The sequence below is a fragment of the Heloderma suspectum genome, chromosome 3, assembly GCF_057233095.1.
Source record: "Heloderma suspectum isolate Gila_16-S chromosome 3, 16-S_ref, whole genome shotgun sequence".
In the NCBI taxonomy this organism is placed as follows: Eukaryota; Metazoa; Chordata; class Lepidosauria; order Squamata; family Helodermatidae; genus Heloderma; species Heloderma suspectum.
This window is the reverse complement of record NC_139460.1, coordinates 241,522,772-241,811,129: the sequence shown is the minus strand read 5'-3', so window position 1 is coordinate 241,811,129 and position 288,358 is coordinate 241,522,772. Positions and strand designations below refer to the sequence as shown.

General features: G+C 42.6%; 1 protein-coding gene across 4 annotated transcripts; it reads right to left on the bottom strand.

Moving 5' to 3' along the window:
• Positions 1-58,655: 58,655 nt before the first annotated feature.
• On the bottom strand, positions 58,656-270,714 carry FGFR2 (fibroblast growth factor receptor 2). 4 transcript variants are annotated; one of them, XM_084846048.1, is made up of 18 exons: positions 270,558-270,714; positions 206,804-207,064; positions 182,811-183,074; positions 181,341-181,415; positions 170,182-170,351; positions 151,006-151,129; positions 115,248-115,438; positions 108,529-108,673; positions 105,029-105,225; positions 88,595-88,746; positions 84,087-84,208; positions 82,082-82,192; positions 80,162-80,352; positions 69,407-69,529; positions 67,957-68,027; positions 65,435-65,572; positions 63,694-63,799; positions 58,656-60,502 (listed from the first exon to the last, which is right to left on the bottom strand). In XM_084846048.1, the coding sequence occupies exons 2-18, from the start codon at positions 206,976-206,978 to the stop codon at positions 60,338-60,340; spliced, it is 2,520 nt and encodes an 839-aa protein (XP_084702174.1). In that variant the 5' UTR covers positions 206,979-207,064; positions 270,558-270,714; the 3' UTR covers positions 58,656-60,337. The 4 variants fall into 4 exon arrangements, with proteins under 4 accessions (XP_084702174.1, XP_084702172.1, XP_084702171.1 ...); XM_084846046.1 differs by lacking the exons at positions 108,529-108,673; positions 270,558-270,714 and adding exons at positions 114,265-114,409; positions 218,047-218,569; XM_084846045.1 differs by lacking the exon at positions 270,558-270,714 and adding an exon at positions 218,047-218,569.
• Positions 270,715-288,358: the final 17,644 nt, after the last annotated feature.

Below are 288,358 nucleotides of genomic sequence, written 5' to 3'. Positions count from 1 at the left end.
AAGATATCGTACTACCAATTCTCTTTCCTCAACCTCCCTCCCTGGTGGAAGCCAAACTTCATTCACTAGATGTCAGAAGGGCACTTTCATTCTTCATCCATAGAACATAATCTTTTAGGAAATCTACCGCTTATTCATCTGCCACTTGGGACCCAAGAGGGATCACCTGGCATTACCTCAACACTTTGCCAAGTGGGTGGTTTCAACCACACTTCTTCCTTATCAACTGGCACGCTTACCAGCCCCTCTACAAGTACAGGGTCACTCGACTAGAGCCATAGAATCCTCTGCCACTTTCCTCAGAGGTATTTCACTCCCGTAACTGTGCAACACAATGACCTGGGCTCAACCCTCCATCTTCATCAAACATTACCGCCTGGATATCAAATCTTGTGCCAATGTGACTTTTGGCAGAGTGGTGCTTTCTTCAATTCTGGCATGACATCTCCCTCCTCTAGTAAATCTCTTGCTTTTCAGGCACCCATATGTGTGAGTCACAGAGACCACGAAGAAGAAGACCAGGTTGCTTACCTGTCACTGTGGTTCTTTGAGTGGTCATCTGTGAACTCATACAACCTACCCCCTCCCTGCTTTGATGCCTCATGTTGTTTTATTCCTCTGATGTGGCAGACTTGGAACTGAGAGGCAGGTGGGAGCCCCACCCGGAGCATGTGCTGAAGAGGTGAGGGGGGGGCTCCCGCCTAAAAGACTGTTTAGCTCTAGAATGTGACTGTTCTGTACAGGTGAATAACCTAATATGTGTGAGTTCACAGATGACCACTCTGTGGTCATCTGTGATAACCAAAGAACCACAGTTATACGCAAGCAACCTGTCTCCTTCTTCTTTTTTAAAGGCATGCCTCAACTACACAAATGTATCACCCTTTTTTCTGAATCTTGGCCATAAGAATTCCTCATGTACAACTTTAGAAATAAAGTATTTGTTTGCTGATGTTTTTAATGCTTCCGTTTATTTCTAATAGAAGGTGTAACCACCAATCAACATTCATCAAATAAAGGCAACACATAACTTCCCATTACCTAGGTGCGGCCTGAGACTAACGCTATACAATCTGGAATGACAACAACAACAAAAACCTAAAGCAAACAAACTATAACTCAGCTTGCAATCTGGCTCCCATGCCCATTAAAGTTCAGTATAAATATAATTTTGACTGCCACCCTCAGCATTTGTAATATACTGTTCCATTTTATATGTAAGCTCATAAATGCTCTCTGCAGCCCATGGCACTGGTGACCAAGAAAAACCTGAAAAGGGCGGGCGTGTTGCCTTAAGATAGCACTGGGTGTCAAGATAAGCCAAGCAGCAAACAAAGAGCACTTTATAACTGGCTGGCATAGCTGCTGTTTGAGATTTCCAGCATTTGAATGAGAAAACAACCCTGGATATTTATGTCAAATGTCTTCTTTCCTGATCTATGCTAGTACCACGCTGTGCTCGGGCCGATGTTGGTCAGAGAATGGACTTGGGGAATATGCAGGTTGGAAGAAAAGCAAGTAATGGGCATTCCAAATTCACTTCTTCCAGATCCCTTGGCACCTAGATATGGGAAATAAATCACATTAGCATCAACCCTGGCATAGATTTTGTCCTGGAAAGATTGTTTTATGGCCATCAGTGACTATGAGACTATGAGTCAAACCAAAGTTGAGGTCCATGTGGTTCTCACTTCACCTATTGTATCCTCACAACAGCCTTGTGAGGTAGCTTTAAGCCAAGCGATAGTGACTGGCCCAAGGACACCCAGTGAGCTTCATGGCTGAGTGGGGATTTGGACCCCTGCTCTCTGCAGTCCAAGTCCAACACTACCCACTACACTGCCTTCCTTTTCAGGAATGACAACACATAACCTTCTCCAGTCCTAGGGGTGGACGAAAGTCACTTACCTGTCCTCGAAGGACGGTCGCGGTGGGGGGGAGGCGCTTCGCTGGTCCCCCCGCGAAGTTCAGGCCAGGGGGGGGGAGGCTTCCCGCCTTGGCCCGGCCGAAATTCAGGCCGGGGGGGGGAGGCTTCCCGCCTCGCCCGGCCGAAATTCAGGCCGGGGGGGAGGCTTCCCACCTCGCCCGGCCGCGAACGCGAAAGTTTAAAAAAAAAAAAACGCCCCCTGATAGGCTACGTGACGATTCACGTAGCCTATCACGGCTAGATCTGCAAAGTCAGCCGTGATAGACTACATCAATCGTCACGTAGCCTATCACGGGTGACCTTAAAAAAAAAAAAAGCGCGTACGCTAATGGCGGCCCCCATAGGGAGCCGCCATTCGCGTTCCTTATTTAGTCGCTGTAGTCTACATAAATGTTTACGTAGACTACGGCGAAAATAAGGGCAATGCAAATAGCGTTGCCCTTATTTTCGCCGTACTCTACGTAAATCTTTACGTAGACTACAGCGACCAAATAAGGAACGGGAATGGCGGCTCCCTATGGGGGCCGCCATTATCCGTACACACTTTTTTTTTTTTTTTAAAGTCACCCGTGATAGGCTACGTGACGATTGACGTAGCCTATCACGGCTGACTTTGCAAATCTAGCCATGATAGGCTACGTGAATCGTCACATAGCCTATCAGGGGGCGTTTTTTTTTCTTTCTTTCATTGCAATGGCGGCGGCGGCATCCGGTTGAAAGACCGGCTGCCGCTCCCACCCCGCTTGAACACCCGCCGAACCGCCGGCCGGACCCGCCGCCGGGAGGGACATTCAGCGAAGGTAAGTCCCATCCCAGGGGGGGTGCGGGGGGCGGGGGGTGCGGAGGATTTCTCCCCGAAATTTGTTCGGGGGGCCGAACACGTTGGCGCTCGGCCCCCCGAAGTTTCGGGGAGAAATTCTCCGCCAACCCTATCCAGTCCCAAGATATTGAGTCTGTCCAAGTGGCAATGTCAGCTGGACCATAAGAAAGGCTGAGCGAAGGAAGATAGATGCTTTTGAACTGTGGTGCTGGAGGAAAATTCTGCGAGTGCCTTGGACTGCAAGAAGATCAAACCAGTCCATACTCCAGGAAATAAAGCCAGACTGCTCACTTGAGGGAAGGATATTAAAGGCAAAACTGAAGTACTTTGGCCACATAATGAGAAGACAGGATACCCTGAAGAAGATGCTGATGCTAGGGAAAGTGGAAGGCAAAAGGAAGAGGGGCCAACCAAGGGCAAGATGGATGGATGATATTCTGGAGGTGACGGACTCGACCTTAGGGGAGCTGGGGGTGGCGATGGCCGACAGGAAGCTCTGGCATGGGCTGGTCCATGAAGTCATGAAGAGTCGGAAGTGACTGAACGAATAAACAACAAATTGTGCCTGTATCTTTCTTGTCTGTGCAGTTTCAGGTAGATGGGGAGAGACAAATTGGATTGTGTGTACTGGTGCTAGGGGAGAGAAGATAAACGTCTCTCTGTATGCCGTTTCCCCAATCAAACTAATGCTCACTCATTCCCCTGAAACTATTAGCCAAGGAGAGAAAAAATACAGGTACAAATGCTTATCTGAAACCAGTTTGTGTGACAGATCTCGGGAGGTGGGGACTGTCTCCACTGGCAGATCTCCTTTTTATGTAAGAATTCCCCCACAAATGACCCTGATAAGCTGCCACCACACCCTAGGCTGCCCAGCTGCTTTGGACGTTTCTAGGCCCTGTTGCCAAGGGCCACTCCCTTCAGCCCAGCTCTTGAAATATTAAACAGCGAGTGGCTTTGGATTTACTTTCCCAAAGTTCAGAGAATACCAAATCTTACAAAAACTTTGTCAACTATCCTAAGAACACAAAGGAGTAACTTAAAAACCATGCAGTCTCATTAGATATTTGAAATCTGTCCCATCTTTCAGTCCTTCCCCCATACCGCAAAATCTAGGTTGCCCTATCAGCCCACCCTCTGATCTGTTGGTGCTGCTTTTGAATGCCAGGTCAGTCCATAATAACAGTTATTATTAGTATCCATGATTTGATTGTGGATGAAGGGGCTGACCTGGTGTGCATTACTGAAACCTGGGTGGATGAACTGGGCTGGGTGGATCTGTCTCAGCTTTGTCCACCTGGGTACTCAGTGCAGCACCAACCTAGATTGGAGGGTCAGGGGGAGGAGCTGGCCATCCATAAGAATTTCATCTCCCTCATGAGGAAACCCATCCATCCTAGCACCAGTTCTGAGGGTCTGTACCTTGTGTTGGGCCAAAGAGACAGAACAGGTATACTGCTGGTGTACCACCCACCCCGCTGCTCAGCAGTCTCCCTGCCTGAGCTGGCTGAGATGGTCTCGGAGGTGGTGTTGGAGAACCCTAGGACAGTGGTTCTGGGGGACTTCAACATCCACGCTGAGGCTATCCTGACAGGGCCTGCTCAGGACTTCATGGCAACGATGACAACCATGGGGCTGTCTCAGTATATCACTGGCCCAACACACATGGCAGGACATACCCTGGACCTGGTTTTTGCTGTTGGGTGGATGAGGGATGATCTGGGTTTGGGGGTGGGGATCAACAACCCCATTGTCATGGTCAGATCATTTCTTTGTGAAGTTTGGATTGGCAGTAGCAGATCCTCCCTGCAGGGGTGGAGGACTGATTAAGATGGTCCGCCCCTGGAGTCTTATGGAATCCAATGGATTCCTGAATGCTCTGGGGAATTTCCAGCTGATAGGGCGAGCGATTCAGTCAAGGCTTTGGCCCCACTATGGAATGGTGAGGTGGGAAGGGCCATCAATACAATCGCTGCCAAGAGCCCATTCTGGTGCTGTGGAGCCCATAATTCACCTTGGTTTACAGAAGATCTACGGGCAATGAAACAGACCAGACAACAGCTAGAGTGCAGGTGGTGCAGGTCTCGGAGCGAGTATGATCGACAATTAGCAAAGACTCTTTGTTGTGCCATTATGCAGCAGTGAGGATGGCAAAAAAATCTTACTATACATCTATTATCTCATCCTCGAAATATCGCCCAGCAGAATTATTCCAAGTCGTGAAGGGCCTGTTGGGATCTTGCTCAGGCTCAGAGAAACTGGAATTGGAACCCTCGGTCATCTGCTGTGATAAATTTGCTAGGCACTCCGAGGAGAAAGTTGGTCATATTTGCTCAGAACTTGACACCACAGTTATTGCAGAGTCTGGGGAGGTCTCCAGTGTTCCGTCTGGTTGTGTTTACTGGGATCAGTTTCAGATGTTGCAGCCTGATGATGTGGACAAGACGCTTGAATCAGTCTGGCCTGCCACATGTAAGCTTGACCCTATCCCATCTTGGCTTATACGATCTAGCAGGGGTGGATTGGCTGAGTGGGTCCAGGGAGTGGTAAATGCTTTGCTCTGCCGGGGGGTGGTTCCTGCTGCCTTAAAAGAGGCTCTAGTGCACCATCTCCTGAAGAGGACCTCCCTGGACCCAGAGGTGTGTGTGAAAACTATTGCCCCATGGCCAATATCCCCTTTTTGGGCAAGGTGCTTGAGCATGTCGTGGCTGGGCAGCTTCAGACGTTCTTGGAGGAAACTGATTATCTAGACCCATTTCAGTCTGGTTTCAGTCCAGGGTACAGCACTGAAATGGCTTTGGTTGCTCTGATTGATGAGCTATTACGGGTGAAAGACAGGGGGAGTGCTACCCTGTTGATCTTCCTAGATGTCTCAGTGGCTTTTGACACCATTGATCATGGTGTCTTACTGGATCGGCTCTGCAGGAGGAGTTGGAGGCACTGTGCTACAGTGGTTCCACTCCTACCTGCAGGGCCGATTCCAGACAGTAGTATTGGTGAATTCCTGTTCTACCCCATGGCTATTAAGCATATTCCCCATGCTGTTCAACATCTATATGAAGCCGTTGGGAGAGGTCATTAGGAGTTTTGAGGTGGGATGTCACCAGGATGCTGATGATGCTCAGCTCTCTTTCTCCTTATCGTCGGAGTCGGCTGAGGTGGTGATGGTGCTGAACCAGTGCCCGGAGGCTAGAGGTGTATGGAATACTCACCCAGTTCTGGTGGGGCCGTCTGCTGTGGAGGGCGATCCGTCCCCCCCCCCCCAGAATCCTCCCCCGCTGGCTCCGCTCCACTGGCTGGGCCCGCCTGCAGCCGGACTTCCATCCACTGCTGGGCTGTGGCTGCCATTTGCGTCCCTGCGTTAGCCATGATAGGCTACATATATATTTACGTAACCTATCATGGCAAAGAGCAGGGACGCAAATGGTGCCCGCTATGCCATTTGCGTCCCTGCTCTTTTCGTGACAGGCTATGTAAATATATACATAGCCTATCACAGCTAATGCAGGGACACAAATGTCGTAGTGGACGCCATTTGCATCCCTGCATTAGCCGTGAGAGGCTACGTATATATATTACATAGCCTATCATGGCAAAAGTAGGGAGGCAAATGGCGGCCGCAGACCGGGGCAGCCATTTGCGGCTGCAGAACAGGGCAGTGGACGGATCGGATGGCCGACAAAACGTAGGGTCCGTCCCGGGGAAATTTAGTGGGGGGGATTGCTCCACTCCGCCACGGACTCCGGGGGGCAGGATTCTAAAGAATCCAACCTCGTTGGAGTCCATGGCGGAATTCTCTAACATCCCTACTGGAGACTATAATGGGCTGGATGAGGGCCAAAAAACTGCAGCTAAATCCTGACAAGATGGAAGCTCTGTGGATTGGTGGTTCTCGAGTAAAGGAATTTGGTAAGCGATCCGTCCTGGACAGGGTTGCACTCCCCCTGAAGGAGCAGGTGTGTAGCTTGGGAGTACTCCTAGATCCATCCCTGTCACTGGAGCCCCAGGTGGACTTCGTGGCCTGGAATACTTGGGGCCAGCTTCGGCTGATCTGCCAGCTATGGCCCTTCCTGGACAGGGATACCCTAGCCACAGTAGTACATGCGCTGGTAACTTCCTGATTAGACTACTGTAATGCACTTTACATGGGGCTGCCCTTGAAGACAATTCGGAAGTTGCAGCTAGTGCAAAATGCAGCAGCTAGACTGCTGACCAGAACACCTCATCAAAATCATATAACACCAGTTTTAATGGAATTGCACTGGCTGGCAATATGCTTCCGGTCAGAATTCAAAGTTTTGGTGATGACATTTAAAGCCCTAAGCGGCTTGGGACCTCGATATTTGAGGGAGTGCCTCTCCCTGTATATGACTGCCTGACAACTGAGATATGTTGGAGGGGCTTTCCCCTGCATCCCACCAGTACGAGACATACACTATGGTGGGACGTGGGAGAGGGCCTTCTCTGCTGTGGCACCTCGGTTGTAGAACGCTCTCCCCATAGAGGCCTGATTGGCAGAGACACTGGTGTCGTTTCGGCACCAAGTAAAAACATGGCTTTTTACCAAAGCCTTTGAGGGCTAAATTCATTCCCTAGCACATTGTTTTAACTGTTTTATTGTTTTAGATTTTAACTGGTTTAGCTTGCTTAGTAGTTTAATATGTTTTTAGGTGTTTAAATTATTTATTGTTTTTTATTGTTTAAATTGATTTTATCTGTATGCTGCCCTGAGATCTTAATGATATAGGGTGGGATAGAAATGTTTTAAATAAATAAATAAGCACATGCAGAAGATTTTAGTGAGAAATTTCAGAGAAACGCCTTTTAAAAACAGGGAAGGCAAATGTCCCTTGATTGGGGGAAAGCAGAGTGGAGGGGGGATGGACAAAGGAAAAGAAAGGCACCAAATCACACCCAAAACCTTTCAGATAAACTCCATAAAATCCATTAACTTAGATAGTTACATATTACCTGCTTGGATTTCAAAACATGTGCAGAATTCCTTTCAAGGAAAGCATATCCCAGAGAAAGTGTCATTGGTCTCTTGGCTTCCAAGAGACAAAATACTGAGGTGACTTCACCTGTTTATGGGAATCTGATAAGGAGAAAGGGCTAAAGGGAGAAATGTGAGGCCACACTAGCTGGGAAGGGAAGTAGGGCCTGGTGCCCAACAACTCACTCAGTTACAGTGTGTCTTTATGGATACGTTTCCAGACACGTTCCCACCACTGGGTGCATCTTACTGGCTGAGCAATAAGAGCAATTAAGCAATCAGCAATCCATGTCACAATTTGGCCACTCACGAACTGTAATATACAAGGACACTTTGTTCTGAATGTAATTGATGCAGTGTGGCATATATGGTGATTCCCACCTGCCAAGAGCAAAAGGTAACCCAAAATGCAGAGTGCAATTAATAACCACCTAGAACAGGGGCGGTGAATCTCCGGCCCACAGGCCAGTTCTCCATCAGGCCCAGAGTTCCCATCCAGCACCCAGAGACCCCACCTCCTGGAGGCAAGCGGGGAGAGGAATCTTAGTTACCTCCTTAACCATGTCTGAAAGACATAATTTTGATCACGGAAGCATTACCTGTAGCTTCTATTTCAAGAGTCTGCATATATAATTTATTTAATTTACTTAAATAAAATGCATTTTATGTACTTTACTTAAAAAACAGCAGCGGAGGCTTTGCTGGCCATTCCAAAATGAACGGAATGTCGCCATGACATATATAGATGGTGGGCCTTCTCTATAGCAGCACCTACCATCTGGGAAACCCTCCCTCGTGCAGTTCATGAGGCAGAAAACATGACAACTTTCAATCGCGTTCTGAAAATACACTTGTTCACCCAGGCTTTCCCTGGGCTGTAAGTAAATTAACTATGCTGCTCCATTTTACTGGTCCTTTATTTTTTTTTACTGTAATTGGAAGTGTTTTTAATGTTGTGTTTTAATGTTGTGTTTTTAATATTGTATTTTAATATTGTATTTCAATATTGTGAACCACTGAGATTTTATTATATTCAGTGGTATATACATGCCACAAATAAAGAAATAAATACATTTATATCCCACCTTTTTTCTTCCTTAAGGAACCCAAGGTGGCATACATAATCCTCCTCCTCTCCATTTTATCCTCACAACAACAACCCTGTGAGGTAGGTTGGGCTGAGAGTCTATGACTGGCCCAAAGTCACTCAGTGAGCTTCCATGGCCAAGTGGGGACTAGAGCCTGGATCTCCTGACTCCCAGTCCCAACACTGTAGCCACTACACCATTTTAACCAGCCTTTCCATGGGAAAACACATAATTGGCATGAGGTTTGCTAAGAGCAAATCAAATGGGTTTTTGACTTCTACCTGTTGACTAGACCTATTTCCTTTTCAGTGATTTCTTGCTTAACTTACTTTGCCTGTGAGGTCTCACCTACAGCCACTGTCAAACTATCATTGGGCATGAGTGGGAGAAAAGAGAAAAAGTGAAAAGTTGTCCAAACACTTCAGAACAGTGGTGTAGTGGTAAATTTTGAGAAGCAGGTGCTCATCATGACAGCCTCCATAGCCACACCCCCAAAGGCTGCCCCATGTCTATAAATACTTATTATTAGTGAATAAATATGATATACAGGGTCTTAAGCAAGAATGGAATAGGGAACTGGATTATCCTCTTTTGCCTAAGCAACGGATTGCCTCCTTGGCGTCTGTATCTGATGCGTCTATGGATCTTAGGTTGTGTCTTACTGAACAAGAATTTTTGTTTCGTGTCTACTGGATGCTGCAGTGTCTCATTAATAAGGGTTTGTCAAGTTGACTTGAGGTGTAACACAGCTAATGCTTCTTTTAAGCATATGTTTTGGCAATGCCCAGTAGTTTCCCTCTTTTGGGAGGAGGTCATTATATGGATATATTTTGTATTGGGACACTCCTTAATATATACTAATGTACACACTCTTTTAAATTATCTACCTGGCCTGCTTCCTGGAAGTTAATGCATGGTCAGCGCAACTGGATTCCCTGTATCCTTCTGACAGCTAAAAGACATATATCACAACGTTGGAAGGACAAACACTCGCCTACTGTAATACAACGGATTGAAGACCTTACAGTGTTTATAACATTTGAATGGGTGGTGTATAGCTGTCACCAGCAAATGGATACTTATTTGGATATATTGGTCTGCTTTTGTTGAAGTTTATGTATATTTCTTAGAAACCTGTATTTTTTCAAATAAATAAATAAATAAATATAAAACATTTCATATGTATGCACTGAAACTGATATATTCAAATCTATGGAGCCACCATTTTTTCTTTCCTTTTTCTTTCTTTTGTTGAAATTTTACAATAACAAAATAAGTTAAAAAAACAACAACACAGAAGGAGAGGCCAATAATGCAGGCACTTCTGTTGATCCATATTAAGAAACCAATTCTAGCAGTTTTCATCTCCACCAGGAGCAGGCCTTTTATAAAGCTATTGGGTCTTAATTGCCTATTGAAACCAGGCCACCCAAATACTTTGCATTACAGCAGGGGTAGCTTACAACTAAGCATTGTTACTGGGAAATTCATTCCCCCCCTCCAACTTCTGTGAAGATTGTAGCTAAACTCCGAAACAGGGGATACTGAGGCAGGGTACTAGTGGCAGATGACACTGGCGTTCCTGCTAATCAAACAGTGCTGGTGCTGTGTCCCTGTGAGCCCTGGCTTCACTACACCACTGCTGGCATACCTCTAGTCTTAGAGGATTTGAAAGGCACAAGGTCTCACCATGCATGGAACAGGACAAATCTCCAGTGAAAGTCAGCCCCAGTTAAGCTCTAGAAATATATAGCCACAGGTAGCCATGCAGCTACAGCCTGGGATCATTGCTTTAAAACAATTAGGCCCATAAGCATCCATCAAGGGATTTGGTCCTTGCAAGCATTCTAATGAACATTTGGAAATAATTTAGAGGTAACTCTAGCACAGACTTTCATTTAGCAACAAGCTCCTCCTGTACAGAGAATAGATATCTGGAGACTGGGAACGGAACTCTTTCAACAGTGCCGGAGAGGCGCACTGGAAAATAAAGACAGTTAGATTTTCATCAGTTATGGGATAAAAGTCTTTGGGACTATTTTAAGGGATGAAATGAGAGAGCCCAGTTAGAAAACTTGATTAGAGAAAACCAGCAGGATTTCTTAAAAGGGAGAGTCATGCTTCACTAGGCTACTGGAATTCATGGGAAGTTTCCAGGAGCTATGGGAAAGGACAAGGATCTCGTACAGTAACTATAGTATTTGGCAGGACTGTTTTCCATATTTAAGTTTCGTAAGTATATAGAAAGGATGAGTAGATGATACACGAGACCTAAATCATGAGCCACCTCAAACAAACCACATTTGAGTCTTTTGGCTTCAGCCTTAATACTGAGGTCAGGATTGTGCAAATGCAATCTTGACTCACAGGGCTAATTACATATGGTGGAAGTTGAGGGAAGGAAAAGGCCTTTCTGTGAATTCAGCTTGGAAGCAGGTGGCATCAGTAAAGAACCTGTGTTCTGCAACCTGACAAGCCACATTCTGCAACCAGAACAGGCTTGTCTAAGTGTCCTTCAGGTCGCATATCTGTCTGTGCTCTGGAATGGGACTGGGACTGGGAGGCAGGCGGAAGACTGATATGCCTTCTAGAAGGATATACAACATGGGTGGGCAGCTACTGGCCTGCAATCCCATCAGGCTTAGTCAGCATAGCCAGTGGGCAGCTGCATCTAGTTCCACAGAATGAGACGGTGGGTTGTCATGATTTTGGAACATGGGAAGCTGCCTTATGCTGATTCAAGACCACTGATACACTTAGCTGGATGTTGAGACTGACTAGGTGCAGCTCTCCAGGGTTTCAGGCAAGCTTCTTTCCCAGCCCCCCTACCTGGAGATGCCGGGGATCAAACCTGTGACCTTCTGCATGCAAAGCAGGTGCTCTGCCACTGAGCTACGGTCCCTCACTGCTAGACATCCTTCCACAAACATAAACAGGGCTGGGGACACTGGAAAGTTGCACACATGTGAGCAGCTTCTCATGCGACTACTTAGTAATAAGTTCCATTGAGTTCAACGGGGTTCACTCCCAAGTAAGTATTATAGGGTTACAGCCACATTTAGATAACAGAGCAAAGACTTCCCCCAGCACCCGTCACAGTGAATACATCCGAGCCCCGAAATAACAGTTCAGCTTAAATATTGACAAGGCATAGTATAAATTCTGCCAGGTCCTGTTTTGTTAGCAATTAAGTATTAGATAACAGAACACATGTACCCAGCTGGATACCAGAATTTCTGAACAGCATCCCAGTTTCAGGAGTAGGCAGGGAGTCAAAATGACCTCTCTTGCCAGTGCTAACAAATTCAGATTAAATATACAGATACAGAATTCCTCGCATGATTTATCATCTATGCAATGCTAATATTTGCACCCACAGAATCTGAGCTTAATTTTTTGGGTACTGAATGAAATAATATGTCAAGCAATTTGATACTGCTGGGCTGAAAAGAGAAGGGGAATTTGCCTCCACAATGAGCTGTAAAATAATATAATTGAAAAGGCTTACGTTCTTCTAGGTTTGGAAACTAGGTAGGCCCAGGGAACAAACATTTGAAAGAACAGCTAAAAGGTGTGGTCCAGCAGGGCTGGGCGGAAAGTACTGGTAGATCCTTGTGTAGTTTTTAGTAGATCAGCAATAATTTCTGACTCTCAATTATTTAACAATAACAGCAACAAATGACTCCCCATCCTGCCCTAAATTACACTACTGAAATGAAGCAAGCTTGGCATTACCAGGAATTAGTGCTGGCTCCAGGTTTTGGAGGATCCTTGGGCAAAACACCCTCAATGGGCCCCCTCCTTCAGTGAGTCTATTTTCTCATTGTCATTGCACCAGCTACCATAGCTCCCCATCCTCTTCCTCATCGCTGCTAGCCCTTGCTTTCTTGACAGACAGAGAGCTAGTGAGCAAATAGACAGTGGAATCTCCTGCTCCTCCTTCCCACCACCACCATTGTCAGAGGAAGAAGCTGGTTGCCATGGTGACAAGGAGGAGCAACTCCATGGGGTCTTGCCAATGGCACTGGCTGGGATGTGGGCACTCAGCAGGTGCCCATTCATGCCTGCCCTTGACGCCGGCCCTGCCCAGAATGGTTTTTCGTGTGGAAGGACTCTGAGCTTCATTCAATTCCGATACTCAGAACAAATTCCTGGGCTCAGAATTCTTTAATTCTGTGTGTATATCTTTGGCTCCAGTTGGTGGCTTCTGGGGTTCTAGAAAAACAAACAAAATGGATCCTGCAAATGTGGAATTTTCCACCACTATACTAGGATATAGATCCTTCAAATGCTTATGGAGCAGCCCTAAACCATTATGTGGTGGTACAAATGGAAATTACTTCAAAGTATTTGGGCTGCTAGTTATTAGTCCTAGAAAGAGGGGTCTGCATCCCTATTCCTTTCCCTCCATAAAATATCTTGCTGAGAAATTAACCGAAAGTTTCATTCCCAGAGGCTGGGGAACGGTACAGAAAAGCTATAATACTTCGGACACTAAGATCAGTCATGGAGTAACTTTAAACACATATAAGTGCAGGGAAAGGGACAAACTAACCCTTGGACCAGGGTTGCCCCTTTTCACCACCCTCACATGACATATTTATAGTGCAATCCTGTGCATGTCTACTTAGAAGCAAACCTCATTGAGTTCAGTGGGACTTACCCCCAAGGATTGCAGGGTTAAACATAGGTATGAGATAGCCATTCTTAGGTATTTCCTTATATTATTATATTATATTATATTTTAATATATTATATTATTTTTGTTTGTTCACTACATTTATATCCTGCTTGTCCTGCAAGAAGCCCAACAAGGAGTCCTCCCCTCCTCTCCTTTTTATCCTCACAACAACCCTTTGAGGTAAGACTTAGGCTGAGAGTCAGTGACTGGCCCAAAGCCACCCAGTGAGCTTCATGGCCAAGTAGGGACTAGAATCTGGGTCTCCTGAGCCCCAGTCCAACACTCTTTCCACAACATTGGTTTATTTGCTAGAAGCAGAGAGCACATGATGGGTGTGCCTGATCTTGTCTGATCTTGGACGCTAAACAGGGTCAGCCCTGGTTAGTACTTGGATAGGAGACCACCTGGCAATCAGGCTTCTTGCTCTGAGCAGGGGGTTGGACTCAATGGTCTTGTAGGCCCCTTCCAACCCTATGATTTGTAATATGATTCTATGATCCCATAGCATATCTCTAGCAATGAGTAATTATAGGGTTAAATTTTACATTTCCACTATATAGTTTTGGAGCTAAAGACTCCACCCTCAAATTGTTCTTGCGGTTACTTTCATGTTCCTTTCCAGTTCTATGTTTGCTTGTTCTTCAATAAACCTGTGTCTTGGGGGAGAGAATTCCTTCCAAATCCCAAACCACCAGACCATGAGCACGAATACAAACCTTTCCTTGTGCTGTGCTAGCCCCCGTGCCCCCAAAACTATTTTGGCTTTTTCAAGCATTTGTTGGCTGAAGCGTGAGCTCCCTTTCCCTGCCAGTTCCTCCACTCCACTTGGTGGTATGTGTGATTTTGATTTTTAAAAATGGAACACACAGAAAGTGTTATGCACCTCTACCCTTCCACCACTACTCTAATCAGATTCACAACCCCTTGCAGCAGCAATTCACGTTTGTTTAAAACTGTTCACAAGACTCCCAGATCTCGTCTTCCTTGGCCCAAATTTAAGATTTAGATTTGCAAATAACTCTGGTTTTATTTCACTACTAGTATAAGGTCAGCAACATCTATTGCACAGAAAATTTAATCTCAGCCTAGCAACAGTTAAAATCTACCATACCTAAATTACTTTCTTTTTTAGCAAGAAGGGGATTTATTGCATGCAGTCTTCAAGTTGTAGTCATAATAAATATTTGGAGGTTCAAAAAAATTCATTCACTCTGGTTATTGTAGGATGTCAATTGCCATTGCAAACACAGAGCATTTACTCTATATGACCACTGCTTCTGCACAGAATAATTTCTTTTAAAGTCCACTGAATGCATATTTGTATCAAAGAAATCATTGATGGATACCATTTATGCAATGCAGCTGTGAGGTCAAAAGGGCCATTTATTCTTCTTTCTCATGACAATCTGAGTTGTATACTACACTACAGAAACATCTGTATGAATTGCATGGGTTAACAAAGTGACTTTGACAGGACTTGGTATTAAAAACTGCTGAGCACTCTATTTGTTTTACAAATTTATATGCGACTTTTCCACCACTTACACTACACAGTGACTTGTCTCCAAATAAAAATGCTGACATTATAATTAGCATAGCAATACAATTCTAGCATAAAGTCAACAACATTCCAAACTAAGCAAACTTAAACACTAGGTTTGATTTATTTAAGCACATGCTTGAATGTAAGAGTGCTTCCAGACGAGGCTTTTATGGTGCCATCAGCCTACCTTATTTCAGGGATGTTCACAGCGGGTCCGGATGTTGTTGTCATCTTCTGCTCATAACCCTCCAGTGTTTTCTTACTGCTTCTTCTGTCTTTTTCCTTAATGCAGAGAATCCATTCAGAAATAAACAATGGAACAGCTTGCACAATGCCTTCTGTCTGCTAGGACTAGGAGACCTCCACTGGAAGCACCCTAATTCTTCTTGAAAGGATCTTGAAAGTAAAGGCACAATCCTATGCATGTTTAAACAGAAAAAAAAGTCCAACAACTCCCAGCATGCCCCAGCCAGACATGCTGCCTAGGGCATGCTGGGAGTTGTAGGAGTTTTATCTATCTAAACATGCATAGGATTGTGCCCCAACAACCTTCCACAAAATGCAAACTTTGTTGTGGCATTGTTTTGGTAGAATCTCCATTAATTTAGGGCCAGTTCTCAAGCCATTACTTGTGGAGCCATTCCTGTTTATATGCTGTTCATAGAATCCTCCATAGAAGATCCACACTGCAATCCTATGCACCCTTAGTTAGGAGTAAGTACTAAACTCAGTGGGTCTTACTTCTGTGTAAACATGCATATGATCAGGCTGTTTGGTGAATACTTCCACTCCAACATACATTTTTTATGAATATGTAGTTTACTTCAAACACTGACTAGAAGAGTGCCAAAATATTAAGCTGGAACTGGTGCTTCGCTGGGGTATTTTATGGGATTAGCACTAGGTTACTTTCATTCTAGGGTAAAATTTAAACCAGCTGTCAGGATGCAGAGTGATGACTTGCATCTGAATGTTGCTGGTGGTTTGTGACTCAGATGCTGAGAATCCCACCACTACCATCTTTGGTTCACTTGTAAGACCCGCTCTTAAAAAAGCCTGAGAATCCAGAAGAAGGGAGATGTAGCAGAAGTGGTTTCTGTGTGCTCTGTACTGTGAACTGGGTTCTTCCCAAGGAAGCTGGGAGGAGAGCATTTGTATTACGAAGCAAAATGGAGCTCAGCAGAGCGATGGGGGGGAAAGACAGTGGCCCACAAACAGCAGCATTGGTGAGACATCACTGAACTCCCTCATGAGAAGAACACACTTTACACTAGCCCGTGGAGGCTGGTGGCTCCAATGTCAGTGGGGCAGTGAATCCGCTCAGGGTTTCAGTCAGAACCAGTCTGAATTCTAAAGGATGCTTTGCACCTTGGATAGCTCCTTTAGAGTTCAGACTGAAGCCCTGAGCAGATTCACCGCCCCGCAAACATCGGAACCACCAGCCTCCACTGATGCTAGCCTTGTTCTTGGCATTCATGGACGCCATCTGAGATCTCTGCTAGGGCAGTAGCCTTGCTGAGGCCCTTTTTCAGGAGGAAGCCATCTGAGCAATTGCTCTGGGCTTCATCTATGAAGATGACCAAGTCAACACACTGACAAGGAAGGAACAGATCCTTTTCCTTCCAAGGCAGTATTACCAGTCAGTGAAAATGTAACCCCCAAAGCAGGAGTGATTTCTATAAGTTTGCCTCACACACCATTTACTGCACCATTGACTCCACTGGAAGGATCTGCTATTATTGTCCTGCTCTTTGACCTATAGCTTAATCAACATATCAGCCAATACCTCCTTTCCACTCCACTCCCAGGTAGGCCATAGCTTGCCTAATAACCTGCCTGGAAGGTGGGGAAATATAGCCAATAGCCATAAAGCTTATTTATTTACTCATTTAAAGTTCCTGATAGGCAGTGTTCATACACACACAAACACCTGAATCCTATTAACTTGAGGTTCAAACTCCACCAAATAATAAATCATCAAACTCACCCCATTACGGGTAGTGTCCTTTTGTCAGTAATTAACTAATTTAAACACACCTTATAAACACAAATTGTAGCTGGTGCATTGCCAATTAGACTTCATGTTCTGCAGGTATTCCTATGCTGCAGCAAAACAAACAGTAATTAGTCAGCTTTCTCCCATCTCAGCCTTTGCAAGGAGGAGTCAGGTAAGCAGGCTCCAGGGATGAAAGGTCAATTTTGGCATCACTTGCTTTTGGCTATTGCCCTGATGTCCAGCTTGTGGGGTTCCTAAAGGCCACTGAGTGAAGCTAGGACTAGCAGGACTAGATATGACTTTGGTCTGATCCATCAGGACTCTTCTAATATTATGACTAGCAAACATCCTGCTTGGGTTCTTAGTGGCCAGCAACTGCCTCTGCCTTTGAGCTGAGCCTCAGAACAAACATGGCTTTCCTTGCTTCCAGCTTAATTCATAAATCCCACAGACAGGAAACAAACCCACTCACCACTTTTGGAAAAACCGCTACATTTCTGACGGATCACTAGACAAGAATTCACTCCACTGAATGCACTTCAGTGCCACTATGCTTAGTGGGGAAACCATGGAGCTGGCAAAACTACATAGGCCAGAGCAGCTGAAGGCAAGCAGCTGAGGCCTCCTCATCAATCTGCAGTCAACCTGTATCTGCAACACAAAACAGTAACTGAGGAGGAAGCTGGGATATGATTAACCTTCCTGAATACGCTTGAGAATGTGGCAGAGTTATTTCTGCATCAAACTGCCCTATTTTGTGGAAACAGACACTCCTGATTCCCCAAGAGTTACAGTTTAGAAAGAGAACTGAAATAGCGTAAATGCCCTTTGTTGTTGTTGTTCAGTCGTTCAGTCGTGTCCGACTCTTCGTGACCCCATGGACCATAGCACGCCAGGCCTTCCTGTCCTGCGCTCTCTCCCGGAGCGTGCTCAAGTTCATATTCATTGCATCCGTGATGCTATCTAGCCATCTCATCCTCTGCCGTCCCCTTCTCCTTTTGCCTTCAGTCTTTCCCAGCATCAGGGTCTTTTCCAGGGAGTTTTCTCTTCGCATTAGGTGGCCAAAATATTGGAGCTTCAGCTTCATTATCTGTCCTTCCAATGAGCAGTCAGGGTTGATTTCCTTTAGGATGGACTGATTTGACATCCTTGCAGTCCAGGGGACTCGTAAGAGTCTTCTCCAGCACCACAGTTCGAAAGCATCAATTCTTCGGCGCTCAGCCTTCCTTATAGTCCAGCTCTCACAGCCATACATTACTACTGGGAAAACCATAGCTTTGATTAGACGGACCTTTGTCGGCAAGGTGATGTCTCTGCTTCTTACTATGCTGTCTAGGTTGGCCATAGCTTTCCTCCCAAGGAGCAAGCGTCTTTTAATTTCATGGCTACAGTCACCATCTGCGGTGATCTTGGAGCCCAAGAAAGTAAAATCTGTCACTGCTTCCATTTCTTCCCCTTCTATATGCCAGGAAGTGATAGGGCCAGATGACATGATCTTAGTTTTTTTAATGTTGAGTTTCAAACCAGCTTTTGCACTCTCCTCTTTCACCCTCAACAAGAGGCTCTTGAGATCCTCTTCGCTTTCTGCCATTAGGGTGGTATCGTCTGCATATCGGAGGTTGTTGATAATTCTCCCGGCAATCTTAATTCCGACCTCTGATTCATCCAATCCGGCATTTCTCATGATGTACTCTGCATATAAGTTAAATAAGCAGGGTGACAATATGCAGCCTTGTCGTACTCCTTTCCCAGTTTTGAACCAATCGGTTGTTCCATGTCTGGTTCTTACTGTTGCTTCTTGACCCTCGTACAGGTTTCTCAGGAGACAGGTAAGGTGGTCTGGTACTCCCATCACTTTAAGAATTTGCCATAGTTTGTTGTGATCCACACAATCAAAGGCTTTAGCGTAGTCAATGAAGCAGAAATAGACGTTTTTCTGGAATTCTCTTGCTTTCTCCATGATGCAGCGAATGTTGGCGATTTGATCTCTAGTTCCTCTGCCTCTTCTAAACCCAGCTTGTACTTCCGGTAGTTCTCGGTTCGCATACTGCTGAAGCCTAGCTTGTAGGATTTTGAGCATCACCTTGCTGGCATGTGAAATGAGCGCAATTGTGCGGTAGTTTGAACACTCTTTGGCGTTGCCCTTCTTTGGAATTGGAATGTAAACTGACCTTTTCCAGTCTTGTGGCCACTGTTGAGTGTTCCAGATTTGTTGGCATATTGAATGCAGCACTTTAACAGCATCATCTTTTAGGATTTTAAATAGCTCAGCTGGGAGACTGTCATCTCTGCTAGCTTTGTTGTTACTAATGCTTCCTAAGGCCCACTTGACTTCACTCTCGAGGATGTCCGGCTCAAGTTCAGTGACCGCACTATCATGGCTATCAGGGACATTCAGATCTTTCCTGTATAGTTCTTCTGTGTATTCTTGCCACCTCTTCTTAATCTCATCTGCTTCTGTTAGGTCCCTGCCTTCTTTGTCCTTTATCATGCCCGTCTTTGCACAAAACGTACCCTTGAGATCTCCAATTTTCTTGAAGAGATCTCTAGTCTTTCCCATTCTGTTGTTTTCCTCGATTTCTTTGCATTGTTCATTTAAGAAGGCCTTCTTGTCTCTCCTTGCTATTCTCTGGAACTCTGCATTCAGTTGGGTATATCTTCCCCTTTCTCCCTTGCTTTTCGCTTCCCTTCTTTCCTCAGCTACTTGTAAAGCCTCATCAGACAGCCACTTGGCTTTCTTGCATTTCTTTTTCTTTGGGACGGATTTTGTTGCTGCCTCCTGAACAATGTTACGGACCTCCGTCCATAGTTCCTCAGGCACTCTGTCTATCAGGTCTAATCCCTGAAATCTATTCCTCACCTCCACTGTATATTCATCAGGGATATGATTTAGGTCATACCTGAACGGTTTAGTGATTTTCCCGACGTTCTTCAATTTAAGCCGAAATTTTGCAAGAAGCAGCTCATGATCTGAGCCACAGTCAGCTCCAGGTCTTGTTTTTACTGACTGTATGGAGCTTCTCCATCTTTGGCTGCAAAGGACATAATCAATCTGATTTCGATATTGACCATCTGGTGACGTCCATGTGTAGAGTCGCCTCTTGTGCTGTTGGAAAAGAGTGTTTGCTATGATCAGCATGTTCTCTTGGCAAAACTCTATTAGCTTTTGTCCTGCTTCATTTTGTACACCAAGGCCATGCCTGCCTGTTATCCCGGTGATTTCTTGACTTCCTACTTTAGCATTCCAATCCCCTATGATGAAGAGGACATCTTTTTTTGGTGTTAGTTCTAGAAGGTGTTGTAGGTCTTCATAGAACCGATCAACCTCAGCTTCTTCGGCCTCAGTCGTTGGGGCATAGACTTGAATTACTGTGATGTTGAATGGTTTGCCTTGGATTCGTACTGAGATCATTCTATCATTTTTAAGATTGTACCCCAGTACTGCTTTTCCCACCCTTTTGTTGACTATGAGTGCTACTCCATTTCTTCTAAGGGATTCTTGCCCACAATAGTAGATATGATGGTCACCTGAATTAAATTCGCCCATGCCTGTCCATTTTAGTTGGCTGATTCCCAAGATGTCGATGTTCAATCTTGCCATCTCATGTCTGACCACCTCCAGCTTACCTTGATTCATTGATCTGACATTCCAGGTTCCTAAACAATATTCTTTACAGCATCGGATTTTCTTTTCACCGCCAGACACATCCACAGCTGAGTGTCCTTTCGGCTTTGGCCCAGCCGCTTCACTCTTTCTGGCGCTACTTGAAAATACCCTCTGCTCTTCCCCAGTAGCATATTGGACACCTTCCGACCTGAGGGGCTCATCTTCCGGCGTCATATCTTTTAGCCTTGTGATACGTTCCATGGGGTTTTCTTGGCAAGAATACTGGAGTGGGTTGCCATTTCCTTCTCCAGTGGACCACATTTTTTCAGAACTCTCTGCCATGACCTGTCCGTCTTGGGTGGCCCTGCACGGCATAGCTTATGGCTTCACTGAGTTACGCAAGCCCCTTCGCCACAACAAGGCAGTGATCCATGAAGGCCCTTACATGTCTAAATACCCATCTTTGGCAGTGGCCCGTCACACTTCCAGTGCCAAGACTTTTCCCTCAGGCTCACATCACGGATGACCCAACCCACCATTATCCACATATCCAGGGCTAACAAAATCTGCTCAACACATATTAACAGCACAGATGACAATTACTAAATGGCCCTAATCAGAATGGGGCCAGGTTATTCAAAGGACTGTTTTCACCTGTTACAATCTGTCCATGCTTTGAGATCTGCCCCAGAGGTCCTGCCTGTGTGCCCACCAGTGTAATCAGCTAGGTTGGTGGGCATGAGAGATGGGGCCTTCTTTGTGCCGGCATCACATTTATGGAATTCTATTCCAATTGAGGGCTGTAGGGCCCCGTCAATACAGGCCTTTAAAGGGGCTTTAAAGTCCTATCTGTTCTGACATGTTTTCTTAAAAGATATTAGTGTTTTGCTCATTTGAATTACTGTGCAAATAATTTTAAACTATTTTATCTGATTTTATTGGTACTATACTAGATTGAATCCTGTTACTTCTATGATTATTGCTGTTTTTATTGTCATGGATTTTCACTACTATTTTTAATGTTGGTTCTGGATAAGTTTTGATGGCTGGTTGTTTAATTGGTGTTTTATATATATAAGCCACCTTGTATTGATTGTAAGCCACCTTGTGAGAGTTTGACTCTAAAGGCAGCCCAGAAATATCTTAAATAAATACATCATGAACCAACAAACAAATGCTGGAAACCACCAATAGCCAAGAACAGAAGACAGAATCTATTTAGGGAGCGATCCTATCTGGATCGATGGTCACCTCCGAGACTGGGGGGCCATCCAGTGCAGGGTGGGAGGAGTGGTGAGGAGCGGCTCTCCGCCTCACTCCCCCTGCCCGGCTTTTGCAGCTAGACAGCCGATTTCAGCTGTCTCGCCGTGGGACCTCAGAACGCAGAAAGCGGTGGCCGGATGACACATAGGATGTGTTGTACCAGCATTTCCAATCTCCCTTGCCCCAGCCACGCCCCATTTTCACTGCTCTGCGCTGCTCTTACAAGCGCAGAGTGCGAGGCCGATCTGTGCTGCCTATAAGGTGGCACAGGAGGGGGTGGGGGTCCGTTCCCGCAAACCGACCTATCCTATGGCCATCTAGCCACTGACTAGCAGCCATAGGATCGCGCCCTTAATCAATATAACTTTACTGCCAAGAAAAGTAGGAAAAAGAAGATACGGTCACTTTTATAATAATCTGAATTTAGTTTGTCATTATGTGTATGCATATCCTTGAACGTATCAGCACTAGGTTAAACCCTTTTTAATTGCACAGGAATTTAAAAAAGAAATTATATATATTTTAACATTTAAATGTGTACTTTTAAAACTGGTTGAAGTAGTTCTATGGCTCTTGATTTTACTATTTTATGTTTAAATTTTAGGCTGTTTTTGATCTATAGGGCAGTATCCAATGGGGCTACTGTGCTGCCACTGATTGTGTTGCACCAACAGGACCCACCACGTGCACAATGGGGAGTTGGCACGTCATTGATGAGCTTTGGCCGGGCTTTCAAAACCTGGCTGTTCAGGTAGGCATTTGGGGTGGGTTAGGGTTTTTAGAGCAGTGTTGTTTTGTTATGTTCATTGTTGTTGTTGTTGAGTTGATTATGTAAATTTGTTATTAGTATTGTACGCCGCCTAGAGTGGCCGGGTAGCCAGCCAGATGGGCGGCTAATAAATCAAATAAATAAATAAAATAAAGGAACTACAGAATCAAGTGGAAATGTTCATTTACAGATCAATACAGGTCAGCAGAGCTCCCTTTCAGTGGAGACTGGTGGCTCCGATTTCAGTGGGGCTGCACATCTATTCTGGGTTTCAAAATATATCCCCAAAATAGGTTCAGTACCTTGGATGGCTCCTTTAGAGTTCTGGTTGGTTCTGACTGAAACCCAGAATGGATTCACAGCCCTACCAAAATCAGATCTACCAGCCTCCACTGTGTTCTCCTTACCTGCCCAATTTCAGAAACTAGTATTTCTGCTCATTTGGGGTTGCTTTAACAACCACTTGCTCCCCGTTGTGCTAGCTCTAGGTCCCAGGGGCACGTGGGAAACACAGGATAGTTCCCTGAATGTTTAATGTTTATGTACACCATCCTGAAATCCTCTTTGCGATAAAGGTGTGATATGTAAAATTTGAAAATAAAAAAATAAGTTACTGAAATTAGAGGGACATACTTTTAAGTTAAAATGGTTCAGATTAGGCTGCAAGTTCAATGGAAATAAGATTGCATACTGTACATATTTAAGCAGCAGGGAGAAGAAATGTTACATTTTCTTTATTTTTACTGCGCAACTGTATAACTACTTGCATAAAATCAGCCTTTAGCTGTAACTTTGAGCTGAGTTATGCCTTCAGATTTCATTAACTTAGAAAATAGGGAAATAGTCACCCACCCACACCCACCCCTGGCTGCCAAGCAAGGCACAGTTTCAAGTATAGACCTGTAAAAAAAATCAAGCCTTAATGAAAAGAAAAGATGGTGAAACATGCAAGCAGCAAGGCACCCCATTCAAGCAAATTCTAGTGAGGAGCAGATTGGTGTTTCCTTGATGTTTAATAACATTTTTAAAAGATGAAATCAAATTAAATACATATTTGAAAACTTTAACATTTATTTCCTTTCTCTGAACGCAAATGGGACACATAAACTGTTCTAAAATCTTAGATATCCAGGCACTCTGTGGGGATCTTAGTCATATTAGAGTACAACATTGCAAATATGTTTGCTTGTGGCATTTATATTGTTTGGTTTAAAAATCTATAGACACACCTCAGCTAGAGACTGCTGCTAGTTTCCAGACTTGTAAAACAAAATAAAAACACTTTAATTGGCCTTGAAGGGGCATTGGAAAAGGGTAAAACCAATCAAAACTGAATAAACACTTTTGCCAAGTTACATGTACGAGTACATTCTTACACAGCTTTGGGTCTACGCTGACTTATTAGATGTAGAAAATATACATGAAGCCAATTTTCTGAATGAGAAAGTAACATTTATCTGAACGTAAGTGTTTAGAAATGCTGGAGTCTTGTCTTAAGCATGTTTACTCATAGGCAAGCATGTGATGGCCCACGACCAAAACAAATAAACATAACTAACACATAAGTAAGCCCCATTGATTTCAATGAGATTTTACTTCAACATGACTGTACTTTTAGGTAGAAAGGCAATGCCCACTTTTGGGAGAACCATTCCCATTTAGTTTTGTGGAATTTATGTAAGATCAGGCTGCACACCTGTCATCTTAAGCATACTTTGAAATTAATGCAAGATTTCCAAATCCATCTTGTTTTCTCCACCCAGCCCCTTCAAAAGAGAACTGAATGGTCTTGGGTCTTTAAACTGTTATCTGTACATGTAACATTCTCTGCTGTTAGAGTCATTGTTAACTTGTCTGGAACTGGAGTCACCAGCCTCCACTTGCCCTATATACCAGGGGTGGGCAACATGTGGCCCAGGGGCAGCGTGCAGCTCCAGCCATCCACCCAAAATTTGGGGGGACCCCATTAAATTATATTATACAAACCTACCTGCAATAAGCCTTAGGGGATGGCAGAGGATGAGATGGCTAGATAGCATCACCGATGCAATGAATACGAACTTGAGCACGCTCCGGGAGAGAGCAGAGGACAGGAAGGCCCGGCGTGCTACGGTCCATGGGGTCACGAAGAGTCGGACACGACTGAACGACTGAACAACAACAACAACAAGGACCTACTTCTGAGTAGACATTCATAGGATTGTGATGTTAGTGTACTGAAGCCTTGTTAAGACCCTGACCGCCTGGGCTGACTGAAATATTTGAATTGCCATGAACTTCATATGAATGGTAAATTTAAATACTGTGACTCACCTCATTTTTATTTCAGCGTGTCGCTTTGTCTTGAAGCAATGCATTACAGAACTCAAAGTAGCATTCCATTTTCCTGCTAGAAGTTGATCAATAAAGGTATTACTAGAATACCTAAACTAGAACATTCCTTGACATGAACAACAGTGCCAAATATATCAGATACACAGTAAATGTGGAAATAATGTATATCTGGGCAGAATCCAATGGGGCGCTTACACCCCTGATGATTCTCTTACAGCCCGCCAACTCTGTTGTGCAAGTGGATCCCACCGCTTGCGCAACGGCAGTTTAGCACTTTGGGGGCAACCCAGAACAAGCAGGGACGCTCATGCCTGGAAGGAGGCAGGTTGGCGAAACTCACATGGAGGAGTTCCCCTGACCTGGCTCCTTCCAGAAACGAGCATTTCCACTCAGTTCAAGGTTTCCTCTGAGAAGCACTATATCTCCCTTGCATGAGCGGGGGGATCACTTCTGCAACAGAATGAGCAGGACCCAGTGCTTGGGGAAGGGAAATGGCGGGGGCATAAGCACCCAGTTGGATTCTGCCCGGTGTATTTAAATGCCTGATTAAAGAAAGAACATAAGGAAGATACTTATTATAATAAATGTAATAAATAAATAAATAAATTGTCCAAATGGCCTTGCAGCCCCTTTCAATAAACAAGGCTGGTGTTGATTCCTTCACGTTTGCCTTCAAGTTAATCCTTTTTCACATCTGGCAAAGAAGATAATGTTTTGTGAGAAATCAAATTGACTGACCTTCTGACTCATTTGCTCCTAATGCGCCCACTGAATAGATGGTCAATAAGATGGACACGGGCAATCACAGACCGTTTTCAACATGTGTGCAATCTGATCCGACAGGTGAGTCCACATATATGCATCATTTGATTCTTGTATCCTTGGAATCACTGGCTGGGTCCTTCTTTATTTGTCCTTACTCTAACAGTGGACCACACTAGACTATATGAGAAATGTGTGGACACATTTCACATATCATGTTTTTGCTTGTTTTTTATATAATAGCAGGTACAGGAGCCCCAAATCAAGACTGGGATCAGGGCATGTAGGAAAGGGGAGGTTAAGCCTGCCCCCCTGCAGGAAAGGAGAGGTTAAGCCTGCCCCAATGAACAATGTTGAATGAAGCTACTATTTACCCCAGGGAGAAAGCTTCCATTAGTCCCGATTATGTAGAAATCACTACCTTCTTTTTGGGTGACTCTGTTTTGTTTGCAAACTGATATGCACTCAGCCATCTAGGTTCTTGAATGATGAGGACCTTCATCCAATGGAATGTTCTGGAATTAGATACAGTGATTTAAAATAGGGGAGATCGAGAGCCATACTTTGAGACAGAGGACAAGGAAAGCAGGAGCCTCATTGCATAAAACGATTCACAGATCAACATGTGCATTGGGTTGGATCCAGATTTTGTCATACCTAGAGTAGACCCATTGAAATCAATACGACTTGAGCTAGTCATTAACTTCATAAATCTCATTGATTTCAATGGGTCTACTTTAAGTATGACTAAATCTGGATCCAACCCGTTATTATACTTAGCTGTTTAAGCACTATTATTAGTATGGCTAAGTTTGTATCCACATTATAAGGTGAATCAAATGAATATGACTTAGACTCACTTTAAGCCTGAGAATAATAATAAAGGTCCATGTCTCCATCCACATATGCTTATTCTTGATCATTCTCAGTTCTGAGGAATTCAGGCAACCAGTTTGACATTCCTGACATGAGGGGCTGCACTGGAAGCCAAACTACATGTTTCGCTAATAGTGTAGCACGTAGCTCAGGATTTTGTTTTTCTTTACTCTAGTGTAAACATGCACCATAATAATACAGAGCAAGACCACTGAGCACTGGGAGGGGAGGATTAAATCTCCCCCTCTGCCCCTGTTTGCTTCTCAAATTCCCCTCCCCCCACAGGGGGGATCAATGGAGGCGTGTTCTTTTCTTTTGTTAACCTCCCCCCGTAGGTTTCAGGAAGCAAATGGGGAGGTGGAGAGAGTTTTAAGCCTTCCCTCCCAGTTCACGATGAATCCAGTCCAAACTGGGGCAACACACCCTTAAACTAAAGAAAAAGATAACCCTGAGATACACGCTATGCAATTAATGTAGCATGTCATTTGGCTTTGAGGTGTGTCACCAGGCTCCTGTGGAACATGGAACAGGATGAGACAAGGAGCATGTAGTCCATAGCCAGCTAAAGAAGAATGCCCCTAACTGCTAGGGCTAGTGAGTAAGACTAGAAACCTTCATTACAGTGGTCAGGGAATCTACTTTGGCCTGTTGCTGCAAGGAGGATTTCTTGCTGGTAAAACTGGTCCCTATGCAGATCTCTCCTTTGGCCAGGGCAAGGTGGTAGTGCACAGGCTGAATTCTTATCCCATTTTCCTCAGGTTGCCACTTCAAGACCAACTGCATGCCTGACTCTGACAACAGAGTTATTTTTGTGGGTATGGGTGTCGTTGTTGTTTCAAATAAGCTTGCTCATTTGAATGTTTCAACACTTCAGAGATGAATGTGAAATCTGGGATTCCCATATCGTGGATCAACCTAGTTGAATAGATTTTATAGTACATGGGGACCCTGATCTCAACATGCATCTGTGCTGTGTCTAAATCTTCAAGCCAGTCACTTGGTTTTAAAAGTCTACCCCTGACGACGTTACAGTGTTGTTTACCACTGAATGTGCCCACTGTAAAGAGCCCTATACAACAAACAAGGTAAGCCTTTGCATTGACGAAATGGAACAAAATATTCATCGCTCAGTTGTACAGTGTGTAATGCGACAGCTATTGGGGGCATGTTCAAATAATGCCTAGTAGGAATAACAGAGGAAGATATATACTTTTAAAGGAAGATGACCAAATATCACAACATGGCAGGCGGCTTCATCTCCTGAATCAACAAACCTGCCTTGCAAGTCATGTGACCCATGGTGACATCTGATCCTGAGTTCTGGAATCACTGCCAGAAATGTGTTCTTATGGTCAGTCTGTTCCAAGAAGCATCTCAAAGTAAATTGCTCATAGAATCATAAATGGCAAGAAGGCATCGCTGATATCAGATTTGTCTCTGAACTACACATTTTCACATTCTTTGTTCGTGCTGCTTCTAAAATGAATCACACAATGGTGATTTCACCTCTTCCTGTGGGACACCACTTCACCACCAAGTAGGCCTTGCAGTCAATAAATGTTTTTATTAGCAGAATGTGAATTCAGTCACCACGCAGACTGCTTTTGGAGCCCACAATGCTCAACAGGGTTCGAGGACAGGCAAAACATGTCTCTCCATCTGAAATATTATTGTTTTTCTAAATGTTTTTTTCCCGAGCATGAGCAGCTTGAAAAGTAAAAGCTCAAGTAGGAAATCAAGATTTTAGCACATCATTACTTTTCATTTCATGGCTGCAAGTAATGGCTATAACGGTTGTCCAAACTTTCTTACTGACGTTTGTGGGGTTGGGAAGAAGATACTGTTTGTTAGATGTGTTTGTTAGATGTAGACCCGTGAGCCTATCAGTGAAAAGTGCCCATCCCCCCCGCCGCCTGCCGCTTTCTTATTCTCTTTCCTGATCCAGAAGGCCTTTCTCTGACCGCTAGAGAGAGGTCTGCAGACAAAGATTGGGCTAGTTATTTCAAAACAATATGACATTCCTCACCTCTGGAACTCCTGGCTACATGCAGCTCTTCGCTCTGGCCATTCAGTCTGCCTGCTTTCCTTCTCACGTTCTTTTCGACCGCACCCTCTGCCAAGTTCCGACACGAATTTCCTAAGCTCCTTCTCTTCTCTTGGCCTGCTGCGTTCTCAGCTCCCTGGCTCCTGCTTCCTAGGTCAATGCCTTTTCTCCCCACCTTGACTGAGGCCCTCTGCCTGCCCTAGTGTCCTTGCTCTCTCTAGAATGCAAGCAGCTCAGTCAATGGCAGCCAGAGACCTTTCAGTCTGCCCCATTACTCTGCTATTTTGGAACAATTAAGCCAATCTTCATCATTGTTGGGAGGCAAACTATCCCTTTAAAAGGACCAGCCCAAGACATTTTTCTGCCTGACATGGAGCAGTAAGTGGCACTTCTGCCTGCTCAAGTCAAAGTTCATACCACCCAAGGCCAATCTACACCCGAGGCAGTGGTGGCTGGTGACTCTGGTTCTGGAGGGGCTTTGTTTCTATTCAGGGTTTTAGTTGCTGAACCCTATCCCCCAAATGGGTTCAGCACTTTGGATAGCACCTTTCAGCACCTTGGATAGCACCATTAGAGTTTTGGCTGGTGGCAACTAAAACCCGGAATGGAACCACAGCCCCTCCAGAACTGGAGTCATCAGCCTCCACTGACCTGAGGTAGAAAATCCCACAAGCATCTCTCCCCTACTGTAACAGTAAAACTACTACAATCAACATCAGAGGCCTTCCTCCAAGTGCCTCCCCTCAGGAAAGCTCAGAAGGTGGCAACAAGGGAGATGGCCTTCTCAGTGGTGACCCCCGATTGTGTAATGCTCTCCCCACTATGGTCCATTCTGGCACCAACACTGAAATCTTTTTGGCTCCAGGATAAGACTGTCCTCTACTCCCAGTCATTTCATGGCATATGATGGGGCTTTTATGTCAGTTGTTTTTATCAGGTCTTGGTATCTTACTGTAACTGTTGTAGTTGTGTAAATTATCTTAAATTTTGTATGTTGGCGATTTTATGTTTTTATTATCTTGTATTATGGTATATTTCTGTGAATCTGCCAGAGAGCTTCAGCTATTGGGCGGCACAGAAATGAAAATAATGATGATGATGATGGGGAGAGCAATCCTATGGCCGCTAGACGCTGCCTAGATGGCCATAGGATTTTTCGGTTTCCAGCAATCACACTCCCTGCCCCCTCCTCCTCCCCCTCGTAGCTGGCGCAGTTCTTTCCATGCTGCCACGGTCTCTGTGCTCATAATGGAGCACAGAGACGGCGAAAAGGGGGTGTCCCAGCTGGCAAGGAAGGGCGGAGACCTCAGAAGCCACTTTACACAGCTTCCTATCTGGTCTCCGGGCCCCTTCCCTCCCCCTCCCGAATTCGGAGCTGGACATGCAAAAATGTGCAGCTAGCCACAAATGCAGGGCAGCTGGAGCACAGGGAAGTGGATCCCCTCCATCCTCCATCCACCCTGCACAGGATAGTTGGTAGCCTCCGAGTTCAGAGGCTGCCGTCTATCTCAACAGGATGGTGCCCTTAAATAATTAACAATTTGCTGCCCTTTCATGACACTGCAGATCAGCTGCCTCGCTCTGCCTAATGGCAGAATTACCTTTACGAAGCTCAGTTTTTGTAAACATATAACGTAACTGGTTTCAGACTGCTCCACATCTAAACAGATTCTGGAGCAGTGAACAATAAAACATAAAAGGATAAAACAGGATAAAAGAAATAAAACACCATATAAAAATTGTTATTTTAAAAAACACAGTACCAATTAAAACTGTGGCTGGTCAGTCAAAGAAGGCTTCCTGGAATAAAGATGTTTTCAGGAGACACCAGAAACAACACAGTGTTCATGCCTGCCTGACCAGGCAGAGAGTTCCATAGAAAGGGGCCACCACACTGAAGGCTTTTCTCTGGGTGGACTCCAGTCGGGCCATAGGCCCCTGCAGAACCACATGTCCTCTAATGACCTCAGTGACCGGGCAGGTTGATAGAATTTAGAAACTGAAGTGACCATTATATAGTCAATAACCCTCCCCTACCCAACCCCCAAAAGGACAGATTGGAGATAAAATAGTTACTGGCTAGGTATTGTTGGTGGTTTCTTGAGTGAGGACCAAGTGGTTGCAGTGTTAAGGTGAAACGATGTTTTACCAAACTCTGCTTAGGCAGCAGTTTAGAAATCAACTGCAATGAAAATTAAATGGTTCTTCACTGTTGTTTCCACCATATGAAAGCAACAAGTTAGCTTATATTGTCAATCAAGGGCCACTGACATTTTCCACAGTGTCACTGGCAATTCCCTGAATTCCCTGCAATTTGGAGAGTTTAAAAAAAAATAAAAATGTGTGTCTTTATTAGACTTTAAATCCATTCAGTGGGTAGGCACCATGGCTTATATTCTGTTTTGAGCCTGCTGGTGTTTAAATGTTTGAAAATAATGAAACCAAGAGGAAAAAAAGATCCCCAACAGTCTATGATTCTATAATCACCTCAGCCAATATAGGAAGTGGTACAACGACAGAATAAATCTGATCCATTTCAATGACCCAAAAATGTAGCTTAGCAAATGTTTCACATTATCTTATTTGAACATGCAGCAGCATGAGAGATAAAGTGTCTGCAAACTACCACTTCCATCTGCTTAGACCGGGCCAATTCAACCATGTGATAAATGAGACCCATTTGAGGGAAATGATTAACATGGAAAGTTATACATAACCAATTAAACTTGTAAGCTAAACTTAAATCCCTGAGATTCCCTAGGAACAGAAGTGCAAATGACATGACATGGGATTCTGGCTGCATGAAAACAGTGAAGAAAACGAACTTATAAGACTGTATGTGGGGTCTCAGTTTCCCCCACCTTGCAACAGCTACTTAGGCTCCAAAATAACATTTTATCTGTAAGTGTATATCCTTACTTAGGAATGTTTTTTACAAAGTCTCTCATTGGTTAAAAGTGAAAACTTTTGGTGGTGCTCGTATATGTAGTCAAATATACGTATACTCCACCTCTGGGGACATATAGTAACCTCCTCTGATGTCCATTATGTCTGTAATAATTCAATAAGCTTTTAAGAATCAGGAATTCTGATGACTGATTCCAGACAGATTGTTACAAGGCCTTTTGCCTAGATTATAGAATTGGTTGTTATTTTTTTTATTTTTTTTTTCAGTTCTATACCGCCCAATAGCCGAAGCTCTCTGGGTGGTTCACAAAAATTTGTGAATATTTGAAAATATTTGAAAATTTGTTATTGTTACTACTACTGCTTCCTGGACTCACCCTCAAACTTCCACCCAAAACTCCCTGTTTGCTGCTCCAAATTAAGGACATCAGAGAAATCCACAATGGATTCAAAGGAGTCTGGATTTCTATGAATCCAGCCAGTGGATTTCACAGCAGAGTGGCAAGGGTGCATTTACAAATGAACAAAATTCTCATACCAAAAAAATTTGATTCTGGCAATAAGCGGATGATGGAGCGAAAGACACCTGACAATCTGTGAAACACAAAATCCATACATCCCTACTCTAAAGTCATGAGGTCTCTGGGACTGGAAGGCTAATTATACAGCTGTGTAACTGTTGGCCCCTCTCCCATTCAGATCTGTGGCTCGCCTCAAGCAGAAAAGCCCCTCCAACCAGAGCCATGTTTCAAAGCAAGGGTGGCTACTTACACATCGCCCCAAAAGAGGACGAACGAGGACACCAATTCGCATAATATTTGTGTATGCAACTATCTATGTTTAAGTACAGTTTTAGAAATAGTAACTGTAATTTAAATCTCATCATAGTGGAGAAAACTGACTAGGTGACCCATGTGCCTGTTCAGTCTGCTATCCAAGTGCTGACTGTTGATGGGAAATTCAAGACCCCTGAGCTCCTTCCTTATGGTTCTTTGACCTTAAACCAGATGTGGACTGGACACCTGATTAAATAGAGGACACCTTCAAACAGAGATGTCCTCTGCCAGATTTCCAAAATAGAGGACTGTCCTCTGTAAAGTAGGACAAGTGGCCACCTTAGGTTTGAGCATATACCAGCATCCCCTTTTTGCCTCTTCTGCCACTCCGATATAAAACAATGTAGATAAGCTGTTATCTTTGGTTCATCTTTAGTTTTTAAGGAATTGTGCAAGCCTTCTAATTACACACAGACCTGTTACCTACATATAGGGTTTCCCAAGTTTTCACCTGAAATAACTGTCCCTAAAGAATTCCAGGCAGGGATTAATAGAAATAAGATGTTGCCAGGTTTTATAAAGGGGTAATTAGCATCACTTGGCAAGTCTTACTTATTTTGTTTTTCAATGCAATTACTAAATATAGATTATCAATGGCCTGGCTCTATTGGCTCTCAAATCACATTTGATAGTATCTGCCCTTAAAGGAGCTGGAACAGCCCAAAAATATTTTGGGGTGGGAGGAGTGTGTTTGAAGGGGAGAAGAAACGTGGGTGGTCACTCAGCAAGTCACAAACAAAACCAGTCTCCTTCCATCCCTGCCAGAGTCCCAGAAAGCTGCTTCTTCTTTTTTGCACCAAACCAACTATTATCACTGACGATGGTAACAACTTGTCATCTCTACAAAGGAGCCCCTGTGAATCATTATGCTAAGCAAGTTACAGAGCCAAAGTAGAACCTCCGATATGCAATAATTATGTGAGGAAAGTGCCACACTTGTTTCCAGCACTAGGATCTTTTAAAATCCACTGCAAATCAGAGGAGCCAGGGAGCGCAATCCTATGCATGTTTACTCAACAGTAAGGTTTCCTTTGTTCAGTAAGATTTACTCCCATGTCAGTGTGCAGAGGAGAGCAGAATATGTTCCCAGTAAGATTTGGATTGTTGATAGTTCATTTCTTTTATTTCATTTATAACGTTTCTATATTGTCCATTTCCATATAAAGCTCTCTGGGCGGATTACAGCATGATAAAACCTAATATAAAACCTTTAACATGTGATTAAAATCATATGATTAACATATGATTTAAAACCTTTAAACACTTTGAAACATTTAAAAACAATGAACAAGAAAGCTATGTGGACCCAATAAAATACTAACAATAAAATAACCCATCATATGCTGTCAAATGCCTGGGAGTAGAGGAATGTCCGGACCTGGAGCTGAAAAGATGACAATGTTGGCGAAAGGCAGATCCCACAGGGAGAGCATTCCACAATTGGAAGGCCACCACCTAGAAGGCCCTCTCTTTTGTTGCCATGCTGCAAACCTCCCTCAGAGTTCACCCAACATTAATCAAAAACATTTCAGTACTTCAGTACAGGTTTGAAGACCTGAAAAAATGAAGAATGCTGGGAGGGGGAGCTGACTTTGTATGGTATACAAATAAGAGGTTAGAGATAATTGGATTGGCAGGGACTTGATTGGGCTTCGACTCTGCGGTCCAAAAAGTGGAAGTCAGAAGAGGACAATTTTCCTGTCAGTTATAACTGTGATGCTGCAGAGAATCAGTAGCAGAAGAGTTTGGAGGAAGGGAAGATTTTGGAAAGCATGGAATAAGGGTTGTTCATGGTACAGAAACAGATTGGTTGTCCAAATGTAGATGCATTGCAAATATGTATCTTTGCACAGAGATCAGGATGGGGTAGGTCAGCTCCTCACTCTCCTCTCTAAAGACTTTTCTGAATAATAAAAATATATAATAATTTATCTGTGCAATCATCACAGTTCAGTGGTAGAACAAAAGAAAGTCCTCGCCTCCAGTTAACAGGATCACAAGCACCCACAGCAAGGCTGGGAAAGGCCTTCACCTGAGATGCTGCCAGCCAGAGTCAAGTCTACTCAGAGCTGGGGGGAGGTGAAACTGGTGGGACTGCTCCACATTCCTCCCGTGCCACCATTGCCTGCCTGTCTGCCTCCAACTGCTCTACCCATGTAGCCAGCCTAGCCTGAGTTGGTAGCTCACCTTTTGGCTGCCCAGGCAGCATAACTGCTGCTCTCGGCAGTGCTCCCTGCTACCACTGCTGTCCATCACCACGCGCCTTAGAATCAAGCTTATACAACGTGAGGGACTCAAGCAGTCCTGAATGATTATTTTATATCACTCCCTCAATCTCAAGTAAATCATCAAAATACCATGCCTTCGTGGCTCAATCACTCAAAGGACATGGCTTGTGTCATCCAGTAGTCAAATCATCAAAGTACACAACCTCTGTGCCTCCTTTGCTCTTCCCAGATCGATTGTCCTGCCAGTCTTTTTCCTGCAGTGATTCTTAAAGCTATTCTTTCCCATTCAGGGCATTTCTACACCAGCCTAAAATCCTGCATTTAAAACAGGGCTTTCTGCTTCTGTTTTAAATGCAGGCTCACAACAACTGACTCCATTCACCACTGACTCCCTTTACATGCGTTTCCTTCCCCCGTCCCCCTTCTCCCCACATCTGAGTCTTCCATTATCTTTCATTGATCTCACTCCTATTCTTGCTGCTTTTACTCTTTTCACAGAGGAAACTGAAGTGGGACACAACATAGCTCATTACCTGCGATCTATTTAAAAACTGAACAAAGGGCACTTAGTGCAGGAGGGTCACGGCAGGGTCACAGCCTCATGTAAAGAGCCCACAAACTTCCGTGAAGGAGCGATCTCAACTGCAGGATAAAAGCTCTATGTGATGAAGCCCTCAGCGTCGTCTGCTCCCAAGTCCTGAACAACTGCTGTTCGTTCTTGGTCTGTGTGCTGTGTGTTGCGTGTCTTCTTCATGGTGTGCTGAAACTAGGTTTGTGAGCATAGGCTGCATTGCTCAGTTCTCCTGCAAAGAGGGCTCTTTTTTGTAGACACAAAGATCTCACTCACCCCAGTCTGTTTTTGACCAAAAAATGCTGGATGTGCTCAGCAAATAACTGCTTTGGTAACGTACTCACTCAGCCAGTTCTCCAGTTGTCATCTTGCCCACTGTGGGATATCAGTGGCACCAGCCAGTAGCCACAGACTTCAGGAGGTAGCCCTTTCCAACACCCTCACATTTCACTTCACTCACTATCATTTGCCATAACCAGTTCAAAACGCAGTTTTCAAAGTATATCTGCGGGGTCCTGCACCCTTTTTCCTTGGTGCACTTTCAACCCTGCAACAAACACCAGTACTAAATCTAGCGCTGTGCTGAAAATGTCTTCCATGTTTTTTAACCATTCGCATTCCATTTGATAGAAAAGAAAATGCTTTAGAAAAGACATTCAAAGCAGAAAAAACTTTGGAGAAATTCTCATGAGTGGAGTTTGAGGTTCTTATGCTTGCCTTACATGTGAGGTGGCTGAGAAGTGTGTATGTGAGTGGCCTGTCTTTCATAGTACAATCATTTCTCTGATAGGCTGTAGCCTCCTTGGCTTCCTGCAGTTCAATTAAAGTCCAAGGGAAAACAGCATGAGGTAATTCCTCCCATAGGGCTTGTTTCGGATCAGGAAATGCAGTCAGCCTGGGAGGTTGTAGAGCAATGAAGAGATGTGCAACAGAAAGGAAAATGCACACAGCACCTTCAGCCACCTTAGAGTGATTAAAGTAATTCAAAATATATGATAAAACCCCCTGAGGATGAAGTAGAAAAATGGAAAACCTCTTTCATGGGGGAAGAATCTTTCAGGAAATTGGAGGACAGACTTTGGCACAGCACTAGCTCCGCCTCTTCCCTGGAGCTGGACACAACACTGCAGCATGGAGGATGCAAAATGGGGAGCCAGGCTGCCGACACAGCTGATGCTGTTGCCACTTGTAGTGGCAGTACAAAAAAACCCCACACACACACTCAAGAAAAAAAGAAGCTGTGCTACAACCCCTGCCATTGGTGAGTCCTACCTGTGAGAAACCATTGGAGAATCTCTCCTCCTCCATTGAATTTCTCTGCCCACAAATACAGTGGAGAACTTCGAGAGGCCATTTGCACACAGCTCTACCTAAAACTTGTTCAACAGATTTTTGTGGGTCATTGACCCTTCAGTTGCCGCCGGTGCCTCCGCGCCAGGGGGCGCCTGGAGCACCAGCCAGTAGCCACAGACTTCATGAGCTAGCATTTCCAGTTCCATCAGGGCATATAATGCACCACAGGTGGTTGAAACAGGGGTTTTCATTTCCAAGTGTGCCCATCAGGGTTTGCATACCTTTCCCTTGGCTTGTAGCTCCAAAATGCCCTTGGGGTTCACCCTACTTTTTCCTTGCTGCACCCTCAGCCCCCCAACAGAAACACCAAGTAGTAAAACTTGCAAAGTCTTCTTTCACAAGACTGGAGTCACCATACGCATACAGCAATAGTGTCACACAGAGTGGTACAGTTTGCGGGACAGCCAGTTGGCCAGCTTAGATGACATGTGGTAGGGCAAGGATAGGGCCGTGAGATGGCCATTCTTCCAGTGCCACCATGCTTCACTATGAAAAAGCCTTAAACTGCTTTTCAGGCATCATAACTCCTTAGCCCCTGCACTCACCCCTCTGAAACTTTGCAAGTTTCTTGCCTGGGGACACCTATATGATGTGTGCCATTTTCATCTAAATTGACCCAAAAAACACAGGGGAAGGGGAAGTGAAACACTTTCCACACCTCAAAATAGAGGACACACCTTCTACATGAACCTCCCCACCTATCCATCTGAAACTTCACAGGTTTCTTACTTATTCTGTCTACCATTTTCAGAATAATGATCCACAAGAAAGATGGGGTGGGGGGGATAAGAACATCCTCTTTTGGAGACCCTCCAAATGTCAAGGCTGCTGTTGCACAACCCCCTGCAGTGATCATTCTGAAATTTGGCAGAATTGATCCCTTCAGAAGGGCAACTAACCCTGGAATGTTCATCCAGTTCTGCCAAGCAGTAAAACTGTTATCAGCATTTCCCCTTAAAAAAAGAAAGAAAATATAAAGACATGTGGCCTAAAAATCCCAACACTTATTTTTCTGAAATGTTGCAGGCATAATCCCCTCCTAAGGGGTTACTGTGCTTGCAAATATCATCCATTTCTGACACAGAGAATATGAATATATATATATATATATATATATATATATATATATATAATCTCCATCCATCCATCCTTTTCTGTTTTCCCATGATAGTCAATGAGGGGCATTCCCAAATCTTAGCTTAGATTCGGTACCCAAGTTGAAGCCGACAGACCAAGCCAAATCAGGCCATTTTCCAGTGAGCTGAACTGGGATGCAACTTGAATCTTGGGGTCAGTGAACACTGCTAGCTATTACTCAGTCTGACTCTATGCTATATCCAAGATCAGAAGCAGTATGCCTCTTCTTAGTACTAGGTTGCTGGGGAACAACCATGGGAGAGGACTGTATCTTTCTTGTGGCCTTCCCAGAGGTATCTGGTTGCCCACTGTGGGAAACAGGATGCTGGACTACATAAACAGAGCTCTTCTTATGTCCTTCCTTAGTCATAGATGAGAACCAAGGGGATTGGCCAGAGCTACCATGTAAAGCACATCCTGCTTTCAATTGAAAAGGGAGTGGCAGAGTGAAGGAAACAAAACTAATTTCCTCAGAGTCTTTGGCAGTGTTGGCCCTGGAACCAGAGTCAAAATGCTCGTGCTTTGGGAACCTGTTGGATAATCACTGGCGTTGTGCTCCTATTTAGTGAATGAACGTCATGCATATAGAAACTGGCATAGAAACATCTTCACAATACCAGATTCTTTTATTTGGATATAGTAAGAACCTCTGGTGGGGGGGAAACCCTTCTACTAAAAATGACCGTAGATAGTGGGTGGTCTACATTTACATGCTGTAGTGGGGTAAATTACAGTAAGTGTTCAAACTGTCGGCCACCAGCTTGGAGACACTGCTCAGTTTACGGTACACTTTATGTGTGAACATTTTTTAAACACAGTCTGATTTTGGAACACTTGTATCTTGTTTCTTCGGATGTTCAAAATGCATGGCCAATTTATGACGTTTCCATGGAAATACATCCAGAGCTGCAAGGCCTTGCATTTCAGAGGCAGGCAAGTCCCTAGGGCACTGCCATCACAGCCCCTTTTTTGGAATGGCAAACCTTAAAGGTGGTGAATGACGACGACAAATGTTACGCTGCACCATCCTCCTGAAACCAGAGTTCTGTTGTCAATGGAAAGTCATCCAGAAGAGGCATTAGGAATTTCTGCATTTATGAAACATAGACTGTTATGTTTCATCAGGCACTTTGCTGTTGGATCAGCTGAAGTAATGGCCTCATTCACTATAGCACAGCCATCATTTTATGCATGAAGCACCACAACCCACTGTGGAATTTTATTGGGCTGATCACATGCATTATGCATGCTGGCATTAGAACCGTGGAGCAATATGAAACATGAATTTCAGACTGCCCAGGTCATTCCTCAGCAGCAGGGTGGTGGAGCCAAGGCTCACAGGGCCACCGTGCTGACACTTTTTTAATAGCAGGGATGTTGGCTTCATTTGCCACTTTCCCCCTCTGTCTGCCACTCTCCAGACTTCCATGTCCTCTCTGAGCTTAGCTGCAGTCCTCACAGTGGCTAGGGGGAGATTAATTTTCCCAGCAACAAGGTATTGTTCCCTGATGTAATACTCAGTATTTGGGGGCGGCTTGGTCTCGAATGGGCAATTAAGACCAATTAGCTTCTTAAAAGCCTGCCCCTGGTGGAAATGAAAACTGTTAGAACTGGTTTATAGATATGGAGCAACACAGCTGCTTGAATTTGGGGAGTCTCCTTTGGGGTGCATCCATGGTGCTGTCCTGCGCTGACTGCAGCAGACTCCAAGTACAGGGCTAACCAAGAAGCAAGGCCAGGAAGCCAGCAAATGTTCAAGTGCATAGGGTTCAGTACAGTGGGGTTCAGATGAGGTAGGAGTGCTCAAAGCACAGGCAAGCAGTCAGATAAGTAAGGTCAAGCTAAGGCAAGAGTGGTCAAGATAGCAGGCCTGTGACAATACACAGTGAGGTAGTCAGATATGTTACACAGTTGAGAAGCAGAGTCAAAAAGGAGTCCAAGGGTCAGCAGCACAGAGCATCAACCACAGGGCAAGGTCTGGGGGCAAGAAAGAAGGCACAGGAGCTGGAAGAACAGTGTTGCTTCCAACACTGCCTAGGAAGACACTGAAGGCTTTTAACACCAACGCCTGCTGCCCCACCCAGGACTCAGCTGCACTTCATTAGAGCTCTTTGGTCAGAGCTCTACTCCAGAGGAGTCACTTTCTCCTGAGGAGTCCTTCCTTGCAAGCAAGCACCCCTTCCCACGGAAGCCCTACTGGTCCGTCACTTACAGTGATGACTCTCCTGGGGGTCAGGGGGCTGCTCAGCTTCTGCCTCAGAGGCAGAGTCTCCTGTCCCTGACAGGACAGGCCTGCAGCCATCTCCCCTGAGGGCCCAGGTTCCTCCTGGTCTGGTGACAGCGACTGATCTGAGAGGTGCCCTCAGCTTCTGGGACCTCCAGCTCTTCCGAGGAGGAGGATTCCTCTAGTGGGGGCATGACAGGCGCCTGCACTTCAAAATTTACCACTACACCACTGTTACTCAGCAGAATGTTTTGCCACTGCAAGAAGGGGGAATGTATTAATATGGAATCTTCTCCCTCGTATATGTCACTGGTTCTGCCTCCTTCATCTTGTGAGACAGATAATTAGTGGCTTCAATAATTAAATCAATGCCTCATTTAAAATGGAAACCTGTTAAACCTGAATCATATCCTTAAAAGCTTAGTTTATGTTTTCATAGTCATATGAAATTACATTCCCTGCCACCCCACCCCCCAACATACATTTGCTGGATTTCTGTGCTTTGTTCTACTTACAGTGTTTGGGGAAAGGCTTACAGCATTTGGATGCATTCCTGTTCCAAGTTTCTTTTTTCTGTGTCATCTGTGTTGCGTTCACACAGAGTTGTAAATACTCATACAATGGGGGGAAGGGAGCAATATAGACAGTGGGGCAGATGAAGCTGGCTGGTTTTGAACCATATTGTTCAAAAACATTTTGTTCCAGGGTGGCATATGAATATAATACACAAATAAATAATAAATAATCCTGAACTTCCATCCAATTTGGAAGCAGTGAGAGGGGACCTCCTGCATGGCTTGGGATCTGGGCTAATGGTAGCAGTGGATGAATGAGTCTTATTTCCAGACCATGACAGTGTCACATGCATTCAGTTATAGGTCTGTTCCATTCCATTTCTGCATCAGTCCATGGATTTAAACACACACACAAATGTGCATTTATTCCCTAACATACACATTTTGTACGCAACTCTAACGTACGCGTTTCGTATGCACTTTTCCGTAATATACACGCTTTTGCATGCAAGTATTGAGTCGAGAACTGCATCACAATATTCAGAGGCGTGTGCCATCCAAAGGATAACTGTGTACCAAACAGATATCAGTCCAGGAAGTGGGAATTAGGTCGGCTCACTTAAATATTCAGACCAAATGAAATTCTCCCCCCTCCCTAGTCGGTAGGCCCAAATTGTCATTTGATTCACTACAGCAAAAGAGCAAAGGGGCAAATCTCAGGGGCTCAGGCAAAGTGACAAATCTCCCTCTAAGCTAAAGGGTCACGGTGTCCAGTGGAAAACTGACAACCACACTGCATAACGGAAGGCTTGTGAGGTCCAACATGAGCCTGACCACACTAATAGTATGGGGTTGCAGTATGAACATGAGTACCCTACCCCAGAGGTCCAGAGGTCCAAACTTACCAGATTCCCTCTTGATTTGTCCAATATCTGAACCAGGGCTGTCATCTGACTTAAATCTGAACCAGGGATGGACAACATGTGGCCCTCTGGATTTTTGACCTACAACTCCCATTAGCCCTCACTTAACTAGGGCTGACGGGAGTTCTAGGTCAAAATGGAGGGCCACAAGTTACCTACTTCTGGCATAGAGACAGGCTTTGGTTTGTTTATTTTGACAAAACAGAAGCATGTTACCCGGTTTCTGTTTTAGAAGCCGTTGCTCCATGCCTCGTTGTGTGACCACAGCTACGCCAGCTCCCAGTCCTTTCAAATGCAAGCAGGTTTAAATTCTTAACATGCCAAGGATCCAGAAATGGACTGTGTCCTCTCCTGCCAATTCTGCATCATGTCAGTTATTGACAAACTGCTCACTATCTTGCCTGCCCCTCCTTACCTCAACCTCCATGTGGCACAGCTGCTTCCATTCCAGCACTCAGCCAAGCAGCTGTGAGTGCTATGTTTTCATAAGGGTGGATGAACAATTGAGAAGGTCAATAGGCTGCTTTTGTCTGAGACTAAACCACAAGAAGTTACCAGAGCCAAATGCTCGTCATAGGCTTGCGGTGTGAGCATGTGATGGCCATCCCCCGCAGGTGAAAGCCTTCTCGTGGGGCTAGTCAAGCAGAGTGAGGCTCTGCACATCCAGGAAGCAAGTTTCCATTCTCTGTGTTAAGGCTACAGTTGTAAAGCATGGACAATGCTGAATCTTACCATGTTTAAGCGTCAGATATGATAAAAGAACGCACTTTTCAAGGTGACTGGCTGCAAAAATGGGGGTTTGCTTGGGCCTGGTTATTTTCGGATGCTGTTTCATAATTTGACTTTCACTTCAGGAATGAATAATGAAAATGCTCATCCCTATCTAGCTATGGCTTATAAAAGAATCCAGATAATTTGTAAAACTGTTATTTTCCTAGTAAGCCAGTTGGTATGGGGGGGGGGGTGTGCATGCATGTGCATGCGTGTGCCAACACATGCACACACACAGACCTCTCTCTCTGTCTCTCTCTCACACACACACAGAGTAATAGGTACTTCGTGCCAACACATGCATACACAGAGACCTCTCTCTCTCTCTCTCTCTCTCACACACACACACACACACACACACACACAGATAGAGTAATAGGTACTTCCTTCATATGAAGGCAGCTACAATGATTCTGCAAATTAAGGCCGCAGTGCTATGCACACTGACCTGGGAGTAAGCCTCACTGAACTTAGTGAAGCTTAGTAAAGTAACAGCAGTTTTGTGGGGCATGAATTTACCTTTAACCATTTTCTAATAGTTCAGCATGACGGGATAGGAAGTTATGAGCTTTAAAAAATGGCTTAGTTAGGGAAAAAAGAAACACCACTACTCAGATACTAAAATTATTCTCAGATATACAGAAGACTACCATGTTGACTTTAACAGACTTTACCAAGTCAATCAACTATGTGTCTTAGAAGGGAGCAGCTGCAATGTTTACTGACTGCTATGGTTAAATAAAGGGGCCGCGGTGGCTTAGTGGTTAAGACGCTGAGCTGCAGACTGGAAGGTCGGCAGGTCAGCAGTTCGAGACCCGAGTGCTGCGTGACGGAGTGAGCTCCTGTCTTCAGTCCCAGCTCCTGCCAACCTAGCAGTTCGAAAGCAAGAAATTGCAAGTAGATAAAATCCGATGCTGTAAAGAACAATATTGTTTAGGAACCTGGAATGTCAGATCAATGAATCAAGGTAAGCTGGAGGTGGTCAAACATGAGATGGCAAGATTGAACATCGACATCTTGGGAATCAGCCAACTAAAATGGACAGGCATGGGCGAATTTAATTCAGGTGACCATCATATCTACTATTGTGGGCAAGAATCCCTTAGAAGAAATGGAGTAGCACTCATAGTCAACAAAAAGGTGGGAAAAGCAGTACTGGGGTACAATCTTAAAAATGATAGAATGATCTCAGTACGAATCCAAGGCAAACCATTCAACATCACAGTAATTCAAGTCTATGCCCCAACCACTGAGGCCGAAGAGGCTGAGGTTGATCGGTTCTATGAAGACCTACAACACCTTCTAGAACTAACACCAAAAAAAGATGTCCTCTTCATCATAGGGGATTGGAATGCTAAAGTAGGAAATCAAGAAATCACCGGGATAACAGGCAGGCATGGCCTTGGTGTACAAAATGAAGCAGGACAAAAGCTAATAGAGTTTTGCCAAGAGAACATGCTGATCATAGCAAACACTCTTTTCCAACAGCACAAGAGGCGACTCTACACATGGACGTCACCAGATGGTCAATATCGAAATCAGATTGATTATGTCCTTTGCAGCCAAAGATGGAGAAGCTCCATACAGTCAGTAAAAACAAGACCTGGAGCTGACTGTGGCTCAGATCATGAGCTGCTTCTTGCAAAAATTCGGCTTAAATTGAAGAACGTCGGGGAAACCACTAAACCGTTCAGGTATGACCTAAATCATATCCCTGATGAATATACAGTGGAGGTGAGGAATAGATTTCAGGGATTAGACCTGACAGACAGAGTGCCTGAGGAACTATGGAAGGAGGTCCGTAACATTGTTCAGGAGGCAGCAACGAAATCCATCCCAAAGAAAAAGGAATGCAAGAAAGCAAAGTGGCTGTCTGATGAGGCTTTACAAGTAGCTGAGGAAAGAAGGGAAGCGAAAAGCAAGGGAGAAAGGGGAAGATATACCCAACTGAATGCAGAGTTCCAGAGAATAGCAAGGAGAGACAAGAAGGCCTTCTTAAATGAACAATGCAAAGAAATCGAGGAAAACAACAGAATGGGAAAGACTAGAGATCTCTTCAAGAAAATTGGAGATCTCAAGGGTACGTTTTGTGCAAAGACGGGCATGATAAAGGACAAAGAAGGCAGGGACCTAACAGAAGCAGATGAGATTAAGAAGAGGTGGCAAGAACACACAGAAGAACTATACAGGAAAGATCTGAATGTCCCTGATAGCCATGATAGTGCGGTCACTGAACTTGAGCCGGACATCCTCGAGAGTGAAGTCAAGTGGGCCTTAGGAAGCATTAGTAACAACAAAGCTAGCAGAGATGACAGTATTCCAGCCGAACTATTTAAAATCCTAAAAGATGATGCTGTTAAAAGTGCTGCATTCAATATGTCAACAAATCTGGAACACTCAACAGTGGCCACAAGACTGGAAAAGGTCAGTTTACATTCCAATTCCAAAGAAGGGCAACGCCAAAGAGTGTTCAAACTACCGCACAATTGCGCTCATTTCACATGCCAGCAAGGTGATGCTCAAAATCCTACAAGCTAGGCTTCAGCAGTATGCGAACCGAGAACTACCGGAAGTACAAGCTGGGTTTAGAAGAGGCAGAGGAACTAGAGATCAAATCGCCAACATTCGCTGCATCATGGAGAAAGCAAGAGAATTCCAGAAAAATGTCTATTTCTGCTTCATTGACTACGCTAAAGCCTTTGATTGTGTGGATCACAACAAACTGTGGCAAATTCTGAAAGTGATGGGAGTACCAGACCACCTTACCTGTCTCCTGAGAAACCTGTACGAGGGTCAAGAAGCAACAGTAAGAACCAGACATGGAACAACCGAGTGGTTCAAAATTGGGAAAGGAGTACGACAAGGCTGCATATTGTCACCCTGCTTATTTAACTTATATGCAGAGTACATCATGAGAAATGCCGGGTTGGATGAATCAGAGGTCGGAATTAAGATTGCTGGGAGAATTATCAACAACCTCCGATATGCAGACGATACCACCCTAATGGCAGAAAGCGAAGAGGATCTCAAGAGCCTCTTGTTGAGGGTGAAAGAGGAGAGTGCAAAAGCTGGTTTGAAACTCAACATTAAGAAAACTAAGATCATGGCATCTGGCCCCATCACTTCCTGGCATATAGAAGGGGAAGAAATGGAAGCAGTGACAGATTTTACTTTCTTGGGTTCCAAGATCACCGCAGATGGTGACTGTAGCCATGAAATTAAAAGACGCTTGCTCCTGGGGAGGAAAGCTATGGCCAACCTAGACAGCATAGTAAGAAGCAGAGACATCACCTTGCCGACAAAGGTCCGTCTAATCAAAGCTATGGTTTTCCCAGTAGTAATGTATGGCTGTGAGAGCTGGACTATAAGGAAGGCTGAGCGCCGAAGAATTGATGCTTTCGAACTGTGGTGCTGGAGAAGACTCTTACGAGTCCCCTGGACTGCAAGGAGGTCAAATCAGTCCATCCTAAAGGAAATCAACCCTGAGTGCTCATTGGAAGGACAGATACTGAAGCTGAAGCTCCAATATTTTGGCCACCTAATGCGAAGAGAAAACTCCCTGGAAAAGACCCTGATGCTGGGAAAGACTGAAGGCAAAAGGAGAAGGGGACGGCAGAGGATGAGATGGCTAGATAGCATCACCGATGCAATGAATATGAACTTGAGCACACTTGGGGAGAGAGCGCAGGACAGGAAGGCCTGGCGTGCTATGGTCCATGGGGTCACGAAGAGTCGGACACGACTGAACGACTGAACAACAACAACAACAAATAGGTGCCGCCTCGGCGGGAAAGGTGACAGCGTTCCGTGCACCTCGGTGTTCCGTCATGCCGGCCACATGACCACGGAAGCGTCTTCGGACGGCGCTGGCTCTTCGGCTTAGAAACGGGGATGAGCACCGCACCCTAGAGTCGGACACGACTGGTTGGGGACACCTTTACCTTTTTATGGTTAAATAACCAGGCCCAAGCAAACAGATGGTCCATGGGCAAAGTTTGCAGGCTCAGGACTGGAGCTGGATGGGGTTGAACTGGAGGAGAAACAGGGCCCAGAGCCAGGGGTGCAGTGGTGGCGGGTCGCGCCGGGACGAAGCCCGGAGACTTCCTCTGGAGCCGGGTGCCGGCCGGGTCCCCCCACTCCCAGCCTACTGCTGTGGGGCAGGTGCCTGGAAGAGCCCGAGATGCTGTCGTGAGCGGGCGCGGCTGCTGCTGCTACAGCGGCTGCTCCCCCCAAAGCTCCAGGCATGGGGCGCGAAGAACGGCGAGGCCTCCTGCGCAAGGCAGCCTCGCCGGGCAAAGGGTGAATCTGCCCTCCCTCGCAGCCCGCTTTCCCTCGCTCCGAGAGGGAGAGACGGAAGAGCGGCCGCCACGCCTGCGCCTGGGACCGCGCCGTCGCCACCCGGTTGCAGGGAAGGGCGGGACCACGTGGGCCGGGCTACGCTGCTCGCTGGGGACGCTGGTCGCGATCATCGGTCCCGGGCCCGCCGCAAGCGCCGCCGGAGCAGCGGCGGCAGCCCAGCCCGCGGGCGCCGCAGCGCCCCGACTCGGGTAGCTCAGCGCCGCCAGTTCGCTGGGGTCGGGGGACTGGGTGGCAGCGGCAGCCAGAAAAGGCGGCAGGGTGGGAGTGGGGCGTGGGGAAGCAGAGGGGAGGAGGAGGAAGTCTGTAGGAGTGGAAAATAAATGAAGTTTTAAAAATTAAATTCAAAGGATAAGAAATCCCTGGGAATAAACCCCACTGGAATCTCTGTGCTTACTTCCGAGAAGACACGTCTGTGGGTCCGCACAGCTCCGGGCAGGGGCCGCAGAACTTCTCGCACCCAGCCTTTCCCAACATTGTGCCCTCCAGATGTGTTGGACTGCAAATCCTATCATCCCCCCTCCCAGCCAGCATAGCCAGTATGCTGCCTAGAGCCAATGGGAGCTGTCATCCAGTAATTCTGGAGGGCGCCAGATGGGGGAAGGGTGGCTGCAGCCCGCTGCATTTCTTCTTGGCCGTAGCGCACATTACCAGCAACCCCAATGGTCTTTAAATAAAACTGTTAAGAAAAGCAGCTTTTCTCTTGTTCTCCCGCTACACACACACACACACACTCATTTTCTCCATATATTTGCTTTGCACTTACTTGAGAGTAAGCCCCATGACCATGAGGCTTTATTCTATCCATATGATAGGGTTACTATTTTATCTTAGGTAGAAAAAAATATATCATCACTGTTGTCCATATATACTGTATTATTTATTTAATGAATTGATTGGATGTATAGTCCACTTCATCCCAAAGGCTCAGAGCTGGTAACAATATGCTAATCAATCTACTTTATCTTTCCCTGTTGCTGGTCACCAAAAGACAGTTTGAATAAAACATATCTTCAGCTGCTTTCAGAAGATGCATAGACTTTGTGTTTACAATATATGTGGTACTTTACAGAGAATCATAAGCAAAACAGTCAGGTCTCTGCCCCTAGAAGCTTACAATCTAAATTTAAAATTAATTTGTAATCTAAAGTTATATAGCTATTTGAAACTTAATTTTTGATTATACAAACTATTATTATCATTATTATGTTCTTTTTTTCACACCATTTAGATATAACGTGCCTTTAGGAAGTAAAAGAGTGTGGAGATGTGAATGGCCTAGACCCTTGTCCTACTCTTGAACATATGCTCCCATCGTTTTGTACCTCTTATTAAAAAACACACATAAAGATGATTTACATACCCTTAACTGAGGTTTGTTTATGGTGGGAGGCCTCATTACTGAATCACCCTTAAAACTCCTGATGTTTAAACTTGTTCTTGGCAGTTCTCCAAACTATACCCCAGTACCAGCAGCCAGAGCTAGCTAGAGCACCATCCTATCCCACGCCCACAATCCCAGGGCAGGAAAGGAGAACAGGGCCACACCAGCTCCCTCAGTGTGTTTAGGATTGGTGCCTTTTTGTGCTTTACAATGGGGGGGGGGGTAGAGAAATGTTATGGAAAAGTTTATTTCATATCTTGATGAACATGAAAAAGGGAGGCAGATGGGTGGTGCAAATCAGAAGCAAGATGATGTCTTGTTCAGCTGTTGAATTACTAATATTCATTGTAAGAGTTGGTTTGTGCTAGTTTTTAGGATTTATCACACAGTCCTATGCGTGTTTACTCAGAAGTCAGTCCCACTACGTTCAGTTGCCAACTGGACTTTCTCCCAGGTAAGCGTGCATAGGACTGCGGCCTTAGCTGCCTTCCCAAGATCTCTGTAAATTTAATTCAAAATAAACATATATTGGATTGCACTGTTAATTCTTGAACATTAATTTCTACGCTAAGCGGAATTTCCAAATGCAACCTGCTCTGTCAGCTACCATTTTTGGTACAAGGTTGGCATGTACCTGGGCAAACAAACCCTGGTGGAAGGAAGGGAAACAGAAAAAAAATCAGTTGCTGGGAGGAGAGAAAGGTGGTGTGAGTGTGTGTGTGTGTTTCAATCCAGCTGGGCGTGTGGACGTTTCTGTTGCGGGATGGGAGAGATACAATGAAGGAGCTTAGGAAAGACTAATGGGTAATGTTGGGGCACTAAGGGAGTGTGCAAGGGGGCTGTTTAAATGGGAAGGGATCTGTCCATGAGAGCTGAGTTGAGAGGGTGAAGCTTCCATAGAGTATCATATTTTGAAAACCTAAAATGTTTGTGAGTGAGTGAGTGAGTGAAAAAGATTTAACACCCCTGCATTTTTTCTCAGCCGTCCAGTTGAAATACCCCTGCCTTACTCTCAGCTGCACTGTTTTTGGATCCCAGTTGAAGGCGGTATATCTTACAAGGTTGTACAATCTTAGAAGGCGGCGTGGCTGTGAGGGGCGTGGCTGTGACTGTCATGAAGGGACCCTGCACGTCTGAATTTGCTGCTACACTACTGCCCAGAGCAGTGCATGATGTACAAACAAAACTGCAACAGAGGGAGATTTGCGCATGGTCAAAACAACTGACAAATCAGAGAAGCAAAGCAACAGGCATAGCTGGTGTTCAGGTCACAGGATCAAAATCGCATGTTATTGGGTAATGGGCGGCTGGATCAGGAGAAGAACCAGAATGGAGCAGATGATTGAGAGCTTGATAAGAGCCATGGATGTGACTGAGGCTAATGGACAAATAGATGCATTTGAGGGTAGCAGTCCAGATCCAAGATTGACACTGTTACTGGAATGGATTTCACCTCTGACAGCTAGCTGGGATGGCCAAATCAATACCAGCCCTGGTATGCTTAAAAAGCCTGACTCAAATTCCTGAAAAAATAACCCAACATTTTGAATTCCTTTTGTATGTTTTTGGTATTCTTTCAGAACGTGAGTTTCCAAAATTATTTGGTAACTATGAAGGCTGAAATCTTCCCTTAAAATGAAAATGAAAATAAATAAACGGCAAATTGCTTGCAATGTTACCAAGAGTCCCCAGGCCAATATCAGTTCCTTGAGCAGCCAGATGGTGCATATCCCTGTGTTCCTTCAGATGTCAGACAAAATAGTTATCTATTCCTTTGCCTAACACAGACACACATACATAAACACATACATTTCCATAGAGGGAAGGAGGAAAATGCTGCTGCAATCAAAATAACAAAAGATGTACTTTTCTTTTTTAAGGGAGAGAGCAAAATTGTTTACGCATATAGCCATGTGGCTTTGCAGAGCTTGGAAAATGCCATTTTCTTGGAAAGAATTAATCAAAATCTGTCTCTTCCTAAACAGAATATTGTATTCATTGCTGCTTTATTCAAACTGAAAATGTAGCATCAAATCCACTTGTCACTGCAGTCTTGGTGATGTTGCTCTTTGTGACTTTTTAGTCCTTGATACTCATGAAAACAAACATTATCAGTGAAGGAACTGCATAGCAATTTTAGGCACAACACTCATTATCTTCGAATGATCATTACTCTCCATCTGAAGACAGTAATGCTGAAAGTTAAATCCCTCCCCAGTCCACATCTAGAGCCCCACTGTGATTAAGCCACCTTGAAGTATGAAATGGATTCAAGAGGCTCTGGAAACCATAGCCAAGCTGACTGGTGGCATTTAATTGCATTCTGTGTTTCATAAATGCTATGCCATAAATCTACTGATGGTCACAAAGAACTGGCTGATTGATGGAGCTAACGGCTGCGTGCAGTTAGAGTTACACAGGAAACTTGAAGATACAGACGTCTTTGAAGGTACATGTTTTAGAATGACTCTGGCTGTGTGGTGGGGCAAGGAGACATGTGGGGCCAGCAGGTTTGGGAAGAAGAGCCTTGAGAGGATATACAATAGAAAGCAAGCACAATGGCTTGGATACGAACTAGGCTTCCATGAACAGAAGGGCTCCTTCCATTCATGGATGGCCCAGAGATCCAGAGGAGGTTCCTGCTGGCAGAACAGAGGGATGTAATTTTTGCCAATCTCCCCCCCCCCCCCCGCCACCGTTTTAGAGGGTCTCCTGACCATTCGGAGCAGATTTTCCAGGGTCACTAGTAGGGATGTGCAGATTTTGTAAAATCTGTTCTGTCTGCATTTCACGGATTGCCAGGTGCCTTTCATTCTGTTGACTGCTGATGGCGGAATTGGATTTTTCCAGTTTCCCAAATTTGTGCAAATTCACACTTGTGAAAATGTGCGAATCCTCCCCATGTGCAAATCCTCCCGAAATGCACACATTTTCATGCTTCAGCCTGTAGGGGAAATGTGCATTTTTGGCCAGTGGTTTGTTGTTTTTTTTAATGTATTTTTCTACAATTAAATTTGGATAAAATTCTGGAAAGTAAAGAAATGTGGTCCGCAAGTCCGCAGAATCCGTGCGACTTGGAAAAGCCGGTCCGCTACAGAATCCGTGGGTTGGATTCATAGAAATCTGAAGTCATTTGATTCCATTGTGGATTTCTCCAACATCCCTAGCCACAAGGGGATGAAGGGGGAAGGCAGAATCGGTGAAAGTTCCCTCCCCCTTCTGCTGGTGAAAGCATCCCATGAGAAGAACATTACACAGGGGGAGCTTCTACCAAACTCGGGTTCCTAGGCATTGCTTCTTTCTCTCCTCTTTCACTGCAGAAAGTCATATGGAATATTCAGTGAATGGAAGGAGCATCACTCATGGCTTATCTTTCCTTTTTTATTTTTTAAAAGAAGCTCAGCATAATTATTATTTATTATAGTTTATCCCACCCTTCTTCCAAATTGCTCAGGGTATCGTATATGGCTCCCCACTTTATGATCACAACAGCCCTGCAAGGTATGTGAGGCTGGGAGATGGTGAACCAACCCAAGGTCAGCCAGTATGTTTTGGGGCTGAGTAGGGATTTAATTTGATCCTAGGGCTCTCTTGTCTCCATCTAACAATTTAGTCACTTCATCACACTGGCAGTCAGTACTATCCCAACATGCTTATTTAGTAAGTGTAGTATCTGTTTTTGCACTTTGTAGACAGTAGTCACTAGTGAGCACCAAATCTGCATGAATATCTTCTAAATGTACATAGCTGGTGTCTAGAATACAACCTTTCTTGCACCAATCTCAATATAAATTTGTACATACATAGAGTTACACACACACACACACACAATTTTGCATTAAATTTGTATGATGCAAGTATATACTGAGCTCTTTTGACCCTGTGGTGTGAGACCGGCTAAGATGGTCTACCTTTAAGGTCCAATTGGTTTCCAAAAGGTTTGGCAGTTGATGCCAGCCCTGCTGTCACTAATCAGGAAGATTAATGAAATTAATAACTGATTCAGCCTCTTTACATCAGCCTTCCCCAAGCTGGTGCCCTCTAGATGTTTTGGACTTCAACTCCCATCAGCCTCAGCCAACATAGACAATGGTCAGGAATTGTGGGAGTTGTAATCCAAAACATCTGGAGGGCACCAGGTTGGGGAAGACCACGCCTAGATATTCTCTCACCAGGCAATGGACACAAGTGTGTCTGGGGTATCCACCAAGGCTCTGAGATATGAAAGCAAAAAGAGCTTGAGTGGAGTTGGAAGAAAATGTGTGCCTCCATGTTTAGAGCTCATTTTAATTTTAAAGCCTATGCTGTTGTGGCAGTGGTAACAAAGAGATTTTTGTTCACTGCCATTGGATCCACTTTGTGTCAGTCAGCAGAGCTCTTCATGTGGCTAAAGGGTTGTTGCGTCAGAGGGGGGTCATCTCTTTCTGAGGCCTGCTGTGTGACCAGCTTATGCAGATATAGCTGTTTGTACAGGGTATCACAAGATGTCATTGTCCCCAGTGCTTTTCCATTCTAGATGCACCAGCTGGGAGAAATCATCCAAGCTTTGGATTGTGGTGACATCAATATGCTGATAACACCCACCTCTTATTTTTCATTTTCATTACAACCAAGAGCAGCAGTGAATGGATGCCTGAACACTGTTATGAACTGGATTATGGCTAACAAGGTGAATCGTAATCCAGACAAAGCAGAGTTTGTGACTGTGGGTCAGCCTAGGGCTGGACAGCTGTCCACCCTGTCTGTCCTGGATGGAGGTATTACCCCTACAGGACAAGGTGTGTAGCTTGAGGGCTTTTCTGAATCTGGTGTCGCTGCTGGATTCTCAGGTGATACCAATGGCTAGGGGCACCTTTTGTCACATATGATTAATGAGCTAGCTGCACCTGCTCCTCCCTAAGGAGGATGTGGCCTCCATCATCTGCACATTGGTAAGCTCTTGTAATGACTACTACAACATATTCACTATGGGGCTGCTGTTGAAGCCAGTTCAGAAGCCTCATCTAGTGCAGAATGCAATGGCTTCCCTCCTGCCAGGGATGCACCACATAGGAGAACACATTCCTCCTATGCTGGTTTGATTGCATCAGAGTCCTATTTACTTCTGCACCCTGTACACAATTCTGGTGATTATCATTAAACCCATACGTAGTCTGGGGCCTCATGTCTGCCTGCCTGCCTGCCTGACCACTTACCTCCCTGCTCTTTCAAATGTGCGGGAGATGTCCCACCTTTCATAGCATGGACCACTACCTCCCTTCTCTCTAAAAAGTATTTGCCTACAGAATGTAATTGGACTACCTATTTGCTGTAATTTTGGCAGCTAGTTAAAACTCATTATTTTTAAGGGAAGCACGCTGGTGCTGGTTGAGAGCCATTGTTTCTGGTTCTTTTTTACTATTGGATGTTTTGAGAATATCTTTCTAGTTGATTATTAATATAAACTGTTTGATGGATTGGGTTTTATGTCCATTTCTTGTTTTCAAAATTGTTTTATTGTTATTTGTCACGTTTAATTTGTGCTGTACACCTGAAGCTGTACCGCCAGTTGGCAGAGAACTGCAGTACATGAATTAGAAACAGGCAGGCAGATAAAAATACTGATATCTAGTACTGAAATCTGCCCTATACCTGATATGAAAGTATATCCTGAAGATTTGTGAGCTAGGCAAGACATGAAGCCACATGTACATAACTCATTAAAGTTTCTTACCCGCCATGAGGAAAAAAGTCCCCCCCCCCCCCCGAAAGAATAAAAAGTGTTGAAAGAGCAGGCCATGTTCAGCTCTACTATGTGGCAGGGCAATATGGCTTGTGTGAAGGTTTGAGGCCTACAGAGGCAAAGGGAAAAATGGTCAGGCCTAGAGGCCTGGAGTTTTCGTTGGGAGAGTGTTTCCCTGAGAGGAGTAGTTTCATTTGCCCAGGTAGGGTTCAGTTTCATTTACCCAGTTAAGTTTCATTTCTTCAGGTTTGAAACAGTACTTTCAGTTTTGAGGGAAGAGGGTATAAAAAGAGAGTGAGAGAGCCAGTAAAAGAGAGTGGAGGAGTCCAGAGCCTGAAGAGGGAGTAGGAAGAAGCAGGTACAGCTAAGGTAAAGGAACTTGCATTTTACAAGTTTTATTTTCTCTTAAGGTCTTTTGCATCACTCAGCTCTATTGTGTAAATACCTTAGGTTGTGATTTGCTTGCTTTAATTTACCAGTAAACTGTTGTGGTTAAACCCTGTGTCTAGAGTGTCAATCACCCCTTGTCTACAGCCTAAACTCCACACAATTAGATAGGGAAAGGTAAGGAGACAAGAGGTCCTCAAGGAGTTGCTCAGGGGGTCCAGGTCATAAGGGGAACCCTGACAGCTCGCATTAGGCACAGAGTTTGGGATACCATTAAAGAGCCCTAGACTGTCAACTGTCTCACATATTTTTACCATCATGGTGGGAGGGATACTATGTGGATTTTCTGCCTCAGGCTTTGCAGCGTCTTGGGCTGTGGCTGGAATGGGCCTAAATTGAAAGTTTGAACGAGAGGAAAATTCCAAACCCACATGTTTAAGAAAGTACTTCATATGTATCTTACATATATCATCCCAGCCCTTGCAGTGTTCCCCAGAGCCTCATCCCTTCCTTCATCTTGTGTGGCACCATCTTTGTCAATAGATGCAGAAACAGTAAGACACTACCACAATGAATGCTGTCTCTCTCTTCTTTCTATAGCTTGCAAAGGGCTTCATGCTTAGCATGGGAGTGCTTATCAAACCAAAAGCAAACTTGCCCTCTCCATGTTTCCTCACAGTTGTAACTAATATAGTTCTACCATCCTTTCCCCTCTGTTCTTGCAAGTATTCAGATGGCTTTGAATCTTGCATCCCTAACCCTCTCTGATCCCACCACAGGAAGGTATATAACTATAGTAAACAAATGTATGTCTCAGGCCCAGGTGAATTTTCAGATTGATACAGCGTCAGATTTGTTTGGTGCAATGCTCCTTAAATAAGGAATATTCTAGGGGAAAGGACAAACAATAAGTTCCCTTAAGCTCACAAGAAGCTGCTCTTTTGCATCATGTAGGTCTATTTTAATCATACAAGTGTTGGAAGGCGTCATATCTTGGATAAAAGGTGGTGTGTGGGGGAGAACTACATTTATTGACTCTTAAGGAGGCATGGGAATGTATTATTTCATCACCCCCATGCATGGCTGTGAGCGATAACCTTTTGTGTGTGTATCACAGCTAACATTCAACATGAAACTAGGTATGATGTTCTATGGTGACTCAAAAGGCTACAATCCTATGTAACACTTTCTTAGGAGTCAGTCCCACTTGAACTCAGTGAAACTGATTGCTGAGTGAATATGCATATCAGCAGGCTGCATGACCTAATTCTTCAAGTAGAATTAAGCTTGGCTACAAAGACCATCCTCTGATCTTTTTGCCAGAACCCAAATAAACAAAGTATGCCAGGATGCTGGCAGGGCAAAACAAAACCCTGCCAAATATTGTGGGCTTTTAAAAAAAAGTCTAATTTCCAAATGAGATCACAACAGTTTGTTTTTTCTTCTTTTACCACCATTAAAGATGTTGCCAGTCAATATGTTGAATAACTGTTACAATTTAGTCTACAACTTAATTAAGCATTAGGAGTAATTTATAGAGTACAGTATATTTAATTGAATGTTTTATGTTGCTCCGATGAGCAGTTACTCCAAAGAGCTCAGTGCAGCATCTCTTACTCTCCCCCTTTTATCTTCACAACAGCGCTGTAAGGCAGGGCTAGACACAGGGGCTAGCCCAAGTTCAACCAGCAAATATGACAGCTAAGTATGAATTTGAACCCTAGTTCATCCATAACTTTTATTGACAATTTTCAGCCAATGGTACTGGTTTAGATCCAGATGACCTATGCTGATGGAAGTGGACTTCCCTGCCCGCTCCTTCCCAGGGCAGCCACTCCAGCTCCCTGAAAATGCTACACAGAGAGTGTCTGGAGACCCTGCTGAATGGAATGATCTGTGTGTGTGTCGGGGGGAAGATTCCAAAAAAATCAGGCAGAAGGATCTTCCACGAGTGGAGCCTTTCCTCTCACAGAAGGCAGATCCTGGATCCAACTCCCTATCTTCACGCAAGGTAGCATCAAAATAAATGCTACCGCTAACTTTGAAAGCTTAAACTCTTTCCATCTATCTAGATACAGTAAAACAATTTCTTTTATGTTGAAGATCACTGCAGGATTCCTGGGTGAGCCTTTTTCCAAGTCACATTTTTCATGTTGTCTTTATAAATCCCAGTGACAGAATTAACAGTACTGTGTGACTTTTATGTAAATTTACTGCATCATAGTTGGCTTAAAAGTATCATGCCATATTTATTCCCAACAGAAGACGATGCTATTCCATTCATTTGACTTTTTTTTCACGCATTTAATCCAGGGCCAACGTGACAGTCTAATGGGATGGCATTGATGTCACATTCCCAAGTGGCTGTTGTGCAATATTTAGTTTCCAGTTTGTACATCTCTGTGGCAACAGAGTTTAGGGAAAAGGAAGTACTATATTCTATTGAATGTCAACCTAATAGGATTAAACTCTGCCAGAGAGAAATGTCTAGACGAAATATTGTACCTTGGCCACCAGCTTCTCTGAAACTGAAGCAGAGTTCTTGGCAGTATGGGTTTTTCCGTAAGTTTTCACTTTTTCTTGATTATGCCATTGGATTCTCCAAAAAGCAGGGGTGAGCGTGGTTTGTATTGCACTTCCAGCCCCTTCATGACTCACTCAAGATAAATAAGTACTTTTCTGCTTTAGAGAGCAAATAAACAATTTCTGTAACATGCTGGTATGTAATACCATCACACAGTCCTTGGTACCATGTCCATGTTGCATTATCTCCTTTTGCAGTTTCTGGGACAGCTTGTTTTTTGCGTGGGAACACGTTTTGCCCTTTCGTTTTGCTTACGATTAACACTCTTTTACTATATTCAATAGCCCTTTTCCATGACCGAATCATTCTGTACCTGCACAAAACTCGCTATAAAATGCATCATGCTGACCAGCATCAGCATCTGTCTATTGTGGTTGGCTTATACTTTTTCCTAGTATAGTTTTCCATCCTACCTTCTCTTTATAACTGTAGGTAGAATTATCCAACACAGAAAACTGTTGAGTCCAATGGAAAATATAACCAGTTAAGCCAGGACCATTCAAAGAGATGATAAAACACATTTTCTCTATAAGCTCCACTTGACTTTTTAACACAGATACCATTTCCAGACACATACTTTATAAAGCATTCACAATCACTAGCCAGTAGATATCCTTCATTATTTTAGGGGAGTAGACATATTTCAGAAGGAACATTCTTCTTCATTAGACATTAAGTACACTGGAGTCCTCAGGCAAAGGTGTACACAGAATGGATTTTATTTTTAAGTTTCTTCAAATGGCAACCATTCTCATTCATGCAGCTTAAGGAAGGATTATTTCAAAAGGTAATGTATGCAAATAAGCCTATGTTCTGAAATGGTTCTTGGGATTTTGAGCTTGCAAAATAGGATTGTGGTTTATAAATTTATTAGTGGACTTACATAGCAAAAGAAGATTTATAAGCATTGCAGGAATGCAATTCTCCAACCTTTTTTATTCCTTCTCACTGACAAGGATCCCCAGATTCCTGATAAGGTGGCCAAGTTTTGTGCAGTGGCCAGTGTGTGCCGTAAACTTTTGACAAAACAGTAATAGCCGATTTGGCTAATATTCCGGAGTCAAGGCAGTCCATTTGAGCCTTGTTGTTGTTGCAGTAAGTTTAGGTACACTGTGTGTAGTTATTGCATATTTACATGTGCTGATCTTGGATCATAATAAATTATCATCATTCTACAGCATTGTCCACAGAATCATTGTGGAAGCAAACCCAAAAATAAGATGGATAGATTAAAGACTATTGTACAGCCTTGCTGAGTTATTAGCTCACAAAAAGGTTTGCTAGTGTGCTTGGCCACATGCATCCAGATTAGTCATTTGTAGCACAGAAATGACCTAAGAAAAACAAAAATACCACCTTTTTTTAAATTCATCAAAGGTTCCCTGCCCAGAGAAGCTTTCCTGCCGCAGGCAACCAAGGAGCTATTTAAAATAGCAGGTGTTATCATGTTGCATGATGAGTTGTGCAAGGATGAAGGAAGAGAAGTTTTTACAGTTATGATTCCCAAAGGTTTGGTCAAAATCCATCAATGAGTTTCGGAGATAACATAGGAGCTGTGGAGGAGGGGAAAGGAGAAAGGGACATCACTTTGGAATCAAACAAGTGAAACACAATTCCAGGGGTGGATTCCTTAGCAGAAGGTTTTAGGTTCACTGCTTTAGGGATCTGGATAGAATCTGAAGAGAGTATGGCATAAAATTCAGAAAACAGAAGAATCTCATATATGCATTTTACGCATTTGGGTCAGACGAGAACTAATACAGTGGCCCGGAAACAGAGAGATCCCACATGCTGCAATGAGCTGCCTGTCCTACTTCATCACTTTGCAGATGAGTGGTGCTGTCTGCTTTGACAGCACCAATCACTTGTTTCAAGGCTGGAGAACCTCGAATTACGTGGAAAGAGCATTTGATGCTAAATGTAAACTACCACCATGCATTATACAGACACTAGATGACACAAACGAATGAGGAGTTCACTCAGTTTCTTATTCTAATACGCAGAAAACCTGAAACCATTCTTTAAGACACAAATGATTAAAAAAAATAAGATGCGTGACATTTATTTTGTTATGTTAACATTAATATCTGTAGAAAGATTTTTATTGTCAGTACAAAAATTAACAGATTTTAATACTTTTTATTCCCCCTCCCCCTTTTTTAAATATGTAAAGTCAAAATGAATATTGCATTCATATTGCATGGCTACACCAGTGTGAAAGGTGCTCTGAATGTGAAAACATAATGCTTTTAATTCTGAAAGACAAGTTATAGAAATGCAGTCATATTTTTGGCCAGATCCCAGTACTTACGCCTGGCAGAGTGGAATGGTTTGGAAAACTGTAATGGAGCAAGAATAAAATAAGCCCTCAGAAAGATGGTGGGATTCCAAAAAGAATTTCTATAATTGCCACTATGACAACCTCAGCTCTCTCATAAACGGAGTACATGAAGATCCACAAAAGCTAGCATTAGATTAAAATATCTGGAAAGCCTTATTGGAAATTCAGTAAACACAGTTGCTAGTTTGATGCACATACATACAGAAAAATGGAAATGGGGATTTTGGACATTTAAAAATTGTAGCACAGTTTAGGCAAATTAGAATATTTTCTTCTTTCACGAGCCAATGGAACCCTTTGTATAGGGCTCATCCCACTGAGCAAATCCATCTAAATGATAAGGGATTGCCCAAGAATAATGCTTTGGTTAAGGCTATATTACTCCATTGCCCTTGAGGAGTTGTAATGTATGACAACCAAAACAGCTATCAAACTGGAAATACAGAGAGCAAAATACTTTCTTGTAGATGGACACATTTTTTTATTTATGAGAGTTTTGGTTTTAGTTAGAGCGATAACCTCTCACTGAACTTTAAAAACCCAAATTAATCTAAACCTTAATTCCCAAAATTAGTTATATACCGTAAATATTTCTCTCTTAAAAAAAAAAATCTGACAACTAGTAAAGTTTGAGCAATATATCTACTAGTTCTCTGTGCTGCCTGCATAGAAATGCCATTTAAATTACAACATAACACAACCCTATAAAAGATTAATTGTTTTGTACATTACCAATTAATTAATAAATTAACGAGATACAATTTTCCCTGAAAGCAAAGAATTTTTCACCTTTGGATGGTGATTTTTTTTTAAAGCAAAGTCTTATGTATGAACAGCAATTACAAGTAGGTGTTTCTTTTTTAAAAGGATACTAATTTCCTTGGTGAAGTGGGACATCCATTTTAAAATCAATACAAAAAATAATTCATTGTAAATATATAATATATATTTATACATATTTGATTATATTTACATACATCCAGCACCTATATACTGTATTCGTGCTCTGTAAGTGTGTGTCAACATATATTTTCTCCAAATATTACAAAATAAACAAGGAAGGCTGACCCAGTGTTTGCCTCAAGTCCAACTGGCCCATTGGATTTTGAAAGGGTGCTGCGGTTTCCGGGTCAAAGAACTGACCTGACAATTTGTGTCCATATGTGGCCCATAAAATTCTTCTTCTTCTGAATATTGTTTGGTGTTCCAAAGCACAACGTCCCCCCCCCCGCATATAATTAGAACACAATTTTGCCCATTTTTGTTTTCTTTTGGTCCCTACATTTCGTATGTACAAACAAAAACCTCGTGTGTCTGAAGAAAGGCTCTCTTTTTCACATGGTAAGTAGACATTCTTGTTTCCTTATTCCTTTGTGGAATAATAGAGGTCTCTTTTCATGTTTTAACACTGCCATTTATGTGTTGGTACTTAGGAAGGCAAGGTTCATAAGGCATTGGATCAGGCGAAAAAACAGAGTCATCCCCTGAAGAACAGGAACTCCTTGTGTCTTGATAGCTAGGTGAATACTGTTCCAGTGGTCCACTGAGATCTAGATATTCCTGCAAGACAAGGCAAATAACCACACATACAAGTAAATCTCACATTACCTTCAGACTGAACTGTGGCATGTGCTGCATATATGTTTTATGGACGTGCACAAACTAACAGGTTGAGGCCACTCCGCATTAAGAAAGATAAATCACTTTCACAACTGCCTGTTTCTTACAGTATTGGACTGGAGAAAGTTTCAAATCCCCACTGTTGTATGAAGCTTGCTGGTATTACCTTGGGCTTAGTCGCTCTCTTTCAACTTAGACCAGGTTTGGGATCAGATTATTTGAAGGACTACCTGCACTTTTGTGGAATGGCCTCAGCCTCAAAATCAGCTATAGAGGCCCTGCTCATGTGCCTGCTGTTGACATCTGTTAGGTTGGCAGGTATGAGAGACAGGGCCTTTTCAGCAGTGGATCTATCCCTATGGAACTCCCTCCCATAGGATCTGAGATTAGCTCCCTCACTGGTGAGTTCTGAAAAGGCCTTAAAGACCTAATTATTCTTATCTGCTTTCCATTAAAATGTTGGTCTGAAATGTTTTTCAACTGCTGCTGTTCTTATGGTCCTATCTAGATGTTATACTGGATGGTTTTATGTTATGTGCTGAACTATTTTTTATTGTTGTTTTTAATTCTGAACTGCTCTGTGAGGGCCTTCAGCTTTAAAAGGCAGGATATAAATACAGACAGACAGACAGACAGACAGATAGATAACCCATCTCACAGGGTTGGTGTAGGGATAACACTGGAGGGAGGAAGAACCTTGTGCACCACCCCAATCTCTTTGGAGGAAGGGCAGGATAAAAATATAGTAATAACTACTCATAAAACCAGAAATCTTTGGAGGAGTGTGAAAAAGAAAACGAAACAGCCAAAACAACAACAACAACAACAACAGGACTTCTGAGGCAGATGTGTCAGTTTCAACAACATCAACTTTAACCACACTAGATGAAACGTATACCCTAGCCACATCAAAAGCAAACATTTTGCTTACGATGATAAAAATGAAACTTCACCCTACATGGAACTATTTTTGTCCAACACATGGAAGTGATTTTCAGAGGGAAAGATCCTTCCATTTGGTCAAGCTGACTATTTTCTATTTTATCATAACATTTTAATGGGCACAAGCAACTTTTTGAACTGAGCATCTCAAATATTACCTAACAAAATAAGTAATTGTAGGACAGCATACTGCATGTTTTTTGCTCACTGCAGCCACCTGCACGAATATTCATGGGACACGATCAACTTAGTTAGTTCTTTTATGCAAGCCTCACTGAAATCATTGGGAGCCAACCAAAAGCATGACAGTGCTCTTGGAGAGCTCCCATTCATTTCAATGGGTCTTGCACAAGAGAATGTCCTGATGGCTTGCACCCACTGCATTTTAATAGAGCTTGCGGGCGTGGGGGGAGAAAAAGAGCTATAGTGTACACTAAATCCAAAGCCAGGGCTAAAGAAGTTCTAGAAACAATAGTTTTGGCAGGAGAATAAAGTTATTTCCCCCCTTGAAACGTTCCTTCTCTTTCAACTTCTGCACAGCAGCTGTATTCATTTAAATGCAACTCTTCATTTGCTAAACCACAACTTATGATTCTAAGATGAGAAAAATCAATTAAATAAAGCTGGTTTTTAACAAATTTCCTGACTATTTTAGTAAACAAAAAATAAGCATTGTGAATGTTTTCCTATGAAGACAGTGATGATGAATCCAATGCAAAATACACAGGCATACAATATGCAGCAAAAATAGCTCATGCACTTTTGATCTAGCATTAGTTCCATATCTTATAAGTATTCTTTCATGTCTGGTCTCTGTGATCTCTGTGTCTATCCAGAGACAATGTGAATCTATCTGTGCGCACAGGCTAAAAATTGTGGCTCCTCCACCATCAGTGGCAGATCTCCCATTGACTTCAAAAGTAGTCATCATTTCCTTCATATAAATTAACATGACAGCTTTTAGGAACAAGTTGGAGGAGGCTATTTCTGGCACAAGTGGAAGGAGGAAACTATTAGAACACCCAAAGCAAGATCATATCCATGTGATTCAAGCAGATTCACGAATTCATTCAAGGGCCATTACCATGACTAGTGTTATATGATAACCCTTCTTTGATTGTCTGCTATAATATGCAACTATAGGTTGATTGGCAGATTTTGGGAAGTCAATACCATGGGTGCACATAGACCATCTTCTCCCTTTTCCCATCACATTATCCCTTGTTAGGAATAATATAAAGGAAAGACAATCCATGAAAACTAGTAGAAGTATGTCCTGTTTCTGATGTAAACACCAGCCAAAGGCCACTTGGGAAGAAACCACATTTCAAATTAAATGCAGGTCTAGGAAAACTTATAACTTGTGGCCACAACAGATCTCTAAATAACTTTTCCCAACCTAACATAGTATTTAACTAATCTTAGTGTTATATCTAGACTCCTATGTATGTACATATATAGAAGTCAGAAGCAGAAAAATGACCAGAAAAAGAACCTAGGATGGAGAGAGGCAGATTTGATTCTCAGTTGCTGGGATCACCAGGAAAGAAGTTTAGCCCCCACAACACACAAAAGTGTCACTGAGTGCACTCCTTTAGTTTATCTGCATAAGTGAATGGTTGCTGTTCATATGCATGGGCACATGGTTGCAATGTGCCCTAAACTTGCCCTCAACCCTTTGCACTGGGTGACTTGACCCTTACAGGCAGGGATCCTGTAATGGGATATTTAAACATATCTCATCAGGCCCTTGAAAAAGGTTCTAATTCTTTAAGGCCGATCTGGTCTTTGGTTTCTCATCTGTCCATTATGGCTGAGAATAAAACTGAATAAATAAACAAATAAAAATGAACAAGTAAATAAATAAACAAACCCCATAAGCCTTTCAATTCCTTATCCTCCATCCACCAAGCACACATCTTGGTCAATGACCTTCACACTTCTTGTAGGTTGTTTTGGTATTTATAAGAAATACCAAAAAGAATTACATGCACACAAATGTTAATACGTTCCTCCTTTTGTTGTGTAAATCCAAAAGTTCCAGGAGGAACATAGGACAACTATACTTTCAGTAATATGCATGTTCCCAATGGAGCTATTCTATATCTATATAAGGATACCCACATTGTTTCTTAACACCATTAATTATATTTATCACATGAGTTATTTAGCCAAATAACTTTACTCACCTCATTAGTTGTGAGAGTGAGGATCCGATCTAAGTCTTCCACAAGCTGCTTAAAAGTAGGTCTCTGGGAAGGCACTGCATGCCAACAATCTCTCATCATCATGTAGCTGTGGAAACCAGCATTTCACCGTGTTAATTAACTCTATGATTGTGTTATGCAAGTTTCATAATCACAGTGCCTCTCTGGTGTTCAGCTAAAAGTCAGGGTGTATTCAAATTCACACTTTGGAGTACAGTGTTCTTTATTTAAAAAACATATCTGCAGACTAGGAAATGAATTATGGTAGTTCTTATGTCCCACCTGCATATGTATTCAATCATCATCCTTACAATATAATTATAGTGCCTACAGAACAGGGGTGGGGAACCTGTGGTCCTTCAGATATTGTTGTATTAGAACTCCCATCATTCCTGACCATTGGCTTTGCTAGCTGGGGGTGATGGGAACCAACAACATCTGCATGGCCACAGGTACTCCACTTCTGTAACAGAAAGTTCTTATTTGCCTGAAATGAATGTTCTGTACTGTTATCTAAAAGTTTGGCACATTTGGCAAAGATGAATCTTGTCGAGCATGATAAGTGTTACAACTCCTCCACACCATATGACCTGGGCAACTGTGTGGACAATTTGTGAGTTTTAATTTTAACCACAGTGCTGGACCTTTCACATTAGCACTAGATTTTTTTAAAGGTTAAAAAGCAATGAGGCTACCCTATCCCTTATATTTGTGTCCCCCTGCCACACATCCCTTGCTGGCTCTGGGGTCATTCAGTGCTGGACTAGTCATTCAGCCCACATGTCAGTGCTCCTCCGCCCCCCCTCCCGCCAAAATGCATGAACCACAGCATCTTTATCTCTACTCTTTCAATGGGGATGAAATATCACATTAGTGACATTAAGCTAGTACTAATGCAGCACTAACAGTAAAATATCATATTTTAATTGTCTTGAAAGTCCTGCAAATTGTACTATAGTTACAGGTATGTGCAGAACTCATGAGCCCCACTGCGGGTTACATGATGATTCTGTGAACCATACATATGTTGTGCTTACAGGGAGTGAAAGTAAAGAAAATTTGGGGATTATGAGGCAGCCACAGGAGATATGTAAATGCTTTTTAAAACAAAAACCTAAGATTTTCAGGCCCTGGATAATTCTTTTGACAAAATATACTCTTGCATGATTCTAGGCAAGTAATGAATAAAGGCCTGCTGTTAATGGGTATTTGACTAGAAGAGGATGAAAAGGATCACTAGGGTGAAGGATTCCAACTTAGGAAAGCACAAACATGTACTTAACTGAAACATGTTGCTTAAATGTCATGATGTACATCCTTCATGAATCAGTACTAAGGTTGCACAAGATGTATATCGAAGACTCTGAGGATATCTACTCCATGCATCGGTCAATGTCTTAAATGCAACTAAAACTAAATATCCATTTATTGAGGCTTGTTTTTGGCAGGTACATATGTCTCTACATAATTCAAACTGTCCTAAATCAGACACTTTCCACTGAAATTTCTGAAGCTCTCCTTGTATGCAATATTATAGGCATTCATTGGAACAAAACAAAAAATGTGTGTGAGGGAGGGAGGGAGGGAGGGAGGGAGAGAGAGAGAGAGAGAGAGAGAGAAAGCAAGCAGTCTCCCATAATTAAAAAAGCAAACCAAATGTATTGCTACTATTTATATTAGTGCACCCTGTTCAGCCTATGGCCCAGTAAGGAAGAGTTCTTACAGTTCGTTGGTGCAATTGGCAGGTTTGTCCATCCTGTGCCCTTCTTTAAGCAGCTTGAAAAGCTCTTCAACTGGAATTCCAGGGTACGGTGAACCTCCTAAAGTGAAGATCTCCCACATTAGCACACCGAATGACCATCTAAAGAATTAAAAAAGGGAATAAAAATGTGACTGAGCCAGATTTACCAAGGACAGCATAGAAAAGTCTACCTTTAATAACACAAACTACTTGAGCAGTACATTTCTATGTCTGAAAGGACATGCTCTATTGTCCTTAGCTTTTCCCGCTATTTATGTCTACAGCTGCATGTGTGAAGTGATAGGCAGGGGAGGCTGGTGGCTCACGTTGTGGTAGGGTGGAGATTTCATTCTGGGTTTTAGTTACAGCCAGCCAGAAGTCTAAAGGAGCTATCGATGGTGCTGGACCCATTTTGGGGATAGACTTCAGCACCTTGGATAGCTCCTTTAGACTTCTGGCTGGTTGTAACTGAAACACAGAATGGAATCTTCACCCCACCAAAATTGGATCCACTGGCCTCCCCTGGTGATAGATACCACCCTGCCTAGGCATTTCTTGCAAGTCCTATGGCAAGGGTGTTGAACCTCAGGCTCAGGGCCCAAATCCAGCCCTCCGGGCCTCCTCAGATGGACCCAGACCCTTTCCCCCAACCACCAATTTTTGGGTGGTTTCTTGGCTTTTATGCAGTTCCTCCCCCCCCAGTTCTAAAGGGTTGAGATGCCCCTCCTGAAGCTTAGTTAGGCTGGCATTTTGGCCCCACCCCTTTTGCGCTGGGCCCCACCCACCACTGGAATGCAGCCCCTGAGAGCTTCTCCAAAATTGATTTTGGCCCTCAGGCCAAACGAGGTTGGTTTATTTATTTATTTATTTATTTATTTATTGCATTTATACCCCGCCTTTCTCCCTCTCGCAAGGAACTCAAGGCGGCTTACATTATCCTCCTCCTCACCGTTGTATCCTCACAACAACAACCCTGTGAGGTAGGTTGGGCTGAGAGTCTGTGACTGGCCCAAAGTCACCCAGTGAGCTTCCATGGCCAAGTGGGGACTAGAACCCGGATCTCCCGGCTCCCAGTCCGTCACTCTCACCACTACACTACACTTACACTGGTTTAACATTCCTGTCCCATTGGAGCCAATAATCTGCTTCTGGCTCATGAAGAAAAAGTCCCACAAGTAGACACAAGGTCCACTGTTAAAATGGAGCGGATCTGGCCCTGTAACCTGTCTGGATGAGAGACTTCCTAGGAACCATATATAAACTACTCTGAGCTCCTTGGAGACAGAGTGGGTGTAAGAACAGTAATAAATACATGATACAGCTGGAATCAGGAATGCAAATATGAGTCGGGGCTGGCATAATTTGACCTAGATATAAGCAAGCTGTTCTAAGGTTACAATCCTAATTGTATTTGCTTGCAAGTAAATCTTTCTAGTTCACTTAGCTATCCATAAAGGCAGGACAGGGCAAGGTACAGGAATCTGGATGAGATGTTGGCTGTGTAACTCCATCTCAGAGGCTGTAGAAGGTGGTGTGCTACAACTATTCAGGTCTGTTTGACCAGAAGTGGCTCAGGACTTTGATCATAAAGATGGCAAATATGTATTTGATCATAAAGATGGCAAAAAATTTGCATGGGGTGCTGAAAGGGGATGAGCAGGAAGCCTGATTGGGGTATAACTCCTATGGAACAGACAATTATGAAATTTTGTCCTTCTCCAAAGGTACTCACAATTTTGTTAAAAATCCTTAATGTAAATAATTAAGCTATATAATTTCCAACAAACACCCTTTTAGGCCACACAGCTCAAGATGCAGAAACTCCAGTATTTGGGAGTTCACAAGATGCTCCCAAAGTCTAACCATTTAAAACAATGCTTTGGAGCTGCACATCTGTTAAAAAAAAAAGGTTCAAGGGAAGAAAACTTCCGCATTTATGAGAGGAAGCCAGTGTTTTCTACCTTTCATGTGCTTTGAAGCCAGCCAGATTAGTAACAGAGCACTGGTTTGCAGTCTTCCAGAAAATCCTCACTTTCTAAGGCCACCTCCCACTCTTTCTTTCTGTTACTGGGAATGAAATGGCAACCACGAGTTTCAGAAAGGCAAGGAGGGGAAAAATAAGATAAAAATCTACCACAGTGAGATCAACAATACTGCTGAAAGAATGTCCATAGGGCAGGAATGAAGTTGAAAATATCCATTGTTTTCTTTGGTTGTGAAGTCTAATATGGTAAGAGAAAAACATCTCTCCTTTTTTTGTTTAAAAGGTGAAAAAAAAAACTGCAAAAGAACTTTTCCCCAGCTTTTTAACCAGTCAGAATAAAGATGTCCGACTTGCACAAAATTAATTTCCCTTGGTCGATCAAAGGTTGAGAGAAAAGGTTATATGAGACATATTTTAATCATCTGAATGTATTTCTACAGCATGTAATTCAGTTTCACGGGAGGAAGCTGTAAATTATTTTTTCAAAGATAAAGGAAGTTTCTAAGATAAAGTTACTTACACATCACTTTGATGTGTATAAACTCTGTCAAATAGAGCTTCTGGTGCCATCCACTTCACAGGCAACCGACCCTGGGCAGAAAATAGAAAATCAAAAACTAGGTTAACAAAAAGGTTTGCCATGATTCACTAGTAAATGTCAACAATTAATTTGGCATAGATTAATTCAAACTGCAGTACCAAAAGTATGATGTTAAAGGAAATTAACCATTAGTTCTGTGTGATATGAGAAAATATAGCATCAACAAGTCTTTTGGCTCATTAATACAGTTGTGATTCTCATCAATGTCTATGGAATCAGAACTTAAAACCATAGTATTCAGGACTGAAGGGATCAAAAAGTCAATCCCAATCCACTTCCCTCAAGGCCCCCTTCTCCAAACATCTGCTCTCCACAGAACCCATATAATCCAGAAAGCATTTTACTTTGGTATACTCAAATGTACTTGGGGTAAGATAACTGAAAAGTTGGAAGTGGCCCTCAATGACCACAGAAAAGGAGGATGCTTTTGCAATAGCACCCCACCCCACAGCCAGTCATTCAACAAATCCATGTCAGCCCCAGATGACCACAGACCAGGGCTGCTTAGCTTCAGGGCTGCTGAAGCGAAGCAGGTCTGGGCCTGGTCAGTGCATGGATGGGAGACCACACCTAGGAACTCAAAACTACAGCACCTTGAGTTCCATCATGGGAGAAGCTGGGATATAAATTCACTAAATAAACATAAATAAATAATGTTTTTCATGCAACAAGAGGTAATACACTCAAAAATATTATGCTTCTGAATGACCATGCAAGGACTTCCAAAATGATACGCTAGTTATCTAGTGTCCCATATATAAACCCTCCTCTATTTTCGCACTGTCAGGACCACTAAGGCCTTCTGAATATAGCATCAATCACAGATAAGTTTTTGACTGTATAAGCAGTTGTCTGTAGTAAGAGCATACTATAACAGCATAATATAAATCGGGAACTCTTGTTCTTTAACCAGTGGGTTGCCGAGAAAGCTTCTACTGACTCCAAACTGAAATGTGGGTAATAGAAGACTTTTATAAAACTAAAACCAAATGTTAGCAATTACATAATGGATGCATTCCACAAAATCATTCACTGATTACAAAAAGGCAAATTTATATTTATATTCAGTACCTAGCTAACAGTCAAAGAATGTGCTACAAAGTTTCATGGAGACCATAAAAAGCCACGGCTAAACCTTATCCTTTAGAAAGCATCATGTAACACGTACTCTCCCAAGCTGTGTAAGCAGATAACCTTCCTTTCCCAGTAAAAAGAGGTTAGGAATCCTTACACACTTGCCTATTATTTTCATTTCTTTGATTAAAAGTTAGGCTGCTGTACAAGAAGTCCATTAGGAATACATTTGCTATACTTAAATGCACCACTGAAAAAGATACTGGATCAAGTGATAAGATCGCCATCCACTTACATTAGTAGTCTTTTTATAATAATCTATATTGTTGATGTCTCTGGCCAACCCAAAGTCAGCTATTTTCATGACGTTATTTTCAGTTACCAAAACATTCCTCGCTGCTAAATCTCGATGGATGCACTGAAAAACAAAAAAAGAACATCTGAATTTACAGGAGTGAATACACACAGCCCACCTGTAACCTGAGTCTTCTTTAGTTGAATCTCTTAGCCCAGGAGTGGGCAGGCTTATGGGATCTATTTTATTGTTTACTAGAACACTGAGATCCACCAAGTAGAGCTGTCAGATTAGCCTATATGCAGTCTAGTCTTGTCAATTTCATTGTATGTTTCATACTGTAGTTTGTTCCCTTTCACAGCTTAAATATACAAGGGCATTGACAAGGCAGGGCTATATATAATTGACAGCCGTTAAGTGCACAACTGTGAAAGACCAACAAAAAGGAACATATTGTTCAAATTATGAATGTATTTGTGCACATTCCTGGGGCTGATACGCGCGCACGTGCACACACACACATACACACACACGTGCGCGCACACACACATATATATAATGGCCCCATTTGTGCAGGAATGAAAATGGGGTTGCAATTGGAGTGGAGGGGGAGGGGACAGGCAGAGACGATAGGTTCTGCTGCACAAAACCCTGGGATACCGGGTGGAGGACCAAGGAGGAAGGAGGGGGAAAACAACCCACAGTAAGCCCGATTATCTGTTGGGTGCACCATGTATTCTTCCGAAAATAACATACACTATGTAGCTTATTCATAGGTTGGGATGTCATACTGTGCAAACCCATCCTATATTTTGTAATCATCCCCAAATTAAAAGTTTTAGGATATTGATTTTAGAAGAAATCAAAAACATGACTGGATCAGACTTACCACTGGATCAGGTTATGGCTTTATTTTGTCATGACAACAAAATACTTCTTATAGTGGACACTGAAATGATTGTGCATCTGCTAACAGCTGCTCATATGGCTAGCTCCTATAACTGGGGAAAATCTAACCCTCCCTTAATTGATGAGTGGATCAGCAGAATTTGGGATATGGCGTATATGACCAAATTAACAAATATTGGGCTGTATCCAAGTTGACACAAGTTGCATTAACATAAATTATGTTGTGGCAGTGTAATTGACCTCTTGTGCAACACCAATAGCACTACCTGGCATGATGGGCATTCTGGTAAAGCTGGGGAAGTGAGGTAGCAAGAAAATAGGCTTATAGAAGAAAGGACCAGTTTTGTCTCATTTTGGAATAATAAGAGTTCAAAATGCTTTAAATCCATACAGATTATTGGGTTCCATCTAAACATTGTAGAGCTGACTTAATTTTAAAGTAATTGTAGGGGAAATTCAGGAACAAGTTGTTTATATGTGGATTATCTATGAACTATTAAGTCTCTATTTCTTTGGTTTTGATTATTGTAATTTTACCATTGTAACAATTGGTTTAATATTTTGATGTTATTAAAGATACTGTTACTGACTGTATAAATACTGAAACCTACATCATCATCATCATAGTAGTAGTTGTAGTGGTGGTACTAATTTCTAAGCAACCACAGGAAACTTTAGTTATCTGAAAGCTGTACCTGCCCTTATTTCTTTTTCTTTATCACACAGGGTATTATATCCTAGGGGACTCAGAGGACTAGTTTTTCTTTGGAGTGGGAAGTCCCCCTTCTTTGTGCTTGAAATGAACAGGGATGTTTGCCAAAGTGAGGTGTGGGGCAGACTGTTTCTTAGTAATTACACAAAATGAATAAAGAATCAAGACGCATGTGATGTTCTGTCTTAATTTTTCCACAAATTTAGGTCTAGTCTGGGTCTGCAGTAAGACTAAGTCCTCGAAGGATGTTTAGCTTGCAGTACCCAACCTACAGTGTTGCGGATGCCCTCTATAAATTAAAACCAACTTTTGATTGACTATTTTAAAATATCCTACATTTCACAGTCCCCACCCCACAGTCAGCTGGTTGTATGCACTCACACTCATGTGCAGGACTTAGCTTCCAGCGTACATCAGCAAATGCTAGATCAAGTCACATTTCAGTAATGCCCCAAAGCTAATGCTGCACTGGGAAGCAGATGCATACACCCAACTGCCAGAGGTGGGGAGCCATCATGCATAGGCTCCCACACACTGGTTATATGAATTAGTCCTCAGTCACTGAACAACACATAAATACATTTTCTTGTGTCGATAAGGAGGTAATCAGTTGGCAGTCAACTAAGAAACATGCAAGTACAAAAATATTTAAAAAGAGAGCATAAAATGTATCTACTCTAATCCCTAGACTTGAAGCAGGTCTTTCTATACTGAAACCATATCTGCAGAAGACAATTCAGTCATTTTAAGGCCTTATAGGAAAGCATTTATATCCCTAAAAGTACCCAAGTAACATGTGCCAAACGCTCTAAAAAACAGTTCCCCTAAGAACCAATCTAAATTTTCCTGTCACTTAAAACCTGTTGATTTTATCTCATGCCACTGAAACATAGCCCTACTGCATGCAGTGATACCAAATAATTATTTTCCACCTTCTTTATGAGACCGTTTAAAAAATCTAAAGATTACAATCAAATCATCCCCCCAGTGACTACTAGACAAATCTCTTGGAAAATGAATTTTAGACTCACAAGTCAATTTTATACAATACGAGGCCTTCGTTCAAGTGAATCAAATGTTCAGAACTGCTCATTAAATTGTACCAAAGATTGCTACTGGAATAGGTTTTCAAATACTGTAAGCCCCATTAGTATGTGCTTTGATCTGACAAGGTTTCAAACTAACAGACCAATTCAGTGTGGCTACTTTTCGTAGAAGCCTGTAAAAATAAAACAACTGTACTATCAACAACAACAATTTAAAAAACATAACCCTACTTTTAAAAGATGGAAATGTATCATATTTCTATCTCATGGTGATATCTAGCATGCTTCCTTACTGCTATTTTGGAACAAAACTACTTAATTCTGAAATATCGAAATTTGATGGAGTTATTTTCTTGCTTTTTGAAGAACTGTAAAGTGAAATGTCAAAGTGGTCTCCTACCCTTAACCCTTTTCCCCCATCACGTCAGCACCTTTTTGAAAATGTGCAATTTACCTTTCTAGACTCAGAAAGGAAGTCCTGCCTGCTGTTGGAAACCATAGCTTACTTAAGCACTTCTGTCAGTAGTAACAAAAGGCAGCAGGAGGAACATGTGAAACATTCTGCTGGGCTTTTGTCCAATATATCCTACTTTTGCAGGACAACAGTGAATACTTTTACTGATGCATCCACTTCTACATGGGTAAGATCCCATGTGGATAGGATTAAATGTCTAGTAGGTGAATGTATATGTACAGTGGAAGAGAAATTGCTTGTCACATTTGTCTCAGTATAGCAAGGCCATCTATCCCCTCCACAAAGCCCTATGAGAAGAGACTGAAAGAACTGGGCAAGTTTAGCCTTGAGAAGAGAACGCTGGAGGGAGATATGATAGCGCTCTTCAAGAACTTGAAAGCTTGTCACAGAGAGGAAGGTCAGCATCTCTTCTTGATCATCCAAGAATGCAGGACACGGAATAATGGGCTCAAGTTACAGGAAGCCAGATTCCAGTTGAACACCATGAAAAACTTCCTGACTGTTACAGCAATATGACAATTGAACCAATTACCTAGGGAGGTGGTGGGCTCTCCCACACTGGAGACATTCAAGCTGAAGCTGGACAGCCGCTTGTCAGGGATGCTTTGACTTGGATTCCTGCACTAAGCAGGAGGTTGGACTCGATGGTCTTGTAGGCCCCTTCCAACCCTACTATTCTATGATTCTATGAGATTATAAGCACAACCAAAGCTAACAGCACATAATGTGTTGAACAATGAAGCACAGAGCTAGTAGAAAGGAATGGTGAGGTGCAAAATCAGGAAGTCCCCCATTCAAATCTTACCCCTGCCATGAACTCACTAGGTAGCCTTAGGCAAGCCATTCTTTTTCAGCCTCAGCTCACCATCTTCAGTAAGTGGATAATAACACCCACCTACCTCACAGAGTTATTATAAAGATTACTAAGACAATGTATGTGAAGTCTTAGTAAGTCTTCAACATTAAAAAGTGCTACACAAATACTGCTGCTGTTGCTACTACTATGGACTACTAGTAGTAGCAGCAGTATTAAGCCAACTGCTGTGTACATGGACCTCTGGATCTGAGCCAGCAAAAATCAAACAAATGCAAGAGATGCAATGCATGATGCGGTTAAGGGTGCCCCACTTCCATTGTGTCTCTTGCATTTCCTGGGCTGCATATACACATGTACCACTTCATGCATATGATGAAAGAAGTATGAGCCTAGCAAAGTTACATAGGACTCTGTGACCATCTGATTTACTCAGAACTGAAATTAATTTGAAAAGGCAAAAGTGAGGGCAAATGCAAACATCACCTTTTTTAAGACACAAGAAAATCTAATTCTGTAAAACTCAGTCATTTCTCTCTAGTAAGGAAAACTGTCAGAGACTTCAAAATAGGGACACTTTTCAAAGACTGAATTCGAATCGAGTTTCACTTCAGCCCTCTCTCTAGCCAGTCTTCAAACAACAGGTAATATTATTTCTCATTCAGATTCCTTCACATCACTAGTTAATTTTTAATCACATGAGGGAAATAATTATATTCTATCAAACGTATTCCAGTCATTCATTGATGTTTCTTGCGCTCTATAGTGTAGTGGGGTAATTATAGCCCAGAGATAGTCTTACTCCGTCTTTCAATTACACCTCCAAATCATTGTGAATGAGATGGTCCTGTATAATCCAGGGATAAGAAATACTGGAACTGCCATGCTTCTACATATAAGGTGCTAGGATTTGGAAGAGAGGCATCACCACGGCTGGAAGAAACATATCCTCAACATGTTTATGCTTCCAAGAATATTCTAGATGCTGTACAGCACACAGAGGTGACTGACCGTCCTTGTAGAGAGGGCTTGTAGATTTACATTACATGGGGAAGACAGGTTTGATGAGAGAAAAGTTAGAGACCAATAATAAAGGCTGAGTTCTGGGGGAGAATCAGAAGCAGTGGAAGAGAATATAAAACTAACTCAGTAGAGTGTTTTGTTAAGGACAAACATCTTGGGTTCAAGGAGGAGAAGGAAGGCTTAAAAGGGATGGAATAAACTTTTTCCAGTCATCTCTTGAAAGAGAGGAAAGGGCCAATTGAAAGCCATGCTCATATATGTAATTAGTCATTTTTAGGGATTTCTAGAAGCATTTCAAAGCAGCCTACTTCTGACAGCTAGTTTAAACACTAGGGCTTCTATGTGGACACCACCAAAGAGTGCTTACTACAGTCGTTGTCCATATGGTATGCATTAACACAGAGGCTCTTGCCCTATGTGCCATCCCATGCATGCACAGTGTCTGCACCCCAATGATGTATATGAGATATCTTGGTTGCACTGGTTTGCAGGTGCTGCAGGTTACATGTCTGCACAGACACAGTGGACTTTTTAAAAAGACCTTTAAAAATATTAATATCTACCACCTGGAATATCGATACAGGCAAGCATTTTTCAGTGATCACCATGAGAGGGTCATAATGTTTAAATCAGCCTTCTCCTGTAGTCAAGTGAAAGGGGCGTCAGCACTGCTGGTACAAAAGGAAGGGGGGGGATCTCTTTTCTGGCATCTACCTTTTTTTCCTTTTGGCCAGGCTGCAGAGTGATAGCTCATTTAACACAAAGATTATACATTATATACATTATTACAAGCTTAAATTGCCTGCTAGAATCTGTAATATTGGCATTTTTCATGGTATTTTATTCAGTGCCACATTTCTTCTGCAAAAAAACAGCTAGGCAAGCTGAACTTATGGTATTTCTGTTTCTGGATGGTGGAAACACCCTGAGAATATGAATGCTCTTATTATTTCTGCCCAATAAATGGCTCCCTGAGGGCTAAAAAAAGGCTAATGAAATACAAATACTGAATTATTTAAAGAATCAGAATGCACAGCCCTATTGCTATGATCCCTTTTTGCTTTGTCTCTGCCTTGTGTAATACACTGCATCTGTCAACTCTTCCAACTTGCTGGTTCAGTTTTTTCTGGGGCAGGCACTCACTCAAGGAAGCAGTTACTCCTTCTGTAAAGACCTTAGCAACACACTTTTATAACTGTGCTGCTGGAGGTGGCATGCAGGCCAACAAAACTATATAATCCAGAGATTTACCATGTTTTCTCAAAGTGGATTCCTTCTTGCCCTCCTTACTAACAAACTAACAGCTAACTAATGTTTATTACCAACCAAACAGTATCATTGGAAATTGTCATTAACCTGGAACATGGCAGAGAACTAGCAAAATGGCTGTCTAATCCACTGTAGTCTTATTCAGGTGTTAAACAAGAAAGGCCCTGCTCATTTGCCCACCTGTGCAAGGAGTTAGGTGGGCAACCACATGAGAGAGGGCCTTTTCTGCAGTGGCCCCACACCTTTAATATAAGTTGCCATCGGGGGTCCACCAAGTCCCATCATTGCACCTTTTTAAGAAGGCCCTGAAAACATACTATTTTACTTTGGCCTTCCCCGATAAGTTTGTTGCTGCTGCTGTTTTTATTGTTGTTTTTGGTGTTGTTTTTATTGCTTTTTAAGACTGTATCAGTTTTTCTTAAGTGTTTAATTATTGTACGCTACTTTGGGAGGGCTTTTGCCCTGAAAGGCAGCAGAGAAATATTTCAAATAAATAAATAATAAGCATGAACAGGGTACATAAACTCATGATAGAGGCATGCACATGAGACCCATCTCCTCAGTCCCACTGGGTGATTTCCCCACTCCTCAGTCCCCAACCTTGCCGTGCTGAGTGGCAACATGGTGTGCAGAGTTCCACTCATGATCAAGTGATCATGAGTAGACCTCCTTTTCAGGCCTTGCCATTCGACATGGCAGGGATGGGGCCTGAGGGGGTGGGATTGGAATGCATTGGGACATAGGGGGCAGGGCCAGCATGCATGGCCCCATGCCCCTATCATAGGTTTATGTATCCTATTCAAGCTTAACAGGACTTACAACTACACTAATAGCTGCTGCTTCTTTATTTAATGAATGGCCTCTTAATCATTATTTCCATTACATTACTTTTGCATAAGTAGCAACGGAGCCATAGAGAATATGGCTGCATATAACCGATGCTGTGAATTGAACAAAACGGTAGCAGATAAATTCATTCTGGAGCCACTAATATGCAGAGATGGAGTAACAAAAAAGGCCTGGTGATCTGCTCAGAAGAAGGTTCAAATTCTCTCTGACTGCTCCAAATTATCGGATGACATCCAGGAAATGCAGGCCTCTGTTTCGCGCCCCCTCCTCCCATTTAGTAGAATTTTCACCTGAACGAGCATCAAATAAATAAGGACTTATATTTTCCCCCAGATCTAATATTAATAAATTGATGTGATGACACTTTGTGTGAAAACAGTTTCTCTCAATTGAGCACATGATGCAGGCAATAGAGAGAGTTGTGCACCTAATTTATACAGTCCTAGTTGCCCCTACATCCATTACCTGACAAGGAATGCCAGGCAATTGTCATGACTCCCAGCCGTCAGACCTTTCAGTATGCAGCAAAAGTTTCTGATAAGCCTCTGCTTCCTTAGGGGAAAAATGGTCAGCGTCTTATTCAGGACCCTCTCAGCCAGAGGACACATCCCTTCCATATTCCTCTGACTCAGAAGATGAGTCCCCAGCAGCACCTCCATCTTGCCCGACTTTCAGAATTCTAAAATCGGATGAGGGATCTTTAACAGTCCAGTCAGCTTTCTGAAGACAGTGGGGAGCTATCCAGACTACAGGTCTTGTTTGCCTGCATAGGTTTCAGTTGTCCTTAACTCTCCGCTGAAACAACTTCCTTGTATAGTTGTCCTAATAGGAAAGAGTTTTTGCCAGTAAGGATCACTTGGAGCTGTCCAAGGTACTGTTTTAATTGGCCCTCCGTGTAAGAGGGCTACTGTCTTGACTTTGCATGCTGTGTTACGTACCTTTACCAGACTTTACCTACATGAGCTGATCTTGCCTGCCAGGATTTGACTTTGCCTACCTTCACCAGATTTTAATTGCCTTGCTCTGACTCCATCAGATACTACAAGCTTCCCCTGTGAGCCTCAGGTTCCCCTTCACCAATAAGGGTGCAGGCTCCATTCTCTCCTTCTGTTACTGCTCAGCAATGGCACCTTTAGTGCCCCCTGCCCCAGCCCACATATGCACAGCTTTCTGTCATACTCATGGCTTTCTATACCTAGGTGAATGCTACATCTGACAATCCAAAGGCTACATTCTCCGCATAAAAACATCCACAGCAGCTTTGGGCAACATGTGGTCAGGAAGAACCGTTTAGGCACACTGATCAATGTTCACTAGATTAGGACAGAACTGTTTCACAGAACTTCTAAAAATTATAAACATTTGGGTTGATGCCCATTATTTTAAGATTTAAAAAGCATCCAAAATGGTATTTTTGTTGTTTTGTTTTTACCTGCCTGGAAATTCAGATAGAGTCCATAATACTGGAAAATGTCATTGCTTCTAATGTAACAAGCAACACATCATTGGAGTGCTGATGACCAATTACTACACAATTTGTGAGGTAAGTTACTTGGTAGTAGATTCTTTCCTCCACCTTATTGCTCCCAACTCCCCTGTCCCTCCTTCCCCCATGATGATATTGTGGTCAGGTCAACAGCAAAGCCAATTATGTTTCACCAAACTCAGCACTAGCAAAGCTGTCCTTGCACCTCCACCATCATTCTTATTCAGAAAAATGTAAGGTTTACTTAATTATAACTTAAGACAATGTGTAGTGATAGAGGAAACTAGCAAATGGGTCTCTGCGGAGTGAATATTGAAATTATGTTGTTTCAGCTAGTTTTCTCAGCAGGCAAATATTTTAAGTGGAGACAAATGACTGATTTGTTCACAGAACATTGCCCCTTCTTCTTTTCACCGGTTATCTAATGCTAGCATATATAATTCCCTTGAAGGCTCTAGGGAAAGGAATGCCCCCCGCTCTCTTTCATATTCAGTACGTTAGCAGTATGTTGTGGACTTAGTTTAATAAGCAAAATCTCAAGGTTACGTTTTTGTTGCCTGCTTGGCTAAACAGCTTGCAGTTTATCCACATTAGTTTTGAATTTATGAATCCCTAAGTTCATTTTGTAATATTATTTTCTGAAGAATTATTTTTTCCCTGACTCCACCTTTAACAGAAACCTTAATAAGCATAACCCAGAGTTTGATTACCCATGCATATATTTGTTACCAACTAAATCTGGAGTGCTTTACTGGAACCTTTATGAACAATTCTGCTAGTAAAAATACTTATTAATATAATATTAATATTTTAAAAACTGACAACACCATTCAAAGAGATTAGCTGAAAACTTCCAAGTAGGGGTGGACAAGTTGTTCACCACTATGGGCTACTAACATTTTTATTTTTACTTTTTGCACCCATGATGAACGTAATTTGCAAAATATTTTTATGAACATGATTGCTGCCAGCCACATCTGGAAATGTTCTGCAATTCCAGATGAATCAAGGTAGACACTGGCTCCTGCCTAGCATTTTCAAACGTGTGAAAATGTCCTTCTCCCCAACTAAGATCTTCTAAGCAGTTAGCTTGATCAATATTCCTCCACTTACTATTTTCAAATGTTCAGACACCATGACACAGTTCCATAAAATCAAGAGGTGAGCTTAAGAACAATAAGATTCAAAAACCATGCAAATATTTTTCAGATGCCTTGTTGCCCCGACAGTCATGCAATCACATTTTATCCTGCAATTATGAAGATCATACAGTTGCTTTATTATGGCCATTATTATCCATCCTTTTTATATTACTGATACTGAGGCTGGTTATGTCAACACAATGGCTTGGATACTGAGCTTCCCTTTGGGAGTGTTCTGCTGGCAGGAGAGAGAGAAGGCAATTTTTGCCAATTCCTCCTTCCCTTGGCGGTCCCCAGCATCACCTCCAACACAGTTCCAGAAGATCCCCCAATCCTCCAGAGAAGAGTTCTGCTCATGGGAATGTAAGATCTAAGGCAATATATAAAAGGTGGTGAGATATGCCTATCTGCCCAATAGCATACCTGTACAATCTCTGGGCCTGCCAAATGCCCATATGTTCAATGGAACACAGGAATAGGCCAATACACATAGAACTCAATGTGTGTTGATCAAATCTGCAAATTCTTTAACCCTCAGTTTTATGGATTAAACATGCATTACACACATTGGACCCTGTGCATGAAGGCCTATTGTACCAGTAGAGAAATGGAGCAAATGTGATCCAACTCCACCACACTTAGGCTCTACCACTGGCCCACTTTTCAGTGAGAAAAGTACTTTAAAAATTCTCCATCCCAGTCCAGTGGGCTACAGGTAAAGTTCTCAAGTTTAATGAGGGCTCTCCCATTCAGTTCAACAGAGGGAGCAGATCCACACACGCAATCCTTTGCACACTTCCATTGAAATAAATGAGGATACCTACATACGTTAATGTTCCTAATGCCACACCACGTAGCAGCAGGGATGCTGATCTCATTCTTCAGATTTAATAACACTATTGTGAGATGCAAAAAAGAGCCCACACGGCAGCATAAAACTGTTTTGGCCGTCTTTAGCAGCCTTCAAGTTAAACATTGCTAATATCAGCATTAAAAAGTGAAAGAAAATATTTTAATAGCTTTGGCTTACTTTTTGTGATGCTAAATATTCCATGCCTCTTGCCAGTTGGTATGTACATGAGACTAAATCTTTGAATGTCATCTGCTCTTCGGGTACCCGGTTAATATCAAATGAATATTCCATTCCTGGTGGCCGCCGTGCTCGCAGGTACTCTCGCAAATTCCCTTTCGAAGCATATTCAACGAGCACATATAGTGGCCCTTCAAAGTAAGCACATACACAGAATGAGAAGTGGGACAAAAAATGTTCAGTGCCATTGACCCATAAAAGTACAGTCAACCCCACATTTTCAGATTCATGGGAGACCTAAAAATATTACTACTCATTATTTATTTAGATTATAAGTTCAGCCTAATACAAGTAACAAATTTAATGGCAAACAAAAGCCTCAGTGCACTTCTTTAACACATACAATTCTGCTCAGTTGCCTTCATATGTGCGCGCGTGCATGCACACACACATTTTCCATATACTTATGTACATACCTGCCTACCCATCCACCCACTCCCAGTGAACATATCGAAGAACACCAAGCAGACTAGGTGATCCTCATCACACAATGAGCCTGTTTGCACATCATGAAAATCCACTGTGGGTTAATTTACCTGCAGGGCTTGTCACACAGTGGCCAACTTTTCTAAAATGCAAGCCCCAGTGGGGGGTGTTGCAGCTTGTTGTGCCGTGTGAACCCAGGTAGGGTGGGTTGTTGGCATGGTTGTTTTAGGGTTGTAGGTAGTTTGTTAACCATACCAACTACCCACCCTGACCGGGTTTGCACAACCACTGCAGCTTGCATATAAGAAATGTCAGCCAGCATGGAGTAACAAGCCCCAGTGGGAAATTAACCCATGGTGGCTTGTTGTGATGTGTGAACCAAGTCTTTACTTTTACATTTATAGTTAGTTAGAGCTCCAATCTTAATGAAATGTGGGGGGAAAGTCCAGTCTTTCCATTCTTTAACCACAGTGAAAGGGGCATTTGATATTAAAAAATATCAAGATAATAAAAAAGTAACAGGAAGCAAAAGTGTGTGTTTACTATTCCTGCATCTCTAGCTCTATTCATGCATTATAAAAACTGGAAAACTCACCATGCAAGTGGGCCTACATTGGGTAGCTCCGCCCCCAGATGTGACGTACATTACATAGTTCTGCCCCTAATGTCTGTGCATACAGAGCAAAAATCTGTGAGGGGGGGGACCTCCACATGAGTTGCAGTGTCCTGGCTCACTTGGAAGCCTACAGACCTTCGTGCTGTATGTACAGATGTTAGTGGCAGGACTACATAATGTGTGTCAAATCGGGGCCGGGGGGGGGTCCCTGGTACAGCCCCACTTCCTGCTCACCTGGTGAGTTTTCCAGTTTTAATAACATGTGAATAGGATTTTGTCTTATGTGAAATACATCTTTTGTTCTCCCACCACAAGGAATCGTACTATCTCCTCTGAAGGGGCTACTCATGCATATTCACGCCATAGAATCAGATTAATATTTCACCCAGAGACCTCCTTCCCACTGAGTTCTCCTGCCCCACTGTTTTTTCCTGCAGAAGAAATCAGTAGGGAAACATGCAAGGAGGACAGAATGAACTAAATAATATTAAGCCATCCAACTTTGGAGTGAAGGGAAGTACAGTGTAAAAGCACAGAAACCGGCAGAGAGATATGACAATCTGCCGAATAAGGATAGCAATTCTGCACCAAAGTCTGTGATGCAGAAAATGCTGACCATTGCTTTTATATTTCACTTCTTTAAGCCCAGAATGCTACTTCCTGGAGTTCTTCAAACAGGACTCCCACCTGCCCCTCTCCACTGCATCTTACAATGTCATTTTCATTTCACTTGCACAGAGTTAATAGCTACCATACATTACATAATGAAACGGCATTATTTCATCGCCTCCAGTTTGCAAAATCAAAATGACACTCACCATCCTGTGTACATGCCCCAAGGAGATTGATGATATTTTTGTGCTTTCCAATCATTTTCATCATCTCCATCTCGGACACCAGGTCAGACAGGTCTTTTTCTGTAGCATCATCTGCACAAGACAGAACAAGTTCCACAGCAGTTTTAACTAATGTACCAGCCCAACTAACTTTTCTTCATTAACTGCTGCATTGATTCACTATAGATTATCCAACTGGTATGATGTCATTTAAAGACCAATATATTATGGAAATAAAATGCAGGCTTCTAGGTCTGAACAGCACTTCCCTGTAAGCGTGGTTCTCAGGCCAGCTCCAAAATAAACTATTTTCTCTTTTGTTGTCTCAGGTGTGTGCTCTGCTTCTTTCCAGTTAACCTCCATGGGGAAGTTGGGGAGGAAATCAACAAGGATAAAAACAAAAATGAAGAAAAACACAGGGCGGTATCCTATCTGCTACTACCACTAATGTAAATTGCGTTGCGCTAGCATAAGTGACCACTAGTACAACACCAATAGCATTTGCCACCAGGACAGCTTTCCTTGGAAGAATCCATGAACTGACTGGAGTCCCTCCTTCAGAATGGATATCATAAATTATTATAAAGTTTCATCTGTCTGTCTGCAAATATACAATCACAAATCCCCCTAAATACGCAGATCCGGATCTGCTCATATATGTAACAGTATTTCCTTCCCCATGCAAGGCAGATGGATGGTTGCGCTAATATGTGATCATGACTATCAGTGGTCCAGCATTCCAGTCTACTGGATGAGGGTGTTTCCTCTCTCCCTTTTGAATAGAGGAGATCCAGAAGGGGAAACTATATGAATGTTTCAACATAGCTCACTAATAACTGGGTTTCTACAAATCTCAACAAATTATTAATTATGGTACTTCATGGTGTAAGATACAAATTTACAATTGCAGGATAAAACTCAAACTGGTTTTCAAAAGAAAATAGGTACTGCTTATTTCAAATCAAACTATTGGGAGGGGGAAATCACCTCCTTTAACTTTATTTCCTCTTCTCTGTGCCTAGAATGCAAACGCCCCAGGTGAGAACAACGTATCACAGAATTATTAGCAAGAGATCCATTTGATTTATCTTCTGTGTTTCCAGCGTCCAAGGATCTGTATTTCTAAATTATACTATTACTGTGATATTGCACTAAATAATAAGACTAATTCCATAACTAGTGATTTACATGTAGCACTCATCCTAGATGGTCGTTTTCTTATAAACAAGAAACTTATGAACTTAGCATGGTAGCTGCTTTTCTCTGGCCAAAAGGCACTGGAAGAATAACCACTGGGCAGAATCCAATGCTGCCCATGCGTTAGTGGAGCTGGCCTTATGTGAGCTCTGCTGATCTGTCCCCTTCCAGAAATGAGCATTTCTGCTCATTTCAGGTTGCCCTGGAAGTGCTAAATCGCCATTCCGCAAGGGGAGGGAACCACTTGCAGAACAGAATTGGCAGGGCTGACCACACAAGAGCAGTGTTGGATTCTGCCCTATGTTTGTTGACAATGGCTGCCATTATTCAGATAAAATTGTAAACATGCATTTTTAAAAAACAATTAAGGTCCCATCACCATCATATTTGTGCATATTTTGTTTTATAAACTTTTGGTCTCTCTTTCTCTCTTTTCAAATGTGTTAGAAGAGACTGGATCAAGTCCAATAATTTATTTCCTAATGCAGTTATGCTACAAATGCCTTTGAGTAAGTTTTAATCAACCAAATGAGAGCATATAGTCTTCCCTGTGGACCAAATCAAGAGATGAGGAATAAACAATCATAACAGGACTTTGACTTGCTTGTAAATACCTGTTGCAAAAGATAAATAGGCTGTCAAAAGGACTGATTTAGACTGAAAACTGCTGAAGCCCAAGGTGAACTAAATGAACTCTGGCCTTCTATAGTTAGGGAGTCGGATGCCACAAGAGAAACATTCTTTGCAGAACCTGCCACCTCAACTCAGTCCTGCCTCTCCCCCATATTACCTTTCAACATTTTCACTGCAACAGTAACGGCTTCTTTTGGCCTGTCTTTGTCAATTCCCACTGCTTCCGCCATGACAACTTGACCAAAGCATCCTTCCCCAAGGGGCTTCCCCAGCGTCAACCTAAGGATGTAAATAGAGGATTAGCACACAGCATCTGAAGAGGGGATGAAGTCGGTGTAACACAAGAGCTAAAAATAAAGGTATCTTTCAGCAAACATTTTGACTAGGGCATTTGAGCTAACAAGGGTATTATAGTACATGCTGGAGTTTGTGCACACTCCTTCAGTCAGTCTTCTGAGGAAAAGTTCTGTGTGTAATTAATACTCTTCTGGCAAAACCTTCCATATACTGGCAGGAACGGGAATTTGATTTTATGGCTAGCTGGTAAGATGTATAGCATTCTCCAAATGCAATATGTTAGTCAAAGAAATCACACCATGTAACATTCAAGTTTCTTAAAGTTACCCTGAAATTTTTAATACCTTGCTCTGAAGCTCGGTTATTGCTCCTCACCCCACCCCCCAACAACTCCTTTTCCAGCTGGGCCACAAAGTGACCAAAAAGTTTATTTATTTGTGTTTGTTTGGCTTTAGCTCTTCTTTTATTAACTGAAAGTTAGCATTATTTATTAGGGTGACAACAACACCCTTTCAAGGGATCTTTGAAATATAAACAGGATAGAAGATATTAAGACAGGGCTTTTTAAAAAGTTACTTTTGAATTAATTGTATGACTTAGAAAGAGTGGCCCTGCTTTGCTTAAGACACTAAAAGAAATATTCAGGGTTCCTATTCAGAGTCCTATTCCACAGACATTTCAGGGTTCTATCTATCTATTTATTTATTTATTTATTTATTTATTTTATTGCATTTATACCCCGCCTTTTTTCCTCTTGCAAGGAACCCAAGGCAGCTTACATTATCCTCCTCTTCTCCATTTTATCCTCACAACAACAACCCTGTGAGGTAGGTTGGGCTGAGAGTCTGTGACTGGCCCAAAGTCATCCAGTGAGCTTCCATGGCCGAATGGGGACTAGAACCCGGATCTCCCAGCTCCCAGTCCATCACTCTGACCACTACTCAGGATCAATACCCACAAAAAGCTGAATAAGACTAATGAACAGACAAAGCTTCACATGAGGAGGGGCTGCCCATTTCCTGTTAATTTTGCAGAATGCTCCATAAGAGAGCATCACAGAGCATGTGCGGAGTATTTTTCCTCACTGCTAAGTAACCACAACCAGCCTCATATTTGCATTTGCAACGAGGGCTTCTGTAGCTGTGATAATACAAGACTGTTTATTCTCAACAAATTTGTAGATAAAGACATGCTTACGGAAGGTATCTTCATGTTAAAGGCATGAGGATCTGCTCACCTTCTTAATAATGATGGTTAAAGAGCTTCTTCTATGAGTATGTCTCTGAAATCAAGGCAGAAAACTTTTACTGATACAATTAAGCACCATTTTTGAAGAGGGTTTGTGACTTTTTACTGCCGTGACTTTGGAGATGTGTTCATAGAAGTTCCTTGGCCATCGATATTGTGAAGGTGAGCAAATCCAACTGTCATATTTAACTGTAAAGGACACCTTTCCTGGAACAATAATTTAATCTTGAAATGTGTCAGAAATAAAGGATACTGTTTTTCATATGCAGCTTTGTTGTTTTTTCCTTACATATTTTTTGCCGCTTTTTGATTACTATTGTTGTTTCAGTCTTCCACAACAGACAGCGACTGTGAGTAACAATCTCAGATTAGGAATTAAGCACAGACGAGATGTTGAATTAATAGGAGTGCTTACTACCTACATCATCCACTAGCTGTATTAATGTGCCTCATATAAGAATAGTGCACTGTGTTCTCTCCTGGAGAAAATTAAGTGGGCTTGGCAAAATGCCACGATTAAAAATCAAATGGGATGAGTTTAAATAGAGACTTTTAATTGGAAAAAGCTTTCCATTTAATCATGCTAATGTGAATATATACATTGGGTTATATCTGTTATGAAAAGTGCATGCTACTTTGACAATACACAAAGACTAAAGGGTAGTATGTTTTGTGCTGAGATCATGCTGCATTTTCTCTGAAACTAAAATTTAATTTAAGGTCTTGGCAGAAAGCAAACATTTGCATTGGAAAATGGTTAATTTATGTGTTCTTGTGCTTCTAGTATGAGCATAACAATCCTGTCATTGTGCGCCTGCGGCCCCCCAATCTAATAAACTGCTCTTAAAGAGCCTTCTTTCATTACAAACCCGCTCCACCCACATTTATGCCGAATGCTGTTTTCAAATGTTTAATGCTCTAAGATTTTCCGCATTAATGTTTCCCCTAAGGGAAAGGCTGACAGAATCAAGTATACAGACCCCCACTGTTGACTAGAATCTTGCAGGTGGCAAGTGACATGTATGGCACCACCTTTCATCCACATAATTAAGAATATTTCCAGAAATGCACATACAAGGCTTTTTAATTATCATTTTTTATAAATACCACAACTCAATTTTCAAAACAACTGTTTTGAAGTTTTCAAAAATGTAGAGCAGATTCTAAATCTAAGGATTTTCTGCACATTAAATACTGCTAGGATAAATTCTGTTTTCAATGTGCGTCCTGTTTCACTGTAGGGGTATTGCAATCCTAACACATTCCATGTGTGGAAAACCAGTATCAGCACATGGTGTCAGTGGGAGAAGCTGCATTCATGTGGTCTGAAAACCCCTCCAGGACATCGTAAGTTACTTCTATCGATACAGACTTTTTAGTCCTTGTAGTAGCATCCCCAAAGCTGGATGCAGTACATACACTCAGCTGGATCGCTACACATTTTAAACAACACAGGCAAGGGTTTACATGTGCCACTGTGCACTGAAAGGTTTATGAGAACAAGGTTGTGTGTGCAATAAAAGTTGTGCTACACCATTTCAAACCAAAGTATGCAGTGTTATTAAGAAGAGATTTATTTAGTTAGTTACTTCTGTGTATTAAAATATCCTATCAGAAATAGCTGTAGGACAGGCTAGAATGTATATCCACTCAGTAGGAAAAGACAATAATTCTTAGTAAGCCCAAAGTGGTGCTGCATAAATTCTGCTCAGAATATTAGTAGCTATTAATTATTCAAAATGAACTCTGATTGCATTGTAGCACCAGGAAGTCAGCTGGACTATAGACTCCAGTTGAACCCCTCTATCCTGAGAACCCAGGAGCACTGCAAGGCTGCATGAACACTTCAGTCTTTAAGAAAATATTTATGCATATAGTGCTTCATGCTTAGGTATAATTACTTGAAAGTTGTATTTTCATATATATGGATTTCACATGTATTCACTGATATGGATATATACAAATCTCTTTCTCTCTGTATTTCTTTTTATATTTTGGGGGGTGAGTTATAGATGATAGATAGAAAAAATTATGATAGATAGATAGATAGATGATAGGCAGCCTAATGAGGATTCTACATGTTCAGGTGCATGAAATTTTGCACACATTACCACATTTCTGGATGTAATTTGTTATCCCTGGGCATGGAAAGTGTATGCACACCCAATGCAGCAGCTTTGTATGTGGAATCACTTTGTCACCACTGGACCAAGCAATAATCTATCAGTGCATTACCATTTCCCAAATCTAAAGTGTTACGCCTCTGCAACCAGTCAGGGAACCAAGAGCTACTCTCTTGCCTCTCAGAAAGAACATCATAGCAAAGACCAACCTGATCTCATCTATCAGCCAGAGAGGTAGCAGCTGGGGAACCTACTTTCCCCTCCTTACTTCCACTGCTTGCTTTCCTCTTCCCTCCCCACTCTGCTTTTGTATTATGTCTACTAAAATGTGAACTTTCAAACAGAGACTGTCATACATTTTAATTTCTGCATAGTCATTATAAAATCTTAGGTGCTTTATAAGATAATTGGTTGTTTTGTTCCCTGGCATGATATAGCCTGATACATATGAGAACCTCAAAATATCAATTTTTATTCTTAAAATAAAAGAAACAAGTTTTTAGTCTTGCAGTCTGTAACATCAAACTAAAATCAATGCAAGGAATTGGAAACTGTGTTGGTCAGTTTCTGTGAATGAAATTTAATCTTCCTCTATGCTATTTCTCAACTGAACAAAGATTGTTACTCTTTTAAAATTGAAAAAACCTTTTGTTGAAAAATCAAAATGAGATTGTTATTCAAACAGGACAAAAAAGAAAACTTACTCCTCCCTTAAGCCATTTTCACATTTTTTGCTAACTAATTATTCAAACAGATAAACAGGCAGGAATCTGAAAATTAAAAAGATGTCTCAAAAATCATTTATCTGGGTAGTGAAGATTAGGAGAATTCTACCTTCTCGGAATAGAGAAATGTCTTAAATTTTGCTTTAGCATCTCCAAACACAAATGGTGTAAGTGGAGAGCACTGTAACTGGAAGAGTGCGGACAGGATGGATGGAGGTCTCCTTGTTCCACCAGAGCCACTGAAATGCTATTAATGGCAAGATTTCACTTACTTATCCCTTGCAAACTCCCATTTTGGATCTTCCGGTAATTCGTACTCTGAGACTCCTGCCAACATTGGAGCATCAGCATTGGAGGAGAGGCGAGTAGTTATCCTCACCAAAGGTGTGTTGGAGTTCATGGAGGAGCTAGAGTCTGCAGACACCTGTTATAAGAATACAACATGCAAAAAGAAGATGTAATCTTGGCCCGATTACTGCAAACTGGCAGTAGACAGCAAGCCAGCCAGCTCATAAATGATACTCAGCTTCTGAAATCCTTACTGATTCACTGAACACAGACATGAACATTGTGTTCTGGTAAGTGTCTCCTTACTTATAAAGTGCAGTCTTTCTCACACCCCAAATGATTGTTTAAAAGGTCTCTCTTTTTTGTTACCTTCCTCTTTTTTTTTTAATATAATGAAGTGCATTCAGACTGGATTTTTCAACCATCTATGTAGATTTTTATAATCTCAGTCAAATTCATTACATGCATTAGGACATACAGGGGACTTATCAAGATTTCGTTTATAGCAACAATAGTTCAAACAAAACAGAGTTGTTACTCTGTCACTATAAAACAGTTGAATCACTATCTATCCCAAAATGGTATTTCCACCACAATTTTACAAATATGGATGAATTTCTGAAAAGGGATCAGCATGTAAAGGCAGCTCTTGATGAAATATTTTTACTAAAAGGGTAATTTTGAAAAACAGAAAACAACCATTTTCAAAAACTAAAAAAATAGTGACCATTTCTAATTTCTTTCCTAAGAACATAGGTATCATTGAAAATTATTTTCCTATTTTATAGCAAACAATAAAACTATTCAGATCTGTATGTATTTATTTAGTCATATTTCAATCTACAAACTCAGAAAAACTTATAATACCTCTCTAAAACAAAGCCTGCCATGTCAAATCCTAAGCAAAATTAAAATCTCTACTACTGTGTATATCAAAATGGCAAGAATACAGTCTAAACAGAAAGTTATTATAAACATCTTGGAATATCCTTATCTGTGGGTTCTGTAGGGATGGCGTTTGACAACTATGTAGCAGACACCAACAAGATTTCTTTCTACATAATCACTGGTACCCACAGAGTGTTCTTAGTCAGTCAGTCTTAGATAATGTTTACTAACTGCAGTGTATCTGAACAAAATATGGGAAGGAAGGGAGAAATCTCTTTGGTAAGTGAGATCCAAACAGTTCAGAGCTTTATAGATTAAAAACTGCACTATGAATTATGTCTAGAAGATTACAAGAAATCACTGCATAATGTAGGGTATAATCCTATGCATAACATTGCACCCTTAGGGTACTTCTCAGGTCCAATTCAAACAGTACAGTGGCAAGGTGCTTGCTGTAAAAACCCCATTTCCATGGGGTCAAAATTCCGGGATGCTGTTGTAATACCAGAAATCGGCTTTCTCCAAGGGTCAGTAGTATCACACAGTAAGTCCCCATCCAGCTACTGTCTGCCAGACTGACATGGAGACTTACTGTGCAATCCCATCAACACCCATGGGATGTGACCACATATGTTATGACAGCTTTACGGCACATTGTGAAAGTTTTTTGGGCAGCAACCACCCCATTGCCATAACATTGGAATTTGGCCACAATGAGCCATGCCAGAAAGAAGCAAGCCATTATGTTCTGCACTAGTAGTAGCCTACAAAGGATCTTCAAGGATAAGCCACAAAGAGCACACTATAAGAGACACCATGCCTGAACCTGTATGAAATCATCAGATTCTTCTCATTAGATGAAGAAAGACAAAAAGTTTTCCCTTTCACCATTGCAACATAACATTCCATGAGGAGAATCCAATGAGGTGCTTACACCTCTACTGATGTTCTTATGCCAGACCAACTATGTTGCACAAGCGGCCCCCATCATTTGCACAATAGAGATTTAGTGCTTACATGGCAAGTTGAAATGAGTGGAAATAGTCACTTCTGGAAGGAGGCACGTTGGCAGAGTTAACATAAGGGAGCTCCACTGACCTGCATCCTTCCAGAAATGGGTGTTTCTGCTCATTTCACGGCTTCCCCTAGGAAATGCTAAATCTTCCCTGCATAAGAAGTGGGTCCCACTTGTGCAACAAAATTGGCAGGACCCACGGCTTGCAGAAAGGAATCACCGTGGAGAAAAGGAATCAGCGAGGGCATTGTGAGACTAGGAATTGCATTTTGGGTGTCACATTTGATTTTATGCATTATCATGTATATATCAGTTAGGTATCCATAGTATGTATTAGATTTTAGGTAAATGGGTTCCTGTAATATGAATGATGGTGGATTCCACAAGACTGTGAACTATGGAATATTGGGGGTCTCAGAAATCATGCCATAAACACTTCTGAAAACTGTGTAAAGAGGCCTTTACATTCTGAAGCCAGCAATCACTGTGTCAGCAATTAACGCATCCTGTAGAACAACAGGTTGAAATACCCCTTGTAACAGCCTTGTAACAATTAGGCTAAGGTCAGCTCACCCAGAGACACTGCACCCTCAGTAATAAGACTGAGTTCTAATGTTCTATATATTTTAAATTGTTTTATTGTGTGTTGTTTGGTTTTAGTTTTTGTGAACCGCCCAGAGAGCTTCGGCTATTGGGCGGTATAGAAATAAATTAAATAAATAAATAAATAAATAAATAAGACAGTCTCTTGACTTGTGAGTTGACAGTCAAACATCTCTGTAGTAATGCAGTGACTTTGGATTAATGGATACGTGTTAATGGTCAAACATCTGTGAGGTTATGCAGGGACTTTGAACTAATGGATATAAAAGTGGGCCTCAGAATAGCCCCAGTCAGCATTCTCAACACATCAGGAGGGTGTGCACCTTGAGACCCCATAATCTCCACAGCAAAGTCTCGCTGAATAGGGTAAGCCTTCCATTGAAGTGAGTGGTATGATTAGACGGACCAAATTCAATTTATATATGTTACCTGATATCTGTGATGTGACATGCAAATTCTCTATATGCTACTAATGCATCAGTAAAGCAGTGTAAAGTTAGAACACCTCTTGTGTCCAGCCTCATTACTCCAATGCTTTTTTAGATCCCAGGTCTGATGGGGACTGATCACCCTACGTCAGACAGATTTGGTCACAGTTAATTGGTGGAGAATGCGGGCATGAATCTCTTGCCTTTCGTGTTGGGTTGCCCTTATGTATTCCCACATGGCTTTGTCTCCTTCAAATACCCATCCTTCTTTGAAAACTGTGACCCACATCATAGGTTGCCCAAAAAGTACTTGGTAGGGTATGTACTCTGTCTGCAAGTGGTTTGAGGTACGTAGGGCTGCCAAAATGGTGGGGAACTTTTTGGCCCAATGAGTCTCGTGTCCCAAGCACACTTTTTAAAAAGCTCCTTGTATTGGTCTGATTCATTCTTTCTCCTGCTCCTGAACTTTGGGGTCAGTAGGATATATGCAGTTTCTGTTTGACTCCCAAGCCCGCACACAGCAGATTCAGTTTCTGACACAAAAGCACTTCCCCTATCTGAACTTAGGTACTGGGGTACAAAATACCTCCTGGTACACTTCTTTACCATGATAGCACCACCAGAGTTCTGAGTTGGGAATGCTTCTACCTCTCTGAAAAGATGGTGATGATCACTAGAAGATATTGATATCCCTCTTTAGTGCACGACAGTTTGTTTATATAATCCATTTGTAATTATCTCCAAGGCCCTTTTGCCCTCTGCCCCATCTATTATTTTTTTGTTCTGTAGCACACAAGGTAGACAATTTTGTACTATTTGCCTTATTATTCTGCATTGTCCTTTCCATTGCTTGATCTGACAGACTTTCCTATATGTTTCTTCTTCTCCTTGATGAGCCCATTCATGCACTGTTTTAATTACCTGCTCTTTTTCTCCATTAGTGACTTTAAATACTAACCAAATACTTTGGTTAATATCCTCTTTTGACAAGAGCATCTGCCCTTTCGTTCAACCCCCAAATCCCATTTTCTTTACCTGTTTGAGCTTCTACCCATGCCATTTTTAACCTAGGTCCCAATTGTTAGGCATGCAGCATGGTATTCCTTTTTTTTTTTTTTTAGAAAGTTGAATCCACCCAAGACTGTTCTCAATTGCTTAACATTTTGAGGGGAGATCATGGTGCATAGAGTTCCACCATCCTCCCATCTTGTTCCAAACTATGCATAAAAACTTAACCATGGGTTGGAGCAAATGGGCTTTATCCAAATTCATTTTGAATTCTGTGCCTGTTATGAGCTTTAAGACTTCTAGGGTCATATCTTTTACTTTCTCCTTACTGTTACCATAAATTAGGATGTCATCCATGTAAGAATTTACTTGCCTCCTGATGTGGAGAGGCAATTTATCCAACAAAGCCACTACATGTTGGTGGGCTATGGCTGGGGTATTATCCAGTCCCACTGAGATCCAGGTAAAACAATACTAGCGACCTCAAAATATGAATGCAAACCTTGTTTTGGAGGCTTCAGTCAAGGGTATAGCAAAGAAACAATTCGCTAAATCTATGATTGAATACCACTTGGCATATGACTGAATATAGAGAAGCACCTCTGGCATACTTGCTACCACTCGTTACATGGCCATGGTCTTTTTATTGCTATGCCATAGGTCTATCGTAAGTCTAATAAGCTTTTCCCCACCCTCCATTCATCACAGGCCAAAAGAAGCTATCAAATGCCCTTTGATTGGTCCACCTTTTGCCTACTCCATTTGCTAATCTGTATGCTTTGCTTGGGGACCGCGGTGGCTTAGTGGTTAAGACGCTGAACTGCAGACTGGAAGGTCGGCAGGTCAGCAGTTCGAGACCCGAGTGCTGCGTGACGGAGTGAGCTCCCGTCTTCAGTCCCAGCTTCTGCCAACCTAGCAGTTCGAAAGCAAGAAATTGCAAGTAGATAAATAGGTACCGCTTCGGCGGTAAAGGTAGCAGCGTTCCGTGCACCTCGGTGTTCAGTCATGCCGGCCACATGACCACGGAAGCGTCTTCGGACAGCGCTGGCTCTTCGGCTTAGAAACGGGGATGAGCACCGCACCCTAGAGTCGGACACGACTGGTTGGGGACACCTTTACCTTTTTATGCTTTGCTTCCAAAATTGCAAGAGTTACACCAGGATGTGCATGCTACCACCATTGTGGAGATACAATGTCAGTAAAAAGCTTTTGTTGTAGCTTTTCAGACCGCACAACTTTGTCAGGCAGGAGATGTGCTCTGCTATGTCACTAACGAAACCGAGAGCATGGTGATGATGTTGTTATGGTCATAATCAACAAAGGACTGAAATCTCAATTCATAACCCCACCTAAATGGTCTTGCAGCACCTTCCTAGGAATCCTTATGAGATTGATGAAACACTGTATATGAATCAAGAACCAAAGGATTTATTTCCTTTCAGTATTTGTAATTGTCTTTCTCTGTATCTTTATTTCCTGCACATATTATAGTTTAATGGTACCTATGTTGTATGACTATGTACCAAGAGAAGGAATGTGAGACTAGGAATGGTGCTTTGGGTGTCACATTTGATTTTATGTATTATCACGTATATATCAGTTAGGTATCCATTGTATGTCTTAGATTTTAGGAAAATGGGTTCCTGTAGTATGAATGATGGTGGCTTCCAGCAAGGCTGCGAACTGTGGAGTACTGGGGGGTCTCCGAAATTATGCCATAAGCATGTCTGAAATCTGGGTGAAGAGGCCTTTACATTCTGAAGCCAGCAATCACTGTGTCAGCAGTTACAGCATCCCGTAGCACACCAGCTCAAAATAGCCTTTGTAACATCCTGTGGAGTAACAAGTAGGCTGTGGGCAGCTCACCCAGGGTCATTGCAATAAGACAGTCTTTTGACTTGTGAGTCAATGGTCAAATGTCTGTGAGGTAATGCACAGTTTGGACTACTGGATATGAAAGTGGGCCTAGGAATAGCCGCAGTTGGAGTTCTCAATACATCAGGGAGATGCGCACCTTGAGACCCCATAATCTCCGGAGCAAAGTCTCACTAAGTAGGGTAAGCCTTCCATTGATGTGAGTGCTAAGTATGATTAGACAGGAACCAAATTCCATTCAGGTATCTGTAATGTGAGGTGTAAATTCTCTATATGCTATTAATGCAATTAGTAAAGCAATGTAAAGTTAGAAGAGAGGTTGTGTGCAGCCTCATTACTCCAAAGATTTTTTTAGATCCAGGTCTGATGGGGACTGACCACCCTGTATCAGATAGATTTAGTTATAGCGTAAGCACCCCATTGGATTCTGCCCCATGAGTAGCAATAGGTCCAGCAATACCCCAACCAAGTCTGAAACCTGAGGGAACATGAGAGATGCTGAATGGTTTTTATAATGATGTCTCAATTTCCCACACCCATCCACGTTCTAGGTTTCAAGTACTGATCATTGTTTCAGTTTTGTTTGGATACAGCTTCAGCTGGGTAACTCACTCTTACCGTGGCAGCATTCTGAAAAGGGCAGGGGGGGGGGATCCCACAGAAAATGTGATATAAAGTCCAGAAACTGAACTGGCCTTGCCATACTTACCAGTCAACAAAAACTGGACAAAAGAAACTTGTTTTCATAAACACTGTTGGAATAAGACCAAACAATAATACCACCTACTACACAAAAGTACCATTTCATGAAACATAACCTTGATGTTGATAATTCTTAAATGAATAGGGTTTTTTCCCCATCTACCTTTTTCTTCCAGGTGTTGAAGCTTTGCAGCCCACAGCCCTACTATCTTGCTAGAAGGGTAGATGGAAGCTCTCATGCCAAACGTTTCCTTTATCACTTGATAAGAAGTACTTGGAGATCAGATGATTACCTCCCAACCCAAACTAGATACTGCACTTATTTTAACATGGACCCTGACAATGATCACAATAATCTTACATACTATTAGAAATTCATATGCAAGCTATTTTGTCACTTTTTAAAAACATCTTGTATAGCTTGTTCCGAACAAGCTTTGAGCTTGTTCCAAACACTGTAATAATAGATGAAGACATGTTCAATAAAACTGTGATACATACCCAAAAGGAAAATTTCCCCACCCCTTAGAGATATTATTGAAATCCTCTATTCATTGTGACTTAGAGACTGGTAACCTGGCACAATATTGATTTTTGCGTGGCTGCAATTATGTGCCAAAAACCAATCTCGCCTGAATTCAAACATTTACAGCCTAAGTAAACATGATACTACAATGGAGAGCATAACATTGCCTGAAAACATTTACTCCTTTATAACATCAGTATGAGTACATGACTGACTCTGAGCAGTTATTCCACATTTTTCATTTTTTTTAATTCATTTTTTGAATTCCTGCTCTGTGTTTTTTTAGGAAGCTAAGCACAGAAGACTATGAGCAAAACTGCTTTTATCTTTCCATTTAATTTAATCATTTTCTTTCTGTTTTAAACTGTTCTGAGATCTCACCATGAAGTGCTGAGAAAATGAGCAGATTATGCTGGAAACTGGCGGTGAGATGCAAGCCAAACATAGTCCCCCAGATCCCAGTGTAAACTCTTATGAGAAAGGAGAGGACAGAGCAGGACAGAAATTGTAGTCTGCTGTTATTACTAAGCTACAATGACTGCTAAAAAAAATGAGGAAATTGTATGGGAATTTTTAATAGGAATCTAAGCCTGGCAAAAATTGACTATAGCACTAACTTGGCCAAAATCAGCCCAACCCAGCTCTTTGTCAACAGGCAGTTTGGACTGCTATAGAATGATGTTAGACATCTTGCTGAAAGCCAGATATCATTTTTGAGCGTACCAAACTATGAGCATTTCAAAGCAAACAGAGATTCCTTACGAGATTACTTCATGCATATTGGAAAATAATCTGAAAGTTGTTCATTTCACCACTCAGATATGAATTTACCAACACTTATCTCAGAAGTTCTATCATTAGTTTTCCTTGACAGGGAAAGGTAGTTTAGTTTCATCCAGAAAAGCCTGTTTAAACTTAGAATAAATTATATGTACGTAGCTGCACTGTGTTACAAGCAATAATGTTATAGGAAAACTTGGAAGAAACGCTTTCCCAATTCCATTATGTGTGTGGAAGCAAATCCTGCCTGTTTTGTTCACACAGTAACTGTATCATCATCCAAGTCTGTCTAAATATAATACACAAGACTATGTACAAAAGATGAATCCATTCTATAGGAGCTATTTAGCATTAGCTTTAAAAAAAATGAAAAAGGAACAGGCCAGCCTTGCAGGTAATGTATTCTTGATTGATTCATTGGAGCAGAGGACAGTATTATGGTAGCTGAAGGACTATAAAAGCCTCTCCATAGGAAAAAAAAGAGTTTAGCAGTACAAGTTGGCCCAGGGTAGAAGAAGGCCTTCTGGGGCCAGCCCACACTGTTCTTCCACTGAGAAATAGAAAGAAAAATCCCTCTGAATGTCTTAGGCATTTTCATTTTCTATAGCATTTCATTTTACACTGATTATTTCTTATTCCCATTACAGCACCTTTCTCCAACCAGGTCTCCCATATAACTTTTGGACTTCAGCTCCCATCATCTCTAGTGAGCATGACAAATGGTCAGGAATCCTGAATGTTGTAGTCCAAAATATGTGAAGGCCACCAGGTTTGGGGAAGGCTGCCTTAGGGCACAATCCTATGCATGTTTAGACAGAAAAAGTCCTACAACTCCCACTATTCCCCAGTCAGCATGGCTGGCCAGTGTATGCTGGGAGTTGTAGGACTATTTTCTGTCTAAACATGCATAGGATTGCACTCTTAAGAGTATTATGTGTACAAACAGAGTTTAAGTCATGTAATATAGGACTTCCTTCCCTTCTTCTATGATATTTACATTTTATGTAAAGTGTGCATCCTTTTATGTGTGGACATCGATATCTTTTCTCAAAGATACTGTCAACCTCTTGTATAACTGGCAACTTTCCTGAGAAGTTCTCCATATGCTGAGAACATAGAAAACATCTGCTCCAATGATATGACCTGTTCCTTTGGGCTTTATATAGTAGAATAGTGTAAAAAGTAGGGGCAGAGGGAGCCCTTAGTTAAAGAAATGTGAATGGCATTTTCTATGGCAAAACCTTGGAGAAGGTTTTTACATGTAACTTGTGAAAAAAATGCACCTGGGAGAAATGTTCTTAGCAGATCCTCTGCTTGATTTAGACATGCTCTGTTGGTTTCTCTATGGCTTCCAAGTCACCAGCAGTTCTCGTAAATGGCTTGAGAAAAAAATTGTTCTAATCTGAGGTTGGTACATGGTTACTCTAAGTTCAGACACTGAGAACCACTGTGGTGTAGTGGTTAGAGTGTCGGACTAGGCCCTAGGAGGTCCAGATTCTACTCCCTACTCAGCCATGACAGTCAGTGATTTTGGACAAGTCACTGACTCACAGGGTTGTTGTGAGGATAAAATAGATAGAAGGAGAATCATGTAAGCCGCCTTGGGATCCTTGGAGGGAAAAAAGCAGAATATAAATATTATCATCACCATCACCATTATAATTATCTTATTATTTTCCATTTGTATCTCACTTTTTGACCAATTGTCCTCAAAGCAGCTAACCAACAATTATAAATAATAAAATTACAACAGAAATAAAACAATAATGCAAATTCTCCAGCAAAAGCACCAGCCATAACCATATAAAACAAGGGGGAGGGAGAAATCAGGAGACATAATTAATTAATGGGACAGCAGCAGATAACATAAAAGTGCTAAATCATGAAGGTTTTAACTGCTCTCTTAAAAGGGCCAGTGGTATGGATCTTGATAGTTTCCCTCAGGAGAGAATTCCACAAGCTATGGTAGGCTACCAGAGAAAAGGCAACACCCTTGGCTCTCACGCTGGTGGAATATGTCTCAATTCCAGGTGTGCATGGGTATGGAGGAGTCATATAGTAGATGTCCTTCAGATAATTTCAGATCTGACTTGAAATAATGATATGAAGCAGAAAATACATGTCCAATAGCCCAAATATAATATCAAGTTTTTAATCTCAGAATTCATTACGGAATCTTGCTTTCTGATTCCCCATCAGCTGGTTCTAAATGAGGCTTTTACTGTGCAAATATCCTGTCCCAAACAAGGAATTTTATGGGGGCCCAGCTTCCATTTGTAATTCCTCCCATGTTTTCCCACCATTTCTTCCAGCTTTCCTCTGACCACAAAAAAAAACTGTTAATGAGGGAAATATGGAATAGCAGCACAAGGCCGTTGTATTGGTAGTACAAGCAACTGTCTGTCTGGAAGCACCCTAAGTCTCTCCACCACAGAGTGTAGGGCAAACCAATGTGGGGGAGGGGGGTGAAGGATTAAATGAAAACACATGGAAAGCACTACGTAGATGTGCAAATCTTATACCTGTGCGTTGGGGTTACAATGCATATAGCGTCACCAAAGAGTGCTGTGTAACAACACACTTGGATCTCCAGCCATTTAAACTAAATTAACAGCCTGTGGGCTCCTTAGACAAGATATTTCTGGAATCTTAAGTTATGTCAATTTTAAATACATTCTCATTTAAAATAATGTTGGTAGATTTTAACCTCAGATTCTTAGGTGGAGAGTTTTTACCAACCAATAACAGTTTCCAGTTGTGGTTATGTTGCAATTACATCACATTTTTAGGTAAAATTCTACATTGTTATAATTCCAGTGCATTGCTCTAACAAAGATAAACAGATGAATAACTTCACCATTTGAATCTGCCCAAGATATGTTACATATTTTGTGGATCATTGCTTCCTACTAGCATGTTTCAGCACCAGTGAACTCCCTAAAGCCTATAGTACTCTGAAAAATCTGTATCACAAACAATGGCCCACTCACTCTGGTGCTGGTAATTTTGCTGCCTACATCATCCTGGGAAACCTAAACTGTTACAGGTGATTTCCTGTCTATGTTATGGCACTACTTCACTGACGTCCCAAAGTATATGGCATACAATTTCATTTGGTAGTCTGCTTCATATGTTTAAGTCACTATCACTTCCAAATGTCACCTAAACTAACTGATTCTTAAACCCCGTTCAAAGGTAGTCAGGTTATTTATTCCAAATGTGACAGAACACAAAAGCAAGGAACAACCATTCTACATTCCACATCTTTTAATTTAACTGAACTGATAAATATAAGTTTACTGCCAAAACTTTCCAAGATTTAAAAAGAAAAAGAAAAAAGTCTCAAGTTTCAGAAATACAACTAAGCCTTTGGAGAAAAAATGCAGCATATCCCAACAAAAAAGATCTATTCAGCTAATCCAGTAACACATGCCTGTTAAACAAAACACCCTCTGTTTTTTTAGCTCTTTCAGATTAAAGCAAAAAGTATGAAACCCTAACCCTTAATGTACAGAAACTAAACAGTTACTTTTAAGAGCAGGAGGAACTGAAAATGTAAGTAGTCTTGCCCTCTGGAAACCATAATTTCTTTGACTGATGCTCTTGGGGAGATTTTTGGGAATGGGGGTAACTTGAGCATAAAAAATTATTGAAACTATGAAAACAGGAGTATATTTCCTTATAATGCATACAGTAGATATTTTTACAGATCAGAATTTAGCATTGGCAGCACCTGAAAACATGGCACTACATATACAAGCACTCTAAAAGTTACCAGCTGATGCCAGAAAATTACAGATAATTCTATTGGGGAATATTTCTTGATATGAATATAAATATAAGAAAACTAAAATGCCATCTGCTTAGCAAATCGAGGACATGGAAAATTAAGCATCATGTTTAACTTAAGCTTGCAGTCACACTGTTTTAAATGTCTTTTACGAACTCTGTCTATAGTGGAGTTCCACTAAGCAATGACAAATGATTAAAGTGAAGCCTAGTGTTGGCAAAGGAAGAGACAATTGATGAAAGAGTATTTAACAAACCAACAGTCTGGGATAACTGCCCTTTGGAAAATGTTAAGTTTATGATGATCCATGGCCTGTCTACTGACAGATGTATTATATACCAATGGTATTTTCTCTGTCATCGCCACATGATCAGGTCATCTTGATGCTTTCATTCCAGCCACAGTCCAATAATCTCTTTTTATTCAGGAACTAATACAAATTACCCTTCCTAAGTGGGTTTAGGCTGAAAGCTCTCTTTAGTAGAGAAGAAGACATTCCAATTCTCCAGACCTAGATGCATGTGTATATTACAGACACACACACACACACACACACACACACTTCAGTACTTCATATGTGTATACTAGATCTGTATCGGAATCGACTAAAAATACTTGACAGACAAGTAGTGTCGGATAACTGCCCTTTGGGGATACTGTTCATGAACCTCTCTCTACAGTCTTGTACTCTCCACTTTCACTTTCTCCTGCCTTTTGCTGACTTGCTCTGATGTCACGGACTTGCTCGGACATCACAGAGAACCCATCTTAATATTACAAGTGTGTTAGGTCAGTTTCTATCAGCCATGCAAGTATTTGGGGGAATTAGGAAGTGTTTGATTTTGGATCCCAAGGTCCTTAATTTAGATAGAATTAAATCACCGAACAATTGACCCACATCATGGGACTTCAACTGCCACCTTGTAGGTACAAATCAGTTGAAAGCTTTAGGAGACTTTCCATGGGCAAAGAGACAAAGGTCTGGTTAGCACTAATGTAGTTCAGCATTACAGGCACAAGCCTTCCTCCCCTAGAGCAGCCACAAAGAGATCAGAAGCATTTACTTCCAACTATGCTTTGTTATGTCTGAATCAGGAACTGTGGTAAGTGTTAACTATAGTTTATTGAAGGAGGCCAACTTCAAACTATGGTTAATGATCCAGGCTTGTTTCAAGCAGCTATAGTGAACACTAGCCACAGTTTGTCCAGTTCTGACATAATGACAAATTGAGATTAGCTGAAAATGGAAGCAGATACTTTCGGTCTCCTTTATACAACTGTGCTGGAGAGGGGAGCACACAAACCCAAAACTAATGTACAAATGCTAACGAATGGTTTAGCTTTATGTACAGTCAGTGATCCCTGCTCAAGCCAATGAGATGTTGTACATGTATGTGCACATTTAAAGTTGCATCCAATGGTGGTTTTGTGCAAGGTGGGACACCCAATTTTCACAGCTGCCGCCCCCCTCCCACAGCCACTGCATCCCCCTACTCCTCCCCAAAACTGCTACTGAGAACTGTGTGGGATATGGCATAGAGGTCAGATCTGCAAAAACAGGTGCCCCACTTTGCATGAGCAGACATAGCACAAAACCATAACTGGATATAGCCCTTAGCATTTTCATCCATGCTGTCCAATATATCTCTCTTCCTGCCCCTCCCTGCTTCTCAGTTGGGTTGGAAAATCAGTGGTGGAAGGAACCACAGGCCTATTCAGTCTAACTTGCTGCCATGAGGCATGTCCAGCACATTTCTCTCCATCTCTCTGATCAAATTGTGCCACAGGGTTCCATCCTCTCCCCGATGCTATTTAACATCTATGTGAAGCCGCTGGGGGCTATCATCCGGAGGTTTGGGGTGCGATGTCATCAATATGCGGATGACATGCAGCTCTACCTCTCATTCAAACCTTCACCAAGGTTGGCCGTAGAATCTCTGTCCAAATGTCTGGAGACGGTGAGTGGCTGGATGGGGAGGAATAAGCTGAAGCTGAACCCTGACAAGACCGAGGTACTTTTGGTGGAAGACAAGAGGAGGCTGGGGGATGTTGACCTGGTGTTGAATGGGGTACAGCTACCCTTGAAAGACCAGGTCCGCAGCCAGGGGGTCATTTTGGACTCCCAGCTGTCCATGGAGGCTCAGGTGTCAGCTGTGAGCCGGACAGCGCTGTATCAACTCCATCTGATACGGCGGCTGCGCCCCTTCCTTCCCGACCATCTGCTCCCATCGGTAGTACATGCCCTGGTCTCCTCTCGTTTAGACTACTGTAATGTGCTCTATGTGGGGTTACCCTTGAAGACGGTTCAGAAGCTGCAGCTGGTGCAGAACGTGGCGGCTCACATGATTAAAGGCAGCCGCCGGCGAGATCACATCACTCCGGTGCTGAAGGAGTTGCACTGGTTACCAGTTGTTTTCCAGGCCAAATTCAAGGTGTTGGTTTTGACCTTTAAAACCCTATATGGTTCCGGCCCAGCCTATCTTAAGGAGCGCCTCCAGCAACACCAGACAGGCCGCTTAACAAGATCAGCCTCAGATGGCCTTCTCTCTGTCCCATCAGCCAGGACAGCTAGACTGGTGAGGACGAGGGAGAGGGCCTTTTCTGTGGTGGCCCCCACTCTGTGGAACTCCCTCCCTAGGGAACTCCGCCATGCCCCCTCTTTAATGAGCTTCTGCTGTACATTAAAAACGTGGTTGTTCAGGCAGGCATTTGGGGTGGGTTAGGGTATTTTAGAAAACATTTTTATTGTAGAATTTTATTGTTTAAAACTGTTTTATTATACGTTGTACATCACCCAGAGTGGCTGGGTGACCAGCCAGATGGGCAATTAATACATTTAATAATAAAATAAATAAATAAATAAATCCACTCTGTCTAGATGAAAATGTGCCACAGGCATAGACCAGATGAACTGCTGAAAGGTAAGAAAAGAGCAGGCAATCTGACCTGAGAGAAAAGTCTTCTTTTCAACTACTACGGCCATACATGTGACTATGTGGGGCCTAAATAATACAGTTTTAAAGCTACTGAGCACAAAAGGGCCTCTGCATAGGTGGCAACTCACAAGCCACCATCCTTTCCAGAATGTCTCTTAGATTAAAGAGAACTCCATTGTATCTCTCTCTGACACTATTCAAAATACAACATAAACAAAAGTAACCCTTTTCCTGACACTGTGTAGTCATAGGAAAGGTGACTCCTTACAAATTAAAAAATCCAACGTATTCTGCAATTGTTTCTTTAATTCAGTTGAACTGCTATACAAGATAACCATATACAAGATATAAGATACATCTCAAGATATACCAGATATAAGATATACCTCAAGATACAAGGTATCCGTATAAGAACATAAGAAGAGCCATGCTGGATCAGACCAAGGGTTCATCTAGTCCAGCACTCTGTTCACACAGTGGCCAACCAGCTGCCCATGGGAAACCCACAAGCAGGGCATGAGCGCAACAGCACCCTCCTGCCCATGTTCCCCACCAACTAGTGTACATAGGCATACTGCCTGTGATACTGGAGGTGGCATATAGACATCAGGACTAGTAGCTATTGATAGTCTTATCCACCAGGAATTTGTCTATAATTTTTAAAAGCCATACAAACTGGTGACCATCACTACGTCTTTTGAAAATGAATTCTGTAGTTTAACCATGTGCTGTGTGAAGAAATACTTCCTTTTATCTGTCCTGGATCTCCCACCAATCAGCTTCATGGGATGACCCTGGGTTCGAGTATTATGAGAGAGGGAGAAAAATGTCTCTCTATCCACTTGCACCACACCATGCATAATTTTGTACACCTGTATCATGTCTCTCCTTACTCGACTTTTCTCCAAGCTAAACAATCCCAGCTGTTGTAACCTTCCCTCACAGGGAAGTTGCTCCAGCCCTTTGATCACTTTGGTTTCTCTTCTCTGCAAGAGCAGAATATATACAAGATAGCAGTATTCAATTTTGCAATATTGCTGGACCACAATATTTGTGAACTGCCCAGTATTTCTGCACACACACACACACCCACACACACCCGTGATTCCTCTCCAAAACCAGACATACATTATGAAAATGTATAATCCCAAAACTCAGAAGTCTCTGCAGAAGATTACTGGAACACCAGGAAGCAAGAAAACCCTGAAGGGGAAAATACAGCTCCCACCCTGTGACATGTGTTGCCATGTCTACATGCTCAAGCAAAGCAGAATTATTCCTGTTCTGAAAAAGATGTTCTCCCTCTCCGTACTTATGCCTGAGGCACCAACTATTCTTATAGACTGTATCTCAAAAGGAGGCACCTAAAAATTTGCTCTTTTGCCTCTTCTTCTTTTTTTAAAAAAGTATTCCATTTACTACATTCCAATGACTGCTTTCATTTCACACTAGAAATTTAATATCTCTTCCTCAACTTTAAAACGCTAACAGTTTTCACTCAGACATTAAACAGCCTTGAAACTAGTGCTTTATTTTAGCTGGTGGCTTCTTGGTGTCTGAACCCAGAATGGGTTTCAAAAATCTATGCCAGGTCCTGGAATGCAACAACTTTGCTCTGCATTTGCACATTGGCATAAGAGACGGGTGACTCTGAGCTTATGCACAGAGCCCTTCTATCACCATTCAGTCATTACAAGCTTCTTCTTAGCCCAAACCTCAGAGCTTTTGAGTCCAGAAGCTGCAGATTCTAAGCAAACTTGAGTTCCAGGACCAGAATCTCACTAGTCTTATACAAAAGGATCTGCTGGCTTGTTTTCTTAACGGAAGGGTAATAGTTTTTTTAAACTCTTTATCTACTTTCTGTTACCTGTCTTCGCAGAGGAATGCGCTTAGTCAGCTTGTGCACAGCAGGCTGGCTACTGAAGTCCGGCTTCTTGGTGGTGGATCTCATGCGGCACAGGATCACTGTCATCACCATGCAGACAATTAGAAAGACCCCTACGCAGTAAATAGCTATCTCCAGGTAGTCTGGGGATGTGGGGTATGGTCTGTCCTCTACAGGAGCTAGAGTGCAAATTGGAAGGGGAACAGTTATGAGGGAGAATTAGGATGCATCAAAAAAGAAAAGAAAAAAGCACAGATCGGCAGCACAGTATATCAAACAAAGTAGTACTGCCAGTGGAGGCTGGTGGCGCCAATGCCAGTGGGGCAGTCTGTCCACTCCGGATTTCAGTCAGAACTCTAAAGGAGCTCTAAAACCACCAGCCTCCACTGAGTACTGCAGCAGGCTTGACACAAACTAAATGTGATACAGAACGCTGACGATGTCCACAATGAGAAAATGGCTACAAGGAGAGCCCTTTTCAAGCCATCTCAATGCAAGCTGCTTTTATCTCACTACGTGAGCCTTTTGAGATAACGTCTGCGCTGTGGTGTTACTAGCTGGTCCTAGCTGGTTATTTAACTTGTAAAATTAAAGGCTACACATTGAAATGATGCCTGTGATCACCTTTTTATTCTCTCTCTCTCTCTCTCTCTCTATATATATATATATATGTAAAAATGTCTTTTTAGCCATGCTGCTTGAGACAGGAAAATAGGCACATAATTCACTCCAGATGAATCCTGGCTGGTCTACAACCGTAATAAAATTGAATTGAATTGAAAATTGAATTCCAGTTGAATCAATATTTATCCCAATCTCCCAAGCTTTAGCCTGCAGCAAATGACGGGTTTAGTAAAATAATTTTTCAAGAGCATTGTATTTAACTCTGTGAGCCACCTGAACACACAATGAAAGCCAAACAAGCACTGAATTAGCTAGCTGAAAAGCAGGGCTAATGGGACACCAAAGCACAACAAAGCATAGGCATGAACTAGCCTGGCTTAGGCATCCAAATAGTCCCAAGTCAGGCAAAAACACCACTGTATGACAAGTATTCTCATTTAGGCCAGGATTTACAAAAGTGCCAAACTTCATTAGATGCCAAACATCAGATGCCTATGCACATTTACTTAGATGCAAGTCCACTGAACATAGTGAGGTTTACTTCTAAGTAGGCATAGAATTAAAGTCAGTAGGAACTAAGTGCCTAATTAACCTTTTGGTCCTTTGAAAACTGCAGACTGACCACTTTCACCCTGCCCCATATTTCCAATTGCAACTTGGTGATTAAGAATCACCCAGAATTCAGGCTTGTGTAAAGGTCTAATACACTTTAATTTCTGGGCTACTAGAGAATGGCAAGCCTGATTTTTGTTTATGGCCCAGGAATGACATTTTGTGTTGTATCTAGAAATGGTCTCTCCCTTGAGAATTTTTTTCAGTCTTACAGAAACTCCTTTAGCTTTCCTCAAAGTTCTTCAAGGTGAATGTGGAGGTTCTGGCAAAAATAAGTAAATTTGTCACTATGTATTTTATACTGGCCCTGTTCTCCATTCTGCAAAAAAGCTTACATTTAAATGCTTTTCTTTTGTAATGACAAATAACTATTCAATAGCATTCATTCTTCCCCTGCAACAGGAGAAATTGTTTTGGGTATTTGCTGAATTTTCTTCTCCTGTCTGACAATCCCATGAACTCTGACATGGGACTGTACAGGACCATAAGGGAGCACATTGTCAAAATGCAATATATTTTCACAACACCATGGTCTCTCACAACATCATGGTATCAGTACTGGGACTGTCCTGTGGCAGGAGAAGGGAATTATGAGAATGCATCCTGACACTGGTAGCATACTAGGTGCATATCCCTGGGGTGAGTGTCAAATTGCTCACAATTTGCAATTATGCCCAGAGAGAATGCTTTGAAGTTAGTTTCAGAAAATTAACAGTCACATATACTGATGGGCTTATCTAAGTGCCTACCTACCTGTGGAAGATTATGCTGATCTCAGATCTTGAACAGTACCCTAGTCAATGATTGGCACCAAACAATGGCAAAGCTAGCTTACAATTATTCTCTGCCAATGCTTATTCTTTAAATAATGACAATGATTTCCTGTTTTCAATTACTTAATATTAATTATGATGATTTAAAAAAAAACACTGACAAGCCAGTGTTACCATTTTTTTACATTGCAGTAATGACACATTGGTTTAGTCTGTGTTTTGTTTTGTTTTTTATAGCAAGTGAGATACAATTGTAACAAAACACTAACAGGGTTATTAGTTTATGTAATACACACCTATATGTTTTATCTCAATAATAATAATAATAATAATAATCAGCGTTCTGCATCAATAACTGGTCACTATGCAAAGCAGTGCACATTGCAAGTTATTCTTATGTCCAATCTTGTGTTAATATTTCATTCAAGCAAATTGATTTTTTTTTAAAAGTGCTTAAGCACTTGCAAATATGAAAAGAAGACTGCAAGCAGAAGCAACAGCAGCTTTAATCACTGACTACCTGTTTAGTGATGAATGCACCTTGGAAGCCTCAAAAGTTAATAGTTAAGGAGGGTAGTAATGTGGGTTGTCTCTTATACAAAGTGAGAAGAAATAACCTAGAAACCTTGAGAACAATTCATATAGCAGCACAATACTGAATGAACAATACACTTTGGCAATGCACATGCAAGGGATCTTCATTTTTAAAATATTAACACTTAATATACTGATCAGAAAAATAGAAACTGTATAAGTGTCTTCAAAATTATTAATAAGGCAGTTGCACTTTACTGAACGGTTATAAAGCAAGAAGGTTTCATTAGTGCAGACATCTAAAATAATATTTTCTGACAGACAACCATTTTCAGGCAATGAAATGCATTAATGTGTGTTTTTGTTTGAAACAGAAACAACATCAATTCAAGCATGACAAGACATGCTTTGCAGAAAAAGCAAGTTAGTAGCCATTTGCTTCAAACATGCAGTATTTAAAGAATACACCAAGTTGATTCCAAAGATATGTAAAAACACTGCTTCTGTATTCACATCTCAGCACAGCAAATTCTCATCGATACAAATATGAACCCAGGCAATTTGACTGGGTTGAGGCTTTTGATAAAGTGCTACTTATAACCCGCACCCAATTTTACAATTCTAAACTTCTCAGGGGAATTTTGAATTCCTCTCTGGGAGAAGTTTATGACTGATGACTTCAGGTATCTCAAGTGTCACAATAAACCTTTTATTTCAAATTTATAATGGACATTCAAACAGTTGAAAAAGCTTAAAATGGAATTTGAACACACCTCAGTTTATCTTTTTAAGCTGAAGTGCAGGGTTTTGTTGAAAAATCATTTGTTTTTAAAAAGAAAATTAAAAGCCCATTTCCGAGACAGAAGCTGTGCTAATTTGGTAGCAATCAATAATGAAGCAGGGAGGGGAGGGAAACCACTGAAAGATAGCAGTATATACCTGGCAGAACTGTCAACCATGCAGAGTGAAAGGATATCCCAATAGAATTACCCGCCAAGCATGTATATTCCCCAGCATCCTCAAAAGTTACATTCCGTATATAGAGAACCTCAATCTCTTTGTCCGTGGTGTTAACACCGGCAGCCTAGAAAAAAAAGGGGAAGCAAGAGAAAAGCTAGACATTTTAGGAATTCTTGTGGATGGGAAGTGGAACCACGGGAGCTTGGCACTTCAGAAGAAACAACAGTGCACAGCTGTGGGGAGATCCCATCCACAAAGCCCTCAACCAAAAGGCAATTACCAAGAGATCCCAGCTCACCTCAGAGAGGAATGAATCATCAACACCCTTCACCAAACCTACACTCACCACCTATGTATGCATGCAATCAAACCACATGGAAAAATTCATCCACAAAACGCTTGAATGAAAAAGCGATATAAATACACAAAGAAAGATCAAGTACACAGAAAAAAACAAAAGAGGACCATCTGAAGTGTCACATGAGATGTCCTTCAAATTAAGAAAGGGGAATTTCAGAAACATACAGTGAGGAGAAACATACAGTGAGGAGATTTTGTTAAGTTTCCTGGACAAGCATAGTTTGACCACAGCAGCCCACGCGTTGGTAATCTCAAAGTTGGATTACTGCAATGTGCTTCACCGTAAGGTTGGTTGATTTTAAGGTTGATCCAGAAGCTGCGGTTAGTGCAGAATGCTGCAGCCAGGTTGGAAATGGGAGCAGCTTATCACCAGCATATTACACCTTATTGCTGAGGGAACGGCACTGGCTGCCTATGTGCTACCAGGCCAGGTTTAAAGTTATGGTACTTGTTTACAATGCCCTAAACAACTCAGGACCAGATTACCTAAGAGACTGCCTGACCTCCCACCTGCCTGTTCAGTTGCTGCACTCATCAGGAGATACCCTACTGGAGGTACCCAGGATTTTGGAAGTCTAGTCCACGATGGCTCAGAGTAGGTCCTTTAGTGTCGTAGCACCCTTCCTCTGGCACTCCCTACCATTACAAATTAGACCTGCACCAACCTTTCTGGATTTGGGGTACCTACTGAAAACATACTTTTTTCCAACAAGCATTACCAGGAAGGCAATCTTGTGTTCTGTATACAGTAATATTATACAGCACTTAACTATGATCTTATACTGTATTGTTTTGTACATCACTTAGAAATATCTAATAAAAGTGAAACATACATCTAATTAAATAAACAAATAATGATAAAAGGAGTGTTTCTTACAGCCTGGATTAAACACAGCCCCAAGAGTTTTCTTATCTACTAGCACATTATTTAATGACTAGGCCTCAGGAGAACACAAGCTACCACTGCCTCAAGTAGTCATGTGAATCAACCTGAGATTTAAATATAAAGTAGTATTATAGAAACCCATCATGGACCCAAATGTAGGTCAATCACAGGTTAGTGTGCCTGAGGGGAAAAAGAACAGGTCATAGCTGCCCCAAGTGGTCATGGGAATCAAATCTGAGACTGATTGTCTGGGTGTGCCTATTTGGGATACATCTACACTTTGTTACATCTACATCATGGTGACCAAGAGTGTGTAAAACTGAAGATTTCAACTTGTCCAGAAAAATGGTTGGGTTGATATGGGTCGCCAAGGGTAGTGAGATACAACACTGCATTTCACACTAAGATTCCTGTGTGGCAAATGTGGCATAACAGAACTCTTATTAAGTGTACAGAGCAGGCAAACAATAGGACAATTTAAAGCCCAAAGTAAGTAAATGTAAGATTAAAAAAAATCCTTGCCTAGAATAGCCAACACAATAGCTTTAATGCTACATTGTGACATGATGTAAACAAAAGGAATTAAGACCTCTGTATAACAGAGGATTCATACCAAATGACCACAAGAAAGATAGGAACAAAGTAATTTGAGAGTAGATTGGGTGGAATTGGTGGAGACCTGTCTTTGTTGCTCCCTTCCTCTATCAAGCAGCTGAAAACCAACTTCTGCTTGAGCCTCAGGTATTTAAGGTGGGGCTGCCAGAGGCACTGAGGTGAGAGTGGGTTGGCTGGAATTGGTGGAGACCTGTCTTTGTTGCTCCCTTCCTCTATCAAGCAGCTGCAAACCATTCTCTGCTCTTCCCTCAGGTATTTAAGGCGGGGCTGCCAGAGGCAGTGCCTTAGCGTTGCACTTGGAGTCATACAGGAGTTGTACAGGAGGCTATGCAATTCTTATGGCTTTTGCAAGCAAGGTGGTCCCTACATCACATTGAAATACACTGGGGCATGAGGACTCGTCTTGAAACGTTTGAAAAATCCTGTGTAGGACTTGGTGTCACCAATGTTTTGTTCTTTTAGAGTGAGTTTTATATTTATTATAAGGTATTTTATTTAGGATCTATTGCAACGTGGTGAAAATTTTATGTGTTATAAGGGGCAGGAAGAGACCTAGCTCTTCAGCAGATCCAGCTCCTGAACCATTCCCAAAGCAATATAAAATTGATGGTTAAAATTGATTCAAGCGGGATGAATTGGCCTTTACAATTTTAGGTGCAAATAGATTCTCAGTTTTTAGTAATAATAGTGATCCTACAGTCAAGGCTAAAGACACTGTACCCCCATTCCACCAAAAAAAAATGGCTTCTCTGAGACTATTCCCTATGATGTCTCCGACTTAGAACTTATGGCCCAACAGTGCCTTTTGGTGGCTGCAATGATACAGGACATATATTCTAACCTTGGAGATATAGTGAATATCTTAAATTACTTAGTCTGTCTTGGTTCAAGTAAAAAAATCTGATTCTGGGAATCAAACTACCCATAAGCAGCCTTTAGCTCTGGCTGAAAAGAAGGTTATCTTGTCAGATGGTCCTTCACAATTTAGACCCCTTGTAGGCCCTGCCACATTGCAATGTAAAGGGCAACCAATGGGAGTTATTTTACAAGCATATCAGGTTTTTCTAAATATCTTCTCCTTTAACGGCAGAATACTTTGTTGGGACTCAGTAACATGGGCCAAGCAGTATTTAAGGCAGCTTCTGGGGATTAGATTCATTGATCAAGGCAACTGAATTACTATCATCCTCTCTATAGTATATTAGGGTTCCTCTTAGTTTTAACAAATCAGACATTGCTACTCTTTTAATTAGGAAAAGGGCATTGCTTAACTCATTTGGTATTTTCCCTATGAGAGTTTTTAAAGATTATTCTCTCAAGCCTCGTCTGTCTGGGAGGAGCTCCTCTGGCACCATAATGGTTTCTGATATTAGTGCTAGCACTAAGAGAGTTAGATGTGAGAGAACTGAGCAAATAAAAAATGGTAAACACCTCTTTGATCAGGGCACTTCCTTAAGTTACACTGGTGCCAAAGGTACCAAGTGCCTTAAACAGCACATTCAGAATATGAATAACATACAGTATGATACATCCCATTTGTAAGAAACAACAGACCTTATTAAATGGGATGATTCATCATCTGTGCCTACTAAAAATCAACAGTTAGGGTCGGACAAGAATGAACACCTATCTGTTACACCTTATCCTTTACTTTCTCAGCCTATTGGTGATGCCTGGGACCCAGAAGAGCATAGTCTTCTAGCCTCCTTCTCCTTGTTTCCATAGGCAGAGCAGGCTGGTTCCTACAGAAATAGAAGCAGAGTTGACCAAGAGATCAAATTGCTCCTGAAGAAGAGACTTCATCTTGAAACATGCAGAGCTTAGCATTTTAAAGATTTGCACAATGAATAAACAATTATTATAGACCATACTCAGTGGTGCTTTGGGATCTTTTTCATTCCTGGTGTTGTTGTGCATAGTGCCTTCCCTCTCAGTTTTCCAAATCTTATGCCCCTAAACTATATATTGTAAAAAAATTACCCTATTGGTATATGCAAAAGATGCAGACTTGCTCTCACTGCCTAGAATAGGCTTTAACAGTTTATTAGCTGCTTTGGGGGCTCATTGTTTCAAGAACAGTCTGATTATTAATTACAGAAAATCTAAGGTGTTGGTGTTTACTAAAGTCCAAAGGTGATATAAATGGACCGTAAATGGAGCAAATCCCTCATATAAGATATGGTATCTAGGTATACAAATGCAGAGCACTGGCTCTTGGTCTGAACAATGGAAGCAGCCAATTAAGTCATCACCAACAGACCATTTCAAGATTTTATTTTATTTTTTTTAATGTAAGGTGGTTGCTTCATATCTTCTGCTACTCAAACTTTTAAAGCTAAGTCCTTGGCCCAACTCATCTTTAGTATCCCAGTTTGGATTTCTGGGTTTAAGTCTCAGGTGAAAAGAGTACAATCTAGTTTCCTTAGGAAGATTCTGGGTTTACCTTCTTTTGTTGGGAATCCAATTATTTACTTGGAAGTGGATATTAGATCAGCTGAATGCCAAGCTTGGTTAAATACCTTGAAATGGTGGGTACATGTCCATTTTTCTACAGCTCCTGCTAATTATATTAATTTACTGCTTTCTGACTCCTTTTTTAGTTGGTGGATGAGGGAGATGGAGAAAAGGATCTATAGGTTGAGTTTTTCTCCTGAAGTTCTGGGCAATTATGGCTTAAAGAAGGCACAACTCTGCATTATGCAGATATTAGTTGATTTAGATCTCCAGTATCTGAGAGCTGCACCTGACAAATCTTGTTCTCCATTATCTCTATGTAATCCTCTAAAATATAGAATTGCTAGTGCTTCGTGTTTGAATACATTGACTGTTTCCAAATAAAGGAGAACATTCATGCTCACTCGTTTCAATGTGTTGCCCTCTGCACCGTTAAGTGGATGACTCAATAAGATCACGATTAATGAACATCTGTGTCCATGTGGAATGGGTGCAATAGAGTCTGTTGATCATGTACTCCTGTACTGTAATCTGTATAGAGACTGCAGAGAGATGCTGATTTCCCCCTTATTAAGAATTCTCCCAGGACAACCTTCTGGCGAGCTGGTGATGTTCTGTTTGAAGGATGATTCATCCTATGTAACTGGGAGGGTTGCTAGGTTCTTTCTTATTTCAATGCAAACAAGGAAAAAAATATGTTGGCTACATTTTAAAATGTATTGTTTTTATTTAATTACTCTTAATTGGCTGTATCTGCCTTTTAAAATGGCCATTTACTATGAAATGTTTTCCAAAGCTACTGTCTGTCACACTATTAACAAGATCCAAATGAAACCCAATAGCATGGGTACACGGTGCTTATGTAAAGCTGGTGATGTTGGATATTTCGTGCTGGATCCTCAGGTGCATGGGTTAACAGAGATTCAGATTCAATCTGCTACCTGATTGGGGGGGAGAGCGGGGAGAGAAATCTGATACATGTTGCACATGCAGTTACACCTCAGTCCAGGCCCAGATAGTAGCTGTGACTTCCAGAACAGTGACTCAGCCATCATGTACATAGATAAAGAATGAAAAACCAAGTGTGCAAAAGAGAGGAAGACTCAGAGTGGTCAGGTCAGAATCCTTTGGATTATGCTGAGAACAAATATATATGAACACAAATGACACCTCAAAGTAAAACAGAGAATACAAAAGGATTAAAAACAGATGACTAAAAATACATACACAGTATTTGTGGGAATTTTTCCATGGCTACTGGAGTAACACCAGTTGCATCTCCAAGAGAAGATTATAAATACACCAAGGTCACGGAGTTATCCTACAAACTGCCTGCTGCGTCCCAAAGCACCAATTTTTTCCAGCTTCTACATCCAGCTTTCTTTAACAGACGTTTTTACCTTTATCTGGCAGAACCATAAGCCAGGCAGACTGGTTGGCCTCCCCTATATAATTGGAGACCTTACAAATATATTCTCCAGCATCCTCCTCTGTCACATTGTACAGTTTCAGCACTTCAGCATTGGAACTATTTATCCCCGAATGCTAGAACAGACCAATAACACAGGAGAACAATGTAACTACTGCCCCAAATGTAAACACCAACATGGTCCCACCACCAAAACACTCAAAGAAGTCTTCCATTTAGCATAAATACCAGTACTGAAATATTGTACTTATTTTATTTTAAAAGAACAAAGATTTCTTTAAACATTGGAATGGAGAAGCTGCTGAACAGAAGAACCTAAATGAATAGTTCAGGATGCATTAGATGCCTGGCTCCACCACTTAACTTCATCAGAAAACAGTCCTTTAAAATGAGCAGCTCCTTTGTAACAAAATCAGGCATACTTTAAAATACCTGCCAACTCTAAAAATCATTGCCCTGTGGACATTTCACAACAGGGTGGTGAAAAATTGACATCTCAGTATCTTTGACATTCAGAAAAACCAGCCCTGCCAACATTCCTTGGCAGCCAATATGGTCACTACAGAAGGACCTTCAATGTTTTCCCAGCCTCTTAATATCAGAGACAGAGTATTTTCTTTGGTTTATTTTGGATACTCTTTGCCAATGAATAAATCAGAAGTGATGTCAAGATAGTGGCATTGCAATCCTCTTAATAAATGATCATGATGTCTGAAAAATAAGCAAACAATCATGGAGAAAGATAAGAGTTTCTGGAAAGTGAAACATGGAACAAACTTTTGCTTTTGTTTAGAGTCTAAACTTCAGACCGACAACTCTATATTCCAGCATATTTATGTGCTGGCAAGCATGAAAGCTTCTGGGTCATTAAAAGAAGTTCTATTCCAGTTGGTACAATCTTTTTAATATTGTAAAAAGAATTCCAGATTGTCTCAAAAAGACACAACAACTCACCTTTAAAACTTCCAGATATGGTAATCCATCTGGCCCAAATTTACTTCCATTCTTTTCTATATGTTTTATCCACTGGATATGAGGCTGGGCATCACTATAGACTTTACAGACAAACTCTGCATCACCTCCAACAATTGCAGAGGTATTTGCTGGTAGGCCGGCTTGTAGGATAGGCCTGTGTGGTGATCGTTCTGTCAGGAAGCAGAGATGGAAAAAGAGAGGGGGGAGGGAAAAAGAGAGAGAGAAATGTGTAAAGATGCAGAACTCAGCAGTGCTGCCAAGAAAACTGTTAGTGAACATGAGCCAAAAAGCCCTGTAAGGCTGCTGGCTGACTTCACTGAAATAATGTTGTAACTAAAATGTAGAACAAAAACTGCACTTCAAAGAAGGTGCTTGAATACTACAGTTGGAGTGCTGTCTAAAGGCTACCCTTTAAGGAGGAGCGGGGAAAAGGATGGTGCAGAGCCTATGGTCATACTGTATCAAGAAAACATTTAAGGCACCATTCACAAAGCAACATTTTAAAATCACAGAAACTTTCCTGTTACTGGCATTAAACATGATAGCACAGTTCAGTGGGTTTATCCTCTACTAAATTGGTGGGAATGGGAGGGAATTCAGTTTTCACCCCTCAGTTGTGTTTAGATTGTTTTTGATTTGGTGTTATTTGTCATCAAACACACAAATGAAGATTCAGCAATTCAAAAAGCATAATCTTACGTTCTAAATTTGAAGTCAATATACATGTTGCTATTGCCAAACCCTTCGGGATAAGGTGAATTGATGAGGCACACTGTCATATCATAAGTGCACATGCATCTTGTAAAACCGAGTAACCATCATCTTCATGGGAACTCTACAACCAAGATCATATTTAATATATATTACAAGGACAGAGCAGAAGGTTGTATCCAATAGTGTTGTTCCACCAGTGGAAGGGAAACTGCTGGAGTAACGGATTTCTCCCCCTCCCCTTGCAGCCCCCCCATCTACCCCAGAGGGTTCAAGGGTCCTGCAGAACAGATTTGGGAGGCCAGGGGCTCCCAAACAAGGGGCTGCCGGGGAGAGGTAAGGGGAGGAGGAAAAGTCCTTCAAGTAATAGGCTACGTAAATCTTTACTTAGCCAATTACTGCAAAGAATGGGGACACCATTTGCGTCCCAGCAGCCGGAAGTCCGCCAGCGAAAACATCCCCCCCCCCCCGGTCCGTGGAAAAATTGTCTTCCACGAGACCGGTCCCTGGTGCCAAAAAGGTTGGGGACCGCTGCCTTAGAAGACACCAGTACTGCTAAGAATAGAATAAACCAGTATGGCATCATCTCATATACGATACCTGATGGCTAGATGCCTTCTAGATTCTAGGAAGCTGAGGAAGCATTATAGATTTTTCTGCAATTAGGCTTATTGCTTCTGACAGAAAGAGTACCATGGGTGCACAATAGTGCTACTAACAATAACCACTGGCTCAGATCTTTATTCTGGGTTGTATTTGAAATTTCTAAATTTGTGAAGCTGCTTTCAGAAAACAAGCTGAAGCAGAAGCCACACTGCATGCCCACAGCTGACTGTGTAGCCTTCTGGGTCACACTCATAACCTTCAACTACTACTCCAAAAAGCAGTTATTCCTATTATTACTTATTTGTTATATTATCAGCGCAGAACACATGGCTTTCCAAAGCATATAACTCATGAGATCATTCTGTGGTTTTGGCCTTTGAAAAATGCAGTACCCAATATAAAAGGAACCAATTATTCAGTCCCCTTACCCAGCATCAAGAGCTTATCTCCGTTAGTCTTCTCCCAAGGTGATTGTTGGGGAGAACACTAAACTGGTCCTTGACAAAATCTGTACATTCCTAATTGATATTTTTTTCCAATCAACTGAAAGTATTTGTATTGCTTTATAACTTTGCATAGTCTTTCCTCTTTGCAATGTTCCCAATAAATCATAAGGTCACATCTTGTCCTGCCCTTTATTATACTACAATAGAACATTTTCCAGTACAACTTTTGTTTCTCTGTCTACCATCTCTAATTCTAATAATGTTTGTGAGTTTCCATTCCAGTTCCAATGCCATCATCATCCATTCTCTTATTGACTTAACATTTTTTAAAGTTCCATTTATAACTGATTGCAATTCTAGCAGCCATTAGCAAACTAATGATAGTTTCCCAATCTTCTTAAGGTACCCCATTCTTCACATAGCCAAAAAGAACAATGAATGGATCACAAGTCGAATTATATCCTGTCTATTGATATTTAATCTGTACATTCTTATTCATCAGCTTAAATGATTTCATACCAATCTTGCAGCATTAAGACTTACAGCTGTTTTAAGCCACTGAAAATAGAAAAGCATTAAGGAATTAGAAGCTAATGATTTTTCTTGTCAATATCTGAAATGATATTGTCTATATACTAATGCCCAGAGTATGAGAAACAAACAGAACGAACTTGAACTCTTTATACAGGAGGGAAATTATGACTTGATAGGTATAACTGAGACTTGGTGGGATGACTCTCATGACTGGAATACAGCAATTGAAGGATATAACTTGTTCAAAAAGAACAGGAGGAACAGAAAGGGAGGTGGGGTTGCACTGTATGTAAAAAATACATATCTTTGCACAGAAATACAGGAGGATGAGCTTGGTAGCCCCATCGAGAGCATCTGGATCAAAATAAATGGAGCAAAGAACAAAAGGAACCTGGTGGTCGGAGTCTACTACCAGCCACCCAACCAAGGAGAAGACGAGGATGAAACTTTTGAAAAGCAAATAGCCAATGTTTTAAGGAAGCATGATGTAGTAGTAATGGGGGACTTCAATTTCCCAGATATTTGTTGGGAGACAAATTCTGCAAAACATGGCCCCTCCAGGAAATTCCTGACTTGTGTGGTGGAAAACTTCCTCCTACAGAAAGTAGAGGAAGGAACTAGAGGATCGGCTATCCTTGACTTGATCCTAACCAACAGAGATGACTTAGTGGATAAAGTAGCAGTTACAGGAACTCTGGGGGAAAGCGACCATGTTGCACTTGAGTTCTTGGTTCTAAGGGAAGCAAAAGCCGAGTGTAGTCAAACACATACCCTGGATTTTAGGAAAGCTGATTTTCATAAACTCAGAACAATGATCAGTAAGGTCCCATGGCAAGCGACGCTAACGAGAAAAGGAGTCCAAGATGGGTGGGAGCTTTTAAAAAAGGAAATTCTCAAGGCACAATCACAAGCAATTCCAACAAGAAGAAAAGGTGGAAGGCAACAGAAGAAGCCAATGTGGCTTCACAAAAAGCTTAGGTATGACCTGAAAACAAAAAAGGACACATATAGGAAGTAGAAAGAAGGCCAAGTAACAAAGGAAGAGTACAGGCAGGTAGCACAGAATTGCAGGGATGGCATCAGGAAGGCTAAAGCTGAGAACAAGCTGAGGTTAGCGAGGGATGCTAAAAACAACAAAAAGGCTTTCTTCAGCTACATGCATAGTAAAAGACAGAGGAAAGAAATAGTGGTTCAGCTATTAAATAAGAATGGCAAAAAGATAACAGATGACACAGAAAAGGCAGAGGTGCTCAATTCCTACTTTGGCTCAGTCTTCTCCCAAAAGAGGGTCTATGACCCCCCTGGCAGGAGCGAAGTGCAGGCTGAAGGGGCAGGATTGCAGCTTGAGACCGATAGGCATATGGTCAAGGAACACCTAATGACTTTGAATGAGTTCAAATCTCCAGGGCCAGATGAACTGCATCCTAGAGTAATAAAGGAACTGGCAGAAGAACTCTCAGAACTGCTGTCTATTCTCTTTGAGAAATCATGGAGGATGGGGGAAGTGCCAGATGACTGGAGGAGGGCTAATCTTGTCCCTATCTTCAAAAAGGGTAAAAAGGAGGAACCTGGGAACTACAGACCAGTCAGTCTGACATCAATCCCAGGGAAAATTCTGGAGCAGATGATAAAGCAATCCATCTGGAAGCATCTTGAAAACAATGCCGTGATTACTCGAAGCCAACATGGATTTGTTAAAAACAAGTCCTGCCAGACAAATCTGATCTCATTTTTTGATCAAGTAACCTCCCTTGTAGACCGTGGGAATGCTGTAGACATCATATACCTCGACTTCAGCAAAGCTTTCTACAAAGTGCCCCATGATATCCTGATGAGCAAACTAGCTCAAAGTGGGCTAGATGAAACAACGATCCGGTGGATCCACAGTTGGCTACAGAATCGGACTCGAAGAGTACTTATCAATGGGACCTTCTCAAACTGGGGAGAGGTAACGAGTGGGGTACCGCAGGGCTCAGTCCTGGGCCCAGTGCTCTTCAACATATTTATTAATAACTTGGAGGAGGAGGTGCAGGGAATGCTGATCAAATTTGCAGATGACACAAAATTGGGCGGGATAGCTAATACTTTGGAAGACCGAAACAAAATTCAAAGTGATCTGGATAGACTGGAGCACTGGGCAGAAAACAACAGAATGACATTTAATAGGGATAAATGCCAAGTTCTGCACCTAGGAAAAAGAAACCAAATGCACAGTTACAAGATGGGGGATACGTGGCTCAACAACACTACAAGCGAGGAGGATCTTGGAATTGCTGTCGATCACAAGATGAATATGAGCCAACAATGTGATGTGGCTGCAAAAAAGGCAAATGCTCTTTTGGGCTGCATTAATAGAAGCATAGCTTCCAAATCCCGGGAAGTACTAGTTCCCCTCTACTCACCACTGGTTAGGCCTCATCTGGAGTACTGTGTCCAGTTCTGGGCACCACACTTTAAGAAGGATGCAGACAAACTGGAGAGGGTTCAGAGGAGGGCAACAAAGATGATCAGAGGACTGGAAACAAAGCCCTATGAAGAGAAACTGAAAGAACTGGGCATGTTTAGCCTTGAGAAGAGAAGACTGAGGGGAGATAGGATAGCACTCTTCAAGTACTTGAAAGGTTGTCCCAGAGAGGAAGGCCAGGATCTCTTCTCGATCATCCCAGAGTGCAGGACACGGAATAATGGGCTCAAGTTACAGGAAGCCAGATTCCAGCTGAACATCAGGAAAAACTTCCTGACTGTTAGAGCAATATGACAACGGAACCAATTACCTAGGGAGGTGGTGGGCTCTCCCACACTGGAGGTGTTCAAGACGAGGCTGGACAGCCATCTGTCAGGGATGCTCTGACTTGGATTCCTGCATTGAGCAGGGGGTTGGACTCGATTACCTTGTAGGCCCCTTCCAACCCTACTATTCTATGATTCTATGATTCTAAGAGGAAGTATCTAAAGTATTAGAACAGTAATGTTTTTATTCTTTTTCTGTGTCATTACAGGTATATATTTTTATTTAGATTTTTTTAAAAAAATCACATTTCATTTTTATATCACCTTTGACTTATTATTGGGGCTTCCTTCCTGATTATTGGGCCCTCCCTTCCTCCCACACCAAAGTGGGAGGGAAACCATTCAGCAGGGTTTCCCCAACCTTCTAGGTAGCATTTTCAGGGGGCTGGAGGGGTTGCTGTGAGGACCAGGAGACAAGTAAGTCTGCTTCCACCAACCAGGATGCATATGCCTAAATCTGGATCCAATCCATTGCTTTTAAAATCCTTTTGTAAATGTTTATATAGATTACATCAACCTTGTAAATAACCCCATAGAAGTTACTAGCCTGTAAAAAAAAAAAAGAATACTAGTCTGCTGGGGGCTGGCCGAGGAGGGATAGAGAGCTGCATTTCTATGCTTGGTGTGGAGAACGGAGCTTTCTAGCAGCCTGCTTGGTTTTTATGTTGGATTCCAACCCTTCTCTATCAGCCTGCTTATTCACCCGCATAAAATTCCTTGAGACCGAACAACTACCAGTCTAGTGCTTAAATACAAGGTTTGATTATACACACACACACACACACACACACACACGTTTATTTCACAAAGCCACACTGAATACAACCTAGAAAGGGGGATGGAAAGAAAAACCTTTATTTGGAGACCATCCTGTCTCTCCAGGCAACATATTCTTCGGTAAAGAAAAAAGTTCCAAATGATCCTGTTTCAGAGATGCTTTATAATGGAAACAATGATATCGCTTAATGATTGGACTAAGAAGTGCAGCTCATTTCGTACCAGTTGCTGTATATGTGTAAATTTAATATTGATCTTGGCCGTGTTCACAGAAGATCAAAGACCCCTGCTTAGCTGCTGTAAATATTTGATTTACAAAAATAGGCTACATGCAGGGAGACTTAATCACTTAATTATAGCGACACTTAAGGAAACTTTAAAATTCATCCAAATGCCAAATGGAGTATGATCTGTCATGCTCTGTAATCCTACAGGTGTTTACTCAAAAGGAAGCCCATTGAGTTATTTTGAACTTACCTGACTTACTCCCAGGTAAGTGCATACAAGATTGCAGGCTTAAGCAAGGAATTAACTTAAAAGCAAAACACCGAGTGTATAACAGCAAATAATAATGTCGTCGAACAATTGAATCTTTCATAAAGCCCTATATATTTGGCATACTGCAAATGCCTACTGGGAATTTATTCACTGATGCAGCACTGGCAACATACTACAAAACAGCAGCCTCATTTAACTTTGGCTCTTGCAGTGCTGTTTTTAAATTATTTCAGTTATCCGTGGAACTGTATACATCTGTATGCCTTAACTCCACGCAAGTGCCATTTAAAGAATAGAATTCACAGTGAGGACTAACTGAACTGAGAATCTCAATATTTATTTATTTATTTATTTATTAAATTTCTTAATTGCCCCTCTGGCCTGTCACCCGGCCACTCTGGGTGATGTACAACAATACAATAGTTTAAAATAATAAAGTTCCACATTAAAACATCGTATTTCTAAAAATACCTTAACCTACCCCAAATGCCTGCCTGAACAACCACGTTTTTAATGCATGGCAGAAGCTCATTAAAGAGGGGGCATGGCGGAGTTCCCCAGGGAGGGAGTTCCACAGAGTGGGGGCCACCACAGAGAAGGCCCTCTCCCTCGTCCTCACTAGCTGTCCTGGCTGATGGGACAGAGAGAAGGCCGTCCGAAGCTGATCTTGTTGAGAGGCCTGTCTGATTTTGCTTGGAATTCAATTCAAGGAAGCTGTTCTAATTCTAAATCAGTATCTGATGTAGGGAATGGGCTAGATGGGGGCGAATAAATTGAAACTTAATCCAGACAAGACAGAGGTGCTCCTGGTTAGTCAAAAGGCAGACCAGAGAATAGGGATCTAACCTCTGCTGGATAGAGTTACACTCCCCCTGAAGATTCAGGCTCACAATTTGGGTGTATTCCTGGATTCCCAGGAATTCCTGGGTATTCCTGGTATTCCCAGGTTTCAGCAGTGGACAGGACTGTATTTGCTCAGCTGAGGCTAGTATGACAACTACACCAGTTCCTAGAGCTGTCTGATCTGGCCATGGTCATGCACGCCTTAGTTACATCCTGTTGGGCCTCTCTACATGGGGCTGCCTTTGAAAACTGTTCAGGAGCTTCATCTGGTCCATGTGACTCCCTTGTTACAACAGCTTCACTGTCTCCTGGTCTATTTCACAATGCTGGCTATGACTGATAAAGCCCTATGAGACTTGGGACCAAGCTACCTGGAAGATCGCATACAAGCCCGCCTCAGTTTTAAAATCGTCAAGGGAGACCCTTCCCTTGGTTCTGCAACCATCAGAGCCACGTCTGGTGGGGACATGAGAGAGGGCCTCCTTGGTGGCTGCTGCCAGGCTCTTAAACTCTCTGCCGAGAGGTTTTATTTTTATTTATTATTACATTTATATCCTGCCCCTTTTTTCTCTTGCAAGGAGAACCAAAGGACGCTCACATGGTCCTCATCCTCCTCTCCCTTTTATCCTCACATCCATCCTGTGAGGTAGATTTGGCTAAGCTGCAGTAACTGGCCTCAAGTCATCCAGTGAGCTTTATGGCCGAATGGGAACTCGAACCCAGATCTTCTGAGTCCCAGTCCAGTACACTAACTACACCACACTGGCTCTCACCAGTAGTTGGCTTCCTCTCTGTTGTTCTTCTGTCAGCGGACAGGCCTTTGGTGTGCAAAAGGTCAGTTGCCGGGGGTGGGGGGTTCATTGCTTGGGTGCCGTCTACTTCTTTTATTGCTGAATTTTAATTGTGCTTTTATGGATCTGTTTTTATGTTTTGCTTTAATTAAGATTTTTGTTTTACCCTGCATTTTATTATTGTGAGCTTCCTTGAGCGCCATTTTTGGCAGAATATTAATTAACAAGAATTAATAATTTCTTGTCCTCAAGGATTTAAAGATAGACTTTAATCTGGTAAAATCTCAGACAGAATAAAGGCCCAGACATCAGTGTTCTGGCAGTGAGGTGGCAGTACTTTTTGTGGTGCAGTTTTTTATTTATTTTTATGTACTGCCCTTCAGTTGGTATTTCTAGGGCAGTCCCTCATTTGTTTAAAAAATAAAATGATACCAAACATAACATCAATCAATAAGAGAGAAGATTTATTAAAGAACAACAGTTTAACATATCTTGGAAGGTTGTTGAAACAGCTAGGAAATTAAAAAGGTCTTCACCTAGGGATGAAAAATATATCAATGTAGGTGCCAAGCAAACTTCCTTGGGGAAAGAATTCCATAAGGAGTGTGCCACAACTAAGAAGGCCCTTTCCCCAACTGCCACCTACCCCACTTCAGATGTATTTATTTTTCATTTATTTCTATCCTACCCAAGAGTGGAAGAGGCAACCTTCAAAGATGTACAGGCAGGTTGATATGGGAGCAGCAGTCCTTCAGGTACCCAGATCCCAAGCTGTGCAGCAGGGCTTCAAAAAGTTAAGCATCACCACTTTGAATTCTCCTTAGAAATGGGCCAGGAGCCAGTGCGGCTCTTTAAGTACTGGCAAAATATATTTGCAATGACCGCTCCTTGTCAATATCCTGGCAACTGCGTTTTGGACTAAATGCCATTTTTGAGCAGTCTTCAAAGGCAGCCACACTCACAACACACTGCGGTAGTCTAGCCAGGAGTCAGTGAAGGGAATACTGAGCCCCGACTTTGAGTAGAATTGATGTTCCATAAATTCCAGAAGCATGAGGAAGTTTTACCTTCCGTATTAATACATAGCCACTTTGAGTGCCATTTTATGGTAGAAAGGCAGGGTACAAATCAAAGAAATAAATTATTTTATTTTAAATGTTTATACCTTTAAAGACATAAAACAATAACCATAAAATAGAAAATACAAATCAAAACTAAATGCCAGGTAAAATCAGCAACACAAAGTCAGCATGAGAGAGATCAAACCAGAGAAGTTTAGAAATATATATATTAAAAACCTGTCAGGCAAACCTAAGCTAAACAAGTAAATCCAAAGTGGGACTCCCAAATCTCCCCCACGGAAAGATGCAAATGTTTATTTCTATCTTTTATTTTATTTCTAAAATTTATAAACTGTGTTTCATCCACAGGAGATCCCAAGGCGGTAAGCACAACATTACAACAAATAAATCCAATATAAAAATCATAAAATTACACATTAAACAATAAATTAAAACTGTAACCCTTCAACCAATATGCCAAACAAAACAAGCAATTCAGTTTAAAAATTAAATCAACTGTAAATTTTAAAATATTAAAATGTGTTCAAAATATGTCCCCAAGCCAGGAACAGTGCATAATTCCCACCCCATCGCCTTACAAAGTGATGTTATGGATGAATACAGGAAGTGCAACTCCACCATTCTTCCTATTTTTGCACATATGATTCACATCTAAAGCCACTCTGTGTGTTGCCTTGTCAGATGTAGGAATGGTATAAATTAAAAATAAATGTAAAATGCAAGTAGTGGTTTAATGTATAACTTACTATTTTTATAGTTCTGGAGAAAACTTATAAAATTTCCCGCCCTTTACCAAATAAGCTCTAATTCCATCTCCCCTACCCCTCTTTGGGTACAAAAAATAGCAAGCATGATCTCCCTTTAATGGAAACCTTACACCATCTTCCAAAACATATTACAATTGCCTTCAGTACGAAATGAAACCTTAGAGAATATTATTTTAAATGTTTTTAGAAAGTCAGTAGGCCTCATGTTTCATTTATCCACATCAGGGTTTGATTTCCTTTGCGACCTTACTTCTTGCCCCCCCCCTTTTTTTTTAAGAAGTCCCCAACACCATAGGAAAAAATCACCACTATGCTCACATTAACACACTATGTGTTTTATTTCACTGAAAGCTATTTAACTTTTAGCCATGTATGCTAATTCAACTGAAACACAGCAGCTGGACTGAAGTTGGAATCTTGGTTCTAAAAATTGTAAGGAGGTGTGTAAGCATGTGAATGTTTATGTGTATGTAAGGCACTGGTTAAAAATAAAAACTGTTCCTGAAGTTGTACGTATTTTAGAAACATATTGCACAGAAGCAGCTAGGCTTCTTCAGGTACTTCATCTAACAACAAATGTCCTCCACTGGATGATCTTGGACTAGATTTGAGCTCGCTGCCCACAGCAAGCCCATGAGTACAGAAAGTGCCACAAAAAGAATCAGGCTTTCTGCATAACACTGCCATACATAGGTTTTCTGATCTTCATACGGCAGCAGCTGCAAATGATAAGCTGACCATTGGCATGAAACCAGTCTGCACTCACCATGTGGTATGATTCAGACAACGCCTTCCACAACATGCAAAAATGTGTAAGGGAAGGGGTCATAGCTCTGCCCTCTGCCACCATGCCCAGCAGACACACACACACACACACACACACACCTCATCCTCATATTAGGGATGCATCAGAACGGGCCCTATGTGTACACCAGTGTATGTACATAGAAGTCCTCCACAAAAGGATTGGTCCAGGGTTCCTCTTCACAAGGACGAGTTCTGCATGTGTACATGTGTGATGGCACCCTTTCTGACATACTCCGAATGCCCAGACAGCAGCGGTGTGCAACTGCCAGGGGTGTTGGCAGGGCTGGCTAGGGAATACTGGGAGCTGTAGGACTCTTTTTTGTCAAAATGTGCATAGGATTGCACCCTTATAAACATATGGGTTTTTGTGCCTATGGTCATTAAAAAAGATTATTTCAGGCCTGGTGGACTAAAATTGTAGTCCACCTGACCCCCAGTAATTTGAAATCTTTGATAGTCCTGCATGGGAGAATGATCATGCTTTAAACGAACCACAGTTAGGGGAAGATTGTGTTCTGTGCCACTAGGCTTATGCAAATTTGTAACAGATTCATTTTGAAGCTGCTCTCCCTCATTTCAGTCACTATGTAGTCTCACCGCTGATACAGCAGTTCCAGCTATTTGTCTAACAGTTGTTGTTGTTCAGTCGTTAAGTCATGTCTGACTCTTCGTGACCCCATGGACCATAGCACACCAGGCCTTCCTGTCCTCCGCTCTCTCCCAGAGTGTGCGCAAGTTCATATTCATTGCATCGGTGATGCTATCTAGCCATCTCATCCTCTGCCGTCCCCTTCTCCTTTTGCCTTCGATCCTTCCCAGCATCAGGGTCTTTTCCAGTGAGTTTTCTCTTCGCATTTGGTGGCCAAAATATCTGAGCTTCAGTATCTGTCCTTCCAATGAGCTGTCTAACAGCACCACTTAGTAATTATTATGTATGAAGTATACATAGTTGTGAAACAGGGACAACACTGGTGGTGGAGGATTATATAACTGGGGGAAACTCTCCATGTTGCTCCCTTTAATTTGGTCAGTCTTTATTTGAGCGCAGCTTCTTTTCTCCTTCTGCTTGAAGCAGGGTATTAAAATGTAAGATCTGCTGGAGTTCATGGACCTTAAATACTCAGAACTTGCCTGTGCATCCTGACTAAATATGGTCATTTAAAACATTAAACATTACATTGTTGTGCAGCTCTTGGTATATGGGCAAGCAGCAGTGGTGATAAGAGACTCTGACACATTCCTGAAGAAGAATAAAAGCTGCATTTAAGAAAATATCTCAAAGACAAAGGCTAGCTGTAAAATATGAAGTATGGCTAATGTGTGCTAAATAAATACATTGGGCTCATGGGAACCAATTATATTTGGTTCTGCATCTAAAAACAGTTAAAGTGAATCTTTATTAATTTTTCATTCAAAACTATAAAATGTTAAAATAAAATAAGACTACAGAGCCTTTGCCTTCCCAATGCTGTAAATCCATCAACGTTCCATATATTTATTCTATTATTTACTCCTGCAAAGGTCAAGCAGGCACATGGGAAATAAATCTTTGCTAATCGAAGTTTTATGGCTTTCCATTGCAATCATTTATATGGCTTGTTTGCATAAAGCATGCCAACATCGTCCCCTGTAATAAGGAAAATAGCTTTTGCATACCCAAAAAAGAAAAGAAAAAGATACTGGACAATGCAATCGCTAACTACTTGCTGGCTCAGTGCCATTGATATCGTTGAAATAATTGAAATGTATTCATATACGTTAATCAAAACTCCATTTACCATACTGAATCTAATCCAGGATTCAGTGGGTAATCCAGGATTCAGAAAATATTATAAAGAAATGGACAAACATAAAACCTACCATCAGTGATGTAATCCATGATCACCATTTAGTAGGGAAGGGAAAATGTAGAAAGCGGTTGCGTATTGCTCCATCTACAAAGTGGCCATATCACATGTCTGGAAACCAAGTCTTGAATTTTCTATTATCTGTCACTGATTGTTTCTGACCTAGTTGCAGGTGGTGGCCTGGCCACCTGGTCAACTAACACAGCCCACAGCCCACTTTGAGATTGTCTGTTTCCTCATGCCCTATCAGCAGTTAGAAACTAAATGGCTTATGAGCACCTGTGCTATGCAAGATGGTAAGAGTTAACCATTACTAATTCCATTGTATTTGCTCAATGATATGGAGAAGTAAAGCTGATTTGTGAGTATTATTTTGGGAGTAAACAGGTGTAAGCTACAAGTCTACACTAATCAATGCCATATGCTATATGGTGAGGCATGAGAAGGAGAAGCCTCTTCTGGAATCATACCATCAATAAGGGTGCAATACTATGCATGTTTAAACAGAAAAAAAGTCCTAGAACTCCCAGCATTCCAAGCCAGCATGACTGGGGAATGCTGGGAATTGTTGGGCCTTTTTCTGTCTAAACATGCATAGGATTTCCACCCTTAGAATGGCTTCTATTCCATCTAAAAGTAAATACTGTATATATCCAATTCTGAAACAACTAGTAAACTTGTTTCATTCTCTTCTTTAATCAGTCTCTCTCACATAAATAAAAATTATTCCTTTCCCAGGAATTAGAAGGGATGAAATGCCACTCTTTTATTTACCAGGTTTCCTGAGGAATATTTTTTTTAAATGATAATGCAATTCAAGTACTCAAAATACTTCATATATCTTATTTTAGTAATCCTTACAAGATTCCTGTATGAGAGGTCAGTATGGTCATCCTCACACAGAAGACAAAGGACTGAAAAAATAGTAGTCTACTCAGTGGGCTACACTAGCCACACAGTTAATGTACAAGAAATCAACTGCTCTCATTTAGTGGGAAAGTAAAGGAGTTCCATTGTCACTAGAGCTGTACATTTGGAAGGTTCTCATCAGGTGAAACATCTGTGTGGATTTCAAAGGAAGTTGAGAGAATTTCGGTAAAATAAAAATCTCTGTGATGCAGTCAACAGGCAGCTGACCTACCAGAGTAGTGGCGGACTCGGCAGGAGAAACTCACAGGAATCTGATCTGCCAAGGTATCAGGTAAGTCAGCCTTGAGAGTGGTCAAAGGGAAAAATTGGATAAAGAATATAAAAAGAATATAAGGATTCCAGTAAAGCTACCACTATAACTTCAGGACCCTTAGCTATACAGCTGCCTTTGAGGGAGCTGAAGTTTGCAAGCAAACTTTTTGCTCAGGCAAAATTCACAACTATTAACATTTTGGGAAGGTCAAACATCTACTTACCTCAGGCTCTATGTACTTAAAGCCTACCAGGAGAAAAGCAGTACTGAGTTACACACTGGCTACAATACTGAGGGATGAATTCATGAGCTTTTCGATATTTCTTAAAGGCAAAGAGGCAAAGTCCAAGTCTGGTGCAGTTGGCTATTACTGCAAATTTATTCCACGGTTTTGGATAGGGCAATTCCTTTGCTTGCTCTTACAAGGAAGACAAAGCCAGACACAGTGGTGTGGTCAGTGGAATGTCAGAAAGTTCCCAGAAGTTAAAATAGACTTCAGTGTAACACACTCTAGCCACCCCAAGACCAGGGGAGACCAAGGAGGAGGAGGAGGACTAGAATTCCTCAGCAAATCCCACAGAAGGTGTGGGGAAACCTGAGGAGTCCCACTGCAGAAATGCGTCACTTGCTGAACCAAAGAACCCCTTCTACTCCATCCCAAGCCCTGACTTGGTTTCCCAATACTCATTCTCTCATACTGCAGCTCTCCAGAGCACCAACAGACCGTGTGGGAGACAGAGTCATTATCAAAGCGCCTGCCGGGCCACCCAAAGATGGCCTTTTGTCCGTGGTCTACTCAGGAGGAGGGAAAAGCCCCAACTGCAATGGCTGAACCAGAAAGAGAGGTAGCTGACAACATCTATATAAGCTGTCAGTCTTCTCCCAGACCTTTGCTGTGTGAAAAGTTCCTTTAGAGGCTTTGCTCAAGCACTCACTGATACAATGTTAAAAGTCCCAAATTATAATGAACACTTTTATGCAGCCACTGATGAATCAGACTTTGGGTTGGGAACTGTGTTACTGCAAGACAGAAAAAGTGTAAAGCATCCCATCACTTAATTCAGTTGGAAGCTTTCAACAAGGGAAATAGATTTTTCATCAGTACAAAATGAGTGCTGTACTGTGGCTTGACTTCTGATTAATTTAGGGCGCAATCCTATCTAGATAGGCAGCCGCCTCCGAATTCGGAGATGACCGCCTATCCTAAGCAGGGCAGGAGAAGCACGGAGGGGATCATTCCCTCCACGGATCTCCTGCCCTGCTTTATCTGTTAGACAGCCGATTGCGGCGGTCTAGCCACGGGAGCATGGAGCGGGGAAGGAGGCTGCTGTACGACACAAGTGTCGTACAGGCAGTTACAATCTCCCCACCCCAAAACGCCCCCAGCCACACCCCTTTCCGGCCACTCCACGCTCCTCTTGTGAGCACAGAGGATGAGGCTGTTCCGTGCTGCACGGAAGTGGGGGGAAGTGAGGGGAGGTCAGTTCTCCGGGAACCGACCACATGGCGCAGGCTCCGAGGTCGGTTCCCGGAAAACAGCATATCCTAGGGCCGTCTAGCCACTGTCTAACAGCCATAGGAGCTCCTTTAAGGTCTTATGTATGGGGGCAGTAATTCACCCCTTTAGCTGATTACTGTGCTTTGTAATGGTTACAGACTATGAGAAACACCAATATGAAACTGCAGAGATGGTTGTGGAAGTTGCGAGCTTTTAATATGCAAACTGAACATATTGCAGGAAGAAGGAATGTAATTGCAGGTGCCCTATCAAGAAATGGCTAAATAAACTAACTTCTACTCTCCTACATTTCCTCTCGGTTGCTGCACATTGAACTTTAGACAAAGATCTGTGTCCTGCTTCGGAAGGGACAAAAAATGTGGTAAAATTAAAGATTGTTGAATTTTATGATTGATAGACAGATAAAAGATATAAATTGATAGGTTGGTTGTTATGGAAGAAGAATGGAGTCAAATATACAGTTTTGATAGGCTGTGGTGATGATGGAACTTCACTATGATTGGGATTCTTTCCTGAGATAGGTCTGGAGAGTGGGTTTCTGAAAGCCGCTAAGACAGCTGAAGGGAGCTAGAAGGGGGCAGTTAGGACAGTTGGAAGCTAGGCACAGAAAGAAAAGGGGGCAGGTCTTTTGTTTATTCTGGTTTTATTAATGTGAGAACGATAAAATGTTGTGAGAAAGCTGTTGCTATTTAAAAGAAAAAATAAATATATTGTTGCATATCTAGAGTGGTTTTGATGAAGTCAGTTCTCATATGGTGAAGGCCAACAGATCTCACAGCAGCAATAATTACCCTGGTATACTTGGGGGTACAGGGCAGCAAGAGGAAATTTCTCAAGTGGTGGCTGCAGGCTGGCAATACCAGCAATCAACCCTTCATTCCTACAGAGGTGTCATAGGGCCAGTGAGCAAGTCCCCACTCTCCCCTCATTCTGTGAGCCCTTTAATGCATGAATCGGACTTTAGAGGTGCTTCATCCCCATATGGGATTTAATGGGTGTGTAACTAGACTGGTCTTTGACTATTATCTTCAACAGACACACCTAATGGTACAATTCTACCAATGACACTTACTGCTGCTGGAGTTGTGTGAGGGCAGGGATGGTGGACTAAATGTCAGATTATTTGCCGCAAACATGAACATATTTTATTGAATAATTAATACTCAACAGGTATTCTTGCTATTCAAACTCCTTTACAGATTAGTGATCTTGTTCATGACTAGAACCATGAAAACAATGGAAAGTCCATTATTAGGAAAACCATGTATTGTTAAAACCCTACAGCATGAGATCACTAGATATCACTCCCAGTTTGAACATCATACAGAAATGTTGGCATATTCAACTTCACCCTGACTGGAAGAGACAAAGAAGCCCAGAAGCACTTGAAATATTGTGTGTGGGCGCAATAAAACATTTACAATTTCTATTCCTTCACCTATCTAAAGCCTGATTCCTCTACATCAAAGTATCCTCATCTAGGTCAGTCTTTAAAAAATGTCAGTATTCTTTTAATCTTTAAAGAAATTTGCCTGGCAAGTTCAACTCATACTCTGTCTCTGTTTTCATCACTGATTTAATCCTTAGCAGAGTTCAGGAATCTGTATCTTTACAAAACTCTCAGGTATGTTGACTATGGCTGTGATCCAGGGGTCCATGTATGATCCTTATGCCTACCAGACTGGCTTTAATTTTCCCTTCTCAGCAGCTGCTGTCACAGAACCCCTCCAAACTGATTTTTCAAACTTCTGAGAATGCAGCCATACTTCTCTAGTTCTTGAAGCTGTAAACTAAGGGGACATACCCAAGTCAGGGATAGCCATTTTTAAAATTATTGCAGTCCACTCTGTTATCCAGATATCTTCATGGATGGCCAAGCTCTGTAGTATCACTTCACATTAAAGGCTTCACAGATAGTGAGCATGTGCGCTCAGCTATTATGAGGCCATCAACTGGGAGCAAAGAAAGGAAGGCAGAATAACAGATGTGCTTCCTAAAAGATCACCTAACAGGGCTGATTGGCAGCAAACCTTTGGCTTTTCAGAAAGTTCATGAAACACCACTACAATCAAATTTGCATGAAATCCACAGAGACTCACTGTTTCTTTTCCTAACAGGTGGAAACAGGTGTGAGCAGAGTTTTTAATCACACCATCAGTTAAATTTGTTAAAGCAACTGGATAAAGTTGTTTCACTTGGCCATCCTTGCCCAAGATCATCATGAAAGTGTGGAAATGGGAACAGAGATGTTCCTTCTGTTGCTAACTCTAGCTTTTAGTCATCTCTTCTTGATCTCAAACCTTGTGTTCTCTGCTACTCAATATACATACAGGGGATCAGTTTATTGACTTGGTCATAAAATGGAATGGAGTTTCTATGTAGTTTTGTGGCAGCTGGAAGAGCTTATGCAGCTACCTTGTCTAAGACCCAATCATGGTTGCTTAACACGAACGTATCTGACTATCATAGTATCTGCAGGGTACACCTAGTTTTGCAGGGATCTTTTCCTGATCCAGTTCAGTATTTAATAAGTAGCACAAGATACGTCCCTTTAAAACGGGGACAAAATAGCATGGCAGAACAGTGGTTATGCAATCAGTGAGTCCCGTTATCTTTACCATCTTCCATGCAGACCAAGCAGGTGGGTCAAGCAGGCTCAAAGCTTTCAGAGATCAGATGTGCTGAATGAGCACTTTGCAGATACCCTCTCAGACATCAGCTTGCATCTTTGTGGTAACTATCTCATACAGGGACAGGCAACCTGGTGCCTTCCAGATGTTTTGGACTACAACTCCCATCATACCTGAATATAGGCTAGGCTAGCTGAGGCTGACGGGAGTTATAGTCCAAAACATCTGGTCGGCACCAGGTTGCCTGCCCCTATCTCTAGTGTATAATCAATCTAGAGATCCACCCCAAACCCAGCAGAAATGCATGTAGTGAACATGAGCAAAAAGAAGAAGTGAATAGTGGCAGTGACAGGCATTAAATAACTGGATTTTCTTTTCTTTTTTTAAGGACTCATTTGAGCCAAATTCTGTAAGCAGAAAGAATCTAGTAAAGTTGGCTGTAATCTCAAAATATTCCATCAAAATTAATTCCCATTCGTTTCAATTAGAGTTGCATTGGTGTTGTACAGCAATCCCCGATAAATTCTGCCCCCAGTTTCACTAAACCTGTATTAAAATATGTTATTGAAAAGTGTATGCATTACAGAAGTTTTAAGAGATACAATGAAACACCAGCCAGTCAGAAACTGGCAGCAGATGACATGAATTGTTCTTGTTTTAAAATGCTCAGTTGTCATCGCTGGCTAATGGTCTTAATACCAGTCTGCCCTTCGTGCAGAAAAAAAGCTATCGTTAGTCTGCCGCAGTGTGCATTTCATCAGCTTCCCCAGAGCAAAATGTGTGTCTGCTGAAAAGAGGCTGTAATGTCTACCCTGCTAATCTTGGAGTTAACCGATATGATCCCTAATATGGCACAGCCAAAAGCCAAAGCTTTAGAACATCTGAGCAAACAAGAAAAGCTTTGCTCGAGTGAGGAAGAATATGGGAAACATAACAATGAATAGTGACTGAAGGATTGTTTATTTTTTATTTTTTAAAAATTGGATTGAAAAAGAATAAAACGGAACTGCTCTGGAATGTGAAATGCAAGACCCAATGCCTGCCAGATGAGGCTGGGACGTGGAAGGGGGATACCGTACTTCTAGATTCTTCATTAAGTTTCTCTTGGCAATAGATCACCATATTTTTTGAAACTCCATAGCAGCTAGGAATGCCAGGAGATGAAAATCATTTAAGTCATAGCCATCAGAGCACAGTCTTACCATAGTGCCACTGCATGAGCTTGCCAACTGCATTTGGAAATACACTACTGAAATGCCAAACATGCAAGACCTGAAGGACAGCAGATGGACGGTGTCATTGCCATGGCAGGGAAAAGGGACAGGGAAGTCCCCATTCCAATCAACCAGGCACTAGCCTAGATAATAGTTACACTACCCTTCTGGTTTTATATAACATGTACCACTCCAGAGGTTGATTCATAGTCATTTCCTCCCCAAACACTTACCATTGTAACTTGTATATAATGACTAAAAGTAGCACTTTGAGAGCATGATAATGAACCACATGCCTTTAAGAGTTCAGATATTAAGGAGTCCATAGAGTAGCACAGCACAGTATTATTTTTTTCATTCCTACAGTATAAAAACATAGGAAGCTGCCTTATACTGACTCAGACCTAGGTCTATCTAGCTCAGTAGTTTTGTCTTCACTGACTGGCAGCTGCTCCTCAGGGTTTCAGACAAAATCTTTCCCAGCTCTACCTACTTAGACACACCAGGTATTGAACCTGGGACCTTCTGGGTGCAAAGCATGCGCTCTACTTCTGAACTACACCCCTTCCCTACAGTGTAGCATGTCCCAATTTGTAAAGTTGAATGCAAAGTCCTAAGACACAGGGCTATAACAGGACATTTCTGCCTATGCCAGAAATCAACTATGTTACCTGCCTCTCAAGAAAGGCAATACAATCTTAAATAATTATCTATCATGAAATTATACAAAATAAAGGCAACAAAAAGAAGAATGCACATAATAAAAAATCAAAATAATTAAAGAAACAAAGAAATTCACTAATTATAAACATTCATCTATAAGACTGCTATGCTTATGGAACATCTACAGTAAAATGACCTAATTAGGAGCTCAAGACCTAATGAAAGTAAAAATACAAGTTATACAATATACTCAATAAACTATAAGTCATTTTATGCTTCTGGCTGGTAGTTACAGTGGCTACATAGTGTTTCTTCACCACTATGAAGCACAGAATTCTGCTCTCATACACCTTGCTCCAGATGCAGAATTCTTCTGAGAAACTCTGGGTTGACGGATTTGAGAGAGAACGTGTGTGGGTGCGCGTACTACCATGTATGTAAGAACTGGGACAATGACCAAGCAAATAGATGAGATTCTGGACATGTAGTGGCAGGGAACGCAGTAAGAGAGGGCTATGTGATCCAAAAAGACCAATGCAAATATAGCATCCAACAAGTAACAGCACCTGGATATTTTTTGTAAGCCTTTGATAAGCTACGACAGTCACTAACAGCAAATCACACAGCCTCTAGCTTTGAATACTCTGGGCACATTTCTCTCTCTCTTTCTTTGAGCTAGTTGTACATGTGTTGCCAAAAGCCCATGCCAGGTGTAAAGTCCACAGTCAAGCTTTTCACTGCTTTGAAAGAACATTTCTTCCTTCTCACTTTATCCAAATACCTAGAGGCAAGCACCAGTGTGGATTCCTGCCTGCCTTCGCCCCTGTCTCAGCACGTCCCAGCCCTCAAGTGCTCAACTAAGTATGTCAGGCTTATCCTTGCTCCTGTAAAGAGTTAGTCAACAACAGCAAATCTCACTGCCAGAATTCAAGTTTCAACTTGGATAGGGCACATACATTAACTCTTGCCTGAAATTAACTGAAACAGTTCTTAAAATGTTGTATTTAAATGGCAGGGAGGGGGTGTCTCTCTCTTGTTGCTGTACTACAGCCTTCCCAAACCTGGTGCCCACCAGCTGTGTTGGACTGCAAAAGCCATGCTGGCTGGGGATGGTGGGAGTTGTAGTTCGACACATCTGGAGGGCACCAGGTTCGAGAAGACTGTTACTCAATTCTTCAAGGCATATTTCCTTTTATTACACATGTAAGATACAGCAGGTCAGACCTAACTACGTTACCATTTAATTAAGAAATACAAAACCAAAAATTCATATAATCAGGGTAACTTAAATTAAGAGAGGGGAAAAGGGGTAAGCGCAGAAGAGTTATGATGGGATCTACCGTAGAAAAATAAAGAACACCATTTATTTGTGAGATAACTCAGACATTTGAGGAAAACTGGTTTCCTTTCAAATATTCTCAAGCAAAAGCATAGATCTAATTACATTAAAATATCTGGAAAAGACCATGGCTCGGTTCTGATATTATGTGAAATCATGGGTTTCACTAGTCACAAGTCAGTATCACTTAGCTTCCAAAAGGAGAGCCGACCCACGGTTTGCAGTTGTTTTATCTGCTTTTATTTCCATCTGTTCTGCACTTCAGTCTCAAGATCAGGGGTGCACAACCTTTTCAGTCCTTTGGTGTCTGCTGGGGTAGTGGGGCCACACATAGAGCTATGGCTATTGGGCGGTATAGAAATATAATAAATAAATAAATAAATAAATAAATATTGTAATAAATAAATGTGTGCATATATACATGGATACACACATGCACATTCACATACAACATACAACTCACTCACACAGAATACACATACACGCACCATTCACTCGCTCAGATCCAGCTCCTGCCCAAGAGCATTTCAGAAGCCTGACACCTGCTTGGATCAGATTGAACCAGTGCGCCTCCCAGAACCCTGAGTTCTCAAGCCACCCAGCCGTCCAGGAATCCTGGCTCCTAGCCCTTCTACCTCCTCTAATCCGCTCTCTCGCTGATGGATCCTGACGTCCCACACTCTGTTACCTGGAACTTTTCTAGAAAAAAGAGAGGAAAAAGTATTCTATAACAGGCTCTATCATTCCTTCCATGGAAGCCCTATTCCTAGAACATCCAAGGAAGTAGGAAGGAGCCTTACAGACTGCTTCCTATGGTGTTCCTGGAATGTTTTAGGAATGAAGCTTTTATGGCAGGAACAATACAGCCCAATATAGAGAATTTTTCTTTTCTTTTTTCTGTTTTTTTTTTTCTGGGGAGCCGCCTGCAGCCCACTGCCTGCACATGGGCAGTAGCCTGTAGGGACAGAGCAACAGCTGCGACTATTATATGTCAATAAAGGCAACATGCCAAAGAGATAGTTTGCAAACTCACTTCTGACCATGGCTTCTGATTCTGGTTTACCAGCTGTTTGCAAATCATAGTTGGTAAAATTATGGGACACATTAAAACCACAGTTAAATTTTCTTGACCATGATTTGGTATTGGTCAGAACTGAAGCAGTGTTGTGCCATATATGTGGCCTGAACTAATTTTAGTGTAATCCTTCTCTCCTCTCCATGCATTCATTTCCACATATATTATAGTGTGAATTCCAAAAGGGCTATGGCTTTCCTTTAGGAATATATTACTTTTTCCCCAAGATAAATGTTTTCCACCTGAGCTGAACTACAAATATGATAAATTTATTGTTCAATGGGGCTCCCATGTAATCAGTTTAGTTGACAATGACAAATGAGACTTCCTTTCTCACTATATTACCTACAAACATCCCGCAAGGTTGAGCTTCAGTTGTGGGAATTCAGTTGTGTTTTTCCATCTTTCACACTGGAATATTATACATGTAAGAAAATGTAATTCACTACGCTCAAGTTGTATCTGAAAAATCCTGTACAATTGTGCCTGAGAAAACAGACATTCTGTATACATTGTGATTGCTATGTGGAATTGCTTGCTTAAAGAGAAGTCCCATAAATCAGTGGTAGAGCACAAAAGATCCCAGGTTCAGTCCTTGCCATCTCCACATACTACCAGGAAAGACTCCTGCCTAAAACCTTGGAGAGCTACTTCCAGTCAGTGTAGACACTGGCTGCGTTCACATGTAACACAAAGCCATGGTTTATGTTAACCATGTTTGTTGCTTTAGCCATGAATTGTCTAGCAGATGAGCAACAAACCGTGGCTTGTTTTCCCTGTTTCTGGTTTGTTTCTTTCCCGCCCATTTTACCAACCTTCAGAGTGGTGTCATTTTCAGACTGCTCTTGCTGGGCGACTTTGTTTCAGGGTGAACAGCAGCACAGATAAGACAGGGCTAAGCCGCAGTTCTGGGTTCAGACAACACAATAAACTATGGCTTCTGTTTGTGATCTGCAGCTGGTTAATAAACCATGGTTTATTTGTGGGGATGGGTTCGTATTTCAACAAACCACAACATGGCTTAGCATTTGTTAGGTGTGAACCAAGCCAATATTGAATTAAAAGGACCAATGATCTTGACTCAGTATAAGGCAGCTTCCTATGCTCATATGAATGAATATTTTTTATTTCGGTCCAAGACCAACGCATAAATAATAACAAACATACAGAACTCGTGCTCTCAGACCACATAAACACAAGACAACATAATGAAAAACATACAATCTCAATATAAAAAAAATTATTACAATGCTAAAATAATGTTAAAATAATATTATTTTGTCAACACCCTCTGGCAAGTGATAGCAGCTGCACAAAAACTGGCCACTTTTGCTGTTACATGAGGATTCTGATCAGATAAAAAAAAATCTGATAAGTAAGATAAAACAGATCTGCCAGGGATTTGTTGTAAAATCAGGGTAATAAAAAGTGCATCGAAGATCACAATAAAAAGAACAATAAAACAAAACGTGTCCGACTGTTTCCACTTCCCCTGCTTCACAAGGGCATAACCCCCTTGATATGGGACCCTCTTAAATCTGCCTTCCAAGAGTGCAGATGGCAAAACATTGAATCTGGCCAACGTAAAAGCCTTTCTGAATTTGGGAATAATCAGATTTGACAAATAATTTGCAGGCAAGAGTGCCCTCCCATTGTCCCTGAAAACAGGGTATAGTATGGCCAAACCTAAAAGCTTTTGCAATTCAATATCCCAGATTCGCTGACGGATAGTAACTTTGGCTTTTTCGTATCCAAGAGCTACAAGGGCATTAGGGGAGAATCCCAGATTTCATAACTTCTCATTGAATGTCCTTATCATTTTGTCTGAAAGGCATCACTTAAAGTTAATGGGGCCAATCCCACAGGAAAGAAAATCATCTTCAACCAAAGATTTATCTTATAAACGCATGCGCGAGCTTCTACAGAAATTTGCCTTGCTTCTAATAATAGAATTACATTGGGCACACAATATGGCTCCCAAAAATTTAGTTTGTATGATTCCAAATGGGGCATGCTCATATGAATATGGTTATGAGGGTTTCACAGGCACTTATGTGAATCTGTTAGGTATATGACAAAACAGCCAGCGCCCATCCTTGCACCCCTAGTTAAACATGTTTAAACTCTATAATCATTAATTTACTTATTTGGAAGCTGGAGCTAGCCAACATTTTACAAAGCCTTGGGAGAGCGACAGCATAGATAGCCTCCTGACAAGGAATATCTATGACACTTAAAAAAAGTCGTGGAATATTGTGCAAAGGTCAACATGCTTTTGGAGCAGTCAATTTGGGCACTCATTTGAAAAGCCCCCAAGGCTACCCTTAGTTAATGCCTGGAAACAAAGGGAATGTTTTATTATTAGAGATACCTCACTGATACTTTGGAAATAGAGGCCTATTGATACGTGCAAACAGGCATATGACAATTCCTCTCATACACCCTTTGCCCATTCTGTTTGGACTCAAACAGTGCAATCTACCTAGCACTGATCTTATACAAACCCATTGAGATCACCCATTTATTGCATGGGCATAGTACATGTCAGATTACTCGCTATATTCATAAAGCCCAGACGGCCTTAGAACAGGAATCCATAGGCTGAATTCAGATGTAATGTCCAAACCATAGTTTGACAATTGGGAATGTGGTGTGGGCTCACTCCTCTCTTTCCCTCTTGCTTGTCAATATCTTCTTCCACTTACTGGTTTATGGCAATCATTAGTTTACTGTAACATCAAGATCAGGCAAACTGGCAAACTATGGTTAATAGGAAGTGGGGGACGAAATTAGGATGTGCTAGGGTAGGAAGAGACCTTGCAGCATGTTCCCAACAGTCAAACCATTTGGGTATGACATCTGAGATAGCCCAAAGCATGCATCATCCAAATTAATACATCATCTTAAACCCTCCACGCATGATCAATTTTCTACACAGATATCAATTCCATTTAGGAAACTGGATGAATATAAGAACATAAGAACAGCCATGCTGGATCATACCAAGGGTACATCTAGTTCAGCACTCTGTTCACACAGTGGCCAACCAGCTGTCCACGGGAAACCCACAAGCAGGACATGAGTGCAGCAGCACCCTCCCACCCATGTTTCCCAGCAACTGGTGTACATAAGCATACTGCTTCTGATAATGGAGGTACCATATGGCCATCAGGACCAGCAGCTAATGATAGCCTCCTCCTCCAGGAATTTGTCTAATTTTTTAAATACAAATTGGTGACCATCATTATGTTTTGTGGTAGCGAATTCCATAATTTAACTATGTGCTGTGTGAAGAAGTACTTCCTTTTATCTGTCCTGAATCTTCTACCAATCAGCTTCAAGGGATGATCCTGAGTTCTAGTATTGTGAGAGAGGGAAAAAAATGTCTCCCTATCCACATTCTCCACACCATGCATAAATTTGCAGACCTCTATCATGTCTCCCGTCACCCTCCTTTTTTCCAAACCAAACAAACCCAGCTGTTTTAACCTTCTCTCATAGGGTAGATGCTCCAGCCCCTTGATCATTTTAGTTTCCCCTCTGCATTTTTTCCAGCTCTACAATATCTTTTTTTTTTTTTTAGATGTGGTGACCAGAACTGTACACAGTATTCTAAGTGTGTTTGCACCACAGTTATAAAGGAAAATATGGTATAGGCAGTTTTATTCTCAATTCCTTTTCTAATTATGCCTAACATAGAGTTTGCCTTTTTTATAGTAGCCACACAGTGGGTTGACATTTCATTGAGCTGTCCACTCCAGCCCCAAGATCTCTTTCTTGATCATTCACTGCTAGCTGAGATCCCATTAGCTTATACTTGAAGTTGGAATTTTTTGCCCCAATGTGCATCACTTTACACTTGCTTACAGTAAATTGCATTTACCATTTAGATGCCCATTCTTCCAGTTTGGAGAGATCCTTTTGGAGCAACTTGCAATCCCTTTTTGTTTTAACCACCCTGAATAATTTTGTGTCATTGGCAAACTTGGCCAATTCACTGCTCACTCCTAATTCCAGATCATGTATGAACAAGTTGAAAAGCACTGGTCCCAACACAAATCCCTGTGGGACCCCTCTGTTTACATCCCTCCACTAGGAGAATTTACCATTTATTCCTACTCTCTGCTTTCTGTTCTTTAACCAGTTACTGATCTTTTTCTCATGTAAGTTATGAACAATAAGCTTAGCTTATATGGTATGATTCTTGTGGGGAAATAAATTCTTACCACAGACTAAGAATTGTGTTTTTATTACCATAACCATAAAGTTACACATTACTCAGCACACAAAGGCAGCACCCACTCAGACTTTTAGATTTCCACCTACATTATACCCACCATGGTGCTGTTTTAAGGAAATGCATGGAGGGAATGATACTATGGCCCCTAAAGAGCATCTGAGGAGGTAGTTCAGATTCCCTCCCTTGCGGCCAGTGTGGAAAGAACCACAGCAGCTGCCTCTCCAAGGTTGGGAACATGACCTCAGAGAGGGGGAGAAGAGGGCATTTCGGTGGAAGGGGAGGAGCCTGAAGAGGCCAGGACACGAGCTATCTTGAGGAGTCTCCAGCCACTTTCCCTCGCCCTCTGACATGCTTTTGCTAGACAGGCAAAAAAGCCCATCTAGCAACAATGCAGGGCGGGAGGATGGGGAGGTGAAGATCACCTCTGTCGCTCCTCCTGCCCTGCATAGGATGACTGTAAGCCTCCAAGTTTTGAAGCTTTTGATCATCACAATAGGATTGTGCCCTAAGGCAGTGATCTTCACTATTTTTCAAGCAGGAGCCACTTTGGCTTCAGACACTGTCACTGAGGCCACTCCCAGTGCAGGTCTACATTCCTCGCTCTCGCCCACTCTTTCAATTTTCCCTCCATCTCCAGCAGCTGTAGAGCATATCACTGCAGCTAGCCAAAGACATTGCTCTTTGCCTCTTGGGCTCCTGCCCCATCACAGCTAATTGGCTGATTGTTCCTGCATTCTTCCCCTGCTTCCTAGCCACCTTACAGCTGACAAGCAGCAGGTCTCCTGACTCTCTAGTCCCCCAAAGCCTCCTCCAGTGGCCCAGATCACAGCTAGGGACACTGGAGAAATTCAAGATGGATTAAAATGAGCTCAGATTTCTAAGAATCCGACCTGCAGAATCTGCTGCGGAGCATGCCCCCTCAGGCCGTGCGGAGTCCATGGACTTTCAGATGATTTTTTTACTTTCCCAAAATTTACGAATATAAATCTGTAGAAAAATACGTACATTTCTGCTGAGGAAAGGTTGAATGGAATGGGGGACAATACACTAAATGTTACATACTGAGATAAATTATGTAAATATGTAAATATTTATGTAATTATTTCCGTATTTTTCTGTATGACGAAAAAAATTTGCATCCGTCTATGGGCGGATGATGGAATGAAAGGCGCCTGACAAATCCGCAAAAAACAGACGGAGCGGATTTTACACAGTCTGTACATCCCTAATCCCAGCAGTCAGTCCACTGCTAAAGCAAATAAGGCAAAGCTTGAGAGCCCCTGCTGAGAGTGGACAGCTGTTGTAAGTGGGGGAGCATATAGCTGCACTTGAGGTGGCTGGGAGGTTCCAGTGGGTCTTGAACGCTGCATTCACTTGTACTCATATTTGATCAAAGAGTGTCAACCTATATTGAAATTCCTCGAAACTGTAGTAAAAAGAAAATAGTTGGATAGCCTTCACTGAGGGTGGGCAACTTTTTTGTTCTTGAAAGCTGCATGTGGCAGGCTTGGGGGGCACATGCCAGTAGGCATGGCTGGAGCTGAGTGGGGCTTGTAGGGGTGATGGGCACAGCCAGGGCCAGTGTCACCCCTGCTCCCCTCACACACAAACATATCCACATAGCCTCCTCCCCATTTATACACACATTCTCATACACAGCCTTCCTTACATGAATGTAAAAAAACATAAATCACAGTTATTGGCTATGTTGCTATCTTATATGGGGAATGAAAATGCAGTTTTCACAGGGCGAAACTGAAGCAACAGAAAGAAATATAGACTTTTAAAAACTATACCTTCTACTTAAATACAGACCAAATAAGCTGAAATGTAAGCATTGGCATATCTTAGCTACAAAACTAAAGCCCCATCTTGAATGTTAAATGATGCCAAGAGCATTTGTTGAACAACAGATACATAAAACATGTAATGAACTGGCAAAAGTAAACAGGGAACAGTTGTTTGTCTTTTTCCACAGCACCAGAACTCCAGTTATCTGATATATTAAAAACAAGATGGACTTTAAACAGAACCATTTCCTCCAACATTATCATGTTGAATTGAAAACAGTGATGATGGGCAACAAAATAGCTGAGCTCACCGGGAGCCAGCCATATTCAGTTGAGGTCAACATCCACTGCTGACAGCCCAAACAGACATTACTTTAAATCTTTGTCTAGCAGCCACATCTTTTTTTTTTCCTTTTTACTCTAAGTGCAGGATGGGCTCAATCTGGATCAGGATCCTAGCACATGGGTACTTTTAACATCTGGGTTGGGCTCCCAGAGCCTACTCCAGATTAAACATGAAAAAAGACATCCCTGCTAGACAGATTTAAAGTAATGTCTGTTTTGGTCCTGAGGTAGCCAGGGCAGAGAGCCTTAACATTTATGGCATCTTTGAATATATTGAAATGCCAGAATGGCTGAACGTGAAAAACACTTTATTATTATTAGTGCCTTATGCTGTTGCCGATTGCCTCAAGCAGCCAGGCCTATATACCATAGAAGGCAAAATGTTGAACTGGAAGGATGGCTGCTCCATGCAGATACTAACTGTTCAAGTGCGCAATCCTATACATGTTTAGACAGAAAAAAATCCTACAACACCCTGCATGCCCCCCTATGCTGGCTGGGGCATGCGGGGAGTTGTAGGACTTATTTTTGTCTAAAAATGCGTAGGATTGCACCCTAAAAGAAGAAGAAATAAAAGATTTTAGAGGCCACCTCAATAAAGTGAATAATTCTTTTTGTTTCAGGGGATAGGCGGGGAGTCTGAATGTTGTGTTGATTTCTTGCTTCTTTTTTAAATCTGTACATTACGGCAATAATGGGATGGAACAGATTTAAGAATGGCAGCGTGGAAGTGGAATGAACCAGAATTAGACTGATCCCTGGCCAACAGGCAGCATTGCTGCCTTATCCCTAAGCAGTTCACATTAATTCACAGAAGTTCCCCTGTTTTGGCATGGTTATGTCAACCAAGTGATGAGAGCAAGAGGGATATCAAAATGTCAAGGAGGGAATGGGCTTGTTTCTAAACTGTTTAGCTTCACAGAAAGCTCTTACATTTTTTTCTGGCCCCTCAAAATGGAAGCCAGAGGAAATTACCACCCTCACCCCACACATACCACTCACTCAGTCCATAAACAACCAGATGTCTTAACTTCAGCAAAACAAACAGGAAAATGTTGGACATTAAGAGTTATCAAATGCTCAACTAAGGGCAATTCCTATTTTACTTCACATCCTAAGACCAGTTCTAGTGTGCAACCTAAAGCTAACTGCTATCAGTACTACTAAGAATGTTCTTATTTTATTTCAGCAGTGGGGTTTTCCCCCACATTTACAGCAAAATATTGGATTGTAAAATATTTGCTAGATCCACAAATCTGAAATAACAGCCGAGAATATTTAGCATACGAACTTCAAATGAAACCCTGCTCGTTCTGCTTACTATTAGCGTGTACACAATGAAAGATTCAGGCTTTCGAGAGTCATTACAGGCAAGTTAACCATGGCTATTCCCAACTTAGCATTGTGTCACTATTTGGCAAGAAGCTTGCTGGGAAACCTCCAAAATCTGTGACATAATAGGAGATTTCACTACAGCATGCCATATAGACACATTAGTATAATCCACTGCTGTATTTTAACACAGTTCATTACTATTAATATCAAACGAGTTCACTCTGGAACCAACTAAACCATTCTGAAAAGAGAAAGAGAGAGAGGGAGAGAGGGGGGAGGGGGAGAGAGAGAAAGCAAAGTATACTGTTTAGCTGACAAGACACTGAATATTTACAACAAACAGCTTAGCCAGAAATGAAGAATGTGTGACAGGCTATCTTCCCTACATCTATCTATGACTTGCAGTTCAACTGCCAGCCCTTATGCATACCCCTTCCTCCTCCTGTTACTCCATAGGAGATAAAAAGACAAGTAGAAGATGAGAAGATGAAAGTGTAGCAAAAAAACAAAAAGACTTCTGTGCTAAACCTCTAAACTTTGATCACAAACCCAAAGTCTATAGCTAGATTATTCATGTATATTTTTACAAAGTTAATTAAGTTTCCTGATTATTTCAAAATCTAAGGGGTTTGAAGAATTTGAAATGGTTGTTAGCTACTTCTCTTTACTGCACTCAATTCAACTTCTCTGTGTTATTCATGTCTGGCAATACCCTCAGCAGTGGGGGATTTCAAAGAGGCGCAGGTAAGAGATGTGCTCAGTAATATCTTCCCCCATTCCCACTCCTACCCCCTGCCAAACCCATCCAGGGCAACCTCTCTCAACCTGGACTAGCTTGGCAATCTGTATTATCCTGCCAAGTAGTAAAGAGGATTTGGCCACACATCACATGCAGACGTCTACAAGAACCAAATAACAATCCCTTTTATATCACTTAATTTAAATCTGGGAGCTTCCATTCCATGCTTCCTTTAAAGGTACTTTCACAGGGCAACAAACGGTCAATATGATATTCATATCTGACTGACAGACAATTTGAGAGCAATATGCTTTCACCAGCACACAGCAACCAATTGTCAGTTGTGTAGTAAACATGAATAGAGGTTTGCTCTGCAGAACTCTACATACTTTTTCCTGGATCTGTTGTCTAACCACCCTCTAAATATATGACTGGTTCTGTGTTTTGTTAATGAACGTAGCACCGCATTTCCATTCTGAGCCAATCTGAGATGAGTTTGGCCATTGGGAGTATGATAAAAAAAAAAAATTGTCTGGGCCAATTTTACCTTGGGAAGGAAGGGACCCCGACACTAGGGAATTCCAGGTGAACTTCTATTGCAGGTTGTTATATTCCGACTCTCACAATTTTAAGATCATGCAACTCTATACTAATGGAATCACCTAACTAAGGGGTCCTCTCAGTGTAGGTTCCCAGCACTTGCCGATATATATATATATATATATATATATATATATATATATATATATATGACATACATACATACATATATATATATGAATGAGAGACATATATATATATCTATCTGAAAGAGCCACATCTGCAGGAAAACCGGACGGCCAAACTATCAAGTAGAACAATCCTTCCTGGGCTTTAAGACTTCAGACCACAGTCCCCACGTAAAATCAAAAGCAAAACATTCTTTGCAAAGAAAAAAACTAGTAAGTCAAAGGGAAGCCTATGCTACAAGCTATCTGCTTCTTATGCTAGCTTTCCATGAGGGTTGATTTTTTTTTGCACAGGGAAACAATCAGATACGAAACCCATCACCTACATTCTGAACTGGTTGCAGTCCAGGAAAAACTGTACTTCATAACCAGGGCCAACTCTAGGTTTGAGGTAGCCCTGTGTAAAATGCCCTCTGGTGGCTCCCCTCCTCTATCAAGCCTTGGTAGGCTTACCTGGTAGCAGTGGCAACAGCTATGGTCTGAGGTGTGCTGCAAGCAGCACTGGGCTGCTGGTTCTAGCCACCGTTTTAATTTCCCACAATGCTCCTGACACAGCATTCCAGCTCATTCCAGAGCATTGTGAGAAATTGAAATGGTGGCTAAACCCAGCCAACTAGCACCATTCAGAGCACAGGGCTTGAAAAAATAATGTAAAAGAGAACCCTGGGCAGACATTAGCAGTCGCCTCCGAAAGACTGCTGGAACCAGGGCAGCTGCCAAGGATGCCACGTGCCAACACATTGCCAACTCAATGTAGTTGAGCTCAGAAAGGTCCTCCCACTTCTGCAGGATATAACTTGTAAGCTAGAGAGGGTCTGGGTTCTACACCCACCATTACAGCTGCTGTTCTCTCTGACTCTGTTCTAGATTTCAAACCCTGGGTCATTTCTAGAACCCTGCAAAACAAGCCTTTTCATGATCCCACTTGAAACCAACAGGCACCCAACACAACACCAAATGTGTCACTGTAACAAAACAAAAACAAAACAAAACGGTCCAAATTCTAAAATGCTGCCACCAGCACCCAATAAATATAAAAAGAAGCAGTCGTGACAAACTACATCTTCCCAAAAGGATCCAGTGTTTACAGATGTTATAGATTTCTTTAGGAAAGTGGGATTCATGCTTTTACAACATCCATTTCTGAAGAAGAAGAAGAAGAAGAAGAAGAAGAAGAAGAAGAAGAAGAAGAAGAAACAACACATGCCCCATGATGGCAATTTAGCACTCAGAAACCACTAACCATGATGGAAAATCTTGGACTTACTATTTACTTTTATGATTCTCTGTGAAAGTAGCAGACATAGCAATAAATGACATAACTCTCATTACCATTCCATTCATTCATGCAAGTCACTAATATTTTCTGCCAGGAAAAATAAACTGCAGAATATTCCTGAATGTAAAGCATTGAAAAGGCTCAAAGAGGAAGAAGAGGCTAGGGGCTTCTGGTAAATATTTGTCCAGGCTGCACAAAATATTCAAACACTGAAACGGGACATTCCATGGTGATTTTAAGTCAGTGACTTTTTCAGCAGTTGCATTTCCACCATTTTAAAAGCAGTTTTGCCCCTCTCACATACACCCATCTCCCTTTCTGCCTTGCATTTCTCTGAAGCCAGACACAGGAAAGGGGAAAATATTCTTCAGAAAGAACTGTATATATTCCCTCCACTTCCTTCTTTGATATATATTGTGGACACACCTACACCCTAGTGAGTGAACATGATTCAGCTGCACCCTTTCAGCAGCTGGTCTATACAGGATGGAGTCATGTGGAACGCAATTTACTACAATTCCTGGCAGCCGTTGGAGCTGCACCTTCAATAAACATTGTTTAAACAAGTGTTCAAACAAAAATGGTTTAGTCTCCAGGTTAGTTAGCCTCCACTGAATAGACAGCTTATGAAAAAATGTATGTACAACTCTACAACACCCTACACTTCCTTGGTTCTTAAAGCAGCAGTCTTCCCCAGAAATTAAGCAAACTGTCTAAAAATAACTTTCCATTCTGCCAAAGACCTATCCTTAAAGAAACAATCATATATACTAATACTGATTGGAGTCTTCCCATGCTACTAAGAACATAAGACGAGCCAAAGCCTATCTAGGCCACTGTTTTCTTCACATGATGTTCAACCAGATGCCTATGGAAAGACCACAACAGAACATGAATGCAACAGCACCCTCCCGCTCATGTTCATCAGCAACTGATGTACATAGGCATAATGCCTCCGATACTGGAGGTAGCATACAGCCATCAAGACTAGGGTTGTGCACTGCTTCAGTTCCAGAGCTGAATTCCGAGCCAAAGCAGGGTGCTTCGGGCCACTTCAGGTGCACCCCTCCGCCCCTCCACACACACACGCACACCGCCAACCAGCCATGCGAGCCCCCTTCTCCGTACCTGGCCCCTTGGGATGTGTGCTGGCAGCCACTGGCCTCTTCAAGTGAGTCAGCATTGTGATTTCCTCTATTTCTGGAAATTGAATCCTGCGCAAATGGCGGCCGTAAATGGCGACTCCCTTGAAGAGGCTGGCGGTACACATTCCAAGGGTTCAGGTAAGGAGCGGGGGGCTTGTGCAGTGGGTGCAGGGAGAGTCTGCTTTGGCCATCCAAATCCTGCTTCAGTCCCAGAACGCAAAGCAAGTTGGGTTGGGCCCGAAGTGGGTTGGGCCCACCTCGGAAGCCCCAAAGAGGCCTCCGAGGCGGGTCGGAGCGTCCCTGCACAGTCCTAATCAGGACTAGTAGTCATTGATAGCCTTATCATCTATGAATTTGTCTAATCCCCTTTTAAAGCCATCCATGTTAGCAGTCATCACTGCATCTTGTAGTAGCAAATTCCTTAATTTAACTATGTGCTGTATGAAGAAGTACTTCCTTTTATCTGTCCTGAATCTCTCATTATTTAGCTTTATTGGATCACACTTATATAGCTAAAACTGTAAGATGCATTCATAAGAGAGAGGTTTTGGTAGACTCAGGGTAACTCCCAAGGATTGTAGAATACCAAAGAAATCTGCAGAAACAAACACTAACGGGACAAAAAAATCCCTAAATCTTCAACAAAATAACTCAATGTCCTGAAATGTTGAGTGGATGAGAGGGGAAACAAACTATTTTAAGTTTTAATTGTAAATCACCTTCAGCACCCTATTTAGGCTGAAAGACAACTCAGAAATGTATAAATACATACATACAACTGGGATGAAGAGGGGAATAGAATGGACTGGCTAAGGCAGGAGCACATAGACACATAGATATATATAAAGGATAGAAAGAAGTATAGTTTGTAAAGGTCACATCTTTGTTCACACCCAGAACCAAGTGTAATTTTGGAAGTTGTATGTTATGTCTCTAGGGACATGAGAAAGCCAATATTTTGAATGTAGCTGGGCTTCAGTGACCCTGGTGACCTTCCCCCTTCCAGAAAAGAGCTGTCCACTCATTTTGAGGCTTGCTCCCAGAACAGCTACATTGCATCGCGCAAGAAGTAGGGACCACTTGCAGACCAGGACCAGTGAGTGCATGGCCCCATATAGACCAGAACCAGTGGGGCTGGCCAGTGGCCACACATGGAAGGGCCCAATTGGATACTGCCCCAAGTGTCCACACACGCCCAAAGTTACTAGCAAGAAAGAAGAGTTCCTGCTCTTTCTAACTAAGAACTTATTTAGTGTGGAACATTAAAAAAAATAACACTGCTAATGCAAATTCCAAGGCAACTGCTGTTCACTGTCCCCATACTGCAGATTGGAAGGGGCTATGGTTGGGAAAGAGTTGTTTATGACATACTGCAGTGTTGTTTACACTGAATATTACAAATCAGGCACTACGTGGTTTACAGCTACCCTGCTGTAAACCAGAGATGTTAAACCCCTATTCTAAGTTTGGGGTTGGCTGGGGAGTATCTTGGAAAAATATTGCAGGTTGGGCTGAGAGAGTCATACGCAACAATCCTGCAGTATACTTCATTGTTATTCCTCTGCTGTACTGAGAAAGTGTAGCTTACAGCAGCCTTGCAATGTAGTCCTCTGCTATATTTCAGGCTAGACATGTGACTTAAATTGTGCCCTCAAACTCCATCCTCCGCTGCATTCAGAAGCCTCATGCTCTACTGGCTTACATGTAGACGGGCTGCACTTTCAAATGTTCAAAAAAATAAAGAACAAAAACAAATAAATTTTGCACACTAAATAAGTCCTGGAGCAAGGACTCCTGACCTTGATGCTAAATTTTGCTTTTTGCAACCCCCTCAGCCACAGGATCAGGTAACTCCATACACACCAGGAATACTCTGCAACATTTTGTTGCAGCACCCCACTTGTTTTCATTCCAAGTCCATTTTATGTTTTACATTTGTAAAGAGAAATAAGAAGAAAATCAGTCTCAGCCATTACTTTAAAAAACATCTTGTAGCCGCTGGGAATTTACTCACCAACGACATCAAGGTGGTATGTGTGATTGATGGATCCATGTATATTCTCCACTATACAGGTATAGTTTCCTTTGTCCGATGGGACTACACTCTCCATTATAAGACTCCAATGCTGATTTCGAACCTGAAAGAATTTCAAAAAAAGTGTTTTGAGCAGTTGCCATCAACTTTCCTCCTCTGCTCACAAAGAAGATGCATTGTAACTCTTGACATTTCCCCCATAGCTTTACTATCAATGGATAAGAGACATTGAAAGTACTCAGATAACCAGAAGTCCACAGAATGGAGTACCTCATATCACTACATCAGCAAGGTAGGTGCAGCACTGTGGTGTGTTACTGCTGAATTTGTTCGGCAGTAAGAAAAATCTAAATAAATCAATCTGTTTTATTGTTTTTAACAAGATAAGATTTTACCTTGTAAAATTTATTCTGAGTGCAACATCTCTGATTCCATGTTCTGAAAAGAACATGTGAGCAGAGGAGAGTAGTAGGTGTGGAGTGACAAGGAATATGACTTATGATGAGAGATGAAGAGCGGTGCTGAGCACAGAAGACATGCTTCCAGATGACTGGAAACTGTACCTATGGTTCCCATTAGTTATTAAGCTTTCAGGAGACATGGCCACCATCCCAAGCTCTGCAGAGCTCCAATACAGATATGGAGTTCTGCATAAAGATGGCCTAGTTCATTCTTTTAAGTGCTGAGGATCGTTCTGTGTTTGCATTCACACAGAGAGTTTTCCAGCATCAAAGAGAATAAGGCAGTCCCTTCTGGGGCAGAACTCTGTATGCATGTTAGCACTTTTTACATGGGGGAATAAGGAAGAAATGATTTCATTCTTTTTAACTGATGTTGACAACATGTAAACATTACACTTTAAGACCACATTCATAGAACAAAATTGTGAAGTCTGAGTAGCGTTTTGATCATAAGTCTAGCCTTCACAAACAGTAGAGAGGTATAAGGCAGTTTCTGGACAATGGACTCATATGACCAGGTGTTCCTCCATACAAAAACAAAGCAAAACAAAACCCTGCTGATAGGAAACTAGCACGTCTGGGAAAAGGCTAGGCTAGGATCCTTCTCTCCAACATTTAATTTTCATTGTACAGGGTTTTGAGGTTTGTCCTAAGGGGAAGAATTATAGTTCAGTGGTAAAGCACATGCTTACCATGCAAAAAGTCTCAGGTTCAATCCATCTCCAGGTGGAGAAGGAAACACTCCTGCCTGAATCCCTGGAGAGCCTCTGCCAGTCAGTGGGCTAGTTTGCATAACTAATACAGCCCATGGTTTCTGGGTGGCTTGTTACCTATGGCAACAAGCCACCCTGCCTGGGTTCAAACATCATGATAATCCGTGGTGACCCCTCCCCCCTGCAGCTTCGATGGTGGCCGGCACACACTGCAACCCACCATGGCTTGCTTATGCCATAAAGGATGTCACCGGTCATGTGAACTGGGTCAGTGTCGACAATACTGGGCTAGAACAACCCATGGTCTGACTCAGTTTAAGGCAGCTCCCTGTATCCCTGTATCTTTGGAGCACTCAATCATGTGAGTTCTAACCTGCCACTGGACGTGGTGTGGCCCAGAAACAGGCATTCTTCCTCCTCATCTGCTGTTTGTGAGAAGTCATGGTTCTCTTTCACGCTTACAATGGCTGCAGTACATAGGCCAGGATTCAAAGGGAGGACAGACAGGAGAGAATTACGCACAGAACTAGACCTTTATCTTCTGTTTCCAAAGAGATATCACATTTTTTAAAGAGCAGCTTGACTGTTCAACAAAGCTTCCTAATTCTCTCATGGTATGCACATGTAATGCACATTTGTGTCCTTATCTGGATGCTGGACATAGTTGTTACTATTAACATACAATCCCTAGACTTCCTAATAGTCTTATTAGGCAGTAAGGCACCTGTGCTGCTGGAACTGGGCTGCAAATGCTATGCATGCAGCTTTGAATTTGAAGGCACATGAAAGGAGATTTTGTTCTTTCCTAGTTTTCATCTCTTGCTTTTTCACATTTATGAGCATAAAAATGACCTCCAGGTCAGCCAATTGATACAAGATAATCATTACTTCCATGATGAAACTTTGGGTTTGCTCTGTACATTCAGCTAATTATCAAGCACCAGGAAACAAGTCAGTGAGGAATCAAGGGCTTGGTCTTAACCAACACTTCTCCAGCAAGCTCTCATTTTTTTCATTGTGGCTCAGGTAAAACAAGGGCATGGTGGGCAAAGGCTGTGAAGTGCAGTCAGCCAAAAGAGGTGTAGATAGAAGGCTGAAAGGTTAAAATGTGTGTTCTAAAATGTATACTTGGGACACACAGTACATACGCTTTGGCCCTACATGAAATGTACACCAAATAGGTCCTCACATACTATACAGCGATTCATCAGGTAAATTGTGAGCTGTGAATGTGGATGGAGTAAATGCCTGCAGCATTCAGCATAGGCTGAAGCTGTTGTTTGATTGATTTGGCATCAAACTCAGCCCCCTTTTATTGTGCTACAACTCAACTTACTTTCAGGCTTTCTGTGCAGAGCAAGAAATACAGGTTGAGCTGCAAGTTGGGCACATTCGGACAGAATCATGACTGCTGCATACAATAATGAAGTTTTTAACCAAAATTCACAGCACATCAATATGATCATGGAAAATGGCTAATAGAGAAAATTAATTCAGCTTATAGATAATAACTGGCTCCCTTACATGATCTGTTATGATCGCTTAATGCCAGTCATTCAATGTTAGCATTTGCTAAAATTCTTACCACTACCATTGATTCTTCCCTTTCCATAACCCTTTGTAAAGTTTCTCCATCGCTGTATCAATATCCTAAATTTTATATTTAACGATTCTTAATTCCTAGCTATTGTTGAACCCAAATACACATTAGGCACTCATGAATGTAGGACATCCACTTTATTTTTTCCATAGAGAATTCCTTAAATCTACACAGCCCCTTCATCCTATGCTTCACTGCTGTATTCTTCTGAGTGTGCGTTGCTCTACAGAAATTAATAGACATGTCCAACATCTTTATCAGAAATACTTATACTTTCTTACTTGTATTGATTTCTTGTATAGCTATAGCTTTTATTGATTTCTTGTATAGTTACAATGTTTCCATTGGGTGTGTATGTGTAAAACACAATGCAATTCCATTTCATTTTGACAGACCTAACAGCTTTCATAATACCTGCTGCTCAAGATTTTTTTAAAATGTTGTTTCAGTAACCAACAGTAACAATTAGATTGGTTTATTTAGCACTTCTGTATCTCTTTCGATGTGCAATGTACTTTAAAAGGCTTTATCTCACATGACCTCAAATTAGTCTGATATAGGCCCCTGATTATTTAGTTCCACATACTGATAAGCAACTAAAGCTGAGGTTTCTTTCATGTTTCAGAAAGTTGGGAAAGACAAAGATTATCACGTAATGTGTGGGACGATCCACATCTGGAGGCCATGCATCTCTCATAGGATGACAATATAATATCCCCCTTCACAACTAAAGTGGAAAATGGCTGGCTTACAATGTAATCCTATACATGTTTACTCAGAAGAAAGACCCACTGAGTTCACTGGAGCTCACTCTGACACAGAATTGTAGCCTTACTTGTACTTCTCCTTTTGTTATTTCCTGAGCATGTGGAAGAGTCTTAAGAGACATTGAGCAAGTACAAATGATCATATCTTGGCTTAATCAGACATGATGTGAATGAAACTTTTGGCCATACATGCAGCCTCTTCACTCCTTCCTTTGCACAAGCAAGTGAACAAACCAAGAAGTCTTCCATTAACTGTTCCCTATTTCATCTGGCCATGAAGTCATGTTTTACATACTTAATTCCTCATCCTTGTTTATTTATGGTGAAGAAAAGTACATTCATACATTGTTTTTGTAAGATACATTTTTATATAGTCAGCCAAAATAAACCTGGCCTCTGTACCTTGAAAATAAGAAAAGCAGACTGCTGTCTGAGAAAGTAGCCATTCTGAAGACTAATTTGGGAAGATAACACCATCAGTTACACAGACATGTGGCTGTTGCCAGCTTGAGGGGGGAAATCCCTGCTACAGGGATTTTCATCTAATATTCTAAGTGAGATTGATATTGTATCTGTATTTTAGCCCACAACTTAAGCCTATTTACATCATACTGAAAAATCACTTGAGTTGCACAAAGTGTTTATGACACCATGTCAAGAAATTACATTTATAACTGCTCAAGTTATTCATCTTGTTGACAAGGAAAAAACCTAAGAGGATCTATCTTTTTCTCCACTGACAGGAATGTTAGCTGCTGGGAGATCACTGAATCAACATGTTAACCAGCTAATCAATCCTGAAATCTAGCAACCACATCAGTTCGCCTAGGCAGTACAGATCGTCACTCAGTGCTGAAAGCATGTAATCTTTTCTTTTTTTAAAACTCTTTTTGCCTTTATTAAGCTAAATTCTGAGGCGTACAGTTTTGTAAGTGCTCTGCATTACTCAAGGAAACTTTTAACAGAATCAAAATGGTACATCACACACATGCAAAATACGTGCATCACTAGTTGAATCTGGTAGCTGCTTTCTAGAGGAAGCTCTTTACCCCAAAAAGGAAAAAAAAAAAATCCTCACATAGCCAAATCATTCCACACTTAGTATCACACAAACTGGTTATTCTATTCTCAAATCTGGAGTATAGTCATGCACAGGCATAGAGGCTACTGCTCAGTGTAAACCTGTCTTCTTCCACCATGCTGCCTTCATACTTGGTCACTGCTGTTCTACACTGTTCTTAAAGATCCTTGGGGGAAGAGTTGGCCTCCAACGCTTCAGAATGAGGTGGGGAAAGGCCTCGGCGAAGAACGAATGGAGCTCTTATTTTAACACCAATGACTGAAAGTCCTCCACTGCATCTGAGGGCAGCAGGCTAGCTTACATGCACAGGACAGTCTGCCTCGTGCATACACAGTTCAGCCCTTCAACACCTGGCTGCTGCTCCCTGATCTGCTGCCTGAGGCTGCCCCTAATGGTAGCACCACCCCTGCCCCAATTGCCTGTGCTTTGCTTCCATTTTATTAATTAATTAATTAATTACATTTATATCCTGCCTTTTTTCCTCTGTAAGGAACCCAAGGCAAACACAGTGTACATAATCCTCCTCCTCCTCCTCCATTTTATCCTCACAACAACAACCCTGTGAGGTGGGCTGGGCTGAGAGCCTGTGACTGGCCCAAAGTCACCCAGTGAGCTTCCATGGCCGAGTGAGGACTAGAACCCGGATCTCTCAACTCTCAGTCCAACACTCTAGCCACTACACCATGCTGGCACCACATTTATATGCATTATTCCCAAACACTTCATTTCAGTGCTTCACTCATACACTCTATCATTCATGTTCTATCTTCACTGTGACTTTGTAACATCCAAAAATATACCTATCATATTCTGGCAAAGCTACATTCCGTCGGAGGACATTTTACCCCATGTACATGCTGACTTTGTTGGAGATATAAACACAGCCAAAGAAGATGGAGGTGATATTATTAGCGATTCACCACAGCTCAGTTATACTTACTATGCAAAACCATGAATAAAAAGGAAGACCTCTCTAGTATCCCATCATCAACAATCCAGTTGCTGGCTTTATGGGCTCTTGTTTTAGACTCAGATATCCTGCCTTAGCCAAACTAGGCTAACAGAATTTAAGATGGTGCCACATCAAACAAGTACAATTACGCCTGCTAAAGCTACTTCAGCGGGGGCATTCGGTTCTGCTTAGGGAACCTTGGGTGTCCATTTGCTGGGATGTAGTAAAAAATAACCCCAAGAAGCTGTGCATCAGAGCAAAATGAAGTGCCAGAAAAAAGCAGCTACTGGGCTCTGGAACAACAAAAAAGCATATCTTACATTTTAGGCTGGGTGAGGCACCTGAATGGACTGGAGAAAGCCAGTGCTAGTGACAGCACAATTAACCTATTTACAAAGCCAACCTCCATATTGTTCTGCAGCATGACATTTGCCCTGTGCCTGCTAGACGGGGATAACAGACAAATGTTGTTTTAATTAAAAGGAAAGCAGTGTGGGGTGGGGGGAAACACCCTGACTCCCTTAAGCAGGTTTTGACAAGTTCTGAACACAATTCATCTCAGGGCTAGAAATGACAATATGCTGAGCAAGATCGTTTTACACTAATTAGAAACACAGCCAATGGAATTTGCAGACAATATTTATACTGATAAATGTTATGACAAATTCCAAGTTTGCAACAGATTCTTTGCAGTGGAGGATTTTTATAGGGATCCAAGCCTTCAGACATATATGAACTTTGCTGAACATATTTGGCTCAACTCTAATTTAAAGAGTTTAACGTTTCTTTAGTTTAAGTTTTCTGTTCAGCTATTTAAACACAATGTATTTTTTTTAAAAATGATTACATAAAGAGTGGGAGAATCCAAACTAAGATCCAATGAGCAGTCATAAAAATATATGGAACATTTCTAAATACTCACTGTGCATCAGAGATCAGAATCCTAGTTCTGCGTATAAAAGCTTAGATTTTGATTCAACACCCCAGTAATTACAACAATAATCTTAAGGGGAACAAATTCAGAATCTAAGCATTCATATGCAGATTCAAGGTCGCACCTACCCAGACATCAGGTGCGCAGCTGAAGAGACAGGGGGTTTATACCCTTCCTATTCCTGTGATGTACTTCCTTCTGCAAAGCACATAGGCTGGGTGTAAACACAGTGACCCAGTTCATATGTAACAACCAAACATGGGTTAATTAATTAACCCATGGTTGGTTGGGGCCGCGAGTGAGCGACAACAAACAAAGCCAATAACAAACCATGGGTTAAAACTCTGGGTTGTTTTCCCCTCAACAACCCAGAGTTCCAGGTCTGCATGTCATGCTGAACAACCCAGGAACGAGGCATTCCTGGATTCTTTTCAAAACCGAAATGGAAGTGGCAAGCGGGTGGGAGGCAGCACACTTGCTCACTCCCACATAGCCCCAGTTGTCGTTACGTACAAACTGGGTCATTATTTCCCAATCTCTTAATCATGGTAAAAAAATGAGTACCATGTTACATCTGCACCAGGCTTAATGTTAATCTGGTTAACTTTCACTAGATTTTCTAAATCAGCTTCAATACCCATTTTCAAACTGACTTAAAGTAAACCACGCTTAACTTTTACATCCATATAAATATAATGCCATACCTTGGTTAATGCTGGAAAGAAAGTAGAGATGGACATGCAATTACACTAAAGTAAAGAAAACTATCAGCCTTAGCTACACACTATGCAGTCAGCCTAATCTGTAGTTTGGCCCTAAATGTATATAGGATGGCAACCTGAGGATGCTACCTATACCCACTCACCTAACAGTACACCCCACTGAACTTAATGAGACTTACTGTAGAGCAGGCACATATATGATTGTGCTGTTAATTGCATATTTTGCAAAGATGCTTAATCAAGCCCTGCATGCATCACTTTTCTCCTTGAACCATAACTAACTGCTGTCCCAGAAATGGACATGGAAAATGATCAGAAACCAAAATCATGTAATTAAGCAGCAGAGAAAGGCAAGAAGTGCACTCTGACTGCAGATATTCATTTCCACAAAACAAGATGGATGAGTACGTGGCTCCTATAGGTTTACATTTACAGACTGAAAACTATCATATATTTACCCAAGCTAAACTTTAGTGTGTAAAAAGGGCTGTGGTAATGTAGCTTATCAAAACACAGCTGTGGAAACAAACACCCCTTTTAATACTTATAACAATAAAAACTGATAGGACTCAATTTACTTTCTAGGAGGTGAGAAAGCAAAGAATCTTGTTCGCTCTTAGTGGCATATATTATCTTGGTAAGGGCCACCCTGGGGGGGGGGGGGAATGACCAAAATTCTTCAAAAGACGAACAGCCATATGTGCAAGGAGGGAGAGTGGGCAGAACCACACACAAGTCAACTTGGAAAAGAAAGAAGGCAACAGCTCTTTGAAATATGACCTCTCCACATATCTTGGAAAACCTAAGAGTTTCCAAATGTTTTTTTAAAAAAAACAGAGTCACTCACTACAGAAGAATCAACTTCTGGGTTATACATCCCTATAGCACAGGTATCATTTATACTCTACATCCAGCATAAAAACTGAAATGGTACACTGATAAAACAAAAGGACAAATGGCTAACGACACAACTGTTTTACTACCATTTTTACATGATATCATTCTTTCCGTTTAAGAGGGAATACAACAGCTAAGATAAGGAATTTTGGGTTTTCCTTCTTCTAGTTCACTAGCTATGTCACAACTTGAGGCTGGATTTCCAAAAAAAAAGATGGAGAGGGAGAGGGAGAAAAGAAAAAAGCAGTGTACATGAGGTCAACTGCAGTTGCAGATATCAATATTCTACTGTAACTCTAGATGTCTTGTATCTTTTAGCCAGCATCTGGATTATGGATGTGTCTGTTAGAAATATTATACCTATAAAATCAGAGAAGTTCCCTACCATCTGATTTACAAAACCCACCTGCTTGGCATGTTTTGCTGAATATGGCTCAATAGATTACTCTTTTATGCCTTCATGCCTATCCATGCATAGATTTAGCATTAGGAACCTAAACTACTGATCAGCCAATACAAAGGGTTTTTTTTCCTGACTTAGAAATTCTACTATAGCAAAACCATAATGACTTCACAGTGCTTCTCCAAACTGACTAGGTTTGATCAGTACAGCCCCATTATTGCCCTATTTTATAAATATTAGTCTCGTCAGTTATTCTTATTCTGCTGTAACAATCTATGCAGAACAAAACAGTTCAAGTTTAAGATAGAGGAATGGTCATAAATCTGATGTAAAGAACAGGAATACCAAAAACACATAGGTTATATGTAACCTACCAGTGGCAGAAGATGAAAACTCATGCAGGTTGAATGCACAGTTTGGGGTTTCTATCACTGCTCAAAGAAAATTTTCTCTCAACAGCTCAGGTACATGCACAGTTACTCCTAGACAGGCACATGTCTCACTAAATCAATGCCTAAATATACCCACATATTTAAGGGCCACAAAGCAGTAAGTAGAGTTTGGAAGGGTTTTCTTTTCTCCAGAACTGTATGATTTACCCCTACATGGCATGTTACTTTGGCAACTTGGGGTCAGAGGCCTCAAATGCAGTTTTTTGCTGCACCTAATAGAAATTTCTAGACCAGGGTGTTGAACCTCTTTCAGACTGAATTTGGCCTGCTGAATTTAGCTATACACCCCTGCTCTAGGCTGTACCCATAACACTGGTACATACATGATCGAAAGGGACATTTGCCACACTTTTTCTTCTTTGCACATACAAACACTCACACCTGCATCTGTTTCTCATAGAATCATAGAATAGTAGGGTTGGAAGGGGCTTAGAAGGCCATCGAGTCCAACCCCCTGCTCAATGCAGGAATCCAGGTCAGAGTATCCCTGAAAGATGGCTGTCCAGCCTTACCTTGAATGCTTCCAGTATGGGAAAGCCCACTACCTCCCTAGGTAATTGGTTCCATCATCGTATTGCTCTAACAGTCAGGACATTTTTCCTGAGGTTCAGCCGGAATCCGGCTTCCTGTCACTCGAGCCCATTATTCTGTGTCCTGCACTCTGGGATGATCGAGAAGAGATCCTAGCCTTCCTCTCTGTGACAACCTTTCAAGTACTTGAAGAGCGCTATCCTATCTCCCCTCAGTCTTCTCTTCTCAAGGCTAAACATGCCCAGTTCTTTCAGTCTGTCTTCATAGGGCTTTGTTTCCAGTCCCCTGATCGTCTTTGTTGCCCTCCTCTGAACCCTCTCCAGCTTGTCTGCATTCTTCTTAAAGTGTGGTGCCCAGAACTGGACACAGTAATCCAGATGAGGCCTAACCAGTGCTGAGTAGGGGGGACTAGTACTTCCCAGGATTTGGAAGCTATGCTTCTATTAATGCAGCCCCAAACAGCATTTGCCTTTTTTGCAACCACATCACATTGTTGGCTCATATTCAGCTTGTGATCTACAACAATTCCAAGATCCTTCTCACTTGTAGTGTTGTTGAGCCATGTATACCCCATCTTGTAACTGTGCATTTGGGTTCTTTTTCCTAGGTGCAGAACATGGCATTTATCCCTATTAAATGTCATTCTGTTGTTTTCTGCCCAGCACCCCAGTCTATCAAACTGGACTGCTGTGCAGAAAATTTTCTCATTTGTTGCAGAACTTGCTGCCTCTCCGGGTTGTGCTTTTGTTAAGGGGATATCACATTTTCTCAACACACATTTTGTTGCTGCAAAATGTGATCCCTAGAGCAGGTATCTCATTCAGTTCAATTGAGACTGCAGTGTCAAATATTATGGAATGTTACTATGTGTTATTATTAATAACTACTGGTTATTATGTGTGATTTGCAGCTAATTTTGGAGGGACTCAGCTCTCTCCTTCTCCCATGCATGTTGTGATCTATTTTTATTCAACTTTTTCTTCTCATAATTTCTGAGGCTGTGTTCTCTTGATAAAGTTGAGAAATTCCCAAGGCAAAGTCTGGAGGAACCACTTTTCTATTACACTTTGACAGAAAGTCCAGCTGAGGACTTTCTCCAAAAATGTTGCCTTCAGACTTTAGAGAGACTTCCTGCCATGGTGAAACTGGCAAAGTATGAAGAATCCCCTTGTCAGTTTCACACCTGCAGCCAATGCAATTAAAGACTCAAGTCTGAAAAGTTTATGTTTTTATTATTTTAGCTCTTTAGTGGGTGTTTGTGCTGCACCACTACAAGAGTGCTTTTCTCACAGCATTTTTCAGGTGCCAAACTTCAGTAATTTTATGCTTTCCTTCCCACCTGCAGCATACTAATTTGAGGGGGGTTTCTCTTTTCCTTTGGTTGCCTTATTTATTTCCCCCATCTCTCCAGCACTGGAACAAACCACACATCTCTATTCTAACATGGAGGCCCTAAACAACAACAGACTATGCCCACCATCAGGCAGTAAGCAAGGTTCTGAGCCTTTGTTGCACATCCTACCACCAAGAGAGTTAAGGTCGGTGGATATGCAAGACAGAGCTTTTTCTGTAGCAGCTTCTCATCTGTAGAACTTCCTCCCAATGAGGTCAGCTGGCTCTATCCCTTTTAAAGTTTAGACAGACAGTAAACTGTATGGATTGTTTCACTTTGGCTTTTAAAATTTTTAACAAATGTTCTGTTTGATTGGTTGGTCTGCTTTTATGTCATCATGATTTTATTGTACAATGCTTTGAGGGCACTGGTGGGCAGAAAAGTGACAAGAATACTTTAATAAAATTAATAAATATTTCTTCCTGCATCTCTATGCTTTGCTCATTATGGCATGTATATAGGATATGATGCTATATGTGGACTTGCAGAGATACTGCACAGCGGGAAAACCCAGGGCTAGTCTGAAAAGATACAAATATGTCCCCAGAGCAGAAATATAAAACAGTAGGAGTAATATTCTTTTATTGGTCCTATTTATTTTGATAAAGATCCCTTCATGGATCACTGCCTTGTTGTGGTGAAGGGGCTTGCGTAACTCAGTGAAGCCATAAGTTACGCCGTGCAGGGCCACCCAAGACGGACAGGTCATGGCGGAGAGTTCTGACAAAATGTGGTCCACTGGAGAAGGAAATGGCAACCCACTCCAGTATTCTTGCCAAGAAAACCCCATGGAACATATCACAAGGCTAAAAGATATGACATCGAAAGATGAGCCCCTCAGGTCGGAAGGTGTCCAATATACTACTGCGGAAGAGCAGAGGGAATTTCCAAGTAGCGCCAGAAAGAGTGAAGCGGCTGGGCCAAAGCCGAAAGGACACTCAGCTGTGGATGTGTCTGGTGGTGAAAAGAAAGTCCGATGCTGTAAAGAACAATATTGTTTAGGAACCTGGAATGTAAGATCAATGAATCAAGGTAAGCTGGAGGTGGTCAAACATAAGATGGCAAGATTGAACATCGATACCTTGGGAATCAGCGAACTAAAATGGACAAGCATGGGCAAATTTAATTCAGGTGACCATTATATCTACTACTGTGGGCAAGAATCCCTTAGAAGAAATAGAGCAGCACTCATAGTCAACAAAAGGGTGGGAAAAGCAGTCCTGGGGTACAATCTCAAAAACAACAGAATGATCTCAGTACGAATCCAAGGCAAACCATTCAACATCACAGTAATTCAAGTCTATGCCCCAACCACTGAGGCCAAGGAAGCTGAGGTTGATCGGTTCTATGAAGACCTACAACACCTTCTAGAACTAACACCAAAAAAAAGATGTCTTCTTCATCATAGGGGATTGGAATGCTAAAGTAGGAAGTCAAGAAATCACTGGGATAACAAGCATGGCCTTGGTGTACAAAATGAAGCAGGACAAAGGCTAATAGAGTTTTGCCAAGAGAACACACTGATCATAGCAAACACTCTTTTCCAACAGCACAACAGGCGACTCTACACATGGACATCACCAGATGGTCAATATCGAAATCAGATTGATTATGTCCTTTGCAGCCAAAGATGGAGAAGCTCTATACAGTCAGTCAAAACAAGACCTGGAGCTGACTGTGGCTCAGATCATGAGCTTCTTGTTGCAAAATTTCGGCTGAAATTGAAGAACGTAGGGAAAACCACTAACCCATTCAGGTATGACCTAAATCATATCCCTTATGAATATACAGTGGAGGTGAGGAATAGATTTAAGGGATTATACCTGATAGACAGAGGGCCTGAGGAACTATTGACAGAGGTCCGTAACATTGTTCAGGAGGCAGCAACTCAATCCATCCCAAAGAAAAAGAAACGCAAGAAAGCAAAGTAGCTGTCTGATGAGGCTGTACAAGTAGCTGACGAAAGAAGGGAAGCGAAAAGCAAGGGAGAAAGGGAAAGATATATCCAACTCAATGCACAGTTCCAGAGAATAGCAAGGAGAGACAAGAATGAACAATGCAAAGAATTCAAGGAAAACAATAGAATGGGAAAGACTAAGAGATCTTTTCAAGAAAATCGGAGATCTCAAGGGAACGTTTTGTGCAAAGACGGGCATGATCAAGGACAAAGAAGGCAGGGACCTAACAGAAGCAGATGAGATTAAGAAGAGGTGGAAAGAATACACAGAAGAACTATACAGGAAAGATCTGAATGTCCCTGATAGCCATGATAGTGCGGTCACTGAACTTGAGCCGGACATCCTAGAGAGTGACGTCAAGTGGGCCTTAGGAAGCATTACTAACAACAAAGCTAGCGCAGATGACAGTATTCCAGCTGAGCTATTTAAAATCCTAAACGATGATGCTGTTAAAGTGCTGCACTCAATATGCCAACAAATTTGGAACACTCAACAGTGGCCACAAGACTGGAAAAGGTCAGTTTACTTTCCAATTCCAAAGAAGGGCAACGCCAAAGAGTGTTCAAACTACCACACAATTGCACTCATTTCACATGTCAGCAAGGTTTTGCTCAAAATCCTACAAGCTAGGCTTCAGCAGCATGCGAATCGAGAACTACCAGAAGTACAAGCAGGGTTTCGAAGAGGCAGAGGAACTAGAGATCAAATCGCCAACATTCGCTGCATCATGGAGAAAGCAAGAGAATTCCAGAAAAACGTCTATTTCTGCTTCATTGACTACGCTAAAGCCTTTGATTGTGTGGATCACAACAAACTGTGGCCAATTCTTAAAGAGATGGGAGTACCGTACCACCTTACCTGTCTCCTGAGAAACCTGTATGAGGGTCAAGAAGCAACAGTAAGAACCAGACATGGAACAGAATTGGTTGGTTCAAAATTGGGAAAGGAGTACGACAAGGCTGTATATGGTTGCCCTGCTTATTTAATTTATATGCACAGTACATCATGAGAAATGCCGGGTTGGATGAATCACAGGGCAGAATTAAGATTGCCGGGAGAATTATCAACAACCTCAGATACGCAGACGATACCACCCTAATGGCAGAAAGCGAAGAGGATCTAAAGAGCCTCTTGTTGAGAGTGAAAGAGGAGAGTGCAAAAGCTGGTTTGAAACTCAACATTAAAAAAACTAAGATCATGGCACCTGGCCCCATCACTTCCTGGCATATAGAAGGGGAAGAAATGGAAGCAGTGACAGATTTTACTTTCTTGGGCTCCAAGATCACCGCAGACGGTGACTGTAGCCATGAAATTAAAAGACGCTTGCTCCTTAGGAGGAAAGCTATGGCAAACCTAGACAGCATAGTAAGAAGCAGAGACATCACCTTGCCGACAAAGGTTCGTATAATCAAAGCTATGGTTTTCCCAGTAGTTACATATGGCTGTGAGAGCTGGACTATAAGGAAGGCTGAGCGTCGAAGAATTGATGCTTTCGAACTGTGGTGCTGGAGAAGACTCTTACGAGTCCCCTGGACTGCAAGGAGGTCCAATTAGTCAATCCTAAAGGAAATCAACCCTGACTGTTCATTGGAAGGACAGATGCTGAAGCTCAAATATTTTGGCTACCTAATGCGAAGAGAAAAGTCACTGGAAAAGACCCTGATGCTGGGAAAGACTGAAGGCAAAAGGAGAAGGGGACAGCAGAGGATGAGATGGCTAGATAGCATCACCGATGCAATGAATATGAACTTGTCTTGAGCACACTCCGGGAGAGAGTGGAGGACAGGAAGGCCTGGAGTGCTATGGTCCATGGGGTCACGAAGAGTCGGACACGACTTAACGACTGAACAACTTTTTGATAAAGAAGTACTGAAACTTTATCAGAGGGGATGAAAAAGTAGTTAATTCTCAGCTATCCTGATAGCTGAGACATTTACACATGCAGCTTTCACTTAGGAAAAACAAAAGGAAAATTTAGGAAAAACAAAAGGCCACGGGTATAACTTGTCCCTGCTACTTTGCAAAAGATTTCAGACTTTTGGACAGTTCAGTGCATTCAGTGAATATGCAGAGGGTACGTGGAAGGACTGTAGCGGCACATGCCATTTTCACCCTCTGCCATGTGAATACATGCATTCCAGATATGCAGCTGAACAGAGAGTCTGCCACCCCCTACTAAGGCACATTCGAAGGGACTATTGACTGCTGGCAATGTTACAGCCTAATGGAAAAGCTCTTTCAGAAGCCAGTACCCTTATTAGTAAAGTCTTAAATCTGGAAATTCTGCATAGTGGTGACCCAAGCACAAGATTTACTTACTGCTGATCAATTGCCACAATGTAAAAAGTTACTTTAGGTACACCCAAACTTTTGGACATGCCTAGTGGGATTTTTTTCCTTTTTAATACAGAAGGAATATGTGGGTTCTGCTGTTCAAACTACTTTTGCAAGTCCCGTCCATTTCAGAAGTGATTTCCTATGCAGCATGTGGGGTGGAGCAGGATGGGCTGCTGCTCAAGTATCCCAAGTCCGACCACACCTTGGCTGTGCAGAACTAATTCTCTGGTTCTTTGGATCCCCAGCCTTTGTATTTAAAGTGTAAACACTCTACAATAAATGTCATGTGCTCACGGGAAATTGTGTGTGGAGGGGGGAAGAATAAGTTGGAATGAACACTGATCACTATATAGCTGAAAAATAGTTAGCTTTCCATTGTGAATGATAAAGATTTCTGTAATATTTTTGGTGTCTAGATTCTGATCAATTAACAAACATCAGCTTAGATTTTATATGTTTTATGCAGTGCAATCCTACTACTATCCTATTTTATTCTATCCTATGTCTACTCAAAGGTAAGCCCCACTGAGTTCAAAAGGACTTACTTCCAGATAAGTATGTACAGAATTGCGGCCTTCTTGTTTGAAACAAACACCTGCACAATTTTGTCCCCTAAAAGGTAGAACACTCATTAAAAGAGAACACAGTTTCTCTCATGTTCCGAGACAAGACTGACCTCCTTAATTGGCTCCATTTTATGCTACAATCCCTAAGACAAGTGTGTAACACTGAATGGCAGCCAAGTCATTTATGCTTTTTGGTATTACGAAAGGCAGGAGGTGTTGCCAGGTGCACCTTCATATTTTATGAAGTAAGCAAATGTAGTTAGAAATGTCTACTGCATTAATTAATGTTCATCTGGAACATGTGCACACCTTTTTCTCTGGAAAAACTGGCACTTTCTATAGAAAATCTGGCTAGCGAGGAAGAAATAAAAGATGTAAAGCTTTAGCATTTGCAGTAGGCATATTTTTCAGAGTTTATTCACACATTGTGGTGCAGCCTCAAACATATCCTAGTAAGAAAACCACGGAGGGCACTAAACAGCTGAAACAAATTGGCCACTGTAGATTTACAAACTGAAGTTAGGTATTTGTGCACTTGAGTAAATAGATGAATTCATATTTGCAGAATTCATATAATGAGAAACAACTTAACTGAAGGCTTTAAAACTTTCTTACAGTGGTATTAGTGTTATAGCTGTCACCAACCATCCTTGAGGGCAGCTGGCTTCCCTAGGGATCAGTCTAGTTGCCATGGCTAAACCCTAGTCTGTGCTGTTATAATCAGGTCTCAATGCACACCTTGCTACTTCTGATGGGTTCAAGATTATCTGGTCAGTCCAGTTTGTTTTCCAGACCAAGTTCTGCTCCATTGTATAAATTACACCCATACTTCTTAGAGCTTGAGTTCCATGACTTACTTTGAACCTACACTTCCAGGTCCATTGCACTACTTTGGTGGGATAGTATTTCTATGTATTTTATCACAATTACTCCCCTTGCATGTGAGATGAAGGCTAACATAGGTATGAGAAAATCCACTGTAAACCTGATCTTTATCAAACTGTTCATAAAGATATCTGAGATTTCCTTTCAGTATGTCACTTCCATACAGAATTGTGTCATGGATGGTCTTTACAGGATTATATCTGCAGTAAATTTAGGTAGGAAAAGCTCCATTCAGTCACTCAATGAGCACACAGTTAAGAAACAAATGCTGACCCAACAAACAGAAAAGAAAAACTCTAGAAGGAAAAAGTGGTGAGCATGGTCTGGGACCAGAAAAAAATATTCCCAGAAGAAATGTAGAAATAAATCCTTGAGGGCAACTGGGCATGCTGGAGGAACAAAGCAGGAAAGTGATGAAGCAAGATTGGAAGGAAAAGAAAGAGACAACGACCGAGTGCAACTAGAAGGTTTAGTAATATGTACAAGTCAGGCTCAAAGCAGAAAACTAATACATACATCATGGGAAGCAGAAGAAAAGCAGAAGAAAAATCCAAATGGACAGGATTCAGGCTCAACTGTGAGCAGGTCAGGTCCATATAAAAGGGGTATACTAGATTGGAGTACATATCACTAACTGGGCAGGTTTGCCCGATCGGGGACCCGCACATGCTGGTCACAAGCCGCGTAATTTCCATAATTACCTTCACCAGGCGTGGGTTGTTGTGATGTCCGAACCTGGTGAGGGGTGGGTGGTGGGAGTGCTTTACAAACCACCCAGCAACTCTAGAACAAGCCATGGCTTGCAGGGTAGTTTGTTAACCACCTCTGCCACCCACCCTCACCGTGTCCAGACATCATGACAACCTGCGCCCAGCAAGGGTACTTATGGAAATTAAATGGTGTACGACAAACATGTGCAAATGGCTTTTTTCCCTCCCCAATCATGCAAATCCAGTCACTGTCCATATTATGTAAAATGCAAAGGCCAAGATCTATTTGCCCTCTGCTTCCATTCCATCCCATCATGCACACTGCTCCACATGTAAGAATTTCCTTCCACTGACCCTCTTCCCATTGGCAACCCTGCTACAACCAGGAAGCTATGCTGTGCGCAGAAAGGTCCAACTCAATTAGGCCCATGGTTCTGCACATAGGTATCTTCAGTGCATATTCTTTTCATGTGGGGAAGGCTTTTGTGTTTGTGTTTGGAAAGACTTTTTGTGGAAGATGTTTCATTTTTTCCTTTATGCAGAGTATATCAATGTCTTAGCTTAAGAAAAGAAAAAATGACCAAATCCTGATGGGTGGGGAGTGAGGGTATCCCTGACCCAGTAGGTACCTAAAAATCTAACTCTGTCTGGGCATTCTAGAGAACCTCTCTAAAAGTCCTTTCTAATCAGTAACTCACAGTATAAACAGAAACCACTAATCTGATGCTACTTGAAATTCAAGCAAACCATTGCAAGTAATTGCAATTACTTTCCCTCAAAACTTTGCTTCCCTCATCTATTTCACAGACCATAAAATCCATTAAAATAGTCTTCCTGCGCTTTTATTAAGTGTGCTGCAATCGCCACGCCATAAGGTTTAGTTTTGCTTTGTTCTACTATACTTCTGCAAGTTGGAATATTCCAAGCTGTCATCACTCAAAAACACAAACTGTTAAGGGGAATTCTATGAAGAATTTTAGTGAAAAGTGGCATTTGCTTCCTTGCTTTACTACTAACCCCTTAAACTCAGCAAGAGAAATGTTCACTAAGTCTGACTTTTTGATAAACTGACCCTACAAAGTCAGTAAACCGAAAACAAGAAAAAGGAAAAAGCTCCAAAAAGGGTGAAGAGAAACACAATTATTTTTAAAAAATTCTGGATGTGCTTCAACTGCTCGCTTGAAATGCCGCAGAAGTTAACTATAGTTCGGGCCAATTTTGTCCAGCAGAGAAGGACACCTAGCAATGGAACTTCAAATCTGAGCTCAATTATAGGCATAGCAAATAGGAAGCATAGGAAGCTTCTTCATACTGAGCCAGACCACTGGTCCATATAGCTCAGTATTGTCTACAGTCACTGGCAATGGCTCTCCAGGTTTTCAGACAGGGTTCTTTCCCAGACCTAATTGGAGATACCACAGATACCGGGACCTTTCGCACGGCAAGTACAACCACTGAGCTACAATCCTTCCGTCAAGAATAGCTTTGGATGTTTCCCCTTCTTTGGGGCACGCTTACCCAGAAAGGGTGGAGAACATAAACCAGTAACATTTTATCAGCTTACATGATATTGAACCATGGGTTTTCCATATAACAGTAACATCCTATGATACTTCTACAACTTGCTTTGAACAAGACTATCACAAGGATGATAGGATCACAAAAAGGATTCTGCATCTATTAAAAAAACTATCTTAATTTATATATTTAGAGAGATACACAAACGATATAGATATATATACACCCATAACCCAGCATCAGCTAAATTACAATATTATGAATAAGCCTCTTACCTTGTATCCACCAATGCGATGCTCTTGCTTAAATTCTTTTCCATTTTTTAACCACCTCATGGTTGGTAGGGGGTTTCCTGTAGCTGGACAGCGGAACTTTACAGTGTTAGCTGCTGGAACTGCATGTAACCGCTTCTCCATTTTGTCAGTTTGTGTCCATTTTGGTCCTTCTGTTTATAAAATGGAACACAAGAGGGGAGGGAAAATCTGTAAACTGTAATGAACTCAGACTCCAACACAATCACTTGTTATTTGCATGAATTTCCAATGAGAGACAACATACTTTACGGTGAGTGTTGATGTTCTACACTGCTGATTTATGTTGCCTTTGGCAAATCATACAAGATACTTGAGTACCTTAGAAATTTCAGCGTGTACCTGGAGACAAAAATCTGGCCTGTTTCAGCTGGAATGATTACTTGTGATTCATGCCTTAAGGCAATAAAGGAAAGGTTGATTCAAGAAAGAAACTGGGTTGTGTGTTCATTTGTTTTTTCATACTATCATCTTGCCTTAACCCACAGGTTTAGGGTGAGTAACAGTCACTTTAAAACACAGTAATTTAAAAAAAAAAAATTAAAGAAAACCTTGAAACTGCCTGAGCGTGGACAGTGAGAGTCAAAGGTTTCATTTGAAATATTGGCCTTACTTTTCTTTGGTTCAGTTACCAACAATAAGGACAGTCTTCCAAATAACTAACAAACTTTGTTAGCACTGCTGCTATTAAAGAAAGAGGGAGCAACCATCAGAGAATGGACTTTTTAAGGTGCCAAAGCAAGAAGATGCCATGTCTCCCACAGTGCTGAAAAAAAGCCATTCAAATTCTTTCATACAAGGATCTGCAAGTTTCCAGCCCAACCCAACCCATTTTAGCTGTGCACCAGAATTTGTGGATTGGATGGGAGCAAAGTATCTCCCCCCTATCTCCCCCCATAGTGCTTATTAAAACAGCTCAACCTAATCCTAAGAAAAAAGGTGGTCACCTGAAGAAGCTGCTCAGAGGCTATTCCAGCAGAATATTCCTTGCACCCCTCCCTCCCTGCCTCAAAGTCACCAACAGTCCAGTAAGAAAAGTGACACCATTTCTTTCCAGAGACCTTACCAGATGACATTATATGGATAAGACAGAAACTTAAGATGCAGGGAGAAGAGGAAAGAACATGTCAGTGATTAATAAGGTGTATTAAGAATGGGGTATGGAAAAGCAAGGTGGCAGTGAAGGAGCAGGTAAGATGGAAATTCTACAGCATACGTCTAAGGTACCTGAAGGACTGCCTATCTCCACATGTGCCTGTCCATATACTAAGATCGTCAACAGAGGCCCTCCTCATGTGCCCTTGCCATCTGAATGTCAGTTTCGGGAATTTCAGGAATCTCAGGAATTTTGTTACCAGCTAAGACCTTTTTGATAGTGAATGGAGGCCTCCAGAATGGAGGCTCACCTGGCACCTGCTTTGTTGTCATTTTGGTTTAGTCCTTTTATTTTTCTAGGAATTTAATTGCTCGATTTAATATCTCCTGATAGTTTTATGTTTCTGTCTTAGATTTTGCTGCTTCAGTATGTTGTTTGTATGTCTTAGTTGTTTTTATTGTATTTTATTTTTTGTAAGCCAGCCTGCAAACACGGCTGAATTGAAGGAAGGAGCTGGGCCAGGAAAATTTTTGTTTCTATTTAAATGTAAGATTTCTTCCAGCGTAGTCCCAGGAATGGGCCAGAACTATTGTTTACTCTCCCTGTCTTCACACAACAGATTTCAGCAACTCAGATAAATAGATGTATCCAAAGGCTACATTTATGCCCTTAAAAGAGCTCTACTTTGACCATATGGAGCATAACCTTAGTCAATATTTACTTCTATCCCTGCCCTGACCCATAAGTTCTGAGAAAGTTATATATGAATTCAGTAAGTACAAGTGGCCCGGTTCTCATGTAACAACAACCCATGGGTTGTTGGGGCCACAGAGAACAAGTGAGGCACTGCCTCCTGCCCGCTCACCACTTCCACATTATATCTGCTTTCATCAACAACCTAGGAGCGCCTGGGTTGTTCGATGCATCCTGAATTTTTTGATGTGATGTGCGAACCCAGAACTCTGGGTTGCAGAGGAACAGACAACCCAGAGTTTGAACCATGGTTTTTTGTTGGGTTAAAACTCTCGGTGTGTCTCCCTCAACATTGGGGTTATGTGCAAACCAGGTCAGTATATGGCCTGCAGGAGGATGTGCCTACTCCATATCTTTGTACTGGATACTTAACCATCTCCACACCTAGTGAACAATTTTTTATTATTTATTTTTTGCATTTATATCCCATCTTTTTTTCCTCTTGCAAGGAACCCAAGACAGCTTACATTGTCCTCCTCCTCTCCATTTTATCCTCACAACAACAACCCTGTGAGGTAGGTTGGGCTGAGAGTCTGTGACTGGCCCAAAGTCACCCAGTGAGCTTCCATGGCCAAGTAGGGACTAGAACCCAGATCTTCCAGCTCCCAGTCCAGCACTCTCACCACTACACCACGCTGGCTCCACACCAAGTGATCAATTTTGCCCCATGTTTACTGATTTTACATGCCATGAAGGCCCAGTCTAGGCCCTGGGGCAAATCAGGAACGTTCTTGTAATTGGTGGAAGACAACAGCTAGCTAAGAACCTACAAAACTCTTGCTACTGTGAAGGCCAGCCCAAAAAAGTCGGCAGTGTTTAATTTCCATTTTGAAATCCGGGCTTTCAAAGTGCCGATTTTTTCAAATGAGTTACATAATTCCAAATGCCTTGGATCCAGGATACCTGAAGGATCTCCTCCTCTTGGACCAACCTGCCTGCTCTCCAGGATTGGAATGACTTTTCCTGTATCCTACTTATCCTACATGGTCGATGGTGCCAAGTGACAGGGCTTCTCAGCACCCATCAGTTATGTATCTTTTGACAACAACAACATTACTGAATAACTGAAAACATTACTGAAAAACTCTATAACTGCAAAGATAAATGAGTGTATCAAAATAGGTACCAATCTGGAAAAAAGCAAGACTACTGCTAAAACAGTGAAAACAAGATGGAAAGCCAGAGCCACTTTATCTCAGAATTACTACTAGTTGGCTAGGTAGAGATTTTCAATATCTATGCAAGACTGCAGCTACTATAGCAATCTCAGCCCTCTCCTGGAGATAATGGAAATTTGATTAACTGCATAGTAATATCATGACCATGTTTAATTCAATTCACTCTTCCACCTGTTTAAAAATTAAGGACTAAAATCTGTTTAACAGCAAGGACATTTAATTATTTTACAATAGATCCTTCCTGAGATAAAGCAATTTATTACGGAAATTTTTTAGGACCAGAGGAGTCCAGAAACATAACTGTTCCTCTCTCAATCCTGCTTCACTTCCTTTATTAGCAGCCCACTGCTCCATAACAAACAATCCTTTTCCATTTATCAAACATTTATGGCTGTTCTTGAAATCAGAATTCCTGCACCTCGCTTCCCCCCACAAAGCAAAATAAAAATACAGCTGGAGAAGAATACAGCAACAGATTCTTTAGGAGTCCTCCCCACCCAAAGAAAACATCCCAAATTTAAGTATTAAAAATTATTCTAAAAATGATACATGACCTTTTTTTTTTAGCCAGAAGCCTTTAAAGCTAATTAACTAGAAAATAAATGAGTGGATATTTGAACGTGCAATTGCAAGGCAAGGCAAGTTATAAGTATTTAAAATTAAACTGTGTACCTATAAAATGCTTAATTATCCTGAAATGTACATACGAGAAGGCACCATTAAAATGATTTCTTAGGAACAAAAGTGCAACAATGCTACAGATAAATCTAAAAAAAACAAATAAAGCTGTTCAGTCAAAGACAAAAACAAAAAGGGTTCATCTAACAAAAATGTTATTAAGTCTCGATACATAGCAAGTACATTTTTTGCTCTAGCACTAGCATGTTCCAAAACGCAGTTCAAACAAATAACTCTGCTGGAACAAATCCCAAATTCCAGATAAAGTTAGTCCAAACTGTACATGAACAGGATTGGTATTAGTTAAAATACAGAAGTCTGCCTGGGCTTCGATAATCACAAGAGCCCAGTAGTAGTGACAAGTCTTTCAATGTTGTAAGCTGTAATACCAGAGATATACATTTTGGCAAAAGAAAATATGAGGTTCTTGTTACCCAATTTCTAGTTCCTTGGCTTTTCCAACATATTGCCATCATGACTTCTAGATGTCTCCCACAACTATACAGATAATAAACCTAAAACCCGGTGCAGTGTAGGTTCAAGTGAATTGGGAGTGCATCAGGGATTTCACTCTCTCTCAGGCTGTGCCCCACACCCCAGCCCACCCCATGATAACCTTAAAGCTCTTGACTGTATAAATTCTAATTATTTATTATTAATATTATTTATAATCTATGTTGTTGTTGTTCAGTCGTTAAGTCATGTCTGACTCTTCGTGACCCCATGGACCATAGCACGCCAGGCCTTCCTGTCCTCCGCTCTCTCCCGGAGTGTGCTCAAGTTCATATTCATTGCATCGGTGATGCTATCTAGCCATCTCATCCTCTGCTGTCCCCTTCTCCTTTGGCCTTCAGTCTTTCCCAGCATCAGGGTCTTTTCCAGGGAGTTTTCTCTTTGCATTAGGTGGCCAAAATATTTGAGCTTCAGCTTCAGTATCTGTCCTTCCAATGAGCACTCAGGGTTGATTTCCTTTAGGATGGACTGATTTGACCTCCTTGCAGTCCAGGGGACTCGTAAGAGTCTTCTCCAGCACCACAGTTCGAAAGCATCAATTCTTTGGCGCTCAGCCTTCCTTATAGTCCAGCTCTCACAGCCATACGTTACTACTGGGAAAACCATACCTGTGATTATACGAACCTTTGTTGGCAAGGTGATGTCTCTGCTTCTTACTATGCTCAAAGGCCATGGAAAGGGCAGATGTTAATGAAGACCTCTCTTTATGTAACACCTGCCCTAAAGTTGTTTTAATGGTTGCTGCTATTTTATAATTTGTGTTGGATATTTTGTTTTTATACTACTGGTATTTATTTTTGTAACTTTCTGTTAATTTTGTAAAACACCTTGAGGGGTCTCTCTGCCTGGAAAGGTGGTATATAAAGATAAAATAAAATCTTAATATAATAAATAAATATTAACCTCATTGCACTCTTAGAATGCCCTTCTCCTGTGCTGCCATGGTTGAAGGTGAGTCAGGCAACTACAAGACACAAGACTTCCTCCCAAAAGATTGTCAAGGTATTGGATATGGTCCAAATTCATTTTTAAACAGTCTTGTTTTAACAGCATTTTGTGATAGTTTTGTTTGTATTTCGTTTTGTTAATTATTTAATTAAGGGAGCAATCCTATGGCTACTAGTCAATGGCTAGACAGCCATAGGATATCTGGTTTTCTGGGAACCGACCTCCTGCCACTTCTGCGCTGCCTTGCAGGCAGCACAGAAAAGCCCCATGCTCGCAAGAGGAGCACAAAGTGACCAAAATGGGGTGTTCCGGGGGGGGCATTCCAGGGCAGGGAGGGCGGAAATGCCTGTGCAACACATGCAATGTGTCATACGGCACCCTCCTCCCCCACTCAGCTGTCCCGCAGGCTAAACAGCCGCAATCGGCTGTCTAGCCAAAAATGCAGGGCAGGAGGAGCGCAGCGGGAATGATCCCCTCCGTTTTTCTCCTGCCCTGCATTGGATGAGCGGTTGCCTCCAGGTTCAGAGGCAGCCACCTGTCTGCATAGGATTGTGCCCTAAATTAATAAAGACCTACCTTAGGTCTATATTTCAGAAAAAGCAGGTGAGAAGTATAACTTAACAAGTAAGAGACAGTTTACTGTAGTGGTTAGGATATTGGACTAGGGCTCTGGAGATGCAGTTCCAAATCTTCACTCGGTCACAAAGCTCACTGAGTGACCTTAGGCCAGTCATGTAACCTACCTCACAAGGTTACTGTAAGGATAAAATAGGGGTCAGGAAGAACCATGCATGCTGCCTTGAATTCCTTGGAGGAAAGGTAAGATATAGATGAAATAAATAAAGAAATAAATAATCATAAATAAATATAGACTAAGATACTTAGGAGGATGTTCCAACTGCATACTTCCTAGTGCATCAGGTAATGGATCATCTCTCAACATTTTTGAACCTTTTCAAAAAATATTTAAGCCATTTGATCTATTTAATTTCTTCCAGAATTTGAGACAATATCTTAAGCTATTTTGAAAACATGTAAACAATTTAGGGTGCAATCCTATGCAGATAGGCAGCCACCTCCAAACTCAGAGGTGACTGCCTATCCAATACAGGGCAGCAGAAGCACGGATGGGATCATTCCCTCCACGCTTCTCCTGCCCTGCATTTTCGGCTAGACAGCCGATTGTGGCTGTCTAGCCACAGGAGGGCAGAGCGGGGGAGGAGGCTGCCATACGACACATCGGATGGATCGTACAGGCATTTCCGCCCTCCCCACCCCGGAACGCCCCCCAGGAATGCCCCATTCATGCTCCTCTTGCAAGCACAGAGCACGGGGGAAGGTCCATTCACTGGGAACCGACCTCAGAGCACGGGCTCCACGGTCATTTCCCAGAAAACTAGATATCCTGTGGCCATCTAGCCACTGACTAGCGACCATAGGATTGCTCCCTCCGTCAGTTTCACTTTGCTTTAAATTGAGACGGACCGCAATCAATACAATACAGAATAAAAACCTGGTTATTGCCGTTATTGCAGATGGCATTTACGTAATTTACACTGAAAGCAAGCCCAGGCCCATGGATAAGGCAGAGTTCAGAGCTCTTCAGTGCCCATCTTTGTGGCTGGTGTCATGTTCAAGTATGAAGCATCTGTGATAAATTCTAAAATCTGAGAGACTGAGGATAGCCAAAGCTTGGCTTCTGGCTGCGGGTGCACAGCTGAAGTATTTAACATATAGAAGTTGGCCTTCAAAATCAAATTTGAGGTAGATACAAAAGACCATGAGGCGTTTCCACTGAATCCATTTTATAGCCAGAGATCTTTATTTTCTGTACTGCTGTTACCTTTGGGCCTCTTAGTAAAAATAAGCATTTCAACAATAGGTGGAAGTAATAAAAAGCACATTCAGATACTGCCTGGATTAATCTACCCTATTGTTTTCTCACAGTTAGAATATCTGCCAATAGAGAAGGTTTGCAAAGGCAGGAGAAGGCACCAACTGATATATACAGTATATATTGTAAAAGTTTACAGATAGAGATGCTGGGGTGTGTGTGTGTGTGTGTGTGTGTGTGAGAGAGAGAGAGAGAGAGAGAGAGGGACAGACAGAGAGAGAGAGACTGAGTGAGAGAGAGAGGGAGAGAGAGACCATAAATTGCTGTAAAATTAAAAATTTTGGGAAATGATGTTGATGACATGATACACACAGTGCAAAATAGAAACAGTTTTACATAAATGCATGTATAAAGATCCCTCTTGCATGTGCACACTTACACACACTATATAAAGCTGTCTCACTTTTAAGACAGCATGACAAATGCCACATTTGCATGAAACCCTATGCCATGGTTTGAAGCTAAGTGGAGTCTCTGCGAGCTTAATCAAAGCTCAAGACATCCTCTTCTCCTACTCCCTTGCGGCTGGAAGACTTAACCAGAATTTTGTTTCGGCTTCTATGATTCCTGGCTTGTCCTTATGTACAAAACAGGAATTGTGGTTTAAAACAAACTACAGTTGGTTAAACCAACCAGCAAAACAACCCAGCGTTTGTGTTTCACTTGTTTAACAACTGACCAGAACTTGTATTAAACCATGATTCCTCATTCATATGTAACAAGCAGGCAGGAATCTCAGAAATTGCTTCTGAATCCTGGTTAAGTCCTCTTCCTGACCACATAGGGGAAAGGGAGGGAAGGGGAAGTATGCAAGCTCAATGCTTTGCTCCACATAGCACTAAATCCTGCCTTAGTGAAACCCTGCTGAAGCTGCTTCCATGTCATCACCTATAGGGGGAGCAAAACACCTCAGTCAGCCCAGCCAGCAGCAGCAGCAGCAAGAAACTCCACACAGAGGACTAGGTCTGCTGCCTGGGATTTATTTACTGAGAATTGTCCCTAATTTTACAGGTGCGTGCGGGATCCCAAATCAGTTCTCTCCTTGATAGGAGCTATTATTAGTTTCTGCTGTTCAGAGAAGGATAAATAGTTTGTTGTAAAAGTGTAAATTAATTACTGTGCTGAGGCTTACAGGCCTACATTTACCTTTTAATTAACTTATTAAATGGATGTGATGTACGTTTTGTTTTATTGTGCACCAGAAAAATACCTCAGTCAGCCCAGCCAGCAGCAGGATAAATTCCTCACAGAGGAGAAGGCCTGTGGCCTGACAAACTGAGAATTGTCCCTAATTTTACAGGCCCAAACTGCAGTACCAGCAAGAGGGTCTCTCTTCGGCGTCTTGGTGGGAGGACTTACACTGGACTGAGAACTCCTAAAGCATGTGTGTGGGGGGGTGTTTTGTTGCTCTGGTGGATTACAGACACACACTCTGTGTGCAGTGCACCCTCTTGGATGGGCACTGAAGAAACTGGAATTGTGCTGTTGTATAATACATGTTGCAAGTTATTTTGTTTTACAAATTTGTGATAAGGTATCCGTTTGAAGGCAAAAGGAGAAGGGGACGGCAGAGGATGAGATGGCTAGATAGCATCACCGATGCAATGAATATGGACTTGAGCACGCTCCGGGAGAGAGCGGAGGACAGGAAAGCCTGGCGTGCTATGGTCCATGGGGTCACGAAGAGTCGGACACGACTTAACAACTGAACAACAAAATCTGTTTGAATATCTGATCTGTCTGATTTTGTTTTCCTTGAAGCAACTTTATTCTTTTGGAGCCACACCGGGTAAAATATTTGAACTAATCTGTAACCTGTGTTAGCCAGTTGGCAGGGTTACATCAGCATAATGTGTGAACCAGGCCCAAAGCTGCCAAGCCTTCTCCTATTCTTTCCCATTATAATGCTAACATAGCTGATCATTATGAGACCTGTCATCTAAACCTTACATATGGCTGGGCTTGTGCCTAAAGCTATGACATTAATAGAAACAATTTGAGTTTGCCAGTAAAATAAGTTCACCACAAAACACAAAAGTTCAGGCTTTGCACTGTGTGAGGTAGAATGAAATAAATAATTATCAGAATATCACAGTACTGACAGCAATATTTGTGAATATGCCAACATTAGCAGAAAACATCTTCATCCCTCCCAGAACACTGATTATTCTGGGAGGGATGTATTCCAGAAAACAGACATGAAAGGTTCTAAATATTCAGGCCAGAGGGTACTTCACATAACTGAACACCATGGTATATTGTTTCCAATTCAAGTCTTCTACAACCTCTTGGGATAGGTTTTTTTTTTAAACACACATTCACTGACCTTCCCCTCTCTCTCTCTCTCTCTCTCTCTCTCACACACACACACACACACACACACACACACAGCATTCTTAGCACTCTTCAACCAGATTCACGCAGTCATTGAGGGGGAAATAAGTCACAGTGGTTGACTGTGGTTAAGCCATGTTTAACAAGCCACCCATGGGCTGTCTTAGGGTTCTGGGGTGGGTTGTTAACCATGGCAGCAAGTTGCACCAACAAGGGTAATTATGCAACGAGAAATATACTGCAGCAACACTACAGTAGGAAGGATGATATTAATCAGGACCAGAGATCAAGCAATCCATTTCTCCAAATTTCAATATAGTGCCTTCAAAGTCTAGCCATGACAAAGAATTTGGAAAGCAGTCACTGCAACTGCATTGGAAGCCATTGAAATCTATGCTGAATTGTATAGCTTTCATAAGGAAATATGGATTCTGGGAATGGGGTACCAGCAGACATCATGAGGAGCAGCAAAAAGTGCAAAAGGAACAAGGGGGCGTTCAGACCCAACATCAAATCATGGTTTAGCATTACCAGATCAAGACTTGGGCTCACACATTCCCACCTCATGTGCCATGGTTTAATCCTGGTTTGTAACTTCTGATCCTGGTCTGTAAGCAAGCACAAACCATACCTTGCCGGTTCATATAAATTGAAAATTAGTAATCTCAGCATGTAAAGGGCATGAGGCTCCTCAGGGTTTGGTTCTCATAGTGCACAGCCATGATTTGGCATTATGTCTGAATGCATCCAATGTGTCACAGAATGGACAGGAGGCAAAGCGGAGACTTAGGTCTACAGGTGCAGCAAAATGACTACGGTGGCAGACTAAGTTGACAGAATTATGGGCTATACTACTTCAACCCCCTGGTGGGGGATACATTTTGGAATATTCTACCAATGTATGAGCACCTCAGCTACGATATGAGTTTCTCCCTTAAAGTTTACTACCTGTAGGAAGCATTTTACACAGGAAAGCATTCAAAATATGTACTGATCTGTGATTCTATTTCTGTGTTACACTACAATCTCAGAACTCTTGTCACCTCATTCTGCTGCACGTGTACACCAGGCCTCAAAGGGCCAGTCTAAGATATTTGGTGGACCTGATGTGGGAACATAAACTGCATTATTAAGGGACAGGGCTTTAGAGGCAATCTTTAGTTTCAAATTATTCTGATCTACTGTTGTGTTGGGTGGACACCATGAGAGTATCTGCCTAAACTGCTAACCAGGCATAGTATAGACTTGTGGGCTGAGTTATATCATTTAGGGATGACCGACCTTGGATGAGATCATCACATTCTTTCTTAATAGGTTTTTGTTTTCACTACAAGATTAGTTTAATTTAACTCAGTTTCGTAACTATCACTTACGTGTTGTCATTACAGGAGATTACTAATGAGATCCAGAAATGAAGGAAGAAGAGATGTCGGTACACAGTTAATTAAAAGTTTAATTCAAATTTAAAAAGGAGAACTGCTAAAATGTTACTGGCAACTAAGAAAGAATAAACAAGCAGGCAAGAATATGATAGTAGTTTATTTCAATGTTTCAAAGGCTAGAAATACACAAAACCAGAGGGGAAACAAGCCAGTAGAAAGCTGATGCTAATAGACAGTTCATGCATTTAATAGCCAAGGAATAAAGTACTTGAAGAGAGTGCAAAAGGTTAGCAGGGGAAGCTCTATATGGATCCTGCTAGCCACCTTCAACAGTCAGAGTTACTTACTGATCTGGTTGTTGTCATTCACAAAATCCTCAGAGCCATCGTTGTCATCTTCATCATCTCCAGATGAAAGAACATCTGAAGTTTAAAAATTTTTTAAATTGTTCACCTGCTATATATTGTAAGCAAACACACCTATTTTCTGTGGTCTGGATTTTTGAGAGGTACATCTGGAACAGGTTTTCTTTAAGCATACGAGTATCACACAGTATATGGCTGAGTGTGCTCCTCCTAATATGTCTTTAAAAAAAAAAAAAGAGGCCGCTATCCAACCAAGATTCCTGTTTGTGTGAGGAAGAACTGCGTGCACAGCAAGAGGCTTCTTTGAAGTTTCTGCTGCTTAGGAACCTCCAACTGTGCACACTGTTCTCCTCTGCATGTGTGTTGTGTGTGCGCATGTGTATGTTTGTTGAATCATGGCCATGGAAGTCTCAAAACAGTTTCCAACTTTTAAAAAATCCACCCTTTTTCTTTTACACAAAACTAAACAGAAAACTTTCTTTACTTGTCATTGAAAAGCACTCATAGCTTAGGGGGTGTAAATGTGTGTGTGTGTGTGTGTGTGTTTTGGATACATAAGTTAAAAAACGGAGCATCTTTATAACTGATCAAGCAAAAGATCTGAACAACAAGTTCAAAAGATGGCTGTTATATATACGCATGATTTTATTCATCATCTATCTAATACTCTTAGGCTGCAATTTTGTACCCATTTAACTGTTCTCACTAGGATTTATTTCTAGGCAAACACATATAGGATTGCTCCTTTAATCAGTCTATCACAGTCCCCAACACACATACATGCATCTAAAATATGCTTCCATATATTCTTGTTCATTTGAATCAAATTACTCATTTCCTTATGTTTCTGAAGCTATGTAGATTTTACACTACATATGGTTTGTGGATACACATACCATAGTGTGAGGGACATAACACCAAAAGCCAGTGAAGGTTTCTGAAATTTACACTCGGATTTAACCTAAAGAAATGTATTTTTATCTTACTTATGTAAAATATTTTTATTCTACAATGCTTGATCAAAATTGATGGTTTACGAGGTTTAAAACAATGATAAATACAAATACGTAAAACCACATCTAAAAGATCCAGCAGAGAAAAGAGCAGTCAACAGTACTAATTAAAAGTACATAAAAGGTACTTTAAAAGGTTGAGTGGATAAAAAAACGTGTTTGGCGCCTAAGAGAAAGCAATATTGGCAGCAGGTGAACCTCCCAGGAGAAGGCATTGTATAGTCAGTATATAGTCACTACAACTGAAAATGCCCTCTCTCTTTGGAAGAAAATGCCCACTTCACTTTGGCCGAGGCAGAACTAAAGATTGCTGCATATGACCAGAATTTTACTTTGCATTTTCTCTGTTATGCTTTAGCAGGACATAGTTTTACATTCATATACAATTAATTTAGACTAGAACTGTTCGCATGTAGTAAAAGTTACATAACAAACTCACCTGTAATATTTACAATGAAGTAGAGGGGATCACTGTCTACAGTCCTAACCGTGCAAGCATAAAGGCCTGAATCTCTTGGTGTAGTATCTTTAATCTGCAAGTATTCCCCAGTAATGTTTGTTCGATTGTTGGACACCAAACGGACCCCATCTTTAGTCCAAGTGATCATGTTGACATCTTTCTGTTGACAGCGCAAGGTCAGTTTATCTCCCGGAAGTGTAGAGACTACATCATGCTGGGAGATTTGGTATTTGGTTGGTGGCTCTGCAAAAGTGGAAGATAGGTGGACAGAGAAGAAGGATGAAGAGATAAAGGTGGGGAAACAAATATTTCCAACAGCTGTCAATTAAGGCACTTTTATCCATTAAAAAATTGTGTTCTTAAAAAAAACAAATAGTCCCAACCGCCAGCCACTTCCATAAAATTGGAAAAGGCAAGCAACACTGATAAAGCTTATTTTATCCATGAGTGTTGCTGTTTTGCCAGCTTACAGGACCAGCATAAAAAGTAGGTAAGACAAGGTGGTGGATACACTTTCCAGCCTTGGCTAAGGGATCTGCACTAATCAGAAGGCGAAGTGTGTACCTTGACTATATGCTATACACAAGAATTCTGGTAACTTGGTAACTGAATCTGTTGAAGTAAATTCTGGGCTTAGAAAGGTGCAGGCTACTATAAACTAGCATTTCAGGTGCCACAGGACGCTCTGTCTCCTTTGCTATTAAGTTAATGCCTCATGCCACTGAAAGCACACTAGGAGTGGGACCTAAGAACAAATCCTCAGCATTGTAGCTAAATAGATTACCTGTTTTAGCTCTAGAACATGGGAAGGCCATCTACAAAACCAATATAAACACATTTCATTAAGAGACATACATTTCTTTTTAAATATGTATTTTAAGTCTCTGCACTGCTGCTAGGTTTTATTCTGGCCGATTTATTTATTAAATTTATTAATCGCCCATCTGGCTGGTCACCCGGCCACTCTGGGCGATGTACAATAATAAAAACAGTTTAAAACAATAAAATTCTACATTAAAAACATCACATTTCTAAAATTACCCTAACCTGCCTGCCTGAACAACCATGTTTTTAATGCGTGGCAGAAGCTCATTAAAGAGGGGGCATGGCGGAGTTGCCCAGGGAGGGAGTTCCAGAGTGGGGGCCACCACAGAGAAGGTCCTCTCCCTCATCTTCACCAGTCTAGCTGTCCTGGCTGATGGGACAGAGAGAAGGCCATCCGAGGCTGATCTTGTTAAGCAGCCTGTCTGGTGTTGCTGGTGGCGCTCCTTAAGATAGGCTGGGCCAGAACTATATAGGGTTTTAAAGGTCAAAACCAACACCTTGAATTTGGCCTGGAAAACAACTGGTAACCAGTGCAACTCCTTCAGAACTGGAGTGATGTGATCTCGCTGGCGGCTGCCTTTAATCATGCGAGCTGCCACGTTCTGTACCAACTGCAGCTTCTGAACCATCTTCAAGGGTAACCCCACATAAAGCACATTACAGTAGTCTAAACAAGAGGAGACCAGGGCATGTACTACCGATGGGAGCAGATGGTCGGGAAGGTAGGGGCACAGACGCTGTATCAAATGGAGTTCGTACAGCGCTGTCTGGCTCATAGCTGACACCTGAGCCTCCATGGACAGCTGGGAGTCTAAAATGACCCCCAGGCTGCAGACCTGGTCTTTCAAGGGTAGCTATACCCCATTCAACACCAGGTCAGCATCCCCCAACTTCCTCTTGTCTCCCACCAAATGTACCTCAGTCTTGTCAGGGTTCAGCTTATTCCTCCCCATCAGCCACTCACCGTCTCCAGACATTTGGACAGGGATTCTACGGCCATCCTTGGTAAAGATTTGAATGAGAGGTAGAGCTGCATGTCATCTGCATATTGATGACACCACACCCCAAACCTCCTGATGACAGCCCCCAGCGGCTTCACACAGATGTTAAATAGCATCGAGGAGAGGATGGAACCCTGTGGCACCCCACAAGTGAGCGGCCACGGGTCCGAAACCTTCTCTGCCAGTGCTACCCTCTAGTACCTGCCAGAGAGGAAGGACCGGAACCACTGTGATATGGTGTCTCTAATGCCCAACCCCTCCAGGCGGTCCAGGAGGACTTTTATATTGTAGTTTTAAGCTTCATATTTTATGTTGTACTTTGTGATTTTAATTTCAGTGAACTGCCCAGAGAACTTTGGCTATGGGTCGGTATAGAAATAAATATATTTCTTATAACAGTGTTCATAAACTGTAACTATTTGGGGAAGCACGTAAGGCAAACTTACAAGACCAAATGCAAAGTGACAGGTAGTCCTCTAACGCCATCCCACCCCGTTTGTGGTCTACACAAGTTCTGTAGCCCTCACCAAGAGCACAAGTGTGATCCACAATGGATGCCGTTTTTTTCTTTGTACTATTCTGCCTGGTTTAGGCCGAAAACTTATCACATGGACATTACGGTCCTATTCAGGTATTTAAATTACACGATGAGAAAGAGTAGGAACAAGCACATTAGTTCCACCCCCTCTGTCACTATCCTTGTTTCCATCCAGAGTTGGAGGCAAACATCTGCAGTGGGAGGAGCCTTCACTATTCTGTCAGGACTGTAGAAATGGTAAGGGTGGGTGGGGGGGCTGTAGCTCAATTGCAGAGAACCTGCCTTGCATGTAGAAGGTCCCAGGCTCAATCTCCAGCACCTGTAGGTAGGGCTAGGAAGGGATCCTGCTTGAAACCCTGCAGTGCCGCTGCCGGTCACTGACGATACTGGGCTAGATGGACCGATGGTCTGACTCGGTACAAGGCAGCTTCCTGTGTTCAAGTAGAAAAGGCTACCCGTTACTCACTTTTAACTTCAAAGTCAGGAAGGTCAATGAGGAGAGTGATGGGGGGGCGGGGGAGTGGCACACTCATCCCCATTCTCTCTCATTGCATGCGTAATGTGAATGCCTGAATGGGGTTTATCATTTCACACAAGGTAGATGAAAGTTGCCAATAAAAGCACAACAGAGCTTAAAAGGTCTAAAGGTGAACACAAACGTGAAAGGATAGAGAATAACTGCGCAATTCTATGTATGTTTGAACCAAAAAAAAAGGCCTACTACTTTTTTGCTGGGAATTGCAGGCCTTTTTCTGTCTAAACATATATAGGATTGTACCCTAAATGTCCAACCCCATGAGGAAAGTGGCTCATCTGGGCCTAAGACCTTCATAAATTAGCACTGCAGGAGAACTACTTACTTTGCCATAGTAAAAAATTTACTCTCATAGCCTTTCCTTCAATTTGCACCACCAAGGAAAAGCAATTCTTCGTTTTCACATAATATGATCATGACTGCTATTCCTAAGCACTTGGCTGGAAGTCTAAATAGTATTTCTATACAAATATTAACACTTTCCATGTTTGGATTTTAAAACTGGGCCTCAGAACTTTCAACAGCTCAAAACGCTTTGGCAAGGAAGTCTTCTATGAACACTAATACAGTTTTACACTTTTTTTCTTTTTTACAAACTTACTAGGGCAATTATGGATTCCATCAATCCATTATACAGGTGTTATATTTTGTACCAACAGAGAGTTATTAGGGGGGAAAGAAAGCATTCTCCAGATGGAGAACGGGCTGTTTTTTACATATATATTTTATATCAGTAAAAGGTTAAATCCAAGAAATGTAGCAAAAATGTCACAGAGCCAATGATTGGTTTTAGGTTTGCTGACACTTCAGAACAAGCAAGACTGGTTTACTTTATAGAACAGTTGACACTATTCTCCATAACCACTTCAGCTCACTCTATTTGGTATACTAAATTTGTTTTACTGAGCTTAGTTGGGGCCAACAATTTACAGGAGTCTTTAAAACTGACTTTTTTTCTTCAAAAGGCTAAATGCATGTAAATAAATCACTATAACAAGTTACCCATTTTTCAGGGTGTCTAAATATGCACTGAGGAGTTTTACTGACTGGCTCAAAAAAACCAGTGTAACGTATAACTACGACAAGGCAGTTTGGAAGTAACATTCCCAGCGTAATAAACCATAATTAATTAAGCCAGGAATGATAAGACCTACATGCTCCCCTCCCCAGTCCCTGGAAACTGCAGTTCCCTGTTACACCTGAAATGGCAAACTATGGTTTAATGCCAGTTTACCAACGAGGATCTTAAAGCAGGATGAACCCATGGTTTAAGATCATGGTTAGTAAATTAACATTAAATCACAGTTCACCATTTTGGATATAAAGGGGAACTATAGCTTTAAAAGACCAAGATCGCAGTACCAATCTTCAGTATGTGAAGGGAAGGGAGGAAGATTGAGGGAAGAGCACTCAGGCTCATTGCTTGTTCTCAGTTTCCTGGTTTAGAAAGCTTGGAACATTATGTCCAAAAAGTTGTATGTCTCCATCTATTCTTCTGACAGCACTTACATGCCAAACTGTTGTGTTTTTTTGCAAGTGTCCATAGAATCCTTTCAAAAGAAGTCAAGAGTAAATTTAAACAGAGATGGGAGAGAAATTACTAACAAATCAAAAAAGACAAGAAAAGGTCCTCTAAGATTTACACAGTGCAGATCAATCCACAATATAATGCATAAGTGGAACCTAAACCAAAGAAACTGCAGCGTAGAATGCCCCTGTTCACTCTTCCAGTTAGTCAGTCAGCATTCTGTGGCCACTGAGCATGCTCAGTCTCCACTGACTTATTTTCCTCCCATTGGGATTTTTTTCCTAAAGGTTATTTGTACTTCTGCAAATGTTTGGCAGAAGTACAAATAACCTGCACAAACCTCCTTATACTTCCCTCTTGTGTGTAGATGATTCTATTCTGGCAATATAAGCATTAACACTTACGTCTGAAGATCAGAAACAGAGGGAAGAATTTCCCGTGATGGAGAACATCATGACAAAGATTAAATATCAAGAACTGTCATGACATAAATAATTGATGGTTGGAAGTCTAGAACTATTTCAGGTAAATCTTTCTTTTGCCAACTTCAAATCTAGAAGCACTTAAAGGCTGTCACTTTTTATAATGCTTGCCTATAAAATTTTTTCCCAGCAGTTTTTGATGGTGTGCCCAAAAGCAAACAGAGAACAGGTGGGATACTGCAGCATTATCCTGTCCAATTCTTTCATGTGAAAAGTCCTACAGGTTTAAGCACTTATGAGTCCCAGCCAACATGGAAACTAAACGGCTCTGCAGAATTAACCCATCTCCCCCTGTGATGCCCTGGGCCAAGCTAGTAAGTACTTTTTATGCTTACAGGATATTTAGCACAATAACTATGGAAGACCAGCTCCTGCGCTGACTTACAGCAGCCATTCTGTACAGACTGACTGTCTCACTTTGCTTAGTGATTATGAACTGAAGAAAGGAGGTTCACTGCTTCAGTGCAAGCCCTGCCTCCCGAGCACACACAGGGAGGGTGTTTCAGCACACAGGATTCCCCACCAGACCACATGACTAGCAGGGACCACTCCATTCTGTGCAATACCTGCTTCTCCAGGAACACTTCCCATATTTCACATTTAGAACTAAAGCAAGCAAGACACCTTAGCCTTGGTGCTAGGCAAGGAACTAACCCCTTTCTTCCTTAAGCAGCAATACGTAGGCTGGCTTTCCAGCCAACCCCACCACTTATTATTCAGAGCTGGTTGAAATATTACAAAGAAGCAAGGTAAACATTGGAACAAGCCACCTGTTCCTCTTTGTTCCACATTTATATTTCTTCACTACTTGGTAAGATGGTCATCTGTAACATCTTGCCAAGTGGCGTGAGAATTACCATTCTCCTGCCTCTCCAGATTTCTGATCAGATGCTTATGTGTGGTAAAGTTTTTCTCAACACTTGACAGGACATTCGAGACAGCGAGCCTACTAAGTGGTTACACGCACACTGTAGTAAGTTGCCACTTGATAAATGGCATCTGGATTCACTCCCAGTTCTCACATTTCAAGAGAAGCAGGGAAAGCAGAAGTGCAAGTCATTTCTGCTTTCCCAGTTCTTTGTAATGTATCAGCTGTCCCCACCATAGGAGGGGTTCACAACCAACAAAGCCCTTCCCTTACAACTGTAGCTGCCTGAACTCATTTCTTTCTGTTGTAGAGATGGGGGCCACACAGCAATGAATGGATGATTATGCTGCTGATAGTCAAGAGTTTATCACTATGTACAAACTTTAAAAACAGGGATGAAAAAGTAGTAGCGTAGGCAGAGGCCTAGTTTCTGGATCAAAACCTTGGCTCCTTTGTGAAAGGCAGCTCTTTTTAAAGAAACAATTATACTCCAGTTTTTAGGGGCAAGAAATATACACATCTATTACAAGAAGAACATACTGACAGCCAAGGAACTGTTCAGCAGAAAGTTGCAGAGCTTGCCTATGTGTTTTAGTGATGCCAGAAAAAGTCTCTCAAGTAAAAACAAAAAAGGAGCCATCTTGTGGAGACATTATTAGAAAAACTCTGTCCTCTCTTTAAGAACATGCGATGGTTCACACAACTGCTGTTATCCTTGCCCTGTCTCAAATACCACAACTGAAAGGTTGCTTTCTATGCCAGGTGCCTCTAAAATAAAATGAAGTAGATCTTCACAGTGCAATCCTGTGCATGTCTGCTCAGAAGTAAGCTCCACTGAGTTCAATTAGACATGCCCAGGCTATCCGGGGCTGATGGGAGTTGCAGTCCACCACCATCTGAAGAACTACACATTCTTCATCCCTGGTGTATAGGACTGCAGCCTGAGAGTGCCTGTTGAATAAGGTATAGACTAAAACGCATGTCATACTAAAAATCCCATAGAAATTATGAAAATGCATCTACACTAGCATATTTTAAGAGTGCCTTAGATTAGGGAAATGGCTACTGTTAAAACCCTATCTTCAGTAATATTCTGCCACTAGCAAACTCTTTAAAAATTCTCCAAACCAACAGGTCTCTGCTTACAGCTACTCCCTTATCTAGCCATGGAATCGAATGAAATAGATTTTGTAAATACAGACCACAAACATTAAGCAAATACCATCAATTAAAAATAAAACAAATGAACAATCATATAGTAAATGGTTCCCCATTTAACTGGTGTGAATTGCTTCAGCCTTATGTGAACTGGATCATAAGGACCTTAATCAATCTCTCTTCATGTTGTATCAGCTAAAGGCCAATTCTTGCATGACCTTTCTAGCGTAGCTGGGTCCTACCCTGTATTGCTATCATGGGAAATGGAGAGGGCAGCTATGTGGGACAAGCAGATGAGACGCAACCTTCCATGACAACAGTGCAGCTCCCTCAAAGCCAGTGACACTAGTGTGAAGTAACCATGCTGCCACCCACTCAACCACACAGTCTCCCCATTTCAAAAGTTCATTGATTTGGAATTGGACATGAGCAGAGAGAAGCAGCAACTACACTGCAAATAATAAAGAATCAGTCCTACATAAATATTGCTGCCACTGAACTAAAGCACTATACTAGAAAGCTGCTCACCCTTCAAATACTACTCTGCAGGACTAACAAGGCACTATGCTTCAGTAGTGAGGGGCCGCGGTGGCTTAGTGGTTAAGACGCTGAACTGCAGACTGGAAGGTCGGCAGGTCAGCAGTTCGAGACCCAAGTGCTGCGTGACGGAGTGAGCTCCCGTCTTCAGGCCCAGCTTCTGCCAACCTAGCAGTTCGAAAGTAAGAAATTGCAAGTAGATAAATAGGTACCGCCTCGGCGGGAACGGTAACAGCAATCTGTGCACCTCGGTGTTCAGTCATGCCAGCCACATGACCACGGAAGCATCTTCGGACAGCGCTGGCTCTTCGGCTTAGAAACGGGGATGAGCACCACACCCTAGAGTCGGACACGACTGGTTGGGGACACCTTTACTTTTTTTATGCTTCAGTAATACTTTTTTACATTGTTCTGTAGTTTAATACTGATCAAACTTCTAAGCTAGGTAGGCTGAGGTTGAGCCACTGCTCTGAATATGATGGGTAGAAGAGAAGGAATGTTTTTGTTAAGAAATTAGAAGCATCATACTTTCATCATGTTCTGCTGTTAGTAATTAGAGCAAAAGGTACAACAACACAGACAATTCTGGCTTTATATATAAATTAATTCAGTATTTTGGACAGGCTACTTTTGTACATATCACTAGTCTTTCTATTTGATTAACTGTGCCTTCATCTTCTACCTGTAGTCTTTTTCCTTTATTTGGGGCTAAAATGCCTGTTATTCAGGGGACAATGACCTGTGGCCATCATTGCAGACTTGAGAGGAAAACCTCAGAAATGTTGTTACTGTGCATGCACTTGCTTTTTTCCCTAGTATAGGAGTGGGCAACTTGTGGCCCTCCAGGTGTTTCGGCCTAAAACTCCCCTCATCTCTCACTACTGGCCATTCTAGCTAGAGCTTATGGGAGTTGTAGGCCAAAACATCTGGAGGGCCAAAAGTTGCTCACCCTGTTCTAATATCTGCAGGGCAATGAAAGGTTGCACACTTTGTGTACCAGAATTCCCTAAAAAGGGAAGCCAAAACTTGGTTTCCTTGTGAAATCTACAGCGTTGAATGGATGTGTTAAAACCATGCTACAGTTCCAAAAAAAAAAAAAAAGTAGTAACAACATTATGGAAGGGTACACCCATGTATCCCATTGACCCATTGCTCTGTCAGCCTGGAGCTCATTCTGCTGATTAGGGGTTGGGGTGGGGGGAGTGTGTTAGCCATTCCAGTTACTAATCTAGCAGTTCTCTTGCTTCTTCCAGACCACTTCCGGTCCTATCAGCAGGGGAAATGATGGTAAGGATGGTCTGGGAATCTGGCAGAACCTCCCATGCCTACACTCCTGAGCCCCACTCACCGAGCCCCTGCCCCCACTCGCCCCCTGCCTGCTCTCGGCCAGTGGCCCATGTTTACCCCGATGGCCACATTGAGCTCTGCAGTCACCATTTTTTGAAAAATAAAATGGCGATCACAAAAATGTGCATATTTGCGTATGTGAAATTTGTCCAAATGTGCATATTTGTGCATGTGCAATGTTTGCAAAATGTGCATTTCTGCACACATGCAAATATGCACATTTTTGTGATCGACATTTTATTTTTCAAAAAATGGCAACCACGGAATTTAATGAGGCCACTGGAGTGAGTGAGAGCTGCTCGTCGAGCATGGGAAGGCTTGAGCGCAGTCCAGGGACAGGTGAACAGTGGCAGGAGCTGGGCGGGCACCCGGAGAACCCTGACGGAGTGCATTCACGCATCCCTAAATGATGGTATAAGGCAGATAGAATCTAATCAAGGGGGAACAAGCAAGACCATTGTAAGAGGAGAGAAAGGGCAGGAGCTAAAGCTTCTTTCTTAGTCTTCCCCAAGCTAGTGTAGTCCAGGTGGTTTGGACTACAACTCCCGTCAGCCCTATGGTCAATTGTCAGGAAGGATGTGGATTGTAGTCCAAAACATCTGGAAGACACCAGGTTGGAGAAGACTAAGCTAGAGTGTGTGGGGGAGGAGCTATGGAAGGGGAGGGGGATGTGTGGCCCTCCAGCTATAATTGGATTACCACTCCCATGAGCCCTAGCCAGCATCACCAATGGCAAGGGATGATGGGAGTTGCAGACAGCCACATCTGGAAGGCAATACATTCCCCATCCCTGACCTAGCTTTCCCCACACAAGCATAATTACACACATGCATTGTGCTGACAGATTCTACCAGCTTAAAATGAAATTAAAAAGTGACAGACAAATTTATTTGCTAAAGGTGTATACACCATCTATCAAAATAGTTTCTATATTAACAAAAGCAAGCAAGCAAGCAAGAAAGAAAGAAAGAAAGTTTCAAAACCACATTGTCCATATGTGGGACTTTCTGTGCAACTATCAACTTTTCCAGCTGTGCTGATGAATATTCAGTAAGCCCATCGTAAACATCCTCTTGGACGATAAGAATCCTCTGCTGCCAAGGACAGCCCCACGGTGAGGTTTTTTCCCCCTTCCAAATAAAATTTAAAAATACTTCAGTAGCAGAACAATGCAAAGGAAAGGAATTTGGCTGTTTTTGAACTCTTTGACTAAATACCAAAGTCACATGCTGGGAACTTTAATTAGAATACACAAGCAGGAAAGTGTGATAAATTCAAGATCTTTGTTTGTACAAAGGGGGAAAGGGCCTGGGAACAAAGCAGTTTCACTACTTGCATTTTGAGGCAGATAGATATAAAACGAAGAGCAAAATTTCCACCCCCTTTGTAGTAGACCTCCTAAATCTGGAAATGCAGAAATGAGAAATAGAAGCCTGCTGTTCTGTTAACTGTGATATTTTTAAAAGGCAAACCAAGATTCTGCTTCACGTAACTTCCTTCCAGCCGTGCAGACTTTCTAGACCCAGTTACAGATGAAACATTTTCAGAAGGGGATAAGGATAATATGAACCAGCAAGCATATAAAACTAGTTCAAGTTATAGCATGCCTCAAAAACAGAACTCGCTATTCATTTCCAGGAAATGGAAAATTGCCCCCTTTGGAGTCAGTGGGCATGCCCTCCCCCACCAAACAGGCTACTCTGCTCTGAGTGAGGGTCCCTCAGCTTCAAGGCTCCAGCTGGGACTATACCACAGTGCAGCATTACCCTTCTGTATGATGTCAAAATGGCCAAGGCTACAACTCAGACAGGAGTTCCAAACCATTTGGGGGTTGGTGGGAACACTGGGAATTTTGAGAGAGTGTCATGGGAGAGGGCTTTTTCTGCTGTGGCACCCCTTTTGTGGAATGCCCTCCCCGTAGAGGCCCAACTGATGCAAACATTGCTTTCATTTCAGCGCCAAGTTAAAACATGGTTTTTTATCAAAGCCTTTGAGGGCTAAATGCATTCCCTAAAGTAATGCGCTTTTCTAACTGTTTATTGGTTTAGATTTTAAATTGGTATTAGCTTGCTTAATGGTTTAATATGTTTTTAGCTGTTTAAATTATTTATTGATTTATACTGTCTAAATTGATTTTATCTGTACGCTGCCCTGAGATCCTAATGATATAGGGCAGGATATAAATGTTGTTGTTATTTAAATAAATAAATGGGCCCTGTCACAAAATGGGTGCCATGAGGGGGCTTGGCCAAATTTGTTGAATGGCTACCATGATAGGTATGGCCGGTCACAAAACACTCATTTCCCAGAACAGGTACCTAATTACAAGGCAGAGTTGGGGTCTGAGCTCCAAAACACACAAAAACGCTCCTTCGAATCCAAATAAAGATGGCACTGAGGCAGCACTTTGCTTTAGAGCATGCCAGCCCCCCAGTAATAATAATAATTCAAAATAATCAAAATAAAATAAAATCAGGGGAGACAGAGACCCTGGTGGGCAGCAAGAAAGGTATCCATGGGCACACTGGTGCCCACCCGTGCCATGTTGGAGACCCCAGAACTAAGATAGGTTCTGATCATGGGCCATATGTCTTGGCAAGGAAGAAAGAAATGATAGAGGTTTATAAAATTATACTTGGTATAGAGAGAAAGCGGAGACAGACGTTGTCCTCCCTGTTTCATAACATGAGAATGCAGTGTGATCCAATAAAACTGATGGGCAGGAAACTCAGGACAGGTGAAAGTACTTTTTCACACATAATTTATGGAATTCACTGCCACATGATGTGGCGATGGCCACCAGCTTAGGGCCAAACTACACATAACACCATTCTCACAATTAGCAATTACATGAATGGGTTTGTTTGTTTGTTTGTTTGTTTGAGGAGGTTCCAGAAGGAGAGCTCCTAACGCTACCAGTTAGAAGGCACTGTGCAGCTATTCCATCTTTTCTTCCTTAATGGATGTTTTTCTGATAAGAAAAAGATGGGAAAAGTGCTGGGGAAACACAGGAAGGTTACAAGTTCAAGATGTCATTGTCTGGACACCCCCCCCCCAAATTCTGTGAATGAGGCACAATAAAAGCTTCATCTGAAACCATCTTAGAGTAAATAGCAGGACAGGAGCTGCAATACAGATAAGGACCCTGGTGGGGGAAGGTAAAAAGCAGGGATTTAACCGTTTGCCCACTGCTGTAGTCCCAATTTGGATCAGCAAGGCTGCAACTGCCCAGATATTAACACTGAGTGGGGATGCCCTCTTGACAGTGCCACACTTGCCTGGAGTTCACTATGTAGCACCCCAAGACAGAGGGGTCTCCATACATCCCCCCAACTGTGTAACTCCCTTCCCCCTTATACATGAGTGGCACCAAATCTTGCAAGCTTTCAGCGCCAGCTAAAGATCCATTTACTTATCCAGGATTTTGATTGAATGTTCCTCTCTTTTTTTATCACATCATGTAAACTATTATTTGTTACTGCTCTCCCCTGTTTGATTATATATATTTATCAATATTGTGTTATTGTACTGTGTTTTATTGCTTGTACCTTACTTTGGGATTATTTTTATTATGAAAGGTAAGTGATTTCTTAAATAAATACAAATTTCCTAGTCTCACCTTTGCCAAGAACACACCCTAGGTCACCTTCCCCCAACCTGGTGTCCTCCAGATTTTCTGGACTACAACTCCCATAATCCCTGACCATTGACCATGTTAGCTGGGGCTGATGGGAGCTGCAGTCCAAAACATCTGGAGGGCCCCAGTTTGGGGAAGGCTGCTCTAGGTAGACAGGCAAGCCACACTCACTTAGCCTTAGCTCCCCACTACAAGCTGAGAAACCTATTCACATTCAGTGCGTTGCAAAGTCTGATTACTGAACTCCGTGAGAGCTATCTTTTCCTAAAGGCAGAAATCAATCAACACAGTTCCAGTTCTTTCAAAGAACAAGAAAGAAATATCAAAATTCTAAAGAAAATGTCAAAGAATGATATTATGGTTTCCATTCATTTCCTATGCTGAGGCACATCAAACTTTTCATAAAGTTCCAACAAAATACAGTTGCCTATATTTTTTCTGATTACTATGCACAAACACACAAAATGGCATACACCTGCACACACTCCTTTCATACGTTGTAGAACTTGCATGTTTACTTTCATTAGAAATTAAGCTCCTACTTAGATGTATAATTAGTACATTCCTTTGTTTCTTTCATGATTGTGATTAATCATTATGCACATTCTTGTTGTTGTTGCCACCTTTATTTTGTTAATCTTGTTTTAAAATAAAAGAAAATGTCATGATAAAAAAAGAAAATGTTGAATTATAAAATGCAATGTAGGGCCCGACTCCACAGGAATATATGACAACGTTTTACCCAATATTCATGAATCTACTAACCATAAACTTGCTACTGAATTAAAAGTTCAGTAGTACACAGGCCTCACTACAGGGCAACAACTAGATGTGACAGCAGCAGACCTATATAGTAGGATAGAGCTAATGCTGAATGGTGGTTACAAAACAGATCCTTGCTAGTGGAAGGCAAGAACTTCTTATCTGTGGTTATTGTTTATTCAGTCAGTCGCTTCCGACTCTTCGTGGCTTCATGGACCAGCCCACGCCAGAGCTTCCTGTTGGCTGTCACCACCCCCAGCTCCCCCAAGGTCGAGTCCGTCACCTCCAGAATATCATCCATCCATCTTGCCCTTGGCTGGCCCCTCTTCCTTTTGCCTTCCACTTTCCCTAGCATCAGCATCTTTCTCCAGGGTGTCCTGTCTTCTCATGATGTGGCCAAAGTACTTCAGTTTTGCCTTTAAGATCATTCCCTCAAGTGAGCAGTCTGGCTTTATTTCCTGGAGGATGGACTGGTTTGATCTTCTTGCAGTCCAAGGCACTCTCAGAATTTTCCTCCAGCACCACAGTTCAAAAGCATCTATCTTCCTTCGCTCAGCCTTTCTTATGGTCCAGCTCTCGCAGCCATAGGTTACTATGGGGAATACCATTGATTGAACTATGTGGACCTTTGTTGTCAGTGTGATGTCTCTGCTCTTAACTATTTTATCAAGATTTGTCATTGCTCTCCTCCCAAGAAGTAAGTGTCTTCTGATTTCCTGGCTGCAGTCAGCATCTGCAGTAATCTTTGCGCCTAGAAAAAGTCTGTCACTGCCTCGTTTTCTCCCTCTATTTGCCGGTTATCAATCAAGCTGGTTGCCATAATCTTGGTTTTTTTGAGGTTTAACTGCAACCCAGCTTTTGCACTTTCTTCTTTCACCTTCATCATAAGGTTCCTCAGCTCCTCCTCGCTTCCCTGCTTTCTGTGGCCATGTATGGAAAATGCAACATTTTACCCAGAAAATGGGAATTTCACCCAATAATTTGATGTGCTATATCCAGTTCCAGTAAAAACAAAATAAAGCCACACACTATTGTTCTTAACTCACAGTACAAAATCAGGGTGTTTTCACATGGTTAAAAGCAGCCCCATTTAACCCAAAGCAAGGGCTTTGTTCTATGCTGTCGTATGGAAAGACTGCAGTTAGGTGATGTTCAGTGTCCAACTGGAGGCACGTTTGCCCCCCAAAACTCAGAACCAATCATTTATTCACATTGCTGTCCCCTCACCATGTTGACAAGATTTGTCTCATAGATGGTCAACACACATGAAGTATCAATTTTTTTCCCCCAGAGTCCCTACACTGAACTGTTCCAGGGAACGTTTTGGTCAACTGAACTGCTAGCAGTCTTGCCATCAAGAGAGCTGTTTAACTCTTGTGCACAAAAAAACCTCCCTGAAAGCATCATAAAGTTAAATTACAGAGACATGATTGGAGAATCCTGATTGTGTTGTTCAAAGATAATTAGCTGACACTGGGATTCATGACTGTGGCTGTTTTTAGTCCCAAAGGATGGTTTAGCATTTTCTCCACTTTGGTCTGCTCTGCTAAGTCACTAGTCCTTAAATACAAAAGAACCTGAAGATGTGTTCACACGCAACAAAAATAACAGTGTATACAGAATGGGGCCTACGGAAACTGCAAGCGATTTGTTTTTCAGAACTAATTAATACTCTGTACCAAGGGCCAAACGAGAAATGACAACAGAAGATGTGCATATTAAACAGTCACTGCAAGTGATTGGGTAGGAAGGTTTAAAATGCACCATAGGGATTGGGGGAGAGAGGTGAACCAAACCCTTACTGTATCCACACTTTCCACCCCTAAAGCCTCTTATCCTATAATGATATCCCATAAGGATCATTATCCCATAATGATATAACATTTGGTATACCTTATTATTAAATTTAATAACTGGTGAAATTATTTAAAAGAGCAGGCAGTATAATGATTAAATAATGTCCATCGTTCCTTATTAAGGAGGCCTTCCTCACATTTGAAAAATTCAGTTTGAAATTTATACAGTGCAAATCCTATACATGTCTACTCAGATGTAAGTCCCACTGGGCAATATCCAAGAGGGTTGCTCCACCGCCGCTGCTTCCACTGCGCAAGCAGGACCCGTCACTTGTAAAACAGGGAAGTATTGCTTCTTGAGTAAGCCCAGAAATGATTGGAAACGCTCTTTTCCAGAACCGGGCTGGTCAGCGGAACTACCTTCTGTGAGCTCCGCTAATCTGTACCCTTTCAGAATCAAGTGTTTTGGGTCATTTCTGATTGCTTCAGGAACCACTAGCTTCACATTGTGCAGGCAGGAGGTCCTGCTAGCAGGCGGGCAGCATTGGATACTGCCAATTAACTGCGGCTTACTATCAAGTATGTGTACATAGGATTGTGACCATAACTATACTATTATTAAACTTTTACTTGATCCAATGTAAATTCCACAAATTGTTTTTAATGACAATTTGGACAATTTTCTGTAGCCACATAAACAGTGTTCTGGTATCATTTTGAAATCAGAAAGCAAGAAACCTTTTCTACAATGTTTAACATTTTTAAACCAGCAGCTTCCCAGATATTTTATTCTATTAACGATACACAAATTACACAAGCATTTTCTCTATAAATGCATTTCCAAGTAAAGTATTTATTTTAAGCAAATATTATATCTTTGAAGTTAAATGATGAACTAAAAGGAAAGAGATTAAAACATTTCTGGTGAAGTTGGAAAAATGGGTTTAAAAAAATATTGAGCGTTATGTAGCACTTATTACTAGAGTAATTTAACTGTTGCCTCACCTATTATGTAACTGTGACTCCTCTTAGAGCTGTAACCTTGTTAGTATTTCCATGGTAAAACTCTACTTTCCTACATATGCAGCTTAAACTTGCCTTTAAAAGTTTGTTACAGGACTGAAATGTAATTGCAAATTCTCAGGCTACAAGATTTTTTTTTAAAAAAATTAATTAGATGGGCAAATGCCCATTTTAATCAGCAGTTCACAGGAGATAAATAAGAACGAGGAGCTGTAGCTAGGCTGCCATGTGGGGATCCATACGGAGTAAGGCATGTCATTTCATTTAATCCTTACATGGAAATACGTTTTTGCATAACAACTGTGCCCACAAACAGGACACCTTTTTGTTCTAGTTTTTATCGATGGTTGTCAAGGGACATCAGCTGATATTAGTAAGCACAGATGGCATGTGTCCTTATTGGCTATTCCTTCATTAGAAGCATCTTCCCCTAACCAAAGGAAGATAGGAAGCTGCCTTATACTGAATCGAACCACAACCTACCACCTTACTGACTATACCAGCCTTCCCAAACCTGGTACCCTCCAGCATTCCTGACTGGTGGCCATATTATTCCAAACAATATTTGGAATGACTATTTAAAAAAAGAACACAAATGTACAATCAGAGTCCTCCGATGCACTGTAGAACTTTGGGTGGGGCCAATGAGAACTGAAGTCCAAAACATCTGGAGGATACCAATCTGCGGAAGGCTGGCTTAGACTGATGGCTATTGGTTATGTTTTAGTATGTTCTAGTCATATTATATATTTATTATGGTTTTCTTCCTGTACACTGCCTGGATATGTTTTACATGGCAGGCGGTATAGAAATATTTCTATTTTAAAAAAAAAGAATATTACTGACTGGTAACAGCTCCCTGAGGTTTCTGCCAAGGGTTTCCCCCAGCTCTACCTGAAGATGCTTGGGAATACATGCAAAGCATGTGCTCTACCACCGAGCTAAGAAGTCTGAGTTGAAATAAACCTTTATCCAGAATTATTTATTATTTAGTTATTATACTTATATGTGTGCTATATGCAGCATACAATAAAGAAACATAAAACAAATTGGATTAAAAAAATAGAACATATACCCCTAAAATCAAAAGCAACATAAATTCCAACAAAAGCCAACCCTCGTGGCACCTCCAAAAATAAATTAAATTAAAACTCAATTAAAAGCATGGGTTTTTAAACTGAGAGGTCCAGAATAGCCTGGGTGTATAGGAAGGCTTTCACCTGATGACAAAAAAAAAAAAAAAACCACACAGACATGGTGTCTCTCTGGGAAGACTGATCCATAACTAGGTAGGTACATCTGGGGAAATTAATGAGTGTAGCTAACTTCCTAAACGCAACATAAAATCAGAGTTCAAAATCTCAACTACTCAAAATTTGAACTCCAAAGGCTTATTTTAAAATCTAGTCTTACATACAGTGGCATTGGAATCAATGCACACATCATTCCACAAAATCCTGAAATGCAGTCCAAAAGTGCCAGTCTCTCCCAAAAATCTAACTGTGAAGTTTGAAGACTATTTTATATTGGTTTCAGTTCCGAAATACAGCAGTTCTCAACTGCTCTTTGCTCTTGTACACATCTGTAGCATCTACCAGTGAACACCATGAGAGAAGGCTCACTGGACCATGGCACTACTCAAATCTAAGTTTTAACATCTTAACCTGTTCCCTGGAAAGATGTTATGTGACAATAAAAAATGAAAGAGACTTTAACGTAGTGGTTGTGTTATTTAAAAACCTAGGGACAGCTTGTCTGAACATCAGCTGAAAAGGGATAAGGGAGTTAGATGCCAAGGAGAGACCAAATTAACTAGCCCAGCGGGTTTCCCAACAGACAACATGGGTGAGAGAAGGTCAAGAGTGAGCTTGCTATTTATCAAATATGTGTCTGAACTAATTATTCAGTTCAACTAAGTTGCTTTTCAATTTGTGTGTGCAGTCAAACCTCCCATCACTAAGGATTAACTTCATTTGTATTCACTCTATTATAGGAATATAGATCAGGTTTAAATTTTTGAGACACAAAACCCCCCATGTACAGGTGACGACTGCTTAAAAGAGCTAACATAGAGGGCAAACTACAGCCCAATTCTCTTCTTCTCTCTTTTTAATACGGAAGAGTCACCATAAGATGATTTACCCTATCATAAACATAACCCCAAGAGGTCTGGATCAATATTTACCACATCCCAGAAAACAGCATTTTCCAAATGTTCAAAAATATATGAAAGTGACAAGGAAATGTAACGGCTCCTCCCACCCTGATAAATTGTAACATTTGGCCTAAGCCTAAAGTCTACATTATCCAACTTTCTATTGACAAAATGCATGTGTACTAATGTGTACAATGTAAGGAAAGTACACATCCTGACTCTGTTGTCAATTCTCTGTACTTGCCACATTTGGCTATAATGCAAACATAGAGGCTTGGGAAAATCCTGAATGCCCAGATGACATTAGCAAAAAAAGTGACTGCATCTAGGAATCTGAAATAATGTCCAGACAGTGCTCAAATTGTAGGGTGGGAGGGGTTGGGGTAGTTCTCCCCTACCTTTTCTTACCACAGCTACTGTTTTAGAAGTCTACAAAGGGGGGCATCATTGGCAAAAAGTCAGGGGTGGGATTTATAGATTTTTATTAATAACCCTTTACCTCTTTTCCTATAATTCAAGCCAAATAAAAATCCCATATGCTCAATGATACACATTCAACCATGAAGGTAATAAGCCATATTTGTGTATAAGGCTATCAATGGCTAGCAGTCATAATGGCCATAAATCATCTCCAGTAATACCAGTTGCTAGGAAACATGGGCTAGAGGGTGCTACTGCACTCATGTCTTGCTTGTGGGCATCCCATAGGCATCTGGCTGGACACTGTGGAAACAGAATGCTGGACTACAGAGGCTTTTGGTCTGATCCAGCAGGGCTCTTCTTACGTATGTTATTTTGCCCACCAGAAAACCTGATATTACAAGACGCAATCACATGCTTACAACAAACATGCCAGGGCACAAATATGATCTGTTTTGCATAACAGCAGTGCCTGGAGGCTGTTCTAAGGACTGGGGTCTCATAAATTGCTGTGCAAACAGAAATTAAAATATAATCTTAGGGCCAACACAGATACTACTTCAACTGTGTGCCTTGCAGTTATGTCTTCTTTTCATTTTTAATCCAGAATAAGTGAAGGGCCCCCAATCCAAATCTTAAAAGCTCTCCTATCCCCCATGCTAGAATCCCAATCGGGAGCGCTGCACCTACTCTAGAGTAAAAATGGAAACAGACATAGTGGCTAGACAATATTTAAAGTACTGTCTGTTTGGGCCCCCAGAGGGCAAACTAGCAAGGAAAGAACCCATCAACCCATGCAAAGGTACTTAACCATCTTCAAATTACTCCAGTTAAAACTACTCCACATTTTAGTTAGCAATGGTGGCTTTAGTATTATATATGCTAGTCAAACTAACTGACTGGACTGTATAAATAATTCATGAATGAAAGTACATATTCCATCAGGTATTCTAAATGCCAAGGTTTATGAAGATGTGTTTAGACATGAGCTCTAAATGGGCTCTTACAATTCTCTGAGGCTTTGCTATACTTACATTTTCATAAATGGTGTTGCTTCAGTTTGAAATCCTTGGATGAAATCCTGATCAACTTTAAAAGAATTCTGTGAATTCAGGAATTCACTGTGACTCCATATTCACAGGAGTCTGTCCTTGATTTTAGTATGGTCAGAATTCCACTAATAAATACCTAAATGTCACTGGAATCCATGGAGGGAGCAATCCTATGGCCGCTAGTCAGCGGCTAGACGGCCATAGGAAATGTGGTTTTCCGGGTACCAACCTCAAAGCCAGCACTCGGAAGAGGAGTGCAGAGTGGCCAAAAAGGCGCGTTCCAGGGGGCGTTCTGGGGCAGGGAAGGCAGAAATGTCGGAACGACACATCCTATGTGTCGTCTGGCAGCTGCTTCCCCCACTCCACCGTCCTGCAGCTAGACAGCTGAAATCAGCTGTCTAGCTGCAAATGTAGGACAGGAGAAACATGGAGGGAATGATAGGATTGCGCCCTAAAGTCCACTTGCTTATTTTTTTTTACTCTGTAAATGAGGTCCACTGTGTGCAGTAAAATCATAAAGACAGGAGGTGGGATCACTACCCAAATTATTATAGCTGATAAATGACTTGTGATTTTTAACCCATTAATCAATCATGTGAAAATAAGCCAGTTAAATAATATACTGTTTTAAGAGTTAAGTATTAAGATGCTGTAATATCTAAGTGATGCATGGAGAATACTCAGTGAAAGTACCTTTTTTTCAAATAAAATAAAGTCATAAATAAAATGCATTTATTTGCATTTTGAAAAAACTCTTCAAAGAAGGATCCTCTTACAGGAATTTCAACATATTTGATGAGGTCTGCTGAAATTAAATCTGATTTAAAAATCACCTTATTTTGGCAGCAATGCCCTGCATTCTGTCCTGGAAGTAAGCCCTACTGAATGCAGTGAGATTTACATCTACATCAGTATGAAGAGGATTCCATTTTCAATTCACTTAGGGCACAATCCTATGCATTTTTAGACAGAAAAAAAGTTCTACAATTCCCATATGCCCCAGCCAGCCATGCTAGCTACAGCATGCTGGGAGTTGTAGGGCATTTTTCTGCTAAACATGCATAGGATTGCACCCTAACTGAATTAACTGATTTACAGTCAGATTTACAGTCACATTAAGCCTTACATTCTATTCTTCACTGAAGTAGAAAGATTTAGGCAGATGCGGAGGGGTCTTTCAACCTCCAAAGAGAATGAGAATACTTTTCTGCGTTATATTCCACTGAAAAGCAACTTATAAATGTGAGAAAGTAATATTTATAAAAGTAGCTTAGCAAATAAAGGAGTTTCTTTTTCACAAAATGTCATCACCATCCCACACTACTCTGTCTCTTCTACCACATGAAAGTTCTTATTATGTCATTAGGTTTATAAGCCTGTTTCTCTTTGCTAGTCATTTTTCAGTGTTCTCTCTCACATCTGAAATTGTTTCATATATGTAAACGACATTTCTGACACAGGAAACAAAAAGTAGGTTATTTTTCAATAATGCCACATGCTGATAAGATCCAGATTCTGCACAGTGGATATCCATTCCAGAGGCAAGATGCTTTTAAACCTTATAGCAAACTCTCTTAGAAGGCCTAATTAGGAGAAAAACCCTCTGTAAAAACATTAAAACTACTGTGACAACCCTAAAAAAATAGGCTTTTTCCTTTAATACAATGTTCCGCATTGCACTGTACAAACATCCCTGCTAGTTTAAGCCAATGACTGGGATTTTAGGGATCTGCAAGAGAACAGTCCTATAGCAAATCACATTATATTCCCAAGAATCTTTAAAAAGAAAAAGCCTGGACTTTCTTTCACAAACAAATACAGCAGGTTGCTAGCCCTCAGAGTTGCAGAGAAAATCTTGAACACATGTTGGTGAGTTCTGCTAAATTACATGGAGGGTGGGTGCTTTTCCCCCCAATGACCAAGTGATCACTTCATAACCTGCCCTACCCCTACCCCCAAAGGATATCAGAAAAGTGGAGGGACTATCTTATTAATTTATGTACATTGCTCTGGGAGCCTTTTTGGCGGAGGAGCGGGGTAAAAAAAGCTATAAATAAATAAATAGCGCACCCACCCCACAAAACCCCTTCTATGATCAGCTCAGCTGAAGACAGACTGCACTGTCACTATACTTCATTAAAAAAAAAATCCCCTAGAAATGCATAATTCATAATACATCATCAATGTAAATAACTCTGAGAACTGATTCTAAGCATCTGGGAAAGCCTAATTTTATATACAAATGAGTAAGCAAAAAGAAAAAAAATCAGTTATGCATACAAATAAATTGAAGAGAGGGTAGAAAAAAACAAGTCACGTTACCGTATGAAATACAGAGACCAGATCCCCTGAACAAAGCATCTGGGAGAGGGCAAGTTTCATGAACATTATACTGACAAGATTGTTTTGACAGTTCAGTTAATATAAATGTGTTAGCTCATTGCAGTACAAGGTAACAGCAACTATATTAAGACTACACCGGCCCCTTACTGTGAGGCACAGAAGGTGGGAGGAGAGCACAGGGACCCCCTGTATACTGTACAGCACAATAAATAAAAACATTTTTACAATAAATACCCTGCAATCAAAAACATTGTCTTAACATTCCATAAATACTGCAGTTTCTGGAACTTGGGAATCGGGGTATGTCCCTAATGAACATCGGCTCAAAATTATCATGGATGTAAAAAACATTTCAGCAGTATAAAGCATTGTCATTCTTCCATATGTTCTTTGGCATGAACAGGCATGCAGATTTTGGTTGGATTTCAACACACCCTTGTAGTGAATGCACTGCAGGATTTTTTCCCTGTGGCTTTGAAACAATAAGGGAAACTTGTCCTTTAACAGCCCTACACATCATGCAACCCATGGGCCAACTGTCTGGTCTTGTTTTGTTACCCACCAAGGACTGCCTTCACTTCTGTCATGTGCAACACACCACCTATGTGGTGTATAAGGGAAGCAGTCTCCTGAGTACTCACAGGATTTGGAGACAGCTTCCAAAATCCTGGGGCACACCTTTCAGCAGCACCAGGAAACCTGCATTATATTCTTCACAGGAACCAGAGCATTGCTTTTCCTTTAGGCTGGTAGACATGAGCCACCCTTGGCACAAAAATCCTGGCAGGGCACCTTCATGGCCATGTGAGCAGTGTAATAAGGGGCTTAAGAGGAAATGAAAGGCAAAGAAGAAATCCTTATGGGTTTGTAAGGATGGTGTGTAGATACAATGCTCAAGAAAGGAAGGAATAGAAAGGAGATTCCAGTTACGTTGACAGCTACAAGTCCAATAAAATGGCATTGCTCTTTCAAATAAATGAAGATGTATTAAAATTAAACGTGCTACATTTGGTTCATGAGACAGCTAAAGTTCACTCCATGTTAACTATTAGTGGTAATAAAATGGCCATTTTGTGGCCATTTTGAACGGTGCACCCTTTCAAATAAACTAACTGCGGCCAAAAGTAATATGAACAAATGACCAAAGTAAACAGGACTTTTTTTTTCCAAAGAAGAAAAGCAATGTTCGTAAGTAAAATTTTAATTTTATTGCTACAAAACAGTGTAGCAAGTTAAGCATAATTGTAAATTCTGGAGCTTGGACCAAGTCCAATGGATAATGATTAAATATTATGGTTTAGAACCCATATTCCTATTTGAAAAGGTCTGAGACAAAAAGCTTGTTTTTGTTTGAGGATGGATACTCCAGTGTGAGCCCCACATAGCCTCTATTTTAGTGTTACTTATCTCATGGTTTAAGGTTAAGCATATGGAGAAGAAGGACTTCCAAAAATCAAAGCTTAGATCAAACAAAATACATGAAGCTATTTGTAGGCTTAAGTTGTCAAACTAATAATTAAGCCCGTTGTTTTGCAAAGACGTACACGTCTCCTTAACCAACCACGTGACTAAGCTCTCTTAAAATGGGAAGAGTGTAGTTGCAGGTTTGAAAGCAGTTACACACAGAAGTCATTGCAGATACTGGTCTTGGGAGAGTCACATCCACAACCAATGTTTTCTTAATAGTTGTACATCTCTTGCTATTACATCCTCCTATACTGTGTACATAACCATGTCAGCCACCATGGCACCGTAGTTCAAATAGGTGCACGTGGATATACCCGCAGCTATTATCCCTTTGTTGCAACTGTTAGAGCAACATCAGTGGTGACAATATAAATTTCAGCAAATATATTTTCCCTTGTGGAAAATGTGGTGATGGTGCATAGTTATTTATGCAGGGCTGAATTCTTCCAAAATTCCAGATCCTATAGAAAACAATAGAGAACGAATGTTGTAACTCACCTTCAGGTTCCAAAGTAGTGCCTTCGCCAACTAAATTGTATGATGGCCGAGCCAATGAAAATCCAGCCATGGTGATCACCACCAGGCAGATAAGGCAACATGAATCCCAACAGATCATCTTCTCAGTGCTAGTCCTTGATCCTCTTCCATACCTCCATGTGGACTTTAATCCCATCTGAGCTCTTCTAGGCAAGCATGGACTGAAAGCAGCACCTTAAGCCTTAATAAGTACTTTCCTGCTCCCAGTTGCTGCCAATTTTCCTGAGGGAAGGGGAGAAAGACCATTTGTGAGTTAATCACTCTGAAGGGCAGTATTAAAGTCTTCTCAAACACCCTAAACGTATCTCCATTTTCATCATAAACTCATGCAAATCCAGTCATGTTGCAATTTTTGTTAAGACTCCAAAGTAAAGGGTTCCCTGGGGTCATGAACTGGGCTGGAAGTATAGGCCTGTATCCAGTGGTGGCTTTTTCTTAGCAGAAAGCATTTCCAATGGCACAAGAGGGGGCACTCAATTTTCACCAATCCCTCTCCTACCTACTGGAGCCCTCTATGCCATATCCAATTCTGTTCCAGAGAATCCCCCAACCCTCAAGATCAGTTTCTTGGGGCAGGAGGATTCAGTGGGGGAATTCACAAAAACTAAATGTTCCAACTTCCATGAGTTTAAGTGCTTTCCACTAAGGCAAAACCACCATTACATACAACACATAAGTAGCGAAAGCAATAGGCCGGCTGGAACCTGGGCTGCATGCCTGTGTGAAGCATAAAAGGTAGAGAAGCAAAGATGGAGTACAAGGAAATTCTGAGCAGGATTGGCTTGGTATTTACTGCGGTAGTTTTATCCTCTGTTAGAAATACCATCAGAGACTGCAGTAGATTAAACACAGTTAAGCTTTAGCTTCACTTTCAAATTGTGATGTCTAAGGATGAAGAAATGTGGATACAGTTGTCAAATACTAAAGTACATCCTTTCTATAAAACCAGCATGAGCACCAGTGGGTTCTGGGGCACAAATATTTATTTATTTATATATTTATTATTAAATTTATTAATCGTCCATCTGGCTGGTCACCCAGCCACTCTGGGCGATGTACAACATACAATAAAAACAGTTTAAAACAATAAAATTCTACAATAAAAACATTTTCTAAAATACCCTAACCCACCCCAAATGCCTGCCTGAACAACGTTTTTAATGCACGACAGAAGCTCATTAAAGAGGGGGCATGACGGAGTTCCCTAGGGAGGGAGTTCCACAGAGTGGGGGCCACCACAGAAAAGGCCCTCTCCCTTGTCCCCACCAGTCTAGCTGTCCTGGCTGATGGGACAGAGAGAAGGCCATCCGAGGCTGATCTTGTTAAGCGGCCTGTCTGGTGCTGCTGGAGGCGCTCCTTAAGGTAGGCTGGGCCGAAACCATATAGGGTTTTAAAGCTCAAAACCAACACCTTGAATTTGGCCTGGAAAACAACTGGTAACCAGTGCAACTCCTTCAGCACCGGAGTGATGTGATCTCGCCGGCGGCTGCCTTTAATCAGGCGAGCCGCCGCGTTCTGTACCAGCTGCAGTTTCTGAACCGTCTTCAAGGGTAATCCCAAGTAGAGCGCATTACAGTAGTCTAAACGAGAGGAGACCAGGGCATGTACTACCGATGGGAGCAGATGGTCGGGAAGGAAGGGGTGCAGCCGCCGTATCAGATGGAGTTGATACAGCGCTGTCCGGCTCACAGCTGACACCTGGGCCTCCATGGACAGCTGGGAGTCCAAAATGACCCCCAGGCTGCGGACCTGGTCTTTCAAGGGTAGCCGTACCCCATTCAACACCAGGTCAACATCCCCCAGCCTCCTCTTGTCTCCCACCAAAAGTACCTCGGTCTTGTCAGGGTTCAGCTTCAGCCTATTCCTCCCCATCCAGCCACTCACCGTCTCCAGACATTTGGACAGGGATCCTACGGCCAACCTTGGTGAAGATTTAAACGAGAGGTAGAGCTGCGTGTCATCCGCATATTGATGACACTGCACCCCAAACCTCCTGATGATAGCCCCCAGCGGCTTCACATAGATGTTAAATAGCATCGGGGAGAGGATGGAACCCTGTGGCACCCCACAAGTAAGTGGCCACGGGTCCGAAATCTCCTCTCCCAGTGCTACCCTCTGGTACCTGCCGGAGAGGAAGGACCGGAACCACCGCAATATGGTGTCCCCAATGCCCAACCCCTCCAGGCGGTCCAGGAGGATACCGTGGTCAACGGTATCGAAAGCCGCTGAGAGGTTGAGGAGAACAAGGAAGGAGCATTCACCCCTATCCAGAGCCCTCCTCATATCATCTACCAAGGCGACCAAGGCCGTTTCGGTCCCATGCCCAGGCCTGAAGCCCGACTGAAATGGGTCTAGATAATCAGTTTCTTCCAAGTGTGCCTTCAACTGCACCGCCACCACCCGCTCAATCACCTTGCCCAAAAATGGCAGATTTGAGACTGGGCGAAAGTTGTTCAAGTCCTACCTCTCACATTGACTCATCAAGTCAATTTAAAGCTGCAGAAATGACATACAGTACCTTACTGGACTTTAATACTTCATTGCAGGTGGCTGACTGTATGATTGAATGTTTCCACAAATAAAGCATTCCCTGGATGCAGAAAGGAAGGGTGCCACTAAAAATAATCTCAGCCTGGCCAGGACCATCACAACCTATTTTGGCACGCTAGGCAAGGTGATATTTGGTCCCCACGGGCATACATGCAGCCACCCTCTTCTCTCTTGCCTGTCTTAGCAGCACCTGCTTCCACTACCACCACCCTCCTCCTCACCTTCTCTCCCCCAGCTGCTGCCTCTACCACCACCACCCACCTACCTCCTACCCACCTGCCTCCTCCTCCTCTTCCTCTTGTTCTCTTTCCCTTCCCAAGGCATCCCCCCCCCCAGCTACCTCCTCCTTCTCTTCTATTTCCCTTCTCCCCATTCCCCCCTAGCCATTGCCATCCTCCACTCTTCAACCTCCGCCCTGCCCCGGCTGCTGCCTGACTGACTGAAGGGTCCTTCCTCATAGTGAGGCATTCTGGGTGAGGTGATCCTGGAGACTGCCTGTGTTGTTATGGGAGCAAAGGCAGTCTACAAGGCCACCTCGCCCAGAATCCCTTGCCACGAGGAAGGACCCCTTCATACCAAGGCATTTGGGCCACGACTGGGTGGGCTTTCTGGAGAGTGTCACCGGCCACTTTTCAGCCCTAGCAAGGTAGCAGCTGGTGGGACGTCCCCAAGACCCTACCCCATCCCATGCCTAGCTCTGAGGGGTTCTCAAAGCTAGGCATGGGATGATTACATTCCAGATAGTTGTGCCAGGCACTTTTCAGCAAGGGAGTGCCTGGCACAGCTCTCTGGAACACCAGGCAGGCCAGTGCCTTTTACTCTGAGAGCCCCTCAGGCATTGGCCTACCACTTCATGCATGGTCCTCCTGGCAGCAGAGGGGTGTGTGGCTGCGGCTCCCGGTGCTGGCTAACTGCCACTATCACACGGCTGCTCCCTACACTGTTAATGATATCGAGCCAAATATCGATCAGTATCCGTCACACCCCCTTCCGATACCTGGTGGTTAAGCTGCCCTGCTTTTGCCAATTTTCCTTCAATAGTTTCAATGCTTGCAGCATCAGCTCCTCCTAATAAGTCACCAGTGTATCTCTTACCCCTATGAGAATGGGGTTGTTTTGGTTGTAACCAAGCTTGTAAGATAGGATTGCTTCACTTATGACACTTAGGATGAGTGTGAGAAACACTCATATACATAGAATCATAGGGTTGGAAGGGGCCTACAAGACTATAGAGTCCAACCCCTGCTCAGTGCAGGAAGCTTGATTCCCAGGTGGTCTCCCATCCAAGTACTAACCAGGGCTGACCCTACTTAGCTTCCGAGATCAGGCGCATCCAGCCAACTATCAAAGATTGACCCAATATTCTCCAATGTCCGCTGAAAAATCCTGAGAGTTGGCATACCCCAAGACAACTGGCAAAGGCTGAGGTAAAGTGGGAAAGGTCGTGATTTGGTATTTTACTGTGCTCCCATGGGTAATTCCTTTGTGGAATCCTGACTCCAATCCTTGTGCATCGGAGGGTGGGGGTGTCATAACAATTTAATGATCCAAATCGCTCATGTATGACAATGTCATATCTTCTGAAATATCCTCCTCATAGTGCATAGTCTTAGACCCAGATACCACATTCCCTTCACTAAAAAATTATGTAATGTATTTATCTGTTTCACCCAGAAGCTCCATTGTAAATTTGGAGGTGCCATAACATTATACCAGAACTGGAGAGTGTGATTGTCTGAAGAGATGTAGAAACCTTCATTATAAGTTCCTCAAATACTAGCTGCTGGGACTTGTCAAAATCAGGTATAGTATAACAGGAGCACTGGGGGTCATTTGCCACCCCCAGAATTTGATGCACAAGGCAAGCACCCTGTTCACCCCGCCAAAGGACCTCCCCTGAGCCCAGCCATTTCCCCTGATGTGCTTTCCATGTAAAGGGAGGTGTTGTTTTAAAATAGTAGAAGATGCAATTACACACCTGCAGCCTGAACTGATACAGTCCAGGAAGAGTTCTACTATGTGCTCATTTTTTAATAAGCCTACTACATGACCACAGACAAGTTAGTTTCTCTCTCAGCCTCAATTCCCTATCTGTGAAATGGAAATAATGGTGGCATGCCTCCAGAGATTCTGTGAAACAAATAAAATAAAGAATGTAAGAAATACTCAGAGCTTTGAATTTGCAATATATGCAATAAGTAACTACAGTACGCAACTACACATCTAGCTGCCAAATGCCAACAACATTTCTGTGCTTTTCTTTTTTAAGGAAGTTATACAAGATATTCCCGTTTTCAATCTAAAAGCCAAAGTCAAACATTAGATCCTACTACACAATCATCAACAATGCAGAGTTTTAATCCTGAAGCATTAATCAAATATGAAGAGATGCAGGCTACCCAGTCGAGTCCAAATATAACTACGCAGTATTTTACAACGCAATATCTGTTTTAAAGTAATAACCCGTTCTCAGTTTAGAAGAGATATATCCAACATTTGAAAATATTGATTCTCTATGTACAAAGCAATCCTATACATATTTACCTGGAAATAAGTCCCAGTATGTTCAAGGGGGTTTACTAAGTGTGTTTAGGATGGCCACCTTACTGAACTAGCAAGGCACAGATAGATTAAAATTGCACCACACGTTCTATGAAAACCTGTATCGGTCCATGTTTTAAAACGTTTATTTTATTTTGTTGAGTTTAAAAACAAAACAGGAAAGCTGTATTTGTAACTGTTCTATCTGAAATTGGGGTTTTCTGGGAAATTGCCAGCTGTGGCTATGAAATTAGGAAGGAAATAGCCACAGCAGTAATGGCTCTCTTTACTGGGGAGGTGGAGGCAGTAGGAGCAGTGGAGACTGGAAAAGAATTTCTTAGTTGAAGTGGGGGAAGCAATATTAATGTGACCCATGGCTACACGACACATGAAGATTTCTGCATGCTTTTAGGCACAGGAACTTTTGGATGCCTGATCATTGCTTAAGGGAGCTACTTTAATCAAAAAAATCTATGAAGTTTGTTTTAAGCAAATAACATAATTGCATACATGTGCAGGCCCATCATGTTTCATTTTACAAAATTACCACATTCTATTTTTACACTATACAAATCCTTCCATGGATTTGATTGGCTGAAGACCAAGAATCAGTTACAGCAGATTCTCTTTATCAAGGTAGATGCATTCAGACAATCCAAGATAAAGATAAGGCAACTCCATGCTCAGTTCAGGAACAGCTAGTCTTACTTGGTTTGGAAGTGTATAATGAAGTGCCTTTTCTCACAATTACATCTGAAATTTTCCGAAGATTCAACTCTGAAGCATTCTGTTCTGGAAAAAGTGATTAAAAGACTGAGCGTTCAGGAGTATGTTATTTGTGGGCTGCAACACACATTTGTATATACAAGTAGTAGTCCTGAAATCAGGAACTCTGGATTAGTCTCACTGACATCTGTAACTATTATTGCTCAACATTCATACAACAGGTTCTGTACAGACCATACAAGGACTAGAGACCCTGCCTAGAAGGTTTACAACCTAAACTAGGAAAGACAGGCGGAAAGCAGAAGATGTGACCAACAGCCACGCATAGTATAAATGGAATAAAGGCGAGACAGCAAGCAGAAAGTAAATGAATTCCTTTACCCACAGTTACATTTCATGTGCTGCATTCACCCTTGAACTCTTGGGCTTATGTAAGCCAATGTTCGCCCAGTCCCCAAACTGTAATATGGAGATGATAATAATTCTGGCTTAAGTTACAGGAGAGCTGTAAGGGTTATTTGAAATAACGTATGTGAAGTGCTTTGAAAACTCAAGGCAGTTTTCTTGAGTTCAATGGGTCTTATTCCCAGGTAAATGGGCAGCAGATTGCAGTTTTAATGTACGAAAGAGAGAGAGAGAGAGAGAGAGAGAGAGAGAGAGAAAGCAGCAGTGCTGGTAAAACATAGTGCCAAAGAAATATATAAAATCTGAAATTCATCCAGGCAACAGCTGCCATGAAAATTCCGCTGGCTTGGATGGGAACAGCGTTCACCTGCATGAAGTAGCTTAATAACTGGACTCCCCACCCCACCCCAAATTTCGTTGCTCATTTTAGAAAGCATTCAGACATCAGGGGATGAATAAACCAAATCGCCATGACATTTATGCTCATCCATGTGATGTGGTCAGTGACAGATCTTCAGAGGTACCTATCAGCTGTAAAAGAAAATTAAGATTCGTTTAATTTAAGAGAGCCAGTGTGGTGTAGTGGCTAGAGTGTTGGACTGGGAGCCGGGAGATCTGGGTTCTAGTCCCCACTCAGCCATGGAAGCTCACTGGGTGACTTTGGGCCAGTCACAGACTCTCAGCCCAACCTACCTCACAGGGTTGTTGTTGTGAGGATAAAATGGAGAGGAAGAGGATAATGTAAGCCGCCTTGGGTTCCTTTGCAAGAGGAAAAAGGGCGGAATATAAATGCAATAAATAAAAAAATAAAAAATAATTAAATTAATTAAAATAATTAAATTAAAGTAATGCTCCTTTTGGCTTTTCTGCTCTCATGTCTGCTCCACCCTCTTAGATTTTGAATGCAGCAACAATTCAATAATCTTTCTCCATTTTGTGTGTGTTTGGAACCTGGGTCTCCAGTGTCCAATTCCTACCCAGATGTTTGCTGCTTAGCTTTGGTCATCTCTCTTTGTCTGTCTCAGCCTAACACTGTGAGTCTCTAAGGGTAAGATACACACATAAAGCATTTTGCTCACAAAAAAGTGATGTAGAAGTGATACGTCATCATAAAGCCCACACTAGTTTCCCATCAGAAAAATGCAGTTGTAGACAGTATGCTTCAGAACCAAGATCTGATACAAAACCTGTGAAAACTGCATAATCAGTTTTCACCTTACACCATCAAGGCCAGAAAATGCAGTCTAGAGTTCCTGACAATGCTACTTCATAATGGATGCTGCATGCAGAACTTCATGATTCAGTAGTAGCATTATTTTATTTATTTAGCTTAAACCTTTTACAAATATGGTGCTTGGTTAAATGAAGTGCCCAAAGCACAATTTTCCTTGCATGACCTCCCATTAATTCATAGCTGGGAAATGAGACTGAGTCAACCTCATATGGCATATTAAAGAAACTGATGAAATATATTACCAGAAAAGGACATGGCAGGTTTAAAAGCATGTGATAGTTTTAAGTCAGTGTAACCTACATAGCTGTATACTGGTTGCAGTCAACAACTGGGATCTCGAGTCTACTGGTCTTCCTAGGGACAAACCCATTAAATTTATTCTATAAATCCTTCAATCCCTCTACCAGTGTCAAGACTACTGGATGCCTTATCACAAGTTTCAGAGTCTCTGAAAGAGAATAAAGAATAGTTATAACCCTATCTGAATGGAAACAAAGATTGCCAGATAGATATTTAAGAATAAGGGATGTTATGAACAGCTTTCCTTCCAGTGGGAAAAAGGAGGGAGTAGAAAGAAAAGTTTTTTTCTATGAAAATTAATGAAGGTGGGATGAGCATCCCTCAACACACTGACCTCAAGTAAACTTCTAGGCAAGCAACTTGCAAGCCTGATGTCCATCTCTGATTTTTGACAGGCAAAGTCATCCTTCACCCATAAGGGATTGGAAGCAAAATCCCTTACACTTCAACAGCAAAAGCCAACAAGACCTTTGAATGAAATAACTCTCACTACATCATTTCCAAAGCAACATTAGTCCCCACATGTGTGGATTCCCACCCCAATCTCTCAAAACAGATGGTCCCCTCTAGAAGGGAAAACATAACAGCCGCCGCAAATTCTTTCCCCATCTTGTTGCTAGTCTTGCTGCTGGATGATCTTATAGAGAGGGACCTCCTACCCTGGGTAATTATGTACCTCTATTTCAATGTTTGGAACACAATCCCAGCATGCTTTCTGGCCTTCACAATCCTGGCTTCCTGACTACAATAGCATAATCTCTCCCGGAGTCTCTGGCTCTGTGAAAGCCACACGTAGTGTTTTTTTTTCCCCCTTGAAAGGGAACCCTGTCTCTCTTCTCAGCCCTATACTGGGGAGGAGTTGTCAGCCTCCCATGATAGATAGCTCGCCTTGCCACCCGCTCATCAAGTCAATTTTCACCTCGTCACATACCTGCCCAAATGTCGTTGCCAAACTGACAAGCATGGGAAAAACGGCCTGGGTTGGGAGCCATACCAAATTCCTTCAAGCTGTAGCTCCACATTTTTTTAAAGACATACGCAAACAAGTAGGACTTGTTCTAGAGTGGCAGTAATTAAATTCAAGCCTAAGCATTCATTTTAATCTAGCCCCATTGTTATGTGTGCGATGTTTATCACTCCCCAGGGAAGTTGTAGTTTGTAGAGACCCTGTGCCGTCCAAATCAATACTGTGACCTGTGTATCCTCCCTACGCATTTAGAGTACAGCAAAATCTGTGCAAATCCCTATCAATGCCCTCTACCAGATTATAGAAAATTAGCTGTATCGCAATTAAGTGACACTACACTGACTGATTGCTGGAGGCCAGCAAAGCCCATCTCCCCTTTGCACTACAATCTTCAAAGGGATCAGCTATTAAACATTAATTCTGGAAGGTTATTCGGGAAAACAGCCTGGCAGTATCAATCCTTTTGCATTGTCTGAATTTCTTTCATTCACTTTTCCCCAGCCTGTTTTTCTCCAAGTCTTCTGTGCATCAGAGAGAGAGAGAGAGGAGAAATCTGCATTTTAATTGACATTCCAGAGAGGTACAGAGGCTGCTTATTGCAGTCTATTCAAACCAAACAGGCTTTTCAGATGAAAATGAGAAAAGGCAAGTAGAAGATTTACAGGGATTTGATACAAAGGAGACAATGAGGTTTGAAATGTTGATGGCGCTTCACACCAGCCACATAATGGGCCACTGTGTTTGAAAGGGCAGTTTTACACACCGAAAATAAATGTTTGTATGTACGTATGTATTTTCATCAGAATCTCTCTTCCTTTTTTGAGGAAGGAGAAGTATGAATGACTAGCAAAAAAGGGGCAGCCTTTAAACAATGCCTCCGCACAAGAAGAACCTCTTGTACTTTTGGTTTGCATTACTTCTACATCACGTTTCCACTAAGCTCCATGTAAATCATTTCTCTCCATGCAAACAGATTGTTGCAACATTCACTAAAGGATTCCATGTGTTGTTGTCTTCCTAACTAGGTCCTTCTATAGCACTATAGGTGAAAGAATTTACGCACACACAGGCTTGACGTGGTCCGTGTTCATAAAGTCTGATCCCTATTCCTTCCTGCAACTGAATAAACTAGATCCCCTTCTCCACTTCAAATCCGCCCCCCTTCTTCAAACAAAAGCCCTTTAATGCCACGCCAATTAAATCATAGCACTAAAATTTGGGTCCTGTTACAACCGTAAAAATCTGCAATGATTTTTTTTATATATACACTACATTGTGCGTATAATCTTATCTGGGAACATAATAGGGGAGAGGGGCACCGTCAGTGTTTACCACCTAAAAAAAAAAAGGTGTCGGGGCTCAAGATTAATGGAAAACGCTCTGTCCTAGGAACAACTAGAACTGATCAGGGGAAGGCACTCTGCACATGCTCAAAGGTATGTCTTATTATACTTCTAACGTTCCGTGGCTAAAACTTAAGCACTGCTAAAACTTTCAGGGAGTTACGCATCTGCTCAAGTTAAGGCACAGTTATAGGATTTACAAAAGACTTCCCTGTACCTGACCGAAGAGGCTGAAATGTGCATCTAACATACTGAAGAAGTTAACTTAAACGGATTAATTCATGGATTTTCAGTTTCAAGAGCTAAGGCAAAAGAGAGCGCGGGGGGGGGGGGGGAGTTGAGGAACTTTGCCTTTTACTTGAAAAGCAAAACAGAAGCTCCCAACTCGATTTTACAGCACACAGGTTGCCATCCTATGCGCATGAACCTGGCCGTAAATTCCACAGAAACCAATGGAATTCACTCACTTCCAAATCAAAGTGCTCAACTCAGTGTGTTAAGACCTTGGCAACCTCGCATGCCGTACAACATAAACCACATCATCGTGGAATATCTCTTTTGGGAAGCGCTGATCGCGAGAGACGAAACTAGGTTTGCGGGGGGGGGGGAGAGACTGTCAACGGCAGGAGGAGGGGAGTGTTTTTCTCCCCCCCCCCCAATCCCAAGAAGGGAACTCCTAAACTCCGTCAGGTCAGGCTGATCAAAACGTGGGCGCCCGCTAAATCCACATGAGGCCCCGCCTGGTTTAGCCAATTTGACCCGTGCCTACATGGAGGTTCCACGCTCACTCTGTGTTTGTAGTTGCTACACTCCATGTCACTTGAGAAACAAACATGTCAAAAGTACCATCACATGGGATACCCCTTGTTTTCAGAACAACAGCCCTAGGGAAGAAAAGGGAAAGACCCGTCGCTATTTGGCAATGTTTTGAGCATGCACCGGGTACACGTTGCTTCAAGAAGACACAAGGGGGGGGGGGGGCTAGCCGAGAGATGGGCCAGTGAACCTCACTCTTTTAAATCCCAGATTTTAAGCTGGGGGTTAATCCCTCTTCTCCAGTCGCCCCCCTTCACCTCCTCCTCGCCCCCCCCCCCCGCCCGCGCGCCTCTCAACTGCGAGCCTAGCCTGGTCCAATTACCTTGTATGAAAAGGCTCCGAGTAAACGATCTGCTGTTCCCTTGCAGCGGGCGTGTGTACGGGATGAAGCAAAGCGACGAAGGCAGGCTCCCCCCGGGGGCGGGGGGGAGAGGGAGAAACCCCTTTGCAAAAGCGCAACAATCGTTTCTTGCTTTATTCCATATTCAGGCGCCCAAAAACATCGGTCCGAAGCCCCAAACCCGGGCGGGGGAAGTCGGCGTGGCTCACCCCCATCTCCGCCGCCTCAACAGTTCCTTCCCAAAGCCTCTCTCTACGGAACAGCCAGCAGAACGGAGGTGAGTTTGTTCGAAGGGGTTCTTAAAAAAAATAAATAAATTATCTTTTAAAAAAAGACGAAAACCAGTGTGTCACGAACTTTTTCCTCCCCACTTCATTAAGGATCCAGCTTTGGGAAAAGACACAGAACTCCCAAAAGTTTGATCTTTTAAAAAGAAACAGAGCATAAAACAGATGCCTTAAGTCCAGATCCAGTCCATTCAGAATCCCTGTTGCAACCAAACTCTAGAGCTTTATCAACTCTACCACCCCTTTCTCCCTCTCTCTTTCTCCCTCTCTTCCCCCTCCTTTCCCTGGTCACTCCCCCGAAATTGAAACCCGAGCCATTTCCTGGACAGTTCCTCTGCCAATCACAGCAGTTCAGCAATAGTTGAACTCCGTGTAGGCTCTTCCCCTTGTATTAGAGATGCATTAAGAATAGGGCTCTCTTTCTCTCTCCGGCAAACTCATAGAAGCACTCAGGGGGGGAAAACGCCTCCAAGCGGCACCACAAAACCAGCAGGCCGAATTTTTTTTTAAAAAAAAAAAACCTTTCTCACACACTCACTCACTCACCAGCAAAAAAGGAAAAGTACTATATTAATATATTGCTGATTGTCACCGCCGTGAGTGTAATTTGGAAACAATGTTAAAACCAAAATCCCATACTGTTATGTAGATGGAAAAAGATATAATGGTTTCGATGACTAAAGTGTTCCCTTTTTGCCCACTGGAATTTCTGCTGACTGGTGTCCTCACAAGGTACTAGAGGACAGGATCACGCACTAAAAAACAGACACTCAAACTGGGATGTGGTCACCCACACACCCAAGAGCAAATAGAGCTGTTCTGTGAATCATTCTGTCAAGTTCCTATGGGACGTGACTTTATTTTACATTTTGGGAGCATGATCAATACGTTGTGAGCCCCTTGTAACAAATGGCAATGCTGGTCATAATTGGCCACTGAAAGGCTAGTGATGGAACTGAATCTAATATTCTTCAAAGCCAGCCTTTCTCAACCTGGCCTCCTCCAGATGAACTAGCCTTCAACTCCTATCAGCCCCAGCCAGCATGGCAAATAATCAGGAATTCTGGGATTTGTAGTCAAAAAACATCTGGAGGGCACCAGGTTGTGGAATGCTGTTCAAGGTATTTTTCATATGCTGAAGGGCGTAAGGGGAAATAGACTGAAAAGTAGAGTGTTCTTGATAAAAGAGGGGAAGAAAATTAAGAAGGACTACTTTCTTCAGTTTAGCTAAAATACCGACACCCAAATTATGACTGCATACAAAGGGCAAAGGAACTTATGTGCAAATCGGTTGGAATGACTGGGTTTCTGTTCATTTCAGTACTACTTACAGAGGAAAATGTCCTGGTGGATTATGCTCAAATTCAGAAAGACCTTACATTTAGGTTGTGTGCTTCCTAAGTGAAGACATTGGGGTCAACATGAATACATACAGAAATCTACTTTAAAAAAAATCCAAGTCACAATGCAAAATGACCATATCATATTAATTCATTTTCACCATCTATGAAATTAAATATAGGGCAATCCAGCACAGAGTTGGTGTGCTTGAGTTCACTAAAACCAATGGGTTTAAAGAACCCCTAATTCTGTGTTGGACTGAGGCCAAGAACTTGCAACCTGCCAGAATACAAGACGAGTTCTGAGTGAGCCAGTAACGTGAGGTAAGTAACCCTAAGAACTTGTAGAGTTATTTAACTTCATTTACATACATGAAGCTAACATTAGTCACCTTATGACTATATACCCAAAACTCTCCATTTCCTTCAATAGCCAACTTGGTTGACCAGTGCCAACCAGTAGGACAATAAAACAGAACCACCCACAGCCAAAGTAGTGGTCAGGGCCAGCATCAATGGTAGGCAAGGTCAGGAAGGGCCAGCATCAATGGCAAGGTCAGGAAGGGCCAGCATCAATGGTAGGCAAGGTCAGGAAGGGCCAGCATCAATGGCAAGGTCAGGTAGGGCCAGCATCAATGGTAGGCAAGATCAGGTACCTTCCAAGGGGCCACAGGCAGAGAGTTCTTTTTAGTGGACCACCTGCAAAAACCCACCAGCAGGGGCCCACTTTGACAAGGGCCTGCTGAAGTTCCTCCTATTCAACCTACTTGTTCACTTTCCTCTCTCTCTGGTCCAGAGACCGGTGGTGGCGAGAAGTAAATGCCACTACCTGCTTTCTCACTGGCTCTCTAACTGTCAGCAAGCAATAGCAATGATGAGAGAGAGGATAAGGAGCAATAGCAGCTGGGGACAACGGTGGTGAGAAAGTAGAATCAATGAAGGAGGAGTCCTATTTAAGGGGGGTTTGCATACTCATGGGACTCGCCAGGTATGAAAATTAGGATTGTTTTGTTTTTTAAAAGGGAAGAACCATAGAACCCTTCCAACAAGGGCTATGTATGTCTATGATCCTCCCACAAGAACAGAATGTTAGGGACACTCAAAATATCTGAAGCAAGGTGGAAAGAGGATATTGGTAGCTGAGATATAGTGGTCACAGTAGAAAAGGATAGTTGGTCTGAAAAATGCAGTTCAGAATTGTTGTAGGCCAGATCTACACCTTGTGTCATATCATTACAATCCCACCATGGTAACACTATATCCCCCTTGTGCATTCATACCTGATAGGACACACAGTGACACTTGTTGCGGTATTTTGGATAATGTGGAATAAAAAGCAGGAAATAACACTACAAAAGCAGTATATCAGATGTGTCATGTGCCCCAACAGTTATCAGTGCACTTCAATACAGCTATAAAGCAGTAGTGTAGATCTAGCCATAGCGTGAGAGAGAGAAAAGAGTTAGACTGAATCACAGATCAATTTCTGAGACTGACCGAGGGCAAAAGATATAGCAAAACATTGATGTGACACATGCAGGAGTGCAGGGATGGGCAACTTGAGGTTCTCCAGATGTTTTGACCTACAATTCCCATCATCCCTCACTGCTGGCTAGGGATGATGGGAGTTGTGGGTCAAAATATCTGGAGGGCCATAAGTAGGGTAAAAAAAAACAAATCATATAAAAAGAGGGAAAGCGAGAGAGAGGAAAATTACAAAAAGGTGTTAATTTGGTGTTGTTTAACTTCAGAACTTGCACTAATTGTGTTCTAAACACCCTAGTGGGTAACCAAGCAAAATCCAAACCAGCAATCACCACCACAGACTAAAAAGTAAACTGAAACCCATTAAATGCTTTATTTAAGAACATTACCAAAAATTAAGAGAAGTAGCATAGTGGTTATATGAGCATTAGAAAATTTCTCTGTGATTACAGTGAAAGAAAATGTAACAAATATGAGATTAACCAAAAGAATTGCAATTGACAAAGCTGGAACTACAAATACAACTAGCAAGATAACAAATTGAGCTCCTAACATTGTTATGACTCCTTCTTCTTATCCTCCTGCTTACTACTTGCATTATAAAGCTAAACTTAACATGCTAAAAATTGTTAACTCACTGTTTTACTTCTTCCTGCACATTACTTTAATATAAAAAGCTAAACTAAAGCATTACTAAATTCTTTTAGGCATGTGAAGAAATAAACTTCTTAGTTTAAGAGTCTAAAGAGGTCCATAGTTACCCAAATCCTTGGGTTCAGTGGTCCAGAGAAGATCAGAGGTGAAGCAGCCAGAACTCTCCCTACCTGTGCTTTTATATACTTGTTCTGGCCAGAGGTGGGGGCCTCCATGAGTGAGGAGGCAACCATCTTCCAATCAAAATGGGGTGTGTGGGTGGTTAGACCACCCCCTCGCCAGTCAGGACATAGATAAGACAGTCAGCGGGGTGTCCTCCAAGAACATGACATTTTATGCCCATGTGGTTGGGAATATTTTAGGCACTGTATAAAAGGGTTAATCTGAGACCTGGACACATTGCTTGTGCCTCTCTCATGCATCCTCTTTGAACTCACAGTCATCATTGGTCCTGTTTGGCCATATCCACCCCAACACCTGTGTTCATGCTTTCGTTATGATTTCTTAACCAATAGATGTTGAGCTTCAGCATTTCTTACTAGCATGTGTACAACACGAGGTGTCTAACAGAGATTTTCCTCCCCCTAGTGGGCATCTGAGCATGCTCAGTTCTTCTGTTCTTTCACTGGTATCAGAGCTGTGACCACGCTCTGTGCTATGGAAACTGCTTGCAAAGACAGACGCTTTTTTTTTCCAGTCCATTGTCACAGCCAGCACTGATTTAGCACATCCACAGCCTCACCTGAAGAAGATGAAAAGGAGAAATAGTGCTGCGTGTCATCAGCATACTGATGACAGCATACTCCAAAACTCTGGATGACAGCACCCAACGATTTCATGTAGATTTTGAATAACATGGGGGACAAAACCGACTACTGTGGGGCCCCATACTGGAGAATCCACGGGGCTGAGCAATATTCCCCAAGTACCACCTTCTGGAACCGACCATCCAAAGCAGGAGCAAAACTGCTTAACACAGTGCCTCCCACTCCCAACTCAGACAAGTGTCCCAGAAGGATACCATTGTCAATGGTACTGAAAGCCACCAAGAGATCAAGGAGAATCAACAAGGTCACACTCCCCCATCTCTCTCCCAACACAGGTCATCATATGAACAAGGCTGTTTCAATGCCAAAACCCATCCTGAACCCTGACTGAAATGGATCTAGAAAATCAGTCTTATCCAAGAGTGTCTGAAGCTGGTTGACAACCACCTGCTCAAGAACCTTGCCCATTTGCCACTGGCCTAAAATTATTAATTTTAATAATAATTAAAAACATTCAACCATTCCAGATCAAATAAGGCACCTTCAGTTTGAAGTAGCCTCTTCAGTCTTTTGTTAACAAGATTATTTAACCCTTTTAGTAATGATTAACAAAAGGAATCAATATGAAAACCATTTAAATCAAAGGAAACAAGAAAAAAGTGGCAGGGAGGAGAAGTGTTTCTAAAACAGACAGAAGAAAAAAAATTAAAGTGTTGTCACCCAAAGTAAATTTGTTTAAATGGCAGGGAAATACCAAAAGCCAAGAAGAAGAGAGGAAATCAAAGGTATTTGAACTCACAATAAGCAGAGTAAAACAGGGACACCATTGTAAAAGAAATCAGATTTATTATGAGAGAACAACAAAGAATAAAGCTGAGTAGATGCATTTTTATTGAAGAGAAATAAGACACAAATGTCACAGTCAAATATATTGGTATGTCAGGGGTTTTAGGGGGGGTTTACTGGGACACTTCATAGGCCTCTACATGTTTTAAAACAGGAACAACCCTGAGCCCTTCAGAGTGCCAATGCATATCAGTTTTGATTTAGGCAAATTAACACATGTGGACCAATACTGCACCAACATTTTAGTGTGAGTAAAGAGGAGATGATTATGCAACATGCTCTCACAATGGAAAGGTCAGTATCCCTTTAGTATAGGCATGGGGAATCTCTGGCTCATGGACCAACCAGATCTCCATCCGGCCCACCAAGTTTCTTCCCCAGGACCCATCCATTCTCCCTAGGTAGAGGAAACTCTTATCTCTGATCATTGGATGATCCGAGATAAGAGCTTTTCCCTGTTGCATGGTTAGAAAAGGGCTTCCTTTGTCAATGCACAGCATGGAAAAGCACTGACTTTCCCATGGAGGGAGAGATTGCTCCATGGGCAGTTCATTGCCTTTCTGTTCAGTGACAGTCTCAGTGAATTTACTGTTTGTACAATGTTATTACCTTCACCCATTTTAGACAATGAGGAAAGGCTAAAGAATCTTTTGCATTAATGAGTTATTGGCAATACCATGCATTTTTTAAAGTTTACTTACACAATATTTACTTAAATCTTTACTGAATAACGTTGCAAAGATTTCAGATTTGTTGTTTTAAATCTAATCCTCACACAAATCACAACTTTGAAGCTTCACAACTTCGAAACTTCAAAGATCGTGCCTGAATTAGGAAAAAAGACATTGTGGAAAAGCCCCGATTCTGCGAGGATATCGCCTTAATTAAAAACAAAACATCCGGAGTGGGGGATAGGAGGGGGTAAAACTTAATCTCATTTGAAGGGATAGAACAACCCCCTGCTCAGTGCAGGAAGCCTGATACCCAGGCGGTCGCCCATCCAAGCACTGACCGGGGCTGACCCCACTTAGCTTCTGAGATCAGACAAGCGTGCGCACATCCAGCCTTTTGCTTGTTGCTGAGGAAATAGGGGCTGCTGAGGAAGCTATGCGATCTGTAGCCGGAAGAAGACATGGCGCCGTCGAGAGCTGTGATTAGACAGGAGGGAAATACAAACAGTGCTGTATATGGACAGGCAGGGGAGGAGACTACAAACGGATACGGTAGTGAAGGTGGAAAATCAGAGCACGTTAAGGGGAAATACCAGGAAATTAGGGTATTGAAAGCGGGAGCACGGAAGTGGGAAATTCCAGTTCCAATTCGAGGCATGTACTGCGTAGTGTGAAAGGTGGGTGGTTAAACCTAATTGGAAGCAAAAAAAGACGGTAAGTGTAGATCCAGCCTCCTCCTCCTGTGTTGTAATAAGCAACTAAACCCACTGTGCAGAAGGGAAAATAACTGGTTGAAAAGCCACTAAATGGTTAATGCAAGTAGAAAGTTGGGCTGCTGGTTTTTGTTTCACTTTTGCCTAATTTTTTGCCTGCTTTTACTTGTAACAAGAAGATGCTCTTAACATTAAGTAAAGGTCCTGTTTAAAGCCTGCAGTTGTCTTCTGTCTCCAGTGTGGTCACACAAAACTTATTCTGCAACACTCTGGAGCTAGTATAGAAATGCAGCTTTCCACACACTGGTAACTGTTCTAAAGAAGATTATCCAAGTAGTATCATGAAGCCTACATGGGTATAGGACAAAACTTGTGAATAACTCAGGGCAAAGTAGGGTGCTTTAAAAGGTGAAAGTTTATTCAGGGGGGGGGGAAAGAATAGGACACAAAATCAGGCATATAAAAACAAATACGAACTAGCAAGCCAACTTGGCTAAAACTCTCTTAGCTCAGATAGAACATGCATTGTCAAGGCAAGATGTTTAGTTACTACAGCTCAAACACACACATACACACACTGTATTAATCTATGAACAGGTAGGCATAGTTACTATCAGTCAGAAGTCAAAGCAAGCCTCTCTCCTTTTATTACGTGGCAACTGGCTTATACAAATGTGTAATACAAGATGCTCCTGTGCAAGGAAAAGTTCTAGCTTCAGACGTATTTAGTGATTTTGTGAGTCAGGCATTTTTTTAAAGCAAAGAAAAGCTGTTACATTTCACATTCGACAAAGTTGTAGATGGGGTTCATACTTTACTGTGGAAGCCATTAATTCTCAATTTCTCCCCCTCCTGTTGTGGTAGTGTTTGGATGTAGCAACAATATAGGCTGAGCTAATGATATGATTCCTTGCCACATAGAATCATACAATAGTACAGTTGGAAGGGGCCTACAAGGCCATCGACTCCAACCCCCTGCTCAGTGCAGGAATCTAAGTCAGAGCATCCCTGACAGATGGCTGTCCAGCTTCACCTTGGATGCCTCCAGTGTGGGAGAGCCCACCACCTCCCTAGGTAATGAACACTGGCCTCCTAAATTGATGGTGCTTGGGTTGGGAAGAACCATATCATCTAACTTGCTGACATGGAAGGTTCATACACCCAAACATTACTAAAGCAGTGTAGGGGAAAGTCACAGGTGACTAACATTGAATGGCTGTGGAATCTGTAGAATACAGGGCCAAACTACATATTCTACTAGTTGCATTGGTGTAGCTGAGGCTGCCATTTTTCCTTACTCTCGTGTTAGCGTAGAGGATAAGATGGAGAGATTTTCTATATACTATACTAGGCGCTTATTCTTTGACTCTTCCTAGCAGGCCTGACATCATCAAAAGAAAACCCATAGTTTGGTCAAGAAATATTGTTGTTGTTGTTCAGTCGTGTCCGACTCTTCGTGACCCCATGGACCATAGCACGCAAGGCCATCCTGTCCTGCGCTCTCTCCTGGAGCGTGCTCAAGTTCATATTCATTGCATCCGTGATGCTATCTAGCCATCTCATCCTCTGCCGTCCCCTTCTCCTTTTGCCTTCAGTCTTTCCCAGCATCAGGGTCTTTTCCAGGGAGTTTTCTCTTCGCATTAGGTGGCCAAAATATTGGAGCTTCAGCTTCATTATCTGTCCTTCCATTGAGCACTCAGGGTTAATTTCCTTTAGGATGGACTGATGTGACCTCCTTGCAGTCCAGGGGACTCGTAAGAGTCTTCTCCAGCACCACAGTTCGAAAGCATCAATTCTTCGGCGCTCAGCCTTCCTTATAGTCCAGCTCTCACAGCCATACATTACTACTGGGAAAACCATAGCTTTGATTAGACGGACCTTTGTCGGCAAGGTGATGTCTCTGCTTCTTACTATGCTGTCTAGGTTGGCCATAGCTTTCCTCCCAAGGAGCAAGCGTCTTTTAATTTCATGGCTACAGTCACCGTCTGCGGTGATCTTGGAGCCCAAGAAAGTAAAATCTGTCACTGCTTCCATTTCTTCCCCTTCGATATGCCAGGAAGTGATGGGGCCAGATGCCATGATCTTAGTTTTTTTAATGTTGAGTTTCAAACCAGCTTTTGCACTCTCCTCTTTCACCCTCAACAAGAGGCTCTTTAGATCCTCTTCACTTTCTGCCATTAGGGTGGTATCGTCTGCATATCGGAGGTTGTTGATAATTCTCCCAGCAATCTTAATTCCGACCTCTGATTCATCCAACCCGGCATTTCTCATGATGTACTCTGCATATAAGTTAAATAAGCAGGGTGACAATATGCAGCCTTGTCGTACTCCTTTCCCAATTTTGAACCAATCGGTTGTTCCATGTCTGGTTCTTACTGTTGCTTCTTGACCCTCGTACAGGTTTCTCAGGAGACAGGTAAGGTGGTCTGGTACTCCCATCACTTTAAGAATTTGCCACAGTTTGTTGTGATCCACACAATCAAAGGCTTTAGCGTAGTCAATGAAGCGGAAATAGACGTTTTTCTGGAATTCTCTTGCTTTCTCCATGATGCAGCGAATGTTGGTGATTTGATCTCTAGTTCCTCTGCCTCTTCTAAACCCAGCTTGTACTTCCGGTAGTTCTCGGTTCGCATACTGCTGAAGCCTAGCTTGTAGGATTTTGAGCATCACCTTGCTGGCATGTGAAATGAGCGCAATTGTGCGGTAGTTTGAACACTCTTTGGCGCTGCCCTTCTTTGGAATTGGAATGTAAACTGACCTTTTCCAGTCTTGCGGCCACTGTTGAGTGTTCCAGATTTGTTGGCATATTGAATGCAGCACTTTAACAGCATCATCTTTTAGGATTTTAAATAGCTCAGCTGGAATACTGTCATCTCCGCTAGCTTTGTTGTTACTCATGCTTCCTAAGGCCCACTTGACTTCACTCTCGAGGATGTCCGGCTCAAGTTCAGTGACCGCACTATCATGGCTATCAGGGACATTCAGATCTTTCCTGTATAGTTCTTCTGTGTATTCTTGCCACCTCTTCTTAATCTCATCTGCTTCTGTTAGGTCCCTGCCTTCTTTGTCCTTTATCATGCCCGTCTTTGCACAAAACGTTCCCTTGAGATCTCCAATTTTCTTGAAATGATCTCTAGTCTTTCCCATTCTGTTGTTTTCCTCCATTTCTTTGCATTGTTCATTTAAGAAGGCCTTCTTGTCTCTCCTTGCTATTCTCTAGAACTCTGCATTCAGTTGGGTATATCTTCCCCTTTCTCCCTTGCTTTTCGCTTCCCTTCTTTCGTGAGCTACTTGTAAAGCCTCATCAGACAGCCACTTTGCTTTCTTGCATTTCTTTTTCTTTGGGATGGATTTCGTTGCTGCCTCCTGAACAATGTTACGGACCTCCGTCCATAGTTCCTCAGGCACTCTGTCTATCAGGTCTAATTCCTGAAATCTATTCCTCACCTCCACTGTATATTCATCAGGGATATGATTTAGGTCATACCTGAACGGTTTAGTGGTTTTCCCGACGTTCTTCAATTTAAGCCGAAATTTTGCAAGAAGCAGCTCATGATCTGAGCCACAGTCAGCTCCAGGTCTTGTTTTTACTGACTGTATGGAGCTTCTCCATCTTTGGCTGCAAAGGAGATAATCAACCTGATTTCGATATTGACCATCTGGTGACGTCCATGTGTAGAGTCGCCTCTTGTGCTGTTGGAAAAGAGTGTTTGCTATGATCAGCATGTTCTCTTGGCAAAACTCTATTAGCTTTTGTCCTGCTTCATTTTGTACACCAAGGCCATGCCTGCCTGTTATCCCGGTGATTTCTTGACTTCCTACTTTAGCATTCCAATCCCCTATGATGAAGAGGACATCTTTTTTTGGTGTTAGTTCTAGAAGGTGTTGTAGGTCTTCATAGAACCGATCAACCTCAGCTTCTTCGGCCTCAGTCGTTGGGGCATAGACTTGAATTACTGTGATGTTGAATGGTTTGCCTTGGATTCGTACTGAGATCATTCTATCATTTTTAAGATTGTACCCCAGTACTGCTTTTCCCACCCTTTTGTTGACTATGAGTGCTACTCCATTTCTTCTAAGAGATTCTTGCCCACAATAGTAGATATGATGGTCACCTGAATTAAATTCGCCCATGCCTGTCCATTTTAGTTGGCTGACTCCCAAGATGTCAATGTTCAATCTTGCCATCTCATGTTTGACCACCTCCAGCTTACCTTGATTCATTGATCTGACATTCCAGGTTCCTAAACAATATTGTTCTTTACAGCATCGGATTTTCTTTTCACCGCCAGACACATCCACAGCTGAGTGTCCTTTCGGGTTTGGCCCAGCCGCTTCACTCTTTCTGGCACTACTTGGAAATACCCTCTGCTCTTCCCCAGTAGCATATTGGACACCTTCCGACCTGAGGGGCTCATCTTCCGGCGTCATATCTTTTAGCCTTGTGATACGTTCCATGGGGTTTTCTTGGCAAGAATACTGGAGTGGGTTGCCATTTCCTTCTCCAGTGGACCACATTTTGTCAGGACTCTCTGCCATGACCTGTCCGTCTTGGGTGGCCCTGCACGGCATAGCTTATGGCTTCACTGAGTTATGCAAGCCCCTTCGCCACAACAAGGCAGTGATCCATGAAGGGGCAAGAAATATACCAAAGTGAATATAAAAACAGCACTTATGATTTTGCCATCTCCAGTATAAAGTCTAAACATCTTTAGAAGAGGCCCTCTGATAAATGTATTTGTGATGCTCCAAACAAAGCACAAATCTGATTATGCTGTAATAGATAATAGTCTAGAAAGAAATGCTGCATCAGGATTAATCTTTGAATTCAGTACACATTTAAACTGCCACTTAAAAAAAATGTGAATGCCGGAAATAAATGGCATAGATGAATCCATTAAATGAAAGCAAAACAGCATTTAAACCCCTAGAGTCTCAATCTATTCTACTTCCTATTAATACAAGTGCAAATCTTCTATCTTGTTTGCAATGCTGATAAAATATGATTTTCAAAGACAGTAAACCTGCAACACAACTGGTTCTCTCTCAACTGTAATAAAGCCAATGCAAATTCCTACTAAATTCCATGAGACCAAGACACTCTTGCTCACTGGTTTTGCATTCTTGCAGATCTCCCAAATTTCTTTTCAAGTTTCCAGCATCCATTTACTTTTGTCTCCTACAACTTTATACCCTGTTCATACAAATTATGTGCAGGTGAAGGGAGAAGAGAAGAGTTTTAAAAGCTGTTCAGCTTTATCTTTGCTTTTTCAATCACTCTTGGTATAACATCTGAATTTTCTTATTCAGAAATTGACATGTCACTAGCAAGATACAGATTTCACAGCTTCCAGCATATCCCTTACCCTTTGAAAACATCATTAACACATTCTGACATAAATTACCAGTAAGCACAGGAAGCAGCAATATCTTTTCTCCATTCATCAATAACGTTGCCTCCTCCAAAATGAAAACGTTACACCAAAGATGACAAAATATAGACACTTTTTTCCCCTTGTGTCTGGATGCAGTTTTCAAATTTATTCTTTGGGGTGATGAAAAGAAAACAATTTATCAATAGCACCCTATTCATTTAAATGAGCCAATTTTCCAGGCTGGCCACAACAACCCTCTCAGCTGAAGAAAAGCAGAAATATGTTTGGCATTTAAAAAAAAATCAATGCTGTCATCATATTTAGGCCTTAAGTGATCTCAGGAAGCCTTTCACACTAGTTAGGCTGCTGAATGAAAGAATAATCTCTTTACGGGTGCAGGGAGGGGAGGTAAATTATCATCCTCATTCCCTCTCCTTCTGAAAGTGGCTAGAATCCTTTTTGTCAATTCTGCCGCACGTGAATGGTGTGGCTAATAAGCCTATTAATGAGGTTCCACAGTGGAGCGTGAATAGGTAAATAAGCCCCAATCTGTTGAGGTTCAGCAGCAAGGGCAGTAAAGCCATCAAGAGCTAAAGGTGACAGTTTGAACTGAAATAGGAACAACAGCTCCAGGTTTCAAGCAAAAGAAAAGGCAGACAAGGCATGCATTCAGAAACTCTCTACCCCTAACTGAGCTCTATTATCTTTCGGTTTCTTCCCCCTTTATAAAATGTCTTGAGTAGTCTCTGTTTAAAAAAAAAAAGCTCCTGAGACATCCTTTTTCATTCTAGTAATGATACATCAATAGGGAATAAGGAAAATTAGGAGCCCAATATCCCTTTGCACCACAATTTTCAAAAGAATAGAACTGCCTCTCAGCATATGGACTAAATGGGAAAGGGACAGGGATTGGGAGCAAAGAAAACTGATTCCCCCCACCCCACCCCCAATGTTTCCAGTGTTGTATATTCATGGACTCACTTGTTAGTGGCCTGTCTTTCTTTTCCTTTTTTAGTATTCAACATATAAGATCAGGATCAAGTATTAATTGCATAATACATACTATCATGTTAATGTAGTACAAGATGCCCAGCTAAGGATGCTTTCTGATTGTATAACCTTTTCAAAGTTGTGGTTTGCATATATTGAATATGAAATATATAGAAATATACATTGGGTTAGATCCAGACTTAGTCATACGTAGACTAGACCCACTGAAATCAATGGGACTTAAGCTATCATAACTAAAGCATCATTGATTTCAGTGGGTATACTCTAAGTATCACTGAGTCTGGATCCAACTCATTCTGACTGAGTGGTATTACTTGACCAGGCAATAATTTAATTTGGGCATTTGATTCCATGCACATAATTCACAAATAAAAGGTCAAGGCACACCAAATGGCTTGAAAAGCTGTCAGATGGGAGGAATACAAGCAGAAACATGTATACAACCATTTTTAGTATGGGGAAGTGACCAATGTAAGTGGTTTTGTGAATGTACCCCACTGCAGTGAAATAATTTAGAGCCTGTGAGAGAAGTATGCAAAGGGTGACATGATCCTAGTGACAGAACATAATTTTTTTTAAAGAAAGGAGATGATGGGAGGGAAGGATAGCAAGGCAGAGGCTAAAGTGATAAAGTTAAAGATGGCCACACCATAGAGACAGACACTGTGTGTGTGTGTGTGTGTGTGTGTGTGTAGAGGGGGGGTGAAAAGGAGAAGGAATAAAGGCCAATCCTTGGAAAGGAGGAAGTGGCAGGACTTGAGAAGAGAGAGCAGTATTAGAGTTGAGGTTCCCAGCCTAGGAGATAAGGGAATACATGGTCTCTCCAATACAATAGTGTCAGAGAAATGTGGGATTGAGAGAGCTTGGGTAGAAACAATGATTGCAGGATTCAACTTAAGACATCCATGGGACATCCAGGAGGAAATGACAGTAAGACAAGGGAAGGGGCCACAGTTGAAGGGGGAAAGACAAGGCAGTTTGAAAATCACACCAGATCCTATCGAAACTGAAATGTTTTTAGCAATGAAAGAGCAAACAGATTTTAGATTTTAGATGTATGGCCAAAGGTATGCACAACTGCATAAGAAAAGCCACACTGTGTATCCTAATTTGCAATGTAGAGGTTTTCACAACTGCAATCCAGTCTTACACTTGCATCTTCAGTCCAGGTTGTCACTGAAGTTCAGTTCATTCAGTTAATCACGGTGACTTTATCTCCATTGGCTGGTGCAGCTGAAAGGCTGTTCTCCAAGTTGACAAAGGTGGACATAAATAGGAATGAAAAAATGAGTGGAGTAATTTTACAATGGAATAATTTACTGTTGTTTTCCGGGCCAAATTCAAGGTGTTGGTTTTGACATTTAAAACCCTATATGGTTCCGGCCCAGCCTATCTTAAGGAGCACCTCCAGCAATACCAGACAGGCCTCTTAACAAGATCAGCCTTGGATGGCCTTCTCTCTGTCCCATCAGCCAGGACAGCTAGACTGGTGGGGACAAGGGAGAGGGCCTTCTCTGTGGTGGCTCCCACTCTGTGGAACTCCTTCCCTAGGGAACTCCAACATATCCCCTCTTTAATTAGCTTCCACCACGCATTAAAAACATGGTTGTTCAGGCAGGCGTTTGGGGTGGGTTAGGGTATTTTTAGAAATATGTTTTTACTGTAGAATTTTGTTTTAAACTGTTCTTTTATACATTCTGTACATCGCCCAGAGTGGCGAGGTGACCAGCCGATGAGCGATTAATAAATTTTATAAATAAAACAATAAAACTGGAGTGATTTGCTATGATGATTTGGAAAATACTATATAGAGTAATTCCAGTGTATAGGGATGTTAGTCTAGCTCTAGCATGATTAAATCATGGAGGAAAAAGTGCAAAGAAGAGTTTGTGCCATAATCCTAGGGTGCCACATGATATAACAGACCAGTAGTATAGCTATATTGACAGTCCCAATGTCAAATGACGCATTCAAATTAGGGGACTGTTCTTTATTAGGCATTCATTGGGCTTATGCACACTTTTTTTTTTTAGGATTCACAAGGAAATACTTGTTTAAAACCTTTATAGTGCTGAAAACGGCTTCTATTGAAACATATCTTAAAAACAGCACTATAAACAATAAAAAGGCAGCTTTGAGCAATGCCACTCCAAAGCCCCAGGGCAAACACAGTAAGGGCCCTTCTACTCCTTCCAGCTGATGCTTTCACTTGGCACAGAATAACATGCTTGGAGAGGGCCTTGCTGTTGAGTGTAAGCAGCGTGAAGGGGTGCATAGGAAGAGAATGTCTCTGATATATGTAGGTCCTAGCCCATGAGGCACTTTAAAGTTAAGCATCAAAACCTGGAATTGGGCCTAGAAGCTAAATGGCCACCAGAGCAGTTACCAAAAGAACTGGTTAGATGTGTTCATACCTCCTACTATCCAGTAGGTAGTAAGAGTGTCTACCACTCTAGTGTCCTCTAATGGAAGGGATGTGTCTGATTTGCTCATAGATTTCTCAGTCTCTGTTACTGGCAAGGTTACATTACAGCCTCTGTAGCCATTGGAGACCACAGAGTTAATAAGAATGGAAGCCATAAAGTAACCACAACAAGAACTGTCTGAGAGTAACACATACATTAAACTAATGTCAAAAACAAACCTTTGTATTGTAAGTTTTAGGCTTGGAAATGCATCCAACTCAACCGTTTTTTCAGAGCCTGTGACAACTCCAAATAATTCCCAGCAGTAACCAGTATATAATATCCTGCCAAGTTATAAGAAAGAAGCAAGCCCTGATTGTACAATAGATTTGTGGGGCATGCAAAATGTTTACATCAGTTTACATCAGTTTACATGAATTGTTCTCTTTCCCACTGGCTGCTAGTGGCAAAATGCCCAGCACTAAATCCAGCAACAGTAGTTAACAGATAAAATCAATGTGATCAAGATGACGAAAGTGTTCATTTGGATCTATGCCATTGGCCAGTATTAAAAGAGTATTAAAAGGTTCTCAAAACGGGAATCTTTAAATTCAACAGGAGATTGTGGCCAAGAGTATGGAACTTCCAAGTCGTGTATATTTGATAAAGAGATTATTCAGGTAGTAGTGACAAGCCTATATAAAGTGGTCCCACGTTACAATAATTATAAAAAATGCTAAAGGCAAATTCACACAGCACTGAGGTCAAGGTAAGCAAGACCTTTCCCCCACCCAAGCTGCAGTTTGTTAATGGTGGATAGGTCTGGGAGGGCTCCACCATATTGCCTATTGTAATTGATATACCACTACAAAGATTACACAATGGGACCAGCAGTGGCATGTTGCGACCTGAGTAGGCCTTGTGCTGGTCCTCATATTGGACTGCAAGGTGCAGCCACCTGCAATCCAAGTTTTGTGTTGCTTTTAATCAAAACACTGGTTCATCACACCCTCAGTGATTAAGTGTATATTGTTTGCTGTCTTTAGCTTTAGTTCTGCATTTACACTTTTTAAAAAACCTGGCAAGTTTCACTAGTATTTTTGGAGTATGCACAGCAAGCTGTAAGTACACAAGAACATAAGAAGAGCCATGCTGGAACAGACCAAGGGTCCATCTAGTCCAGAATTCTTTTCACACAGTGACCAACCAGCTGTCGACCAGGAACCCACAAGTAGGACACAAGTGCAACAGCACCCTCCCACCTATGTTCCCCAGCAACTGGTGTATGTAGGCAAACTGCCTCTGATCCTGGAAGTAGCAAATAGCTCTCAAGCCTAGCAGCCACTGATAGACTTTTCCAGGAATTTGTCTAACCCCCTTTTAAAGAGGGCTGTCTGTCTATATAAGCCAGGGCATCAAGTGATACTGCAATAGACTGGCTTGTCGCTTTCATAATGGTAGATAACTATTTCAGCTTCTCCTAAGTTTAATAGAATGAAATACAGAAGTTTTAAAATGTTGATTAAAAACATATATATCTAAGGAATTCCCAGTGGTAACCTATACAACACCACCTTTCTATAAGGCATGTAATAGAAATGGTTGTTTTCTAGCCAGTGGCCAACATCCCCTTCCTGGGCAAGGTGCTTAAGCGGGTGGTTGTAGGACAGCTCCAGGCACTGTTGAATAAAACGGATTATCTAGATCCATTTCAATCAGGCTTCAGGCCTGATTTTGGAACGGAAACTGCCTTGGTCACCCTGTGGGATGACCTCTGCCAGGAAAGGGACAGGGGGAGTGCGACCCTGTTGATTCTCCTGGACCTCTCAGCGGCTTTCAATACCATCGACCATGGTATCCTTCTGGATAGGTTGTCTGGGTTAGGAGTTGGAGGCACTGCACTACAGTGGTTCCGCTCCTACTTGGATGGCTGATTCCAGAAGGTGGTGCTAGGGGATTATTGCTCTGTGCCATGGCAATTGTGCCATGGGGTTCCACAGGGCTCTATTTTATCCCTCATGCTGTTTAACATCTACATGAAACCGCTGGGGGAGGTTATCCGGAGGTGTGGGCTGAGGTGCCATCAATATGCGGATGACACCCAGCTCTACCTCTCTCATCAAACCCAGGTGAGGCAGTGGCTGTTCTGAATCAGGGCCTGGGCACGGTAATGGACTGGATGAGGGCCAATAAACTGAATCTCAATCCAGACAAGACAGAGGTACTGTTAGTGGGTGGTTCATCTGCCTGGCTAGGTGATATTCAACCTGTTCTGGAGGGGGTTGCACTCCCCCTAAAGGATCACGTTCACAGTTTGGGGGTGCTCTTGGATCCAGAACTGTCACTTGAGGCACAGGTGAACTCAGTGGCATGGAGCACTTTTTATCAGCTTAGGCTGGTATACCAACTACGCCCTTATCTGGACAGAGATAGCCTAACTACAGTTATCCATGCTCTGATAACTTCTCGTCTGAATTACTGCAATGCATTATACGTGGGGCTGCCTTTGAAAATGGTCCGGAAACTTCAGCTGGTCCAAAATAGGGCAGCAAGATTGTTAACAGGGACTGGCCTGCGAGCTCATATTACGCCAGTACTTTTCCAGCTGCACTGGCTGCCAGTCCATTTCCGGGCCCAATTCAAAGTGCTGGTGTTAACATTCAAAGCCCTTAACGGCTTGGGGCCAGGTTACCTGAAGGATCGCCTCCTCCCATATGTGCCTGCCCGGACCTTAAGATCATCATCAGCGGCCCTTCTCCGTGAGCCCCTGCCAAAGGAAGTGAGGCAGGTGGCTACTAGGAGGAGGGCTTTTTCTGCTGTGGCACCCCGGCTCTGGAATGAACTCCCTAGTGAGGTTCGCCTGGCACCTACATTGTATTCCTTTCGGTGCCAGGTGAATACCTTTTTATTTTCCCAGGCATTTTAGCATTTTAGCTTTCTAAATTTTTAGCTTTGCTGTTTTAAATCTGTATTTTAAACTCCTGCACTGCTGCTAGGTTTTATTGTGGTTGTATTGTTATATTGTGGTTTTAATGTTCTGTGTATTTTTTATTGTTTTATTGTGTGTTGTTTGGTTTTAATTTTTGTGAACCACCCAGAGAGGTTCGGCTATTGGGCGGTATAGAAATGAAATAAATAAATAAATAAATAAATAAATAAATGTTTATCAGAATGGAAATACAGGCAATGTTCATGGCCCTGGATTCAAAGAATCATGCAACAAATTCCACATGCCTATGGGAACTTTGGATTTGTCTTTCTCATGCCATGTAGCAAATCTATTTTGAAACAGAGGAATTTTCAAAGGCAGTTTGCAATATGCCATGGAGGTCAGGCATTCAAAGAAATAAAAGGCAAACATTCCACTGAATCCACTCTAACAAAATGAAATATTGTGCAGAGGGTATTCCTAAAGTTCACGCATAAAATCACTCTGTAAAAAAAGAGTTTTATCTTTCAACATCCAGTATAACACGGTAGCCCCTTCCAGATATTCGGGGGGGGGGGGTTGAGGTTGCAGCAACTGGCCCTGCTTGCATTTTGCAGCATACCATATTATGCATAGAGAGCCTATGGCACGCACAAATTGTACATGCATAGGTTCTGTTAGGGTTGGCGGAGAATTTCTCCCCGAAACTTCGGGGGGCCGAGCGCCAACGTGTTCGGCCCCCCGAACATGTTTCAGGGAGAAATCCTTCGAACCCCCCCTGCCCCCCGCACCCCCCCCGGGACGGGACATACCTTCGCCGAATGTCCCTCCCGGCAGCGGGTCCGGCCAGCGGTTCGGCGGGTGTTCGAGCGGGGCGGGAGTGGCAGCCGGTCTTTCAACCGGCTACCGCCGCCGCCATTGCAATAAAAGAAAAAAACAACAACGCCCCCTGATAGGCTTCGTGACGATTAACGTAGCCTATCACGGCTAGATTTGCAAAGTCAGCTGTGATAGGCTACGTCAATCGTCACGTAGCCTATCACGGGTGACTTAAAAAAAAAAAAGTGTGTACGGATAATGGCGGCCCCCATAGGGAGCCGCCATTCCCGTTCCTTATTTGGTCGCTGTAGTCTACGTAAACATTTACGTAGACTACAGCGACCAAATAAGGAACGCGAATGGTGGCTCCCTATGGGGGCCGCCATTAGCGTATGCGCTTTTTTAAAAAAAGTCACCCATGATAGGCTACGTGACGATTCACGTAGCCTATCACGGCTGACTTTGCAGATCTAGCTGTGATGACGATTCACGTAGCCTATCAGGGGGCGTTTTTTTGTTGTTTTTTTTAACTTTCGCGGCCGGGCAAGGCGGGAAGCCTCCCCGGCCTGAATTTCGGCCGGGGCAAGGCGGGAAGCCTCCCCCCCGGCCTGAATTTCGGCCGGGGCGAGGCGGGAAGCCTCCCCCCCCGGCCTGAATTTCGGCCGGGGCGAGGCGGGAAGCCTCCCCCCCCGTCCTGAACTTCGCGGGGGGAGCAGCAAAGCACCTCCCCCCCACCACGAACGTCCTTCGAGGACAGGTAAGGGACTTTCGTCCACCCCTAGGTTCTGTGCACACAGAGCTGATCAGCGTGTGGAGATCAGGGTGGGGGCTGCTGTCACAAACCCAATCCCCTTCCATGTGGTCTACACTTCTACACAGTTTAGAATGCCTAAGGAGGACTTGTGTTGCCAGACGTCTCTCACGTGAATAAAAAGCCTTCATTTTTGTAGATCATCGAAGAGAGACAGAGGGTTTCTCAAACTAGTCTTTAGCCTGTAGCTGGTGCAGCACAGTGACAAATGTCGCCTCCCATCAGTAATTCTCTTGGACTTCTACGCTCTTCAGTTTTTCTCCATACACATCAATGGAGTGTATACTACCCCTTTGGCTGGACAGGAGTTTTGAGGTGATTCCGTTTAAATTCGGATTTTCATGAAATCGAGTTAGGTCCTCCCAGGGCAAACGGTAGCCAGCAAAGTGGCGTATACATAAAAACAACAACAACCCCGCTTGCACGGGGCAAACAGCACCCGACGCCACATCAGTTCGGGGCTGGGTAGGCGGAGTCCCGCTGAACGCCATCAACTGCCTAGGTGCGGGGCAGCGAATGAGCAAAGGCTTGCCCCCCGCACCTCTCCCGCCCGCGCTCGGTGAGGTGCAGCGGAGGATGAGTTGCTTCCGAGCAGGCATGTCTAGCAGACAGCTCTCCTCACGCCCAGCCCTTCACTGCGGGATTAGAGGCCATGTGGGGGCCATCAGCTTTTTTAAGAAGTGAGGGTCTGCATGCCTCCGCACCTCCATTAGAGCATACTTTTGAAATGAGAGGCTTGAGGCTTGCTTTCTGCCACTCCCGCCCAGCCCTGCAGTCAGTGAAGTGCAACAGAGGATGGGATGGGTATCCCAGTGGGTATGCGTAGTTTGCTACTCGACAGGCTTGCTCTCCGCCACTCCCACTCACAATTCCCCCGGTCTGTGAAGTGCAGTTGGAGAGAGATACTCCCGAGTAAGCATGTTGATCCCGCACAGGTTCGCAACGATGTGGTTTCAAGGCCACAGGGCTGGCCGCTCGCCCCCTCCTGTGGTGAGTGAATATTTAAAGCGACAGGACCCCTCTGCTCCTGTGCTCTGCAAAGTGCAGTTGACGTTACTTCCGGGTACACTTGTTTAGCCCTCTGCTCTCCACACACACACACACACCCATACAACTTTCCCTTCCGCCAATCAGCGTTCTCCCAGCAGCCTGCACCAAGGGCAGTTCGGGTCACACAGACTCCCAGACCATGCTGAAGCTGCCCTGACAGGAAAATCCATCAGAAAAGCAGTTTCCCAAAAAACAGATTTTACAGTAAGAAACAGCGTGATCACTGCTACGGAGAGGTAAAATGCAAGTGTTGATTGTCCCTCTCCTACGGGCATCCTCATTGCTCCTGCCACCTTCCTAATTCCTGCCTCTTTTCTTCCCACCTTCCCTTTCATCTTTTAGTGGCTATTTCCAGCGTCTTGGTGGATACATTTGTGATCACAGATCCATTTACACTGTGGAAGTCTACCACATCAGCAAAAAGAAACCTTTACAGACTTTACTCAGTAGTGGCATTCACTGACAATCACTCAGAAAAAAAATGTCCACAAATAAACATCAAAGATACAGCTCTCATTGATATATTCCCTTTAAAAAAAAAAAAAAAAGTAAGTAGAATTAATTTGAGGAGAATGCTACATGTTGCATACATTAAGCTTAGCAAAACTGAGGTCTACCACATATTTCCTATTGTGAACCTTTACCATACTGGAACATTAATACAAACTTGGACTGCTTTTCCCATGAAGAAAGCACCTCACAGGAAATACAGGAAAAATCACAAAATCTACATGCAGATGATTGTGTGTGACAATTGCACATTTGAGACTTTTGCTGTATATACAGAGTATACATGCAGTGGACAGTTGAAGTTTCTCAACATGTGGCAATATTCGTACATGCACCATTGCCACATATGACCATTTTGTCTGGATTTGGTGTTTTTTCCTACAGGGAAGTGCTTTCCACATAGGAAAAACATAATGTGAAGAGTACTTACGTTGAGGGTTATGCTAGTCAATTCCACATTCAGAACATTCATACATTCATTCTTACCTCAGTATGAAAGTGTAACACATAAACAAGACTGGGCAAGGTTGTTAACCACCCTTGTCATCCCAAGCAACATACCAGTTCCCAAAATACGTTGCTCTGAAGTCAATAAAGTTAATAAAACATGTTGCTTTGAAGACAATTTGCTTCTTGCATCAGAAGCAAATACCAAATCTACTCAAAAACTATGACGGCTTTTCGAAATACCTTATCGTTTCTAAATACCATGCAACATTTCTAAATAGTTTGCACATTTCACAAGATGTTTAAACCCAGTTATCTCTAATAAAAATGCCACAAGAATCCCAAACAGTTACTACACTTTTATTATCATTCCAAGGAAGAAAGAAAAAGAACCAAATTTAGCTATTCCTAAGAAAAAATAATTCAAAATAAAGGGATGCAACAAAGAAAAATGCTAAGCCCTGAACTGGTACACATGTATTATTATTCAACAATAGTTCTTCAGAGAAGAGAATAATGGTTCACACTAACCATGTATGCAATTTAAGAAGCTGCAGCAAAAAAAAGGGACCGTTTCTTGCTTGTGAATTATATTCCCTGAAGCCTGACATTCAGCAACCCATTTCCCCACCTACTCAGCATGTAGAAACAAGCTGCCAATTACATCCTGGAAAACAGAGAGGCTGACACATCTTAAATAGAAATGGTTACAGTCTCCAAGGGAGTGTGGAGGAATGGGGATGACAAATTCCTAAAAAAGGGTCAGCACACTTGAAAAACAGAAGAGGAAGGTAAGGAGAAAAGTGGAACACCGTTACACTTTTCTCATGTTTTTAGCTCAGATTTGAACAAGAAACAAACACTGCAAGCAGAGCCTAACGATAAGCAATTCACGTGCACTTTTCCAATGGATTCATGCGATACGTTCAGCTGTGAGTCCCAGCTGGGAAAACGGCACCCATGTTTCAGTTCAGATGGGGTTGTCCAGTGCAGGTCAGAGTTAAAGCTTTCAACAATGGCAAGAGGAAGTAGTTTGCAGCTGGTGATAGACATGTGACAGACTGATCTGACTATCAAATATTACAGATCTCAGCCATCTTTCACATAGAACAGATTTAGAGCACAATCCTATACTGAAGATCTGCTGACTGAGGGGCTATAGGAATTGGTGGATGCCCAGCTATACCTAAGGAATACCAGCTGCACCACGACAAATATGCCAGTGGAACACTGGCAAAGATACGCCAACGGATTGGCTGAAACAGCGTGGAATCACAGGCATCATAGGGAAGTACACACATATTCTATACCACTTCAGTCTCTGACCATGCCCCAATTGGCACTGAAACCTCACAACAGCCCCAGACCTGGTGCAACAAAATTCTTTCCCATTTATTTCAGTGGGAGAGGAAAATTCAGAAACAGCTGCCTCCACATCACTGACTGCCCTGCCCATGTTGCCATGACAGACCCCAGGATATGGGGTAACTCAGCATCCAATCACAGCACACTGCCACCAGTATATTAAACCCTACACAGGGAGACCATAATTCAGATACTATGTAACATGATTCTCTCTCTCTCTCTCTCTCTCTCTCTCTCTAGTGCACACCTAGAGCTCACAAGGGGAAATGCTGGTGATGGGAAACTATGGGGAAAGGGCAGTTTGCACACTAAGGGAGCACATCCGACAAAACAGCCTGGTCTCACAATGCACATAGGAACTTTGCTAACACTTCTCTGTCAAGAACCCTAACAGGTGCCTTGCCTGGGGACTCCAGAGACAAACACCCAACAGCAACCCTCACTCCAGCAGTAGGTAAGCAAAGGAAGAAAGGTAAGGGGGCAGCACAACCTGTAGTGTATAACTTCTACAACCACCTCCCATGTCTCTCCCACACATACTTTGCCATATGTGAGTCTGGTCTAAACTTGATTGTTCTAATATTCTACCCACCATTCCTGCCAACAGCAGGGAGCAATGTCTCCCACACACAGGTCAGGTACCCATCCCCACACACAGGTAAGCTCTCTGTTGGCAAAACCCAGGTACTCCAGCCATTTCAACTGCTGACCAAACACTCATGTGCCCTTTTGCCTTGGAGGATCACAACTGGAATGCATAGGGAAGAACAAACAACCACTGCATACACAGTGGCTGTGTTCACACAACATGACAACCCACACTCAAGGTTGAGTGAGAGTTGTCATTGAACCGTAGGTTGTTGTTGAACCATGAGCTGTCGTGTTGTGTGAACCCAGCTGTGGTAACAAAGCATGGTTTGTTAACCATGAACAACCTATGAAGACAATCCATTGTTTGTTGTTGGGTTGTGAACTGTGGGTTGTTTGTGGTTAACAAAGCATGGTTTGTTAGCATGGTAGGGTTCATACAGCACAACAACCCACAGTTCAACGACAACCCACACTCAACCCATACTCATCCTTGAGTGTGGGTTGCCGTGTTCTGTGAACCCAGCTAGTGTTTCACTACAATTTCCAAGGGAAAACTGTACCCACAGTCATAGCAATATCCCCCTTTCTGCCCCTGCACCTCCAGATGGCACCACTCAGTCTTCTTTCTCATCACCTCACAAACACCTATTCTGAACCCCCTTTTCCACTGGCAATCTGCTGCTATTTCACCCGATAGACCAGGTCTGCTGGGTAGCGCCCCAGAAGGCCTCTTTGCTATCTCACCACATGCGTTTGTATTCTTTTGGTTCATATTATGCTACTACTATCATACATCCAATGGTCCTACGGTTCTTTTACATCCATGTTAAAGGTGTGTGTGTGTGTTTTGGGTGTGTGTGAGGAATTGATGAAATGTCACTTTCTGAGGTCCTTTCCATTTGTCTGTATAATTTTTGGTGGACACATTCTAGAAACAGACAATCACACCAGGTTTTGTGAGAATGCTTTCTCTCAGTTGATGACCATCAAGATGCAATGAATCTTCTGCAACAAAATCTTATTACTTCAGGACTGTGTAGGCTCCTCATTGGAAAGTAGCTAAAATGTTCAGTGAAGGCATTATTATTATAAACACGTAAAGCTAGAAAAACATCTTTTTCTAGAAAATATAATGATGAAATAGAATCTGTAGTAATACTAATAATAAAAATGTTCCTTTGGCAATTATTTCTAGGATCATATGCAACCTAAGGGAAGAGCATTCCACTATAACCAATCTTCTAGTTAGATGGTTGTGGGATTTGTTTTTCATTAACATTTCATTGCTTTTCAATTTTTCAATAAAAAAACAAAACAAAAGCAAGATTAAACAGTCCCCAGAAATTACAACTATATTATAGTATGGTAATCTCCATGAAGTAAAGTGATTCTGTACTCTTCTTTCATTGTTTATATATAGGTATATTACTATATAGAATGTCAGGCTATTTGGTTAACTGTGGTAGTCTTGTTTATAAAATGCAGATTTTTTAAAAAAACAGGGAAGAGAGAGGAAGAGCAATACACATTTTGATATATTCAGAGGATGTGGGAAAGGTTTCTGTGGTGAAACTGTGGTTGATGTGTTTGCTCTAAATTATTAGATCTCACCCTATGATCCCTAGACCACCAGTGATTTGCCAAGAACTTCCTTCCTGATGGTGTTGACTCTTCCTCCCTCACTCTCGCTCCTCTTCTAGTGAATGAGTGCCATTTTTAGAAGCTTTTGAACACCTTCCCAGTATCTTTCTCCTATCCATCTGATGGCTTGAGGTTCTACTGCTATGGTTTAAAAATGCAATGAAGCAAAACTCCAGAAGGCAGATGTGCCAGAATCCATGGCCTATTCACAGTATCGCTCTTCACGGAGCTACAAGCCTTTTCTTTTTTTTCCCCTCAGCCCGGATTTGCTCCATTGGAGTCACTTTTCAGAAGCATGATTACAACAAACTTCTTGCAACGTGATAGCATTTTTAAAGAAATTACTATTTGTGCTTGGAACAAATGTTTCAGATGACTCATTCAACATGTAACGCAACTGGGATGGAGGGATGGGGGAGACCCATTGGCAATGTGTGGATTAGTCTGTAGTGCCCGGTTACATATTAAAATAGAGTCCATCCTAGACTGCATCAGGATGGACTCTACAGAAGATTGCAATTCTTTATGCCTCTACCTTTAAAAAAAAACCTTCCTGCATGTAGAAAAGTAGCACAAGGAGCAAGATTTTAGTTTAACCAGATCTGCTATTTTTTTAAAAAAATGTTGGAGTATTAAAAAATGGGATACCTCCACTTTTGCTTTCTGAAATCGTATAGTGGCAGAAGGAATCTACCACACAATATCCTTAAAGAGTCTGGGACCAGGTTACCTCAAGGAGTGCCTTCTACTATGTGAATCCCTACCCACCCTATGCATATCCCTATATACCCTATGAGTATCAATAATCTTATGAGACCCTACTCCACAAGTGCCGTATCAGAAGAGCTGGTGGCTCTCTCAGTGGTGGCACCCATTCTTTGGGAGTCTGCCAGGCCACTTTGCTTTGGGCAGTCAGGATGTCGTCTGAACACCTTTAATTGGCAAGACTTCTGGACCAGTTTTTAATGCTGGTATCGTTGAACATGCAGAGCAACTTTCAGTGAAATGTTATGACACGTGTCCTGTATAACCATTCATTTTCTGTTCTGCTTAGGCAGAGTGAGACAGCTGTCTCAGATGGCAGGTACTGAGGGATGGAGAGCAGACGGAGCCATGTGCAACACGTGGCCTACCCTGCACCCCTTAAGCTAGCTTGATACCCTCCCGTGCAGTGGAGGATGCTGTTCTCTTGCCAGTGTTTAACTAAGGTTCAGTCTAGTTGGTTTTTATACATGGAATGGGGAAGGCACCATCTTGTCCTGCGCCTCAGGCAGCAAAACAACTAGGGCCAGCCCTGCAGTTGAGTAAAGATTTGTTTTAATGAACACCTGTCTTTTATTAGCTTACTAATTAATTACATTTAATATGTTTACATATTTAAGAACCTCAGCGAAGGTGCCCTTTGGTGAAGGAGGCAGTTTAAGTGTGAAATAATTGACAACTTCAAGCTGCTTGCTAGCTTTGGAAATAGAAAATCCAGACTTAAATTACTGGTGTGTCCCCGTCCCCCCCCCAATGCAGAATGGGGAAAATAGAACTGGAACGTTTGTGTAATGTGAAACTCTTAAGTCCTGTTTTCGTTTTGTTTTTTGCTTGTTGTTTACTTCACCAATGAATCCAGGACAAATTTCATCAAGGTTTAAAGTTTTTTTAAAGTTAGTAGCAGCAGTCCTATTTCACTTACTGGCTTGGTTCAGATACAACAAGGAATTATGCTTTATTGTAACATGCAGCAGTGTCCAGCTTTGTATGCCCCCCTTCCTTTTCCTCTTTTCACCTAGCCACGAGGAGGAAATTGGAAGCTTTCACTTCCAATTTCAATTAACCGCAGCTTTTACCATTATGCCTGGACCCCAAACTGTGATTTAATGTTAAGCCAGCTTCCTAAACCAAGGTTTTAGTTGGCTTGTTTCAACTAACCATAATTAAGATTAACCATAGTTTGTCTGTGTTCAGATATCAGCACAAACTTCATTTAGTCTAAAACAGTAGGGAAAACACCCTGAGCTTGTCCTCCTGGCTGCACCAGAGAAGGAGAGTGGGGGTGGGGGGAGTGCAGGACACTGGGCAGAGGCTAGGCTCATGCTTGTAACAATAAACTATGGTTCATGGTTATGTTTGAACAAGGCCACTGTGGCAAGCCTGGCAGCACATTCCTTTAATTATATCCCCGGCAGCTGTAAGACAGAGGTTTGCAGCTGCAAGAGGAAGTGTCCTTTGCTTGGTGCCTGCCAGGCACACATCTGCATAGAAATGCTTGGAAAACTGCCTTGCAGCATTTCTGAATTCACTTCAAAGCTAAGCAGCACACATATAAGCGTACACCCTGGCAGTCCATACCTCAGAAAGCCACCACATTCACATCAACAAAGGCTAAACAGTTTGCATTAACTGGCTTCTGGTTAAGAGAACTACAACGGTAAGTCCAGATACCATATAGCTATCCAACCGAGGAGCTCTTACTTTCTTCAGCACTGGGTTCATTGTTCCAGAGCCAGCTAAACCACCGTTGCTGCATGTGGGAGCTGCACACTGGCTCCTCCTGCCCCGTGTCCAAACCCTGAAATGCTCCTGCACGTCACAACCGAACTACAGAGCGAGGAAACGGCAGAGCTATCATCAGAGCAGCCTTCCCCAACCCGGCGCCTTCCAGGTGTGTTAGACTACAAATCCCATAATCCCCAGCCAGCGAGGATGGCTGCATTGGAGCAATGCTGGTGCTAATCCAAGCAGAAGAGCAACAGGCGTGCCCTTGCATCCTTTAAAGATACTTATGACGAATCCTGCGTGGGGGGTTTTTTTGCTTACACAGCAGTTCGTAGGATTGTGCCGTCAGCATAACTGAGCCACAAAAGCCTTCTTTCTACCCATTCAGAAAGCTACAGAGGCCAAGGTCAGCATGAAGTACAAAAGAAGATCAGCAGACCCACAAGGTAACTGCACAGTTCATGCTAACGAAGAGCTTGTCAGTGCAATCCTGTGCAGGTTTACTCCGAAGTTAAGAGCCACTGTGTTCGGTGAGGCGTATCCCCTAGTTAGTGTGCTTAGGCCTGCAGCTAGAGAAGGCCTAGTCTTCATGGTGCTTTTGTGTAAAGGCAGCGTTTCTAGGCCTTTGTCTTACAGCTGTTGTAATTACATTTTGGATGCTCATCCAGTGATCCTATCTGCTGGCACCCAGACCAAACACAGAGACAACTGTGGCCTCTGGGAGAAATTCCTGTGTAACCCCACTCTGCTGCCACATGCACCTTTCACGGGGACACACCCAGTGTTTGCTGGAGAGAACACAGATAGCCTCCCCTGACGCGGCCTTCAAAGGCATTGCTGAATCAGGCTGAAACAAACATACACCGAGGAGTGTGCGGGGGAAGATCTGATGGTGGTGGTTTAGACAACGATTAGATTAACAGCCTTGCCTTGACGGAGCCCAAGGCTGCACAAGGCAGGAATGTGCAATTAAACATTTTGACAAGTGCGATGTTTGACTCCATCTCATCCACTGAGGAAGGGGGCTGCTTGGGTGATAAATGATAGCAGACCCCCTGATATCAGGCCACAGATATCTGAGAGAGAGAGAACGAACGAACGAACGCCCACTTCTGGCGTGCTTACATTGGTAATTCACACAAACACTTTAAAAAGAGTTTGACTGTATATTCTATGCACAGTTCAAGATGCACGTCATGTGCTGGTCCCCTACCCGTTCCCCATAGCCCACATAATAGAATTTGCCATACTGGTCTTGGGAACCTCCAGGGCAGCTTTCCCCAACCTGGTGCCCTCCAGATGTGGGACTATGGGAGTGGGATGCTGGCTGTCAGATTATGGAAGTTGTAGTCCAACACATCTGGAGGGCACCAGGTTGGAGAAGGCTCCTCCAGAGACTTCACAATGCACCACTCTCAGAAGGGAGGTTGCCCACACCTTTCCACTATAGCACTAAAGTGCTGGACAAAGAGAATGGGAACCTGCAGTGTGAACAATCCTCTTAAACTACCAGATGTCTCTTTGCTGGGACATCCTAGGTGGACTATCATTCAATGATTATTATTACCTCACTCCACATCTGCCTGCTCACAGGTACACTTACATCATGATCCACCATTTAGCCATGAAGCTCACTGAGTGACCCCGTACCTATCAGGGTCTCTCAGCCTAATCCAGTGGTGGGAAACCGGCAACCTTCCAGATGTTGTTGGAATCCAACCCCCATCAGCCCCAGTCAGCATAGCCAATAGGTCAGGCTGATGGAAGTTGTAGTTCAACAAAATCTGGAGGGCCATAGGTCTTCACCCATGGCCCAACTTATGTCTTTAGGGTGTCTAGGGGGGGCGATGAGGAAACCCCATGCACACTGTCCTGAGCTCCTTGGAGGAAGGAATGTGATGGGTGTGGTGTCCTACAACATCACTTTGCTACACATTGTCTGAACACCTTTGTCTGAGGAAAAGATTTATGCTGCACAATCAGCATAACATCTGAAAGTTGATACTCACATAGGCTCTCTTCAGCATTATACCAAAAGCACATGCGGGCAGACTCAAGGCCAGAAAGTGAGATTCTGCTTCCTCCTCTACACTTCTTCAGAGTAAATTCTGAACAGTACTACTGTGTGATCTGAATCCTTGCAATTTAAAAATCAGTCTGTTCAAGAACTCCCGTTTCCTACTCAAAGGGCCATTTTGCATGCACACACCAAAATCAAGCAGACCAAGCTGCAGTACAAAACAGTTATAACAGAATCTTAGAATCATAGAATAGTAGGGTTGGAAGGGGCCTACAAGGACATCGAGTCCAACCCCCTGCTCAGTGCAGGAATCCAAGTCAGAGCATCCCTGACGGCTGTCCAGCCTCGTCTTGAACGCCACCAGTGTCGGAGAGCCCACTACCTCCCTAGGTCATTGGTTCCATTGTCGTATTGCTCTAAGAGTCAGGAAGTTTTTCCTGATGTTCAGCCGGAATCTGGCTTCCTGTAACTTGAGCCCATTATTCCGTGTCCTGCACTCTGGGATGATTGAGAAGAGATCCTGGCCTTCCTCTCTGTGACAACCTTTCAAGTACTTGAAGAGTGCTGTCATATCTCCCCTCAGTCTTCTCTTCTCAAGGCTAAACATGCCCATTTCTTTCAGTCTCTCTTCATAGGGCTTTGTTTCCAGTCCCCTGTTCATCTTTGTTGCCCTCCTCTGAACCCTCTCCAGTTTGTCTGCATCCTTCTTAAAGTGTGGTGCCCAGAACTGGACACAGTACTCCAGATGAGGCCTAACCAGTGCTGAATAGAGGGGAACTAGTACTTCCCGGGATTTGGAAGCTATGCTTCTATTAATGTAGCCCAAAAGTGCATTTGCCTTTTTTGCAGCCACATCACATTGTTGGCTCATATTCAGCTTGTGCTCGACAACATAGTTACATAGAGCTATCCATAGCTATCCATAGTTACATAGAGCTATCCAAGTATGCAAGAGTAGATATATGATATACCTTTCTTCTCAATTTAATTTTCACAGGTACAATACATCTACTCCAGAACATAACGTGTTCAGTGCAAGCAGCATTCTCAGGTCTGTGTGCAATTCTGTGCTTTATTTATTACATGTATATCCCACCTTTCTTCCATAATGGAACTCAAAACAACATACATAGGTTACCCAGGCAATCTCCCATTTAGACACTCACCAGATCCAGACTGGCCTAATCTCAACAAGGTTGCTGCACCATGTGCCTTGGGATATTTCAACAAACTAGGATTAATCTATGTAATTTGTTCCCGTTAACAAGGGCTAGCATACCTGGGCATATAAGCAAGATTTCACCTTTTATTCCAGATTAATTCTTCAGAACACATGTCATGACCAACTTCATATTCACAAATATAAACTCTGTTTAGAATCCCAACTTCTGTCTCTTACAGTGCACGCGGGTGTGTGCATGCACACACACACACACACACACACACACAGACTGTGATCATATACAGACTGACCTGGACATAAGTCCCATTGTACTAAACGGGAGTTACTTCCGAAGGTATAGGGTTGTTCTGTAAAGGAGTAAAACCCCATATTTTATCATTCCTGAATCACCATTGCTGTGAATAAAGGGTCTTAAGGTGCTGCAAACCTGTGTTAAATGATCTTATGCATGAGCTCCAGTTGAGCTATAGCATGGGAACACAACCCACTAGGAAGTTCTTCTGCATAAGATCAAATGAAATGGATGGGTGCTGCATGAGATAACTACTATGATTATCCAATAATTCTTGTGCATGTGAACTTACTGGTGTATCGTGCCCAATATCAGCTTTGCCAGCCTGTTAGGCATGCTTTTAATTATGTCAAGCAAAAAGCTACTGATGTCTAACTGAGTAGTACACACAATTCGATGGGCTCATGAGCTTTGGGTAACATGCAAAGACAATATCCTCAGAGCAAACTTAGCAAAAAGGGTTGTGACCAGGTAACACAATTATAACTGTGCTCCATTACAAGAACCATCCTTACACACTTCACCCTCCCTTCAAGCATGCCAGGTTCTTAGCCAGGTTGGAAACATCCAGAGATTACTCTCCTTACTTGCGAAAGCCCCTGGATCAGCAGTTTATTCAACTACATATGAACTTACTCGTACAAATGAATTGCTCAAGAGGGTATTCTAAAGGGATGTTTTACCACCATCAAAACAAGCAACCAATTATTGGAGCTATGGATTCATAAGACCAATGGGACAGAAGAAAAACTATTGATATTGGATCACCCACAGAACCAGGATGTGCCCATTTCTAAATAAATCTTTATATTTTCCTTAGTGGCTTTATCCATTAAGAAAACATTATAATACCCAAAGTATTTCATGCTCCCTGTGCATAACACAAGACTGGCCTTTTATACTGTTTATACTAACCGGTTTTTAAAAATATAACTAGTAAAGGGTAATATCTGAGAGACCTGACTCATTCCTGGTTTTCTTGAAAACTAAGTGGGGTTGAGCTCAAGTTAAAATATGGAAGTTATTATTGTGCCTTGAATTTCATAGCATCCTCTCAGATTCATCACAAGGAGCTTTTATCCTGCTATTGAGATGGCTCTGTCACAGAAGTTTGTGGGCTCTTTAGATGATGCTGTTACCCTCCAGGGTGTCCCCTGCAATTTCCCCCAGCCTATCCTGTGTTTTCCCCAAACGCAATAAATGTATTTTTTCCAGCCCACGGAACAGGAGCTCCATGACTTTCCCATGAAATTCTCCAATAGCGGGAGAAACCGCTTTGCCTGCCTGCTGTGGGCATTTGGTTTCAGTTGCTGGGGGTGTGCACGGTCAGGATGATGAAGGTATTGAGGATGGGGGTGGGGCGTGCAGGAGCAGATTTGACAGGCACAAGAGCAAGAATTGCCCGCCAATTGCAACTCCTGCCTCTGCTCAAGTCTTGCTGAAGAAGGACTTTCCCCAATTCCCAGGTGTCTGCCATGTAAATGCTTGAGCACATTACTCAGTTGGAGGGAGAAGAGGGTAAAATGCCTCCCTGCAATGAAGGGAGACACATCTGATCCCCCGTTCCACCAAGCTCACGCAACATCCTCTGTTGTTTCAGAGCACCCTATTAAGTTCAATGCGGCTTACTCCAAGTAAGTGTGCTGAGGGTTGCAGACTTACAAGGAAATCTTACATTTTATGTCTACTTTGAAGAAAGTCAGAGGTTTCCTGGGGGCTGCGAAAAAAGAGTACAGCAGAAGTTAAGCTACGAATACAAGACCCTCCCTCCCGCTCCTTTGCACACATGCCAGGGAGGGAGGGAGGCACTCCCTCAGTTCAAACCACGTGGCTGCTGTGTAAAGGAGCCCTTCCTAACCCCGCAAAGAAACAGAAAGCAAGAAAGTCCAGAAAGGATGTGGATTTTTGTGGTGATTTTGCTTAATGTCAAAACACCCTAGATGTGACATGGGAAATCTATGATTAGGAGCGCAGGATTACACATGCAGAGATGTGAGTGCATGAGCAGGGTTGTGTCTGCGCATGTTCAAGGTGTGTTTATAAGTTAAGAGCAACTGTAGAGATGCCAAAATTATACTGAAATTCCTGCACGGGGGGGGGGGGTTTTGACCCTTTTCCCTATACCATTTTGCCAATTTAAGTTGTTCTCCAAAGCTACTATTTGGCCCATGGGAGAAAATACAGAGGCACCATATGGATACCTGTACATTTTCTCCATGTGGCAAATAGCTACATTAGATTGGTAAAATGGCATGGGGAAAGTGTTAAAAATCCTGATCATTTCCCCTCTGCAGCTGACCACTGAGATCCTGATCATAGATCTCACATGTCTCACCAGGTTGCACCATCAATCCCCAGGGAGTACATATTACATTTTGCCATAAAAAAAAAAAATGGTGGAGGAGGACTGGGAAGGTAGAAAATTACATCATGAGTTTATATGCCATATGTTGTGATTTCTCAATCTTCATTAAAGATTGCATTGCAATGTGCTTTGTATTATTCCTGGCCCCCCTCCTGGAAATGAGAGTTGGTGTTTTGTAGGGGAAGTACAGAATATTGTCCAGAATGGGTACACCAACTTTAATTGCCATGACTCAGTGTACAATGGCAATACTGCATTGTGTTGTATTTTGCATTTTTGTCACCCTTTTGAAAATAGGTAGTACGTAAAGAAAATATGTTATATTGCATCATATACTAAGAGGTGTAGGTCGTCAAGCTGCTATGCTTACTTGGGACATAGGCTGCTTCCAGATAGAGGGCTCCTACTGCTACTAATTAGAAGGCATTGTGCGACTATTCTCTTGAATGGATTTTCTGCAGTAAGTCAAAAGTTAGAAGCAGAGGTGGGAAAACACAGAAGGGTTACAAGTGGAAGACAATTAGCATTTCTACACCAGCCTACAACCCCGCATTTAAAACAGGGCTTTCTGCTTCCATTTTAAATGGAGGGTCACAACAGACTCCCTTTACATGCACTTCCTTCCCCCCTTTCCCCCCTTGAGTCTTCCATACGTTGCATTGTACAGCTGCTAGATGGTGCTGTGGTTTAGCTCCTCTCATTGCAGGTTTAACTCTTTTCATGAGGGAACACAAGCGCTGTAATTTGATAGCTCATTATCTCCGATCTTTTAAAAAAGGGAATTAAGGACATTTAGTGCAGGAGACACCCTGGAGGTTGACGACATCATCTAAAGGACCTGCAAACTTCTGTGAGTGACTAATCTCAATCACAGGATAAAAGCTCCGTGTGGAGAAGCCCAATGATGTCTGGACTCCTTGTAAAATTCTGTGAATAAGGCAGGCCAATGGCATGATAAAAGCCTCGTCTGGAAGCACACATTGAAACGTGCCCTGACCACGAGTACAACACCGCACTCAAATATTTCAGTGTTCCATGGAGTTTCATGTCAAATAGATAGAGAAATAGGCAAACAAACTTACAAATGGAATACTGAATGAACCAGCTTAACCAAATACTTCACTTTGCTCAGCCAATTAAACAAGGTAGGCTCTGGTTTTACCCCCACCCCCACAACAAAACCCACTGTAGTGTGTGTCACTAGAACAAGGAAGGCAATGTGCTGCACACAGGCATCAATATGCCCCCAGACACCTTTCTTGATGCTCACCAAGGTGCCCTAAAAACACACATTTTCTAACCACCAGCTGGGATTGCTATGAAATAGGTTTCTGTTGTTGGAGTTAAAACAAAAATGTGGGTTCAAAGGAGTTATTTAGTGTGTTAGGGCTCAGGCTCCACATCTGACTTGTACTCAGTGTCTTGGGTAGGTTATTTTTCCTTGCCACACCTCCCATGGGAGCCATTTTTCGATGACGCCCAGGACAGTTTCTCAAATTGCCAAATGCGCCCATAGCCCAAAAAGGTTGCCAACCCCTGCACTAGAAGTGGGGGGGGGGGTGAGATAATTGCTCACTATTCAACCTCACTTTGAAGCTACTGCTAGTTTGCAAATGGAAGAGGAGGACAGGAAAGAATGAAAATTTATTGCATATTGTCCTGGAGTTTATTTGTACATTTTGCTTTGGACAATGAGCTATAGTTGGCATAACGGACAAACAGACTAATATGCTCTCCAGTCAAAAATGACTGTTTCTAGAAAACGATTTTCAAAAGGGAAAAATTTCCCAGTCCTCAAAAGATACACGTGCACTTTCATAAAATAGTAGGGTTGGAATGGGCCTATAAGACCATCAAGTACAACTCCTTGCTGTTTGTAGGACTGGAGTTCTCCCTTACCAACCTGCCCGGTCACTGAGGCCATCGGAGGGCATGTTTCTGGTGGTTCCACATGGACCTATGGCTGGATTGGAGTCCACCAGGAGAAGAGCCTTCACCGTGGCAGCCTCCTTTCTTTGGAGCTCCCTGCCCCTGGAGGTCAGGCAGGCACCAACACCGCATTGTTTCCAGCGCCTCCTGAAAACAGCACTGTTCCAGGAGGCATTCCTTAACTGACCAGTCACAGTTTTTACTGGCATTGTGTTTTTTAAACAAGTCTAATTGTAATGTGGTGTTTTAATCTTTTTATTCTTTTACTGTTTTATCTTTTGTGTTCACCACTCCAAAATCTGTTCTAGATATGGAGTGGTATATAAATATTGTAAATGAAATGCAATGAAATGAGTTGTTTCTTCCTGCATGCTGCACTAGTGTAGCAGTATCAGTCCATTCCATCCCCAGCCTTGGTATGGGGAGAAGAGTAGGGGTGGACGAAAGTCACTTACCTGTCGTCGAAGCTTGTTCGCGGTGGGGGGGAGGCGCTTCACTGCTCCCCCCGCGAAGTTCAGGCCAGGGGGGGGAGGCTTCCCGCCTCGCCCGGCCGAAATTCAGGCCGGGGGAGAGGCTTCCCGCCTCGCCCGGCTGAAATTCAGGCCGGGGGGGAGGCTTCCCGCCTCGCCCGGCCGAAATTCAGGCCGGGGGGGAGGCTTCCCGCCTCGCCCGGCCGCGAACTCCAAAGTTTAAAAAAAAAACACCCCCGTGATAGGCTACGTGACGATTAACGTAGCCTATCACAGCTAGATCTGCAAAGTCAGCCGTGATAGGCTACGTTAATCGTCACGTAGCCTATCACGGGTGACTTAAAAAAAAAAAGCTCGTACGCTAATGGTGGCCCCCATAGGGAGCCGCCATTCGCGTTCCTTATTTTGTTGCTGTAGTCTACGTAAATCTTTACGTAGACTACAGCGACCAAATAAGGAACGGGAGTGGCGGCTCCCTATGGGGGCCGCCATTATCCGTACGCGCTTTTTTTTTTTTAAGTCACCCGTGATAGGCTACGTGACGATTTACGTAGCCTATCACGGCTGACTTTGCAAATCTAGCCGTGATAGGCTACGTTAATCATCACGTAGCCTATCAAGGGGGCGTTTTTGTTTTTTTTTTCTTTCATTGGAATGGCGGCGGTGGCAGCCGGTCAAAAGACCGGCTGCCGCTCCCGCCCCGCACGAACACCCGCTGAACCGCCGGCCGGACCCACCGCCGGGAGGGACATTCGGCAAAGGTAAGTCCCGTCCCGGGGGGGGTGCGGGGTGCGGGGGGGTGCGGGGAATTTCTCCCTGAAACTTGTTCGGGGGGCCGAACACATTGGCGCTCGGCCCCCCGAAGTTTCGGGGAGAAATTCTCCACCATCCCTAGAGAAGAGAGAAGAGAATATGGCACTGGTAATGTATTCAAGCCTCTTCATGGATCACTGCCTTGTTGTGGCAAAGGAGCTTGCGTAACTCAGTGAAGCCATAAGCTATACCGTGCAGGGCCACCCAAGATGGACAGGTCATGGCGGAGAGTTCTGACAAAATGTGGTCCACTGGAGAAGGAAATGGCAACCCACTCCAGCATTCTTGCCAAGAAAACCCCATGGAACGTATCACAAGGCTAAAAGAGATGACGCCGGAACATGAGCCCCTCAGGTCGGAAGGTGTCCAATATACTACTGGGGAAGAGCAGAGGGAATTTCCAAGTAGCGCCAGAAAGAGTGAAGCGGCTGGGCCAAACCCGAAAGGACACTCAGCTGTGGTGAAAAGAAAATCCAATGCTGTAAAGAACAATATTGTTTAGGAACCTGGAATGTAAGATCAATGAATCAAGATAAGCTGGAGGTGGTCAAACATGGGTTGGCAAGATTGAACATCGACATCTTGGGAATCAGCCAACTAAAATGGACAAGCATGGACAAATTTAATTCAGGTGACCATTATTTCTACTACTGTGGGCAAGAATCCCTTAGAAGAAATGGAGTAGCACTCATAGTCAATAAAAGGGTGGGAAAAGCAGTACTGCGGTACAATCTCAAACACAACAGAATGATCTCAGTACGAATCCAAGGCAAACCATTCAACATCACAGTAATTCAAGTCTATGTCCCAACCACTGAGGCCGAAGAAGCTGAGGTTGATCGGTTCTGTGAAGACCTACAACACCTTCTAGAACTAGCACCCAAAAAAGATGTCCTTTTCATCATAGGGGATTGGAGTGCTAAAGTAGGAAGTCAAGAAATCACTGGGATAACAGGCAAGCATGGCCTTGGTGTACAAAACGAAGCAGGACAAAGGCTAATAGAGTTCTGTCAAGAGAACAGAAGCTGACTGTGGCTCAGATCATGAGCTTCTTGTTGCAAAAATTTGGCTTAAATTGAAGAACGTAGGGAAAACCACTAAACCATTCAGGTATGACCCAAATCATATCCCTTATGAATATACAGTGGAGGTGAGGAATAGATTTAAGGGATTAGACCTGATAGACAGAGTGCCTGAGGAACTATGGACAGAGGTCTGTAACACTGTTCAGGAGGCAGCAACTCAAATCCATCCCAAAGAAAAAGAAATGCAAGAAAGCAAAGTGGCTGTCTGATGAGGCTTTATAAGTAACTGACAAAAGAAGGGAAGTGAAAAGCAAAGGAGAAAGGGGAAGATATATCCAACTGAATGCAGTTTCAGAGAATAGCAAGGAGAGACAAGAAGGCCTTCTTAAATGAACAATGCAAAGAAATGGAGGAAAACAACAGAATGGGAAAGACTAGAGATCTTTTCAAGAAAAGCGGAGATCTCAAGGGAACGTTTTGTGCAAAGACGGGCATGATAAAGGACAAAGAAGGCAGGGACCTAACAGAAGCAGATGAGATTAAGAAGAGGTGGAAAGAATACACAGAAGAACTATACAGGAAAGATCTTAATGTCCCTGATAGCCATGATAGTGCAGTCACTGAACTTGAGCCAGACATCCTCGAGAGTGAAGTCAAGTGGGCCTTCGGAAGCATGACTAACAACAAAGCTAGCGGAGATGACAGTATTCCAGCTGAGCCATTTAAGATCCTAAAACATGATGCTGTTGAAGTGCTGCACTCAATATGCCAACAAATTTGGAACACTCAACAGTGGCCACAAGACTGGAAAAGGTCAGTTTACATTCCAATTCCAAAGAAGGGCAATGCCAAAGGGTGTTCAAACTACCGTACAATTGCACTCATTTCACATGCCAGCAAGGTTATGCTCAAAATCCTACAAGCTAGGCTTCAGCAGTATGTGAACCAAGAACTACCGGATGTACAAGCTGGGTTCCGAAGAGGCAGAGGAACTAGAGATCAAATCGCCAACATTCGCTGGATCATGGAGAAAGCAAGAGAATTCCAGAAAAACGTCTATTTCCGCTTCATTGACTACGCTAAAGACTTTGATTGTGTGGATCACAACAAACTGTGGCCAATTCTTAAAGAGATGGGAGTACCAGACCACCTTACCTGACTCCTGAAAAACCTGTACGAGAGTCAAGAAGCAACAGTAAGAACCAGACATGGAACAACTGATTGGTTCAAACTTGGGAAAGGAGTACGACAAGGTTGCATATTGTCGCCCTGCTTATTTAACTTATATGCAGAGTACATCATGAGAAACGCCGGGTTGGATGAATCACAGGTCGGAATTAAGATTGCCGGGAGAATTATCAACAACCTCAGATACGCAGACGATACCACCCTAATGGCAGAAAGCGAAGAGGATCTAAAGAGCCTCTTGTTGAGGGTGAAAGTGGAGAGTGCAAAAGCTGGTTTGACACTCAACATTAAAGAAACTAAGATCATGGTATCTGGCCCCATCACTTCCTGGCATATAGAAGGGAAAGAAATGGAAGCAGTGACAGATTTTATTTTCTTGGGCTCCAAGATCACTGCAGACGGTGACTGTAGCCATGAAATTAAAAGACGCTTGCTCCTTGGGAGGAAAGCTATGGCAAACCTAGACAGCATAGTAAGGAGCAGAGACATCACCTTGCCAACAAAGGCCCACATAATCAAAGCTATGGTTTTCCCAGTAGTAACGTACGGCTGTGAGAGCTGGACTATAAGGAAGGCTGAGCGCCGAAAAATAGATGCTTTCGAACTGTGGTGCTGGAGAAGACTCTTATGAGTCCCCTGGACTGCAAGGAGGTCAAATCAGTCAATCCTAAAGGAAATCAACCCTGACTGCTCATTGGAAGGACAGATACTGAAGCTGAAGCTCAAATATTTTGGCCACCAAATGCGAAGAGAAAACTCACTGGAAAAGTCACTGATGCTGGGAAAGATTGAAGGCAAAAGGAGAAGGGGATGGCAGAGGATGAGATGGCTAGATAGCATCACCAATGCAGTGAATATGAACTTGAGCACACTCCGGGAGAGAGCGGAGGACAGGAAGGCCTGGCATGCTATGGTCCATGGGGTCACGAAGAGTCAGACACGACTTAACGACTGAACAACAACAATGTATTCAAGTCTTGTTTTTTGATGGCACAGCAAGCCATCAGTTTGGCAAGAATCTGATTTCCCAGAACAGCATTCCCCAAGCTGGTGGTTTTGGACTACAACTCCCAGGATTCCTGACCATTGGCCATGCTTTCTGGGGCTGATGGGAGTTGAAATCCAAATCATCTGGAGTGTACTGGGTTGGGGAAGGCTAAGAGGCTACTGTAAAGCAGTAGTGCCCCATTTCCCCAGGACGGTGAGACTGCCACTGTCTGTTGGTGCCATCCAGGGTAGCCAACAGCTTAGTTGCATAGTTGGGAAACCCAGGGAGGAACTGCATCTCAAGTGTATTTTTGTCAGGGTGGAAACTGAGCCGATAGAACCCCAGAGCAGTTCTGATTCTGAGGAGGATCAGCAATCTGTGCGAGAGGAACCCACTCATCCCTCGCAGGCACAGCAGCTGGCAGAGATTCCTCCTGCCGGCATTCCTGAGATAGATAGTGATCCTAGCAGTGAGAAAGTGTGGGAATGGGGCTTGCTAGACACTCGATGCAGATGCAGGGAGCGACGAGTGATGGAGGGCGCGGAAAGGAGGCATAGCGTCCGTTTGGCGTGCAAGCAACGGCTGCCTCCCATGGACCCAAGGGAAAGAGGGAGGATCTCTCCCTAGCCCATAAGTTCAGGGTCTTCAAGCGATTCTCCTTCAAACGGGGACCAACTGCCTACTCGGAGCATAGGCTACTCTGCTGTTCATTGCTTAGTCACTAGTGACTAGCATCTGAAAGAGTCATTAAGTTGTAAAAGGATTAAAGCCTTGAAAAGAATCCTTTCTTCTGTGTCTTGAGTTGGCTTATTGGAGTCTACTGAAAGAGGCCGCTAGGGCGGTCCTGACAATTTTAATTAATCTATTTATTTCCAAAGCCCTTCTCTATGAGAGCTTTTATTGATCAGGCACAGCAGCAGTGGATGGCTTCTGATTGAGCAGAGAGGCTCTTCTGCAGAGAGAGGCTGTTAAACCCTTTCCTTCCTTGCTGTTTGTCAGTTCCAAGAATGTCAAATCTCTTTCAGCCTGAAGACCAAATTTCATGTCGGATGAGCTCTCAGGGGCTGCATTCCAGCGGTGGCTGGGACCAAAGGCAAGAAGGGCAGGCCAAAATTACCAGAAAGACCAGCATATTTTAGCTTAAAAGTTCTTACTGCCAGTAACTAAGCCTTAGGAGAAGCATTCAGCCTTTTAGAATGGGGAAAAAACTAGTTCTGTGCTGAAAATTTCTCCCACATTTTTTTCAAGCATTCTCATTCAAGTTGATAGAAAAGAAATGGCTTTCAAAAAGAAATTCAAAGGAGGAGAAATTTCAGAGAAATTCTAATCGGCTGGGTTTGGGGTTGGTGTGCTTACCTTACTTACAAGGTGGCTGAGGAGTGTGCATGAGTGTCCTGTCTGCCATTGTACAGTCATCTCTCTGGCAGCCTGTAGCCTCCTCGGCTTCCCACACTTCAGTTAAAGCCATCATGAGGAAGACATCATGAGGAAATTCCTCCCATGAGGCTTTTTCAGTTCAGAAAGCACAGGTAGCCTGGGAGGCTGCAGAGCAAGGGAAAGGTGTGTAATAGAGAGAGAGAAAAACACAGAGCACCCTCAGCCACGTCACAGTAAGCTCAAAAATGCCACCAAAAGAAATTCAAAATTCTGCCTCAGAAAAGTGGAGGCCTGAAAAGAGTTGATGGTGTTGCCACCTATAGAAGCAGTGCAATAAACCAAAAACCCTTGGGGGGGGGGGAGAAAGAGCCTATGCTACTAAAAACCCTGCCAAAAGTGATCCCTAAGTGTAATAAACTGTAGGAGAATTCGTCCTCCCCTAGGAGAAATTCAGTGAAATTATCCCTCCAATTTCTCTGCCCAAAAATAGTCTGGATAATTCTGAGAGGCCATTTGTGCGCAGCTCTAGAAAAACTGTGCAAAACCAGGAACCCATCAAACATTTGGTGGTTGGAGAAAGGCAGTGAACCAGAGGAGAGGTTTCACAACTCTGGTCTATTCAAAATGACAGCCCTCCCCAAGTTGTTTTTCTCCCCAAAATACTACTTTAAAAAAGGCATTAGCACTTGTATGCCCTGAACTTCAATGACTGTTAAATTACACACAAACAGTAAGGCCAAGTCTTGACTGCACGGCTGCCATGGTAGCAGGAAAAATGCTTCCTTCATTGAAACCACTCTTGGCTATTTCTCTCTATGCTACTTACCATGCTAGACCTTGAATGAAGGGCATACTGCACAGATAAGCAGCGCTGAAACCACAAGCCAGATAGTATCCAGAATGTCCAAAACTGAAGTGGGCTCTGTACTGTCGTGGGATGTCCCACACTGGAGGCATTCAAGATGAGGCTGGACTGCCATCTGTCAGGGACGCTTTGACTTAATGCTCCTGCATTAAGCAGGGGGTTGGACTTGATGGTCTTATAGGCCCCTTCCAACCCTACTATTCTTTGATTCTATGATGTACCCCAAGGTAGTGGAGTCTTTAGGGTTGTGATTAGGGTGGTTGAGCCTTTAGGAAAATTAAGGAGGACAATACCAGTATACAGAAAGAGCTGCAAAAAGTATAATAGGTGCCATCTCAATGTACAATGTGTCCAGCAAGAAGAAGAAAGTTCTACAAGCATGAACACTCAAAAAGCTTTAATACAAACCAGTTGTTCCATCATGTCTTGGTGGGGCTTGTGTCAGCGTGGAAACTGAGCCAATAGAACCCCAGAGCAGTTCTGATTCTGAGGAGGATCAGCAATCCGTGGGAGAGGAGCCAGCTCATCCCTCACAGGCACAGCAGCCTGCAGAGATTCCTCCTGCTGGCATTCCTGAGATAGTGATCCTAGCAGTGGGAAAGTGCGGGAACGGGGCTTGCTAGACGCTCAACGCAGACGCAGGGAGCAACGAGCGATGGAGGGAGCGGAAAGGAGGCGTAGCGCCTGTTTGGCGCACAAGCAACGACCACGTCCCGTGGACCCAAGGGAAAGAGGGAGGATCTCTCCCTAGTCCATAAGTTCAGGGTCTTCCTGTGATTCTCCTTCAAATGGAGACCAACTGCCTACCCAGAGCATAGGCCACTCTGCTGTTCATTGCTTAGTAGCTAGTGATTAGCATCTGAAAGAGTCATTAAGTTATACAAGGATTAAAGCCTTGAAAAGAATCCTTTCATCTGTGTCTTGAGTTGGCTATTGGAGTGTACTGAAAGAGGCCACTAGGGCGCTCCTGACAACTTGCAGGTTTTTTTCCTTTAGGGCAGAGAATGGGGACCTCTAACCCATGGACCTAATCAAGACTGTGGAGGTTCCCATTGAGTCCATGGAGGCTTAACAGGTGTGTAGCTGGTAAACTGTAATATGCAGGTGCTCATTATGACATTCCTTATAGCCATACTTCCAAGGAGAGTCCAAAAGTGCAGGCAACTGGGTTGATCCATAACAACAAGCCAGTTCTAGCCTTTTTCATCTCCACCAGGAACAGGTCTTTTGCAAAGGTAATGCCTCACTTAGGGATGTCAGGGAAATCCAGTTGGAGGGTGGAGCCTAACAAGCTTTTGTTGGCTCCCCCCCCCCCAGACTCTATTCCATCTTCATCCAGCTGGCCCAACTTGGCACACAAGTCAGGCCAGCTGGCAGAAGTTCCATAAATTATTATTATTTGAGTAGAAGTACATTTGGGCAAACTTCAGCTGCAATTTGCACAAATAGAGAGTTGCGCAAATTCTGGATATTTGCACAACCTACAGCAAACATTTCTGCAAATCTCTTGTGCAAACTACAACCAAGAAAAAAAAAGTGTGCCAAAAGTCCCTAGAACTTGGGGAAATGGTGCAGCTTGGCTCACAAAAGCAAGCTGAGTTGGGTGCACTGTGGAAGTCCAACAAGCCCAAAAAGAGCTGGATTTCTCAGCAGCAGACATCCCTAAGCTCAACCACCCTTTCAAGACCAAGCCACCCCAAAGTATTTTGCACTACAACAGGCAGCAATGTATTGTCCCTGGGAAAATACATTTTCCCCCAGTTACTGTGAGGAATGCAGCTAAGCTCAGAGGGAACAGGGAAGCCTGGGGGCCGGGCCGGGTGGTGGCAGATAATGCCAACGTCTCTGCTAATAACGAAGTGCCTATGCCCTGCTCCACTACACCATTGAGGCTCAAAAAGCCCTGCCCTCTCCCCAAGCCCCACCCCCAGAGGCTAGCTCAGAGAGGATCCATGCTGTTATCTTCCAGCTGTGATAAGAGATAACCACAGAGATTCCCCTGTGCGCAGCTCCCTTTTGGGAGGCTGAGATGCATGCAAAGCCGTCAATTCAGGTGATATTTGGAGGAGCAGCTCTCCAAGCTCCCCCTGAGTCCTTTCCTCCATGCAGAGACCAGACAATCTCAGGGAGGGGTGGGACACTGCCCCTGATATCATCTGGCTCAGCAGATTGGTATGGCTGGGTGGGAATCAACCCCTTGGACCAGATAAATGTTCCCTACCTGTTTGAAGGTGTCCTCGGTGGTCGCTTGAAATTCAGCCCAGCTTGTAGGAATTAGGGATGTCATGAGCGCAGTTCGGGGTTCGTCAAGCAACCCCTGCCTGTGGCCCCCGAACTGTGCCCTCCGAGATGCTGTCCTTGTTCCCCCTAACAAGAACAAGAACGCTCGTGCCTGCTCACGCTCCCCAGTACTCACTGTGAACCCGTTCGGTGAGTGCTGCCATTTTCCCGCCTTTGATTTCTGCGTAAAACAGGAAGTTAAAAAAATGTGCATATTCAAATATGCACAGTTTGGAGCTGGGAAAGCTAAGTATGCACAATATTAGAGGTATAATCCTGCAGTGGGGAATTCACCGAACTCGTGGGTGGCTCGAGTGCAGGTTCGGGGGGATGCGAGCAGGGGCGCTGCTTCGGCAAGTGCCTGGAGAACCCGAACTAGTGTGAATTCTTACTTCCCTAGTAGGAATGCTCCCTCAAACCACTTAAACGACCAGTGCTTAAAATCAACTCAAAGTGGTTAGAAACCCAAGATGCAAACTGGAGCACAGCTAACCACATATTTGTCTCATTGGATTCAGTTGAACTTAAGCAGAAGTAACTTAGCACAGGATTGTACTCTCCATTCAAAATCACCCAGAGGTATCTTTAATCTCCCTTTCACCTGTTATGTTTAGGCTGAGCTGAAGTGTGGTGACCCCAGATGCCGCTGAGCAAACTTGGATACTATATTTCATAAATAAACAAGAGTAAATAGTGACGTGAAACAGAATTCAGATCCACTGAGCCATTTTAGACTAGAAGACTTACAAAACCAATGTCCTTCTTGTCTTTGGAGTGAAGCCAATGCTGGAATAGAATTAAGCTAGTTAAACTATCCCATACTTGTCGTGCGTAAAATAACCCCTTTGAGATTCCTCTTGGTCGGATAGGCAGGAGGATCCACTGATCAGCACATTTGCAAAAGAGCTTTACTGATTCTCATTCTAATAAAGGCTAATCTGAAATTTTCAACAGACTAGCAGGAATACTGAACTTATTCTTCACTTGCTGAAATGCCCCTCTGTATAGAAGAGACGTGAGTTTTAGCCAGCCATATCTGAGTTTGCACATTTGACCAGTGCATAAACTGTATTCCACCTTGAAGCTTTGTTCCTTGTGCAAACTCTGACTCCTTAATAATTTTCGAGAGATACATACTGCCATTCAGAACCAAAAAGTGGGCTGCCCCAGAATTGGCACTTAATGAAATTGGAATAGTTTGGGAAACTCCTAGTTGAGTTCATTTCTGATTTAGGAAAATAAGCTAATTTTGGATTTCAAAAATTTCTTTATTTAAACAGTTTAAGGTTTTATTTATTTAAGCATTAATTAAAAGTATTCCACTTACAAAGCCCAAACTCAGCTGTCACTCTTCTGTATCTGCGTTAGGCCAAACTACACTTCTTTTTTTAAGACATAGGTAGCAGCTACATCTTTCTTTCTTACCCTAAAGCTAGGATCTCCAATGTGGTGCCCCTGGGCACCAATTCATCTGAGGACACCTCTCTTGTCACCTGCCAGGCACTGTGACCCTCCTGATTTTTATTTTATTAAGGGTTCAAATTTTATTATGGGTGGGGGGTTCAAAAGAGTGGTTTTATGTTTTGGATCTCAGACCTTACCTCTGTCTTGTACTTAGGTTCTGGGGCAAGTTACTTTTCTTTTAAGTCTCACTAGTTTGTCTTCTAGGAAATGAGTGTTTGATGACCAGCTATGTCCACCTTGGCAGCCACTTTATGAACGTGCAAGCACTTACAAATGGATAGCCATTTTGTGAGAGCACCCAGGACGCTCTCTTAACAATTCAAATGTGCCCACTGACCCAAAAAGTTTGGTGCCCCTGCTGTAAATGAGAAACTGAGCAGAAAAAGGGGTGATTATCTGTGCCTCCCATCCAGGTGTCTGTGTGTGAAGAAAGACTGCAGTTTGAGACCCAAACTACATGTTACATGTTTATTTTAATGGATCACATTTTGCCAATGAAAATTACAGGCATAGTGGTACCAATCCAGATCAGGGCCACAGTGGGTTGGGCCACAGTGGGTTGGGCCACCCACCCCCACACACCACCTAAATGTAAGGCACTCTAGAGAGAGTCACACAGACAAAGTCCAATTAAACTTGACAATTTATGGCTCAGGTAGGTTTTCTGTCAGCACTGCCATTAATAAACCGCAACGATGGATACACTTGCATAAATCAATTGTCTTATTTTTGTGGGGAATCTATAGGTATAAATAAAAATATTATAATTTTGTACAAAATAGAAGTACAGAACAGACACCATAAGATCATCACCACCATATGAGATAAACTACCAAATACAACAGCTACAGAGATGAAAAATTACATGTGAACACTTGTCAAAAATTTCAGCCTTACATTTACTAGCTGAACCCTAATGATAGATGTGGATTTCATGTGTTTCTGAAAATATCACTGTCTTTTGTTGCTAATCTAGTCCAAGTACCAGTGTAACACCAGTATATACACAGCAGTCATATTTGCCTTGGGCACAGCATCATCTGCCTTAGATGGGTTGCAAGATGTTGATTCCTGGGGCATCTCTACACCAGCCTAAAATCCTGCATTTAAAACAGGGCTTTCTGCTTCCTTTTTAAAATGCAGAATCATGACTCCCTTTTTCACCCACTTCCTTTTCCCCATCCCCTTTCCCCCTCCTTCTCCCCGTATCTGAGACTTCCATTATCTTCCATTGATCTCACTCCTCTTCTTGCTGCTTTTCGTCTTTTCACGGAGGGAACTCAAGCGGAACACAATGGGGTAATTTGATAGCTCATTATTCGGGATCTATTTAAAAATGGAACAAAAGGCATTTCATGCAGGAGACAGCCTGGAGGGTCACAGCGTCATGTAAAGAGCCTGCAAACTTCTGTGAAGGAGCAATCTCAATCGCAGAATAAAAGCTCCATGTGAAGAAAGCCTAGATCTTATCATGGGTATTTTTGCCTACATGACCGCTCCTGCAAAGTAGCTAGAAACAGGTCCTATAGGAAATGTCTCCCCACAAATGGTGCTATTGGTGCCATGCCACCTATGTGTACAATGCCAGAGTTGCAAACACTGGCACCAGCCAAATTGCTGCTGCTAGTTACTAGCATAGCTAAAACCCATCATCTACGTTTAACTGTCCTTAGAGCTCCCATTCAGACCCCTTAGACTAAAAAAAAGGTAAAGTTAACTAATAGTCAAGTTAACTGATAGACACTGGGTTGTATCCAACTGGTGTCCCTTCATTGACCAAAACTCTTATATCCAACTGAGGAGTCTGTCACCAGGATGGGGAGGAAGGCAATTTTCAACAATTCCCCTTTCCCATTATAGCCCCCACTGATCCCATTATGATGGGTCCCCCCAAGCCCCAACATTACAGAGCAGATTGGTGTGTGGAGGGGGGGAGTGAGAGGCTGCAGGGAGGAGGGTGGATAATCAAAAAACACCTCTGTCCCTGTTCTTCTGATGGAAGCCTCCACTGGATCAAAGAGCCTTCCAACAGTGCAGAGACACCAACTCAGTCCAATTTGTAGTTCATGACAATTACCTTTGCATGGTGGCATTGCAAATGCTGGTACACTAGGCAAGTAACCAACGTTGTAGCCCCTGGAATGTTCAGTAGGGAATATTCTACGGAACAGGATAAAACAAACTAGACAAGTGAGCATTCACTCAACCTTTTTGACTATCAACTCGTGGTTCCCATGGTGACAGAATTACAATCCACCATGATGTATTTATCTAAGTCATTTATATCACCCATAGGTTCTCCAATCACGGAAATGTCTGTTTCATGACCATCTCCTTTTTAGCCCTACCCTCTACACCAGCATACACACAGTAATCATGTTTGTCTTGGGCCCAGGATCATCTGCCTTAGATTAGTTGTAAGATTTTCATTTCATGTAATTTATTATTTCATTTATTATATTTCTATACTGCCCCATAGCTGAAGTTATCTGGGAGGTTCACAAAAATTAAAAACACATTATGTAAAATATAAAACCATTCATGTAAGGACATAAAATAGATAGCAGACACAACAACATATACATTTTGATTCTTGATCTATCATGGTTATTTTTTCCTACGTGATTTCTCCTGCAAAGTACCTAGAAACAGTTCCTAGAGGAAATGTGTGTGCAACTTGTAGCCCTCTAGATGTTTTGGCCTACAACTCCCATCAGCCATAGCCAGAATAGCCAAATATGAGAGATGATGGGAGTTGTAGGACAAAACATCTGGAGAGACGCAAGTTGCCCACCTCTGTGCCAAATTGCTTACCATGACCTGAAGCACTGTCAAAAAACAAAAAACGCAATTTGAAAACCCAAGTAAACACAGTTCAGCGCTTCCAATCATCATTAAGAATTTGCCTGTCTACTGGGGAAAGGTTTACATGGGAGCAGTCACCATGAATACTAACATCTGGACAACGGAAAGCATACATCTGGTTATATGTGCATATACACAGTTCCTGCTTGCTCCCCCCAAAATTAATAATTGTAGTAAATAGTATTAGGTACTGTAGCATTCATCAAATACTTAAAACATATGGGCCATTTTCAGTAGGAAAATATGTTCACAATAAAATAAATCCCTCTGCCTTTCAGGGCTGCAAATTCCATTTTAAAGGAGCAATAAAGGCTCAGGGAGTCTCAGAGGAAACAATGCATTACAAGTTTTCACTAAAGGTTGCCTCAACCATCTGACCCTGCTGTTCTTTGCTCAGTATTGTGAGCTTTCCAGTCATCAATGGGCCAAGATGTCTTTTCTACAAGCAATTTTTTTTGCAGAAGTTCTCTCCATACGCAGTCACTGTATAAAGCTTAGTTTATAGCAACTTGTGACCCATCAAGTGCGCATGCACACACCCACACCAGACAGACACACCAGCCATGGATGGTGGCCCTCCAAAAGCTCAATAAGCCTCAAGCTTTTCCTGCCTGCCTTGGACTGCAAACACAGTCAGGTTGCTGATTGTCTCATGGACAACAGTACTTATTTTGAGATTTATTTATTTTTTTAATCCAGGCAGCTAACATCATACATTTAAAATCAAACCATACAATATATCCATGTTAAAAAGCATAAGAGAAGAGACAGTAACACATTGGGGTTTTTTTTTTAAAGTTATATTCTGGACAGAGACAAGGAAAAATCACACAGAGGTCAGGCCAAAGGGCTTTCAAAACAAAAGAAGTTTTTGGATAATGATGGAAGACCAATTAAGGAGTAGGCTGGTTAGAGTGTCAGTCTGGGAGTGGAGTCCCCAGGTTCAAATCTTTACTCAACCATAAAGCTCACTGGGTGATCTTGGGCCAGTCACTAGTTCTCAGCCTAACCTCCCTCATTGTTGTGATGATAAAATGTTATCCTCATCATTGTGGGGATAAAATGGAGGGGGGAGAACCATGTAGATCACCATGAACCATGTACACCACTGCCACCACCACAATAAATGAATTCCTGGGGCAGGGAGTTTAACTTCCCAGGCAGAAGCCCTTTCCTTTATTTCGATCAACTGTGCTTCTGGAGGTATTAGGGGGTACTGAAAGGCCTTTCCAGCTGGCCTCAGTGCTCAGGCAGGATTATATGGGATGAAATTGTCCTTTAGATATCCTGGTCCCAAGCCATTTAGATCAGCCTTCTCTAACTTGGCACCTTTCCGATTCATTGAACTACAACTCCCAATGGCCATGCTGGCTGGGAATGATGGGAGTTCCAGTCCAACACATCTAGGGGTGCCATGTTGGGGAAGAAGCAACACAATACATAGCAGACGGGCTATGTTTGGCTCAGCGTGTCATGAGGAAGTAGTATCCAATAGTGTCCCAGCATTAGTGCTAAAGACATTGCGCCAGCATAAACCAATGCATGCGCAACGTAACTAGCGCAACAGGAAAAAGCAGTGATTGCTACTGATATTCGGTGCTGCTGCAGAATTCTGGTGGCAAATTGCCACTTTTTCCAACCCAACTGACCTGCATACAGCCCCTATAGTGCAGGCCTTTGAATGGAATTTTGAAACTTGCCTGTTATAGGCTGCTTTCTCTAATCTGTGTTTTTGTGTTGCTGGTACTTTTGAGAGTCTGAGCTGCCTTAATGTGCCTTATCAGTCAGAGGTCCCAGGAGGATACTATGGTTGGGAGCATCAAATGTCACTCAGAGGTCCAGCAGAACCAACAGGGATACATTCCCCTGGTCCAGTTCCTGGTGTATGTCATCTACCAAAGCCACCAAGGCTTCTTCTGTCCCAAAACTGGGCCTCAACCCAGATCCAAAGAGATCTAGATAATCAGTTTCATCCAAGAAAACCTGGAATTGTCATACCACCACTTGCTCCAGGACCTTAGTCAAAACCGGTACATTTGAGACTGACTGGTCATTATCTAGGACAGTGGAAGCTAACCATCACTCCTTTAACAAAAGTCTTATCACTACCTCCTTTAAAGGGACTGAAACTGTGGGCCAGTTCGTATGTTCACCGCAGGCCACTATGGCTTGTTTAAGCCATGGTGGGTTGCGGTGCGTGCCAGCAACCATTTTGAATATTCGAACCACAGCAGTCAGTGAGGGTGACTTATGTGAGGGTTAAGCAACCCTAGCATAACCCATGGCCTGTTGTAGGTTTACGTGAGGCTTAAATAAGGCACAGTAGACTCCGGTGATGGTGCCAACCTGGTCCGTCCCTCTCTCAAGGAGGCATTTACAACTTCCACCACCACCAAGCCAGTTCTCATTTAGCAACTTACTGTAGTGCTTTTAAAGACTTTAAAAGGGAAAATCAGCTTGAGCATTCTCCAGTTAATAAATGGAAATAATATCCGCTTACTTCAGTGGGTTTTTTAAAAGAAAAAATTGAAAAAATGTGGCATGCTTTCTGTGTGCATGTATGTTGGTATACATATTTGTCTGCTGCTGTGTGCACACAGAGGAATCTTTATCAGGAGTAGTCCATGGCTTTGGCAGCTACCAGCCTAACTCTTACCTGTACGTTTTTGCCTTACAGAGCCATCCTCAACAAAGTCCCTTAACTCCCTTGTGACAACCGCTAGTGTTCATGCACATTACAAGCGATAAAGAAGTCAGAAGTCAGCCTTACAGGAATGGCATATTCAAAAACAAGCACAAAGCCAGCCACGATAAGATCTTGGACGTGCCTGGCTGCTTGTCCCGTGTCCAAGATGCTCAATCAACCACGAGCTCTTTCCTCCTGCATCTTCCCCAGCCAGCTCCATAAGAAATCCACTACCCACTCTTCAGTAAACACAATCGAGCACACAGAAGTAGAAACAATTCAGCATCAAGGACACAAAGGCATCCCAGCAACGTATGGTTGCCAGCAGCTGCCTCCCTCCTAGCGCATGTATGATTCCCACCACAAATGCCATTAAAAAGATGCAGAAAATTTGCAAGAAAGCTGCTCTGCCAGTGGCCCTTTATACCCTTCTGCACAAAGCCCAGTTATGTACAAATGGAAAATAAACTCCACAGTACCTTGTCTCTGTTTCCCCATTCAATGTGCAGGGACTTCAGGAACACGAGACACTACAATGTAGGCAAAGCGGTGCTTGAAAAGGTGTGTCTAAGTGCCTCCTGCGTGTTGCAGCTTGACAGCTCTCCCCTATCGTGTGGGTGGCATTCTTACGAAGAGGCAGAGACTTGTAACTCAGAAAATGATATCACAATGCAAAGTTAACTCACTGAGTGCCTGAAGTTGCAGAGAGCAAACGCATATCACAGGAGGAGACAGAGTCTTCTCTTTCTCACAGTAAATGCACCATTGTTACTCATTTCATGTGCGGGATGCAGGCACCTTCCATAAAGGGAGTGCTTCTGATGCAGGCACACTGCATTCTCTGAGCAGTCAACAAGCAATAGATCATATGGGGGGAAATGTGGCTCTTTCCTCAACTTTATTGAGGAAATATTGAGCCAGTGTAGTGTAGTGGTGAGAGTGACGGACTGGGAGCCGGGAGATCCGGGTTCTAGTCCCCACTTGGCCATGGAAGCTCACTGGGTGACTTTGGGCCAGTCACAGACTCTCAGCCCAACCTACCTCACAGGGTTGTTGTTGTGAGGATACAACGGTGAGGAGGAGGATAATGTAAGCTGCCTTGAGTTCCTTGCGAGAGGGAGAAAGGCAGGGTATAAATGCAATAAATAAATAAATAAATAAATTATTGTGATTGCTGTGCAGTTGCAGAAATATCACAGGAATCTATCGACCATCACCTGGGATGCAAATGGTGACGTTGGACACAATATTCTCACCACCACCTGCTATGGCTGTGCCATTATGTGCATTTTTTAAAAAAATTAAAAAATTGTTAGAGGTTGCATGCTGAACCAAGCCTGTGCAGGAATTCTCATTAAGTCATTTTCTGAAGTGGCTAACAGCAGCAAGTCCACTTCCCACTAGTGCAGTAAAGTCCTATAATTTCATGAACCTTTTTATTCATTCATTCTAGCAGAGCTTGAAGGGCAGTGCGTGTGCGTGTGTGTGCACGCGCACGTGTTGTGGCCATGACCTATAAGAATGCCACCTCTTTGGTCAAGTACCATATATAGCAGTCGACCAATTCTGAATGTCTGTACCTGGTGCTCACGTCAGGACTGGGATTCTGTTAGTGTACCACCCTCCACAGTGTCTAACAGACTCCCCGCCTGAGTTGACAGACTTAGTTTTGGGGGTGGCACTGAAGATCTCCAGGCTTTTGGTCTTGGGGGCTTTAACATAAATACTTGGGATTCCGTGGCCTCCATGGGCCTGTCTCAAATTATATATGGTTCCACACATATGGCAGGACACACTTTAAACTTAGTCTTCTGTACTGGATTAGAGGAAAATTATCTTTGGCTGGGAGAACTAATATATGACTCCATTGTCACAGACAGATCATTGCCTCAGATAGCACCAGTAGTCTGAGTGAATGGTATTTGTAATATAAGACAAAATGTGGGGCCTGATGTATGAATAAGGGTGCTGGTAAAAATTAATTTCAGGCTTTCAAATGAATTGCTTTCATAGCATATTAGAACTTCAGGATCTCCATATCCATGAACACTTCATGATAAGTGTTGTTAAAAACTCCAAACAGTCCCTAACTTTGAAGGTCCACCACCTACCACTCATCCAAGGACCCTTCACATGTCACCTTGAACACACATAGGATGAGATGGGGGATTGCGCCTGCTGGCTTGCCCCTGCTCCATATGTGTGTTCAGTGTAATTTCTGCAAGGACACACACACACACACACACACACACACACACAAATTGTATGCATGATCAGGAACCCTTTCTATTTAGGGGTCCCTGGTCATGTGACATGTTTAGCTTCTTCACAGGCTATGTCAACTGTATATAGCAGGGGTGTTGAACCTCTTTCAGTCAGAGGGCCAAATTCAGTTCCGGAGAAGCACTCAGGGGCCTCGCTTGGCAGGAACAAAAGCAAAAGGCAAAAGTGTGGGGCCAAAATACCAAAGATATTTGAGCTTAAAGCTCTTACTGCCAGTAATTCAGCCTTAGGAGAGGCATTTCAATCTTTTTAGAGGAGGGTGGGGACACAGAAAAGCCAGGAAACCATCAAATGGTCAGCAGTCAGGGGAAAGCGTTCATCAGGAAACCACAAAAGGCTAGATTGGGACCCCAAGCAGTCCAAATTTGGCTCACAGGCTGAGGTTCAACACCCCTAGTATATAAAAAGGAAAGGGAAAGGTTCCTCCTGTGCAAGCACCGAGTCATTACTGACCCCTAGAGGGACACTGCTTGCGCTGGCGTTTTCATGGCAGACTGTAGCGGGGTGGTTTGCCATTGCCTTCCCCAGTCGTGACTACCTTTCCCCCAGCAAGCTGGGTACTCATTTTACCGACCTCGGAAGAATGGAGGGCTGAGTCGACCTGAGACAGCTACCCGGGACCCAGCTTCCACTGGGATCAAACTCAGGTCGTGGGGAGAGTTTCGGTTGCAATACTGCTGCCTACCACTCTGCGCCACACGAGGCTCAGTGTGGTTAACAGGAATGAGTTTGCTCCTCCCCTTCAACACATTCAACATAGAAGAGTGATGGCTCCTCCAGCCTTCCTGTTCCAAAATTCTGCCAACTGACTGTAACAATCCCAAGATGACAGACCCTCTCATGTGCTCTCCCTGTTTATTCCAGCACTTTCTGCAAGAGCAGCCTCACACATAGCCAACGCTGTAGGCTTTGGTGGGAAACCAACTCTCTCCCCCCTGGAAAGAATTTTGTGACAGGCTTAGCCCCTACGCAGATGCCGTACCTATCAGGAAGTTTCTCAACTGTAACATAAATGCAACATAGACAGACTTCCAGAGAATAGAAATATTTAGTAATCTTGCTTCCCACCCAGGGGAGAGGCTTTAGTCATAAAAAGAAACATCAACGAATACATTATTTTCCCCATATCTGGTAAAATGCTTGGAGAAAAATTATTGTTAGAAGACAAAGGTGCTATTCCTCATCCATTTCTCTCTCTCTCTCTCTCTCATTGTTAGTTCCATTCACACTGATGTGTCTGGCCTGAGACACACAACAACATGAAAAATTCTGCCAGAAAACTAAATAAAAACAGAATTCTGCTGAATCCCCACATTTGCAACACTAGCATAAGAGGTGGTTGTGTGTGTTTTTTTAAGGAGGTCTTTACATGGACTGAGTTTCATTTAACAAGGCAAGAGCTGGAACTCTCTCATGCTACGCTATTTCTCCGTAGGTCCCACTGATTGAAGGTTAAGTTCTCTCTACCCCATCCAAGTGAGGCAGCCAAGAAAAAGAAGAAACTACTGTTGCTGCTACCAAGCACAGAGGCCTCCTTTTCTCAACATGTGATTTATGGAATGAAGCTCTTGGCATGTCTGCCACAGGCTGTCACAACATGTGTCAGAACTCCAAGAATGAAATATTATCCCATTGCCTTCCAAAATGCATTGTGGCTTTGAGCAAGTTCTTTCTAACGAAAATTGCAGGCAGTCATTTGCTCAGGAGTCTGTATTCTTCCTTCCTGCTGCAGCCACGTGAAAAGAGTATTAATCTCGTGCCTTTCTCCAACAGCCCGGCAGCCTGCAGGATGCTCCTTATTCTTCTTTTGAGTATACTGTACACATCCAGGCAATTTCATTGTAGTAGGAAATGGCATTACTAAATAACCACTCTCAATTTTACTCTCTCCACTCACTATCTCTTTTACTCCAAGACAGCACTAATAAAACACAGGTGGTACTTATACAGGTTGGCTATAAGGCAGTGGTGTCCCATTACTCAACAGGAGCTCAGGGGCCAACCAGAGAAATTGAGAAGTGCATATGAAAGAAGGGGCTGACAGGATGCAAATCAGGGAAGTTGCTTCCAACATGTCATGGTTTGAAAAGGCACGTACAGAAAACAGCAACAGACGTATGCTTCTCTAAAGCGTCAGATATGAAACTGGTCAAATGCAAGTCCGGGATATGAGCCAAGCCACAAATGTCTCAGGACCCTCTCTACAATTCATACATCTCAGGGTCATTTCTCATCATCATCCCCACATTATAAAGGCAAGGACTTCCAGCCATTGACCTGGTTTGCACAATCATCAGTTAAACCAAGCATGGTGGCTCATTTAAGCCATGGCGCATGCTAGGCGCAATTTGCATAATCACCCATCTGGCCACAGTTTGTTGTGTCATCCAAACCTGGGTGGCATGGCTTGTTTGAGGGGAAAACAATCCTCAAATAACCCACGGGCTGTTGTTGGGTTATTTGAGGGTTGCTTCCCCCTCAAACAAGCCAAGCCACCTGAGTTTGGACGACACAAGCCACTTTCCCCCACCTTCCTGTTCATTGGTTATTTGGCAGACATTCAGTATTCCAGTTCTTCACAGTCAGAGAACAGTGATCAAGGTTTATCCATACACTGGCTAAAGGTTGCATGACATTCCTACTAGGAACCATAGTTAAAATTGCAAGCAAGGTAAAGTTATAAGTGGAACTTCGGTGAAATGCCTGTAAGGGAGGGATAACAGTTTTCGTAGAAGAGATCACACAAAAGCTGTTTTGGATATTGTATGTCATCCATTTTTGTGTTGGGGTTTCATAACAAAGCAAGACCCCATTGTGTTAAATCAGCCTTCTTCAACTTGGTGTCCTTCAGATGTATTGGACTATAACTCCCATCAACCCCAGCCAGCATTGCCAATGGTCAGGGACTGTGGGAGTTTTAGTCCAACACAGCCAGAAGACACCAGACTAGGAAAGCTGTGTTAAATGCTGAGTAAGACAGAGGGAACAGGGTGTCTCAAAGAACCCATGGTTCAGCCTACAATAATGGATATGTAGCAAAATGTTTTTGCAAGCTAAGACAGAGTAAAAGAATGTGCTGATGATTTCCTGAGACAAATAACACTGTATCCATCTTGATAGTTTTATATCTCAGCCTTGTTGATCTTGTGTTGCAGAAACAGGCCAAGAGGAAAGAGGAGGGACAACTGCCTTATTAATTAAAGCTGAGAGGAACACAGAGCCATTTGTGGTCCATGAATGGAACAATCACTTAAGGATATAACATCAATACTAGAATAATGAACAGCAGGGCCCAGAGGAATGTGCCAAAATACAGCATCAGAAAGACATCTCTGCTAATTATTAAACTCAAATACAATGGGTATAAAAGAAAACCATTTAACCAGTATTTAAATAAGAAAATAATAATGGGAAAAATTAAAACTTGCTATAAATCCTTTTCAAGGCAATTTTGGGAGGTGCCTTTAAAGCTTGTAAGAGTTTCAATAATAAGAATATGGCATTTTCTTTTCATGTGTTGATTCCAAGTGTATAACTAATTCCAAACACTCTGCTGAGATCAGGCTGGCATGAAAACAGCAGGGATCCAAAACCTTTCTGTTCCTCTAACACAGGATGATGTCAAGATGAATTCACATGTCTAGGACCTCTCTGGAATTTGGTCTATTTCCAGTACAAGAATTCAGACACAGAACATGCGCATTGATTATAAAATAGTTGAGGAGGGATATCTGAACATGTACAGATGGCCTTTCACTCACCACTCAAAGTAACTACAATGAATGCATCTGGAGCTTGGGACAAAGGCAAAACCATTATTTCAGGCAAGTTTGGGGCTCTGACAGGTGCCATGTTCAAAATTTGACAGCGCAGATGATCAAACTGATGGGCTGAGAAATGTAAACAGAATTGATCTGTGTGGTTGAAAAGACTATTGATACATTCAAGGGATTGCTTCACTGTGTGCCCAGTTTGCACTTTAGCCCACGCATGTCTAACCACACCACCACCACGCTTCCAGAAATGGGCTGAGAAATGTAATAGCAAATGCAGATTAAATTGCAAGCGGTGCATATAGAAAATCAAGGAGGTAGCCATTACATTACAGGCTAAACACCAGCGATATTCTCTACACACTAGATATCAGCTGTGCAAATTACTGTTTTCCCTACTCACTTTTGAATTCCACTGATCTAGGTTGTATAAAAGAGTCCAAGGCACATTGGATCCCATTGCACCATACTTTCAGCAAAAAATCTAGCTTTCCAATTAGCTGATCAAGGTGTCTGTCATACACTGTATCCCTTAAGACATCCTAGTTCCATGGGGATTTCAGCATGCTAATTGTTCAAAACAGCTAGAGGTAGCAGGACCTGCAGAAGGGACCTAGAGACCTAGCAGGACCTAGAGAAGCATAGAGCCCTGCTCTATGCTCAGAAAAGGCAAGGTGTGGCAGTCACTGAGTAAATCACATAATAGTAGGGTTGGAAGAGGCCTATAAGACCATCGAGTCCAACCCCCTGCTCAATGCAAGAATCTAAGTCAGAGCATCCCCGACATGGCTGTCCAGCCTCGTCTTGAATGCCTCCAGCGTGAGAGAGCCCACCACGTCCCTAGGTAATTGGTTCCATTGTCATATTGCTCTAACAGTCAGGAAGTTTTTCCTGATGTTCAGCTGGAATCTGGCTTCCTGTAGCTTGAGCCCATTATTGTGTGTCCTGCATTCTGGAATGATCGAGAAGAGATCCTAGCCTTCCTCTCTGTGACAACCTTTCAAGTACTTGAAGAGCGCTATCCTATCTCCCCTCAGTCTTCTCTTCTCAAGGCTAAACATGCCCAGTTCTTTCAGTCTCTCCTCATAGGGCTTTGATTCCAGTCCCCTGATTATCTTTGTTGCCCTCCTCTGAACCTTCTCCAGTTTGTCTGTATCCTTCTTAAAGTGTGGTAACCAGAACTGGACACAGTAGTCCAGATGAGGCCTAACCAGTGCTGAGTAGAGGGGAACTAGTACTTCCCAGGATTTGGAAGCGATGCTTCTATTAATGCAGCCCAAAAGAGCATTTGCCTTTTTTGCAGCCAAATCACATTGTTGGCTCATATTCAGCTTGTGCTCGACAACAATTCCAAGATCCTTCTCACTTGTAGTGTTGTTGAGCCAAGTATCCCCCATCTTGTAACTGTGCTTTTGATTTCTTTTTCCTAGGTGCAGAACTTGACATTTATCCCTATTAAATTTCATTCCGTTGTTTTCAGCCCAGCACTCCAGTCTATCAAGATGACTTTGAATTTTGTTTCTGTCTTCCAAGGTATTAACTATCCCACCCAGTTTTGTGTCATCAGCAAACTTGATCCGCAAATGAAAAGCTTGTTGCTACTGACTGCTGTCCACCAGTCATGGTCTCTCAAAAGGCCACTCAGTCAGGTGCAAGAAGAGCTCAACATTTCTCCAAAAACCAAGCCCAAAGTTGCCCCTCCAGTGCATTCAGCTAAGGTTAGGCAACACGTTGAGGAAATGTGGCATTCATTCCTCTATCCTCTTCCCCAATGATGAAAAAGTGATTGTTATTGTCTACCACAGGAAGCTGCCATTGTCCATCTACCTCAGTACAGTCTATACCAGCCTTCCCTCAACCTGCTGCCCTCCAGATGTTTTGGACTTCAGTTCCAGTCAGTCCCAGCCAACTTGGCCAATGGTCAGGAATGCTGGCAGTTGTGGTCGAAAACATTTGGAGGGCACCAGTTGGAGAAGGCTGGTCTACACAGACCGGCAATGGCTCTCCAAGGTTTCAGAGAGGGGCCTTTCCCAGCCTTACCTTGAGATGCTGGCAAGGGATTAAACCTGGGACATTTGGCATGTAAATCCTATGCTCTGCCTGCCCCTTTTGCTCTCACTTGACTATAGAGGGTCTAGCTCATATACTCACCAAACCAACAATCTACTTTGTAGGGTTGGGGCATATGTCCCTCCTCTCCATTATGCGCCTGTGAAGTGAGTGGGTTCCACACAGAGGCCAATAAATATAAAATGTGTTATTTGCACATGGAATCACACAAAGCAGGCCACCATGTGAACTGCCCACCTCACACATGATGTGCATTTTGGATGGGGGCATGCTAGCTTCTCTACCGTGTGAAGAGGATCACTGGACCAGAAAGTATATGAACAGGAAGGGTAGTAAGGACAGCAACCACTGAAGTGCATTCATTCTGGGGAAACGGTTGAGACTTATTTTGCCAAGCCTGACAAAAGATGGGATGGCACTTGCATCTCTCCTTTTAGTCCAACAAAGAATGCACGAACTGGGAAGGATTGAGGTAAATTTCACGGTTCCTCAGCAAATGGGATTGGCTGTTACACTGATGGAGAATGGCCACAGATAAATGTGTGGGATAGAAAATGAAGTATTCCATGTTTTTCACCCTTCTTTAACATCTAGAAGTTTTATTCCTTTTTCAAATTGAGTGCATGAATCCATGTCCTTTTATTAAAAGTTACTTCTGTTGATCATGACCATACCAAATTGATTTTACTAGCTTCCCATAACTGCATCTGAGCTGGCATGACTTTAGACATTTTACTTCAGAAGAAATGTCAAGTATATGTTCGTCTCCCTGACCGCAGCTCAATTCAAACAAGCCAGACTAGACATCTAATAATAAGTGTTATTTATTCTAATATGGCTCCTCAGTGAAACAGCACAAAACCTGTCACTAGTATTTCATGCTATATCCAAAAAGATATATTAGGGAGAGGAGAAGCTAATACCCTTTTCTTCTCTGTTAATGATGCTATGCGTTTTATTATGTAAAACCGCAGAAGACCTACCAGGGAAGTATATCCCCAACTCTCCATCTTGGCTTTCCTTTTCTTTTTCTTGTTCTTCAGACGGCTAGGATTTTCTTATTATTGGAAGCAGGGGAACTACATAAGATCCAACATTACAAAGCCTGAAAGTCAATTAGAACTAATTGTTTTGGGTTAGTCTATGAAAACAGTATGGTACTTTGTATGTATGGTCCTTTGCCAAAGTAAAGAACAAAAGGTAGCTTGCAGAGTTGCGTTTCTCATAGGAAAATTTATATTTAAAAGCTTAATTTCTAGCAGACTTGATCAAAAGATGGCCTTGAAGCATAATGTGAGGTCTAAAGTCCGGAATATTTTGTGGTAGTCATTTTTCTCCCTTTTTGCTCTACAATGGAGGCCTCTTTTTCTCTCTAGCATTTGATGACTATAGAGTCCCAGAACTAAGGCAGAGGGACAATTTCTTTCCAGTTGAAAAGCAGAGCCCCACCCACCATCCACCCCCGATTCCACCCAGTATGAGAGAGACTTCAAGCTGTCTTTTAGTGACATATTATAGATTACACATTAGCAATGGCTGCCCCACCCCACCCCAAAGCAGCACTTAGCATCAGCATGAGACCATTGCATAGAGTGAAGGTAGAGCCAGCAAGTACGGAAGGAAAGGCAGCAATCAAATACTGTGAATCTTATGTTTTTGTGTGATCTTGCTGTCTTCCTTCAGAGGAAACTTTAAAAAATGCTTTGGAATTTGAGAGGGAAGAACCTGCTATTTTATACAATTTTCAGAAGCAGGTTAGTCTGTTTCAGCAAAAACACCAAAGAGTCTTGGGGCACCTTAAAGACTGAGGGTGCAATCCTATGCATGTTTAGACAGAAATAAATCCTACAACTCCCAGCATACCCCAGCTAACTATGCTGGCTGGGGAATGCTGGGAGTTGTATGACTTTTTTCTGTCTAAACATGCATAGGATTGAACCCTAACTAATTTATTCTGGCATAAGCTTTTGTAGACAATAGTCCACTTCATTCGATGCATATTTTTTAGTAAACGTGCAGAGTACTGCTAGCACATGCAAACAACCCTGGCTTGAACATCCATTTCTCTTTCTTAATAAACAAAACCAGTGCAGTCCTGGAAAGCAACAGAATAGTTGAGCAACACCTGCAGCACTCCTCAATCATGGCGCCAAGCAGGCTCTGAATGGCCTCACATGCTGTGAGCACAAATCCACCCCCTTCAATCTGTGCTGCTCAGCAAGCCCAGAGATTCAACTAGGATCCAGAGAGGAGTGCTGGGTGGGCCCAACAGGGTAGCCACGTTAGTCTATTGCAGCAAAAACAACAACGCTTCTCGTGGCACCTGAAAGACTAACGCATTTATTCTGCCCTAAGCTTTGTGGATTCTGCCCAGTTTTCGCAACAGGCAAAAGCAACCAACCCTCTTTCCTTCTGTAAAAGGAGCATCAGTCAGCCCCTGCAAGACTCTGGTGCAATGTTAGAAACCCTGTGCTCAGCTGCCAACCCCGCTCCAGATTGTCCTGAGGTTCTGACTTGATCATCCCCCAGCTTGAAGGTCTGTTGCAGTCACTCCTTGCAATTCCGGAGTTCCCAGCCAAGGATTCCTGGCAGCAGGTCTCCCATTACCTCAGCCAGCTGCAAAGTCTGACCTCTTGCCCCAGGACTTGCCTAGAGCTCCTCTGGTGGAGCCTGGAGATTCACCATCATCCAGCCAAAGCCAGAGGTCCAGAATGCAGTGGTCCAGCTAGGTAGTTTTAGACCCTGCACTTAATGGTCCCCTTTAGATGGCCATTGTGAAGTACACAACTAACATTTCTCTTCCCCACCTCCCATTGAACTGCTGTTCCATGCTTTAAAACGGCTTCTACATTCCTGATACATTAGAACAGCAGCAAAACTGTTTGCCAACCCTGATTAATATACATATTCTGAGCATATGCAGTTTTGCATTTTAAACTCACTTAAATCTTAGCACCATCCATTAGGGATGCTGGAGAAATCTGCTGCGGACTCAAATAAGGCCAGATTCCTAAGCATCCGACCTGCAGGGTCCACAGCAGACTAGCTCCCCTCACCTCTGTGCCTGCCAGACTCCATGCGGGACAGCTCCCAGGTTTTAAAAAAACAAGGTCTGTGAATGGCAGCTGCCATTCACTGACCTTGGGAAAATCACGTCAGTAAATTGTGTATTTTACGCCATTTGCAGCCGTAAAGCACTTACGTCTATGTGAATTGCAGCTGTAAAAGTGCTTTTACGGCTGCAATTTACATAGATTGTAAATGGCGTAAAATATGTGATTTACGGCTGTGATTTTCCCAAGTTTCGCAAACTTGACTTTTTAAAACTGGAAAGACACTCTGCAAAATCTGGTGGGTGCGTGCAGGTCCCTGGGGAAATCCAGTGAACCCAAGTAGCCCGGGTTTCCCTGTGGTGGACCCCACCTTTGGACCTGTCAGGAGCGCCCTAGCTGCCTCTTGCAGTCCCCACCAATAGCCAACTCAGGACACAGATGACGAGGAATTTTTCCAAGACTTTATTCCCTTATTACTTTATGACTCTTTCAGAATCATAGTACTAGTCGCTAGTACCAAAGCAAGGAACAGTACTGGGGAAAGGCAGCTGAGTAGCCTAAGCTCCAGTTAAGGCAGTTGGTCCCCGTTTGAAGGAGAATCACAGGAAGACCCTGAACTTATGGACTAGGGAGAGATCCTCCCTCTTTCCCTTGGGTCTTTGGGACGCAACCGTTGTTTGCGCGCCAAACGCGCGCTACGCCTCCTTTCCGCTCCCTCCATCTGTCGTCGCTCCCTGTGTCTGCGCCGAGCGTCCAGCAAGCCCCCCTCCAACATCTCTCACTGCCAGGGTCTATCTATCCCAGGAATGCTGGCAGGAGGAATCTCTGCCAGCTGCTGTGCTTGTGAGAGATGAGCGAGCTCCTCTCCCATGGATTGCTGTTCCTCCTCAGAATCAGAACTGCTCTGGGGCTCTGTTGGCTCAGTTTCCACCCTAACAGGACCGGCCTTGGGGATTCGCCCATTCCTACCATCTATGCTTCAGGAATAAAATGGAGTTGGCTTCTGGACTTGCCACCCTCTGATTTGGGGGCTGGGCTGGCCCTGGACTTTGGCCCCAAGGTCCAACCCTGACTGTACTTCTGCCAGAATGGAAAAATCTGTCCTGCGTTGGCTGCAGCAGACTCGGTGAAGGGGCTAACCACAAAGCTAGGTAATGAAACAGGCAAAGGTCAAAGCACAGTCCATCAGTCAGATACGTGGGGTTAGGCTAAGGCAGGAGTGGTCAAGGTAGCAGGCAGAAGGCAAAACACAGTTAGGCAGTCGTTACACAGTCCAGAAGCAGAGTCAAGCAGAAGTCCAATGTCAGTAGCACAGAGGTGCAATCACAAGGCAAAGTCAGGAAAACAGAATACAAGGCAGTAGGAGCTGCTGAGACATTGCTTCCAGCACTGACTAGGCAGACACTGAAGGCTTTTATCTCCAGAGCCTGCTGAGCCCTCTACCCCACCCCCAGCTCAGGTGCAGTACATTACCGGTCTCTGGTCAGAGCCCACTCATGAGGAGTCACTTTCTCCTGAGGTGTCCTTTTTTTTTTTTTTGCAAGCAGGCACTCCACCTGGCTGTGGTCTGAGCCTGTACCTTCAGGCACCGGCATCCTTGGGGTCTGGATAAAAAGGTAAAGGTAAAGGTGTCCCCAACCAGTCGTGTCCGACTCTAGGGTGCGGTGCTCATCTCCATTTCTAAGCTGAAGAGCCAGCGCTGTCCGAAGACGCTTCCGTGGTCATGTGGCCAGCATGACTGAACACCGAGGTGCACGGAACGCTGTTACCTCTCCCGCCGAGGCGGTACCTATTTATCTACTTGAAATTTCTTGCTTTCGAACTGCTAGGTTGGCAGGAGCTGGGACTGAAGATGGGAGCTCACTCCGTCACGCAGCACTCGGGTCTCGAACTGCTGTCCTTCCGGTCTGCAGTTCAGCGTCTTAACCACTAAGCCACCGCGGCCCCAAGGGTCTGGATGGTGGCCTCCAACTCAAAAGCAGAACTTTCCACTTTTTGAGGGGGGCAGTCTGAAGTCCCCTCTCCTGAGGGCCCAGGAACTTCTCGATTAGCTCCAGGATCCCCTGAAGCATCTGGTTCCCCAGGGACATTTGGCTCAGAAGGATCCAAATCATCATCTAAGAAGGATTCCTCCAGAGGAGGCATGACACAACCTCATTCTCATCTTATTATTATTGTTACATTTACATCCCACCTTTTTCCTCTTGCCAGGAATCCAAGGCAGCTTACATGATCCTCCTCCTCTCCGTTTTACTCTCACAGCAACCCTGTGAGATAGGTTAGGCTGAGAGTCAGTCTTGCTTACAGTAAACCACAGACTAAGGGAGGAAAGAACAAGCAATCAGGGAACACTGTATGAGCAGAACTTGTAGCACCAATAATGGCATCGTTAAAATGCTTTCAGATGCCACAAAGAAAGCTGAGCCACCACAATGAGTAGTTTTTGTGACTGGATAGTCCCCAGCTGGAACAGCTGACAAGTTATATAACACAAGGCACGATCCTATGCATGTTTAGACAGAAAAAAAAGGCCTATAACTCCTAGGATGCCCCAGCCAGCATGCAGGGAGTTGTAGGCCTTTTCCCTGTCTAAACATGCATAGGATTGCGCCTTCAGTGTTTTTACCTGACCTGAAACACAGAAGATATGCACACTTGATACACATACCTCCTCACAATTACACTCTAGACCAGTCTTCTGCAACTTGGTGTCTTTTAGATTTTTTGGACTACACCTCCCAGCATTCCTGGTCATTGGCCATGCTGGCTGAGGTGAATGGGAGTTGAAGTCCAAAACACCTGGAGGGCACTGTGTTGGAGAAGGCTGGTTGAGACAGTTCTAGCCCCATCTCACACACCCCAAAAATAAGAGGCTACACAATGCTGAAGGTTTTCCTCCACCTGCCATATGCTATAATATAGCTATACTAATTTACCGAAATATCCTTTCTTGAACTGTCTTCAGAAGCAGATGTGCTAGCCTGTTTCCATTTTCTTTATTGTTATTTTATTTTTATATCCCCCCCTTTGAGTCCTCTGTGTTGTTGCTGTTTAATTTAAGAATACTTAATAAAAACATTCCAACAGGAAGCCCAATCTCATACTAGAGCTGGTTGAACTTATAGAAAAGGTTTAACTCAACACATTCAACAATATTTATTGACTATCATCCAGAAAGACCATTATAGGTGGGGTGGCAGAATGAAAGTAGTGGACCCTAATGTACTTGTTCACATGTGTGGGAGTTTTTTTTTAATGCATGCCCTTTAATCTCCTCAAAATGCAAAATGGGAAGAACAACTTTGGGGAAGGTACCAACCTATGGAACCACCCAAGAAAACAGGGTTAGTTGGAGCATATGTGCCAAGTCTGGACATCTGCTACATGCACATGCCCTCAGAGAAGTATCTGAAGTTTAGCACACACATGCACCATCTAAAATCACACCTGATGCCTTAGATTAGAGCAGCCTTCCCCAACCTGGTGCCCTCCAGATGTGTCTGATTACAACTCCCAGCTTTCCCCAGTCAGCCATGTGCTGGCAGGCTGCGATGCTGGGAATTGTAATCCAACATATCTGGAGGATACAGGGTTGGGGAAGGCAGGCTTAGAGCATTGTTGCTGTTTTAAAGTGTGGTCTGGGTTGCATCTCACCCTAGGATGGATTGCAGCTGTGTTTCCCTAAGAACTCTTTTTTAATTTAATAAAAGCGGGGGAAGAAAAATATAAGAATATGGAGTATAAAAGAGAGAGGGGTAGAGTAGGGGAAAGACAGAAGGAAAAACACAGGAAGGAGGAGAGAGAGGCCTATATGGTTGTTGTTATTGTATAAGGTAAATAAATATTATATGGTAAATAGTTAAAAGAGAGCCTCTCCTGTTGCAGGTTAGGGTTAAAGGCAGGTCCCAAATACGCAAAGACTTAGAGGAACTAAAACTGTATTGCCCAAATCTGAAGGGGGGCGGGGAATGTACTTGGCTCTCCTCTAGATTTTCCTTGGCCACTACAGATACCCACATGCAAGTGGATATCTGTGGAGCCACCATTGGAGGCTGGTGGCTCCAATGGCAGTGGGGCTGTGAATCCACTCTGGGTTTCAGTCAGAACCAATCATAACTCTAAGGGAGCTATCCAAGGTGCTGAAATTATTTTGCCAGTAGGGGCTCAGCATTGGGTTCAGCACCTTGGACAGCTCCTTTAGAGTTTTGACTAGAGCCCAGAGTGGATTCATAGCCCCACTGACATCAGAGCCACCAGCCTCCACTGGGTACCACCATGCAAAACTAACTAACTGAAAGCGTTTTTCTTCTCAGAACATCTCTTGTGGCCTGCTTCTTCGCCATCTCTACCATCTATGATTATGCCACACAAGTACCATGGGAAGTAGCTCACATCTCTTTAAAGAACTGCAAGCATGAAACGCAAATCAGACTAGCCCCCTTCTCAGTGATTCCAGCCATCAGATACTGTTGAGGACAACGCCCGAGGGGGACTTGCTCAGACACTGGCGTGAGCTGCCACCTCAGCAGAGGACTCTGGCATGCTGCTGATTACCACCTTCCTTTGAAACAGCTTCATGTCACATTAACTTGGTTAACTGAAGGTCACAACAGCAGCTTGCAGGATTTCAAAGCAGAAGGGGAAGCATGCAAACAAAGCCATTATGAACTTCCAAAATAAACTGCCGTGGCTGATCAGCAAAAGGTTTGCAGTGGCCTCGCAGACCTCAGAATGAAGCCTTTTTGCACAGAAACGCAGCAACTGCTATGTATCAAAAAGCAAATGAGCTCCCACCGTGGGACAACAGAATATTACATGAAATACAGTGAAATATTACATGATAATTACACATCCACAAAGCAAGCCATGCTTTTTACACCTGTCATATTTCTTTTATTGGTTTGCACCCATATTCCTCCTATTTTGTACTGTTCACAGTGATAGGAACACAGGAAGCTGCCTGATACTGACTCAGACCATTGGTCCATCTAGCCCAGTAGTGTCGACACTGACCAGCAGTGCCTCCCCAGGGTTTCAGGCAGGGGTTTTTCCAGCCCCACCTGGAGATGCCAGGGATCAAACCTGGAACCTTCTGTATGCCAAGCAGGTGCTCTGCCACTGAGCCACAGGCCCTCCCCTCGGATGATCATATATGTATTCCTGATATTTCCCCCCACCACAGGTCTCCAAACAAATCCCATTAAATTCAACTAAGCTACAAGTGTAGAGAGCCTCAGACATACAACACAGAGAAAATTAAATGCACTTGGGTCCAATTGAAACTAATGAAATATAAATGTTGAACTGTGCGCTTAAATCCTATTGATTTCAATAGAACATACCCATGACTTTCTCCATATTGCACTCCATTCATATTGGGTTGGATCCAGATTTAGGTGCAAGCAACTGACCTGGCGGAAGCAGGTTTTCTCACCCCTCGGAAGCTCCTCTGCCCCCCTGTAAATGCTACACAGGGTCAGAAATCTGTGGTGAAGGAGGTGAGCTGTGGGAAGGTGGAATCCCTGAAAATCAGGCAGAGACATCTTTCCTGAATGGAGCCCTTCTATCCACAGAAGAAAGATACTAGATCCAACCCAATGAATTTATTACGTAAAATGTTCACTCATGTCCTAGAGTATTGGTCTTCAATTGGTGGACCAGAATCACAAAACCTCAGCCTGAAAGAGGTTCTGCACTCATGCTGTAATGGAGAATATATGTCTTGTTCTCTCCTCCTATTCTAAACTTTGTCACAAAGTACCGTGGTATCTATTCTTTACTTTTGCCTTCATGCCTTTTAAATAAACTTTGTGTGTTTTACTTATAAAGTGACCATGCTGTTCAGCTCAGGAAGTCGGGCAGAAAACCACGAACCAGGGATTCCCTGTGGGGTGAGGTTAGTAGGGACTTGTCTAGAGCAGGGCCTGGGTAAAGTGTCTTTGGCTTTAAAACCACAGCTAAAAATTAACTCCAGTAATGCTATGCTGGATACTGTGGCTGAAACTAACATGACATCATCAGTCCCATCATTTAAATGTGGGTCTGCCTCCTAGGGCATCTCTACACCAGCCTAAAATCCTGCATTTAACAGGGCTTTCTGCTTCCATTTTAAATGCAGGATCACGACTCCCTTTTTCACATGTTTCCTCCCCGGCCCCCCTTATCTGAGTTTTCCATTATCTTTCATTGATCTCGCTCCCCTTCTTGCTGCTTTTCTTCTTTTCACAGAGGAAACTCAAGGGGAACACAATGGGGTAAAGTGATAGCTCATTATCTGCGATCTATTTAAAAACAGAACAAAGGGCATTTAGTGCTGCTCTGGGTGAAGGAGCCCTAATCACATATAAAGGGGGGGGGGGTTAAGAGCCAAAACGATCTGTAAATCCCCCCTCTCTGGCAATTTTCTCTCAGGTGGGTTCACTTTCATTATCAAAGCCAGCCAAGAGAAAGTGCTTGTGGGGGGAAACTGCCCTGAACTCAGAAACTTGCAGGGGTAGAGCTTATTGCCACCCATCTACGTAACCTTTAGCAGACCCACATTTAGAAGATGGGCTGGCTGCCCTCACATCTCATTTGGCCCTGACAGAGGTCTGCCTATTGGACCTGCCACTGAAGAACTGAAGGCAAACCCCCTGCTTTTCCCCATTATGGAGCAGCAATCCCATAATGCAACTTCAAGCCCTGCTAGTTTTTCCTCATCTCAGCCTTCAACTCTTTCACCACGTCATCCAAATGAGCTCAATTCCCCCTTTGTTTCCGCAGGTACAGCTAGCCCTGGTACAAAGGCCCTCCATCTTCACACTGCCATTGTCTCAGTTTGTTTATTGTGAGCATGACTGGAGCCTGCAGCTACTGGTGACTAACACTGCTAAGCATCACTACAATGCTTTCCGATCTCAGTAAGGGAATGAAACAAAGGAAGCCCTCAGTGCTTCTTTGTGCGGCACAAAACTGAAACCAAAACGCCAAGTCAATGGTGGAAATGAGGTTTCATAGCCAATGGTCTATCTTGTCCTCTCACTTCTCTTTCTGTCTCATGTTTCTAGATGCAGGCAGGGCTCATCAATAGACTCCATATCAAAGGGCCACCTCACTATACCC

Coding starts and splice junctions, on each gene's coding strand:
- FGFR2 (XM_084846048.1), bottom strand. CDS start 206,978: ATGGGATTAAAGTCCACATGGAGGTATGGAAGAGGATCAAGGACTAGC. Junction 68,028..69,406: donor ATTATAAAAAGACTACTAAT/GTAAGTGGATGG, acceptor TTTTCTGCCCAG/GGTCGGTTGCCTGTGAAGTG. Junction 65,573..67,956: donor TATACACATCAAAGTGATGT/GTAAGTAACTTT, acceptor TTAATTCTTTAG/ATGGTCATTCGGTGTGCTAA.